This window comes from Cinclus cinclus, chromosome 4, assembly GCF_963662255.1.
Source record: "Cinclus cinclus chromosome 4, bCinCin1.1, whole genome shotgun sequence".
Classification (NCBI taxonomy): Eukaryota; Metazoa; Chordata; class Aves; order Passeriformes; family Cinclidae; genus Cinclus; species Cinclus cinclus.
Genome location: NC_085049.1, coordinates 42,889,403 through 43,144,306, shown reverse-complemented (window position 1 = coordinate 43,144,306; position 254,904 = coordinate 42,889,403). Strand labels below are relative to the sequence as shown.

Here is a 254,904-nt window from a genome sequence, read left to right as displayed (position 1 = left end):
ACCTTGCTGTCAAGGTATAAGTTTTGAAGCAGCTGTAAGGGCCTCTTTACTCTATAAAAGACTATTTTATACCATAAATATTTCTGACGTGATTTGTGTCAAGATGTATCTGCAGAACCTGAAAAGAGGGTGATACACACCAAAGTCTTTACAAGCTTTTGATTGCATTGAAACCTGCCTGATCACCTAATTCAAGAAAATAGAGAAAGATAAGGAGCAGCTGTAGACACTCACAGTTAGGACAGATTTAGGGTGGACACTACAGCAATACAAAGCAGTATGAAAGGAATGGCATGTCTTCTGAGTGGGAGGTGAAGAGAGTAGTATAGAAAATATGGTTTGTAGAAGAAGGTAAACTCACTGCCACAGACACACGCTGCAAGCCTTCAAAGCAGGAGCTCTGAATTTCATGTACAAAGCACAAGGGAGCTGGGTAAGGTCTAAGGACAAAGATGGGAAGGTGAGTTTGATGCTGTATGGAAAAAGAAGAAAGAATTCTTAGCATGCATCTCTGGAAAATGTATCACTTTACAGGACTAGAATAGCTAAATAAACTAACCTTCATCATAATCACAAGGCCTGGACTAATTTCAGAGGTGATTTTATGGTAGTATAAACAGGTTTCTGATAGTGTACTGATGCTAGCTTGGATGATGAAATCCATACTGCAAGTCACATATGTTAATATTTGAATTATTCATTTTAACCCAACATACAGTCATATGGTGAGGGGTTTCGGATTCACCTTAAAAATCCTGAGAGAACTTTGTGTATTCTTACCTGTCTGTAGAGCTTGTGAATGACCATACATTGCATCTATTTTATGTTGTAGGGTGACAAGGTATGACTTCAGGAGTAGCTGTAGGTACTCTCTGGAATATCCAGACTTCTAAAGCAGTCCCCCTTCAGGTATGTGATGCTGACACCAGGGTACAAGTGTTGTGAAGGTTCCTATTAGATGCAGTACAATTGCAGAAAGATGCTTGACCTGGCACGCCCTATTTTTTCCCATTTTGGAAGCTGCTGTCTGTGTGGGGAATTGCAGACTTGCATTAAGACAGTGAAATAGATTTTCCATAAAAGCAAAAAGCAAAGAAGAATCTCTCAGGGAGTGCGCAGTGTGCTTTCTCATCAGGGCAATGAGTAAGTGACGCAGGGGAAAAAAAGTGGTGAATGAAAAGACTCGGGCAGCTAGCAGAGCCTCTCATTGATTAAATAGTAGGATGAGAACAACACGTTTGTCCAAGGACTGTTGTAGAAATGCTTTCCAGAATTTCAGAAGAGCTCTTGCTCCTCTGAAAGAGCTGATCAAAACAAAATATCTCTTGTGATTATTTAAATTGTGCCAACTTTCCATAAGAATTTATTGTCTTTTTCCAACCAGCATCTCTCTGTCCTACCTTTGCATCCCTTGGCAAAGCACCAGAGACATGGGGTATGGTGACCATGACATACCAGACCAGAAGCATATTGACCAGAAATACTGGAGCAAGACCGAAGAGAGGGAACTGAAAAAAATAATTGCACAAGCTTCACATTTTAAAGTACTCAATGATTTTTTTCTTTTGCTGTAAAATTCTGCTGCAGAATAATGACTGGTTAATTCAGTAACTGTAGTCCAGAATTGACCAAATCTGGTGCCACAGCTGCAAAATATGCAGTGCAACAGAACTCTGCAATTCTAACACATCCAGTTCAATGCACAACCCTCTGTCTGAGAGATTTTCTTTGTCAGACCCTAAATCCTTCCATCTTGGACAAGTATAATGACTTTAGTGAACAATTAGCAGTAAAAGGCTCCTGACCAGTGATGTTTCACTTTTGGTGAAAGATTTCCTTGTGGAGGAGAGTTCTCCTGGAGCTAGGTCTGAGAAGCCATATAAAGAGCTTCAGTTGGGAGGTAGAGAAAGCAGGAGCTTTCAGGAGAGACTTTCCATTTCCATTTTGGCAGACATAGAGAGAGAGAAAGCAAATTGGAATGTGCTTGCAAAGAAAGTAACGGCTGAGATCAGCTGGAAGTGCCTCGTGCTTGTGCAGATGGAAATAAAAACTGGGAGATAATATAGATGGTAATGAACTGCCCTGCTGCTTAGAAGTTTGGATTTTTTTCTTTTCTTCCTTGGGAAAAGCGATAGTTTCTTTCTAAGAAATTGCAAGAACAAGGAAGCAGGAGCAAGACCCCTGGATTCTTTAAAATGCCAGTTCATATATCTTAGCTACAAGCTTTTTGTTTAAATCCATTGGTAGGTTTGGGGTATGAGCAGAGATTTTCCTCAAGATTAGGCAAGTGGGTGTCACAGTATGTTTCTTTCTAATAAACTAATTCTGTAACTGGTAGTATGGCTTGTTCTCAAGTATCACATAGGAAAATTTTGCTTGTCAAAACACCCATAAATACACTTCAATATGTCAAGAACCACTCTCTCCCCTATAAACTTATTCTTCTGTCATCTGCTCCTGCTTGAGGTTTGGTGAAATGGTCTTGCAAGAAAAGAGTATTTTATTTCAGTTTAACTGGTAGAATGCTTGGTACACTCACTCCCCTGAGGAGCAGAGCCCTGGCTCAGCTCTGAAGCTCACCAGCTCCCCGTGCCAGTCAGACTGCATTTCACTTCACTCTGCACAGACCTGGCTGCAGCCCTGACTCCTCAGCAAGGTGAATTGTCTGCTTTTACATTGTATTCCTCGAGGAGTCCTCTTCCCAAGCTGAAAGGAGTAGAGCTGGCAAATCAAGGAGAGACTTTGATGTAGACTTTCCAGGGACCCATCCTGCTCTCCTAAGCAAATTGCTGCAGTAAATGCCATTTTATGTCTCACAGCTGAACAGAGAAACTACTCCTGCTTGAAAATCCATTCCTGGACTTTGATGGCACCCCATTAACCAATATGGGAGACCAGGGAATAGAGACATCATGACTGTTTTGGGACCAACTAAGGAATAATGTCACTACAGTCACTGTGCTCCTATTGTTTCCCTAATGTTCTACTGATTTAATAATGTTAATGGTCTTCTACCTAAAATAGGATTTACTGGAATTTAAGTCAGTTTCTGCCCAAGATGTATAGGTTATGCTTTGGCCACTATACAGGAATTAATAGTGGTTACCTTCAAATACATTCATAAATGGGTTGTTCAAATTTTGCTTTTACAGATGAATTGCACGGTCTCAGAATAATACAAGAAAGGGTACATCTAAAGCAACATGTTTCAAAAGTTAATGTCTTAAAAATGGAGGGTAACAATTCCTTCAAAGCACTTTATAATTTTGGCTATCATTATGAAACATCCAGGCAGTGTAAAAGAAGCAAGAGATATTACTACGCTTTGATTGTACACCAAGGTGTGATCAATTTATTTCCCTGCTTTGTTTAACTTTCTGCTTGCAGCAGTTAGTCTGACAATGTAAGGTTTCTCCATGAACTTGTAAAGGACGTTAATAATGTTTTTCAATCATAATATATGCATCAAAATATGTGTATAAATTAGTTTTGCATCAAAGTGTCAAGCCTCCTGCAATTATGTACAGAAAGCTACTAAATCCAAATTCCCAATAGCACTGGTTTTCATCTCTACAGAAATTACTTTGCTATAGTACTCTACTGAAACAAAACATAAAATTTAATATGCAAAGTTAAAAACAAATTTAAATTAAGTTGTGCGTGAACTGAAACACCATATGTTAAATTACTTCTCTCTCTTTCACTCCAGATATATATTTATTACCTTCACAATTTCCTGCTGGCTGAATCGATTTTTGGTGATGGAAAAGATTGCATTTGTTTAATTATGTTGAGCACCATCTCTATTTTTTAGAGTAAAGCAAATGATTCAACATCACCCTTTGTGCTGTTTGCTTTCTGTTTTTCCCGGAGTCTTCACTTGACAGTACTGTGAAACAGATGTCAGTATCAGCTGGTAGGCTCCTGTTCTGGTGCTTTTCTGGCCTAACATTTCTCTCCACAAAGCTATGACTGGCTACAGACTCTGGTTGTGGATAATGAGATGTGCTGCACTTTCATTTGCTGCACTTGGCTGTCTGTCCTGCGGGGCAGCCTGGCAGAGGGTCTCTGTAGGAAACTCTAGCCAATTCCCCAAAACAAATACCCTGGTGATGGAGATCATAGGGCCAAGGGGCTGCCAGGAGTGAGCTGACCAGGGCATGGCATGAATGTCGGCTGGTCCAAGGACTTTGTGTTGATGCTACTCACTGTTATTACAGGTCCCTCTGTGGGGAAGTTTTGGATATGAGCAAGACAGCTGATACCATCATATGCACAGGAGATCATTCACAGTGGATCCAAAACTTCTATATGGAGAATTACAGTGCAGGAGCTTTTCTGAAGCTGTGATTAATGAGCCCACTCCTGTCACTAAAAAAAAAAAAAAAAAAGCCACTGTTTTAAAAAATCTTGAAAACTAAAGCTTTTATTACCATACCCACAAATTCATCTTGATCTAGAGAACACTGCAATTGCTGCAATATTAGGATAAAAACTGTAGAGAAATATTTTATGTTAACTCTACTAGCAAATAACTGCTGTACTTCACAAACAGTAAAGGTAAGTAGGAAACCATTCAAAGACTTCTTAGTCTTACATTTATATTTCAGTTCTACTGTAATATACTGTGTATTTTTTCATCAAAAAATTGTTTGGCCAATCACTTTATTATTTATTATTGCAAAGGAATGAAAAAAACTCAGGACTGTTGTATATGGGCTAACATTTAGCTGCAAATGGTTAAATTATACAGGCAAGAATGCTTAGTATAACCCTCACAGTCTAGAGGCCTTTTGAAAACAGCATTTTTATGTTAAAAATTATGACTGTAGCTCCTTCAGTCGAATATTACTGGAATTACTGGGCCAGATCATAAAAGAATTACTCGAGAAACATGGCCGTTGACCACAGGAAGGCCATTGATTTTTAACTGCAAGTCTAATGTAATGAAAAAATAAAGAAAACTATTTTTTCTAAGAGATTTTTAGACAGGATTGGTCCACAGCAGGTCCTAGAAGCCTGTTAAAGATGGCTATCATATTTGAATTTGGCAATTTCTCACTGGATTTATTGCTGTCCCCCTAAGAGTCAGCATTCTGCTCTTCCTCTCCCTATTGCATCCTTCCCCAGCCTTACACAGGCTCTTGGCAGAGCCATGCTCAGGGGATCGTGTGCCCTGGGTGCCTATCTGGCCCTTCTTTAACTTCTTCTTTTTTGTCTCCAGGTTTGCTGGTTGGCTGGATACTGTTTTGCATCTCTCTGTCAGAAGAGCACACTTTGCACTTGCATGGCTGTCTCCTTGCTAATCACCAGTGTTTTAGGATTAGTTGCTTCTAAGTAAGATGCCTACAGTGTGATATGACACTCCTTGTGTGCACTGGACTCCAGGTGATGTCAGGTATTCACCTGCCTGATGCTCAGGATCCCAAGGGAGATTGTTTGCTTTAGGTGGGACTGTTTGATGAGCACTGTCACAGGAAACTCAGGATCTTCTATGGTCATGAGAGAGAAAAGGTGAGACTCAAAAAGTATGGGAATGCCTGGCCACAGGCTGACTTTTATTGTGGCAGTGCAGAATTTCATGATGAGAAGGGGGAGAGATGTGTGATGTGCATTTATGTGTTTTGCCCATACATGTATGATATCTCAATATTGCTGCTTCTTCTCTGAGCTCTTCCCTTGGCTCTTCTCTCTCTCATCACCTAAATCTCCCGATTTTCCTTCACAAAATCTGGAAATACTAGCGAATACTAGCGAATCTCAGAAGTGAGCACGTGTAAACAAGAACCAAACCCCCTCAAAATTGCAATGAACAGAATAAAATATATTACTGTTGGTATTCTATTTTAATCTTTAATAATAAAGATAACAACAATGTAAATCTGCTGTAATGAGGAATGGAAAGAAAATATTTTTGGCGTGAATATTCAGGGATACGCTGATGCTTTCTTATATTAAGAACATGGTGGCATCCTGAAGACCATCATTATGTGTTATGTAGAGCAGAGGGTGCCTGGGCATAGATTCAAAGTGGAACTGTAACAATCTCATCTGCCACGCATAAGAGATTTTTTAAAAATCTTTCAGGAGTCTGTTAACATACAATCCCGTAGAGATGGGAGGCAGAGTTTACCTGTGAAATTAAGATTCTGGCTTTTAACATGGTTTGTGGTTTAACACATAAGTCTGATTCAATATTAATATTTTCTGTGTTTCTGCTAAAAAGATAGATTAGTGTCTCCACAGTCTAACAACTGACAGTGTCTAGACAATTTTTTATGATCTGATTAACTTTCTCTCATATAATGGCTGATATTTGATGTTTGTACTGTATTACATTTAAGCAAATTGTAGCCTGTCATAACTCATCTGTATTTGCTTATCTGGTAGCTTAGCTTCTTTGTAAGATAAATATAATAATTTTTTATTGCTTCTAATAAAATCTTTAAATTCCACTTTTTATGTTTCTAGGTGACTAGCTGTTTTTGTCTGGGCTGAGGAGAGAAAGATGCCTCAGGGAATACTGAGGAAGTCTTGGGCCCTGAATAATTCTGAGGTCCTGAAGCAAGTGAAGGGAGGCCTGGGATGCCTCAGGTATCTAGCATGGTGCAGCGTGACCAGGAAGAAAAAAGGCCATGGGACCACCTCTTCCCAATATATGGGTTAACAGGATGGTCACTGGTGTGGTGCTGCGTGTAGGACTTGGGGGAAAGGATGAGGAGGAGAAGGTAAATAGACCATGTCACTTCCTTGGAGCATCCATCAGCATTTCAGATTTCAATGTTCTGCTTGTCTCCCATCTGCCAAAGGTCAGTTGGGAGTTTGCTGAACAAAATAGGTGACAGAAGGAATTCAGTATTGTAACTCTTGCTGTGTACTTGAGGCTGGACACAGGAGTAGCTGAGGTGAAAGACATGGGTTCTATCTGGATTCAATTCCCTGGATGAAACTCTTCAGAATAAAGCATGCCTGGTTCTTTGTCTGTGTCTGCACTTGCTTTCTTGCAGATCCTGTTGTAAAACTGTGAAGTGATCTTCTTCCCTTGAATGATGGTATCCTGTTTGGTTTTGTGACCCTGGGTATCTTCTTAGGGGTTTTTTCCCCCCATTCAGAGAGCCTGACTCTCAGGAGCCCACCTGAGGTGGGCTCCCCCAGGACTCCATTCTCATTTTCCTTCTGTCCCTTGGTATTGTCTATGGACAGAGGCATTTCTCAGAGGCCCATAGAGTGTCTGGTTTTTGTTGCATGCTCATGTTGTGGCAGCCACAGGACACCCTACTGCTCTTGATCACGTCTTCAGGGCACTCACCACAGCCTTGCCAAGTTTGTAGAGCTCTGAAGGGAGGTCTTCACTTTCACTGAAGTAGTACAATCACTAGAGTATTAATCACTCAAGCAAAACTTGCAAGAAAGATGCTTACCTTAGAATCTGAGTAGGCCCATTGCTCTTAGATGTAGTTGGGAATGCAGGAGGCACTGTTTGAGAAAGATGACCTTCTGAGAAGCTATTTGGCTACTGTTCAGTGTCCCAAAGGTTGAGGCAGGTAATTGGAAAGCAAGTGAAGAGATGGTCAACTGTGGTGAACAACTGAAGAAAGGAGTGTGTATGTAGTCTTCAAAATGAGAGTTTCTACTCTGTATTACAATGCTGAACTCAGAAATATTTTAGTAAAACTTCATGCCCCTGTTCAAATGCCAGCAGCTTTATGAGAAAGCTCCCTTCTGCCTTGAATCAGGTTCAATATTTCTCAGATGAATTCAGGAGGTGATCAGCACTCCAATGGTTGTGTGAACTTTTAATATTGTGAGATTTTTCTGCAATGGCATCTGTTTTTAAACTGCATTTGATATACGTTTTACAGGAAAGCAGCATTCCATATATTCCATATATTCCATGTATTTGTCCCATTCAGACACACTTCTGGTGCTGCAAGGTTTGATAATTCCTGTTATCTCTGTGATTTGGACACAGTTTGTCAAGTTACTGGATTTGTCCAAAGGGAAAACAATGAAGAAGACTGTTTTGAGAATGCAGCTTTACAATTGACCTAACAATGCAAGACTGGTCTTGCTACTGAAAGTGGGAGATCCTTGGCTAGAAGCATTGGGAAGGGTGATGCTGCCCTTTTTGTTGGCAGATCAAATACAGTTTCATCACTTCTCTAAACTTAAATATACAGCTGAGAAGAGCTGACTTACTTTCTTTGGCCTGGTTTATTCCAGAATTCTCAGTCAAAGCATGACGAGATTTTTTCAGCATTGTGTTCTATAGACATAAAAGCAATGTCCACAACTACTGTTTGTTTTTTTTTTTTTTCTTCTGGGACTTCAGGTAGAATTTCATTTTATTAGAAACATCCTACTAGTTACAATATCTTTATAGTTTTCTGCCCTGGTAGCTGTTTCTCAAGGGTTCTTGTCTGATGAAAATTCTGTACGACGCAGTGTTCTTTTACCTGAGTGTTATTTATCACACATGATGGAGTTCCTGTTTAGTTATGCAACTCAATAGACTATAACCATTCTTCTTTTTTTCCCCTCTAAGAGAAGCTTTTACTTCTATTTTGTGCATGAAAGATCCTATGCTAGGTATTGGGGCCATGTGATGAGAACAGACTGTGGTCATATGGAGTTTGCTGTATTTTATGTGAAATACAGTATTTTTTTTAAATGTATGATGTTCTACTCCTCAGAATTTGAAATTCTGATCCTGTGACTGAGTGGCAAAATAGGGCAACTAAAACTTCCTTCTTGCAAATGTCTATTTTTGGACTAACAGAGGCAAAACTACTTAATACTTGTCTATATGTCTTTCAGATGAAGGCTTACATGATAGCCTTTTTTAAACTTTCCTATTATTCCTGAAAATGTTTCATATACTGAGTTTGTATACTCTTCATTTTTCCCCAAACTGTGTTGGTTTCTCACTATTTTCCTGAAAAAAATTACTAGAGCCAAAGCTAAAGCAGATGTCCTGGTTTACAATACAACATACATATTCTATTACCATCTGAGAAGTGTGATCATCCTTATCTCTGTGGGAAATGTCTTCTGTTGATGGGCCATCACTGATAAGGGTGATCATCCTTATCTCTGTGGGAAGTATCTTCTGTTAATGGGCCATTGAGTCCTACTGTAGAACTGATAAGATTACTTCATCCCATTGGGAGATGCTCCAGCCAGGAGGATGAGCCAAGCCTTTCCTACCTAGATAAAAACTGAGGTTTAGAACGCCAAAAGCAGCCTTTCTCCACTGGATTCCAGAGGAAGAACCAGGTCCTTATCCACATCATCGCTGGACCCTTTGGAGGAAAACTGCACCAGCACCCTGACTGACAGGGTATCAGGTTGTATTCTGACTCTGTCAGTGGTTTTATTTTTATTATTGCATGTATTTTGTTTTTTTCTTCTTTTTTTTTTCTCTTCCCTATTAAAAATTGTATTACTGACTTGAAGTCTCACTGGTTTTGCTTTCCAAACCAGTACAGCAGAAGAGAGACAAGTTTTATATTAGTTGTTACAAAATACTTGATTTGAAGAGGAAGGTGTTTATATTTTATAACTCATGATTGAATTTCTTGTGATTCATTTTCAGCCTGGAGCTTTATAACCAGACTGATGCGAAGTCTGACTGAATGCCTTCAGTGTTCTTACAGATTAAAATAACATCTCTAACAGATATGATACACATCATCCGCAGCCATCCAACTGTGCCACTGCAGAACACATTCTGTGTTAAACAGAGACTAGTTTTATTGCATTGTCCCAAACGCAAGCTAAAGCCTTATTAAAACAGAAAAAAACAAGTTCCATATTTTAATAGACTGTTAGGTTTGGGAAGAAGAATTACTTTGTGTCTTTCTATCTTTCTTTTTTCATGGAGTTTCTGCTAATCTAATTCCAAGCACTTCAACAGAAAAAGCAACACATTGATAAAACAAGCATTGAGAGAAGTTCTTGGCTCCAAGCTGATTAGCAAGGAGTAATATTTCAGGTATATGCAAAGGGACAATAAATACAAACCTAAAATTCCCCTCTAGATGAAGAGCATTTTCCTACCAATTTAGTATTTTCTTCTAATGAACTTCTAACGAAAAAGGGCTTTCTGCACGTCTCACTTTTCGGCCTGTAAGTCTGATTACTCATAACAATCCCAAGAAACTGACAAACAATGAAAACAGGGAATGCCTGTGTTCTGTTTCAAATCATGCCTTACTTTAGGGATTGTAAGGTTGTTTATAAACATTGTTCAGGGTGTTCACAGTGTTGCACACAGTTAAACAATCAAGGTTATTTCCAATGGCTCAAAGTTTTTTCCTCCATACACTGTCACAGTTGTCTGAAGACTTAAATTCTGGGCCATAATAACCTACTTAAACTTTGGGAACCTGTGGCTGTTAGTTCCATGTGTTGGTCACTGGAGAAGCAGTTCTTACCTGCATTGCCAATGGGTACAAATCATTTGCAGATGCTGGAGTGAACAGGGAGATCAGTATGCAAGTTATGAACCAGAAGGAGTATCTTGTACATTCAGCCTGGAAGGAAGCCTAGATGCGTGCAAGTTGAATCTGTCCCACTCTGGATACCATTCTTAACTTCCAAAAATATGAGTTTGTGCATTTTTTGATAGCCGTCCTAGCTTATAAGCTTTTTGTGGGTGGGGTTCTCTGGCTGTGCTGTCCAAATGTGCCGAGACATTTTGCTGGAATTACAGACTGTTGGGATGATGAGTCATCTCTCTTTCTCATTCCTAGGCATCTTCCTTCACTTGCATAAAAATTATGTGCACAATGTCCATGGTATGCCTATTTGTCTAACATGCAATGTGAAATAGCACCATATTTTTATTACGAGTAATTTATATTTTATAGCACATGCACATAATGAGCTGTTATTTTACTCTGCATTTGAGTTTCCAAAGTAGAGGCTTCTTCAGCTGAGCCCATAACTGACCTAGTACAGGAAGATGAGTGCTGTTGACAATATATTAAAGAATTTCAGAGTTGCGAAGACATTAGTACCTGGTGCAACAAGGATTTTTTGGGCTTCATTTCACTTAAATTCCCTTACTGAGGACATACCAAGGGAAATAATTGAATGCTAGGTAACTATCAATAAATATTAGTAGAAAAATATAACACTGGTGGAAAGAACAAACATAATATAAGGAATATAAGTTTCTACATTTTTAGGAATATAAGTTTCTGGGGGAGAGAATACTTTTCAATAGAGAATCAGCATTAAATTGATGCTGATTCCAAAGTGAAAGACTATACCCTAGACTAAATTACAGGTCTCTTTAATTTTTTAATTCACAGTTACAAATTTGTAGTAATATCATTGGCATATGCATCCACATAACCTAGAATTGCAGTGTTATAAGACTTTTTCAGTTTGTTTTAATTAGGAAATACAGGAAAAGACTCTTCTGCCTGAAGCTGTAGGTCTTCTTTCCAAAGGGATATGTCTCAAAATACAAGGTGTCTCAAGCAGGTATTAGATCTCATCTCTTGCTACAGAGGACTTTGGCCATGTTTTTAAAGTAGACTTCAGACTACAGTTGACCATGCTTTCTGAACACGTTATTCCTGGGCTGCAGGTCCCTGTATTAAATCATAGCTGATGATGTACAGAACCCCCATCCTTGGGGTCAGAGAAATGTAACAATTTTCTTGTTTGTTATTTAGGCTTTCTGACCCAATTATTTCAAGAAAGAACATATCTTACTGCTTTCAAATGTGCTTTGTGCTTGCTAAATTCTAAATGAGAGGGGAAAATTTCTTAGAATGCTTTTGCTTGCACATGATTATGGCCGCTTTTACACTTACCATTAAATTTTCTTGCTCTAACCCAGAATCTGACCCCTTGACACAGAAGAATGAGCTAGGAGTATCCCTTTTACTTTGTAAAATCAGTGCATCACAGCAACTTCTTTAAATGGTTCCTAGAAAGAAGGCAACACACCAGCAAATTCTGGTCTGTGCTTTTTGTAACTTGGTGTATTTTTCATCTTCTGTTGCTATTCTGGTTTTGAGAGGTTCCCACAACAGCCACAGTTAACTGCCTCCAGAGAGCTTGGAGCATTTTCCTCTGGATCCTCCTAGTTCCCTGTCCCTGAGCACATCCTGAATTCACCCTAAACCAGACTTGAACAGCTGCTCCCAGCAAGGCGGGAAAGGGAAAATACCTTGTACTCACACCACTCATCTGTAATAGTACTACCTCATCCTTGTAGGACTCTTCCTCCTGGTGTAGCACCCCTTTCACTATGTCCCATCCTTCTCTCCCTATGAACTAGCCAATAGATTTTCAGGAGTATCCACCTTCAGCAGTCAGACATGTGCAGTCATTATCATTGCGACCCACTTTGTCTTGGCATTATTTTTTTCACAAAGCAGGAAGAGAAATGCATGGACAAGCAAAGGGGTTCACATTTCTTCATTGTCAGATGAAGCCAAAGAATGTCTTGTACACGTCACTTTAACACCAAAGAAAATTCTTGTACATTTGGAGTTCTTTTGTGAACTTTTCTCTTTCAGGTTGGTTGGTTCCCTCCTGAATAGTTGCCCTTTTGTTGTTAATATACTTAGTCTTGATGATCCTTTCTGATGACATATTGAAGTCTGAGAAACAGGCTCTGGAGTAACCCACATGGACTAGGATTTTTTTGGATCTCAGATCTGGAGGCAAATCACTGAACCTGGAGTTGAACTTAAGTCAAGACTGCCTAAGTGAAGATGCAGTGGCTGAATTACCTGAACACTGGGGGATTACTATGGATGTTTTACCTACTTTAACCTTGGTGAGGAAAAAGGACATGCTTACCCTTTAAGGCAAAGTTGTTCCAGAATACAAAAGCAGGGTAATGTCAAAGCTAACACAGGGAAATGTCAAATTTAATACAGGGAATATCTAATACAGGGAATACTGATGAAAGCCAAACTCCAGAACAGGAAAAATTCAGCAGAGAGACACCACAGTTCCAAGAATGGCTGAGGGAAACATCGCAAATGTTTGTGAAATCTGTTGTGAAGCTGAACATAATCACTACATACTGCATAAAAGGGAAAAATGCGTGCAGAGGTTAGTAAGTGTTTTGGGGTATTAAGCATCATTAAAAGTGAAATGTGCTTGTTGATTTTATGCTTAACACTAATTCATGTACTGTGCTTGTTTTATCTTTCCACAGAGGCCTGAGGATACCAGACATGGTTCTGCCTTGTGTCAAGCATGAGATACAACTCTCTCAAAACTGACCTGTGCATGAGGTACCAGCTGTGCTGGGAAGGGGATGCATTTACTCCACTGTGGTCAGCTTTCTGTTCACAGTGGGGGGCATTAATGCAGGGGAAGCTCAAAGCTCCATCCTTTACAGAGCTGTGCCATGCTGTATCCTGACCATCCCTGACCAGAACGTGCGAATAAGAGTTTATGTGATACACCATGGCTCAAGAATTCCCTTTAAAATTCCCTTTTTTTCCTAGAACTTCATTTAAATTTTTTATCAGAGGAGAAATATAAAGGAATCCAGGATCATAAGGGCAAGTGTGAGAGACTAAAATTGTTAATGGCATAAACATTGTTGAAATCATTGAAGGACTTTTGCCCACTGTTGTAAACTGCAAAGAAACAGGAGCTCATCTTTGACTATTAAAGCCCACCCCTCACCAAATATGCCTACTACCTGGAATTTGGACTGGGACAGGAAATTAAGATAAGGGGATACTACTGTTCAGTCATCCTAGGTTCAGGGAAGAGAATGCCCTTTCTCTCAAACAAGGTTTTAGTTTTATAAATGTTTCTAGAAAACTATTAAGTTAGCAGTCAGGAACAGTCAAAAACCCAGATGTATATTAGAGGGGATGAGAAAGAAACATAGCAAAGCAGTTATGCCACTGTGTAAATTGATGATTAGCTCTTATCTGAAATGTTATATTTCATTTCTTCCATTTCAGAATGAGTGGTACCAATGGAAAAATTATAAAGGCAGACCACAAGAGTAATGAAAGTATGAAATATATTCTGTACAAGGAATGCCCAAACTGACTGGAGAAGAACTATTGAGAGGGATGAGATACTACAAAATCTCTGAAGTCATAACTAGCATTGAAGAAACAGTCCTTCTGGCATCTGTTTAGTACAAAAATGCAAGGTATTGAGAGAAATTAGTTGGTGTTGTGCTCAGTATAAAAGAGGGTCCTTAGTTCTTCCCACATAGATGGGTGGCAGACACATGGCCACCTTAAAATTTCAGGGAGTTCAAATGGCAACTGAACAAAACTCCTAGAAGAACCCATGACAATCATTAAACACATTCATCCCCTCTGGGTCAGCAAAATCCTTATCCTTCAAACTGCTGGAGGGAAAATATTTGTAAAGTACAGTGATACACATTTTTCTCTTTGGGTGTTGTCAACTGGCAGTGATAGGGTAGAGATTCAGATAGCTCCTTGTTCTGACCAATAGGGCCATGCTGATACAACATTTTTGAAAATATGGACTTGTGAAAAGAGGACAGAGAGGACTTGGTCCATCAGGATGCAACACAAGCCACCAAAAATGAAAACTGGCCTCCTGGCTTGGAGAAATGGCTTCCTTGAGGAATCACCAGAGGCTGTTTGGACATCCAGTGTAGAAAATTAATTAGGAATGAAAATGGCAAGCTAGATCCCATTTTGCCATACAGTAATGTTACATTAAAAAATGAAAGTAAAATAAAACAAGCTGCTACAAAAGATCTCCTTTAACTAGACTCTCCATTCTCTTCATGGGAGTATACAAAAGAAGCAAAAAGGACTGTTTGGGCAGCAAAATAAAAGCATCTACTTCATAAGTGCTTGTGCAGAGGACGAAGTGTTTTGTAAATATTAGTCCATTTATCATTATAAGTGATGTGAAAAGGGCCCAGGGCATACATAAGAAAAGCTCCCTCCTTTCCTGCATAGTACTGCAGCTGCTCACGCTCCCCAGATGAGCTACTTGCAGTAAGGAAATAACAATATTTTGCTATCTTTAATAACTGGGATTTTTGCAGTCAGTGAAAGCAACTGGGGCAAAAATTACTAAGACAAATGGAGAGACCAAGGCAGAAGGGTAAGCTATTTTCATCTGTTTTCATAATATACCTTATAATCTATGTAAGTGGTTACCTTGTCCCACATACTGCTGCTCTGCATGAACTCCTGTTGTGCTTTGACACAGGAGAGTAGAAGTGGTATGTGTGGAACTTGACATAACACGTGAGCCTGCTACTTCTAAATGAACTGCAAGCGTTAGTACTTACACAAATTAATTAGTCTTTAGGCAGAAAGAAAGATCTGGAGATATCTGATCCAACTCATCTGGTCAGGAGGGTCACCTAGAGCAAGGACTCTCAGTTTGAACCTCTCCAAGGATGATAACTCCACAACCTCTCCGAGTAACCTGTTTGATCACACTTACAGTAAAAAGTGTTTTCTTTTGTTCAAAAAATACACTGATTGCAGATCCTGGTCATGTCATGGGTTTCTCTGTGTTTTGTGTGTGTTTTGCTGCAGTGCCTTTGTTTTGTATTCAATTGCATAGATGTTTAGATTATAAACTGAGCTATATTTAGCTTTTGCATGTGTCTTCCTGTTTTAAGTCGTCAGGTAACTGTTCTGCTAGCAGATAGGACAGGGATAGTAGGAGACAAGGCTCTCTGAGGTTTTGTCATAGTACATAGTTTACCATCTCATTTCCAAACTTCTATCATTCATTTGCATGGAGATTGGTATATACATGATCTCAATTGCATGTTTCTTTCCCCCCTTAAAGTTTTGAGTTAGTAAATCATGCTTAGTTTTGGTTTCCCTCCCTTTTGAAAATAGTGTACAGGGAACTGATGTCTGCATCAGAATTGAGTAGTGATTGTTGAGTTCTTGCTTGATTTTCTGTTTTGGCTTGAAAAATTCAGCTATGGTGTGCTGGTTTGGTTTCTGACACTGCCACCTTAGTACAGGCAGGTAGCCAGGGAGCTCCATTCCTATGAAAAGCCAGGTCAAATTCAAGCAGGAAGTAAGGTAATAATTATTTCTTCAGATGACTGGGTCTCATAATTTTCTCCGCCAACTTTCTGAGCTCCCATGTCAGCACCGTTGGTCTTGGAACAGCAACATACTTTTTTCTTCAGTCATTTTATACTTGCAAAATTTAGAACATTAAGCTATGTTATTTTAGACAGCAAAATGGTCCTTCGTGCCAGAAGTATGGTATGAAATTTACTATCTGTGCTGAGAGTGTTGAGAATATGGATTGACCTTTGGCTTGAATGTTGTGTGGAGGCATGGTGGACGTAGTGCCTCACGTATTTCACAAAAGCTGCAAGTAATCTGTTCTCAAATATTCTGATACAAATATGAAAATGAATTGCAATCTGCTCCAGGGTTTGAAAGGGTGGTACAGGTTTCACAAAGGATATGAGGGGTCTTTGCTTGTTTGTGGTGTCACAAATTAGAAAGGGTACATCAAGGAGGTTTCCCACATAAGTAAAAGAGTACTAGATAGGGGATAGAACTAGATAGGGGATACTGCAAGGCAGCAGTACAGGACAAGTGCCCAGGGTATTCTTCTACCTTTTGCTTTTGATATCTGGATAAGCAAGCAGAACCATCAGGTCTGACAGGTACCAATGCTGAATACTCTGTGAACTGAGTATTTTAACACAATCATGGATGGATGAGGACAGGAAAGGTCCGTCATTACCAAAGTTTCTTTTAAACCTTGTGAAATTTAATTCTATGGTCTCTGATCACAAACTTTAGTGCAGGATTCCCCCAAGCCAGTTGAAGAGGTGTGCAAGGCAGAAGGGGAGAACACAGTCCTGTTCACTGGACTAGGCTGATTCTGGAGCTACAGGTGATATACTCTGCATGGAAAGCCCTAATTTCACCAAAGGAAATAAGCATGAGAAGCATCAGAGAGAGCCAAACCCACAGCTTCAACCAAATCAGCTGAAAAAATCACTTGCATGCCAACCCTGGTGGCAAATGAGTAACATTTGCTGCATTCTTGGCTGGACAGAGGTAGAACCCCAGGTCACATAAAGAAGTGTCAATTGCATCCAGGTCCCAAATGCTTCCACAAGACAATTCAGGAATATGTGGAAGAACTTGTGGGTTTATTGCTCCTTTTACCATTGTCCTTCCACCCCAGGGAAGGACAGTTTCTCTAGTTTCTCTGATAGATCTCCTGGTGCTGTATGCTGTCTGGGGAGAAGGATCACCCAGCTCTTCCCCCTCAGCACAATGCAATCTTTCTGCCTTTGGATGGACTTTTGGGTGAAAGCTTCCATCCCCAGGTGCATAGGAACCCTGATGTTTTGTGAGATGCTCTTTACTGAGACCTCTAGAAAATTTTCTGTATTTTGTGATTTAAACATGTTCCATACCTAAGATTTGAAGGTGGGAAATGTCTTCTTCTGGCAATGGTGCTAGTCATAATTTAAGCCCCATTTTTCTTTGGGATAAGTATGAGGGCCAGACCTGGTGCATTCTATCTCCAAATACATTAGTGATTCTGTTTATCATTTGTTTCTTGGATCCCAGCAAACAGTGCAGGGGAATTGTTTACACTGCCTGACAGTAGAAGAGGGAAGTGGCTGATTTAGTCAGGAGCCATAGGCCAAGGAATGACAAGGAGGGAGACATTCATGTTTCCAGTATCTGCTATATAGCATAAAACGGAAGGTTACTTCATTTCTGGTGGCGGAGGAGAAGTGAAGACTGTTTTGGTGGAAGAAAATGTAAGAATTTTTGTGTGAAATTATCTTGCACTTATGTGAAATTATCTTCAGTAACAAACCATTATGTGTCTGATATTATTAATATGAAATTTTAATTAAAATCTTCTACGTCATAACTGTTAATAGTCTAGAATAATGTAGAAACTCCAGGTGCATTTCCAGGAGCCTGGGTTGGAGGTACTCATGCAGACCTGGAAGATGACCAGTAATACAGGTGGGAACTAAAATATTTGTGAGTGCTTGTATGCAAAGTTATTTGGATAATGGATGGTTCTGCCTCCCATTACTGTGGCAGTTATCAACCCTTATAACAAAGCATTTGGATACCAGTGAATCTGTTGAAATAGATGGAAAGCAGAAACCTGTGTAAGAATTAAGGACATAACAAGCATTGTCTTTGCTGTATTTATTGATACAGAAAGAGGTTTCCACAAAGAAAAAAACATATTTCATCTTAGCTCTTCTCTGCCTAATGTACCAGCAAATACTTCTTTATTCCACAGTACAGGAGGATAAAATTAACTTTAATTTAAGTAGCACTGGCTTGAAGTATTACAGTTTATTTTTATTTAAGTAGGATTATAATTCTAGTTAAAAAGCAAGGGAAGGACATGAGATGTGTTCTTGGAATAAGCATTTTCCCTCTGGTCTGGCAGAATTTCTCTCTGTGAGCCGAGTGCTGCACAAATTTCCATGACCAATATGTCAAGCAGAAAAGAGAACGTAAGTGTGAGTGTGAGCTGTAGGTATGTGCACTTGACCTGCTGTTCACAAAGTATTCTTTCTTTCTTTCCCTTCTTCCTTGCATTTTCTTAGGGTCTGAAAGGGTGTTCTTGGGTAAGGCAATGCTTTCCACTGCTCTTGCTGCTGTAGTACCATGCTGTATGTACACACATTGCTGTCACTTTTTCTCTAAGCCCTACCAGTGCTACCAATGAGTTACAGAGCACAGCTCACAGTCACTAAGCTGTTTTATGCCCTTTGCAACTTCTAAAGGGACAAAGGTGATAAGAAATTCAAGGTAACAATTTTTCATAGGTGATGACATAAGTCAGCTAGAGCCAGCAGAGTGAATGCACAGGCCCAGATTCAGGTGATCAATGCGGGGAAGTGCAGAGAGATTAAACCAGCCAGGTGATGGACTAGAGGTTGATTCTGTCCCAGATAAACTCAGTTTAAACTCAGCAAGAGGACCAGTCCTATAACCATAATAGTAACCAGAGGGAGCCTGACTGATTTCTGACCATATGGCCAAAATGCAAGCTTAGTCTGTTTCTGTATACTAAAAATTGCTGCCTGAAAACTGAGGCAGCTGAATTCAAATTATATGTCTACTTGAAGTGACCCAGTCCAAAACACTTCTGAACCCAGGCCACTCACAAATTAAAATTGATCCTCCACCCTCCATGGTCTCAGTGGAATAGAGTTTTGGGCAGCTGGACACAGACACTGGGATACAGACGTAGTCACTGCTGATGCCCTAACAATCTGTGGAAGCACCTCATAGCAGAAGCATCATTAATATCTTCCAGGTCCTGTGCACCTACTCTGACCTCGCTTTCCCCCCTTCTCTCAGCAACAGACACCATCAAGTAGTACACAAAACCATCTGTTGCCATCACAGCCCTAGCAAACACTACAACAGAAGCCATGAGATCCTTATGCCTTACCCTAAGAAGAGTCAGGAAACAGGTCTGTTTTCCTTTCCCTTTGTCTGGGTTCCTGACATGTGTAACCTCAACCCCTCCTTATGTTTCTGTCTCTTATTTCTGCTGTGTTTTTGACAAGCATTTTCTTGCTGGCCAACTCCATCCCTACTTTTCCATTAGATTTTTCATTTTTCACTTCACACCTGCTTCCAGGATGGCTGGGGCTTAGAATATCACCTGCCTCGACTAGAGAAGTGATGATAAGTAACATCCTACATTTGGGATAAACCTGAGCAAACCAGGTGAGCCTGATGGATTCAGTCCTGTTGGGAGATCAATGCATCCATCTGAGTTTGTTCCCAGTGTTCAGTGGGGACAGCATTGTGGAGGGATATCTGGTCACTCTTTGAAATACTCTTCAGCAGGTGTTACTTCATCTGCTGTATTTACTGTAGGACACTTCATAAAGCTGCAGTGCAGCTCTTGCCAGCAGGATCCCTACCACAGGACTCAGGGTACATTTAGTGTGATTCTCCTTACTCCATAAATTTTTCTCTTCTGAGGTAGTGGCAGGAAATCATTACAAATTAGTTTCAGCAGTTAGGTAATAAAAAGAGAAGTTGTTGTGAAACAGGGCAGTTCTTTAAGGTAGAAAATAATTCCATTCAGTGAAGTTAGTAGTTCATATTTTAATCTTTTTGCTTGAAAAATACTGTCATGCTCAATGTAATATTATGCATATTAAAATCACCCATCAAAAAAGAATGGTAATTTTCAATTATGTTTTCTCCTGCAAGCAATGTTAAGTTTTTCATAGGAAAATGAAAAATTTCAGGGGCTTAGATTGAAGGATTTTCCATGAAATCCTGAAAAACTGGGAGTGAATATTTCTTCAACGTACTTTCAACAAACAAAAGCAAATAAGCAAAACCCAAGACAACCAAGCTTTCTGACAAAAAAACTTGGTGGTTGTCAGTACCAAAGGCCATATTGGTAGGCAAAGGTTAAAAGATTTGTTAAAACAACTGGCACAAATCATTACTAGTGATATCACCTACAAATCTTACCTCTCCTCTGTGTGTAGAAAAGCAACACAGAGTCCCCAGGGAGTGCAGAGAAGAGATTCTTTATTGCAAAACCAGGCCTTTTTAAGCAGTCAACCCATTGTCAGCTGCATGGTTTTAAATCATAACAAACATAATTCAACCAACCATTATACACCACGATGTGAACGTGCCATGGTTATATAACTTGTTTTTCTACCTTTAATTCAGCTGAGCCACTTTCCCATAGTCCTCTACTTAGCTGAAGTAACAGGCCTGAGCCATGATTTTACAAGGCTTTCCTTTTGTTAAGGTTTTGCCTATATGCAACCCTCCTCTATTTTTGACCTTCACAGCCAAAACCTCAGATATTTCTTCATTATGGGCAATATTGTCTTAATGGAGTTTGATCTTTCCTCATTTCTTCTATTCTCTTTGCTTCCCTCTTCCTGTTTCTTGTCTCTTCTGTCACCTCTGCATTTCCTCTGCTGCAGCACAGCTTGTTCCCTCTCTAAAATGGATTTCAACAGAAACAGCTTGTTATCCCTTAGTAAAAGAGTTATATTCGAGTTTATTGCCCCTCGAAGTCATAAATGGGTTACAGATTTTGAGTTTTTAAAGAGAAACTATGTTCTCTCAAATCCACTGTTGCACACTGTCTCCAGATTCAGTTTATAAAATGGTTTCCATGCCTCAATAGGACATATCCTTGTACCTTCAAAATCTATGTATTTTTTGTTTTTAAATCAAAGCTTCTATTCTGCAAAATCCACAGTACAAGTGGGACAGATTTCATTCACTTATGTAAGTGACATTTGAGTTAATGTATTAGATACAAGAAAAGAATTGGGACGCTATACTTGTAAATTTGTCTCAGTCCCCAAAATGTTACGCATGTGTCATTCTGGCAAATAGTTCACATCTCTAAGCAATTTAATCTCAAAAAAAGTGTCTCATCTCTACAGTGCTTCTTAGCTACTGCATGGTGTTTACTTAGAAAATAAAGAGCATTTATGGAGGGGCTGGGTACCAGAGCTCCTGACTTGGGAGAGCATCTCAAGAGCATTCTACAAGTCCCAATGCTGTCTTGATTCAATGCACTAATGATAAACAAGATATAATAATTTAAAACTCTTGGTCTCTACATATTCTCTCTACTCTACATATTCTTCTGCAAAATGCAGGAGGCCTCTTCTGTGGCATCTGCAATGCACATATAAGTTGTTCCAAGTCTTTATATAGTGGGTGTTTGGTTTTGTTTGTTTGTTTGTTTTGGTTTGGTTTTTTTTTGTTTTGTTTTTTGTTAAAACCCAGAAAGATAAGAAATCTATGAAAAAAGAAGCAAAAGGGAAACGCTGCATGCATTTCTTTTAATGGCTGTAAACATGTATTAATTTTGTTTGAGGAAATTAATTTCCTCTTGACTTATCATAGAAAACATTTTATTTTATTTGGATATGATCACAGTATCATAAGCAAATCTGCAATGTTCCTTAGCAGACATTAGATTAGACAGCACATACATGGGATATCTCAGTCTGCCTAGCTTTCTATCTTGTGCAATCACCTGTTATGCCAAGGTTCTTTCTATAACTATAGATCCAATGCATTTAGGAAAACATTCAATTCACATTCTTGGAAGTGAAACAAAGCCACTAAGACTTTAGCTTGTATTAAATCCCATTCTGTTTCTTCCTATTGCCCTGTGTACCTGGTTGATTCACAGTACTGTGCAATGTGCACAACAGCTCCTTGGCAATTGTCTTATCATTTGGTTCCAGAAAGTCTAAAGTCTATATAGTCCAACATAATTTTTATCTAGGTTTGCTTCTACTACAGAAGAAATACCTAATTCTGCAGATAAACTAAATCCTTTCAGTAAAAAGCTTTCGCTGCTAAGTGAATTTGGTAATGGGAGAGAGAATTTTCCTCTTCATGCAGAGCAATCAGGCAACATTTTTGCATCATGCACTTTGAAATCAGAGTTCTTGCATATTGATGAACTAAAAGCTGTGAACATAGTGCATAATGATGCTGTGGAAACCAGTATTGCTTAATTAATCTACAAGCCAATACTAGTTTGGCTCTTTGTCTACAGTATGTCTACAGTACAACCATAGAAGTTAAATTTGTTAAACCAGTCCTTACTGTACTTTCTGAATTTATCTAGAGTTCTTCCCTGCTGATTTTAATAGAAACTTTATTAAGGTTGTCAGGCAGGTAAGGATGTTTTAATGTAGTGTAGAGTAATCCTATTCAAACACATACATCATCATTCAGAGACACAAGAAAGAGCAGACCAAATCGTAATGACCCCTCTGGATACCTGCTCAGGCACATCTGTCAATTTGTTAGTTATAATCAGTATTCCCTAAAGCATCTGGCAAACTGTGTAAAGCAATCACTCTAAAGGACATATTAAAAAAATGTATAATTCCGCAAACTAATAGTTGCTAAGAATTTCTACTGAGGCTAGTTCATGTCAGCTTTCAAGATATAGGTTTTTTAATGGGTATTGCTGCTCATATTTAAATTATAAAGTGGCATTTTTTACACCACACTGTAGCTATTAAAGGGAGTTCTTTAATCTAAAATCTGTACCGTGTTTTGGCAAACTCATCTGGGAAGTTGCAGTCTAAGTGATGTCTGCGAGCTGGAGAAATACACTGTCTTCTGTGTCTGACTCATCTTGATGCTCTCTACTTGTCCTGTCTTCTTTTCCTGCCTTCCTTGTAGAAACCTGCTGAATAAAGAGGAGAAGTTGTTAGCTCTGGAGGCTCTATAACTTTTCTTCTCATAACATTTTGGGATTGGAAATCTCATATTAATCCTTCTTCTAGTGAGTGGGTCAGAGCAGACGTCTGTACAATCTTCTGATTCCTGTTGATAAGGTATTTTCTAGTTCTATGACTTGGAAATGTTTGTAATGCAGAGGGTGATAATGAAGTAGCTGAAAGGGAGGCTCTATTAATAGGGGACTATGCTAAATCATGCTCCAGCAGCAGCTGTATCCCTACAAGGGCTGAAGACTGAAACTGGAAATGGCAGTTTCAGGAACAGAAAACTCATCTTATCTACTCATCTTAATAACTTCAAGGAATTAATAAATAACATTAGTACAAATCAACATGAATATTACCCAGAAATACATTGAAATATTAATCAAAAATACTACTTTATTTAATAGAGAGTTTAATATATTTTCTAGCAATAGGTGTGCTCTGTAGCAACTATAGAGATACACTCTTCCCCCCAAATAACAGACTCAGCCTCCTGGGGAATATCGGGTCATCTCTCTTTAACTGTATGTCCTCTCATACTGGTGGTGGTGGTGGTGACAGCGACAGTGACAGTAGGACCTTGCCTACTTCAAAATAGGGACAAGAATTTCCTGGAACTCACTTGAAATAATAAGATAGTGATGACTCATACTGTTGAAGGTGAAAGAATTTAGAGAAAATCATGATTCTTACAAGTAGGGACATAGATGTTACAATCACATTAGGAGACTTTCTTGCTACATTGTAGCCAGGGGACTGGAAGGACTGAAAAGAGGTCAACAGCAGACAATTTAAAAACAAAGTCTGTAATGCTGACGAACTTACTTTCATACAGCATAACCAGTTTATTCTCCGTCTGAACTACCTAAGAATTCAAGAACAAATGTGACTTTGGATCATGTATTTTACTGCCATTCCTGAGGTTGTAATGTCATTAAATTAACTACTGCAATGTTTGAAGGCTTGTTCTGGATATTGCTGCTGTATTTGTACGTGTACTACATCCTTCCTCATACATGCTCTCCTAGTAATTCCTATGGCTTCCCTAGATGAACGATGCAACACAGTATTTTCCATACCAGTTAGAAAAGATTCAAAGAAAATCACAACTAGTATGAAATAGTGCCAGTTACTTCTCAGTAAATGATGTAGGCATTCAGTGAAGACCACTGGAAGCAAACACTAATGGAAGCCTTCCATAACAGTCAGTTCTATGATTTCATTTTTAGTTTTGGAGAAATGCAAGGAAAAGCTTTTTCTTCTTTCCTTTTGAAAAGATTCATATGTAAACACTCTTAGAAGTCTAAGAAAGTTTCAGAGAAACTCTATGTACTAGATTCCAGCTGTAGAATTCTGTTCCAAATTGTTTTTACTCCTCTGTTCTGTGATCTGGATCTAGCTACTCTACTATAATCACCTCTGTTCTTCCCTGTATAGCTGACAAAAAAAATTAAGATATAAAATCCATTTTCTCCAGTTCAAAAAAGACATTTCACATGGTTTACTAATCCTGCTATTGGAAAATCAAACATAAGCAGTGTAACGGCAAAACTTACCCAGAAACCATTAAAAATGTTTATTCACAAGACATAAAATTGTATATTTTGGCTTATATCTTGGCTATGTTTCATGGAAATGCTTTTCCTCTCATGTCATGCTAGCCAGTTTGTTAGTACCTCCGATCCCCTAAAATTTATTGCTTTATTATCATTCTTAGAAGCATACCAATTTTCCTCTGGTCATAAAAGGAACAAGTAAAATGTTATATGATATAGAGCTTCTAAATATGATGATAAGGGGAGTGCAAAGAGAGTCTGCTTAAAACTTCCAGGTAACAAACTTGTTTGGAGTGAAAATGATGAACTGTAGTGCATTAAAGTATAAAGCAAGAATACCTCGAGGGGCCCTGAAGCTGCAGTAATTATTATCACTATGTTCTCTCTGTCTAAGTACTTGCCTGTTGGCTGCTAGGGGGTCCGTGGAGATCCAATGCTTCAGACCCAGGAAGCTGCCAACCTTCCCAGAGAGAGAGTCCTGCAAGGAACTGCCCTCTAGGGGGTCTCCTGCCTGGCTCCCAGCCGCCAGATAAACCTCAGCAAGTGGTGGCCATGGTCAAAAGTGATCAGCTCTGATCAGTGATTTCAGCTCAGCCATTCCAGCTCTGCTTGCAAGGCTATCCCAGGCAGACTCAGGGACAGAGAGATGGGAAGCGTAGCATGGCAAATTCCACAGAGATTCCTTTATTACCCAGCAGCTCTGTGAAGGGAGCCAGGAAAAACTGCTCCCTACTGAACTGGGGAAATACTGGGGTTTTTATGGGGGAGAGCAAGGGTGGTACCAAGAGGGAAAGACCAATGGGTTACAAAAGATTAACATGGGTACTAGGGCATGGTGGGATAACAGAAGCTGTTTGGGGATAGCTCACCATGACAAGAAAAGGTGGGCCAACATAAGGAGCATCTTTCCAGGAGGGTTGAGATAAGCCCACTCAAGGGGCATCCCTCCAGGGCCAGACCATGGGTGGAGCTGTGGCAGGCCCATGGGCCTCCACACTTGCCATGATACAATTTATGCAACATCAACTTGGATACCTACACAAAAGTCATCTAGTGCTGTTAACTACCTGTCTGTACCCACATGTGCCTAAAAAACCAACCAACCAAACAATGAAATCAGCAGCCAAGATACTCAGTGCACCATCTAAATGTAATTGATCTTTTTCTCCTTTATTCTGCTGGTCTTCTTCAACCCCCAAATCTTCCTCATCAGTGTGTGAACCTAAGGTTGAAGCACCAGGGCATCTCTTGGCCATGCCTCAGAGACAGAGCTGCTGCTCATCACACTGTTTGGATTCTCCTTTCACATGCTCACGTTACCCAAGAGCTCCAAAACCAGCCTACTTCCCTGACCTGTGTTTCAGCTTTCTTCTCTCTGATGGTCAATGTCTGATTCTTCTCTGCCTTCCTCAATACCATTACTTATTTTGTTTTCTCTCTGGAGATGCCTGATCAGATAAAAGCCTGTTAGCTGTCAGCACTGTCAGTTTGTTGCTGGCTCAGATAAGGACAGGAAACATGGTAAGAGAAGACACACTGGAAATAGGTAGGGAATATGCTCTTTGTTTCTTCTTCATGTTGAACATGTTGCAGGCCACAGCTCAGGTAAAGGCAGCAATATATCTGCAGCTTTCAATATCTTTACATTGGTGTTCTAATGAAAAAGTATTTTGGTTAAAATACTTTTAGCCAGTTTTCTTCCAAAGAGGATTGGGCTTTATATGGAGAGAACAGTCTCACAGAGAATAGTCCTGTGAAAACTGGAAAAATAATTGTGTATTAGAATCCATAATATTAGCTGACACTTGTACCTTCTCTAGCCTAATAAAAACTGGATCCTATTTATCAGGAATGCAGTGGGAAAATAACTGTGATGATAGCACCCTGAACTACCAAGCTGATGAGAATGCAGCTGCCACAATATTTTCAGTACAAATTATTTGAGAGGTGTTTTCTTTACATAATGGTTGCATTAGTATTCTGCATCAACCACCAATACTGCATATGAGCTGGCTCTTCAAAATGATCACCATGAGAAAAATTACATACAAACATACTGTTTCAAAACTATTAATTTTAAACTGCTTTAGAACTTGTTTCCTAATGACAGCTACTAAAATTAATTTTGTCATTAACAGAAGCATTATTCCTTTACTCTATAAATGTTAAGTGGATTTATCTTTCAATTAGAATTATGAAGCAGTAATGCTCTGCCAGTGTATTCTCAAACACAATATGCTTTCATTTCTATGTATAGCTCTGGGATAAATAAAGCAGTTTTGTAAAATTCCTAGTTATTACACAAATTCACCATTTTCTAGAATAAGCTGATAATGTCAGTTGCAGTTAAATCCCTCAGAAAAATTATTATGCATAAATTTTCTGTTTATCTTCCTACTACTTTAAATGCCTGAACAGAATCTTTATTAGTAGTATAATTGTTTAAGAGAGTTGCATCTCACCGTGTCAAATACCTTCTGAGAAGATATCACAGAAATAACTCTTAAACTTCAGTTTGCTTATACTGATTACTTTTGCCACCAAACTTTATGAAGTATTTTCCTTTGGCTTGTCTTAGTCTGTGTTAACTGGAAGAGAATGCAAGAGTCATTCATAAATTACCCTTATATAAATAAAAACTTGTAAAAGGCATAAGGAAGGTAGGTGCTAACACAGTGATAGAAACAGCAGGTGTATTGGGTTAGTGTGACAAAGTTTTGGTAAGGGGGTACAAGAGGTACATCCTCTGTGAGAAGCTGCTCTCCAGCTGAGGAGTGGAGTGATAGAACGGCTTTGGTGGACACCTGACGTCCAGCCAACATCAGCTCACCACAGTAGGTTAAGTATGGAATGAAATTCTAGATGGGAGTAATTTACAAACTGGTTCAAGGAAATAAGAACCTTTTGCATCTCTGAAACAAGAGAACTGAGAGCTAAAGCTACTGTTTACATGGTTAAAGCAAAAACACTGAAGCAATATCTGTAGAAGTCCAAAATGCATACTAAGTCTCTTTGAGGTCTGGAAACTCTGAGGTTACACAATTTCACCAGGTAAGCATATTGTGAGGAAGCTCAGTTCTAAATTTCTCATTCTGCTAATACAAAGTTGAATGATTCTGTGTATTTATGGATTAATTACTTTAATTCTTCAGATTTCATGAGAGGTCTGCAGGCTGAGTTAAACTGTCTCACACAGATTTTTATTGTGCCTTGGACATGTTGAAAATCTGATCAACGTGATTCAATGGGGAAAGGCAGGAGCTTTCACCACGCTGTTTTGATATGTTCCTTCCACGAGGTTATAAACACACACAGGCCAATTAAGCCTTCAAATGCCTGTTTCCTTCACTGCCTTGAAATACAGACAAGCTGCTGTGTTAACATTTTTACAGGGGAATGGTTGAATTCTGCATCCTGAAGGCCCTTATTGCTGTCAACCAGGTCAACAAAGGATGCAAGGAAAAAGGCTAAAGGAGAAAGGCAACATGCTGCTTCTTCTGATGACAAGTAACTGCAGAGGTCCCTCTGCAATACTGCCTGAATACCGCAGCCAACCTCCACGTGCTGGTTTTGGCTGGGTGACTTTAATTTTCTCCACTGTAGCTTGTGTGTTGCTGTTTTGGATTTGTGCTGGAAACATTGTTGATAACAGGGATGTTTTTGTTATTGCTGAGCAGTGCTTACCCGGAGCTGAAGCCTTTTCTGCTTCTCAGGACATCCCTCCAGTGAGCGGACTGGGGTTGCATAAGGAGCTGGGCAGGGATACAGCCGGGACAGCTGCTCCCAGCTGACCCCAGGGATATCCCACCATGTGATTTCATGCTCAGCATATAAGGCTGGGGAAAAAGGAGGAAGGGTGGGATGTTCAGAGTGATGGCATTTCTCTTCCAAGTCACTGCTGTGCATGACAGAGCTCTGCTCTCCTGGAGATGACTGAACACCTGCTGCCCATAGGAAGTGGTGCATGAATTCCTTGTTCTGCTTGGTTGTGTGCAAGGCTTTTGGTTTACCTATTAAACTGTCTTTATCTCAACCCACATGTTTTCCCTTCTGATTCTCTCCCCCATCCCACTGGGGAAGACTGAGTGAGCAGCTGTTGGTGCTCAGTTGCTGTCTGTGGTTAAATCACGACACGCCATCACGAAAAGAAGTGCAGTATGGCAGGGATGGCCAGACGTGACTTCCTGTGTATACAAATACCAGAATCTAATTATGCTGTTGGAATATAATTCTACCTAATTATGCAAGCAAGGGAACACTTGGGGCATAACCTTAAAGCTCTTTTTTTCCCGGTCACTTATCGACATTTCCAAACACTGAACCGGGCTTTTGCAAACTGAATTATGAAGGCTAATCTTGAATTTCTGTCTCTTACGGTTGCTTTCTTAATTTTGTGTTTTCCTGAGTAGAAGCTGGCCCTTAGTCTCACTTGTCTCTTGGTCTTGTACTACAGCCTTTTCAGAATCCTAAATTCAAACGTGTAATTTGTTTGAAGGCAGTTTGGGTTAATTCTTCATTTGATTTTGCTCTGGTAGCCCAAAAGTGAGACCAATAGAGGGCCAACAAGGCATTTTTCCAGGAGTCTGCTTTATGGGTTTTGTGTGCTCCTGTCTGCCTTCAGGTGGCATTTCCTTCACAGGGATGGCAAATGAATGGTGCATCTGCTTGCCTCCCTGGTGACTCCAGCTTTTAGTAGTCCCTCACTCAGCACATGGGCTTTTTCCCACACTTGGTTCCCATAGCTGTGAATTTAAAGGCTGGGATCTGGATCATCTAAGTCTTGTGGCTTTCTGGGAAGGCCTGTGAAACTCCTCATTATTTCCTAAATTGTGTCAGTCAAAGAGACCATTACAGATACTTTGGAGACAGATTGCAGGAGACAGCTGTTCATATTTATGTAGATGTTTTATGTGCTTTTTAATAAGGCAGCTGAATCCTCAACATATAAACAGACCTCTTTTTTTTAGTCGTGCTTAAACCCTTATCCTGCATAAGGAATTTATTTTAGAAGCTTGAATTTTTTTTGCTTATAGAGATTTTTGCAACTCTGATTGCTAGAGCAACTCTTCACAAAACCTGATAGACAACCATAATTTGACTAAAATTCCAAACAACCTGTTTCCCTGTAGAAGTTTATGCTGAAAGCCCCCCGATTTTCTGTTTAAAGTTTATCTTGCAGAATCCAAATCATCATCAATTTCCCAGGATTAAAATCTTGAGTCTTTGACTTAGAGCATTTCTTTTGCCTGGAGGAACAGACTGAGTGTGGAGGTAAGGTCACCACCACAACTGCAAGGAATGAACAGGAAACTGCTGCATTTGGCAACACAGTGGATAGTGTTCCGGTTAGGTTTGTGAGTACTTTACAGAACCCATTCAGTCTTCAATGAATTCAGCACTCAGAAAAATATCTGTCAACCTTCAAGCACTTTTACAGAAATCTGTATGGCAGCAGAGAACATGCTGGAAATCCTTAGCATTCTTAGTTCTATAGGAAAGCTGTGCTCCTAGTGAGAACAAAAAGGTTTCTTGTAACAGCAGTCTCAATTTTCTTTACTGGGGGTTCAGCTCCAACCTGAATTCCAGGTGAATCATAGGGCAAAAATATTAATTTCCTCTGTCAGCCTTCCCAGTGGCAATTTTTCTCTTTGAAAGGATATTCAACAAGTACTGATTAATTAAAAGAACACCAATACTCTTAGGATTATGAATAATAATACTCTTAGGATGCTGAATAATCTAATATAGAAACCTTAGAAGTTGTGAATTTGTGTGGAGGGTATTTTTTAACTACTAGATGTAAACAAAACTCTTTACTGACTTAGCTAGGTTTGTTGAAACAGAGGAATTTGTAACAGCCTCTTTAGGTATGCTATCTATAAAAACATCCATTTTGACTAATATGGGAAATGAAACCAACAAATACAGCAAGACTAGCCCTAGATTATTTCTGTCTGGTAGAGTGAAACACAGTAAAAATTATTATCTGTATCATGCTTAACATTGCATGTAATCACTAGTACAGCCTTGTGCAATGATATTCTTTGACTCTAGATGACTTTCCAGCCCTTTGCTCTGGAATCATTCTTTTAAACGCCATTCAGGGAATAAAGAATGGATTGGAAAAGGAGTGTTTCTGAGTGGACCTTATCTTGACAAACTCTCAGTACCCTGAACTAATACAACCACGTTTATTTTATCATCTGGCTGCTAAAAATATGTCTCTGTCAAACCTGAATATCATCTCTTCTGTTAATGGATGATATACCCAGCAGTGAATAGAGCTTTATGATCCTCGCACAGTTTGCACAGCAGAAAATCTGTTAGCAGAGTTTCCTGAGCAACACTGTTAATTTGTGTAACATTTAACTCCTGTAAAACAAGACAGAGAGTCAGGCAAGGAATGTGAAAGAAGCCTTGGTAGTGGTGTGGTGTTGAGAGATTTGTGACATGCAGTTTTAATTTTCCCTCTCTATTTTACCTGAAACCTGTAGTCACACCAGTTTCCCAGGTCTAATACAATAAACAGGCACAAAGCTGTGAATAACACACTGAACTGTTCATAAAAATCAGGGTTTGGAACAAAAGTTTAAAGAAATAAGTTTGCTTGAAACTTAGGATAGCCACATTTATTGTCTGTATTTCCAGCTTACAGGAGGGTTTGCAGTTTTAATTGGAAAACTTGTGTCAACTATTTGCACTGGTGTCCTCCTAAGCTCCTGCCACTGATCCCCAAGCAAAGGAAGGGTAGTGACACACTGGGGGGGGGGGGGGGTGGGAGGGGTGGTGCACATACCCTCTCAGGGGCTAACAAGCCCAGAAAGTGGCAAAAAGCCTTGCATGATGTTAACATGTTCAGAAGCCTATCATCTTGTATTTTAAACTTTAAAACTCTTCTGGAGTCAAAAATTTTGGAAATACCTTTTTATTTAAAGAAGCAAGACTCAATTTTTCATTCTTCCCCAGTTTTTCTTCTCCCTGTAAAATCATATTTTTTTGTAACAAAATTTAACTGTAACCACCTATGAGACCTAGGGAGTTTTATTAAAAACACAGTAAAACTGGTATCTCTCTGTTGTGATTTTATGCATTTTCGTGTGGCTGAAGGAAGGAATTCTAAATGAAGGGTTGAATTCAGGTTCCTGTGAAATCAGGATATAATCCACACTCATGACAACGGGACCAAAATTTTCACCAAGTCCATTCATTCTACCAAGAGGAGGAAAACTCTTCATCTAAACCTTGTTTAAAACAAGAATTTTAATGGCCCACTGCTAGAAACTCTCCAGTAAAATGTGGAGATTTTGCTTGTACTTGCAGAAATGTGTGGTTTAGACCTACTCAAAGGCTTGGATGACATTTATCGTCTGAGATGAAGTCCTGAAACCTTCAGAAACATTAGGTTGCTTTGAAGCTCTGCTCTATTTTTTCTAATAATTTACTTCTCTGGGGTTGATCACAGCATGACAGTGAAATGCCAAAGGCCCAGGTGGACTCTGTCGGGACCAAACCAGCACCTCTTACCGACAAGTCACTTTGCCTTGGCTAGAAGCCAGATCGGGGTGTGCAGGCTGATGCTGACGGACTTCCACTTGCCCTGCATGATTACGGCACTTTTACTCGCAATTACAAGCGCTGCTTTACCGGACCGTAAGGGAGCTCTTCGGGAGCACCGTTCCGGGCTCTCGGAGCGGGGAAGGGCTGAAGGGGTGTGGGTGCCCGCTCCCCCTCGGAGCAGCGCTGTCGGGGCGGAGCGGCCCCGGTCCCGCGTCGGGGCGAGCGGGCGGCGGCTGCCGGGGGAAGGGGGGGCTGGCGTCAGGAGCTGGGCAGCCACTGGCGCGGGAGCTCCCCCTCGCCTCGCCTCGCCTCCCGCGGCCGGGGGGATAAAGGCACTTGGTCCGGCGCTCCGGGCCGCCGGAGAGGGAAAAGGCCGGCGAGCGGACGAGCGGGGGTCGGGCCGGGCCTGGCCCCACCGCGCAGCCCCTCCATGCGCCTGGCCGGCGGCGCCGGCTCCCCCCGGGCTGTGCCCTCGCCCGGGAATGACAGCCGGTGGCGGGCGGAGGAGCCCGGCGGCGGCAGCAGCCCCAGTCCCGAGGCGTGGTCGGGGTCGCCGAACGGCAGCCTGGGCGGCTGGGATCCCTTCGGGCGGGACGAGGAGCTGGCGAAGCTGGAGATCGCGGTGCTGGCCGTCACCTTCGCGGTGGCGGTGGTGGGGAACGGCAGCGTGCTGCTGGCCCTGCGGCGCACGCCGCGCAAGGCGTCCCGCATGCACCTCTTCATCCGCCACCTCAGCCTGGCCGACCTGGTGGTAGCCTTCTTCCAGGTGCTGCCCCAGCTCTGCTGGGAGGTGACCCACCGCTTCCACGGCCCCGACGGGCTCTGCCGCGTCGTCAAGCACCTGCAGGTCTTCGGCATGTTCGCCTCGGCGTACATGCTGGTGGCCATGACCGCCGACCGCTACATCGCCGTCTGCCACCCGCTGAAGACGCTGCAGCAGCCCACCAAGCGCTCGTACGGGATGATCGCGGCGGCCTGGGCGCTCAGCCTGCTGCTCAGCACCCCGCAGTACTTCATCTTCTCCCTCAGCGAAGTGGAGCGCGGCTCGCAGGTCTACGACTGCTGGGCGCACTTCATCATGCCCTGGGGGCCCCGCGCCTACATCACTTGGATCACCGGCGGCATCTTCATCGCGCCTGTCCTCATCCTCATCATCTGCTACGGCTTCATCTGCTACCGCATCTGGCGCAACGTGCGGGGCAAGACGCGCCCGGGGGAGGCGGCAGCGGCGGGCGGCGGGCGGCGGGCGGGTGATGATGGTGGCCCGCGACGAGGGCTGCTGCTCGCCCCTTGTGTCAGCAACGTCAAAACCATCTCCCGCGCCAAGATCCGCACCGTCAAGATGACCTTCGTGATCGTCTCGGTGTACGTCGTTTGCTGGGCGCCCTTCTTCACCATCCAGATGTGGTCCGTCTGGGACCAGCGCTTCCCCTGGGTCGGTAGGTGACGCCGCCGCTTGTCCCCAGCTGCCGCCCCGCAGGCGTCGGGAGCTCAGCCGGCTGTCCCGAGGCGCTGCGCAGCGCTCAGCCGAGCGGGGAAAACGGGGGGCGGGAGAGGAGAGAGGGACCGAGGAGAGAGGGACCGAGGAGAGAGGGACCGAGGAGAGAGGGACCGAGGCGCGCCCTCGTGGGGGACAAGAGGCAGCCCCGGGCAGCCGCCGCCGCCCTCGGGGCCGCCCCGCCGGCACCGCTCGTAGCCCCGGACCCGGTAGCCCCGGGAGCGGCGGCGGCCGCGGCGCTCGGCTCGGCCTGTCGCCTCCGGAGAGGAGCAGCAGCCGCAGCCTTCTCATCCCGAGCAAAACGAGAGGACGGAAAGTGGAGTATTTGCTGCCGTAATTTGAACCAGCAACATTTTGGTCCTTTTGCAGCTGCCGATAAGAAAATTAAAGAAATGTTCAGTATTGTTGAGGAGCATACGTACACACAAATGTCGAAGCAGTTACATGAAGAGAGAACTTATTAGGTCCTCTTTCCTCTATCTGCTGTCTAGTAATTAGGGTTGAGCACACCCTGAACCCTTCCTCTCTGCAAGACAGTCACCTCTGAGTAGCTCCATTAGTCAAGTCACTGGTTTCCATGAATCAGTGGCAATTTAGACTTTGGAGATATCTGTCCCTCTGTTATATATGCCTGAAAAAAATTGGTGAGTTTAAAAGCTATCACACAGGTAATGACAGGCAGCATAGTGACATACGTTCTGTTTCCTCATAATGAGAGTATCAAATCAAAATGTTGGAGTCCATAATTTCTTAAAGATTTTTTATATCCCCAAATTGTCACTTAGTGTAGTGAGAGCGCTGATTGCCTCTAACATGGGACCAAAGTCAAGCCTACAATGCAGATCTCTATAGAGAAATAAAGGCTTGCAGTAAACAGATTTATTTTTTTCCTTCAAAGGAAATTATATCAAATTGAACAGATGACTATTTGATAGGTTTGTTTGAAGAGATTCTTTAAATCTGTGGAACTGCATAACACAATAATTGTACTTTTTTTAAAGATTCAGTATTTACTAAGAAAAGTCACTGATAACTGATTAGACTAAATGCATGTTTAGAGTATTTGGCCTAACTATTAACTAGTTATTGAAAGTAGAACACCATGGTTTTTTCATGACATAGTGCTAAGTTCCATTTTTCCCTTAAGAAAAACTTGTTCAACCTCCAAAATCCAGATTTGATGGACAATCCAGTAGTTAGTTGAGCGTTCAATACTTTTCAGCATGCAAATATATGCAGCAAAATTCAGTGTTTTTGGAAGCAGTGGGAATTTTACCATTGTCTCCCAGGATCTAGAAAAAACTCTTCAGTATTTAAAGCAGGAGCTTATCAACACATGGATACACATCAGTGGAAATATGACTAAATCATTATTTTGGATGGATTACCCGATAACTTATTCTGTCACAGCTTTTTGAAGTCTGTTCAGAGAAATTCCCATTGACTTCAATGACAGCCTTACATAAATAAGACCTTTACTGGTAACGTTCTCATTATTTGCTCCAAATGCTGCAACTCAACATTTAGAACTAAAATATTCAGGAAAATAAATCCAGTGGTTAATGAAGCAATTGACTGAATGGCATAAGTGTTCTTTTGATGATTAAGTTGCTTTCTCTCCCCCTACCCAGATTCTGAAAACACTGCGACAACAGTCACGGCTCTGCTGGCCAGCCTGAACAGTTGCTGTAACCCGTGGATCTACATGTTCTTCAGTGGGCACCTCCTCCAAGACTGCCTACAGAGCTTCCCTTGCTGCCAAAAAATAAAGCAAACGCTGAGTAAGGAAGATTCAAACAGCAATAGCAGGCGACAGACTTCTTTCACCAACAACAGAAGCCCAACCCACAGCCTGAACACATGGAGAGAGATGCCCCACTCCAAATCGACCAGCTTCATCCCCATTCCAACGTGAGACAGGCTTCAGGGCAGGCAGGGCTTTCAGTCCTGTCACAGTGTTTGGGAAGGCTGTGGCACCTTATGCCAGTCCAGGGCACCATCATATTACCAAGGAATGACTAAGGTGGCCATGAGACAAAAAGTGCCACCTTGCTTGATAAGCTGTGCTGCAGTATGTAAACTATTTTCTGAAAGTTATTTAGGATTTGAGGAACTGATCAGGAAGGTGTGGCAACAACAAAGCAATTATGTTTTTAAAATAGAATTAATTTTAATTTTTGTCTGTTTCTTAAATACTAAGTGCATTGTTTGCTTGCTGTTTAGAACAGTAAAAGTAATGGAATTGTCATGTTATTGGGGTAACTCCGCTCTCTAATGTTAATATATAAAATTTCTCATAATTGTCTGATAAAGTCATGGGGAAAGGAGACAATATGAGCAAGATTACTGTTTAGTCTTAAACACTGGGAAAAAAGTCTTGGCTGTCCAGATAAGGAATAGGGTTAGACAGACTCTGATGGAATTCAGACTTGTTGGAATTCAGTTGCTCGTGATGGTTCATCTTGTAAAGGTCTAGCAGTTCTCAACAGCCCTTGTGGAGGCAAATCTTTTAGTGCTGTTGATATCAATAAGTGTATTGTGGGGTTTCATTTTTAGGGTGACATTTCCTCTTCCCTTCTTGTTGATGGAAATTATACAGCATATTTGTGTGTGTGTGTGTCTTGTTGCACCTACTTCCATTTTTTAACTAACTTTAAAAATATATATTGATAAAGAAGTATGATATGCTATGACTATCTCAGCACCATTACAAACAGTTAGACCAGGGAAACTCATAATGAATACCAGAACCACTTGCTTTATTGGTAGGAATGCCATCCTTTTTTTTTTTTAATTCACTAAGACATCTAATATCACTCTACATTGCTTGGTTGTCAAGCAAATAGTCTCATGAATTCAGGAGAATGTAGTCATTTGGTAAGAGCTGTAGAACCAGTGTATTTCAAGACACAGATCTGAGAATCAAACTTACAAGTCCTCTGGGAACATACAAAAATTGTCAGTGTTGTTGGCTTGTCTATTTATATTATTATTTTTAATACCAGCTCATGACAATATAGTCTTAAAAATTGTCAGTAAACTGCAATAAAAAGTAATCGTAACATATTTGCTAATTTCAAAGCATTCAGGTGGTGCTTGTTTTCAATACCGTGCATGCTAAGTTGACTGTAGTTCATTTATATGGTAAACAACCCTATTACATTTTTCTGTGGAGGCCTGCCTCTTACACGGAGGTTGGGTTTTGAAGCTCCTTGAGTAAGTTTTGCTGAGTTTTTAAGTCTTGAGAAATTCTTGAGAAGTACAGCTACCCGTCTGCTGCGTTTTCCTGAGCTTGCCAGATCCTGAAACCCAGGTGCTCCCCTGGCCCCCTGCAGGACTGCTGACAGTCCCAGCTGGCTGCTGGAGCAATGGGACACAAGCATGGAAGCTCAGCAGCAGATTTCTTTCTTTCTTTTGCACCAAAACCTAACAAACAAGATTGCTTTTCTAATTGCTTGAGGAGATTGTATGTGGCTTTCACTGAGGATGGTGCCCATGCTTGCCTCAATAACGGTAGCAGAAATTAACAATGTTATAAGCAAAATAAGATTAGCTTAAACCACTCCAGAAGCTCCCCATTGATTATTCTGGGTAAATAATAAGGAATATTATACCTAAAATAATTTTTTTTTTTGGTCATTAAAGTCTTTGTCACAAAGGCTTCATTCTCTCCTTTCCTTGTGTTTGCTGTTGTTCAGAGGCCTGCGTGGTGGAACAGTCTATATTTAACAGGCTTTTTGATCACTTTTAATATATAAATGTGACTACAGCTCTCACCAGCTCTGGGTGGAGGTTTGTGAACCTGAATTTTTAGTAAAAAAAATGCATGCAGTGATGTTGTGTGTGTGTTTGTGCACATTATGCGTAATGTGTCTATTTTGCAAGTAGGTAATTCACAGTTACTGAAACTGCAAGTGTTTCAGATTAAGTACACTAGCTTTTGCCTGGTTTTCTGTTTGTGCTACTAACTTTTTTTGTACATGAAATCTGTTTAAAAAACCAATTATGTGTACTAACAGAATTTTCATGTTTGCATAATTAGTTTTTCTATTACACTTTAAATTCAAACAGAAAAGATAATGAAAAATGTGTGTAGAATATTGTTGATAATAAAAATGAACTGGATAAGGACCAGTATATGTATTAAAGCAAACAAACCTAAAGTATAAATTAAGTTTTTTTTCCAAATATGCTACAAAATCTAGGCTAACACTTCGGGCTTGTCTGCATAAATATCCCCTGTGAGTGTCCTGTAGTTTCTGTAATTAAACTGACAACACAATTTATCGATATTTGGTTTCCAGACATATTTTGTAAATACTGACTTTTTCACATAATTGTAATGTTGAAAGATACAGCCAATATTTTTATTTGTTCATCTGAGGAGATATTTTTTTAAAAGCTACTTTTGGTTATCATGGGGGTGCCCTAATGGAAACAGAAGGAAACAAAAGATTTTGAAACCATTGCAAGTTAAAACATGGAAACTTGCTCTAATAAACCTCCATATTTGATCAGAAGTATTTTGGGTTTTGTGCTTGTCTGGATTGTGGAGGCCAGAAATGTATTTGGTAATGTTAAATATATTTTACAAAATTCAAATCATGTTCATTTAATAAGTTGTGTCCATGAAACCTTTAAGGAGTGAAATAACTAAAATATTTTTCTATTATACATAGTGCATGAAGGACACAAGCAAAGAAGGAACATGCAATCGGACCTCTACTATATGATGCTAGTATTGTTAGAACCTGTAACTGAGCATTTATTCACGTTCTAGGGGGTTATTTTCGTATTTTTGTTTTAAAAAATTGTTCTATTGTCCTCTAACGTAAAACATGATTGAATGGATGAGCCTGTACCCTGTTGTTTGTTCTGCTGTTACTAGAATTGAAGCATTTTAAATTCAATTAGATGGCAAAAGTGGAGATGATACAGATGATGGAAAGGATTTTATTCATTTATATAAGAACCTAAGGCAAAAAAAGCTTCTTTCCATTAATTTCTTTTTAAATTTGCAGGTAAACATATTTTTGGCTAAGGGGAAAAAAAAAAAGCAACCCCCTCCCCCCCCACAAAAAAAAAAAAACAAAAAAAACAAAAACAAAAAAAAATCAAACAAAAGAAAACCAAAAAAAACCCAAAACCAACCAAACAAAAAAACAACAACAAAAAAACAAAGCAAAAAAAAAAGCCCCCCAAAAATGTTGGGGCTTTCCCACCCCCATATTACCACATCAAGACCAAAATCTACAAGAAGACACAAATTAATATGTGCCAAGTACTTCAAAGGCAAAATTTTGTAAGCAGAAAGTCTTATAGCCAATTCCAAATTGTGCAGATTGAAGGACCTTGCTAAAGTGCATGCATGCAGCTTTCCATCTCATGCATATGGAAACCAGGGCAGAGGAAGTAAAGGCCTTCCAGAGCTGGATATTGTCCTAGGGCAGACACTGCTGGCCCACATTTGGGAAGTGGACACGGGCCTTCATAGAGCTACTGCCGAAATAAGTTGCTTGTTGCATTAAAAACACCCTTATACGGAGTTCTCCCAGGTTGAGTTCCCCATCTTCTAAAAATGTGTCTGCACAAATTTCAGTCCCTTGTGTACATGGAAGACTGAGGAGGCAGAAAGACACTAGTTGGAGCTGTAGTTACTCTTACAAGCTAGTTTTCTATGTTTAGGAATGGGCTTTACTGGAAAATGTAGCACTTGCTACTTGGGTAAAGGAATTAGAGGATCAATAGATGGACAAGTTTCAAGGTCCAGGACTGGATCGCAGCTGCCCCACAGGGAGCAGCCCTGGCTGGTTCAGGTAACAGTCCCTCACACAAGAGTAGGTCCAGTCATGCAGAATGGTTTGTGCAGCTATGTGAAAAGCAAGCAAACAACATTCACAACTAGTTCCTGCTGAGCTTTGTTAGAACCAGCCTGCACAGATCCGCCCCTCCCAGGACTGGTCCTGCAGAAAACCCGGATCCAGTTCAGTGTTAATTAACACTGTATCACTATTTTGGGACAACTGCTCAGTAATTTGCCATGCCTTAGTATAAACTTGCTTAGAGTAACAGTTTACATGCAAATTAGCCTCAGTTCTCCATAAGGATGTTTTCAACTGAATTCTTGATACAGTACATTGGGTTACTGAATTTCTGAAAAGTGAGGCTGAGAGGCATCATCAAGAGTGCAAAGTTCTCCCTTCAGCTCTATGGTGAGAAGACTGGCATGTCTCTCATTTCTAGGTGGATCAAGATGTTAGATATGGGTGAACTTTATTCCAGTAAAGGAAGAATTTCTTGCACAATCCCAGTATTCTTCCCATTTCCAACATTTGTTTTTCCAGAGGAAAAGGAAGAGGAGACTTTGAGATAGAGCTTTTTCTCAGTGCTCTGCAAGCAAAAGACACCTGAGTTACCCATCCTCAATTCAGGGTAATGATGATTATGTTTTGCCATGAATACTTGCAGGACACCTGGCTAAGAAGTACTATGTACAAGTTCAATATTCCTTTTCCAGCAAAGCATTGGCAATGCAGTCTGTTGGTGTCCCATCAGCTTTTACACCTTTGTAGCAAAACATGACAAAATTGAGATTGGTTGTCCAGGGCACAAAGCCCATTCTGGAAAATGTGGAACTGGTAACCAGAGACTGGCAGTGACTGTCCCAGCCTCTTCCACTGTTACTGCTGTGACTGACCCTGCCATAATCATTCCTGACTCTGGTAATGATGGCAGAAAGAATGGGGACAGGGACCACAGGAACAGCAGCAGATAGGGTTGACATTAAAGAACATTAATTTCAAAGGCCCTTTGGAGGGAGGAATGTGGATTTTATCAAATAAAAAACCCACAGTGGATGTTGGGAGAGAGATGAACTGGTGACTCAGAGAACAAATAAAACATCTGATTTCAAAGGTTATTTGAAAGTATCAAAATGCCTCCCATTTTTCAATTTTAAGATATGTTTTATGTATTTAGAAAAAGGCCCTTGTCTCCTGGAACTGTAACTACATGAAGCTCCTTACAAATCTACTATCTCTGCTGAGATGGCTACAAGGCAGTGTCTAAAAAAAGGACAACAATCTCTCCAAGTTAAATATCCCGTGTGATTTGGAAGGGCCTTGGCCACCCCAAAACAAATGTGTCCTGTGGGAAATTGGAATAGACACAGAGTTTTCCGGGAGAAGGAAGGAAGGAGCTGAAATATCATTCCCCTTTTTGGAAAGAGGTGATAGTCAGGGTAAATACCATAATAAATGAATAAATCTTCAAGCTAAAAGGCAACAATCTTCCTAGTATTTTAGAAAGCTCTTGGTTGAAGATTATGTGAAAGTGAGAAGCAGCAGACAAAGAACCTGGAGGACTAGGAGGCATGTAACTTTGTAGCATTATTATCAAAAGGAGAAACTTGCTTAGGGGCTGCTCCAATGTTTTTCTAAGAGTGATAACTGTACAAAATAGTGTAGCAAAACCAAAAAATTGGGATAGCCAATGCTCTGTTCTGGCTCAGTGTAAACCAGACAGAGCTATGCAGAAAGAAATCTGCAAACTGAGGTAGGCACAGACAAACTCACCCTCTGAAATACTGTATGCGTCAGTCACCTCAGAGGAAACCACAGAAAACAATTCCACTTTATTGTTGGCTGAGGTCCGAAAAATAAGGAAATCAAATCATCAGACTAATTTTCTACACAATTACTCTGAATAATCCTCTTCCAGAGAAGAAGCAAACATTATTATATAGCCACCATTATATTTTCTAAATGTGAGACATTTCAGGGTTTCCGTGGGAGCAAAGAAGTGGCTTCCAAGTGTTACAAAGGGACATAGAGCTAAAGACTGAGTACAGTAAGACACTTCAACATTCATGTGGATTTCATTTTGTATATGGTCCTATTATCTCCAATACTCCAAACATTGTGAGGGCAGTCAGGGCTACAAGGAATTATATGCAGTAAATAGCAAACAAAACCAAAATATACATTTGTGTGACCCTATATCTCATTTCTCAAACAAAATTGTACTAGTGTTTTTCAGCAGAAAAGAGCAAGGATTTAGTTATGTACCTCTGATAACTTAGTTCACCATGAAGCTTATAAACAGGAGCTCAAGAATCCTAAGATGTGATACATGGTTATGAATGTTCTTTTTTAAAGGGGTAGGTTTGGAACATATCAGTTAGTGACATGTTATTAAATATAATAGGATATGGAAAATGAGAAGAGAGTTCTATCTTTGTGTTGTCTTGTTGTTTGTTTGGGGGTTGGGTTTTGTTTCATCTATTATGGCAATTCCCCTGAAAAACTGTATTTTGAATATTCTGTACTAAGTTGAGATGATCCAAAGAACCATGAAGAATCCTATCCTGACTCTCTTTCAACCTAAGATATATCATTAGTGCTTGCTCCTCTGTCCCACAGATTACAGTGTAAGGCATAGTGTAATCAAACAGCAAAATCTCATTTCTTTCCAAATTTAGTACTCAAGTGCCTCAATATAGACATTTTAAGGTGGAGGACACAAAGGTGGAATTCATCTACATGAATGTACCTGCAGTGCATGTGTATCCATCTGAACAAGAGTCATTATTTTTGTGGCCAATACAAAACTAATTTCTGGAGACCAGTGAGTCATCATACAGAGGATATCAAGAACACTGCCCTTATTTCCATTAATATATGGATCAGAAATCTATTTATTCATTGTTTTTAATGGCAGGTAGACATCTAGCTCAAATTGGTGCACATGCTCTGCAGATAGCTGTCTTACAAGTACTATAGGTTTTTCTGAAAGATCTCGGCAGACACCTGCAGGTTACTAGTCCAGGATTTTACTTTCTTTATGGAAAACTGCAAAATATTAACATCTAATAGCATCATATTGTTTTGGATAGAGTTGATGATGCTATCACTAACCAGGGGGGCTCGTATTGCTAAGCTTCTGCCAGCTGGGTGCCTTTGTTAGCTGTGTCACAAGGAAGACCAAAGCTAAAATGAGCCTAGAGATCAATTTACTTCTTCACACCCAGATGATATTCTGGCCTTACAAAGAGAGAAAAATCTCTGCATCTAATCTCTCTGTGTGTCACACCTGTGCATGCTGAACCTTTCCATCTCCTTTGTCCTTAAAGGTAGATTCGTGAGAAAATCCCTAATTAGGCAGAACTCTCAAGATAGTCAGGTAATACAATACTAAGGTCAATGTACAACACAGAAAGATATATCTCATTACACAAAGAGTTGGGACAGGAGAGGGAGAAAAAAGTCAGGATAACACCTAAAATTCTTGGTAATATTTTTTGGAGTAAAACCAAATAATAAGGAAAAGGAGAGTGGCATGCTAGATATGTCTGTCACATAATGTACATAAAGTCCTGTTTTCCCTAAGAAACTACTCAATTATAAAGATTTTGAGGATATAATCAGTGTAAAATTGTTTGTGCCAGATGCCATCAATGATCGTTTTCAGCATGAACCCAAAAAAAGGACTCAGTGGTTCTGGTCATATTTCCTTCCAAGTGTTTAAATGGAAAGCCAAAGCAACATAATGGTTTAATGGAAAAACCCCAGATTTGACCTCTTTGCTGAAAAATGGCCTTTTCCTACCAGAGATGTCAGGTTCATGCAAAAAACAGAAACAAAACTCTGTGTGCCTCTAAGTCCAAGTACATTTTTGCCTGTGTGGGGAGGCCAGGTTTTGTTGAGTGTAGGGAAAGCAGGGAGCATTGAACCAGACACCCCAGAAGCCACTTGAGCACACTCCAGCTCCCGCTGGAAAGACACTGGTCTGGCAAAAGCAACTCTGCAAGATTGAGTTCCTGTTTTTGTCTTTCCATTACAGTTTTTAAATCCTGCTGAAGGCAAGGACACAAGGGAGTGAAGAAACTCAGTGGGACACTTGCACTTGTGCCTTTCTTCCTGGACCCAGGAGGAGGGCACAGGCAGGGGTTACCTGCACTGCTGCTGAGCTGGCAGCAGGGCAGAGAACCCACACTCCTGGAGCTCCCATCCCAGATTGGCAAGCTCTGGGAAAGCAACCAGGCTCAGGAAACTGGGAAACAACTCCCACCCTTGGAGTACAAATGAGGTCTTGCAGACCAGCAATGTGAGTACTCATTTGCCTTTGCCTCTATGGGAGCCTGGAGAGAAACTGGGTCTCTTACAGGAGACAAGCGGTTAAAATCCATTGCTGCTAGCTGGGATGGGAACATTTCCAAAAATAGGGGCTGAATTTCTTCGACAATTAAAAAACAGATAATGGAGAGATAGGTCTATAAAAGTTTCTTGTAGATGAGATGAGAACTAAATAAGAGTTTTTCTGGATTATTTTCTATTTTGTTTGGTTTTTTGTTTGTTTGTTTGAGTAGCACATGTGGTAGCTGAGATTCTTCTCTGTGAGCTTTTTAGCAAGATTTGGGAAATAAAGATGCAAATCCTAAAGCTTTCATTTCATTGAAAAAGACAGAGCAAGCCAACATATTGCTAATTAGCAGACACACTCATAACATATTCCAAACATTTGGATTAATCAGTTATAAAGCATAAATATTTTAAAATGCACTTTCATGAGACTGTGATTTATAGGTATTTTATGACGGAAAGAGGATACTCAGTTTTCAAAATTGAATTAATTTGAAATGAAGAGCATTTGAAACTGTTAATTCTTAGTCTTTTTATTAATCTTCTTGAAGTTCTTTTCTGGCTTGCCATCATGTACAAAGCATGACAGAATTCTTCTGTACTACAGAAATATTTTCCAATCATAATACAATGATAATTATGCTTATCTGATCTGTAAATTGCAGAATACTATGTATATTGGAGATACTGATTCTAAGAATGATGCCGTGCAAGCATGCCTTCAATTAATTTACCTTTGATCTCTTGTGTAACTGTGTCTTTTGCCATCAGAAGGGACTAATTTCTTAATTTCAGCACTTTTTAGCAAAAGCATTTGTACAAAGAAGGAAGCTTGCTCGTGAGACCAGCAGCCTTGTTACCTATAGTTACAGTAGAGATGGGATAAGAAGTCACACTCTTTGACACAAAAGGAAATGTCTGCAATTCTGTAACTTTAATAGTGGGAGAAGAAAAGTGTGAGACAGAAATAACTCCAGCTCTGAAACTTCTGTATGACCCCATGCACTAGAGAGGCCAGGACACTGTTTCTGCTCACAGCAGGCTGTATCTGAGTAGGCAGCCCTAGCTTTCCTGGCTTCCCTCTGTTCAAAATGCTTTCCCCTAGAGGTTGGTAAGTTTATATTTTATAATATGCTGGCACTTCAAGGACAAACTTATCTTCCCTCTGTGGTGTGCACTCTCAGTCAAAAGTAAAACTTCAGTTTTGACAACCTGACATAATTAAAGGGGTGTGATACATGTTATTTTCAGTTTTTCTTGGAGCTGGGCTTGAATAAGTGTCATCTGAAAGGATGCAGTAGGCAAATACATAACCAGCAGGCCAGTCTCTTGTGTAGCTTTCGGGAGGACAGCAGGAAATTTGATTCTTACCCACTGAACCCTGAACACTCATGATAAAACTGTGGCATTGATACAAAGTGCAGCCTTCCCTTTAGGGACTTCTCCATTTTCAATTAGATTCTCTCAGGGAAATCTTTTAAAGATGCTTTAAAGAATCTTTTAAAGAATGCTATTTGCTCTGTTACTTTTTATTGTACCTATTCTTTTAGCCTGGCCTGGCCTAAGAGCTGAATGAGTTCATGTGTATATCCAAATGCAGCATTTCACTTACTGGCTTCAACATGGTTCATTTTTATGAGCCTTTGCTCAGCTGCAGCTGGGAATTGATCAATAAATTTCAGTGCTTTTCTCATCTATCTGAATCCAGGTGGGATTTTATATGTCATTTTGTTTACCTTGTGCTTAGTGGGGGGTTCAATTTCCTAACTAATCAATCTCATAGAGTCTTCTATATTAAATCAATTGGGGATTAAAGAAAAGAAATTACAGGAGACATTCAAGGATCATGGAAATTCTCCTTGCTTCCTACTGATGAGTGTCTGGAACTTTGCTGAGGATGTTGCTTTTGGAGTGAAATTTATGACCATGAAGAGCTGTATTGCACGGTCCCTCTACGAGCCAGGATCTACCAGGAAACATTGGCATTAGGTGACTGGGGGACACACTGCAACTGGGAGCTCGCCACAGTCCTGGACAGGACACAGCAGCATTAGTGCAATTTGTTGAGATTTGTAACAGAAATGTGAGGATTCACAAGTTGATTACAGATTGAAATATTGGTGTGGAAGTTGCAGATGAAACAGCAGAACAAAGTTTAGAAGGACAGGTGAGATTACTACTCTGTTTGTGATTCCATTCAAAGCAAGAGGAGGAACAAACTGACCTAAAGATAAGGTAAGAAGAAGATGAAGAACAGGACTGGAGCCATAAAATAGCCAGATAAGAAAAGCAAGTATTATGAGGGCTCTGTTGACATACTGAGGCAAAAGATCTTAAACAACACCTATTTCCAAAGGCACAATGGCAAACTGGCATCAATTCTTCACTTCAAGCCTTGCATACATGTCTCAGTGCTGCTGAGCACATGTATGTGAACATGTGAGTGAGTAAAATCAGTGTAGAGATTTTGTAAATAAAAATCACCTTTCCCTTCCATAAGACCTCACAGTGAATTAGCACTATAGTAATTTACTACAAGTTGGCCTTGTAGAGATGCAGGAGGAAAAAGCATGACCAAGCATTCAATGATGCAGCAATTCTGCTTTCAGGAGGATCTCTCTCTGGGCATAGGTCACACAGGAAGGTGTAGCAAGTTGACAGGTGTGCTCTCAGGGGCTGGACATTATATCCCACTGAGCTGGCTACCTGAAATGAAAGTGTAAAGGACTTTTGAACAGTATCTGAATTTTGTGCTGGCCCAGTGAATAGTAAGGGTAATGAAACCATAACTAATGTCAAGACAGCAACAGATTAGTCATACCCAATCTTATGCAAAAATAGGATTAAAAGCATTTTAGACTTCAGAAGTAACAAAGATGCATTATCATCAGATTTTCCAGTAACCTGCAGCTGTTCTGTGTCAAATTTAGTTCAATCCAGCTGAGACACAAGCCAGATTTTGTTTTTGGCTATATATGTTATGATTTTGCTGAAAGCTGGAGCCATTTTGGTCCTACAGCTTCAAGTTTTAGTCTTCCCTTGTTGTATAATCAAACTGGAAATGTTAGGAAGCAGTCTTTTAAATTGCATCAACTGCAGAATTCAAGTTACTGAAAAGAGAATAATCTGCGGATGAGGAAGAGATGGGGCAGGAAGATTTTGGGCCATGTGACTGACCAATAAATCCTTACAAAAGAAGAAGTGTCAGAGGAAACAGCCAAGGGTGGTGTAATCATGAAGCTCAAGGAATAGTGTACGATGTGACTGACCACAACAGTTGCAAAGAAAACTTCTTTGCAATAGGACTCCTTGGAAAAGGAGGATGACCTTTGTTTTGCATAAACAGCTATGAACAGCTGAGTGGCTCAAATGGTAGTGTAAATGTTTCTCACTGAATTAATTAAAAGAGTGTAAATGTCTCCCTGATTTAGCCTGAAGAGCATGGGGGAGTGACTATGTGGCTCAGCCTGACATGGAGTATAAAAACTAGATAACTAGGAAAGGTGTTTTGATGAGAATAGGCCTGTGCAGCTTTCAGTCCATAAGTTAATTTTTCCAACAACTGGGGATGCCCAGCGTCATGACAATGAGTATGTTATAGAGATGGATAATGGGAATCACACAATTAAACTGTTTATTGCAGTTGCAATGCATGTTTTGCTAAGTCTAACTTACAGCAGTTTTGTGATTTCAATATATTTGCTATTACTCTGCTAAATCAGAAACCACCATAACATCAACTATCTTTAAATAAGCACATTTGACATTAAACATATCACCTTCCATATCTAATTAATATCTAAAAAAAGAATCCAGTCAGGGAGTATTGGACTCTGACAGGCTATTCTTGTCTTCTTTCACTATTGGGCTACCCTGAGGATGCTCCTGATCTCTGAGAAAGTGAGAGGAAGCAGTATTAACTTGCCAAAGGTGGGGTAACTCTTCTGTGAATTCAGTCCTGCGTCCTCCTTTTTCTCAGTAACCTCTGTGCATGGACCAAGTTTGAGAAATCATCAAGTGATCACTGATGCATGTGATATGACTTTTGAGTGGATTTTTCTGCCATTGTAGTATTTCTTTGCAGTACAACAATTACAGTTGTTATTAGTTGTAGTGTTAGTATTACTATTATTATAGTACAGAAAAATATTTAGAGCATCTGTTTTCAAATGAATGACATTTAATGGCTGGGCTCCTGGGAAAACCTGGGACTGTGTATTTGGTGATTCCTGCTTCATAAATTTCTTGGTTGCTTTGAAAATTCCGTAAAAAGAGTACACTAAAGGCAATTCTGTTAAAAGCCTGCTGCATTACTGTCAAACCCTTTTTCCCAGGTATTTGTTTTAAATTGACAAAAGAGATGGAGTGCTGCATAACTTTAATAGCAGCCTTAGCCTAGCTCATTGTGTATAGTTCACTGTAGTATGCCTTAGGTGAAGAGACAGAGCTTTGAAAGCCTGATCCTGCACATTTCAAAACAAGAGAGATTCAAATAACATGTTTTCCTCTTCAAGGACCACAGAAGAGGCTTAAGTACCTTTCAGAATCTGTAGTATCTAATTTTTCATTGTTACCAAACAATGCAAAAAACATCACACCCCAAAGTGTCAGGAGTTTTTCAGTTCCTGTGTGTTCCTCTAATCTCAGAGAGTGTTATAAGGATCTGCCAGTGGAAGGCATAGGGGCTGTTACCCTCAGGATGGGGCTCCTTTATAACCCTTTCAGTGTGGAACAATTAGAAAGAGAATTTTAATATAGTTTTTCTAAAAACTCTCAGTCCTCTGTCTCTAGGCCAGATTATGACCTGTATTCATGCTATATCTTTGCAATACTATTAAAGTCTAGTAGTAAGTAAAGTCTAGAGACTAGTAGTCTCTTTCGTTTTTCTCTTTAGTTTAAGATGCAAAAACTGGGATAGAAATTGCTGAATTTGATAAGTTTTGTATGCATAAATCTATTCATAATCTAGATTCTCATAACTTACATTTTTCAAAAGTGAGTTTCCTTTAGAAATAGCAATCTGGTAGTCCCAGTCAGACCAGCAAAGTTTGACAAATTACAAATGTCTTAAAAGCAAGTCATAATCCAATACAGAACTCCCCTCTACTCCCTGCTGTAAGGATATTTATAGCTAGAAATAAAAAATGCATGCACAAAAAGAAGATATAAATGGCAAATTATAAACAAGTGATCTGGAGTTGAAAGTCAGTAGAAATTTTTAGATGACCCCAAATGATTTCCCAGTTTTTAAAAGAACACTCTGTCTCTTTTATGACTCAACCAAGGTAAGACAAAATTAAGAATGAGGCAAGCACGTTTATGGCATGTGTCAAAACTGGGAAAAGAATGTGTGTGAACTTTTAGGGAGTTTTTCTATTAAAAATTTATGTCTCTTGGTTAAACTATGTCAGTCATGGGGTACAGTAGAAATTTACAGCCTACAGATATCTGCCTGGGAGGGATGTAAGTAGGAAACAGGCTGCAAGTCACTTCATTGCTGGTACAAAAACACAGCAAAACCTTGAATTTGGAGACATCCATGCTCTCATGCTGCTTTTGTTAACAAGAATAGATACCCCTTGTGTTGTTTACAGTGTAGAATGGCATAAAAAACAGGGACCCATTGGTGCAACATCTAATAAGTCTCAGACACCCTGTGAATGCTCAGAGATAGAGAGTTGTTCACATGGGAAAACTGCAATACTTACTGTACATACAGCCTTGAAACTTACAAAGATTTATATATTTAATAGCTAAGTGCTTGATTCAGAGATCCATCTCCTTCTTGAAGAGAAGTAGTGCAGGAGGAGAGACAAGCTCAGTAGACAAGTTGTCTCCCATTTTCTGTAAATAGTGACATGGAAATGGAAAGCAGAAGAAGGGAAGGAGGGATACTTGCTGCCACAGCAGTACAGGCAAAGACAAGAGCAGCAGTAGAAGGATGCAGCCTTGAAGGGGCATTGATTTCCCCTGTGGCAGGTGTGCCAAATATTGGGGTGAAGCAGATATGAGTAGTGTGTTATGTGTGTTTCAAGGTCATGTTCCAGAAATCAGTGCAATTGTTTGGTGCTGTACAGCACTGAGCTGAGGACTCCCTGGTGGGCAGAGCTGTGCAACTGAATTGGTAGGGGCTGATCTGCTGCTTCTGGAGTATCCCACAGTCTGGGGATGCACCTGCCAGTCCTAGTCTCAGTCTGAGACTATATTCTGCCTTCTACTGCCAGTTGTGATGCTGGGTCCTGGTGCAGTACATTTGAGGCAGGGGCTAGTGGGAGCAAGATGGTTATGTCCTCTTGGGGCTTTCTGAAAAACAGGGATGGCACTCAGCAGCAAATGACTCAGGATAAAAGTGTCATGAAGCAAGTCACTGGGAAGCAGTGAAGATCTACCTGCCCTGTTAACTATTGTCACACCAACTGTGAGTAATCAAATGCTTAAGGGATGGAGATCAGCAGAGATGTGAGAGAAGGGGGAAAAATCCCACATGCCAATGCTTTGCCAAAACAGGCAGTGTGGCTGGTGGCTCACTGCAGAAGTGAAGCTTACATGGCTCCTGGTTAACAGAAGCAGCCTTTGGGCTATGAGACAATATTCTTTTCAGGGCCTTTACATGAGTGAAGAGCCCTAAGGGAAATCATCCAAATCAGTATGAGACTGGGGAATTCATCTTCTTTTGAAGCTGAAGATCTAAGCAAACCTAAAAGCCCTGCTCTTTTTATCTCACTACTGTGTTTATTTGTTTTGGTTGAGGATTTTTATGGTAAGTATTAGATTAGCTGACCATCCCTGATTTCTTGGGTCATGACTGGTAATAGGAAGAAGACCGCAGCACAAATATGAACTTTGCAAACTCTTACCATTAGCTCTCCCTCTACTCTTCACACTAGGAGCAGCTCATCTCTGACCTATAAGCATGGTTCTCAGCAGACAGCTTATCTGTTCTGTAAACAAACTGACTTGTATTCCCTTGGGAAAAAAACCCAACAAATAAATGTACAGTCTATTAAATCAGTTTTCCAATCCCAAGCAGAAGCAAACAGACGACATTTGGCATCTGGGATGGTTTTCTTTTTTGCTCTCTTGAAGACACCTCTGCCAATCATCAGCTGTTTCAAGGAAAGGCAATGCACCTTTCCTCTTTCCCATGAAAGAGAATGGAAGAGTTAAATTTGCTGTCTTAGACTCCAGGGGAGTTACAGCTTAGCACTGCATTTACATCTATTCTACTCAATGGGAATATTGGAAAGGAGCAAGGAAAAGTGCATGAATAGTACTTTCCACAGAAATAAAATATATTTTTTTTGTTCTACTGAATGACTGGCTATAGAATAATTGTTTTATAATTTATTACAGTAACCAGTCTCCTGCCCTTAAATCCTCACAGGCTACAAGGATTTGTAAATTCTATTTTGATCTGAAATCTGGAATTCATCCTGACATTCTGCCACCTACCCAAGTACTGCAAAATGTGATGCAGTGGAACCCCTCATAGATAAGGTATGCCAGATAATCCCCTTCAAGTTGTTCTTGGCACTCCACTGGCTGTCTGGCTCTCAAGGCTGTATGCACCCCACAGTTTCTAGGAAGGTTCAGAGGTACTGGATGTAAGGTGCACATTCTCAGAACTGTTTCCAGTCCCCTCACTAACTACAGTATTTTTATGACTATATATATTCCCCAACAGTATTGCAAATCCATCAATTTGGCATAATATGATCAAATTATATTATTGATGTAATATTTGATATAAGATTGAGTCTGCTGAACTAGATGAGAACTAATTTTCTCATACATAGAACTTTTCTGCTTTTATGTTTTAGGCCTATTGCTATACTGTACTATTGACAGAGAACCACAATCCTAAATAAGTTTAATTCATAGAAAAGGCTATGTTAAAAAATATATATAGTCATATTTTTCTAATGCTCTTTTGGTAAATATTAGCTAAATGTAGAAAAAATTCTCAATGGAAGACTGTGAATCACCATACACTCTTCATTATCTATATTGTAACCTAAGAGGTTTAAGCCAGGACCTTCAAGGCTGTAGTGTAGGAACACAACCTAGCATTGTGTTTCTCACCCATGAAGGCTGTCACACACAGAGTCAGACCTCCCAGTACAAAGGAGTGATTGCAGAACTCTAGGTCTTCCCAGGAAGTGATGAGGGGAGACATTTAATTTGATTGCAAACAGACTTTACCCCAGCTTAATGATGGCTCAGGTTTCAGCACTACTCCGGAAAGTACCAAGCTCATGTTGTATGTTTCTGAGAAGTGCATGGAGAGGGGGGAACAGATTTCTGCACTATCATGCCAGGATCCTGGGTGTTTGGTTCACCTTCTAGGATATGTTGCAAACAAATGTGCTGCTTAGGGAAATGCTGTGGCACACAGCTCTGTCCCAGACTCTAGAGAGGACAGAAGTAAATCATAGACACCCATAGGTATGAGCCAGTCTGCAGATTCAGATGTTCAGTTTAAAGAGGTGGGTCTGAATACCAAGACAGAACAGAATAGATGAGGTGATTCTGAGCATTTGGAGACATGCTGCAAAGTTCGAGCCATGAGTTATGAGCTGGACAGCTCAGATAAATGCAGATAAAATATCCCTTCCATGGAGAAAACTTCTGGTCTTTAGTATGGAACATGCACTGATAGGAGGTAGTGTCAGGCCAGTCAAATCCAAATTTAAACCAGTGTCCCCAAAGATGTAAACGTTGAAGTTCTCTCAACCCAAATAATTATCTTAACCCTAATGGCTGCAAGGAGATGAGGCAGAGGTCACCAGCACAATGGGTGACCCAAATTAGAAAGGTGTCTGCCGGGCCATACACACATTAGTGTGACTTTTGCAAGCTCAGAGTCCCTGGAGCTGTCAGCATTGTTCTTCTCTGAACATTAACCCTAACCCCAACAGCATGGGCTGAGGATGTGGTCTCCAGGATCATGAATGGCTCAGGTTTTAAAAGTGTGAAAGGAACAATGTTGGTACAGTACATGTTTTCCTCAGCATCACTTTTCCAACCTTAGTGTCTCTGGAGCTGTAGGCTTTGTGGTCCAAGGAGTCCTAACCATAAAATGAATGAACTCTAGAATCTGAGACACCCCAGAGCAATGGGTGGCCCAGATTAGAAAGGTCTGGAAGGAGCAATGTCTGTGCAGTGCTGTGATCTCCTTGCTATGTGTTTCCAGCCCTTTTGTCCTCGGAAATTGAGTCTTGAAAAAGTTGCCGTATGTTCTTCTCCATTCTCATATAAATAAAACTTGTGCTTTATTCCAATTTACCTCTCAAATAATCTGAAAACCTCTTAGCAATTCCACACTATCAATTTACCCTGCTCTCACAGCTGTGGAAATACACTTTCTTCCTGGCAGAAGGTCCTACATTCTCCTTTTTCTTTGGGAAATATGTATCTACAATCTGCATCCATATGGTAGACGTGCAAAATCTTGTTCTCTAAAAAGTGTACTTTAAACTTTCTCTTACATAGTTTTGAAACAGTCTAGAACCATAAATTGTGCTGATCCAAATTAATAGACTGCTTTTCTGTGACTGTACAGTTACATGTCTTCTTCTGTCTTGTTTTCCCACACTGTGATGAAGTGGGAAAATAGGTTTCCATTCAGTATGCCAATTACATGGGAAGAAAAAAAAGACTCTATCAGATACATGGCTTTGCTCAGAAACTGCAAAGTTAACTGGAAGGTTTTGTTGGTTTTGTTGGTTGGTTTCTTGGTTTTGTTTACAAAACCTGTGGTTGTGTAAAATTGCAATAACAAGTTTCTTCGCCAGGTTTAGGATTTTAATACAAGGCAGATTGGCACTATTCAAAGAAGCACTACAAAGATGAAAAGAAATCATCACTCTTACGTTTTTTATCTTCTTAAGAAACATTGAATTCTTCCTTTTTCATCAAGAGGCAGTCAATTCAAAATAATATCTAAAATTGTGCAGTGTGGGAATCACAGAATCACACAGAATCATGGGAATTATGCTCTATAATTTTGTTCCTAGATGTCTTAACAAAACTGAACAGATACTCTTTCCCTTGAAATTACCAGGATTTTTTCTTACTATTATTTTGTTGTGATTTAGCCTCACAGCAAAACAAACAAGCAAGATGGTCATGTTGATCTTCTTGTTTCATGTAATGGTAAATATTGTAACTCAAAGCTTTAGAGTCTTTAGTATGGAGCATAAAATAAGGGTGGTGGTACATAGAGAAAATCTTAGCTTGTATTTGTAGCAGTCTCATATTTTTTTATTTTTGCCTGTGCAAGGATTTTTCAGCTCCAGTTCAACCTATTCATCAGTTGTCTGAGCTGCAGTTATATACCTGTGGATCAGCAATCTAGTCTATGAGAAGGACATTCATGCAGCTGTTCAAGTTAGTCCATCTGGCATTCAAACAGAAATAGGACTTGAATTTGTAGACAAATTACTGCTCTATCATGTCTGGATAAATTCAAAGTTCTCTCTCAGAGGAACATTTTTTTTTGGTACAGAACTACATAATGCTGTTCACTGTGCAGAGTATTTAAAAAGATTGGGATATTGTTTAGACATTGTTCAGCAGCAGAATTAAAAGGTGCAGCAATGGTTTTCATTCTCTGGCATGGTCTTGGGCACAAGACACAAACCCTAGTTAAGAAAAATATGGATATGCTAATTTACAGGTATAAAATAATCTGTATCTACCACAAGTTTGTAATTGCCATCCAGTCCAGAAAGCCAAGGGTTTTTTAGATTAAAAAATGAGTTTAATTAGGGTATTTTAATGTTTTTATTTCACTGAAATGAAATGAAATGAAACCTTAACTTTAGAGACCACATCATCCCTTCCACTATATGCAGCTTGATAAAGAATCATTTTGCAATATGATAATGAGGTGACCCTTCCTCCAACAACACTCTTACACTAGCATTCAACTGATTTTTTTTTTCTTTCAAATCATATGTTTCCTTTTCTACAAGTTCAAAGAGAAAACATGAAAATTCCCATTTTGGAAATGAGCCTCACATTCTATTCAGCTGTGTGAACTATTCAGTTACAAAACAGGATTTTCATCATAAGACTCTTTACTTAAGAAAGGAAATTTGAGGTGCTTGAAATCACAGGTGTCCTGAACATCTGGCAAAGAAAATCAGCCATTGATGGCAACAATACACTCCATGTTAAAAACATTGTTGTAAAGTGGTGCAGCTGGCAGTACTGCAGCTGTTTCCTAATCATCCCTTGTAGTTACCTTGGGGGACTGCTATGTGCTTTGGAACCACACCACAAAGTTTACATGAGCATCCTAACATGCTCTGACAGTGGCTCTGAGAATTGGACTTACATTTCCAATAAGCAGAAGACAAAAATATCCATAACAGTAGAAAACACTTTCCCATCAGATCTGGAAAAAGATTCAAAGTGTTTTCAGATGAAGAAAAACTACAATTTAGATTGGCTATAAATGAGATCTCTTTAAATTGTCACAACCATTAATTTAAGTCCACTGTGTCTGATATACTTACAGCTTTTGGCTTTTATTTCCAAACAGAATTTTAATTTCTATTAGAGTTCTACAAATGTTTCAGTTCTTACTTCTGAGAAATCATTTCTGCACTGAAATTCCTCCATGTTATGCCCACCACTTTATTGGTCAATTATTTGTTTTCAACATCCATCCACACCTTTTATTAAGGCTACATGCACATTTTGATGTTTGCCATGTGTCTTAAGAACTTACACAATGCAATATTCTACCTATATTCTTTACATACTTAAGGGCCTTGATCATGTAGTGAAATGCAATTATCAGAGCTGAGTTGTGAATGATACAGAATGATTTCTCTCAGACTTTAAATACGCAGACATTTATTAAACATACAGAAAATCTTCATGCAGCTACCCCAGTAACAAAAATATAAATAACCATGCAGTAGAAGTTCTGAGTGATGATGTGGACATTCTTTATTATGATACAGCTTGCATGAATTCCTCATTACCTTCCAATTTTTAGTTTTTATAAACCAGTCTTTGATTCAGAAATGTGCTTTCATCTATGTCACAAGGCATTAATTCTTCACACTCTACTGAGGGGTTATCAGCCTTCTGGGTTGCACACGTTAAAAATCATGAGAATTTTATAGACTATTACATTATATTTAACGAAGAAGTGCCATGCACTGGATATTTTGGTGCCAAGCAGACAGAGTGCCGTGCAACTGACAACTTCAGTAATTACAAATGACCTTTTCAAGTGTGCATTTTTGTGTGAGGTGGGGTCCATTATGGTTGGTACTGGTGCTGACCCAAAGCTGTGTAACCCTTGGGTAGGAACACCCCCACAGCAACTGTTACAATCTCTGGTGTAGGCAATGATTAACAGTGAATATCTGGGAGACAGAAGTGTAAATCAGCCTTTCCTGGTTACAAAGGCAATGAGCTCCTAAAGACAAATAACATTCATTATAATTAAATACTGTCGACACAGCATTACATTGGCTCCAGAAAAACAAACTGGCACTCTGTCCTCTGTGTCAGTTAAACTTACTGTCAAGGGTTTAACTCACTTTGTCTGTGTAACTCACTGTCAAGGAGACTCCAGAAACACTCATTCAGATTTGAAGACATATCAAGTTAGAAATACCAGTAATTAATTTATTTGTAGTTTTTTCTAGTCTTCAACACAGCTGCCAATTTCTTGCAGAACACTTTAGATGGATGTGTCTGTCCATCCAGGATCCCTTGTCATGATTTTGGCTCTGCAGAGGGTTTTCTGTGCCTGTAGGACAATTTTCTTTAGCAAAAAATTAAGAGGTTCTGATATACACAGGCACCTCAGCACTTGCTTTTTCCTTTAGATCTGAGACTGAAATGTCCTTAGGTAATAGGTAGGATGTTCCTGAAACATGAGTTTAGGAATCGAGCTGAGTTTTATCTGAGTTTAGATAACCTGCCTGTCTGCCTCATGAGGTCCATATAAATGAAAACAAATAGACTTTGTTTCCAGTCAAAACTGTGGTTTTCCACAGAAAGATGAATCTTGTGATGAATGTATTTAAAACCCCATTTTGCAACCAAGAAGAGTCTGAAAACTCACACCCCATTCTCCCTGGGTCTCCTGCAGTCACTGTAGGAGCAGAGTCCTGAGAAGTGGTGGTGGTGCTGGGGAAGGCCCATGTATCCACCATCACGGATGTCTCTTGGACTCAACCTTTGCACTGATGCTGACCCTGCTACCCAGTTGAGGTGGTTGAGACATACTGGTTTGGGGCCAAATAATACTGGAAGAACAGAGACAAGTGGCCCTGAAAGAACATCTTGGTTTGTGTCAGTATTTGGACAATATGAAGAAGACTTGTGTTTGTCTCAGTGCTTAAAAGAAGTAAAATGAAACAAAAACAAAACAAAAACAAACAAAAAACCAACCAAACAAAAACCAACAAAAAACCACCAAACTCAAACCCAACCAAACTAAACAAATCCCACAGTAAAACAAGACGTACTCTGCTTCCTCAGAAACCGCCTCCGTTGCCTCCAGATGGCCCAGCTCACCATTACATTGGCACCACACTGTGGATATGTGCTACTATTGCAAAGCTCTTATGTTTCTGAAATGTATTTTATGCTCTGGGGAAAAATATTTTTTAAAACATCTTTATCCTATGAGATAAAACAATCCAGGATTTTGGAAATGCCCGTTGCCACCTGACTTGCCCATCACAGGTGGCAGGTTGGCTTTTCAGGCATGGAGCCTGTGAGGGGTAGGGGGCAGGTAACACATGCCATCAGCCACCTTCCCCACAGATGACCAAGACGGTGGGGGATGCTGGGGGGAAAGAAGGCTCCAAGGAAAATTAAGCAGCTCCATCTCTCCCTGGTGGTGGAACTTGGGTCAGCACTCTCCAGGGAGCAAGACCTCACGCTTTGAGAAGCCTCAGCAGCAGCAGCAGCAGCAGCCATCCCACGCTGGAGCAAAAACCAGAGCCACAACTTTCCAGGAGTGTTATTCAAAAACATTGTTGGGGGCTGGATTTCCAAACAAAGATATTCCCAGCAAACTAGGAGAGGTACTCATCATCCATAGCATTTTCCAGGCACAGCTGAAGTCACAATGATCCCTAATGGCACATGCTCACTCTCTTCCACATTCAGAAGTGCATGGGACCATGACTTTGGACATCCATACAATATCTGTCCCCTTCCTGCAGTCTTTTTGTATCTCACAAATAGCATATGTAAATGACATACTGATCTCATCCTGCACACTGGCACCCAAGAAATCTATTCAGCATGAGTTTATGAATTACTTTTTTGGCTAAAGCTTGTCTTCCTTAGATTTTGGTTGTTGGCATTATTTTATAGCTTCCCCCGTGCAAAAGCCTGATCCTTTAAGATCAAAGTATTTTATTATTTTGATGCCTGTGAGAGCCTACCTGGAACAGAGGTTAGACAAAGTTAAAGGAATAGAGTAGATATTTATTAAAAGGCCTTCAAAGGATACACCTTGGGCAGGATAAGAGCCTGGCCATAGCTACACCCAAGATGGATGCAAGATGGACACAAAATGGACTCAAAATGACCCAAGGTAGACCCAAGGTGAACACAAGATGGACTCATGATGAACACAAAATGGCGAAGAGAGAGGAGGTGACATTTTGCTTAGCATAATACACCGTAAATCCCACACCTGGCGCGGTGACCAACTCGCCGTGAAATGAAGACTCTGAGGACAAAACGTGCCTCCCCCCACAGCTGTCTCCATAAAACCTGTTCTCGGTGACTCCTCCTTAGACGCCGTCCTTCCTTGCGCTAAAATGAAACCTTTTAAAGTTCAGAGGTTTCTCTGCTCACCAGGGGAGGCCGAAACTCTGAGAACTTTGGAGCAAGACTGCGTGGCTAGCACGGGAGAGAGCAGAGCTCTCAGGTTCTTGTCAGGCAAGGAAATCGTACTAACACATAGTTTGCCATGCTCGCCCTGGGAGCTTAAAGATGTTAAGCAACACTAAGTTGGCTTGAGAGCGATGCTGCGAGGTGATGGACCCAAGATGGACACCAGATGGACACAAGATGGATGACCGGTCATGAGTTTTCTTACACTTTTGTAAGTTTTGGTTCATTTACCTATTGGGGTTAATTGTCCGATTACAGCTTCAGGTTGTGAGGTCCCATCCTCCCAGACTGCTCTTCTCAATTCATTGTTGTTTACATTTTTTGGGCCTGAAGCTGCAACAATGTCCTTGGTTCTCAGGCTGGAAAAGGATGGTTTTGTCCAGCTAAACTGTGAAGAGAACTTGCTAACATTTTATATGAAGTTCAGAGTCACACACTAAGGCAGTGCGGAATCCGGAAAATATAAAAGCTAAAAATTAAGGCATTGATATCACCAGAATTTATCAAAATTAGTTATTGATCACAGAAAACTCTTGACAGTTTAAGAATTATCAATCTATTGTAATTAAACACCAGCTGGCTGCTTGGAATTTAGAAAAATGGTAACTGTTTCAGAACACATATTCTAACTAACTGATTCACAGGGGCTTTTTTTCCCATTTTCCAGCCACTGGTCTTGCCAAATGCTGCACCAGCCTTTCTGTGGAACTGCAAGTATGTCAAACACATGATGTTCATACACTGCTTTCTGGTGGAATGGATGTTTTATTGATTGATATATGTTCTATATGTCTGAGATCTTATTTCCCATAGTACCAGTTTATTCTTGATATTATCCAAATATTGATTTAAATAATCCACTGTAATAAGTACAACAATAGCCCCCAGGCTGGGAACATCTGATTCATCAATCAATTAGATATCTCTGCATTTTACAGCTGAGGAGATGGAAATGCAACTAATGCAAAATGATGTCTCAGTGTATGCTGATAAATGTATGAGCACTGCCAAATAACTAATTATTTTTTCAATCTATGAAGCATAAACTGAAGAACCAATTCTTGATATCTGAGCAATTATTAATCAAGTTCAAAGAGAACATGGAGAAATTGCCTAGGTTGCTCCTTTTCCTTTCTTGGTGATTCCTTACAGAAAGAGGCTGTCTTTGCAGATTTGGGTGAGTCACAGACATTTTCTCAACAGATGAAGATTTTTCTTTTTTTTACATGGACACTAAAAATGTCTGGGTTGCTTTAAAACCAAAAGCGAATGATATTGAAGTAAGTAGGTTTAGAAAGTGGGTTAAACCACCCTACATGATATTTGCTGCCCCCTTGAACACTCCGTTGCTCAGTCATGTCATAGCAGCAGAACATCAGACACGTACAGATCCCAGCTACTCCAGCATCCTGTTCTGGTCAGTAGCAAAGGTAGGTGACTAGAATAAGAAGAAGAGCAGGCAAACATATACTGATCTCTTTCCAGTGTGATTCCACTTTGCTTCCACTGATCTGTAGCTCACAGGCCTCTTCACTTGTTCTCATTACAATGGTTTAACAGGAAGAGGACAAGGAGGAAGGGGAAGGAGGAAAAGGCTGCATAAAATAATGAGGAAAAGCTCTCAACTCATAATTGTTCATTCAGAGCCCCTGTAACAGAATTTAAATATTAAAGCTCATTGCAATGATTTTCATAGAAAGCTGTTCCATCAAAATCCTGCTCCCAAAGGAGTCTTGTGATGAATTATAGGGAAAATGCATTGATTCATCTTCATGTTCTTGTTCCACTTCCAAATAATCTAAATAATTGTTATTACTGAAGCAAAATACTAAAAAAAAATCTGGAAGCAGCTACCAAGAAGAATTATATGCAAGCTATGATGAACAAAAAGGAATAGTGGTACTTAGTTAAAGAGTTATAGTCTGTCTCCAGGCTACCTACTGAAATGCTTCTTTCCAAGTAAAATCATAATTTCTTTCATATGGGTTAGTAATAATCTTTTATTTCTGTCTGCTTATGAAATAATTATATAAACACAAGCAAAGAAATTATGTTTTAAGTGCTATTTATTTGTTAATCTATAAACTGTTTTATTTGTCCACGATGCACACTGAGATAAGGCTCACAGTTGATTTGGAGATGCTATACCAAAATCCAAGAGTGGACCCTACAAGAAACTGGCTGAAATAGCAGCTCTTTTCTGCTTACATGTATTACTTTTCACTGAGTTTTTTAAAGAGCATGAAAAAGATATTGTCAATAACAGTAACTATTGCTCTTACACAGCAATTTTGGCAAGACATAGTAAGGACCCCATGGTTTAATAGTGGAAGGCATATATCCTACTTGACTAAAGGAAAAAACAGACTTTCCCCACCATTCTTATTAACTATGTGACCCTGATTTAGCAATATTTGGAATAAAATTATTGGGTGGTTTTGTTTGTAAATTCTCCTTTTTTTTTCACACAGTTGATCCTCAAGCCAAAAATGTTTTGCTGCTAAAAGAAGAGCAAATGGAATCTAAGGTTGCGGTCTGGAATAATTGCATCAGTCAGCAGGGAATAGACTTCTTCCGCTTTCCCCTCTTGAGATTGCCCTTAAAAGCTGCTTATAGTCCTAACCACTTAAGTAGAAGAAAGATGTAAGTACCCTGAAAGTAATGGAAAGAGCAACAGGGATTAAGGGGCTGCAGGGATTAATTTACAAAGAACTATTTTTAAAGCATTGCACTTCATAGACATGATTTCATCCTCTGTGGAAGTGCTCTACATCACCACTACTGTAGTCATCCAGGGAAAGCCACTTCTCTTGCCATCATCTGTAACCTGTATGTGATCCTTCCATCAGTTTTTCATCAACTTTTTTTCCCCCTTGTTGTGCTGCATCTCTGAAGTGTGTAATATTTGTAGGTCATAAACTGCAAGGTTAGTGACAAACTGCTGGAACTATAGGGCAAGGTTCACATAAGAAAATGTGCCTGACTGTGTCAGAAACTCCTGGCACAGAGATACATTTGACTATGATGCAGCCTCCCAAAGGTAGCTGTGCAAATTTTATGATTCAACATATTTTAAATAAGACTAGACAATGCTTGAAAGAAGGTACTCCAGCTATTTACATTGTGTAGTATCCTTCACAGTCTGGTCTCAGAGTGCTGAACCAATAACTACAAAATGAAATTATCAGTGCTTATTCTTCAGGGAATCAGTATTTCTTTACTTTTCTCTTAAGTGTCAAGATACAGACTGAGGAGTGAATTTCATAACTTAATTCGCACCACAAGGTTCCCACATGCCTCTGTCTCCAACTGACCTGAGCTAATAACTGAGGCAAAGCAAACACACCTTAATGCAACACTCTTTGGAACAAATCCAAAGAGCAGGTTAGTGGAAATAATCTCTGGAGACATCTCATGGCTCAGGACTTTAAAGGTGAATGAAGCAAACTGTAAAACCAGTATGTAATCTGATGGCAAACCAATTAAATACAGCAGGACTAATGGTACAGATCTGGTGATAGAGGAGATGGTGTATTTTGACTGAAGATGCATCTAAGACACACTGCAAAGCAGAAATATGATATATAAGCATTCCAACTACTTAAACCCTGAAGGAGTTCTTTTTTACGGTTACTGTTCTTTCTTGGGAAATTAGCTCAGCGTTGTGTGGTTTTGTGGGCAGTAAAAGAAGGCACCTTTTAGAAATGGACCTATTCATCAAAAATCTGAAAATCATAAGCAAAAACCCCAAACATTTTGTTCTTGGTGATATAGGCAGTATCACATGATTGAACTATGGGAGATGAGACCACCTGGCCTGATTTTTTTTGTTTGATTGATTGATATAATGAATCTACTATTTGAATTCAACCAGTATCACTTCAGGTACATGTTTGTTTGAAAGCAAAGAGCACAAAGTGAATTTTCACTGGAAAACAAGGTGAATTATTCAGACTCTGCATTTAAATTAGTTCCATGGATAGTCTGCAATAGACAATGTCCAACATACAGAGGCTTAGTGAAGATACCATGATACCAAGGTACCAGAGCTGGTCACTGTTCAGAAGTATTAAAACTGTACAAAGAGGTATAGAAAAACATTTGTAATGAACTTTGGTATCAGTACTCTTCTTCAGGTGATGGTCTTTTTTTGCTTTTCTTATGAAGAAGACTGAGAGACCAAACTGAGGAGAAAGAAACTGAGTGAGGAAGTGCAGTGGGTTTGCTATTCTTGCAAACTCATGCTGCTGCACATTTTATGATCATCTTACCATTTTGCTCCATCCAGGACTGCATTTCCAGAATGGTAACTAAAAGAAGAGAGAAACAGAGCACAGGGGGCAGATGATTCCTCTGTCAGCTTTACTTTTGTGACTCTGGTCATATCCCATTGAAAATACAACGCAACAGAAAGAAAATTGTTGATACTAAAACCATGAAACACTGAAATTGACAACCCCAGGAGAAGCTCTTTCTGTTCTGCATTTCAAAGAGAAGTTTCAAAAATCACTGACGAACTTCCACCCTGCTTATGACAAGTAATGAAAGTCAAGAAGATCAGCTACATTGTCTTGCCAGAAAAGGTGAACTCCCTCCCCTCAGTCTTCAGAGACCTCGACTGTTGGCTGAGCTGATGCCACTCCTCATGGGCATAAAAGGTCTTGGTGCAGTGCAAGCACTGCTCAGTAGTATCAAAAACATTTCCATATTATTGACCTGCTTTTTAGCACAAATCCACAACAAAGCCCTACACTAGCTACTGAAAATAAAGTTAACTCTACCCCAGCCATCACAAGCACCAAAGTGACAGGTTTTCCTCACAAGGCATGTGGACATGGAGAGGCCTATTCCACTGTTGCCAATATCACACACCATTGTGGATGTAGTGAAAGTTCAGTGCTCACAGCATGTATGGCTGGTCCCTCACACCCTCCATACTTTGGAGGCTAAAAGTAGACTTTTACAGAGCAGAACTGCCCCCCTCAGAGGAGGAGCTCCTGTAGACTGTGCATCCTAAAGCAGGTATCTCAAACAAGTAAGAAACCCACATCCTAAAAGCACCTTTTGTCGACTACAAAGAAATCCTAAGGAAATGCTTAGTTGCAGAAGTCTGTGCTGTATATTTCTACAACTTCTGTAAGACCATCACCATATGTCCACAAGGAAATTGTTCACAATTGTAAACAGCCTTGAGGGCCCCTGCTAATGAGCAAGTATTAGTTTACCTGTGGGATCTGACGTGAGTAAACAGAGCTGTGTGAAATCACTCTTCTGTGAAAATCTGATGCTCAGACATGGGCAAAATTCAAAAACTGTGATTTTTCACTCCTCCCCTTTCCATGAGGTTACACAAAAATCTAGAACTACAAGGTTAACAACATATTGCTGGTTCTAGAGAGCAGTCATACATAAAATAACTAACTTGGAAGTAAAATAAATGATAGTTTGATAAAAGGAGGGATTTTAATATATATGATCACAGTTTTTGCCACTCTATCTCAAACCCTTCCCACCAGAGAGGAATCTGGGGTTGTGCAGGGAGTTGGTAGTGGACACTGACCAAAGGAATATTCCATACCATATGGCATCATGTTCAGTATATCACATAGAAAGGATGCACCCATATATTACATAGAAAACATGGAAAAAGAGAACGTTGTTTATACTTTGAAGGACTTTGTCATAAAAGCAGTAGAAGCATCTTGGTAGTTGAGGATAATCTGTTATTTATTGGCTCATTCTGACTATGCAGTTAACCTTTCAAGGGGAAACACAATGTTTTTCTTGAAAAATTATCGGACATCATCCAGCTATGGTGCACAGTTTGTTATGCCACTTTCAATAATATTTGCCCATCTATTTTATTATCTTTTTTGCCTGCCTCCTTGGCAACAGGATAATATCTTATGAGCCATTACCATAAATAGAAATGATAACTTCTGATTCTTTGGACTAAGGGGCATTAGACAGCAGATGAATGGTGGTCCTCCCATTGGGCTGCTTTCAGCATATGGTAGAAGTGGTATACAAGGGCAGAACTGCCCTTTGCTTGTCCTTGATGGGGAAAAGGCCCCTTGTGTCAAAAAATCACAGCTAGCTAGATACTATAATGTTATCAAGACTTATTTTTAATCTTTTTTATCCAAGCAGGATTAAAATGTCTCCATTCTCCCTGCAGCCTCCTCCTTCACCTGCAGCGAGGGGTTGCCAGGACAAAGGGTGTGACAAGGCACAGTACTGAACTCCTCGGGTTTAGGTTTTTTTACATCTTTGATCACCAGAGGTCACAATAACACAGAGTCCTCATAAATCCTGCTCATTATGCAATACACCCGATTTTCCAAATTTTTTTCCATGTTTTCTGTGAAATGGTCCAGGTAATGTGCTTATAAGTAAACCTAATTTGTCTGTTGATAAGCAGTTTTAAATTGCAGTGGGGACTGATTCCTTTGCATTAGCAGAGCATGCAGAGTTGTTTAAATAGCAGTAACCAGGCACCCCAGTTTCTTGTCTTCCCCTCACTCTCCTAATTACATGGAATGGGAAAGTGACTGATAATTTAGTCACATAAGCAAAACCAGTTAAAATAGTAAATTATTCTCTACCATTAAAATCAGGAGACATATTTTTGAAGATAGAGTGCTCTAAAAACTGCAGATCCTGAGTATGCTTTCTCATTTCAGTGGTGTTTAAACAAAGGTGGAAGATCTTAATTTAACCGTTAGAGGTCAGTAAATCCCAGGTTTTTCATCGGTTTGTTGAACTAATTTTTTTTAAGAAATAAAAATAAGATAAGAATAATTACAGCATCTCTGGACAATTGGGCAAAATGCTGGTTGAAATAGAACCTTGGAATAGAGATTTTAAGAGTAAAATTGTAGTTTTCAGCTGAATATGGGCACAGATGAAAAATCAACCCCATCCTTCAGAATTTGCCTGTGTTCTCTTTGTAAGCCTTATTTCAGTAATTTAAACAAAGATGAAAGCAAATGACTGTCCAGTATAAGGCACAGAATCAATCCAGGGAGTGGAGGGCTGGAACTACAGAACACTTTTCTCACTACTACACTGTGCTGCACAGTTACATTCCTGTATGCTGCTGCCCTCTCAGCCCAGGGAATTGTCCTTCCTGGTATGCAGCAGCTCAGTTGCAGTGAGAAAGGTACAAAGAAATAATGACTTCTGCACACATACTGATCAACAGCAAAGTTATATATTCTTCTAATGTTACTGCCACTAACGGGAATTTTTCTAATTTAAATACAATAACTGCACATGATTTAGTGTCTGATCCTTATTGATGCAACATAAAAATGTACTTATTGACCAGCAAATTCTAAGTTTGCTTTCTGATCCCCCACTAGAGAAAAACTTGGGTTCATTTCTAACCTGAACCTGCTCCCTCCAAAATATTTTTTTCTATCTGATTTTATATTCACTTGTCTGAAGCTAACTTGAGGTGCGCTACCTCAAACTGATTCCTCAAACATGGTAAAAAACTCTTCACATTTTAAGGTTCCTGGGTGCCCAGGTGCTAACCTGCATTTTGGAGGCATCTCCCTGTTCCATGCAAGCACATCCCTCTGGACCATATGTCTTGCCACGACAGATTGCCATATTACCTGAAATGAACCTTGATGTCAAATTTCCCAAGTATTTTAGAGAGAGGGGATGCAAGCACCAGTCTGATGAAGTGCGTCCCCGATGTGCATTCACTCTCACTGTGGTCACATGCCAAGAGAGGAGAGAGATACATGTCTTTTAATCCCTTACATGAAAACTATTAGGCTGCCCACGTTATGTCCCAGTCAAAAAGGCAAAAGCCAACCTGAATAGAATATTCTTACTGAAAAAGTGTTTTAAACACTGTTAATACTGTGTTAAAATGAAACTTCTTTAGAGTTGCCTTCAGTCCTTTGTCAGAGAGTCTGATGTCCAGGTGAGGTAGGCCACTGAAATGATTAGACATAGAGCAATGGTGATGATAAAAAAAAAAAAAAAAGCTATAACACCACACTTGTCTAGCCCAGCATAATAACGCTGGGATAGTTGTGACAGTTGACTGTAAACACACTGAGGGATGAGTGTTGAGGAGGGAGACAAGTTATTCAGAATGAAGAACATCCTTGGCTAAGAAACAGATGGGTATAAATTCCTGTAAATAAAATTTCAGCTGGAACTCAGGAGAAGATTTCCAGATCTCTCAAATGCCTCTATTTCTCTTGGGCAAGATCTTTAATAATTTTAAAAATGACAAGACATGACTGACTGTGACATTAGGGGATTGGAACTGGTGATCCAACAGGCTTGTAGGTTTGTTTGATAGCCTGACCTCTTTAAAAGTCCTTTACAAAAAAGTCTTAAATAATGGGTCCATAGGGTCCAGTTCTGCTAATAGAAACCCTTGCAGTGGTGAAATTAAAGCTTCTAGCTGCTGATTGACAAGTGATTGCCAAGGTCTGCATGCAAGAGAACACGAGGTGACAGCCTACATGTCATGTGGGCTTTATGTCAGCAAGGAACACCAAACTTAGATGAGTGAAGAACCCCACTTATTCATGACTGTTGGATATTTGTGTTGAAATTTATTCCTGGGATGAATAAAAAAATATTATGTCTTCTCTAAACTTCAAAAACAGATAGGTATAGAACAAGGTTTCTGCTGATCCTGTGCTCAACACAGAAGACGTTGAAGACACTGAGAATATGTTTCAGCATGTGCTCAGAAGCTTCTTCTTTTATTCTGAAGAAATAAAACTGAAGCAATAAAACAAAAGGAACTGAATCCTGTGGTTGGGGATTTGAGCTCAGGCTAGTGATTCAACCCTGTGGCATCCAGAAATAGTTTTCTGCTTCAAAATAAAACGTGTCAGCAACAGGTTCTTCCATCTGAGAAGATGCAAGGACACTGCACTGCATTCATCACTGCAGCAGTGGTGGGACAAGGAGAGACTTTACCACCACTCCCAGGGAAGCCAAAAGCAGGTAGGGCATTCCAGAACTCTGCAATAGCAGGTCTTGCAAAGATGGGAGGGTGGGGCTGCTGATGTCACTGGGTCACTGCAAAGCCTCTGTCTGTCAAAGATGACATGCCAGCCAATTTTGTTCTGCAAAGGTAGAAGATGAACTTCATGTTCTTCTGTTGAGGTTCAGGAACAGTCTGATTTATGCATATCTAGCCCGTTCAATAACTCTCAGTGATGTCACTGCTTTAGGTTTTTTTGTAAATGAGGTATCATTCTGTGTTAATGGAGAAGAGTGCTGCAAGACTGTCAAAATAATAAACAGCTGGGTGTATGTGACATTTTAATAATTCTCCTTCTTACGTATCATGGCCGTTATCATCATCCTAACTCATTGATAAATTATTTCATCTTTTATTTTCTTTAATCAAGAGGTCTGGAATGAAATCATTTTACTTAATGGGAGCAGCAAAGTTACTTGAATAATACAGTTTCAGAACTCATGTCATATATCACTTTTAAACAGTGTGCTATATGGGTCAAACTGTGTACAAAAAAGGGGGTGGAGACTAGGGTGAAAAAGACAAAAAATAACCAGAGACAGAAGCAACAATTTAATCTGTTTCAGTTTAGAAGAGAGCGCATCACATTAAAAGCTAAAAGATTAACACATCATCAGCTCTTAGAGAAGATATTTTAAGAAACTTCATCAACTAAGCAGGAAGTTGCTGTGTGGCTAATAAGGAAGACTGGTTGAAATAACAACACAAATAGCCTCAGGAAAAACCCCATGATATAAACTGATGACTACAGCTAAAAGCTGCTACTTAAACATTTTTATTGACGTAAGAGCTATCATGTGTTCTCCATGCTGCAGCATTCACCATGAAGGTCATATTGGAAACAATGTGTATTGAACTGAGCCTATGTAAGAGAAACATTGTAGATGCAGAATAACAATTTGGTCCCTGCACCATGCACTGAGGCTGTGCGCGTCTGAGCCCAACACAAACCATTTCTGACATCCTCTGCAAACTGCCCAGTCCTCCTCCCAGCGTTGGGATGTGAGGTAGGCTGGGGGTCCTGCAGGAAGAAACATTTTTCTGGGGGTGTGCAGCAAATGTGATTCCCTGGGCACTGCTTATGTCTCAGTGTGCTGTGGCATAAGAAGTCCCACAGTATAGTGTAAAGTTAAGTGAGCAGATCATAGCAGCAAGAGCTGAAAGCTACTATTCATACCAACCTTCCTATTGATTTGAAAGCAATTATCTGCCTGAGTAAGCCCTGCTCAACTGAGAAAGGGACTACAAAGTAATGACCAGAGACTTCTGAGATCTATCAGTCCCAGACACGTGTGTTGTGAGTCCTGTGCTCTATTTTCGTGAAGTTCTGAGAGTTTTGCCAAGTCTTCTCTGCCCTCCTGTTTTAGAGTTACTGTATGTAGCCATGGAGTGGATTCCTCGGTGTCTTTTAGAAATATTTGGGATGTGACTGAGTTTGGCAAGCTTTCTAGAAGATCCTGAAGTAAACAGCCCTGCCAAGGTTCTTTGCTACTAGCTTGCCCTTGACATGGTTCCATAAATCCAGCTTGGACTTGTGATGGGATGGTAAGAGGATAGGTCTGTGTCCAGCTTGGCTGCTGTTTCCTGAAGACAAACCAGCCCTTTTCCAGAGTCCTGGAAGAGCACAATGAGCTGAGAAGACTCCCCATTTCTGGTCTGTATGGGCTGCACTATGTGCTAGGACTGCCTGAAGGTAGAGGAGATGCCATCGGCTTTGACAACCAGAGAGAGGTGGCTGAAGAGGCAGCCCAAGAGCGGGCTGTAACCACAGCAGCCTTGTCAAACAGACATCCAAATTGCATCCTGCTCAACTCTGGGCACATTTTAACCTGACTGTGCTATATCTGGACTGTAGTTGGCCATCAGTTTGTCCATCCCTTAAAGTCTACAGAGTGGAAAGAGAAAGAGTAAACATTTCGTTAGAAGCAAAAATTAATCTTTAATCTAGAATGTAGAGTCTTGAGAAGCAATTTCCAGCATACGATTCCTAAACATTTACAGCTGTAGAGAGGCTGAGAAACCTAGCAGACTAAGATTATGCAGGCAAAATTTAATTCTATTCAGCTTCTGGTTTAGTATATAACTTTTGGTCAGCCATTTACTCATTGCACTCCTCTTTATGTATAATGGTACAGTGGTAGGACCCAGTTCAGGGCACACTCTGATATTTGAAACTGCAAAGGTCATATAACTGCTGAGCACCACTTGTGTTATGTTACATTACCTTAGAGACTTGAATGGTGATGATGAACCCTTAGAAAGTGTTACAGATATTAGCCCACCTATAAATACAGCTAAATCTTATCTTTGTGTGTATTTTGTCCTCAAGTGGATCACCAAAATCAGTCTTTTGCTTCACACACATTAAATAACCTATCTTGAATCTTAAGAATTTGTGGCTATCTGTAGCACAAATCTTCTGCAAGAGCTTGCAGATGGCATGAGTTACACATGACCTGATTTGCTTTTTTCCTCTCTCTTTTCAGAGGTGCAGGTCCATATGCTGAAATCATGAAGACTCATTCTCATGTTGCCATGTTTTTCTTGCTATTCATATACTTTGGTGTACTGAGTGGCATTAACATTTAAAATACTATGAGTATGTGCAGTTAGTAACTAAAGTGTTCAGAGTTTTCCCAGATACTATTCATCATCTAACTAGCACTGAAATATGAAAAATATATATGCTTGAACTTTGCCATTTGTTTTTAAAGTACATTGGTTCTTAAAGAGCATGATGGACGATTTTGTAGGATCAGTGTCTTAGGTGGTACCCAGAAAGACAAGAGTCATGTAGTCCTCCAGTACCTTGTTTTCCAGATGTTGAAATGGAGATGCTGATTTTTATTGAAAGAGGACAGAAAAAATTGCCTTGACCATAGCAGAATAGCAGAGAAATAATGACAAAATCACATAGGAGTTATTTGTACTCTTGGACTCATTTGAGATCGCACTATAAATTCATTTCATTAAAATCCATAGGGCTTTGCTAAGCATGAATTGAGTGGAGATAAGGTGTTTGTGGATGATACAAGGACAACACCAGCTATTCTCAGAGATAATTGCAGTCCTGCCACTGCAGATCATAAAAAAACAATCTCTAGTCATAAAGTTCTTGTACTTTATTTGAAATGTTGGGGGAAAAAGAAATTAAATTCCTAGTGAAAATTAAATATATAATATGATCTTTTAGTTTAGGAAGAGACCTTGAGTGGTCTTCTAGTGGGACCATCCCAATGCAAAATCAGGTCTGTTAGGTAACTGCTGACAGATATATAGCTCATCTGTTCATAAAAATCTCTATAAATAAAGATTCTACACCCTTCCATTGTAAATTTAGATTTGTTTTCCCAAAAGAGAAACATGGAAGTCTGAACTAATTTCACTGGAACAACATTCTTTTATCTGAAGAAGTTTCATAGCAATTATCTGTGGTCTCTCAGTCCACTCCCTAGAAGAAATTGACTGCAGCCAAGGGGCTGTCCAACCTCACAAACCCAAATGTTGTCTCTCCTAGCACTGGAAAGGCTCTTGACCAAAGTTGCCACAGTGTATTTTCTGATCATTTTATAAATTCTACCAATGCAGAGCAATTTCTTCTGCTGTGACAGAGATTTTGCAGCCACTGCCATATGCCACTGGCCCCTCAGGTCCCCTGGGAGGTAACAGATAGACCAGACTCACTACTCTTTCATGGAAGTGGTAGTCTGTGCCCAGTCTGTGTGGTTGAGAGGAAGCTGCTGCAATAGACCTGACCCTTACTGGCAGAGGGAAGCTCATACATGCAGGGCTGCAGAAAGCCTCACTTGTGGATCATGCTTTTTCTTTCTGAATTAACAGCTTCTAAAATACTTTTCCTTATGGGTTATTTTTGCATTTAGGATGTTGAAAATCCTGTCCAGGCCTAAAGAATTTCACTACTATGGCTGGCTGAGAAAGTCAGTTTCTGAGCCCTGATGCCCATCATATTTATGAGGCCCTCATACCTAGAACCTGGCCTGCATATGGTGTTTGTCCCTCATTATCCATTTAATCCCTCCATTTATCTTTTTTAATAGACATTAAGGTGTAAGACACTTACTTCTCTCATTCTTCCCCGGAGATTCATATTGGGATGGAAAAAATTACACATTTTCTCCTGACATGTAAGTGCTACACCTGACTCATATGTGCTCCTGCTCCTCCAGGTCTACAGCTGCTCTCTCCCATTCTGACTTGAAAATACCATGAGATTTGGGAATGACCCTTGCTTATATATATAAGTAATATAATGTCTTAAATTTCAAATACTTGCCTTTGTGTCTTGCCCCCCACATTTATTTAGATCCTTCCCTTTTTCATTCCCACAATTTTTATATTGTGAAAGACTTGTGAATAATTTCAAGCAAATTTGAAATGCCAGCCTTTAATACACTTGTTTGTTCTTTTTATACAGCTTTTCTCTCATTTTATTTTTCCTTTTTGACCACATAGAATTGTTGACTAGAATCATAGACTATGCAAAGTTGGAAGGGATCCATCAGGATCATCAAGTCCAACTCCTGGCTCTGTGCAGAACATCCCAAGAATCACACATGTGCCTCAGAGCACTGTCCAAACCCTTCCTGAACTCTGTCAGGCTTGGGGCTGTGACCACTTCCCTGGGAGCCTGTTCCAATGCCCAACCACCCTCTGGGTGGAGAACCTTGTCCTGATATTCAACCTAAACCTCTCCTGACTCAGCTTCATGCCATTTCCTTGAGTGCTATCACTGGTCACAATAGTGAAGAGATCAGTACCTGACCCTCTGCTTTTCCTCATGAGGAAATTGAAGACCATAATAAGGTCTCCCCTCAGCCTACTCTCCTGAAGGATGAACAGACCAAGTGATTTCAGCTGCTCCTCATACTGTTTCTCCTCTAGACCCTTCACCATCCTCATGGGCCTCCTTTGGACACTCTCCAATATCTTAATGTCTTTTTTATTTTGTGGCTCCCAAAACTGAACACAGTACTCGAGATGAGGCCACACCAGTGCAGAGCAGAGCAGGACAATCCCCTCCCTTGACTGGCTGTCAGTGCTGTGCCTGATGCACCCATGGACACAGGTGGGTGCAGGGCACTGCTGACTCATGTTCAACTTGGCATTGACCAGGTCCCTTTCTGCAGTGCTGCTCTCCAGCCTCTCATTTCCCAGTCTCTGTATACAGCCACTGTTGTCCTGTCCCAGGTGCAGAATCCATCTCTTGCCTTTGTTAAACTTTGTATGGCTGGTGATTGCCTAGTCCTTTAACTTGTCAAGGACTCTCTGCAGGGCCTCTCTGCCCCTGAGTGAGTCAACAGCTCCTCCCAATTTAGTGTCATCAGCAAACTTACTTAACGTTCCTTCCAGTCCTGTATCCAAGTCATTATGAAGATGTAGAAGAGCACTGGGCAGGGATGGAGCCCTGCAGAAACCCACTAGTGACAGGTGCCAGCCTGATGTCACTCCATTCATTATATCTCTTTGTGCCTGTCCTGGGAGCCAGTTGCTCAATGCATGGCATAACATGGTTATTTAGCTGAATGCTGGACATGTTGTCCAGGATACTGTGAGAGGTAGCAGCAAAAGCTTTGATGGAATCCAAAAAGATTACACCTACCACTTTCCTAGATGAACTACGAATTCTGGTTCAACTAGCAGGATTCCCCCCTCATGAAGCTGTGCAGGCTGCAGCCAATGACTATGTTGTTTACTCCAGGGGTTTTCAATACATAACAATATTTCAGTACTCAGCACTACTGGAGTAGCGTTTCCAATGGTTTCCATGGTTTCACTGGGCAATGAAGTGAGGCTGACAGGCCAGTAGTTTCAGTGGTCCTTCTTCTCTAGAACAATTCTGTGTGATGAAGGAGGAATGCATTTTCCACTGCTGCCCCTCTTCTAAAACTTCACAGATGGCCCTGGACTCACTGTGCTGTAAAGCACAGGGAAGCAGCCAGAGATTGCTTTGATTAGGGTTCTTTACCTCTTACTTCTTACTATCTCCTTACTTTGAGGCCTTTACAGACTTTTCTGTCTTCTTTATCATGTTTGACCTGTGCTCAGTTGATATGTCTCTGCTTTGATCTGTTTCAGTCCCCATGTACCTCTGCTCTCCTACTTTCTTCTTTAGCACTTCCTTTCTCCCACAAGCATGAAAAGAAGCCCTTTCATTGCTGGCACATTTAATCCCTTTGGCTTCTCCAGTTATTCTAAATATCCTCAAGACCTGGGAAGACAGTGGCTATTGTTATGGCCCCAGCCAAGAGCCAGCAAAAAGCCTCAGTGTCCCAGGTCTGTTCAGCAGGGACCCCGCTGGCTTCTGTTTATTGCTCTTGGCCTCTGGCCAGGCCAGCCCAGCCTGTGGGCCCACCGGCAAGGCTTGCTGTGGTTATTCCTGCTGGGTTGAAGGATCCCCCCGAGGACAGCCTGGGGACTGGAGGAGCAGTGTTCCTGCGTGTCTGCGAGCACGCGTCCATCACCACCCGGCGGCAGCCCCAGCTCCTCGGGCAGGCTCCCGCATCCCCTTTATTGCTACACTGCCATCTTCCCGCTACCCTGGAGGGGCCTCTGGCTCCCGCACATCCGGCTGGAGTTCAGTCTCCTCCGGCACGCCTCTGCTTTTCCTCACCAGCTCGGGGGGAAGAGCAGCGCTCAGTGAATGGCCCATTCACGGCCTGGTAGGCTCAGAACCCCCCAGCGAACGCCGCGGTCTCTGCGGAGCCGGCTCCGGCCGGGCAGCCAGGTGGGCAGGAGCCCCGGGCACCGCTGCTCCCGCCCGGGACCGGGCAGCCAGCGCTGGGCACGGCTGGCACACCGGGCTGTGCCTGCCTGGGGACAGGGATGGCCCCCATCGCTCCCTGCAGACCTGGCAGCAGCTAAACGGGCGGCAACGGCCTCTGAAAGGAGACTTGTGCTTCTCCTTCAGCTCCGAGCAAGGAGCTGGATCGTTTCCAAAGGCAATGTTATGTGTACTCATCTGGAGGTTGTGTAAATACATCGGTTCGAGGAAATTAACTGGGTTTTATGAGAGTAGAAGCTGCAGCTTCTTCTCTCTGGACCCTCGGCAAGGCAGAGCCGGCTGTGTCAGGCTGCTGTGCTCCCTGTGCTGCCCCTGGTCTGGGCAAATCTGCTGCCCAGGAAAAAGTGTTGGTGGGAGCAGGGGTTTCAGTCATTCGTACGTATTCCCTGGTACCTCTTACAGACAGCATCTTTCTGTGCTTTGTTGTATGTAAAGAATTTGCAGCCCTCAAAAAGGCTGGGACTAATTTTAAGCCTCTCTAGGTGAAAATATATATGCTTTAATAGTATTTTGTGTTGGCACTGCTGGTGATGGCCCTGGTACATGGGCTCCTACTGTGGATAGAATCGCTATTACCGTACGTTTTAAAAGGTGCTTTGGGAAGTCCCCAGCAGAGGAAAACAGCTGAACATAGCGATGGTGCCCTTATGTTAGGCCCAGTATCCCAGGCTGTTCGAAGAGCTGCTTAGTTTGCCCATTTTGATGGTAAAAATACTGAAACATAACCCTGAGCCTGTTTGGCTGGACTGGTGTTTACCTCTGGAGTTCTATGCATCATGCTTTCACATTTTCTTAATTTAAGTGAACTTCAAATTCTGGCAAAGGAAAATAACATTTCAGATACAATCTGTCACAAGAGTGGGAAGAGGAAATTTCCAAGTCTGACTGGACTTTTGTAAATTTTCATAAAAATCTCTTTTCGCACTTTAGTTTCTAAAAGTGAAACAAGGTTGTTTGGATGCTCACCTCACAAGTCTCAAATGGCTTTTGAGGCTGAAAATAATTTCCCACTCTTCAGTCTGCTTTCCCTCTTACATATGGCTTGGAGGCTTAGACCATCAGAGATGTTGAGGGGACTCTGTTTTTTAACAGGGATAAATCTGGATAGGTGTAACCCAGGGCATTAGGGGGTGGGGGGGGTGGGTGGCTAGGTTTGTAATGCTCCCAAGGCTCACGACAGTAACTTGATCTTGCCTGTAAGCATTGCCCGTATGTACAGGTCAGCAAGGGTGTGCCCAGCTCCAACACACACATTCTTGGGTACATATATGGGCAGCTGCATAGATAGGAAGGTAAACAGGGTTTTGGAGTATGCAAGATATTGCTACTATCTGTCCAGAATAAAAAAAAAAACAAATTAGTAACTTGATCTTGTCATTATACAGGTAAGAAATTCATTAAATCAGCGCGACTAATCCTGTGATTAAGGACGGCACACCAAGTTTGGGGCTTAATCTCTTCTGAGAAAATCCCAATTTAACAGGAGTAAAATGATCCTGGGACCAGTCTATGCGAGCTGATATTTAAAGCATGTGGAAGAAAAAAAAATCATAATCAAATAGTTTTGAGGAATGTTTTCATGTTTAGGAAATTATATTATACATGAAGAGCAATTACGCCTGAATTTCTGTTGTAAAATAATGATAGTTTTTATTAGAAAATTAAGATCATCTGAATGCAAAGTTCTTTCAGGACAGCACAGTAATTTTGAAGCATGAAATGAAGAATATGGTTCTTTGTGAAAATGCAGTGACGGGGGGGGGGATGCAGCATCCTTTTCCAGGAGTCACATTTAAAGAGTAAGATTAGAAGTGCATTATCTTGATGCAGGATTACAGAAAGTCCACTTGCACAGCTGGTGCAACTGGCACTGAGAGGAAGACAATCTGGCTACTCTTCAGCTTCTAAGCGTCAATAAAATTGTAATGTTTTCAACACACTGTAGGATAATACTGGGAAAGGGCCTTACTGAATTTTAAAATAATTTATATGCATGTGTGTGTGTGCCTGTGTGGTTAGCCATTATCTTTTGCTATCTCCAGTTTCTTAAATATTGCACTGAGTTGTTTAATTTAGTTTAACATTTTAAAAATTCCTTTGACTCTTATTTTTGAATGTCCCTCTTTCAGTGTGCTTTCCATGAAGGGAGGGAAGAGGGAGCTGAATAAACATCCATAGCTGGGTCTTGTTTTCAGAGCAGTTCAGTACATTCCTGTAGGCTGGGTAGAAGAGGAAGGGTGTCTGCTGCGTTTTCTCAACATTACAGGCAGTCCAGACAATTCAGAGGTCATTCATTTGTGGGAGAGTGGCACATTTAGCCCATCTACATATACTGAGTGGAACCAGAAGAAAATGAGAGCACAGACTGTTGCAACCAGCATGCCTTTCAGGTGGGATGAGGTGATCTATGAACTGAGCTATTACACAGCAGAGTTTGCCAACAATTTTACAAGAGCATCATGTGCTATCTACAAGGCTGAGATAGAGAGACATTTGCAAAATGTTTCTATAAATAGCTCGAAACTTCTAACCAGTTTATAGCCCTGGTCTCTACAATTACTCTGTTTGTAGGTACCTAAACAGCTCAAATAGCAATTGTTGTGCCATTAGGCATTTGTAGGCACAATGCTTCAAAGGTCAGGTGATATCTGAGCTAAATCCTTACCCTGGGCAGCTTTCACCACCCATCCCTAAACATACACGTTGAAAATACAAACATTCAGAAACTAAGGAATCTGGTTTTGTGGAAATGCCCAGTGTTGAAGCCTGTATCTTTTGAATTGGTGGATTTGATGTATTTGTCGGAGATGTTTTAAGAGTGTCACTACACCTTTGTAAAAGCACAGGTCCCCTGTGATGTTGCAATGTCTACATGCAACATCACAAATGCTACACCAAAGCCTGGTGTAGAAGGTAACCAGTAAAGCAGCACAAACAAAATATGAGTTGGCAAGAGAGTTGTGATGGTCAGTTCTTCTTCCTTTTGCCATAGAAAAAGTTTTCTATTTTGTAGCCCCTTATTATGTAAATTCCATTAGCTAGGGGCATGTTGTTCTGTTCTCCCAGGTAACAAGAGATCAGATGAGAGGAAATGGCCTCAAGGTGCACCAGAGGTAGTTCAGTTTGGGTATTCAGAAAAGTTTCTTCACTGAAAGGATTATAAACCATTGGAACAGGCTGCCCAGGGCAGTGGTTGAGTCACCATCCCCGCAGGTATTTAAAAGCTGTGTAGATATGACACTCGGGGACATGGTTTTGTGGTGGACTTGGCAGTGCTGGGTTAATGGTTGGACTCTATGTCCTTAAAGCTCTTCTGCAACCTAAATGAGTCTGTGGTTCTATGATTATTTTTTATTTAATGCACCCAGAGGATAATAACCTGAAAATACTATTAGTAATGAGAGCATGTTCGAGTCGGTAGCCTGTCACCACTTGACTTTTTGCTATCAGTTTGGGTTGCCCACAGACAGGCTCCTGGCATATTTAATACCAATAAAGGGAGTTGAAAGATATCAGAAGGCATATTCATAATCACTTTTTTCTTGGTGCCAATAATGGGAGTGTAATAAAAGATGCAAGGAAGGAGGCCACCAATTTCTTATTGCATTCAATCAGTTACAGAGAAATTACACTGAAAGTCATACTCCAATAATAGCTAATGTCTCTGCTGAGCTCCAAGCCTATTTCGTGCTTGCAATTTCTCTGAAATGGAGTGGTTCAAATAATTGCCTAATGAGTCAGGCCTCTGAGGAGCAGCATTTAACATCCTGGCAGGCAAAACATAGCTTTAATTGTCAACATTTTATAATCTGAAATTTCAAATTCTAGCTGATCATTCAAAAGCTGTTGATACATTCTGATAAGATACATATTTTCCTTATGAATGGTATTTCTTTTGATCTTTAATTTTTGCTTTAGTATCTCTCTCTGCAGTTAACAGGGGCTATCACTCATTTGCTCTGGTTCTTGGTTGTTTTTTTTTTTTTTTTTCTGGGGTGCTCCATCCGATTCACTTCTTATCCACTATCTTTTCTCTTGAAAACACATCATGTATTTGTTTAATTGCTGACCTCAATAATCTTCCTTATTATTCACCCATCACTACCATCAAGCAATGTAGAAAAGAATAAAAAACAAAGGGAATATATCTTTAGTGTTATTTGATGTGTCTGAGTCTAGCTAGAAAGACACAAGAGGGAAATATTTTGTGTAAAGAACCTGAAAATTACAGTGCTTCACAAATCCTGTTATATATATCAGCCAGAAATTTATTCTCTAACTCCAGGGCTTTCTCATGAAGGAGAAAGATTGAATTTGCTCTTCTGTATTCTCCTTCCTTCCCTAAATTGGATACTTTTGGTTGCCTTTTCTTCCATAGAAGAATTGCAATTTTGCTCAAACCTCCTTGAATTTTTCCACTTCACTTGAAATACAGGATCATTAACATTTCTCCTTCGGCCGTTAAGCAAAATCTATCATTTAGCACAAGCAGTTTTTGCTAGAAGAAACCCCCGAGTCCTTTCTCAGTTTTTTGAGGACTATCACAGAAAACACAGCTCACTTCAGTGTAAAGCATTAAAGGTGAATTTTGAGCTTTTCCACTTACTCAAGGCATGGCGAGGGCTTAGTTGCACTGTCCAGGAACAGGCCAGGTCAGGGAACAAAACTTACCTGTAAAATCAGGGCAGGGTTGAAAGCAAGGCCATATGCATTAAAATCTCTTATGTGACTGTTGCAGCATCGAGTCCTGAAGGACTGGGGCCAAACCCACATGTCCATGCTCCAGGAGACCTGATTTGGCATTGTCTGCCAGATGTGCAAATGTCTGTTTGCAGCTCCAGAGGGAACAGAGGGCACCAGACAGACCTGGCTCTGTTCAGCAGTACCAAACTCTCATCTGTTCTCCCCATGAAGAATGTCCCCAGCCCAGCTGCAGCACTCCCTCAGGCACATGGATGCACGCAAGGGATGTGAGTGAGGAGTGGGTCAGCCTCAGGCTCATGGGAGCTGCAGCTTAGGGGGACATGGCTGTGCCTCATAGCCAGACCACAGCAGGTGCCCTGTCAGAACTTGAGCTATTTGGGCCATTATGGCCATCTGAAAGCTATCTAATGAACAAGTCTTTGGTCCCAGGATGCAAACTGGTTGCCACATGGCTTACAGCAATAGTAAACAGGAGTGTGCATGCTCTGCCCCCAAAAGCACTTGACTCCACAGCGTAACGAAGGGAATGCTTTCTTCTCTGCATGGTACCACTCACCTCTGACACCCATCAGCAAATTCCCATGACAAAATGGCTTCCTGAAATACTATAGAAAATGATCAGGAACCACTGAGTGGATAGAAAAGTTGTATCATCCTAAATGTATAGCAAAAGCACCCTTACACCTGAGCATGATCTCTGAGTTAACATGCCATCAGAAAGAAAGGTGCCATTTAAGGAGCAACAAAGCACTGGCTGTTTCTCATTTTTTGCAATTTGAAGGAACTTATTAGCCTGCTAACTTAAACTAGTAAGGTGGCACAAAGAGCAAATGGAAGGTGCTCCTAAATGATTCCTCTTTGAGCGATATCTGTGTTCTTCTGATGACAACAACCACTCATGGGAAGGTAGCTTTTGTCCTTATGTCTCATGACATGAGCTTGCAATGGGCCTGAGGAACAGTTTAGCTACTGTAGGTATTTTACTCACTGCAATTACTTCTCAAGATAAATACTTCTCAAGTGTTTTATCCATTCTGATACTGAAATGTTTGGCAGAGCTGCGACTCTTGAAACACATTTTCATTCTCCATAGGCCAACCACAAACCTGAGCATGGCCCAACACCTTCAGGCTCTAGTCACTCACTCTTCACAGAGGGCAGCTGGTAGAAATGCTGACATTTGATGGCTTGGAAAAACAGCATTAACAGCGCAAATCACATTTTAGCAAAATTTATTTGAGCAGCTAAGAACTACCTCCCAAAATATGTGAATGGTGACAATGTGGCTCATAGCAGAGTGTTGCAAAAAGGCATCTAGAAACTCAGCAGGATACAGTTTAATTTCAAATTGAGCATTCCCAGCTGTTAAGAGCTACATGTTAGACAAGAAAAGACACTCTGGTATAAACCCCTTTTCATCTAGACAGACTGAATTTGAAATCCAGAAGGGAATTGTGTTTTTTTCCCCCCACAGACTTTTGTGCTTGTTTGTGTCTAGATGCAGCAGCTTCAGCTCCCTGCCTTTGCAGGTACTGTTGGGAGGTAAGAGGAGGATGGCAGTGGTGCTGAATTACAGGTGGTGCTCACCTGCATCAGCTGTGCCTGCAGCAAGTGGTGTTCTGCCACCTGCTCCCTGCCATGGTCACTCTGACATCCCTGCTGTTGCTGTAAATGAGGATGGAGAAAGGTACTCCTGTTTTAGATTTAACTTCAGTGGACCAAAGAAATTACTTATCCTTGTAGCCTTGAGCATGAGAGTTTAACTATGGCATATTGAGGCAAAAGCAATATCGTAGTGAGAATCCCATTTTCCTATTAAAATATGGAAGAAGCATCTTCTCTTGTGTAAGAAAAAAAATATCTCTAGCTGCTGTACTTCTGTACTAAGCGGAACTGTAAAAGGTTAAATATTAAATTCTAACCCAGCAGGAATGTGCTAGTCACTCTTTAAATTAATCCTTGTTTCTAAATGTTGTACTTTAACAATCTTTAGAAATAAGATTCTGAGTAGATTTTATCTATTTCCCACTGCTGTTCAGAGCCTTGAGCTAATGGCCTCAATCCTGCAAGCATTTGCCATGCTTACTTGGCACTAGGGCAAGTCCAAAGAGTTTGAAATCATTATTACAAAATTCATTTTCAAATAACATGATTTAAAAAAATAGAAAAATTAAAAATCTTTCACTTTGCTGTTTTGTTGCTGAAAAAAATCGCTTGTTTTTTAATTGAATTTTGGAATCTCATATAATTTGAGATTTTCAGAAACAGTGTCACAGAGAAAGTGTTCAATACTTTGCAAGTTGGAATGAAATTCAGACTTGATAATAACAGTTTTGTTCTCACCTATTACTTTCACGGTATTTACTAGCACATTTTATTTTTCATAGAAGTAGTTCTACACTTTACCATTTGTCTAGACTCAGGCAAGAAGTAGGCATAAGTTCATTATTTCAACATTAATTTTTGGCTTTGTGCTTAGACATTTTGCTGAATTACAGACTCACACGTGTCCTCTGTTATAAGAGAAGGAAAGCAACATGACCATTGGCAAGAAACCACTCTTGTGTTGATGAAAGCTGGGAGGGTATAGTGCAGTTATGGTGTTATTTCATTGTATTTTAGTGAGATTCTTCTGCACTATGTACATAGTACCCAGGCTCAGCCTTGCTACCTAGAGAATAATCACCACTAGCAAGATCTAAGGAGAGTTTCCTTTGTTAGTCTAAGCTGTGCAAAACTGGGAGCCTGCCAAGGAAAGAGGATGAAGGTGACATCCCAGAAGGAACAGTGCATGTTGAGAGCCTGGATCAGATCTGTTAGAAAAACCTCTCCCATTAAACAAGCCCCTGGGAAAGCTGAGAGTGAGCCCTTTGCTTGGGAAGGAGGGGTAAGGATTGCTCTCCCCAACAACTGAGGGCAAATGCTGGGGCAGAAACCAGCATGTGGACAGGATGGGGTGGCCAGGAGACAGGATTTGGCAAAGACTGCAGCTTCCCACTGAGGAGGCAGTAACACTTGAAGAAAGAGAGTACATCTCACACAGAGAAGTGAGAACATTATCAGGCACAGCCTGAGCCAACTAGTAAGGAGGCGGATACTGCATGTTCTGAAAACAGAGCGCTAAACCCCCCTGGAAATGAAAAGGGACAAGAAAGAAAAGAGTGGGATGACTACCTTGGAGGTCTGTATGCTAATACAAGAAACATGAAATACTAGTTGAAGAAAATTTTCATTCACAATTATTTCTTAGCTGATTTGGTAAGTGCAGGGACATAGTACATTTATGTTTTATTTTGGGTAAATGGAGAGAGGGTCATGTTTCTGAGGTGTGCATATGGTTGAGTCTGCCTGCTAGGAGCACCAGTAGTCTTTTAGCATAAAAAGGAGGGGAAGCAGCCCTGTTGCAATGGAGATTGTTATCTGTTTCTCATAAAGGGAAAGGCTTCTTCAGATCTTGTCTCTGCTGAGAGAAGAGGGTACAAAGGGTGAAGGCAGGCCCTGTGACAGTGATCATAAAGAAAGGTACTCCTGATATCTAGCAAGAGAATAATTGAAAAGAAGTAACATAAAAAATAGGGGATTTGATGAAATAGAGCATCAGTCAACTTAGAGAATTGAGAGAGAAGAAACACAGGAGGTAAAAGGAAGCTCTAGAAAAGGTGACTTCAAAAAAGACAAGCACAGATAATTTCCTGCAAAGGAGGTACAGGAGGTATAGTAAGAAGCCACTTCTGCTAATTTAGGAGTTTTTCAGTGACCTGAAAATTATTTGACATTGAAAGTAGGTCAAGTAACTGGGAAGATGTATGTAAGACTAGCACAAACCTACAAGGACAAAAATCAAACACCAAGGCATAGAATACAATAGAATTATCACAGGAAGTAACAATAAAAGAACAAAATATTTGGAGGGAACATATGCTAGAACATGAAGATGAAAAACATGGTACACTGCTGAGTGCAAGAGTAGTAGCTTTCTGTACATCGGTTGTAGCACTGCTTTTGACTTTGCTTCCTGAGGGAGTGTCATAAGCATATTAAAGTAAGCAGTTTTATTGCAAACACTAGGAAACTGCTGTACAAGTGATAGAAAAACCATACTTCTACAGAAAAGGATGAGTAAATCTGTGCTAGATTCTCCTGCGTCTGGTATTATTCAATATTCTATTGTTTGGACACTAAACAAGAGAGCTCTCTTGTACAGGACACAAGCTGATGGATGCAACAGGAATTCTAAGTTATTTTGAAAAATGGAAGTAGCTTGGAATTGATAATTTAGGTATCAAAAATACAACATGGAAAATTATGGACTAAACAACTGCTTTTTGTTAAAGGCTCTGGGTGTGGATGACCTGGCTGGATGATGCTGCACTGCCATGACAATGTAGCTTCCCAGCAGGATGCACAAAGGTGTTGTGCACATTCACACATCCAGCCTCTGTTGTAACTGGTAATATCTCAGCTGTAGTTTAGGAAAAACAGAACTAGGGCAGAAGCAGAAAGATAAAGACCACAGTCTTTAAAGATCCACAGTCTTGTAGGCAAGACTAGAAACACTGGGGCCCTTAGGCAGGAGAAAGATGAAGAGAAGTGTGATAAAACTTCATTTGTAGAACTGTTCTGCAGACCATGGATCACAGGATGAGAAGAAATGGTCTTTAAAAGTGCCACATAGAATGTTCGTGTTAAACAATAGATTTCAAATAACCTAATACCATGACAGTGTATCTTCCAAGGAATTGTGCAGATGGTGGACATGGACAGTGGAATATCTCAGAGGCAGATTAGACCAACCTCTGCCAGGGATAACTTGGCAGAACTGAGCCTGCCCTGGGGCAAGGGGTAGACTACATGACCCATCAAATACTCTGCCAGGGCTGGTTTCCACATTTCTACAATGACTTAAACATTCCCTGCACTGAAAATGGTTGCCACAGAGAAATTTCACAATTGACATTTTCCCTGTGAAATTCACAACTGCATTGGTAACAGGAGTGACCAGAATACCTAATGACTCATCCAGACAAAAATATCTTAAGCAGCTGAAAAATGAGAGCATTTAACATTATCTGCTTGAGTCTTGAGGGGACACAGGAGAAGATTAATTTCCAAATGCACGACATGTTAAAATGACACATTTCAGACAGAAACAATATTTCTTCTACACTGATATTTCAAAGATGAGAAAGTATTTATTGGGACAACATTCTGAATTGAAAGTATTGGCTCATCTGAGAATTCCAATTCAATAAAGGCAATAATTAGAAAATACTATAATAAAAACATCTGTTTGATTTGGCTTTCAGCTCTGCAATGATCTGAAAGTGAGGATCTTGATTCTGCTGCATCAAATCCACCTCAAAACAGGCCTGTTTCCCATTTAGGACTAGGTAGAATGATGACAGGCAAGCGTTGATAATGAGCTAGTTGATTTTGTGCTTTGATTTTGACCAAAGTCTTAAGTCTCACATGAAAACTTGACTTAAGCAAGAAATTTGTTCTGATATCCTGTTTACTCTCTATGTGAGAAAAATATCCTCTCTGCCCCTTTGCAGTTATGTAGCACACATGCACATAGTGGCACTTAAATGCTAACACAAAACATTTTGTTAACTCTCTGTAATAAAGGTCCCCCTAAGCATGGAGAAGGCAGGCAACTGAACCCACACATCAGTAAATTGAAACTGAAAACATGGCTTGGACTTTGATTATGTGAGAAGCTCCCATCCAAAAGAATGGATTTGAAAAACAACAACAACACAACAAAAACAACAACAAAACAAACAAAAAACCAAACAAAAAAATAAACAAAAAAAAAAAACAAACCAACCCCAAAAAAACCCAGGCTGAGAAAGACAGATGGAAATCATGCCACTGCCTTACTATGTCACTGATACCAGAAAGTATTATCATAATTATCTATACCAAAGCCAAATACAATAACTTACATAATTGCAACAACTCAGACAGATTCCCTCATTAGGAAATTTTCTGGAGAGTTGATTTAGGAAATGAAAACCATTGTATTTACCATCTACTTGCATTCTCTTCTTGTCAGCTACAAAGATGGATAAATTCAAAGAATCTCTTAAACTACATCTGCTACAATCCCAGATCTAACAAAAGCACGGTGCATTTGTAAGTTTGGGCACAGCAAGCATTCCCTTTGATTTCAGTGGACTGTCTGCTACACAAGGAAAACACAAACCCTGGTGCTGTTGCATTCTGATCTTTACTAGAAAGGAGAATAAAGCATTTTCTTCCCAAAAGATTTATCACTGATCATAAACAACAAGCTAGCCTTTTATTATCTTGTATATTCCCAGGAAAAAGAGATTATGAAAGGCTAGCAAAGGGCTAGGATCACTAGCTATAGCCATGCACATAATTTGTAAGGTACAATTTGAGTAACCTAACAAGAAACACTCCCCACACTAAGAGGAGTTTCACTGCTCCTTACTGAAACTCGGGTTAGGAAATTATTCCCATCAAATAGCTCTTCAACACAAAAAGATGGTGTATTTCCTCATAAAACAAACTCTCACCTTGATGCTTGGTTAGGAGCAGGCTAACCAACTCAAGACAGCCTTCACTTCTCAGATGTGGAGGATGTGCAATATGCAATATGAGCCCAGATGCTTGAGGAGCTGAGACAATCTGTCCAAGACGATCCCCAGCAAAGCTGTGGTGACCTGGTCACCTTGGTGTTGGGGGTCCTGCCTCAAGGGGACAAGCAACTCTGTGATACCCAGGGCCCTTCCAGCACATATTTCTGTCATTTTGTGATGAATGTTGGAACACAAAAGTTAGTTTTAGTTAGAGTCACAAATGGCTTTACCTTTGTACTTGCTAAGGGTTTGTGTGGAAGGGCTCTTAACAAGGTTATGAATATCTCAGGATTACTGGGCATATATCTGCACTCTGAATAAATGTCCTGGGACTATTTATTAGCTTATGCCCCTAACTAGGAGAAAACATTTGCTGATTGTCACGCAGATTCTAAGGCCTTTGGACAGCAGGACACATTTCAGTGGTTGTTTGCTGTTGATTACTTGTGGTGCTGCCAGCATCACTGCTCAGCGGGGTCCATCCTCTTGCCAGGCAGTCAGCAGGAGAGAATAAAGAAATGCACAGTGTTATCTTGGCCTCTTGAACCATTTGCAAAGACAAGAGCAATACTCAGCCAAGAAAGTTTGGCCATCTTTTAAGCCTGATAAAATCCTGATGAAACACAAGTATTAATTATTAATACAAATGGCATCACGTAGCAAAAAATCATGCATATAAAATCGACTGATATTTGCATTTGAAATGTTTTTCTTTTCTCCAGTATAAAAGTTCATCTTTAATGGCCTATTAGTGCTTAGTTAATGCTGCATTAGCTTATTTTTAATGTAATGAATTACCAACAAAGAAATCACAATCCAGACATTACCTCAAGAAGCAAACACAGAAGAAATCACACATGGCAAAGAGGTGCTTTTTTTCCTTTTCATGGTCTGTCTCAAACAAAATTCATTAGACTATGAGAAATTCAGTCTATGCAATAATACTCATCATATTACAGAAAATCATGTCAAGGGTAATTTTGTGGTGTGATAGGAAGGGAATTAAACTCAACATTCACATTAACAATACCAAGTATTCAACAGCTAATCACTTATGTATCATCTGAAATTCTTCCTCTGAATGAATAGTTGAATGTCTCACCTCTTTTTTCTAGTAAGTTTTCCTACTCAAAAGAAAAATGGAATTGTAATGACATTCTAGTGCACTACCTGCAGCTTTATTTGCAATTTTGCATACAACCTTTAAATTAATTATTCAGGAGAGCTACACATAGTTGATATAAATATAATAAACATTTCTTTAGTTGGTGGATAGCTGATAGCCTCTAGATTGAGCTGTACAGGTCTCCACAGAGACGTTACATTAAGGTTACATTACTTAATTGCCCAGACTAATATAAATCATGCTAATAGGAACTTGAATAAATGAAAACTCCAAGAAGCAAGTACTGTCAGAGACAATAGGTATGAAATAACTTTCTTCCACAACACCCAGCCAGAAGTAGCCATATAATAAATCAACAATCCAGGTAAACTAGTGTATGGGCTAAGGCTGTGGTAAAGCAGACATAAAATTCTGGCTGAGATGCTCCCATGAGGGGTGAGCACTGAGAACAGAGAGGTGCTGCACAGCAGGAACACCACACCTCCTCCACAATGGTGCCCTGGGATGGGCAGCTTCCAGCCAGTAACTAAGCAAACCAAGAAAGCATAACTCACTGGAAGTAAGATAGTTTTCTGACAGTGGAAGCACAACTAACACCATCATCAGTCCCTTACTATCTTAAATACTTCTCATGCCTTGTCTCCATGAACTTCTCACAGGCAGCTCCACACAGTACTGACTCCTTCTTGCTTCCTTCTGGAGGATGGGCTAACTCCATCCTGTTCCCTACACAACCATCTAACCCTGTCTGTCCCTTACATAGCCACACATCCCTTCCTCTTCATAACCAGTAAACTTCATCCCCTGCAAACTCCAAATGACTCTTAACCAGCTAACCCACTCTTTTATAACACCTATCTTCATTGGATGGGCAAGGCTGTTTCCACCCTTTGGTAATTAGTACAGCTGTAATTCTTCTGGGGAGATTGCCTTCAGCACTATTCTTACAAGCAGTCCTCCCACAGTTTTCTATCATACTGGACAACTGTATATGAGTAATCTGTGTGTATGTACTCTTTACTCCTTATTTGCATACTTTACCCTTTATTCATTTAGTGAGCTGTATGCTCAAGATTTTCTAAACAGACCTTTAAGTATATTGGTCCCTTATGCTTGTTTCTCAGGGAAAAAAGATCCTTTATTTCTCCTCATTTATATTTTGTATTTAATTTTTCCTGTACATCTATGTTATGTATTAAATGATTCCCACTGAAACACAGTCTTTGTTCATGAAAGGTAGGATTCCTGTGACTTAACTTTAGACTCATGGATTTCGGTATCTTGCCTGCTGTCTGGGTCTCTACGTAATCAGCAGAGAGTCCTCTCACCGGAGGAACCAATTTGATTTGTCTCAGATGCTTTCTTGAGATAACAATTAATCCCTCTGCCATTGGAGGCCTTATATCTCTCTGCTTTGATTTCAGAGAATGCTTGTGTACCTCTTTTACACCCAGTGCCTGGCTTTTAGGTGACTGAAGTGAGGAGAGCTGGATTTAATCTCTTGCTGCTATAATGATGTTCCTCTACAGAAATGGTAGCTTTAGAGGATCTTCCCATGCATTTGCTGAAAAAAGCTATTGCTTAGCATATTTGAAATAAGTATTTGCTCAGAAGATGACATGCAGCTAATTTGCCCGCCTTGATTTTCCCTGGCAGATTTAGCTTGATAGAATCTGTGTGGAGGTCAAAACCCTACCATGGCAGGGCTCAGATCTTACTTAATTTCTCCACTGCCCTGACTACACACACAATCTGCAGAGCTTCGAGTAAGTTATTTCTGTAGGAACCACTTCTCTTTGGAGGAGCTGGCTGGGATCTCCCTCAATCCACAGCTTTTCCAAATGCCTCATTTTCATCACTGTGCCACATGCACTGTAACAAACCTCATGACCTTTTTTGGAGGGGGAGATGGTAGTTAAAATTATAACCTAACTCATGTAATGAATGGGCTCCTCTGGATGGTAAACAGTGATTTCTGCCTGGTAGTAGCAAAAATGTTTACAGGCTTCGGGGAAAAAATAATTTTGTGCAAGGGTGTAATGTAAGGTCTACATAAGGCTTAATTTCCACTCTTGTTTGTTATACAACATTTAATGAACACTTCAAATGTGCAAAGCTCCTCGTCTGGCCTTTTGACTTTCACTGGCTAATTTAGGATCAACATTAAATTTTAAGGTCATTGCAAAGTACAAAGAAAGCTTAAAAATAAAAGTCAGTTGCTCTCAGTTCCTAAACCCCAAGACCTTAGGTGTCCTTATACTTAAAGATACTCAATTCCTGTGCTGAAACTGTTCAACATCTTCTATAGAAGCTTTTCAGATATATTTTTTGTAAGGCACTTCTACAGATTTTAGAAGGTTCTTAATATCTTGTTAGCATTTTTTCTAATTGATTTCTGATTACTTTCTCCCTAATTATATATTCCACAGCTGCAGTCTTGGCAAGCCAAGCAGCAGGAATCTGCTCATCTTTGAGCTCCCTTTACCCGTAGAAGGTGCACTTCATTCATACAGAGATATAATTAACAACCTTCTGGCTTCTCCATGAAAGCACCACTTCTAACTGATCATTATCAGAAACAACAGGTTGTTCCCTCTAACAACAATTTCATTTGTACTTCATTACGCTGTATTAGGTGACATTGAAGGTGACACTAGGAAAGGTAAAATAGTTCTGTATTGATTCAGTTCAGTTGTTTCTAATGAGATAAGTTGTGCTACAGGATGTTCCCAAAGACTGTAGAGCTTCTTCTGAGAAGTGGGAAGTTGTCTTATGTTTGCTTTCACCGTAACCAGAATGTTCTGAACTATTTTTGTTTGCGGGGATTTACTCCAATTACCTTCCTCTAATTCCAGGTGGGGTATTTTTCCAGCCTATCTCTCATTTTCCTAAGTAAACATTACTTTATAACTCCATAGGAAATTTTCTTCATGCTAACTTTCTGCAGCTGATGATTTGGATAACTTCCTTTAGTAAAGATGGGAGTAGCAGAGATGTAAGCTACATAACAAGATTTCCTTTAGAGCAGTTTCTGTCTTAACTTCATTTAGTTATACGTAATCCCACATTTCTTGGAGCATTATCCAAAATGCTAGTCAGTGAGTCTTCCCATCAATGTCAGTGGTCTTTCTCCCTCTTGGCTAGTGATTCAGTTATTTAGTACTTAAAAAGCCCTGAAATAATGGAGTTTGCATCAGCATGATATCCCTATTATTTGCTTGTTACAGCATCAGAGACTTATAGAGTCTGTGGTGATGCAGAAGCATTCCATCAGGCTGCTGGAGTCTGTCTGCTTTGCAACAAGAACAGTCCCTTGCCACTGCTCCCTTGTCAGCTCCAGCAGGAATCACTTTATTCGAGGTATTTTTGCCCAACCAAAGCCGCATATTTTTTGTTATTGATCTTTGATGTCATTCACACACTGTATGGTGTGTGTTCAGTGGAAGGAGCAGCAGGAGTGCCCAAAGATGTATGAGCAACAAATGCAACTTCAAAGGTAAAGGATCTACTCTTTACTGCTGTTTCTCAAACACTACTTGTTATGTATTAGTCCCCATTACCAAAGATAAATAAAATGCAAACCACTTTTAAAAGTATTTACACTGAGTACTGCTGTTGCAAGAATAATTTTTAAAATGTATCAGAAGTGTTAGGACAGACAAAAGAGTCAATGTTTTTAATGATGCGCATATGAATGAGACCTCAGGAACAGAGCAGACTTGTACTGGGAATATTCATGGTGGAAAACCCAGTATAATAAATGGAACAGGAAATATGTTCCCGTATGAGACAAAGAAGAATTCTTTTGGAGTTTATGATCCTTCTCTTTTTACTGAAGTCCGTGATCAAGTGAAGGACTGAGTATTACTGTGTGCATCAGCTTTTACATTTCTTCATACTATTTTCAGAATAACCAAGAGTGAATAAGTTAAAAATCTGTTATCCTTTTACTGTTTATGAGCTGTGGTAGCTCAACAAAGGAATTGGGAACAAATTCAGTGGTTTCTTTCACACAATGTAAGTAGAAGCTTTGTTCCAGCCAGTTCTGGCCTGACATTTACTTCAAGTACTTACTTATGCTCTGGGAGCGTACCAAAAAGGAAACTATAAAAATTCATTTGAGGATCTTATCAACTTAAAAGTTATCAACGAAGAATAAGCCTCTGCTGATACTTCAATGCATTCCTTAAGCTCACCCTGTTAGCCGGTTGTTTTTTCCCAGTACCAAAATCAGACATTGTTCTCGAATTTTAGCTTTAAATTTGTAAGTCTATTCTCCCTGTTGCTTTCCTGTCACTCTACTTTTCTGTAAGGTTCAGAGTGATAACTCCTCAATGTATTTCAAGGGAAGAAAATTCATCTAGCTCTTTCTTAGTACATACATGTTGATCTCCAGTAGACCCAGGCACATATGCACAGAAGAAGCAGTTTCACAGTGCAGAAAGTCAAATCAATAGAGAACCTGTTTCAGAATTAGCAAACAAAGATTTAACTCATAAAAACTTCATTTCTAATGGCATTTGTAGAAAGGAAATAGAAATTATTAGACCACTTTAATGATAACAATCTTTGTATGGCGCAATCACAAGTACACGAGTGTATTTCTATACTTTAACTTCTTGCTCACCTTATGCTTTGTGTGGAAAGAGAACAACGCACACAATAACTGTGCACTGCAATAGCAATGTGTGAAGGGATAAATTCTGTGGTCTAGTAACCACTCTGTGGCATGTGTCTGGAAAGCTGTGAGTCAGCAGTCTTGGTGAATCTAGAACACTTTAGGGAGATGGGACATGGATTCTGCATCTCCCACACTGACTTCTCACCCTCTGGCCAGATGCAGTCCAGCCCTGACATTTGAGGGAGACGTTCTAGACAGCTTCTAAAGAGTCTGACAGAATGAGAATACGTGATTCAAGCACATAGGTGTTCACTTTAGGATGATTGAATTGCTCTGTTCCCTCTCTGCTCAGCACTAGTAAATATCCACTGACTTCAGTGGGAATTTACATACCCACAGATTGATTCAGTTGATTAAACAGAGGCATACAATGCAACTCATGTAAGATGTACTAGCTTATTCCACCCAGCTTGCCCTGCTGCTCCAGGTGAACATGAAGCTCCCACTTGTCACAGTTCCCCAGCTTGTGTGGGTGGGTGGTTCACATAACCACAGCTCAGCAGATGAGCAGCTCTGGTTGCTTCAGAAACATGTAGTCAAGTGACTGGATCATGCCTTTAGCTCATATTTGGATGCTTGGAAGTTTGTAGAAAATAAGATGATTTGATTTGGAGGTTTGAAGAAAATAAGATGAATTCCATGTTTGGTTGGAAGAGACCTTAGCCAACTCTGCCTAAATTGTGCCCAGGGAAATGCCAGAGCTCTGTTAACTGATCATGAGTTTTCATCTCAGTGCCTACTGTGCAGAGTTAGATACTGAGGTCTCAATTTAAACTGGGTGTAGGTGCCACATGAATTTCTGGCATGACTGCTGAGCTTTGTGGATAATGTTTCTTACTAATTTTATAGAGTAGAATCCATATGACATGATATCTTACAGTGACTTAGAGACAAATCCCCGCCCCAAGAAGCTTAACTGAAAAAGGAGTTTAAAACCAATTAATTTCCATTGCTTGTGGGAACCTTAAGATGTATAGCTTTTGCTTCATTTTCTACCCAACAAACCCTTATCTTTGTCTAAAACTGACACATAATGTGCTACCAGTTCCCAGAGAGTAGAAGCTAGTTGCAGCTTGAACTGTTGCAATCCAGTATAGAATAGTATACAGATAGTATAGAACAGATAGTACAGAACAATCTGTCTTTTAAACACAAACCAGGCAGCGGAAAGTTGTGGAAAAAGAAGTAAAGCAAAAGCTGGACCTTTAGTGGAAAAAAATTATGAAAGTGACTGCAGAACTACAGACAGGAGCTTGTGCAGGCTGCAGTGAAACCATTCCTGTCCTGAGCTGACAATCCTCTGCAGTGTCTGCAGTGTTCATTACTTAAAGATAAACATGCACAGAGCTGTAGGAGGAAAGTGCTCTTTATTCACCTGGACAGCTAGAGAGGGACTCAGCATGCAGCATGTTACTCTGAAATCTGGGTAGCAGTTAGTTTTTTGAAGAACTCCATGAATAGACCTCCAGTTCAAAGCCATGAACAAGGCACATTGTGGAGGTGCAGTACCCACAGAGGTTCAATTCAGACACAGAAGAAAGCTTCAGCCAGCAGCAGCCCATCACAAAACATTTCTCATGTTTGTCAAAATCACAAGAGTATTGTAACTAAAATATGAATTTGCAAGTTTGTCATACTCATAATTTGACCCAAGCAATATGTACCTCTTCCTCACAGCAACTTTCCTCTGCCCTTTCCCTCTTAAAGCAAAAATAGACTGAGGGAAGCATTACAAAAGTATTTCCTATCTGAGTACTCAAGCATTCAAATTATACTCAAAGTTCACTTAACACCTATTGTAAACCACTTGCTGTTCAAGAACTGAGTTTTTTTCCCCCCACAATATGCTAATTTAAGGTGAATTGAAACTTTCTATGCTTCAGTCGAAATAGAAAGCAAGTGTTAGGAGACCAGCAAACCTCACAAACTTCTGACACCATTCTTCTGGACTTGAAACTGCCTACAGCCACTTTCACCTTTACAATAACCTTGAGAGAAACTTTCAAGCTAATGATAACTGTATTTTCAGAATACTTTATACAGAGAAATAGACCTTTCACCAAAGCACAAGGCAATCACAACCTAAGCTGTAGAACACCTCTACTGAGACTATGAGTACATACCCTATCACCTTTTTGTGTGAGTTACTATAAAAGACTAAAATTTGGTAAGTAAATAAAAAGAATCTGACAATGATCTTATTTATTTCATGTTAGTCTTAGAAATACTCTTTTATCTAGTCAGGACTTTAAGGGAAAATGTCCTAATTTTTTTTTTGTCTCTCACTAAACTCTTACACTCTGAGCAAAATTTCATGGATAATTTTTACCATCTTCTGACTACAAAATAGAGAAAATATGAAGTGCTTTCATCTACCTACACAAGAAAGTAATGGCTGTAGAAGTGGAATACTGCATACCAAATGCTCATATGAAATTGCTCATAATCATTCTCCCAGAATCATTAACATTTTGAATAATTAATAAATTCAAGAAAATTACAATCTGTTCAAAGACAATCCATGAAAAAAGCCTAAGACTGCCAAACAAGTTATTCATCATAAATAACTGCTCTGCTGATGCAGTTATATTACATAAAATGAAGCAGTCAACCCTTTAAGAACCAAATGTTTCACTACCCTTTCTAATGGGGAGTGGCAAACAGGTGAAATGAAACACAGAGAGAGAACTACCAGAGGAGAAACCTTGCAGTGACAGATTATCTTCAACATATATCACATGTCTTGAATTTGGAGTGCTGCAGTTCTTTCTAAGTAGAATAATAAAAATAATAATAATAATAATAAGGTAACACCAGAGCAAGAGGGATGCTGAGACCTGAATGAGTGTCAGTATGAATTTTCATTAGGCACAGCTGGAAGGTTTGAAAATTGTGTTGTGTAACCAAGTCTATGAAATCTAAACAGTGTGAAAACTGCTGACAGAACAACTGAGCTGCTTATACCAAAGGCAGCCCCACAGCTGGTGTGCAACAGCACAGATCCCCACACAGACCAGTGAACACCAGTTGGTTCAGAGGTCATCAAAGGCATTTTTTTTAAAGTACCTTCAGAGACTGAAAAATGAGGAAAGTTTAAAATTGTCATAAAAATTGGAGGTTTATAAATTGCTGCTAAATCTTTTCTTGTGTATGAATGATAGACTTGTAATGAAATGTAGCATTTTCTTCCACAATATACTACAAAAAATACCTGGTGAAATAAAGTTTATATCGGAGAAGCTTTTGTCCTCCTGGTCTTTTGTTAATAAAACACAGATAGTAATCAGGTGTTGTCTTTTAAGTATCAGAGCAGAGACTGACAGAGAGAACCTTGCCAGTTTTGTTCCATGTGCTGGGTTCAGAAGATTTCTGATTGTGAGCAGCTGGTGGGATCAACATGTTGTGGTTGATCCTTTGAGCAGGGCATAGCCTGACATGTGGTGGTTACAGCAGCAGAACTGCATAACCTGCAGCTCACATCTCACTGGAGCAGCCAATCCAGCCTATGAGAGCAGGGCTTGATCCCAGTGACACACTATAACCAGGAATATTCCATACGAAATAGGAATCTTTGGAACTAGGATTTCCAGACAAGATGCTGTTTGGAGACACAATTGAGAAACACAAATAACTGAGGTAGCAGAGAAAGTCCAGTTATTTAATTTTGGTCTTTTCATACATTTCACCTGCAGCACTTGCATCTTAGATTCATGATTTTTGGGAGAGTTCAATCCAAAACTTTTGCAGGACTGTTTAGAAATTCACTAAAACCTGGAAGAGAGACAAGCTAGTTAAATGGCACACTCCAAAACTCAGCCATTTGTTGTCACATAGAAAATGCAGATTCTTTCAAACTTCCTGTCTTCATCAATGGCTTCACCATTTTGATCATAGAATCATTATTTTAGTGGTACTAGGCTGATAAAAATTATGAGCATGGCATCATATGCTGTGCAGTGTGATCCAGACACCCATTAGCTGGTTCATAGTTCTTATTCTCAGGCTCAGTGTTTCTAACAATTTGGTTATAGTCATGGATCGTGATAGCATGCACACACTACACAGCAACCAGAATTGTAATAAACTTGAGTTATGCCTTTAACTACATTATTTCAAGTGTTTATTAATCAATATGCTTATGTAGTTGTTTTTTTAATGTGTTCTTATTCTTCTGGCAGCAAGTGCTGTTCACTTGCATATGGAGCCAAAGAGGATCACTGCCATCTAAAACAAAAGCAAGTGAATCACCACAACAGCCAAACAGCCAATTTGGCTTGCAGTGGGACTGGGATAGAGAAAGCTCCTAAGTACACCCTTAAATGCATGCAAAACATTGCAAAACAGTGAGCACTGGGAATGCCACTCAGAGCCATTTGTGTAAGAAACAACTACCCTCAGCCTTGCTCTTTCTTGCTGGATATCTGCAGGCAGATCCAGTCTCTCAGCACAACTCTGATGTAATTCTCACCTGCATTGAAACAAGCGCAGGAAAACCAGTAAAGCTTGAGACTTTATTTGGTTTCTAATACAGGAAGGTTTTCCCAGAAAAAATAACAAGCTCAGTAAATCTAGGAACAACTCCCTTGACAAATTTCATTTTCCTCCTCTGAAATAAAGCATTGCTAATGGTGGAAAAAATATTAGGTACTCAGAAATCTCTTACCTATTCCTAGAATATTTTCAATCACAACAAAATTTTTTGAAATTAGTTTTGACATTAAAATTCAGTGTAAGGTACATATCAGATAGAAAGTACACCAGTATCACTGAAGTTTCTTAAAGCAATTGAAAGTGAGTAACATAAAAGGTTTAGACCTATCTAATAAAGGCACTCGAAGAGCACAATTTAAATAAACAGATAAATGCATGCTGTTTTCACTACAAAATTCAGTCCCATTCCTGCCATAAAATGTAGTGTCCATTTTAATGTAACAATATGTTTGTAACACCACCACCACCACCTTTAATTCCTGCCTATCACAAGACCAACACTATTTTCAGACAGCTGTTTTTTTTACTTTGCATTTTGCTTCAGAAGAAATCATTAGTATCTTTCACAGAGGTGCACTCTCCAGGCTGTTATAATGCTGTTATCCAAAACACGTTACAGAAGCAGGCTCATCAGCCAAACAATCTTAGTCTCATAATATCTTTGTCAGTATTGGAGAAAATTGTCTGGTTTATTAATGGCTGTTGTTTACCTAGAGTTTTCTGCAGAAACAAAATAATGTAGCTCTATTGCTATCTCTGTGTCAATATAAAGTATATTTTCATGGAGATATTAAAGAAAAGGTGGAGTTCTTTATAATTTATTTTATCTCCATTATCAAGTCCCAGCTGAGGTAAGGACCTCAGTGTACTGGATTGCAACCACGCAATATTTGTCTCTCACGTATTCTAACTACATGTCATGTATTTTCCCTCTTGGAATATATATTGAAAAATAGAAAATGAGGATACATTCAGTATCTCTATTCAAGAGGGAGATGTTATTTATTTCAAAGAGATAACAAAGAATTTGCATCAAAGATATTTGTAGTTTCCTTTGTTATCACTTTATTTAGGCATATTTCTGATATTTACATATTTGTACTGCATCAGATTTGGACCAATTTTTATGGGAATAAAACACAAAAAAATCGGTTGAGAAATGCAGAAACGTTTGCTGGGTGTGCAGTCATGTAACAATCAGGATTTGCTATAGAACTCTGGAGAAGGAATACCCTGGTGCATGGTAACAAGGAAATTTATTCTAAAGGTTTGAAGCACCAAGGTTGTAGCTCAGATTAAGAAAAGCCAAGCCAACCTAATTTATTTCCTTCTAGTGCAACAAGCCTGTAAATTTAAAATTTTTGTGAAGTTTTGTAATTTTGTAGGACTAATGGTTAAAATCGTTTTTCTGGGAAAATGCCTAATCAGGTTCAAAAGAAAGTGAATCTTAAAGGCATGCATTGGAACATTCAAGGAAAATTAAGTTTTAAATAAACCCAAGTATGTTAAAAATACACTTGTCCAAGAAAGGACTGTGACTTGCCCCCATCAAGGTCATCTACATGTGTGAGAAAATAGTTTCAACCTGAGAACTCCTGTCAGTCAACATCTAGGAGAAGGCAATTTGCAAAATAAAACAATCCAAGACATTTCACTAAACATATTTGAGGAAATCATGATAAGTTCATAAAATGGGGGGGGGGGGGTGAAGAGAAAGGCTTTATCTGTGACATTCTATATAAAATATATAGCTTAATGCCTTGGAAATAAAGTAGTTTCATTTACAAGATATTGAGGATATTGTTACGCTCCCTTCCAGAACAGAAGTTCCTCTTCCTCAGCTCATTTGACTGTTTTTGTACCATAATTTAGGAATTCCAACACAAATTTTTAACCATAAGGAAATGCTGCAAGCAAAATATGATCTGTGTACAAAAATGCTTCAATTTAAAATAGAAGCAATCCTCCTTTGACAAGGTTAAATGCAACTTTTAACACTCTAAGGATGCCAGCAGATAAAACACAGAAATAAAAAGCAGAGAGCCAAAAGACACATATGTAGTTAACAATGCTTTTTAAAAACTCAGCAGAGGGGGCTGGTGTTCTCACACATGGGAGAGCCTTCAGCAAGCCCTGCAGGGAATGGGTCTACAGCTCAGGCTTCTAGAATGGGAAACAGCAACTGCTTTACCCTGCTGTCTTGGTTTTGCCTGGGATAGAGTTAATTATTTTTCCTAGTATTTGATACAATGCTGTGGTATGAAAATAATGTTGGATGTAGTATGAAAATAATGTTGACAACATACTTTGTTGCTAAGTAGTGCTTAGTTAAAGACTTTACAGTTTTCCATGCTCCGCCAACGGGTGCACATGAAACTGTGAGGGATCATGGCCAGGACAGATGACCTGGACTGGCCAAAGGGATATTCCATGCCACTGAACATCAAGATCAGTATGTAAACTGAGAGGAATTGGCTGGGAAGGGTGCTCACTGTAAAGGGATGGGCTGAACATCAGTCATTGGTTGGTGATCAATTGGACTGTGCATCACTTGTTTCTCTTGGCTTTTAATATTCTCTTTTCTTATCTGCTTTTTCATTGCTGTTGTTATTAGAATTATTGCTATTATATTTTACTTTACTTCAATTATTTAACCACTCTTATCTCAACTGATGGATTTTACCTTCTTCTGATTCTCATTCCCATCCCACCAAGGATAAGCAAGAAGAGATACAGCCCACTGTATTTGGGCCAGAACTCCCCAGGCTGTACTCTGACCTCTGCTCTTCACCTTTCAAGTTATTTGCATCTCAGCAGGACATATTTTAGCATTCAGTTGGCTGACTTATTTTGAAGTCTAAACAGAGTTGCAAGAAACAGTTGACACCTTTTGATCTCAAAAGTCTTCTTTGTAATTACAGCTGTCTCCTTTCCACTCTGGGGAGGTGAAAGCACATCTGTAACTTTGAATCGCTAAGGAAGAAGATGGATAGGGACTGCAAGGAACTGGGAGTAGAAACAATCTTTTCCACAATGCAACAGCTCTGATTTTTGTGAGAGGAACAGTCATGGTAATTTCCCCTGTGAATCACACTGCCTTGCTGACAACAGCACCGGGAAAATCAGAAAACTGTTCCTGAATCTGACCTGCTTATGCTTGCGCACCCACACAACAACCCATTTGCACTGGTGCATGTAAACCACATCCAGTAAGAGTGAACTGGGATGCTTATTGAAGAGCAAGCTTTCTCTGGACAACATGTGCACCAGAACAGTGCCTGGGCTGCTTCAGTTACTTGGACACTGAACAGGCGTCTCGGTGCCATCTGGAAGAGGCTGCCCAGGGGTGCAGCCCTGTCCCTGTGCAGGCAGCCTGGGGGGCATCATGAACGTGCTGGCGCAGGGTGTGTGCTCACAGGGATCACTCCTGCACACCAGGACAGACTCAGTCATCCTGCTCAGACTGGAAACCTCTTCAACTGGAATTCAGGGGTCTTCTAGTGTCAAAAACCATCTAAAAAAGTATGAGGTGTTTTATATTAACTATGTATGCAGGCACATAAATGCATGTGCATAATACAGCTTTTTAGCTTTTCTACAGAGATAATTCTTTCCCTGTACAGAGTGAGCAGAAACCTTGAGGTAGTTTTGTTTTCCCTTATACTACATTTAACATCGCTATTCAGATTGAATTTTAGTGTGACTCACAGGATGATGTTGATGCTTCTGAATGTAAGTGCAGAACTCCCTTGTAGCTTCAATGGCATTTATGAAAAAAAAATCAAAAGAACTTGTTCAGATTTAAAATGTGGTAATATGTTACCTTCTAGCTATTTTTAAAATTTTTAGTTTATTTCTGCAGAAGGAAAAGAAAAAGCAGTCTGAACATATTTACAGTAAAAAAATTCAAAAGATCCACCACCCTGGAGGAGATTCTCACATAAAGTTTCTCTTTATTATAAAGGCAACAGTTTTCTGCATAGATTTTGTTGTTGTTGTTGTTATGGAATTAATAATTAATCTCTATTCTATTGAGAGTATTCTGATCTTACATGCACTTTTTATTATAAAAGATATGCGACTACTGTGATACTGGCTAGAAGAGATGTGCAGAAACACTGAGAACTTGTTTGGGAAGAGACTGAAGAGGAAGAACGCATATGACTCATACAAAAATGTATTGAGCATTGTGTTTCTACAAAAGATAACTGTCTGCAACCCTGAGAAGCACAAGCTGCTGTGATCTCATGTTCTCTTTCACAGAGCCCCCATGCTGGCTTTGCATCTGGGTGGTGTGGAAGAAAGCAAAGGTCACCCTGGTCTTCAAAAAGGGCAAGAAGGAGAACTGAGGGAGCTACTGGCTGGTCAGCCTCAGCTCAATCCCTGAAAAGGTTATGGAGTGCCTCAATCTGGAGGCCATGTCTACCCACAGGAATGACAAGAAAGTGATCAAGAGTAGTCAGCACAGATTGACTCAAGGTAAATCATGCTTGACCAGCCTGATGACCTTCTACAATGAAACAACAACCTGAATGGATGAGCAGAGAGCAGTGAATATTGTCTACCCCAAGGCTTTTGACAGCGTCTCTCAAAATATCCTTAAGGGAAAACTCAGGAAGTGTGGACTGGATGAGTGGACAGTGAGGTGGATTGAAAACTGGCTGAACAACAGGTGCCAGGCCTAGTGAGGCCACATCTGGAGTATTCTGTCCAGTTTTGGTCTCCTTATTACAAGAGAGACTTGGAGCTCCTGGAGTGAGTAGAGTAGAGGGCTACAAAGACAGTGAAGGAAGGGACTGAACCATCTCTCTTATGAGGCTAAGGAAACTGGGACAGTTCAGCCTCAAGAAGAGATGACTGAGAGGAGATCTCTTCAATGTCTATCAGTATCTGAAGGGAGAGTGTCAAGAGGATTGAAGCCAGGCTCTTGGAGATGCCAAGCAATAGGACAAGAGGCAGTATGCAGAAAATTATGCACATAGAGTTCCACCTGAATATCAGGAAGAATTTATTTACTGTGTGGGTGACCACACACTGGAACAGGTTGCCCAGAGAAGTTGTGGAGTCTCTCTTGCTGGAGATACTTGAGAAGAGTCTGGGTATGCTGTGCAATGTGCCCCAGGATGACCCTGCTTCAGCAGGGATTGGACCACATGACCCACTGTTGTCCCTTCCAACTTTGCCCATTCTGTGATTTTGTGACTTCGTTGAAGTAGCCCTGGATGAAAGTGCTTCAGTTTATCTAAGGAGAAGCAATGGGCTTCAGTGCAGGTTATAAGGAGATTATCAAAACTAACACTGGATTTTTCCTCTGGAAACTCTGTTGTGCTAACACCCACTTTATTTCATTTCACTGTGCCCATTCCTGTTACCCAAGCTATCAAAACTCTTCACTACTATCTTTTGCATGATGATTATTGCCAAAAAAAGGACAGAAAATATGGTTATGTGCTAATCTTGCCAATGTTGGCACATTACTAATTTTTCATGGGTGAGCAATTCTGGCAAGTTATCATATAAAAATTTATTTAGGTGCATGAATTCTTGAAGTAATACTATTATGATGCAGTAAGTTTATTTTTCTGAATCAGTGTTCAAGATACAACTGACGTGTATTTTAGGAAACAACAGGAAAAGGTTAGTGTTGAAGGCAGCAATATGAGCCCCTAGTTTTGATTAAGTTTAATCACCAGGACTTTTTAAAAAAAATTACTATTTAACCAGAAATTCACAGTCAACTGTGAATTAACTCCAGATCAAAAATTCAGTTATGGGTACCTGATGGAAAAGCACTGTTTTTCAGGGGCTGCTAAGCACACAATTTTGCTGCAGCTAAAAGGTGGCTGAAGCCAAGTGGAAGAACTTTCTAAAAATCAGGTTTGCTTTCCTCAGCACCTTCAGAAGCAGTCAGAAACAAGTTCTAACTCTTTAGTTTCTTATGACTATATTTTCCAGAATAACAACAGCAAGGGGGCTTAAATGGCTATGAATTTCCTACATCGAGATCTTCACAACTCTAAAATTACAGCCAATATTGTTTAAATCATTAATATTTACTAAAACCAAGCAAATCACCCTTATTCATGAAGTCAGTAGTTCCCAAACTTCTTTTTCACTAACCACTTCAGTTTTTGCTAAAACCTTATTATGAAACGAAGAAGGGCATTATGATTTTGTGATAATAGTCTAAAATTATAATAATCTGTATCACTGAATTAATGTCTTAATACTTGCTGGATGCTTTTTCCACTTCAACCTTCTGCTGCCCCATCTTAAAATCTCAACCATTTTCCCCTGTGTGGTAGCCGCTATCCCCCACGGCCTACTTCTCACCATGTCTTCAGCATCTAATTTCTTTCCCAGGAGAGGCAGAGACTTGTTTTCTGGTATTTCTGGTCATATGCAAGTCTGTGGTCAGGGAAGATACCCTACCTTGAGACAAGCCCTTCCAGGCAGAGGTAGCACATAAAAATGCTGGGGCATGGTCACTGCTTGGGTGAGCCCCCTGCACACTCATAGAGAGGGACAGCAAGCTCATCATACTGCAGTGCCAAACACCAGTTCCAGTCCCTTGTTAAAAAGATACCTGGGTGTGGATTCTCACTGGATGGCTTTAGGACATAAAATAAAACAATAATTGTGTGTGTGAGCTACAATCCCGTGACACAAAATCCCTTGTGAGGAGCATATGAGAACAACCCTGGAAACATGGAAAACTTAACAGTATTGTCACTGTTTTCCTAAAATGTGTTTGTTTACATCCAGGGCATGGCTGGGTTTGACTGAAAGCATGAAGAGATCAAACTTTCCTGAGAAATTTCTCACAAAGAACTTCATCCTTGAGAACCTGCTACATTAGTGTAGCCACCAGCAGAGTTGGAGAGATGCCTGCTTACCAGCACTTTAAACTCTTCCTATGCAGTTCATACAAGCCTTTCCAACCAGCTTTGAGTTTCAGGTCTCATCAGATTTAATGGAACATCACGGCTGTGTTTATGGTGTCAACTCTTTTCTTTGGTCTGTTCTTGAGCTGCAGACCCTCTCTCCCTGCTATCACGACAGGGAACACTTTCACCCTGACTTTCAGGCCCGCATGTCCCCCTAACTGCTGCTGAAACACAGGTCTGCCCAGCAGGGTTGTTTTGAACACTGTCAAGAGAATTATCACACAGTGCTCCTCACCAACATAAACCCTTTATTGTTAAATAAATAATGCATAAATATAGCCGATACATTTACAGATTTTTCTTACTCATGGGTCTTTTTATAGAACTGTAAATTCATATAGTTCAGTTAAATCCTTTTGTAAAATTGCAAATGGAGCTATAATGAAATCTGTGGAGGAAATATATTTTAGGTCTGAGGTAGTAAAGCACAGGCACAAAGGACCAAGGACAAGAGCTTAGATGTGACCACCAGGGTTCCTATTTTTTGGGTCAGGATGTATTTTAGAGGGCTGAATCTTCTAAACGCAGGCTGAGCAGACCCCAAAACTTCCTCATCGTGTTCACTGCCAGTCCCACACTGCTGGGTAGAACAAGGCATAAAGCAGCAGCAGAATTACTTTACTCTTGTCTTCAGGGAGACCAGAGTCAGTTTTCCTGAGGCTAGTGACAAATTTTGGACTAGCCATGGGGTTCCATGACTGCACTGCATCCTCAAAGGCTGAGGGATTATGGCAGCCATGTGCAGCAAGCCCTTGGCACCTCTCTGCTTCAGGCAGGGCTTTAGGAAAAAACTCAAGTGGAGGGTAAAGGAGTGTGAAAACATGGGACTGCAGCACAGTGAGAACTGCTTTCTGTGGCTAAGCTGAAAAACAATTGGCAGCAACCAGCATTAGGTTACAGCATGCTAATTATTTACTCTCATTACTTGAATGTATTTGAGGTGCATGTATCACTCTCAAAAGGGGCTCCAGTTCCATAGAAAAAATTATTTTTTAATACTTGAAATTAAAAACGAAAACACGATACAGATGTGCAATCATAAATAATTACTTTTCCAGAAGGTCAGCATGTTTATTCTATGTCAGCTATTTGGAGGAGGACCATGATTCTTGCTTTATTGCTTTAAATCTGCTAAAAAACATCTTTTCTTTTGGGCTTCTTAGGTTGTTACACACAATAGTTGAAAGGCCATGACCCATAAAAGCCAGAGGTTAATTTGATTTTCAGATATGTCAGCTGGAGTAAGCAGAAGGTTGTGCAGATTGCCTATTCTTGTGGCACTGTGTTTGCTTAGGACATTTCCCATGGCTGCCTTGGCCATGGAAACAGAGATGTTCAGACAGTCCTGTTTAAACTTTTTCCCCATCAGCTAATTCCAGAATTGAACCGACTTCCTCCATTGCAACCTTTTCAGTGCTCAGTGCTTGGGTTGGTTTTTTTTTTTTTTTTTTTTTTTTTTTTTTTTTTTTTTCTTTTCTTTTTTCTTTTCCTTTTTGAGAGCATCTGAAGAAGCCTGGTTTCTGTGATCTTGGAAAATCCTTCAAGTTAGCCTGAGTGCTGCATTACAGCACAATTGAAAGGGGTCCAGTTCTTAACCAATGAAGCTCCTGAGTGTTGTTATACTCAAGATGGCCATTACTGGCACATTATTAGTGGCACGTTAATGCTCTCACATGTCTGTCTCTTGACTGGCAGCACTGTAGTACTGAATTAAGTCCTGGGTTTTCGTCACAAAATCAGTTCAAATTGGGAGAAATTAAGCAGATGTAACAGTTGTGCCTTTAGGAAGAAGCATGAAAAGAATTATTCCATTATTATTTTTACAGTTACTACTACTACTACTACTACTACTACTACTACTACTACTACTACTACTACTACTTTTTAAAAAACCCACTCTGCAGGAGATTTTCAAAAGGCATCGCTTCTAATCCATTAAAAAAAGAAGTAAAACCAAAGGCAAATCAGTCCTAAAACTCCTCCATAAATAAAACATGGTGAGGAAGAATTCATTTAAATAAAAGTAATGAACATTAATAAAAGAGAACACTCAAGTTATAAAACAAGAGCAGGGGAGAAAGAGAGCAATGTGCTTGTCCAGGCTTAAATGCTTTAGGTTCCACACTACTGACACAAGGTTTTGCAGAAAAAGAAGCAGGTACAAGAAGGATGTCATAGAAGAATGGATAAAATTTATAGTATTTTGTTTCACAACTAAACCAGAAGAGCCTTTTTTAACTCTAACACAGCTCAATAAATATTTATGTACTCACTTTTACCTCTTCATCAAACTTTTTTAAGTACTAATAAATTATAAATCCTTGCTGTTGTCATTGTTATCTGTTGATAAGGTTCCATATATTAGTTATACCAGTCTGGATGACAGTATATTAATATCAGAATGTCATGTATTTGTGAAAGTAGATAATCAGACTATACAGGGCCACAGACACCTCAGGACCAACAAAATGAACACAAAAAAGAAATGAGAAAAACAGTTTCCATATTCCTGCTTACAGAAGGTATGTAGAAATCGAAGAGCTAAATGCAAAAGTAGTATAATTTCTTTAACTTTCTCTGCCATCATTCACTATACGTGGAACTGTGATGTATGAGAACATAATATCTAGTAAACTCAGCCTGAATTCTAGGACCCTGGAGTTTTGACAACTTGCTCAAATATCCTGCTTCTTTCCTTGGCAAAACTCTCTGAGAATGAGTACCACATAAATCACCTGGGATTTCATATGTCCAAGCTGATGGACCTGAACCTTCAAGTTCTGCCAGAACTGTTCATTTAATTAATAAAAAAAAATATTTTAAAAGGCACTGCCTAACTCTAAGCATAATGGTTAAGGCTTGACCTTACTGCCAACAAGACCATGGCTTATATGCATTTGAAAGCCATTGCCTGGCTGGCCTGAACTGAAGGAAAGCTTGTGCTGCAGAAGCCACAGCCCACATGTAGGGACAGAATCTTTATTCACGTTCACCATCTGATCCTTAGCCACCATCAGCAGACAAGAAGCCCCTCATCCGCCCATCCTGCTTAGTCTTGAGACATCCCCATGTAAGGAGTGTCTGAAGTGAAGGCAGCTGGCAGGTTACTCAAAACTTCCCCTCCATGCGGTACATACAAATCACTTCCCTGTGCGTATAACCCATGTTTAACCCAGGCACCAGTCAAGACTATCTTGTATTCTAAAACATGCTCTTACTCAGTCTGAAATGTTGAGGTAGTTGAAGCATATGTGCCTGTATTCAGTCAAGCTTTTAGTACTGTCCCCCACCCTTACAAACACTCACATGTTCTTTTACCTGCTTATTTGCCTGTTGTTTCTGCATTGAAATCTATTTGATTACTTTCATCATGGGTTTTTTTGTTTGTTTTGTTTTGTTTTGGTTTGTTGTTGTTTTTTTTTTTGCTGAGACTGTCAGCAAAAGTGTTGCCACTGCTGACATTTTGAAGCATCTCACAACATCATCAGGGCAAGATGTTCTTTCACAAGAGTCAGGGGAAAGGAACCCTAGAGAGGTTATAATCATCTTGCTCCACCTCCCCTATGAAAAGCTGCCAACAGAAGCACATAAACAAACTAATCCCTATTCCATCCCATTATTAGCAGATGTAGCTATAGGCATTCAAAAGGAACAGATAATGGAAAGCAAGAAGAGACTGTAGAAACAAAATCATAATGATGATGCTTATTGTGAAATTGGAAAATTATTTTCAGGATATTTGCAGACAGATTCTTGTAGAAAAAGTCATTCTGTAGCCTTTGGCAAATGTGACATTTGCAGGCTTATGGGCAGATTATGTTGAAGTATTTATTTATATTTATATAGATTGCAATAAGTGTTATGATTTTGAGACATCTTTTGCCATGATTGCTAGCCAATTAAGATCCCTCCTCAGAGTCTTTTTTATGCCTAAGTATGTAAATGAAGGCTGCTTTCATGCAGGTCATAACATTGCATTTATTAGTCCTCCACTGTGAGAAGGGATATGAGCCCACTTTTCTGGCATGAATACTTTCCCCACTCTGCTGGACAGCATATTTTTGAGCAGAGACAGGGCTGTAACAGGCCTTCTCTTTGTATCGCCTCCAAAATATTTCTGGGAAGGTTCAGAAAGAATGAGTCTGCAAAAGCAGGAGGTGGAGGCTCCATTGGGAAATGGGACACCAGCGCCCCAGCCCCTGCTTTGTTAAAACCATCCTGGTTCAGTACAACAGTTGTGCTCTGAAAATACCTTCTCAGTTAAGTCATGCTGATGAGAGAATTTCTAGTCTTTGAATCCCTAAAAGTACAGGGGTTTAGCCATTCAGCATGTCCAAGAACAAAGGTAATTCTCCACATGTGTGGAGATAGAAGTAAGGCAGACAACTTTCAGCTCCTGCTCCTGCCTGCCATTCCAGGTCTCCTGATGTGTCCATGTTGCACACTAGCACCAAATCCATGTCTATAAGTAGTTTCACACTAGTCTAAAACACTTTGTATATTTGCTTGCCATTCCCATGTCCCCAACCCACACAGTGCTTCAGCAGCTCTCCGATACATGCAATATTTAGAGGATGACCTGCAGATGAAGAGCACTGGGCCATGAAACCTAAACCCAGCTATAGTCCCTGTAGCCTGACAAAGCACAAATACTTTTGGGTTTGGTCACCTTTTGGTTAGGACAGCAGTAGAAAAAGAACATTTCACCCTAAATTTCATACGTGAGGACTTGGGTCTGATAACATTTTGTAGATTTTGACACTTTCGATAGCAGCCTTCATTTGCACTACCCAGCTCATCCTCTGTGGGGGACTGGATGGACCACAAACCCTTGGGAACATCACAACAGCCATATTCTAATGGAGATGCTTTCTCTGAGCTTCAGTTGCAGAAGTCTCTCAAAAGGAAGTCCATGTATGAAATTAATCTTGGCTAGAGGATGGTGCAGTAGATATCAGGTATAGCAGGGGAAATATATAACTTCAAGTATTGCTAACATTTATTAATTTTAAAGCTTAATTGTTGCTTCCGCATGCAAACTGGCAAGATCACTGACAGCTTCCATCTCATCAGCTCTGATAAGCCTAGAAATGCTGGGGGTTGCTGCAGGCAGACAGAGATCGGGTATTGCGGGAAGTAGGATTGATGTCTTAATAAGAGGCATTTTGTCCTCCACATCACTATCATGCTTCAGGCACTGTGCTTCTGAAGGGCCTTTCTCTAGAGATAAAGAGCTTCCTCGTGCTAATTAGAGGTTGCACAGTCCTTTTGAAAAGGTAAGAATAACTTCATTGATCACCACATGACGTGGAAATCTTTCTGAGTAGAATCATATGCAAAAATAAGGCTTTCAGTGTTTTTTTTTTTTTGTATGGGGAATTAACAGAGAAGTGCAACAAATTCTTCTGTCAAAGCTTTATTTTCCCTGCATATACAGCTTCATCTCATGTCAGGCACCTGTCCTGACACACTCTCCGAATCCATTCAGCAGCTCAGCTCACACCTGTGGATATTGACTGCACCTGTGATAACATGACCCAGAAATTCAAACCTGCAGAAATGGTGCATTCATCTCATATAAGACAACTTCTTCTCTCACCAGTTTTTGGGAGCTTTTATTGCCTTTATTCAGAGCGTGAAAAGCACAGGAAAACAAAACTTCAAGTAAGCAAGCAACATAAGGCATAAACAAGGTACAAGCTAGAGAGAGTTACACTGTTGAAATAAACTCCACATTCCTGTGAGGCAGAGCCCCAAGCATTGCCATATTATGCCAAAGAAACAAAAAAGGGCCTGCACCAGAAGTTTTTTTTATTATCAGAAAAATTTTAAACAGATCTAGTCAATACACTTTTCATTAGATACACTTCCAGCTACTCCACATACCATACTTTCTGCTTAAGTGCTCACAAGCTGGAACCAGAATATTTACAGCCAAGTGGATATCTCATTTTGTGAGCTTTTTCTTTATTTAAAGTGAATTTTCTTATAGTTCTCTAAAAAAATAGCTACAAAGACAAAATTAAGGACAAGGAAATGGAATGAAGCTGTATCAAGGTAAGGTCAGACTGGACATTAGGAAAAGTTCTCACTGAGAGTGTGTTTGATCACTGCAACAGGCTGTCCAGGGAACTGGTCATGGTATCAACCCTGCCAGAGGTCAAGGAGCATCTATATAACACTCTTAGCCACATGGTTTAGCTTTAGGTAGTACTGCAAAGAGCAGGGATTTGGACTCCATGATCCTTATGGGTCCATTCCAATTTGAGATATTCTATGGTTCTATATAGAAATAATACCTACAGAGATGTTATGATAGCCCTAAGATTTTTTTTTCTGACCGTAAGTATTTGTCTCCTTTCCTCCTGGTTGTGTGGAATAAGTTGATAGCTGGAGGGCAGGACTACAACTCAGAGGGATCTCAGCAGCCTGGAGAAATGAGCTGACAGGAACTTGCTGGAGTTCACCAAGAACATGTGCAAGGTCCTGCAACTGGGATGGGGAAAATCTATGCAGAGGGTTGATGGTCAAGAAGGTACCTTTGCAGGAAAAGGCCTGAGGATCCTGGCAGGCAATAAAGTGGGTATCAGTCACCAATGTGCCTTTGCAGTAATGAAGGTTAAACACATATGGGGTGTATTAGCAATAGTCATGGGAAGTGATCACACTCTCTGAATGGCACTTGTGAGAGTATTGTGTCCAGTTTGGAGGTCCCCAGCTGACCTCCTGGAGTGAGTCCAGCAGTGGGTCACCAAGATTCTGCAAGAAGATGCTGAGATAAATGGATTTGTTCAGCTTTTAGAAGGCAAGGCTAAGGTGAAGAAACCTTACTTCTGCCTTCAACTACCTAATAAGAGGGTACAGAGAGGAAAGAATCTCAGAGGTATTCTCAAAGGAAATGGGTGATAAGAGGCAACAGACAAAAATGGCAACAACAGAAATCCCAAACAGATGATGGGGGGAAAAGTAAATTAATGAATGGGTGGTTGAATATTGCAATTGGTGCCCAGAGAGGCTGTGGTATCTCCATCCTTGAAAATCTACCCTTGGAAATATTCAAAACCTGACTGGACAAGTTTCTGGAGAATATAATATAACTTTAAAGTTGACCCTGTGTTGAAAAGGAGCTGGAGGACATAATCTTTACAAGTCATCTCCAGTCAGAATCATTTTGTGCATGAAAGTTAAGTGTTCTTTGTGTAAATCTGTTTACATTATTATTAAAATTATTGAATTTGGTGAATGCCGAGTATGATGCATGGCAAGGTGGCATAATTCCGATGCTTCAAAGAGCTCAAATTAATCTGTTTCTGGTCACAGCTGTTTCTGGTCACACAGCTTCACTCCCTGGCATGGTTACTCACTCAGAGAGAAAAGTAGATTTACTCCTTATGTCACAAGTAAGTTAACATTTAAAAAAACCTCCAAACTGTCATCTTTCCTTCACATTAGTCATGGGATTGCAGAAGGACAGAGTCGATTTTCAAACATTTGCATAGGGAATTCAGCCTCAAAATTTTATTGCAACTCAAGATTCAAACTTTTAAAAATCTACCTGCCACCAAGAAAAATGTCTGACTTGGACCAGGTGGACCACAGGCTGGGAGATAAGGGGAACTTGCTGAGCCCCGCAGGGACTGATTATTACTTTCTTTGAGAAGTGAGGCTTCACTTCTGACTCAAAAGTGAACATGATCCTCTTTCCCAGAGAACTGTAATCAAGTCACCTCTGTACTTTTCCAAATGAAGAGGCCATATCCCTCCTGTTGTACTGTTGTAGCCTTACAGCATTCTTATACCCAAGGTAAGCATCCATAGAATTTCAAACAGTGCAAAGATCTTTTTTGAGTGGTGAGCTGCTAAGCTGTCTCCCCATATGTCTCATCTGGGTTTTCCTTGTCATCTAGCAGAGATAATAATTTAAACTCTAATGTATTCCTTCACATTTCTCCCTCGTTTTGTGTGGAAGAGCAACTGCAGCATGGGGCTGGAGAAACACTGCATTCTCTCTGAGTTTTAGTCAATGATATTTTTCAATGTCTTTAAACTACAAAGTCTAATATGCTGGCACATAGGAAAAGCTAATATGTTGGCAACGTCCAATAAACTGCAAAGTCTGGTATGTTGGCACAGCTTCTCCAGAAGTATAATTCATAACCTGTGATGGATACAGGGATACAGGTCAACTGCTCATGTCCCTCTTCTCACTCCTGTCTTCTCTGGGCAGCAGGTCCTACAAGCATTAGTGAGGGAAAAGAGTGCTGGAGTACCTGTTAGATGAAAAAAGAGAAGCCACCCAGCAGACAAAAGATAGTATAAAGAGATCATATTGGGTGGAAGAAACTGGGAATAAACTAAGACAGGTTTAATGTTCCTCAAAATACTTATAATATCAACCCTGGAAATGACTAAATAAGAGATAGGAAAAATAAACACCTTATCCTAAAGGAAGAGTATCTGTGATGCTTAATTTGGAGTAGATATATTTCCACTTCTACTTTAGAAATCACTTAACATGCTCGTAGCATCCCTGTTCTCTAATATACTTTTGGCTCTCTAGACTTTGTTTGTAGGCAGCTTTATCATAAAAACTGGTGAGTGTCACAAGAGTTTTACATTTCTTATGTCTGTAAGGGTGTATGTAAGGAACCTGAAGCAAAGACGGGCATTGTTTGAACTCAGTTCTCAGGATGTTATTTAATAATCAGAAACTGAACAAGCTCACAGGACTCATTCTTCAAGCCTCTGTAATTGTGTGTTCAGTTTCATGACAGCTGCTTTCTAGTATGAGCCAGCAAGATGATGGCCGATCACCCCCACTGTATGTATGCCATGTATGATGACTAACCAGCTTTCTCCTGCTAAGTTCCAGTACTGCACTACTCTCAGGTTTGCCATACCTACCTGCTCCATTTCGCAGGTCCTTGCTTTGTGGTGAGATTTACAGTTCTCAGGAGGGCAGCAGAACCACAGGGCTCAGACAAAGCCTTACTGCAGAGGACAAACTTCCTATACGCTCCTGCTCCACTTCTACATTTTCTTCAACTTTGGCACACCCAAATCTGCAACCCTTCTACACCTTTGGGTGACCACCACATGGAAGAGACCTCCCAATTTTATATTTTTTTTATTGTGAAAGAGCATGACCTGGTCAAAATTACACAACAAGAGAAGAAGGGGTTAAAACATCTATGTCCGCAAATTTGGAGATTTTTGGCCCCGTCCTTTTCCTTTTGCTCCATGAAGGCTCCATCTGGCCCCCTCACTTTTGCTTTTAGCATCCTAAACGTCCGGCAGTGCGCGGAGGAGCGCGGGGGCTGCCCCTCGGTCACCGCTACCGGCGGACGGGCACGTCCCCGGCCTCGCCCGGCAGGCAGCGGGAACCCACGGCAGCAGGGCTCGCTTTCCGCCACTGCCCCAGGCTCTTTCTTTCTAACAAATGGCCTCCTGGGGAAAATATCCTTGGCGTGTTTGAGGAGGAAAAGGCAAGTAAATCAGCGGGCTCTGCCGGGGCATGGACGGCGCTGGCTTAGCCCAGGGGCAGCAGGGACAGCGCACTGCGGGCGGCGATCTCCAGCCCCCGGTAATGGAACCCCGAGCGACTCCGAGGGCACTGCCTCCCGGGAAGCTCATCCCATCCCGGAGGCGGCCGCGGGCACGACCGCGGGTCCCGGCCTCATGTCCCGGCCGCATCGCTGCGGGCAGCCGGGGGCGGCCCCGCGGGGCCCAGGCCCCGCCCGCCGCGCACCTGCCGCGGGCCGCCCCCAGCGCGGGTAGGCGGGCGGGGGCGGCGGCCGCCCGTGCCCGGCGTGTGCCAGGAGCCCGCCGGTGCCGCAGGAGGAGCAGGAAGCGCCCGGGCGAATCCAGCCGCGCTATCACATGACTCAGCAGCCGCTGCCGCCGGGCTGAGTTCACCCAGCGCCGCGCCGGGAGGGGGGAACCCTGCAATGAGGCCTCGGCCTCGCGGCTGCCCCTGAGCCCGCCGTCCTCTCGCCCGGGTCCGCGCGGCCCGGCGTCCCCACTGCGGGAGCGCGGCGGGGGCTGCCGGAGCCGCCTCCGCTGCGCTGCCCGCCGGCGCGCCTCGCTCCCCGCCCTGCGCGGCGGCCCCGGCGCTGCCGCCGCCGGCGGGGGTACTATGCTCACGAGGGTGAAGTCCGCCGTGGCCAATTTCATGGGCGGCATCATGGCTGGCAGCGCGGGCGCCGACCACGGCAGCGGCGCGGACTTGCCCCTCCGCTTCCCCTACGGGAGACCCGAGTTCTTGGGACTGTCCCCGGACGAGGTGGAGTGCTCCGCCGACCACATCGCCCGCCCCATCCTCATCCTGAGCAAGGACACCCGGCGCCTGCCCTGGACCACGGGCTACGCGGAGTGAGTACGCCGCGGGGAGCAGGTGGAGCACGGCCGAGCCCGCTGCCCGCGCTCCCGGGCGCACCGGCGGCGAGAGCGGCGATGCCGAGGGAGCCCCCGGCGGGTGCCGGCGCTGCCGGAGGGGGGGGAGCGCAGCCCGGGGCCTGTGCGGCGCCGCGGGCAGCGGGAGCAGCGGGGGAAAGATGCCGGGGGAGGGGAGCAGCATCCCTGGCGCCGTGTGTCCGGCCCTGGCCGTAGCTCTGTATCTGGGTGACTCCTTCCTGGGAGCCCCAGGATGCGGACGGTCAGCCGCCCTTGAAAGTCCTCGCGGGAGCGGCCGGTACCCGCATCGGCGAAGGATGGCCGGGGGCAGCGCCGGGCTCCCCTACCCGTAGTGACGGGTCCGGGGCCAAGGATGGGGAACCCGCCGGTGAACAGCAGTCTCGGTCCTTGACCTTGGAATAAAAAGGGCTTTTGGTAGGAAACCCGGTTTGGTTTGTGTGTGTGTGTGTAAATAGTTCCCGCTGCCCAGGAATAGGCAGTGTGCGGAGTTTGGAACACACCTTCCTGTGGACCTGAGCGCCGTTGTGCTCGCTGGTGGTGGGTGACTGGCCACATATCTGGGGAGACGCTTGAGGACCACAAGCTCCAAGCTGAAAGAAAAAAAAAAATCAGTTGGCCAGCCCCCAAACCGTGCTTTCCAAATGGTTTGTTGCCTTGACTCACTCATATAATGGTATTTATTTTAGAGGGTGTTGATCAGGACCTGGCTGTAGCCTTGCCAGCCAGAAGAAAGGCAGTGTTCATTTGGATGCATCCAGCTGGTAGTGGGAGTAGCTGCAGAGGCAAAGCATGTCCTTGCACTTGATGCCTTTATCGGTAGGCACATTGTTTTCCTTGAGGATTCTGGGCGCAGGATTCAGTGTTTGGTTTCTTTCTGTTACTGCTTCTAAGTCTTGGTGGCCATGTCTGGCCACCCATGTTGCTACCAGCTCAGAGATTACTGAAGTTACTAAATTAGCCCCTCCAGACCACGTGTTGTTTTGTACAGTCTTCAGACATATATGAATTCCCATAAAAACCAGTGGAGGTTTCACATTGTTAATGAGCAATCACTAGCTGTCTTTAAAAGATTGTCATATCATTGCTGAAATCATTTGAATCCTGAAATTGGGACCCCGTTGTTGAGATCCCATCACTGAAATGGGAGATTTAAAAGAGATTTTAATGAGAGATTTAAAGAATTTTAAATTGGATTTTTCTCCTCAGGTTAATAAAAATTTGAATAGGTTACTGAGCAAATTCCCCATGAACTGTAAGTTTAAATATTTAAAAATAAGCTCTAATTGTTCTGCCACTATAATAGTCCCTTAAAAAGCACTTCCTTACCAAAATAAGTACATGCTGCTATTTTTAGCTTAGGTGAAGTTCTGTGGCTTTCGGCAAGTAACTGTAATTGCAAGTTGGTGACAAAGTGGAAGGGAAGTTCTCTGGCTCCCAGGTGTGTGCATCCCATGAGCTTCACCTGAGACTGCTGGGGCAGAAAAATGTGGGTATTGGAAAGTGAAGTTTTTGTTGACCCTGCTGATGAAACCTGATGAGAGAAAGTGTTTGGACATAAAGTAAATGGCTCTGGTGGGTCATGAAAGCAGAACATACCAGGATTGTTTTCATATACTTGTTGCTCTTCCCTCTTGAGCTTTGAGCAGCTTGGTTAATTGGGAGGCATAAAAAAAAAAGTCACTCATTTTTTCAGTTCCTGTTGTTATCTGTGTGAAAAGAAGTTGCCTTTTTGCTTTGTCTCTGGTGGCTTTTCGTTTTGTTTTTTGTTTTGTTTTTTGTTTGTTTTTGTTTGGTTGGTTTCAGTATTTTGTCTCATCCCCTTCCCTTGCAGTTCCTGGCTCTAGTGCTGGTGGCGCAGATCTAAGGGAAAGGTGGTAAGTGTTAGAGAGAACTAGTAAGTGTGTTACTACCCTCTTGCCAGAAGTATGTATATTATGTTCCAAAACTGGAGTTCACTGTAACCAGAAGATCTCAAAATGCTCCCTGTGGAGAAGCTAAGAGGAAAGCAGTGCCACCAAAATTGCATTGTTTTCCAGACAGGCGAAGCATTAAAGAATAAAGAAAATATGGACAAACTCAGATTTTGCAAAATATGATCTTTTTTTTTTTATTTGTTTTACTCATACAGAGCTATTAGCAGGCTTTCTGTAATAACTGCAAGACTTGCTGGGAGATAGGTGTTGAAACTATGTTTTTTGTTTTTTTTTTTTGAAACAGGTTTGAGTTAGGTAGAGAAAAGAGATGGGAAAAGTACCAGGAAGATGGTATTATCACCTTCTGAAGTTTATTGGCTTGGGGAAAGCAGGGATTAAAGTAATTTCATGCTATTATTTAGCATTTTGTTAGTGTCTCTATTAAGGAAACTATCAGAACAATGTTTGCCTTTTGTTACAATACAAGTGAGCATGTTAGGAGGAACTTTGGTGTCTTCACAAGCAGCTTATGATGTAACACAAAGGTCAGCTATTTAGGTCACATTTTGATAGTTTGCTTTGGTATGAAGACATGAGAGAAGACATGCCATACCTGCAGTGTGCCAAGGTGCAGCTTCCCGGAGCCTTTGCTATGTTTTCATGTTTCAGCAAATCAGCAAAAGTGATTTCAGTGTTTTGTTGGTTGGGATGCCTATAGACACAGGGATTTTTTTACTGCCTGAAGCTAATGAGAGGTTTGTTGTAGATTTAGAAGGTGGGGATTTGGCCCAGAAGGTGCAAGGAGAGTGTGGTGCCACCTGTACTGTGTCTGCTCTGATGTGAGCCATTGCACAGCAGGGTTTGAGTCAGTGGATTTATGTTCCACACCCAGCACCAGCATCTGTCTCGCTATCTTTGGGAAGAAATTCTGGCTCTGAGGATAGGTCACCTGGGGGCTGAGTTTCAGGAAAGCATTTGTATTGTTCATGTTCTTTAGTTCTAAAACATGTCAGTTTACAGATGATACTGGAGTTCCTTGATGTAGTCGTGTTGGTGTTTCATCCAAGCTGGAGAAGTCATTTTGGGGTTGGACCTGGTTCCCATGCCAGACTGAAGCAGTTTGTAAGTTCATACAAAATATGCATTTTTTTTTTTAAGGAGATTCCTGAGGATTAGTATTTCTTACTAAATGACATACTGACAAAGTAGTTCACCCTGTTGATTATTTCTTTTCCATAGCATCTGTGTGGTATGGGCCTGTTCATCTGAATTATTCCTCTGGACCAAGCATTTCTCCTCCACCCCACTTTTGTCCTCCTCTTGTACTGAACATTTTTTGTAATGGGTGTTTTTGGAATATTGTTCATTCATGTCATATATTTTAACTCATTTTTAAGGTTACCTAGTTAACTCTGTGATATTAGTGAAATGTAAATTAGCCTTTATTTATTATTATTAACTTTCCCTCTTTTAATGGTGCGATCATTATGAAAAACATGTAGGAAGGCAAATGAAATCTACAGAAACATACTGGGTGCTGGGATAAAATATCATGGCTTCCTGACATTTTAGTGGGAATCACAGGGACTCAGTTCTCCTTAGTTAGTAAGCAGCCTAAAAGTTTTCTTCTGAAATGACTGTCCTGCTGCCTCTTCTTTGCATAGGAGCCCTGAGACCTTGAATTTCATTTCACCTCCTACAGGATGGCAAAAGGCCGTGTTTCAAAGAGATATTCTTACACCACAGACACTTGTCTAATATTTGTCAATCTCCATAGAAGTGAAATTAAAATTGTATCCCACATCCAGTAAGCTTTTTAATTTTCTTTAAAGGTATCAATTTGTTTAGAAATAAACTTTTCCTTTTTAATCAAGGGTGTCCCTAATGTAGTTTTCTACATGTGGTTAGCTGGCGTGCATCAGGAATGACCCTGGGAGAGGGTAGTCTGTTAACAAACCTTCTTTTAAGTCTTCCTTTAATCCAGAGGAGTAAGAAGATTTATGCTCTCTGAAAAGTTAAGTGATTTATTTGAGTAAAGCAGGGTGGGAGGGATCCTGCCTCACACTTTATTTACTTGTTGCCCTACCTCTCTTCTGCAAGCAGCTGCACACCCAAGGCCACTGGGATCTCCTCTAGAGCTTTCCCTTGTCTGACCCACAAGCTGGTTTTTGAGCTTCTGCTTGGATTGCCGTGTTACTGGGAGGGAAGTTTCTTCTCTGGTCCCTTCCTGTGCTGTTTCCAGTGTGTTGTGACCTCTTCCCTGCAGCACTGCTGATAAGCAACCCCAGTGTTCAGCTCTGGGTAACTGGCAAAGTGAAGGCAGTAGCAGAGAGTATGTAATGTGAAATGACTCAGATGATATTCACTGCATCTAAACTCTACCTAGAATATTATTTTTCACCTTTTCCTCTGTGAAGGCAGAGGATGAACAGGGTGGACCAGAGCCTTCCTCTCCTGGGTGAATTCCCTTGAGTACATATGGCATGGTAAAATAAATGCTAAATTTGCAAATGACAAAGAGCTAGCCTGCTGCTCATACTGGTGGAGTTGCAGAGAAACTGCAACTGAGTAGCATTTTGTGGTAGAAAAACAAGCTTAGTCATTTTCCATCCATTTTGAATGTATATTCTTACAGTCTGAATCTAGTACTACGATTGCTCTTCTTCTACAATTGCTGAATGAATCCTGCAGATGGGACCATAGTTAGTTGTTGTTCCTCTTTACTATTGCCTTTCTGCCATCTCTTTGGAGAACTTCAAAAGGTACTATGAAATACACTTAAGGAACAGGGGGAAAAGATTAAATTGTATGTTGTCTGTGTCCTCATGCAAAAGACAATTTTGCCTGCCTTTTTAATTTATTTTTTGAAAAATTCTAAATGACACTTCCGATACCTTTGCAGTTCTGAGTTATAATAGGTTTCAAGAAACTTGACTTTACTGGTATGGGTGTTTTTTTGGCTTAAAAAGTCAATTTATTATCCCAGCAGTGCCTTTTGTTTGATGAGACAAAGTCCGGGCTGTTTTTCCATAATGTTACAGTTCAGAGATACTGTGGTTTCTCTGCTCTGCAGGCCTGTAGTAGAAATTGCATTTTCTCTGTGGTGTTGGTGGCTACTGACCCCTAATGAATGCAGAGTTGTAGGTGAAGTATGATGACTGTGTCCTTGTACAGCATTATTACAGTGGCAAGTTGTTACAGCTCAAAATTAATGGGGGGGGGGGGGGGCAGTTTATGGATTTTTTTTTTTCTTTCCCTTCTCAGAGTACTGGATATTTTGTAAGGCTGATGATATGGTATCATGTTTTCTCACGCTATGTTACTTAACTCGTAGCAAATGAATCTATGTGGGAACTAACTGGAGGTTTTTATTAAAATATTTTCCAGCATTTTTAAGTGATCATAAATACTTTGGTGAGTTAAGATAACCCAGAAGTATTCTTCTACCTTTCATGTTATGTCTAGACCAAGCTAGTTATTCAAATGGTAAGCATTTTAATAATGTTATGAAGCAGGTGAAAGCTTAACACGTCTGTGAGCTGAGGTAAGGCAAAACACAGAAAATGCTTCTCCTGAGTTGAATATTTTGGTGTTGGAGGATGGCATAGGGCTTGCAACTACTAATTGTTAATTCTAATCCCCATTGCTTCTTATTAATAGAAGATAACAACACCACAGTCCTGCTCCTGTGACTTGGAAGTGATAGTCTCTCTAACCCTCACCTGGGAGCATGATTCATACCCCATCGGTAAACACATTTCTTGTGTGTGTTCTGTTTGGTACAAATTTCAGGAGGATGAGACTCATGAGGAAAGGAGTACTTCGGATTTTTTTGTCTTGTTCTGTTCGGTTGTCAAGTTATGTACACAGAAATAATGAATTATTTTCCTTTTTAAACTTTAAAAAAATTGTTTGCAATTCTCTTTGTCTAGATGAAAATATTTTCTTTTATTCTTTTTGTAGTTCAGAACATAAGACTGAGTAGGACTTGATGGATGAACTAAAAACTTAAGTCAAATACATGTAGCTAGAGACAACTGAACAGTCTTCCTCTGTATGAGTTATTCTTCTATGCATATTATAATGCTAACTTTAATATATATTGCCTGGCTCTTGTTTAAGCCTTATTTCATATAAAACAGCCTACAGAAACCCCATGATAATTTTAAGAGCTTCAGAAATACCTTTCCTTGTGTAAGACCTCATGCTATAGCATCTAATGTTTATGTAATGCCTCTAATCTGCCAAGTGCATTGCAAGTAATAATTTCAGAAAAAGCTTGGAGAAAAATGTACACGTGTAAATGTACTGGTTCTTTCAAGTGAAAAAAATGCAGCAATGTGGATAAGTTTTGGCAAGAGATTTTATATGAATGTGGAGAATGAATGTCAAGTTTTAGGTTCTCTGTTTTGATTACAGAGTTATTTTTCCTGCTGTTGTGTACTTGGCTTTTCCTATATGGCCTCTGATTTCTTAGAACTTACAGGGCTAAAAGGAGAAAAATAGAAAGAGGATAAAAAAGGTAAATTGTGCTCAAGTATTTTTATTACTATCTAGTTGCACAAATGTGATTCCTAACGGGGCAAATATGAAATTCATCCCTCTAATCTGTCTCGTATTGTTAGTCCCTCAGAGGCTTAAGACTAGTGCTGTCTTACATGTTTCTGAAAGGCTTGCTTGACCATGGTCCTAGCTTCTAACACCAGAGCATGACTAAGCCCTCACAGGTAGCCTTCCTTTGGGCCCTTCTGCCTTGGCACAGGTGGCAGCCAGCAGATGTCACCTGCAAACATTCCAGCTTTGTTCATTTGTCTCTGTTGCAGCTGCATCACCTGGGATAGGTGTAAGTGGGAACAGCTTGGCACAGTTATTATCATGGCATAAAGTAAACTGACAGGGCTGTGCCCCTTGGGGTGAACTGCTGTGAGCCTGTGAATGTGATCAAATGAAACATGCTTAGTTTGACCTTGAAAGGAAGCAGTGCTGCAAAACACAAGTCATTCCTGTGTTGGGATCTGTGTGCTGCTTGAGAAGGAAATATGGTTTGTGGGTTTAGGGATGGGTTAAGTCAGCTTTGTGAGCTGAATCCCAAATAAGACTTGGAGTGGGGGAGTGCTGTTAATGAGTGCAAGGAGATAATTTAGGCAGAGCAGGCATAGCTGCTTTGCTGTGGCATGGAGCTGGAGTAGGTGCTATGTCTGTGATGGAGCAGCTTTTGCAAAGAAGATAGAGGCTCCTGAACTACATCTAACCTGTATCTTTATCCACTTCTGTTATAAGTGGATTTCTGTTCTGATTGAACTTGCTAAATTGCAAGAGGTCCTATTGGACAGCAGGACCTTCATATTAACTGTGCCTTTTGTTGTCTCTAATGATTTTTTCTTCCTTTTACTTAAACAGAAAGAGAAAGGCGACTTCTAAGAATTGTTTCCCATTTAGCCAGTCACATTTACTTGGTAGAGTATGTTTTGGGATGCCCAGTTGTAATACACATATTATTTAGTGTGGTTTCCTTATCAGAGGTCAGGTGGAGTAGGTCACATTTTCAAGTGCTTGGGGTGCTAAACAGGGAGCAGAGCTGGTGAGAGAACTCCCAGCTTGTGTTGAACTGCTTTGCCCCTCAAATCCAACTGACATGAGGTGGAAGTTTTATTGCATGCTCATTACAGAGGGTCCAGCAAGTAGGAGATGGCCAGCAGGTCTGTTGAAGCCTTTTGGCTTCTTCACTTCTCTCTCCCTCATCCAGCAGCACACTTGCTGTCTAGCAGATACTGCCAGCTGTACTTGGGGTGATAAGTGCCATGGTTGCTAAGTTGTTGATGCTGCATGAGCTGTTCAATAGGTGAAGCTCGTAAAATGGATGGAGGTAAGTGTGATTCCTCCTCCCAGTACTGTACGTAAGGCAAGTGTTTGTCTGAAGAGTTTAACATTCTCCAAACAAATTCTGTGCGCAGTATTTTGTCGGCAGAAGCAGTGCTAGTGTAAAGCCAGCCAAAGGGATGTCTGTGGTTCTTGATCACAGTGTGGTTTAATTGCTGGAGTCTGTGTGGGAGAAGGACAAAAATAACACCAAGTTGAGGCAGTCAGCATTAGCAAGTGCAGTAGACAGTGCAGGAGGGTATGTGGTCAATGCATAACTGGGGAATGCCAGAATGTGGACCCTGCACATAACTTAGCAATTACAGTGGTTTAAGAGAGAAACTCAAATTAAGAAGAGGTTTTAGGGAGCTGTGGCCAGCAGGCAACTTTCTGGCCTGAAACAGAGTGGCAAATACAGAGCTTCACTCATTGCTTGAGATCTGTATTCAACACAGTGAGGCTTAAGGGAGAGACAATCTGCTGAGGGAGTCTGGAGCTGCTTGATGTAGAGGGACATGGGCAGTGCTGTGTCTGCAGAGAGCCTCTTGCTTGATAGAACTGCAAATCTTGTGTGGCCCAAATGGAGACCTAAATGCACCATCTCCAAGACAAACAGGAGTTGAATGGGTCTGGTTCCCCAAGACCAAGTCAGTCTCTCCCTCCTCTGGTGTGGGGAGATCTGTCTGTCCATCACGGTCATTTGTCAAAATGCCAGCTTGTTTTCAACTCCGTGAACAATGTCAGACCCTGTAGGCTCTGCACTTTTCCCTCTTATGAAAGCATATCTGAGGTCCAGGTGCTGACTGTGGCTTAAAAGTGAATAACCATTTCTAATACCGTTTTTCTCCCCATCCATCTTTCTTCTTTCTAAAATGCTACCCCAAGGTGTAGTAGATCTTGACTGATTGTTTTGATGCTGTTCAGGCTCTTTTGCAGGCAACAATAGTGACATTGAAATTGTGATTTGAGACAGCCAGCTTTGTCTGATTTCAGGGAGAAAGGGTCAGAGGGGAAGGGTAGAAGACCATGTACCATTGCCTTTATGCTTTCTGTGGTGGTATTCTGCTACAGTAAGGGGAGAAATACACTGAGCTTGGGTTGCACCTGATATCCTGCACACCACTGTTCTAGAAATCCTGCGGCAAAATGTCCTTGAACCAGAACTAGAGGTCTGTGAGACTGTCCCTTTATAGGCATAGCTCTGTTTCCAAAGTCTTAGCAGTTAATTTCTTCATCTGCTGGTCCCATATCTAAGTGCCTTTTGTGCTTTCTTTTTTGTGTATCTACACCATTGCATAAAGATACAGATAAGAGGTGAAGTTTTTACTCCTCTCTGCTCCCCACTGTGAGCCCTTCTGGATTTCCCTAATTTATTTCTCTGTCCTTTGTGTGCTGGTATGATAATTTCTGCTTTCCAAACTCCCTGCAAGGAGCAAAAAGGGTTCAGCTTCAGCCAAGTTCTGCAGCAGATCACTTTTTGTTTCTTCTTGCCAACATTGATTCATTCAGGCCAAGTATGATTTTTCTATCTTTAGGTATGCGTTAGAGACCTCCTCAGAAACAGATGATGCGTAGTGCATGTTTGTAATGCTGTAAAATACCTGTCAGTCATAACTAACAATCTGGTCCTTGGTGGAGTTTTACATTGGAGGTGGGACTGAGGACACATCTCCAGCTCTTACAACTTGGGCAGCGCTCCATTTTGTGCAGAAGTCTCGTGAAGAGACAAAGTAAGTTACTTTGCTGTTCATCAGAGATCCTGTATTTTCCAGATGTGGCAGGTCACCATGTGAACCCATGGGTTTTGTTAAGTTTTGAGACAGTTTGAGTGAAAGGTGGGTTTGGGCAACATCCTCCTCTTTCTCCCTACCGCACCCCCCCTCCCCCTCCCCCCCCCCCCCCCCCCCCCAGTCCCACTAATATTTTTAAAAATTATTCTTCTTTTTTTTTTCTCCTCCACTTCTCTCTTGAGGGAAGTTATTTTGGAAGTTATTGTTGGTTGTGGACTTTTGGACTTTTTTATTTTTGATTTGTTATCTCTGCTGCCTGTCTGGGGAGGAGAGGGCAAGAAGCTGTGAAACTTAATAATGGGCAGCAACCTTTTTCTTTCTGCTTGGAAAGAGCACTCCTTAAACTAATTCAGGCCCAACCATTGTAAATGAGAGCAGGGTTCTCTTCAGCAGTTTCAAAGGCAAGGACCCCCATGTCAGACTCCTGTTCCTGCCTTGCTGACCAGGCTCATGAAGCAGCTGAACAGCTCTGCTCCTACCCCAGGGTGTGAAGGCTTGCACTCCCTTGGGTTCAATGGCCACGGTGGGGGAGCTTAGTGCCTCTTCCTCTGTCCCATCACATCCTTCCCACTGTTAATTCCATGGCTCCAAGGCTCTGTGCAAGTGCCTTGGCAGGCTGAGTGAGGGTCTTGGATTTTTAATTTGTTCAGCAAATTAAATGTGATGCTTTTCAGTAAAGCTAGAGTCCTTAAATTGCTGGTTGTGTATTTTAAATCATCATTTTGAAGAAAGTGCTTTTTTTTCTGAATTTGATTAAGAATCTTTGTTTCATTAATGAATACTAAAGTTTGGAATTGAAACTAGATTTATCTGAACTAGTTTTTGTTTCTCTTTGCTGACCTTATTTGTAGAGGTCTTGTCTGAGAAAGCTCACATGCTTGAAAATAAATGGGGAAAAAAGAAAATTCTAATTTCCTAAGTTCAAACTTGCAGTGTTTATCCTTTAGAAAGTTTAAAACTTGTACAGTGAAACCTGTATTTTATTTGTGGTGCCATGGAGGGTAGAATATGGCTTTAGATTTTGGTATTTGGAAATGGAAAATAATAATCTAATCTCAGTGCTTATTGCTGCTTATGTCATGAAAAAGGTCAAAATTTTATGTATGTTTGGTTTGATATGAGTGACTTGCATTTTGAATAATGTAAACAGAAAATTTTATCCCCTTCATCTTCCCCTTTGAGCACAAAAAAAAAAATGTTTTCCATGTATTTTCATTAGTAATTTGAAGATTAGAACTTAGCCATACTTGTTCTCAACCATAATGCAGGAATTGATAAGGCATTAAAACATATACTGATCTCTTCAAACTAATGTACATCAGCATGAGTCTTGGAGGGCAATTCCCTCTCCCTTACCTTTTCACTATTCTCATTAATCACATCTCCAGACATGGGCTTTCAGTTCATTTTGTTGTTCTTCTCAATAAACTTTAAGATAAATATTTCCACAGCCCTTACAAAATCTAGATGGCAACTTCTTCAGGCCGTGGGTCTCTCTGGGGTGCTTCTCAATGTCATTTTAAGGTCTTTCTGTCCCTTTCTGGTAGTGCAAAACCGGGAATTACAGTCCAGTTAGTTCCTTTGGCAACCTCTCCAGAGTAATCCCTGTAAATCCTAGGTCTGTGGATGGTAATTCTATTAGCTGTTCAGCAAGCTGAGTCTGGAAGAATGCAGCTGGTGTGTGGGAATGTGGGAAGTTCCCCATCTCTGCCTTTAATCCTTCTTTTAGAGAGGAAAAATGTTATAAGCTAATGTGATTAGCTGTAATTCCATTCTTGCTTGGTTTTAAAAAAGTGTCTGATTCCTAAATCACAAGCTAGTTCTGTGAAGTGCTTTTGTAGAGGGGAGAAGGAACTATTTTGGTAACTCAGCTCATCTGTCTTCGGAAAAGTGCTGGAATGAAGAGAAGAAGAAACCCTCATAGCCAACAGTAAGTTTCTAGTTCTTGTTGCACAGCGTAATTTAAAAATTTGAAACTAAGAGCATGTAAATGGAAAGAGAGAATGAGCATAATCCTTTCAGGTGTGTGTGTATAAACATGGGCATGGGACAACTTGATGCACACTGCACATGGTTCATCAGGGCTTTGCAGCCCAGAGATTTGCATTGGGATGGTGTTATCAGCTGCGAAGTGACTGCTGCTGCTGCTGGGGCTGGTGGCATGGCTGGTTTAAGGCACACCAGGGATAGAGCTGTGTCTCTAATAAAAGCTGCAGCTTCTGCCTGAAGTGAACGGTCTGGAGATCTTTTCTCCCCCTCGAGGCATGTCTTTTTCTTTTTAGTGCTAAGGGAATGAGAGGATGGACTTCTGCAGGAGTGCCAGTGTGAACTGTTAGAAACGCTGTTGGGTGCTGGAGAAGGGCAGAGGCAGAAGCTCCCATGACAGGAGAGGAGCACGCCATGGCCTGTGCCAGTGTGAGCATGGACAGCACACTGCTGTGGGGATGGAGGGCAGCATCCTCTCATGTGAAAGGCAAAACGCAACCTCAGCCGCTTAGTTTTCCTCAAAGGTTCAATGCTCCCTATGGCCATAATTTGGGGAGAAGGAAGTGTTGCCCTCACCAGCTCAGCCTAGTGGGAAATGAGGGAGAAGGCAGGAAAATACCTTGTTGGTTTCTTGTCTGTTTGTTGGAGAATTCAGAATAAATGTGCCTTGTCTTAGAGTCAGATACTGCCTGAACCCTCTGTAGTGTACAACTCTGGCAAGGATGTGGTCAAAGGACTTGTTGTGTTTTATGTTCAGGCAGCAAATCTGAGATTCTTCAATTTAGAGAAATCGTGTGAATTGAGGTTTTTCCTTGACTTCTTATCAGGTTCCCCTTCTTCTTGTGTCCTTTCTTGCCAACGTGGCAGCAGTGGCACTGGGGCAGGGAGATCCTGGTGGTAGCTGCCCCCAGAATCCTAGGAAGAGAGGGAGTATGCAGGCACTGCTGGAAGGATGCCTGGCCAAGTTGTAATACAGCTGCTTGATTCCGTTCACAAGGATTGCAAGGTGGGAGCAAATTCACTGAAAAGGGGTATTACTGACTTCTGTCTCCTGTGTTGAGTTGTCTCAAGTATTGATCCTGTCACAATAGTTCAAATGCTTGGGAGAGATGATGCTGTAGGAATAAAATGTTGCAATATTAATCCTATAAATTTATAGGCTTAGCCAGGTTGGTGTTTTGAGAGGTTGTTTGGAACTGCCTTGTTTACAAGTAAAAAAGTTTGAATGTGGTATGAGGTACTGCCCCTCTTGCACTTACAATCCTGATGGTTTGGTATGTAGATTAACTGCTGTGCTCTCTCACAGCTTTCTCTAAGGCCAGAAAGCCTCTTCAAGCTATCAAATAGGTGAGTGCCTTTCACCAGCATAAAAAAAAAAAAAGTCAAAGCTCCTCCCACTATCAAATAAAGGGAGAATTTCTGGTTTTTTCCCTTGGAAATTTCTTCATATTCCCTGGAGAACATGAAACCACTAGAAGATAAGATGAATTTAATCTTAGAGAAGTGTAGTGCTGTTTGGCAAGGGTAATTTGTAGTAGAGTTACATGAGTACCTGTTTTGAAAATACAGTTACCCCTCTATAATTTAGAGTGTAGAAAGCATGTGATAGTGGAAAATGGGTTGCCTCTGGAAAGTCTACATTTAAAACACTTTGTGTTCACCCTTAATCATGGGCAGAGCTAAAGAGGAGTAAGGACTGGAAAAAAACAAGTAGGGAACATAGAGGAGTTGAAAGAGGGGAACAAAAATGAACCCTAAAAAGCCAAGAGAGAGCACTCTGAAGGCAGACTAAATATTTTTGTGTTGGGAGAGAGGTTTAACAGGAGTGTAAGTCCCTATGACAGAAAATAAAAAGCTATAAACAGCAATAAAGATAATGCCTCCCTGTGTGACTTAGAGTATACTGGCAGAACTCAGTCCATTAGGACATACCGAAGAAGTCTGCTAAAGATGTGGTCCGGGAAGCCCCAAGACCCTGGATTTAAAGGTATTTAAAGTTGAAGACAGCTATCTTGAAAACCTAAAATCTTCTTCCATTCCTCTTTTTTCTTTGAATTAGAGAACTTTTTCATGTTTGCTGCATGACAGGTGTTTACTGGGCATTAAGGGGATTGCTCTGCCATGGTTGGGGTAGTTCCTGAATTAACTTCTTACTTCTCCCACCTATGCAGCAGGTGCAATTAGTAGGGCACAAACTGAGCTGTTGAGAAAATTTTTCCAAAGTTGTTTAGTTTTGTTGTTTGGAATGATAATCCAGAGTGTTGTGGTTTAACTCTGGTCAGCAATTAAGCACCAGCAGATGTTCGGTCACTCCCCCACAGTGTGACTGGGAAGAGAATCATAAGGGTAAAAGTGAGAAAACTCATCAGTTGAAATAAAGACAGTTTAATAGGTAAGGCAAAAGCTGCACATGCAAGCAAAGCAAAACAAAGAATTAAAGGACTGCTTCCCATGGGCAGGCAGGTGTTCAGCCATCTCCAGGAGAGCAGGGCCCATCACACATAATGGTGACTTGGGAAGACAAATGCCATCACTCCAAATGTCCCACCCTTCCTTTTTCTTGCACCCAACTTTTATTGCCAGCATGATGCCATATGGAATATCCTTTTGATCTGTTGAAGTCAGCTGTCTTGGCTCTGCTGCCTCCCAATTCCTTGTGCATCCCCGGCTCATTGACTTGTGGGATGGGGTGAGAAAGCAAAAAGTTTGCTCTGATGCTGTGTAAGCCTTACAGTGCCATAATAAAAGTATCTCTATATTTCCAACCCTGTTTCCAGCACAGATCCAAAACAGAGCCCCACACAAGCTACTTTGAAAAAATTTAACTCTGTCCCAACCAAAACCAGTACACAGAGAAAATACCAAAAGGTAGGAGACGGCCCTTCCATGTAGACTGCAAAAGAAAACAAAAGTGGCAGCACAAACTACCACAAAGTGGTATGTAGTTTTTCGCCATGGGGAGAAATTCCTTTAAAAAAGAAAAAAGTTCTTTAAATGGTGGGCAGTATTTTCATTTTAGTAGTATATATTTAAACATTGCAGGAGGCAATTTTTATTTTGTTCAAAGATGAATGTGCTTATTTTATGGTATTCCAGAATAAGAACTTTTCCCCAGAAAAGAATTGAGGAAAAATAATTACTGCTAGATATTGGCATCATGTAACATCTTATTCCTTGTCTTTCAGTTCTTGTGTAATATTTTAACATACATTTTGGAAACAAAAAGGCAGGAGAAATATATCCAGATACTTTTTTTTTTTTTCTTCTCTTGTTGAAAGTCACAGCTCCTCAGAAGCATCACAGACCTGTGGGGCTCTATACTGATTTCCCCAGCGCTGCAAGATTACTGTTTGAAAAACGACTTCACACCTACTATGGTAAACAAGCCGCAGGTTAGAAGGCATGTTAGAAGGCATGGAACATCCATGACCAGTGAATGGATTAGTCATAAAGAATCACTGAACAAATAGCTCAGTCTGGAGGACAGCAAGGTGCTGTTGACTTTGAAAATAAGAATGGAATCTGAAAACTTCCCCTTGTAAGGCGTTTAACAAGACCTGGAGGAGCTAAAGTATTGACAAGGAAATAGTTATACTCTCAAGGCATTAGAGCAGGTGGGATTTGTTTTCTGAGCAGAGAAAGGCACTTGCAGTACAAAAGCGCTTGGTGCTCGCGGTGCAGTGAGGGATCTAAGTCACATATGGAGCTATTGGAGCATTTTGCCAGAGAGCTTATCTTAACCAAAGTTAAAAGCATGTTAGGAATTTGTGGAGAGAGATGAGAGTTTTCATATATGAGGCACAAAATAAGCTTGTTTGGGAATGCTCCTGCTAGAACTTCTTCATAAGCTATTATTCTCCTGTGTGTGAAACAAGGGAAAATGCATTATGCATATCTGCAATTCAGCACTTATCCAGTATTCATCAGCAAAGTAAACCTGGTAAACTGTGCAAATTTAGCTAAGTAAAATGTACATCTGTGGGGCTATGGGACAAAGTGTGGTTGGAGGCTCAAAAACAAAGGTGAAAGAGTTCCAACTTGTTTTGGGAAACAGCATGAAATCTGAACAGTAACTTGAGGTATTAGAAATAATATACTTCCAGGTAGCTGTATAAGCTCTGCATACCCTTGATCAACTTTGGATGGGTTGTAGGAAGGGTCCTTCCTGTTGCCTATGTCTGTTCACGTTATGCTCTGCTGCCCAGAGATGCAGAGCTATAAAAGCTTTCATTTTGCAACAGCGATGTTATTTTCTGTGGACAAGGAAGCCAGTGGTAGCATGGCTATGGAGTGGAGACTAGATCTATCTGTGGTGGTCTGCAGCTGATGGGAAGGATTTGCTATAGAAAGCATTGACTAGTCACAGTCTCTCCATGTGCTGTGTAGGACATCTTCTTCTGAATAAAGAGGTGAAGCGGTGATGTGACTGCAAAGCTGCCTTCTATCCCTCTTGTCCTCCATATTTCATGGATGCAGTTCCTGTTACAAAAGAGTGAAATATGTCCATTGAATGGCAGAGTAGTCTGACAGTGTAGCTAAAAAATAAAGTTTCCACTCAACTAGCTGTGAATAGGAATTTGGTCTAGAAATCTGAACATAAGAATTTCACAACTTATTGAAGTCTAGGACCATTATTAGTGTTTCCTTGTTGCAAATAGGGGCCTCCTGTGTGAGCAGCTGCCTTAGATGGTGTTAGCAGCTGAGGAATGTGCGCCACAGCTGAGAGTGTAGATTTCATCTGTATGTGTTGGTAATGACCTATTAGGTGATGTTTTGAAAAAAGCCATTTTAGACAGGTTTTTAAAGAAAACAAACCCATGAGCTGTGTCTGAAACCAAGTTTTCCTTATTCAGTGTGCCCAGCAGGTTGCCATACTTGGAGGTAGTTGTGTTCTTGAAAGTGTTGTTTTCTTTTGCTTATTGCTTTCCTTTGGCCCTTCCCATGAAATTGCTCCTGTGAAGTCTCGCACTGTTTGTTTGCAATAGTTGAATAAAATGGAAAACTTGTAATTATATCTGAGTGCTGCCAATTTACTTGAGTACTGTATGAGATTAGAAGGCCAAGTTGCTCTTTTTTGCAGCTTGTCTAATCTTGCAGTGTGACAGATATGTTTCGTGAATTGTGTTGATCATTATTCCTTTTAATTAGTTGTGGGCAATTCAGCATGAAACAGAAGAGTTCCATCTGAAGAGAGACAATGTTACTTTCCTCAGCCAACTTGTAGTCTGTGAAGTCCAGTGTAGCTGTGCTTACATTTAATCTGTGGAGCATTAGGGGACAAGGAGGTTGTTGTCATGCTTTGATTTCTTAGACCTTGTCAAACTGCTGAGGTTTGACCACAGATCAAGAAATCCTTATCCCCAAAACTAGCAGGCATCTGAAACAGGAGCCGAGTGTTATATGCAACTCATGTGCTGCACTTACCTTAAACTCACATTCCTTGTCTGCCACATCATTCTTACCAAAATCTTTGTAAGGAACAAACTCCCAACCAGTAAAACAAAACGAAAACCAACAAAAGAAAAACAACAACCACAAAACCCACCCACACAACAGCAACCAACCAAAAATAAAATAATCTGAAACTGAACTGTTCCAGAATAGAATCAGAGAATCATGGAATGGTTTGAGTTGGAGGAGACCTTAAAGATCATCCAGTTCCAACTCCCACTCCAACTCTGCCTTGGGCAGAGACAATACTGTTTCTAATAAATGCTTTGGAGGGCAGAGCTGTAGGAATTTTGAAATTTATGTATGCTTTGAATACAGTAGACTCTGTCCAGAGCAGTAGGAATTGTGTGGGTGACTCTACACCCAGACACTTTGCTCCAGGCAGTTGGTGAAGGGTTGTAACACTATTTTCATCTTTCATATCTTCCTATCATCTTTCTGGCTATTTTTTCTGATATATTATAAACCAAATCCCCCAAAAATCCAGAACAAAACAAAGAAAAATCTTATAAGAAATGGACCTGAGAAATCAAACTCACTGTAACTCCTCTGGATATGCATAATGGAAAAAGCTAGAAATAAACATATGCATAATGGTAGGAATATCCCTAGAGATGTGTAATCGATTTATGGCCTGACTTGTAATTATACTCTGCTCTCCTTCTTTGCCCCCCTTCATTCCTAGTCTGCCCTTTCTTGCATAATCTCACCAACTAATGCTCTTCTTGTCTGATGAGGTGCCCTATGTTCTACCAGCAGTTTGGTTTTTTAATGGTTTATCTGCATGAAGTTCGAAGTTTTCTGCATTTGTTCATTTCTGAAGAAGTTTCTGCATACTTTGGGGTGAGCATCTAGTGAAGCTGGAGTTCTGTCAGCTATTCTCATAAAAGATGCTGTTGCTTTCTGGACACCTGATCTCCCTAATATTATTTTGATAGTGGGCTATTTTAAGCCACAGTCAAAAACAAAATAACCCCAAAATTTGATTGTTAGAAGAAACACATGCCACAGACTTACAGTAAGTCTCTTGGAAAAAAGCCAGTAAGATTAAATGCTGTCTGTGAACTCCCAGATGGTGAAGCTAGCAAAAGATTACACTTAAAGATTGTGTGAAACCCTCCTAGTCACTGAGAAATAGTTATAAAATGTGGGATGCCTGAGAGATATTAAACAATAATTTGCATAACACTGACTTCCAACATCAAATGTAACTGTCGCATCTTCAAGTTTTAATAATCCTAATTTTTCTGTACCTTTTAGATCCTGTTAAAACCATAAGGATCTCCTAATTTCAGAATATGGAATGTGGTATTTGTTCACAGTCAGATACTAATGTATTTTTTATAGGTTTTGCTGCAAAAAGAAAATGGTTATTTTCTTCTCTTATTTTAATATCCAAGTCTGTTTCCAGCCATTGCTACTGTGCCTTCTGTTTTAATCAGGACCTGGCAGAGGGATGGGAAGTGTAGGAGGACAGGCAATTGATGTTTAATCCTTCATATGATTTCTAATTTTTACTAGGGCTGATTATACATGCATCTAGAGCAAATAGGTGCACATGCATATGCTAGAGATACATTATGATTTTCTTGCTACAAACAGTGTATCATCTTCCATTGCCTCTGTGGTTTGGGCCTGGTAAAATTCCTTATTATCTATTTTTACTTCTTCACTGTTCCTGCAGATGGGAAAACCCTGGTAAAGATTCAGTGCTTGAGAAGTTGTGTTTCTTAGGAGATTTTCTCAAACTCTCACTTCTTAGATCAAAATTTGGCCTTTTTTAAACTGAGTAATTAAAAATGCCGCATAAACAACATAATACCTGTAAGTGGTTGTGATAATTGAGTGGTTGTGATAATTGAGTGGTTGAGTGATCATTTTATATGAAGGTTGCAATGTATCTAATGCTTTTTTAAAAAACTAAATATAAACCCTTGCAGTGTTGTGAAGGCAAGAGCATTGCTGCTGCTTTGTTACAGGGCTGAATTTGGCCCTTTTGTCTCTTTGGTTCACATTGGCAAGGTATCTGTTTTGCAGAATTGCCCATTATTCCAGGACTGAAAGCATGGACAAGTCTGATAGCTGCTCCCTAGGGGAACTTTGCAGGTTCCCTGGTGGCATTTGTCAGCATTGAGGAGTGCTGTGGAGAGAGTTTCATGCAGTTCTTTTGTTGGGGGTAAAGATTTCTTGTTTTTCTATTTGGTATATAAAGAAAAAGGTAAAAAGAAATCTCTCTGTCTTCACATCATACTTTGTAATGACTATGAGTTATTTCTGTATTATTGAGCGTTTCCTGCTCTGGTAATTACTGGTGTGTAGCATGCTGCCAAATGGTTTTATAAATCTGCAGAGACTGCAGCTAGCACGGGAAGTCTATTAAAATAACACAGACTTTTGATTTATAGGGTTTCTCTCAAATTTTGAAATCTCCATGCTGCAGAGCACAGACACAGTGCTTACAACTTTATACCGCATTTTGAAGTCACCTTGACAAAATCTGAGGCTAATTTGGCTATCACACTTGGGAAGAGAAGGGAAAACTACAGGGACACACCCAATGGGAGTAGACACAGGGCAAGGCAAGTCACTTCCAGTAACCAGACCTTTCCACGCTCTCAAAGCATGAGAGAGGCTGGTGTGCTTTGAAAGAGGAGTGAGCAGAAGAGGAGCCAGTGCAGAAGGGTTTAGATTAATCACTCCTTGGCATAAGTGGGTAGAGCTGAAGGCTTTGGGGTTTTGATAGCTTGAGCCGTGCTTTTAAGCTGAGATGTTAATGAAAAAACCCACTGTGCTTTACGGGCAACCTGGCCATACCTCTCTGATATCTCTCTAGCATACCCCAGAACTGCAGGGTGAATAAGGTTTTACCTCTGCATATCACATTGCATGGGCACTGGGTGATGTTTTGGTCTCAGTACCCTTCATAGAATGCTAGAAAAGCTGTAGGGTGAAGAATGGGGCTGTGGAAGTTACTCCAAAGACTAAGAAAGCATCTTTAAGCAGGAGACTTGGATGTAACCTATCTGGTTGGGGGGGGGGGGGGAAAGTTGGTAAATGGACTGATTAGATTTATGAAAATATTCATGGAAAAACAAGGAACTTTTTTCTCTAGTGAAGAAAAGCAGAAAAAGAGCTGAGGCCTATAAGGTAAAACTGTTAATTCAAATTAAAAATGAAGCTCAAATCTTCCATGAGATGGTGGGTAATTCAATGCTCCATCAGGGAAATGAGTGAAGCTTCTATCTTACGCTCTAAACTTTCATGTGAATACACACAAAAATACTTCTAGAAACACAAATTTCTCATGTTGATACTGAGATATTTCAGTCACGCATAAGGATCTGTGGTACATCAATGATCTGACTAGATAATTAACTTTTCTGGCTTCAGAACTCACAAGTGTACTTTTTAGAATACTTGTACTTTCATAGCAGTTGGGTGTATTGGTTATAGCACTTGGCTGCAGTTTTTCACAAACAGCTACTTGATGGTGCTTACACCACTCTAATCAGAGGTTGTGACAGCCCTGTTAGTAGCTGTGGAGATGCTCTGCACTTTCACCCATTTGGAAAACATCATCTTGCCTGGGGTTGTAATTAAGCAGGTAGCCAATTAGCTGAGCAGTGCCATGTATGGGCATACCAAATAGGTGTGCTAGGTAGTTTTGGTACCTGGTGGCAGAGCTGTAAAAGCCTGTGTTGTGTGATAGCTCCAGGGAAGCAGTTGGGCAGTGATGTGGTGACAGTGACGTTTGGAGTGTTGCCCCTTGTGAAGAGGCAGCCTTCTCACTTCAGAGGAGCAGCAACCCACGGTTTCAGACTAACAAGGCTGAAGTTTAGAAGTGGATCTTGAAGGTCGTTTCTCACAGTTGCTCTGTAAAATACCCAAAAAGGATTCTGTGAAAGCCCACCTTTGGCAGTTTACAGTCTTGAAAAAACTCATTTTAATTAAGGGGTGCCTGTACTTGGAGCATTTATATTTCTGCTGGGTTATTACTATATTGTCATATTTACCCTAGTGCTGCTTTGACTGCTAGAAGATTACTTACTTTTATTGTGATTAATTGTGATTAAGTAAAGGCGAGTATTTGCGTCACCACATTTCCTTTTCCCTTTGATTTAATTTTATTCAGCCCCCAAGGAGCTATAAAATATCTATGAGCTTTCTGCAGCATCTACATAAATACTTAATTGTGAGGTGACTGTATTAATGGAATTTATTGTTCCTTATGTGAGTTTAATGTTTACATGCCACTTCATAACACAAGCAGTGAAAAGAAAAGCCTGCTAAATTCCGCATATACAGAAAGCAACGTTTCCTTGTCAGAAACACTGTAGGGATTTCTATGTCTGTCTCCCTCTCTAAATATATCTCTGTGTAAATATTAGAATAGATTTATAGATATATAAAATACATCTGTGTTTGTAAATATTTGTGTATGTGTATATGTTTTAGAGTAAGTTTCCATCAGGATATGACAGACCATGTGAATCAGCTATATGAGACCTCATATGTGCAGAAACCTTTTAGGACTGCTGGTTCAAGGCAGGGCTGATATTTTAACTTGCATTCTCTTCTTGGTTTTACCTTTGTATTGTAATTGTAAAGGGTAGTATTTTCATTACCAGTCTCTGTCTTTCCATTGTCTTATTCTAGATTACTGGAGTTGGAAATACCATAATTGGGATGGAAGGATCAGAAGTGTATTATCCTTTGTCTGATTCAAAATATGTATTAGAGTGAAACTGACTTTACAGAACAAACAAAAACCACCACATAACTCTGTGGACAATGTGAAGTCAAAACTGAAGGACAAATGCACACTTGTTTATCACGTCTCTTAGGGGTAGATCAAAAGCTTGAAGTTTGCAGAGGAAAATTTCCAAGCCAAACTTATCCAAGGAATAGGACAGGCTCCAAGGTGAATGCTCTCAGACTTCTTGAAAATACCTTGATTTATCTGTTCTCTATGGCCAGGTCTGACTGTCAGTCAGAGTGGGTGTATTGGCCAGTGAGTCAGCGTATGATTGGCTAGGGGTTGGGCATTACACAAGCTGTTTCTCTGAAGGAAAGGTTGTACAGAAGGATCTGGAAATAATCTTAGATTTGTTTCATCAGTAAAGGGAAGAACATAGGGACTGTGGTGATATCTGGGACAGAAACCCAGTATGGGTATGGTATGGTGTTTCAAGGGGCATAAGGGTAAGAGAAACTAAGTTTGGTCATCATTGCTGCTATCATTCCAGTCTTCTGAAGTGTAGAGGAGACAATGAAGCTCTCTGTTGACCTTCATCTAGAGCATCAATGCCCTGGTTTCTAATTATTAATGTGCTAAAGGAAGGGCCGGCTGATACCACAGAGCAAAAATAAAACTTACCAGAAATAAGTGGGTTTTTTGGGTTTTTTAGCCTTATGAAGTATAATCTATTCTTAATGGAAATCTTTTTATAACATCTTAGGCTGGGCATTCAAAAATATTGATTATAGGACTAGCGGTTTTAAGTGAAAAGATGCTTTATATGCCACAAGATAAGGGGGAAAGAGAACTCAGTTTGTGCCCTAGTTTATGGTGTTAAGGAGGTGCAGAGATTGCAGTCTCCCTTGTCTTTAGGGTAAAAAAAATTAGAAATTAAGTTATAAAAGTAAAGGAAAAGCAAAAAAAACCCCTAATGCACAGAAGCTAAAAGTTTGTGATTTTTTTTTATAATTATATATTTTATGTTTATAATACATAAATACTATACTTATAAATACTTTATGTTCCAAAATGCTGTTTGGACCATTTACTTCTGAACTCTGGTATCAGCTAACTAGAAGCCTAAACAATTTTGCTAAGAGTTTTTTATTTTCAGTTGTAGTGCTCATTTCCTGTGGACCATGTAATAGAATTTGAACACTGATGTTTCAGTTGGTTTTGAAAACAAATGTTCCACAGAGCACTCAGAACCTTTAGATTTTGAAAATAAGCTGACAAAATATGCAGTAAATTCCATACTGTCTGTGCTAGTCCTTTTATCAGCATTAACCAAATGCGACGACATCCATTATCTAATACAATGTAGTAGTGAGGATCTGAAAGTTAAATGCTGCCAAACTTAATTTGAACATCAGGGATATTTGATTAAATATGACCTTTGTCAGGAGGATTTGGCATTCATGGGACCATTAAATTCCAGAAAATCTAGAAGTCTAATCTTGCCTCTTAAAAATTCACTTAGACATGGGTATAGTTGAGTTGGTGTATGCAATCTAAGAGACAGATACTGCTGGACTTTGCCATGTTGTCTTGCTATTCTTTGCCTTCACACAAAAGTGCTGGGATATGACTTCTTGGAGGTTGGAGGACTAGCCCTTTTTTTCTGAGGAATCTCAGCTTGCAATACAAATGAAGTGTCGATTGTTCATATGAATTATTACCTTAGGGTTTAATTCTGCATCTGTTGAAGTCAGTTAAGTGGCTTCCCTTTGGATTTGTTTGAGAATGTGACTCTGAAAATATATATGACTTGGAGGTGAAGGTTCTGAAGAAAATAAATCTCTTCTATGTGTATATCATTAGTTTGGTACAAAGGTGGTTTGACTTTCAAGTAGGAGAAAATAATTCTCCAAATACATATTTATCACTTTGACCTGTGCAAGTAAAAATTTTACTAAGGTGGGGAAACCTGGGAAATAAGTATTTTGTACCCAAATTACCTGAAAAATCAGCTCAGGAAAAAGGAGTGTTTTGCACATGCGGTACTATCCATTCTAGGCACTGTATATTAAACCTCCTCAATGGGGTTTGGTGTGGTTTTATTTTTTGTCTTGTTTTTGGTGGGTTTTTTTTGTGTTGTTGTTGTTGTTTTTATCTGTTTTGTTTGTTTGTTTGTTTGTTTTTCCCCTTCCTAATGCATTGCAATTATGGTAGTGTTTAATCATGAGTTTGGAAAAGGTTGTATGAGACCTTATGTTCAAGTCCCAAAGCTAGCGTAGTGGAGTGTTGTGTTGATTGTTCCATAAGTGCTGTTCTGTCAGCTCTCAGTGGTGTGGCTCACGTGGAGCAGCTCATGTTCTTTAGGGACCTTTCCTGTTTGGGGCGCTTGTATGTTCCACGGTGGGTTTGAAACTGGTTGTCTGTGCATACTCGTAGTCTGGTAGCACAGTGTGCCATTTGGTGTGTGAACACCAGATGTGTTGTAGTGCTAGAGGACTAATCACAGTTGTCTTTAAGAGGTCAAAAGCCCACTCTTTTTTGGTTTTGTCATTGGATCTCCTGTTTCAGTAAAACTGATTGGAAGAGTCTTGAGTTGTGACCAAAATAGCCACTACTGACTTAAAAAGGACAGTGTAAAAAAAGTGGTGTTGGGAGGCATTTGGGAGGGTGTGAGTTGACACTGGTGGCTGAAGACTTGACTTGTGGTCATCTGTAGCTGGAAACCATCTCCACAGTACCATATGTGTTGTCTGTGCAGTTGTGTGTGGATGTTTTCCCTGTCAGTGCTTTGTCCTTAACACTGGGAAAAATGCTACCCTGGTGTCGGTGTTTATCCTGGGGATTGGAGAAGGTAGAAGGCCCTGGCCAGCCCAAGTGTTGTGCCCGGCTTATGTTTCACTGAAGAGCAAAAAGACTGGAGAGGAAAAAACTGTTGGCACCAGCAGCCAGGCAAGGCTGGTAGGTGGCACTAATGCTGTGGTTGCTGTCAGAAGGGTGCAAGTGTAGCAGGCAGCTGTTATGCAGGGGGTGATCCAAAAGCTGGGCCAAAAGCTGGTGATGGCTGGGTTGATTTGCTAATTCCCGGTTCTGTTCAGTTTGTGCTGGAAAACTCTTCCAGAGATGTTGCAATCTGTCATTTTTAAAGACAAATGAACTGGTTAAGGCTTCCTCTGCAGAACCTTGCTGGTGTCGCACCAGCTGAAAGGAGTTGTTTTTCTGTGAAGGAGTTGCATCTGTTTGTCCCACCTAACTTTTAAGGATGGAGGGCCTGTCCCTCAAATTGCAATGCACAGGTTAAGCAGTTTGCCTGGCAACAGACATATGATGAGATAGCAAAAGCAGAAAGACAGGACACAGTACAATGCAGAGCTATAGGAGCAAAATTAGAAATGAGCTGACTGAAATGAAGTGCTAAAAACTGAATTCTGTTAATGCTATTGCAGGCCTGCAAGGCAGGCTGGATGGAGGAGGAGACTGAGGTTGCTGTCACTGAGCGGGGGTGGGGGGGGGGGGAAGAGGAAGCAAATGGATGCAGAACAGGGAAAGAATGAGTGGCCATGTGGTATGCATTAAAATAACTTTAAGGTGATGCACCCAAACAGGGAGGCAGCCTGGTGACTGGCATAACCAAGTCAGCAGTGATGCCTTGCAGGCACCAGGCTCTTGCTGTAGGCAGTTCACGCTGCTGAGTGGTGCCGTGGCACAGGCTTCAAGCCAAATGCCACTGCTGTTTGGACTGACTGGGGGTTTAAGTCGTGCTGTTTGGTGCTCTCAGGCAGTTCTTTGGTGCAGTTCTTCAAGCCTATTCAAGGCTGCTGGAGGACATCACTACAAGAGCTGCTGATTCTGCCAATGTTTGAGATTTGCCATTTTCTGGGTTTAGTTTAGAAGGCCCCTCTCATGATGCCTCGTTCTTGCTTTGAGATCCCAACAAATGCTGAAAGCTTTGAGCTCAGAACAGCTGCTGTAATACCATTCCTAGATGAGTGGGGTACTGCTGGTTGAATAGAATCAAAAGACTTGTTCTGGTCTCTCATGAAGTGGGGTGAAATGTATCTTTCATACCTTAGAAGTCCAGAACCCATTAGGATTTATCACTTTGATGTTGCAGAGACCTGGGACAGGAACTTCAGATTTATGTAGTGCGTACAGTCACTTGATCTCAGTTCTGGTTCAGAAGTTATTTTGGGTATGTCTTTACTCATTCAAGATACTGGGAATGATCTTTTCAAATTATTTTAAAGAAAAATACTTGCCACAGAGAAACATTCATCAAGGTATGAATTAATTGTTTTTTGTGTAAGTTTAATAAATATTTTTGTGAAGTGACCTGAACAATTTTCTCGCTGTTCCTAGAACTCAGAAATGTACCTGATCTGTGAAAGCAGGACTAGACTTACAGCATACCACAGGAAGTAAATTCTTGAGTTAGGGCTGCTTATGGAGAGGCTTCTATTAGACTGCTTGACTTGCAAATGCATGTAATAACTGTTTAAAAGAAAAACATTCTACTTAAACTTGAACATTCTTATAGTTGAGACTAAATCCTTATCTGAGAATTCAGTTTGTCCAAAGGGGTAATTTCTGTCTGTTCTCCAACTGAAGAGTTTAGAAGGCATCATTATGCCTTCAAAATATTGTTAATTTCTTGTTGTTAATGTAAATAGTCTGAAACAAAGTAAAACAGCCTTTTAGTCTCATGAAGCAAACTGGTTATTAAAATAAATTGTAAATACTGATAAAGACATCCAAAATCTCAGATGAATCCTGTTCTTGGGTCTGTCTGATGCATTGCAGGGCTCTTAACTTCCCTTTGCGTTGATCATAAAGACACAGCTCTCTGCAACAGTCAGAGACTTGTCCCAGGGTTAGCAATTGCTGTTCACCAGCAGCTTCCATTGGATTTACTTCTGTTTCCTGAAAGTGTTTAATCACTACTTCTAGTTTGTTAGTTTGCCTATGATTTCTGTGCTTTCTTCTGGAAGAAGTGTTTTCATTTTTGGAGTTAAAGGAAGCTTTGCCTTTTGTTTCAGTGGAAGCAGGGTACAGCCAAGAGTAGCTGTGCATGTCCGGAAAGTCAGTCTGCACATGCAGTTATTGCATCTGAAGATCAATTTATGTAGTCAGCTGAAAATGTAACTTAATTATATGGTTCAGTGAGAAACTGTGTAGTACAGCTGTAGCTAGTGAAATCCAATGTGAAAGGAACACACAATTTTAAAACAGATTCATCATCTGTAAACCAAGAGAAAAAGAAGCTAAGTGAGAATTTTGATTTTCTGGAAAAAAACCATGAATACAGTGATATAGCATTTCAAACATGGTCTCTGCATACATGTTGAGGTTTTGTTTGTCAGTGGGAGTTTTTTGTTAATTTTTTCACTGGTTGTTGTGGGGTTTTTTCACCCTAAATAGCAGTGACTGGCTTGTGGGTGCTGTCCCTTTGCAGGAAAAATTTTGGTGCAGTATTTCAATTAGAGAATGTAGCATTGCAGGGAGTCAAACCCCAGAAACCTGTGCTTTGAGAGCCTGGGTATAGGGCCTTACAGGGACTCTGTTTTCCAGATGTTTCGACAGTATTGAAGAGGAGATACATGAATGTTCTCTGGTTTTGGTGATCTGGAGAACATTGTCTTTGCTTATAGGTACATCCTAGGAAAATCTTGGTGGAACCAGTGTTTCTGTGCAGAAATCGTGATAAAACTGATACATCTCTAGGAAACAGGTGCCTTGTTGGATACATTTTCATCTTAATATGTGGTGTCTTCTGGAATCTCTTCAGTAAATATTTTTTCGTAAAGCTCCTTTTACTAGACCAATGGTTTCCAAAATGGGTTGTGCAAGATGATCCCCTGGGGTGCAGGAGGGAAAATAGCAGAAAATGTATATAATTTAGAAATATATTTTAAATTAAAAATTATAAATATTTTATGAATAAATATACGTATATTGTGGGTGCATGGTCAAAATTCAATTTTATTGCTGGTGCGCGCAATGAGGTGGAATCACTGCATGGGACAGTAATGTATTGCCTCAAACAGATACGCAGAAATTACAAGAATTAAGTGCTATTAAAGGCTTTACTCTTTGCAGAGAGCTTGTTACATTAAAAAATATTTTTATTTACTCATCTTGATGGGGTCTCTTCTTCCCTTCTTTCCCTCAGGGTGTGCTGCCTGTGCAGTCCACCCTTGCTTGCATGGACAGAATGTCTCAGCTGCTTCAGGTGGCTATCACTTTTACACACATTTATGTTCCAGCCCAAGAACTTAGCAAAGCCTTACATTATGTTTTGATATGCTATTATGTTAACAAAAAAAAAAAAAAAAAGAAAGAGAAAAGATGATGCTTTCTCTGTCAAGGATGAGCTGTCCTGACTACCTTTCTGTTTTACCAGTTAAGGCTGTCTTCACATTAGGGCCATGCTCTTTCTTATTTGCTCCAGCCTGGACCTTCCTGTTCTCAAGAATGGCAGGTGTGGAGAGAAGGAGCCCAGGATTAAAAGCACTTTCTCATTCACCTGTCAGCCTTTGGAAAAGCAGGTGGATGAACCAAGTCCCTTCTCTGCTAAAGTTCCTGTTGTGATTTGAGGGAATGTTGTAAATGTTCTGATCACAGTTGGCAGTCCAAATACAACTGAAACTTGCTTGGTTTTGAGAGTTTATATTTAATAAAAAGTCTTGTTTATTGCTTTTTCTAATTTATAAGGTTATCTTGTTTACAGAATCATTAGCTTCAGAGCAAGGAGTTCGTGATCTAGGTTTTTTTGAAGGGAATTTGAATACATCACAGAGAAGGGTGTTACTTCAAAGCAGGTGCATCTTTTTGCTTCTGAATATTTTTTAAAGGTGTGAGAAACATCCATTTTCATGGCCCTTTCTCTGGATAGATGATTAGTTTATATAATGCACTTCTTGTTCTTTTATGCTGTTTGCATCTCTCCTTGCCCACAGCCTCAGTAATTCAGTGGTTGCAGCCAGCCTCCATCCTTGCACAGCCACTGAGCTATGCTGTGCTGTCCTTGGCTGAGTTCAAGCTACCCAAGATATCATTCTGGGTTGTGCAATGTTTGGTCTCTTTTGCTAAGGAGTTCATAGTAATATTTAATTACACTGCTTCTTCAGATCTCTAGACTGTATATATTACTTTTTCTAGAATCGCTGTTCTAGAGAGTGATCTTAATAGAACTATTGTGGGCTTGCATGCTCATTTTTTATTTGATATTGATTATAGAAATCTTGGTCAGAGGGTTCTGAAATTTTAGAAAGGTGCATTTTTATCTGGAATTTGTATGCTAGTAACTGTTAATAGTGACCATAGGACTCTGGCTGTAGATCTTTTTTTTCTGTGTGTTCTGGGGAATACCACACCATGTGAAATTATTTCAGAAATTATAACATTTCCTAGGGAGAATCCTGTTGCCCTAACCAAGATGCCCTAGGTCATTTAAGAAAACAAAACAAAACAAAAAACCCAAAACAACAACAGAAAAAATACTACCAAAAAATGTATGCCTACTTTTGAAATACCTGTTTTAAAAGTCAATTAAAAGGTTGGAAATATGAAAGGAAACTTTACATTTTTATCCCAGGAATTTTTCTCAATAGCTGTTTGACTGAGTGCATAGACTGTTACCCAGCTTTTGTACTGGATGTTTGACCTGATTGTTTAATATTTTGTTTTGTTTAATTCTATAAAGTTGCATCCCTGCCAGCTATCTATTGACTTCACCAATGACATTACTCTTTTGCTCTCATTTGTTGTGAAGTCTACATAAGTGAACTCTGGAAAAAAATAGGCTGTAAGTTCCACTTGAGACTGCCACAGACATTGCTGAAGTTATCTTGCAGGGTTTCTCCTGGATGTAGTTGCCTCGTTCTACCACAGCACTCTGGAGTTAATGGACAGGTACCAGCTCAAAAAAATGGGGCAACAGTAGAGATTTAGTCTAACCTGCACAGCTACCAATAGTAGTGCTTTTATGGGGTGACACTTGCAGGGCAAGTTTGGGGATTTTTAATACAAATTAAAATTTTTCACTTATATCTTTAACTGGCTTGAATCTGTTTAACTGCATGGTAAGGGACCCATCAGAGGAGCCTGAGAGCTTTGTTCTAAGGGTCTCCGGCTGATGGAATATGCTGAGCTGGGACCAGCCAGACTGAAATATGGGCCACTTGTACCTGGGGTTGTTGCCCAGCTTTTCTGCAGGAATCAGAATTTTGCTGCTGCTAGTTTGACTGTAGTGCTTTTGATATCTAGTAGTCTTCATTTTTTTTGTTTGTTTTGTTGATCACTAGCAATGATACTAATTTAGCTTTGAAGTTGAGCACTTCTTCTCCCAGACTCACACTGTCAGTTTAGGAACAGACAAAGCTATTAAAAAAAAAAAACAAAAAAAACCCAAAACAAAACAAAAACAATAACAACAAAAAAAAAAAAAAGAGAGGGGAAAGATAAACAGAAACCTTCATTTTCAGTAGAAAATTTTTAGATATCTTCCAGGCCACCTCTTCCCTAATGCAGAAGCCATCCCATGCAAAACATGAACATTTCCTCTTCTGTTTGGCATGAGCTCCTGCTTATACCCAGCTTCAGGCTTCCTGTGCTGGACTGAAATTCACAGGGAATTTGGAGGAATAGTGACAGATCCAGATCATGTCAGCCCTGGAGCCATGTCCTCCCGAGTCTGTATTTGAGCCCAGCTGGCAGAATTAACATCTTATGACTGGGCATCTCCAGTGAGTGAATAAAATAGTTTGATTCAATTGTTTGGCTGGGCATGGAGAGGACAGATAAATTCTGTATAGCCCAAACTTGAAAGAGTAAGTCCCATATATACATTTTTACATGCCTGATGCTGTTGGCTCCCTTACTGGTCGTTCTCACCTGCAGCTGGGAATTTGTAGGATTTGGTATTTTTACCCTAGGGTTCAGATTTTGTTGTGTGCCTCTTTGCAGGAATGCCAGTGGTGGTGGGTGAAGTGCTTGAGTGTCAGCTGCTGGCTAATCCCGTGTGTCTCTGTTTCACAAGCAAGAATTGTTACACTGCAGTTGATATATTTGCAAAGGGCATTTTTCAACCAATTTTGCACATTCAGAGTTGGAATGTATTCCAGCAGGAAGAAGTAATCACGATGAAGGAAGCTTTTGCAGCACTGCACTTGCATTGAACGTAGGTCTGTGCTTGGGATGGAGATGGCAGTGCTGTGGTGGTGTCACATCTTCCCAGGCACAGCTCCTAGACTGACCCAGGAGCTTGCAGCTGCTTTGTTCTTCCCCAGCAGATACAGAAGGGGTCCTAAAACCTAGCACTGAAGTTGATAGATTGGACGGCAAGGAGTGCTGCTCCAATTAAATTTGATTAATTTTAGTGCTTTGTTTTTACTTCTGATTTGCCTGCTCTTTTTGCAGGTAGAAACAGTCCTATTTTTTTTTTTTTTTTGCTTTGCTATATGTAACTACTGTGTGGGTGTTGCTAGGAGAGATGAAAACAAGGGGCTGAGAAATGAGCCCCATTTTTTTAAAATTAGGAGTGATGTGTATTATTTGCGTGGTTTGGGGGACAGTTATGGGTGGGTGTGTGTGTGTGTGTGCATTGATTTTTTTTTTATATTTTTTTTCCCAGAGTAGTGTTTCTATCCTGATTGCTTTTAACAATTACATGATAATGTGTAATTTAATTCTTGAAACATACTGCCTAGCTTTATCTTTCCTACTGCTCAAAAAAATGAAGTTCCCAGTTCAAGTCCTTATTCGTGGCTTATTACCTAAGCATTTACATTTAAGTGTGCAGCGTGTGTGTGTGTGTTGAGGGGAGAAGGGGAGAAGAACCTCACCTGCTTCCCTGACAAGGATATGCCTGCTGGTAGTTCTCCACCTGAGCTCAGAGATTTGTGCTAGAAGCATTGCTTGTGTATCATGTGGAAGGCAGCTGGTGTTCATACAATTACTGAGGTACACTTACACATGCTAAGAAGGAGCTGTGTGGGCACCTTCTATCAGTTCTGCTCAAATTAATCAAATCCTTCACAGACGTCCTTTTGATATTTGTATTTGCTATTAGGAACAGCTAAAAGGCTTCTGTTAATTTTTAACAGTCCAAATGGCTTCCAGGCTTTTGGTTTTGTTTTTCTTAAGGCAAGTCATAAAGCAGTAATTCACACGTGAAAAAATATATCACATTTAAAAAGCATCAGAATCCTGTGGGACTTTGCAGAGGAACACATTTCCTGATGTTTGATGACTTTTAAAAATCAGTTGTAGGAGGCCTGGTTTTCACTCTCACTCTGCAGAGACCTGAGACGACATCATCATCAGATGTATTTACAAATGGGAAGGGCCTTGATATCATACCAGATAAAATGCAGCAGTGGTAAAATGATACACCTGTTCTTAAAATCTTTGTAAAGCTATAATTTTTCAGGAAAAAAATATTTTAGTTTTTGACTGGACTGATTAGCAGATGGCTTTATGAAATGAGTATTCTTTTAGGTGAGTCTGGTGGTATAACATCATGTTGCTTTCTAGCCTTCTAATATTTTTCCAGAAGTAACCCTGGGACTATGAAACTCAAATTCCCTGTAGTATGGGGCAGTGCAAAGAAATAAGAGCTGGCTACAAGATAGTGATGCTGGCTGTTGGACACGAGCACTGCCAGTTGAACTGCCAGGATCTGTCAAACTCTACTGAATGTTTAATACTCAGTGATATCCTTAGCTAATAATTAAGCAGTAGCATATGTTGCATAATCCAGTATTCGACTTTGTTGGAATTTTATTCCTTCCTAAGTTCTTACATGGTTACTTAGTACCAGCAAAAAAATGGTTTGAGTTTTATGTTTGTTTGTAACATGAGGATTGAAGCCTTTTGCTTTCTCTAAATTTCTGTAGTTGTTAGGATTTTTTTCATGATTTTAACAAATCTGGATTTAATGTCAGAGGGCTTTGTGTTGAATTTTAGTTGCTCTTTGAATGTAAAGAGAGGAGAAAAACAGAAATTATGCAATGGTATGTAGTTGAGTGATGGAGAGCTGGAGAGGTTAACAACTTTTAAAATGTTTGCTTCAATAACTTTGAATTTTTAAAATCAAACTGTTACCAGACAACTCAACAGTTAAGACAAAGAAAGCAAAAATGGCAGCCATTGAATCATGAAGTATGTTCATTAAATAGTTTACAACTTTGCAAAGTTAGTCTAGGAGATTAGAGCAGGCTCCTTTACCTGCTGAAGTGTGGTAAACAGGAGTGGAGGCTTCTTACTGTTTTAGGTGTAGAATGCTTGTATTTTACTCTGATTCAACATAGGTCTAAGCTGAATGCTTAAAATAGAAACCTGATCTAAAGGTATGAAATGTGACCTCCAAAAGAAGGTGAATTATTTAATTTCACTTTTCTGCTATGGCAAACAAGCTAACCCAAATCTCTTGAACTCAACTTTCTTGCTTTACAGCCAAACCCTCTGAGATGATTTTGTGAAGCTATTTGCTTGTTGCTCTGCTCTCTTTCATCACATTTTCAGGCAGTGCACACTAAACATGTTTCACCCCCTAAAAAAAAAATAAAATTGAGGGGCAGATAAAACTGGGGAAAGGACTTCCCATTTCACTGCAAGACTTAAAGGTTTTCTTGCATGCCTTCAGGTATTGTGTTTTGGTCATCTGCAGGCCAGAGTGTGGCTTGTCACTGGGCTTGTATTTGGTTGTCTCTTAATGTTTTACCATGAACAAGCCTTTTTGATGACAGAAGTGTCATGTATTGTCTTACACTGGATTTCATGGAAGCTATTCAAAATATTTTTGCGATATGTTGTAAGAGCAGATCCTGCTTTCTGGGAGCATTGAATATTGATACAATTTGTTTACTGTTTTTAAGTAGATATATCCTAATAACAAGTGTGTAATTTTGTACTTCCACCTGCCATTAAATTCACATTTGATTTCCTTTCTGTTTTACCAATCTTACACATTTTTGGAGCTACACTGTACTTCTTGAAATGCCAAATATGGGCTGTGACTCATGATAAATCTGCTTGGGTATGTCTCATCTTCACCCTCTGTGAAAGGCTGTCTTGTCAGTCTTGAAGTGGAGATGGTTTTTCTGTATTTCTTCAGGAAGGGGTTCATCCCACTATGGACTGCGTTTACCGTCTACTGATCTGAGTCTGCCATGTAACAGATTAAGTATATTCATTTTAAAACAGCTTGCAATGGAGAACAGAGATGATGCAAACCCAAGTCCTAAAATTTGAATTTATTAGAAGTTCAGGGGAACCTTTATCTCCATGCTGTTTCTTACGATTCTCGCCTGGCATGTGCTCCCAGTCTTACTGGGCTGGGTCTGAAGTGGGATGCAGTGAAAGATGTCCTCTATACTTGGTGCTAGCAGTAAGATATTTTTGTACAAATTGATGCCTTTGATTTTTTTTTCAGTCCTGGCTATTTGCTTTATTTCATTTGAATAGGAAATGAGGTGAGGAGAAAGGCAAAGGAGTAGCAGTAAATTAAACTGGCTCTCTTTGTGGATTTGGGCTTAGTTGCAATAGTTTTCCAAGAGCTCATGTTAGAAAAGGGTTATGTGTAAAGTAAGTTTTTCTCATGTTTGGATCAGAGTGATAGTTTTGCCTCTTGCATTCTTCACTGTAGATGAGGAAAAAGCAAACATAGCATCCAGGATAGCAGCATGTTTCAACACTGTCAGTTCAATGCTGTGAATTCTTGCCTGGGAGGATGCTGTTCTGAACAATTAGTGGGTGGATGATTACGTATCACCTTAAAAAGTCCTGAGATTTTTAGTTTCTCAAAGAGCTAGTCCGTCAACTCTTCATTTAACAGTGCTAATAATTTCCCTTATCTGTCTGGCAGGGCGTTGTTTGTTTTAATGTGATCTCATTAGTATTATTAAAGGAGTTGGAGGGCTGAAACCTTTTTTTCCTTTTATTCCAGTGCCAAATATGTGTAAGTGGTTTTAAGGTGGAGAGTATGCATTAGAATTATAATGCAGTATAACTAGCAAACACTTCTCAGATGGCAAGTAAAAATAATTTTTGTTTATATTCTGCAACATGCGTTGTTATAATGATTTGAAGCATCCTATTTTACAGGACAGATTTCAAATATAGGTGACTGAAGCATTATAGCACATTCTAGCACTGCCCAAGCAAAGCTTTGGTTTAAAAGATATATACCTTGCTCTATGATTCCCTAGTTTTAAATGTTACTCCATTTATGTCTGTTACTCTACACTGTACGTTTGCCTAGAAGGTTTTCCAGTCAGAACTTAAATCACCAATGTAGAAGAATTAGATACTCAAAAAAAAAAAAATCCCAGTTTTTATCTTTCTCTTTCCTTGGGTGTTCTGTGCCTTCTCTTACGAATATTTTCCTTAGTGGGAAGCCTGTCTGTTCTCAGGTACCTTAGTGTTGCTTGTGAGGCTCTCTAGACCAGGCCTTTGTTAAGAATTAAACTGCATCTTTATGGGAATCTGTGTGGGAATTTGTAGCAGTCAGGTACTTTGGTTGTCTCAGTGATTTTTGCTTTGCACTGGATATTGGACTGGGTTCTTCTCATTCTGCTACACATTGCAAAAATATTGAAAACTGCTTTTATTTTTGCCCTGGGCTTGCTTCAGTGAAGACCCTATTTATTTTTTTTGCTTTTGTTGTGGGGTGTTTTTTTTCCTAAGGAATGGCCAATGGTCAACTTCTCACCGGTCTCTTTTGATGAGCAATGTGTTCTTTTTTGATCATTGCTCTTGTTCTGACTCCAGGTTTTATAATTTCAAATTATAATAATTTTCAAGCTCATTGGGACAAGTCTTTCCCCACATCTACAGGAGAGTTTTGACTAGCAGTGAGGGAATCAACTAGGGGAGGGGGCAGTACCTCCTCTCCAGCTGGAATGTGAATCTGCTGTTGGAAACCAAGCAGTGCTCATATGTAGTGAGTGTGTCGAGTGTGTTAACAGGTTTGCTCTTTGCCAGGCAAGTGAAATGAGTACCAAGAACAGAATAATTTGGATATTTTCCTATTCTGGCAGATGGAACAGTACACTGTGTTCAACCAGTCTCCACAAAGTCCTTGAACATTTGATGCTAACACCTGTTAAATTCCTCTAGAAAGTATTGAGGTATTATAGGGAGGAAAATTGTATGTCCTTGTTTATGTACCCCAGAAAGGAACTTGGTGCTAAAGACAAACATTGATCCAAATGATCAGTAAAAAAAACTACTTGGAGGCAGGGGTGGGAAGTCTTCCCTTGATTTTTTTTCCCTGCTGTTGCAATTGCTGTGTTATTCCCCTCAGCAAGCAGTGTTAAACAAGATTAAACATGACTAGAGAAAGATATATATGTATTTATCTCATCAGTGTACACTGATGTAAATTCATGTTTCTGAGTAGGCCCTGGGATGATTTTTTTTGCTGCAGTCCAAATGTTATCTTGAAATAAAAATTTTCCCTTTTTACTTTTAATCTTTTCTAAACTGAATATCATTTCTGAACTGTAGCAGTAACCCACTGGAAACATAAAGCTCTTAATGGTAAAACAGATGTAAATCTTGGTCAGAAAGACAGTATGACTTGCTATGGTTGCTAAAGTAAAATGGCATCTCTGTCAGTTCAAATAAGTCTGTAGCTGAATTTAAAAGCTTCTCCTGCCCTGTGTTTTGATGACTCATATGCCATCTTCATGTTCACTGCAGAATTCCTTGAGGACTCTTAAGATTTGGACATGCTTAGAATAAATTGAGTTTATTCTAAAGGAGATAGCCTGCCCAAGGTTTGTCACACAAACTCCTCCTTCACCTGGATCCCATCAATGACCCACACAATTCCTGCATGACCCATACAATTGAGTAAAGGATTGTGCTGTTATCCTTTGAGAGCCCTTAAACTCAATTGAGAGGTGAGCATCACAAGAACTCATGTCCTTGGTGAAGTACCTTTTGTGTACCTGATGTCCTGGGGTCAGGTTGGTTCAAAGTGAAGGTTTAGGGTTAAAAATAAATTTATTTGATTCTCTGCAGGAAAGGTTTGCTTTCAAAGTTTTCAAAAGGTGACACATCAAAATGTATTTTCAGAGTTATACTTAGTTGGATTTATCCTAAGATCCTTTCTTGCCTACTTCATCCTGTTAAATAGCTTGTGATAGTGGCTGATGAGTCCCACGGCTGGGCTGACACGTCCCAAAGAGTCACTAAAGCTACATCTTCCTTTGGTATCCTTTCAGGTAATGTGTCCTCCTTCTGAAGGCACTTTTGCTGGAGCTGGTCAGAACTGCTGCTCTGAGTTATTTTCCTCTCCCTGCTTTAAACGTGAGGATTGTCCTGACTTTTCCAGCCTCATTTCTTTCACTAGATGCTGGCCTGTTATCTTGTGGGAGATGAAGCAATTTCTCTGTGTCCTTAAACTCCTGATTAAAGTTACTGTTGAGTATCTCACCTTGCACATGTCCCATTGTTGGCCCTTGGATGCTTACAAGGCACATTGTGCATTTTATGTTGTCATCACCTATTATATTTTAACAGTATGGAATGCAAAACAAAATAGTTGAGGTAGAGAAAGGTTATATAATTAATCTAAGATGAATATATGAAATTCAGTTTACTATGCCTGTAGCTCTTTTCTCTGTGAGTATCATATAAAACCAAACATGTTACTGTAGAGCTGAATTTGAGTGTTAGCATTGAGTAATTCATCTTCCTGTCATGTGCAGTGGTAGTTTTGAAAAGAGGAAGAGTGTATTCTAAGATACTCTTAGGAGTATTTTTAAAAATTGATAGTGTGAAGAAAGTGTAGAACTCTCAGGGAACTTTTAATTCATGAGTTGTACAAATATGTTTTCAGTTTGACAATATTTCTATTTAATTGAGATACAAGACAAAATTTGTACTTGTTCAGAAGTAGGATATATCATGCTGAGAATTTGATGTAATACTGGTTGCAGGTATCTGTGGACATCAGATTTCTGATGAAAATCTTTTTAAGCTTCCAGTGAAGCTGAAAGTAAAGCATGGGAACCTTGTGTTTTGGGCATTGTCTCTATTAATGTTGCATTGGAATTACAGTGCTGTTTTATATGTTTTCTTCCTTCAGTAGCTATCACTGGGTAAAGCCTCATGGTTTCCCCTAGCTCTTAAAAGCAAACAAACAGAACTCCCACAAAGAAACCAACTTGCCATTCCTGTTGAGCTCTATAGTCTAGTCCATAATAACTGCACTTTTTTAAAAAAAATTAATCTTTTTCATTATTACAATCAGTTATTGTTCTTCTTTTTACAGAAACAAGATCTTTCCAAGTGTTCTGTGTACATTTCTTTACTTGGCTGAAAATAGTCAACGGGTTTCAAACTAACCTTTACATTTATTACTTCTTTTGTGGAAATACTGACTGTAGGGAGTGCTTATTGGTCTGATACTCAGCAGATGTCAGATGCTGGAGATGTTACATGTCTTTCAGTTCTGGGATTTTCCTGGCACTTGAGGTTTTGGGGTTTCATCAGTACAGCCTTTTGGGGAGAGATTGTTGCTTTGGCTCTATTGATGAAAGGCAGATACGAGTTTAGTTTCATGAATTGTTCAAATTCATTAGCTTGCCAAATGGCAAGCCACTTGCCATGTCCCCTTGCCTCAATCACTTCTCCTAGAAATTGAAAAGTACCTTCTGAAATAAGCTGCTGCTTAAAGTGAGGACTAAGATGCTAAAAAGACTCTCTAATCACTTCAGCGTCTTCTCTTTCAAATTTGCTTTTTCCTCCAGGTATTGAAGAGTTTTCCTTTAAAATAACTTGAGAATCAATTAATATGAAAGTTGCACACAAGAAATCTTGTATGGCATAGGATAGGTCACTTATAACCATGTCTGATTTTGCTGCTGCTGCAGAGTTCAGCTTTCAACCTGTGTTTTGTTGAGTGGAGAAGCCACTTCAAAGTATACACCAATCACGTGCAGAATGTGGCTGGCAGAAAGCTAACCTGGTAAGTCCTTTGTGGCCAGGGCAGGCTGCAGCTTTAGTGCAAGCTGGAAAACCTGCCTGCAAAGCCAGGACGAAACTGTTTACTTGCACAAACCATCTACGTTGGGCTGAGGTACTAGCATGTGCACCATTTTTTCTGGTCTGTAAACTGGGACAGGGGACAGCATTTGGGACCAGGGTGCAGTAAATCTGAGCCTTAAGTTTCAGCCTGAAAAAAAAAAAAAGAATAGCCTGACCCCAATCTGGAGCTTTCTTTTCTTTTGTGTCATCTTTCATTTCTGTTTCTTCATGCACCTCTCTCTGCCCTTGGAGTCTTTGATCAGTACTGAGTTCACATTATCAATAGTCTTGTTCACATCTCACATCCTGAGATCTCCCCAGAACAACACAGGGGTTTTCTGTTACTGAATGCAGCTGTAGAAAAGAAACTTCAGAGACAATACACGGAAGTTGTAGTTTCGCCTCCTGAAACCAGGTTAGGGCAGTACTCCAAGGAGGAACAGCAGTTTGAAACCACTTCTTCCTTAATTCCCTCTTTTTGTGGTACATGCAAACATTACTGTACAGAAAGAAAGACACAACAAACTGGCAAGTTATGTTATTCTAGCATGAATTTTCAGGCAATGAAAAGGAGGCTTTTTTATTTGGTCTGCTGACACTTTTATTTAAAGGTCTTAAGAGCCCTTTGGAGAGCAGGGCTTTTCTTGTGACTGGCTAATCTGGAGGCTCCTGATACAGTTTTTGCCCATTTTTGCCAAGATTATAAACTGGAAATTTGTCTTAAATGGAAGCAACTTTTTCACAACCTCACAACCAATGTGTGAGGAATTTGGGAACAGATACAGATTTCTAAGCCCAGTGTAGCACCATACTTGCATTGATGCTTTGTGCCTTGGTGAGAGAGGGAGAAGTTTTCAAGCATCTCCCCTAGAAAAACTGGTGTTATCCAGCTAATGTTGTTTTAAGACTGCCTGCTTTGAGCTGCCTGCCTGTGTTCTCCACCAGATGAGGTCTTTCAGGAGGACAGTGTGGTGTTTGTGGCTCAGCCATGACCCTGTTGATTTGGCGTTGGTCCCTGGAGGTTGGTTTGGCTGTGAGTGGGTGGATGGGGGGCTGGAGGCAGCTTGTGGAGAGTCACGGCACAGTAAATCCACACCTGGAGGGTGATCAAGCCTCAGCTGCCTGTTTGCTTGGCTGATGAGTTGGGTTCACAAGACTCTTTTTGAGGGCTTATTGCCTGAGCTGAATCCTGAGCCTTTGATTCAACATGGCTTTTTCTTGATTTGCCAGAAGGATAAAAGACTAACATAAGGGCTTTTCTTGGCCAAAAAGTTGCAGTTTATCTGATTCAATACCTGAGTTACCTCTTCTGCTAAGGCAAAAATTGCAGTTGCCTAAGGCAACCAATATGTTCGGTGTGATTGTAGGTTGTGATTGGTAAGCCTCTGTGGGTTTGACTGATATGACATAAAAAAATGGTGTTGCCTTTTTTTTCAGTGCAGTGCTGGTTGTAAATATATGTTAATTTTGCTGATTTTATCCATCTTTACCAGTGTTTGTTAGGAACATATGTCATCTCCTAATAAATGAGATACCGAGTGGGAGCCAGCTTTTCCTTTTTTAAAAATAGTGCTAATACTGATTTCTACTGCATTAGAATCTGTACTGAGTATGCAGATAGAGCAGGATAATGGAGAAGTTTGCTGTAATCCTTCCTTCCTTTGGCTTACCTACTACAGCTAATGGTCAGAGGTGAGAAAAAGGTGAGGGGGGTGAGAAGAAGCACTGTATAAAACCAGCCGTGTGTCATTCCTGGGGTGCAGAGTACAAACTCCCTGTTTGGAGAGATGGAAAAACAGTTAACTCAGTTAATATCTTGGGGATGTGGAACTGTAGGCAGGCCAAGTGCTTGCTTTTCCAGGCTTACACTATGTTGGTCTTTCAGTTACTTGCAGAAATAAGTCTAGTTGGCCATTAGGGACACTTGGGTGGGCAGGTGGTGATTCTCTGTCAGATTCTTGCCTAAGGGTGATCTTTTCTGAGGTGATGAGGTTCTTTGAACCTGCTGTTAATGTTGAACTTGTAATTATTTTTAGTTACAATTGGGAAAAAGAAAACTTGTAAGTGGCTAAGTAATTGTATATGAAAAAACAAAAATATTTTTTTGGGTTACTTTTAGGAATGTAGGCCTAAGTATCCCCTGTACCCTTCTTGGCTGCTTTGGAGACTGTTGAAGGTTTAACCCACAGTTTTCAGCAGTTTCAGCTGCAGAATCACCTTTTAATGCTGAGTTGTGGAACTGGTTTTCCTGGTCTTGAAAATAGCAAGTGTTTGGTATTTGGGAAAATACTGGTGACTGAGTATCAGCACCTGTCACATGTCACTGTCATTGCTCAGCCTGGGAACACCATCTTACAATACCAGAGGATGTGGGTGCCTGAGCCACTGGAGAGCAAACCCCCAGTTCTCCCCTCCAGCTCTTCTCCTAGCTTGACTTCAACAAACCTACTGGGAGTAGGAACAGCCAGTGGTCATCCAGCTCAGAAGATGTATCTGTATAGAAGAGGATATTTGCTAAACTGCCTGTCTGGAGATGTTAGCACAGGTGAAGGAAACTCTATGGACTATAAAGCAGCCTTGCTAGTTTTGTATGAGGTCAGAAGGGAGGAGAAGTGGGTTGTTTGGGTTTAGAATAAAGGCAGACTTTTTTGTCTGTTGACCCGGGATATGTAGTGCTTGTATAGGTGAGCAAGGTTGTTTCTTAGTTTGAAAAAAATGTTTTTTTTACATTCCTTTCTCATCTGAGAGATGTGAAGAAAAGGATTACATTCTGATTAATAGTATGTATTTGAAAAGTAATGGAGACATCCTGTTGTCAAGTACATAATTCAGATTTAGAGATGTACTTCTAAATCAAAAACTGACTAAACACTTGAAGGATTATTATTATAAATTTCTGGGATGCTGATAGATGGCTCCAATCTATATGGTTTTTACTTTGAGACAACTATAGCACATTCAGGGGAAAAAAATAATCTAACTTCCTCTCCTTACATATAATGTATTATCAGATTCATTCATCTGTCATTTTCCTCTCCCTAAAGTAGTGTTCTTCGTGCTGTTTGTCCTCCTTACTGTGCTGGGATTATGTCAGAAAGCTCTATTTAGAGGGTGATTTTGCCTCAGCAAAATGGGTTTGCGTAAGCTGTACTGCATTTTATTTGACTGGGAAGATTTGTTGCCATACACGTTACCACTGAACTGTTTGCTTCCCAGTGGAAATCCCTGTAGATGTGTGTCATCAGTGAAGCTCATCTGAGGTGCAGGAGCAAAGCTGGTGGGGACTGACCCCCCAGCCACAACATGAGCTCCTGCAGGAGCCTCGCACTGTGACAAATTGTCCTGGAGCTGTCTGTGCTTGCTGGCTGTGTCCTCTGGTGCTCACCACCTTCTCTCAGTGGCAAATATAAACAAAGCTGCACTCTGATTTCATAGGTGAGAGGTAGTTAAAATATATTCTGAAATCAGGAATAAATTGGCATATTCTAATGAGCAGCAGTTCCGCCTGTTTCACTGCATCCTGCACTCATCAAAGCACCAGGAATACATTGTAGGCTGTAGGCCTGCATGGCTGGGAGGTAGCTACAAATAAGCTACAAAAGGAGAAGAGAAACATTTCATTTCTGTTTTTGTTTACGTTGTACTGTACACATCTGCTCATTTACAGAATTGCCTATGCTAGTTTGTGGATTTTTATTATTTTTATTTAGTTCCTGAAGGTTTGGAAACTTCATTATTCTTGTAATCTACCAAAGCTGGAAAGAAAAGCTGTTTGTTCCATTAGGCTGTTTCAGGCTTCTGTGAAGTTCTTGACTTGCTTTTGATGATACAAAGAGCTATGAGTATCAGAAAGTCTCAAGGGTGAGGAATAAGCACGACACAGAGATGTCTCAAGCTCTGCTTATAACTCTGAGCTCTTGCTTATTTCCAGTAACTTCTGACCAGTGATAGTGCTTAAGAGCATGCCCAACTCTTTGCTCGATAAGATGGATAGTGTCTGTCCTCACATAGTGACAAAAATAGTTCTTTCTCTGATTAAACAGGCATTATCAAGAATATTGAAAGCAAAGGGGGTCTCCTTATTTTATAAAGAACAATTCTTCAGGTAGATAAGCTTAGCAGAATTGCTATGTTTCCTGGAGACCTAACATAGATAAGGTTGAGGAGTGTTCCCCTCATGGCATGCACCTAAAAACAGCCCCACACAGTGAATGTGAGTTGGACTGTATTATCCCTTGAGTTTTGCAAATGACTATAGAGTGGGAGTGACACAGGGAATATTCTTAGAGCAAACAAGCTGAGTGTGATCCCCTTCTCTCCCTGCTTTCTTGGGCTCCTGATGAAGCGATGCTGCCTTTGTTAAACAGAAGATAACCCTCTTAGTGTTTAGAAGACACTTGGTAAAGGACAAAGCCCGAGATGATTTAAATAGTTTGGGGAGTATTGTTCCCATGTCCAAACAATGTATTTCTTTGTTAATATGTAGTAAAAATGATCAGTCTTGCCTCAGTCAAGACAGTTTTGAAAGTCTGTGTACTACTGAGGAATAACTAACAGTGCTTTTGTTCAATTTTAATATTGTGATATTTAAAGCCCAGTTGAAGGCCACTGTGGAGTCATAGGCAGATAAAAATGCTGGAAGCACAGAAGTCTAATGGATACAATTATCACTGTAGTGCTCTTTGCACTAATTATTGAGGCTGTGTTAAAGGAGAGGTGTGTAACAGCAGGTACTATGGCAGGAGACACCTTTGGCCCTGCTGCAACCACTCTCCATTCTGTGGAAGAACCTTTTTCTTGTGTTTGGAAACACATTACTCCAAATCACTTCTTTGTAAGACTGAATTTTGTGCTTAGTGATATAGTCAACATTTCAGAGGAACTGGAATTTTTTTTGCTTGCTTTTTAATTTTTTTCATTTTTCTTCCCAGTAGGGGAAGACTCCTATGTGTTGCAAATCTTTCTTTTCTAATTGCTGTGCTGATTAGTCCTGTATTCTGTGGGGCATTTTATTTCAACACTCTGAGATTGTATTCCTTAATCTTTGCATAGTAAATAAAATGTGTGCTAATCAAATACATTTATTCCGGTTCAAAATATCCATATGGGAGATATATATACATATACATATATATATATATATATATATATATATATATATATATATATATATATATATATATATATATGTGTGTGTATGTGTGTGTGTGTATGTGTGTGTGTTGCATGTTTCCAAAGCATAAAGGAAGTATGGTGCTTTAACTGGTTCAGGAAACACTGATTTTGTACAGTAGATGGTGTGATTGTATTTTGTGACTATTTGAACCTGTGGAATAAAAAAAATCTCCTTTTTCTCAATTGAAGAATTATCTCTACCCTTGAAACACACACTTCAATGAGAAAAGGTTGGCATTGTGAGCTGGTTGATGGGTAAAGGAAGGAAAATTGTATTGTCAGTTAAAAGTGTGGGACAGCCTGTGCAATGCTTTGAAGATCATGTACCAGCTCTTTGTGGGCTTTCCCCCCTCCCCCACTTTTTTTTTTTTTCGTGGCAGTTTAACAGCCATCACTTAATGCTACTGGAGGTGTTTTGTCCTTGGCAAATGATTTGCAAATCCCTTGCTGCCTCTTGTTGATCATTTTGAACTGAGAGCAGAATAATGATTTTTCCTCTACTGGCGGTGTTTGCCTCTGAATAAGAGCTGTCTAGCTTTCTGTGCCTATCTTAAGATCCTGTGCTCAATGACTCCAAAGGTATGTATCTAGGTAGAGTGCAAATGTCAAAATACAACAATACTAATGTCTAGTTTTCTTCTTTTCAGTCATCAGAAGAAATTGATAGATACATTTCCATGTGTGTAGAGTATGTACTGAGATAAGTCTATGTTGACATCTGCTTCAATACTAATTTCTGACATCTCCCTGGTACTTTCAGAAGAGGAGAAATTATTTTTATTAAAAAGTCTCTGAGCTTGTCTTTGGTCCCTGGTTGTGGCTTGGGCTTTTTCCCTGTTATGCTAGAGAATACACAGTTCTCAGCCTCCTTCCAAGCTGCCAACTTACTGTTCCACTGAAGTTACTTCTGGCTCCAGTCCCAGTATTTGTGGGGAACAATAGATCCTATTTTAGCCTATACAGATTTAATTGCTGTGAATAAGATTGACAATTATCTGCTTTTGAGTCTGAAAATCCCACCAGCTGTTTTAGATGCATTCAAATAGTTACACCACACTAGACTCACATATTGTATCAGGAGCTGTAATGCCAATATGTCCTTGGCCTTTATTTCTTCTACTTTCCTTTAAACCCTAATTTTCTGCCTTGGTTGGCATTATTAGTTATACCAAAGGACTTATATATCAAAGATGCATTTTGAGGAAAATGAATGCATTTCAAATAGCAAAAAAACTTATTGAAAGAGAAGTTCATGGGCTTTTTTTTTTTTTCTTGTCTCCCTCCACCCTCATATGCTCAAGCATGTAAGTGGGAATCATCTGACCACATGCTGACAACCTGCTGTGTCAGTGTCTAGGCTCAGCTTTATCACCCAGGAAGAGGAAGGCACGTTTCATGCTATGTAAACAACTAAAATAGGTCAGATGAATCATGCCCCCAGATGTCTTCTTTCTCTTTAGCTAATCACCCAGACTTAATAAGCAGACTTAGCTGTCTGCACCGTAGACATCTGACTAGATCTCACCTCTGGGGACCATACTTGTCACAGCAGTCACATATGGGTGACTAGACACATGTAGACATGTAAGAAGATTAAAAGTACTTGGCTTCTTGATGCAGAGCCAGTGCCAAGGTGAAGGTGCTCTGGGCTCATCTTGAAACGAAAGACAAACCTGAGTGGATTTTCCCAGAAGCGAGATGTATCAGTATTTGACATTCACAGTTACATATTGCTGAACTGGGATTCATCTTCTCATTACTAGCTTCCTAGACTCCTAAGATACAGCTTCATAGCTTTCTTTTTTTGGAAATGTTAGACAGGACTTATCTTCCCTATTATCCGCTATTTCTACCTTCATACTGTCTCTTCAATCTTGTTGTGGAAATATGTTGACTTGGATTTAAAAAAGAAAAATAATTTCATTACACAGGTGTCCCTGTGGGGTAGCACACTGGTATATGAAGGTGGAGGTTGCTTATATTGGGAAAGCCAAGAGAGAAGATACCTAAAGCTTGCCTTTCACCCTTTGCCTGAGAAGTTGTCTCTTGCAGGTTATTCAATTGCTGAATTCTGTGGGTTTTCTTTTCAGTCTGAATACATTTTGTATTATTTATTTAGAATCTTGTCTAGGGGTGTGTAAGTTCAAACTTCCAGTTTCACTCTTTGCCTTTGTACATATTTCACATTTTTGCAGCTTATAATTTCTGAAAGTGAGTTGTTCCTTAGTGTAGCAGGATGCAGAGACACTCTAGTACTTTATTATTTCCTGATACATATTTTTACAGGTCTTGACACAATTTTAATTTCCTAGTGGTCTGAGAGGCATGGAGAGGTTTACATGGAATTTGCTGTAGTCAGTTGGTTCTGGTGTTGACTTTGTTCTCATTGAGACTTCTCTGGAATTGCCTTTGGTCACACTGTGCAAGATCTACACCATCAGGGCTGCTTAAGTTTGTTCCAGGCTATGCCATCTCCTCTAGGCCTCTTTGGGCACAAGTGATTCTCCTTAGTAATAGTGCTTTCTAATATATTCGAAGTTGGCCCTACTTGCTGTGTTTGTACTGTTTGCTAGTCTGTAGGCTTTCCAGTGTGCCTGTTGCATGTATAAGTGAAAACTTGGATTGAGGCTTTTTAGGTGCCTGTGATACTGACTTTGGAAAGGACAAGGTTTGCAGATTGCACAGCACAAGTAGAAGCTATGGTAGTGCTGGAGAAGTGTGACCTTTCAGACTTCACAGGGTATCAGTGAGCTGTTCCTGCTCAGCACCAGTTCCTGTGCACACATTGGGTAAGACAGGCCTCTTGTTTTGTGCTTTGCTCCCTCTGCGTTCCCATATGGGCAAGGTCCTGGACAGCCTGTTCTAGGTGACCTTGCTTGTGCAGGATGTTTGGACCAGATGACCTCCAGAGGACACTTTGGAGCTCAGCTATTCTGTGATTCTCTGGTTTTGCACCTTCCAAAACTTCTTAACCTTGCAACTCGTCCTCTGCTCTTGGGTGGGAGCACATCTCTTCATCCCATCTCCTGCCAGGACAGAAGGAGCCTTTGGGGAAAATTTACCCTGAAGCTGTGGCATACCATGTTAATAGGTATTGTGCAGACCCCAGAGCTTCAGTACCTTCCCTCTGGATAAAGGTAGCAGGTGGGGCTGGAAAAGACACCTTTGTCTCCAAGCTGTGTGCTCTCACACAGAGCCAGATTCTAATTTGCTTACTGCTATTTGCCTGCTCTTGGGTAGAAATTTTGCATTTGGCTGTCATTCTTCTTTTGCTGGCACTGATTTTACCAGGGTTTCTATGTTGGCTTTCACTCTAAATTAACATTGCACCTGGAAATTTTCACCTGTGATGGCTGAACAACTAGGCAAAGATATTAAGCACTTTGACCTATATTACATGAAAAATAAGTATTTTCAATGGCATAGTATTTAACCAAGTTTTGTATAACTTGTGTGAGAAACTTCACAGGTTTTTTTTGTGGAGGTATTTGCGTGTATATGTATATAAATTATATTTTAAAGTACTGCAAAATTTTCTTAATCCTATTTTGCTTTAATTGCTGTGAGTTTTTTATACTTTAAATTTAGGAAGGCTAATTTTGGAATTGATTGTTATCCCCAAAAGAAATAAATGAATGATCACTATAAATGTTTTGATGAATCATGGTCTATCAAGATTAAGGAAGCTGCCATTTTTCTGTATTCTTTTTTTTCAGGCTTGGGATTGCTGATATTTCATTGGTTTGCATTTATCTTATATTTTAACAGCTTCAAAGATGAGGTCTAGGAAAGCAATTTTAGTAACAGAAGTAAAAGACTGGGTTTTGAGGCACATTTCTGTGGCAGTCATTGGAGTGTTTTTTGCACATGACTCCTTCCTGCAGATCTGCCAGCTAATGTTCTCCCAAAGGAAAAGTGATGGATGTAAAACTCCAGCAGCAGGGTATAGTTTTACTTCAATTATTAAAAATTACCAGCATATGAGTGGCTCTGAATTAATTCCCTACTTGTGATAATAAAGCTGTATGGAATGTTTTCTCTCTTTGTTTTAATCCTCCCCCTTGCCTTGCATATGTGTGCTTCCATACATATAGAATTTCTATAATGACTTTTAAGAATAAATTAGCAGATTGTCTTCTTTCAGGTTGTGGGGGCTTCAAGTACCTGCTGCAGTAGAGGGATATTGTGAATAAGACATTAGTGTGTATCTGTGGAAATGTGTACCTTCTGGAAATGTATACCTTCTCTGTCACACTTGCAGAGATTATCTTGGGGCTAAATCAGTTGACAGCTGTATAAAAGGGATTAGTACTGTCACTGCTCATCTCTTAGGGTTAACTTTCACATATGCTGAATATGAGAGAATTTTTTTTAAAAGCTTGGGCCAGTTTTGCATAAGCCATTTATCTTGATTTCTCTTAACCCTGAAGCTGAGTGTGGTCTACATCATCTCAGTCTAAATATGCGGGATTTACTGCGTTATTTTAAGCAGATAATTTGCTTCACTGTAAGCATAAGGAGAACTTTTATTTGCATATAATTGGCATTTCTGTAAGGAAGAAAGAGTTTATTTTAGATGTGCTTTCAAAAGTGGAACTTTGAGAAGGAAACTGGGGAGGAGGGGAAGTAGTCTTTTGTTTTCTTCCTGCGTCCTTGTCATGTGCATACATTTAAAAGTCTGAAAGAAAACAAAAATAGGAGGTCAATTCAAACTGAGCTTTTGGGTGGGGTTTGGTGTAGTAATAGTAGCTGGTGGTGTAGCAGTAGTGCTGAACTTGTAGATATAGTGAATATTTCTGAAACCCAGATGCCCCTTGCTGTAGCAATTAGGGGCAAGTTGCTTTTCCTTACCTTTTCCTTATTTTAACTAGACTGGTTCTTGTATTTGTCACATAACTCTGTGGGGACGAATGAACTTCATATGCAACCATTTTATCAGACTGTGTCTCAGCTTTGGTACTGTCCTTATGGGGGATGTCATGGTCAAGACTATATTCAGCCTCACATGCAGAAGGTGGTGTACAGGTCATGGGAACTAACATGGAAGTAGCTGCTTTTCCTTTGCATTAGAGGGAAGGGAATGGCAGAACTTTGGTTCCCATCTTCATTGTGAGCTCTAGGATAGATCCAAACATGTTTCTCATCTAAAAGCAGCTCATACCACTATCCAATTATGTGTTTCTTGGTGTGCAGTCAAAAATGAAGTATTACTCATCAGTGAACTTCTAGGATCACCCCTAAAGGCTATGGCAGTGAAAGCAAATGTGATAAAATGACTGTGAACAAAATAAAAAAGTTACTATCAGGGTGTGATTTCTTTAGAGTGAGCCAGGTGCCTCAATTTCGAGAGCTGTCAGTCCTAATGTGCCAAGTCACAGGTACTATTCACACATGGCTAATGAGGCATGATAAAGGATATTCCTGTAGAAAGGGTCCATTTATTTTCACCACTGTTCAAGGGGTTTTTTAATGCTTTCTGCTTCAATTTGAAGCTGAAAACATATCACACCAGTTGAAGCTGGTAAGCATTATCAACAACATAATAATGTTACAGCATAATAACATGAGGTAACATATAATATTATAAGTTAATAACAGAAGGTAAGCTTTATCAGCAACAAAAATCTAGAAAAATCTAATAATGCGTAAAAATCTCAGAGTTTTTATGCAAGTATATTCATCTGCAAATATATTAATCTTCACCAGATTGAATGTGCTCTATTCATATAAGAAAGCATAACTTGAAGAACTGTCAAGGCAACTTCTTCCTGAATACTGTGAAAATAAGTTCAGGCCCATTTTCCAGATAAGCAGGATTTGAGAACTTAACTGTTGGAGAGAAGAAGAAAAAGGTCCAAGTGCATTAGTGGAAACTGAACTAGAAGGACACTGGTCAACACAAAGTTGTTTATTCTCATTGTCTTCTAGGTCTCTTGCTTATATTCCAGCAAGCATTGAACAGCCAGGCAAAGTTGTTTTAGATATGGATGATGAGCAACCTGACCTGGCATTCTCTTCAATTTCACTGTCCTTTGTGGGAAATAAATGGTGGTTCTGTTACAGTGCCAAATTAATCTTAGCTTTTGCAACCTCTCCTTACCCCATTCTGATAGCTAGTACAGAAAGAGTGAGGAAGAAGAATTTGGCAAGTAGTGTTGCTAGCTGTGGCTGAGTCTACTCAGCTCTGAGGTGAGATCATGCTTAACCACCTTTGTGTCCCACTGGTCTGGCTCAGCATCTGCTTGGGGCTCACTGTCCCTTGGTTTCCTTCAGCAATACCTGCATGCTAATTATCAAAAAGAGCTGCCTCTCCCTGAGTAGTGGTCATAGAGCATGCACATTCCTGCAGCGACCTACAGCTGTTTTGTTCCTTGTAGTCCCTTAGTATTTAATCTTGTTTTGGTAGCTGGATGGTGTGCTGCACTGTAGCATTTTGGGAAGTCCATACAAATGACATCAGAGTGGACTTCCCTTCCAAGATGTCATTGACTCCAGGCAAAGAAAAGCTGTGTTACCAGGTTATGATAATTTACACTGAACTTGTGGCAAATTTCCAGCATAAATGCTATTCTACTTTTATGCTTTGCCTTTTTTAATCCCTTATTTCATTCTTATTAGCTTGATTGTTGTCAAAGTGAGCTTGACCTAGTATACCAGTGTAATTGCTGGTAGGAGAAACTGTATTTTCACAGCATATCTTTGCAAGATTTCATGGCTAAGTATTTAATAGCTAAGTATCACTTCTTTCTTGGTTAATAAAATGAAAGTTTTATGTAGCTCCATGGATTTAGAGAGCTGATTCTGGCTTCAGTTTGTGTCGGCAGTGGACAATACTAGTGGGTGCTTTGGCTTTGACATGCATAGTGTGGCAGTTACAGTGATGAATGAATGGAACCGTTTAGGCTGCTTGTAAAGCTGCCTTTCATCTGAGGGAGGAGGTGAACAGTTAGAAGGAAATCTCTTTCAAGCTGATTCCTAATGAAGAAATAAATATCCTGTGGGTGAAAGGGAGGAAACAGACACCTACCTGGAAATCTAAGACTGTAAGTGAGATTGTCACAGAAAAAGCAGTGGCATCTACTCACATAGTTATCCACTAAGTAGAAACAAAAGGGTGGGAGGGAGAAGTAAAGCCAGCAACACTTCTGTGAAAGTTGTTTTTTTGTTGTATCTTTAATCATTATTTTAAGACTGTTGAAATATAACACGAAACTGTTAGGAACGTATTGTCTGTTGTCTGTACATGTAATATTCATTCAGCTGGGTTACTTCTGGGTTATTAGTTGGGTTAGATGCAAGCTGGTGTCATGCAGTTATGGAGTGGTGTGTGTGTGCCACAGCTGCAAAGAAGAGAGGCTGGCTGTAGCACCTGTGAGGGCGGGAGAGAAGGGCTTTGTGCTTCCTGATGAATTGATTCATTCAGTCAAAACAAATATAGGTGTCCACTGCTAGTCTGAAACCCCAGAGGAGAGTAGAATTGAAAATTGCAGTGTACAACAAGCTGCCTATGGATAAATCCTTTTACCTCTAGCTCCTTTTTTTCTTGCTAACCCTTATGAGCTTTTGCATTTGTATGGGAGCAAATGAGTACAGGCTCCCCAAGTAAAAACTTCTTTTAGGTCACTTTACAAGCAATGTTCCTTTACTGCAGCTCATGGACTCTTTGAAACTTCTGTTGTGGGTTGTATTCTGCTCCAACTGGTAAGGTAACAGCATTGGAGGGTTTTTTTGGTGGGTAAAACATTCCTGCTACAGCACAGCTTAGAATTTTGACTGATTACAAATTAATGTAATATCAAAGAGCATGGTATAGGAAGGAATAAAACACCTGAAGAGTATATACTGGTATTGATGCAAAAAAAAAAAAAAATAGAGGGATGAGTAGAAATGCTTCAAAAGACTGAGGCTTTTATTTTTGCTTTCTGTTTGCTTGTGGTTTGATTTGGGTTGTCTGGGGGGCTAGGGGTGGTGAAACTATCAGAGCCTATTTTGGATTTGTTTACCAGGCCTGTTTTGGTTCTCTTAAGCTAAACTTAAGATTTCGCAATCAGTGATCATGGCACAGAACTTTTAACTCTTCTTGTTGAGACAAGAATAGAAGCACAGCATGACCTGCATTTCCATCTAGTCAGATAGGCTTTAGGGTCTCACAAGATACCAAGAGAATCCTAACTGTGAGCCAAACTAGCTGGCTCCTATCTGGTGGACTTGCTTTCAGCTGAGGACATGTTAAAATTAAGACGTGTGAAGTACTGAAGTGTCCATCAAGATTGATGCAGGTACTTCAGCTGTGATCAAAGCCCACCACCTGACTGTGCAGGCTTCAGGAAGCTCCTGTTTGGAAAGCAGGATAGATTTTTACTAGCACCACTATACCCCAAATTAAACTTTAGGATTATTTATTTATTACTGAGAAATGTGTTTGACACAATACAAACAGCAGATTCTGTAAAAAGAGGTGCTTCTGTTCTAGATACATTATTTGGGTTAAACATTGCCAAAGATTGGTTAGGAGATGTATGTCAGTACTTGGGGAGAGGAAGGAAAGGATGGAAAGGAGCTGATCATCAATAGGTCTAATCAGTGTCTTGAGAAATTTGGAGAGGGAACAAAAGGAAAAATTAATTTGAAAATGTGTGTCTAGGTAAGCTACAGAATCATGTAGGCCTATGTCTTATTTTAATTAATTTTTAGCTATCTTTTCCTCTGCATTATTATTAAAGTTAATGATAAAATTGAAATTATTGGAGCTATTTTATCTCATTTTGTTCACTTTATTGGTGGAAAATTTGTATTTTGAGTTAGACAGAGAAGAACATATGAGCAATCTTTGGAAACTGAGGCAGCTCCTCAGTGGAAGGAGGGGCAGATTTTTCCATAAAAAGTTCCAGAGATTTAATTAAGGGCTACCTTTTGGTGATATGAATATCTTGTTAGTTCTGCTTTGTTATTTGTATAAGCAGCTTAGATGTGATTTTTTTTCTGATAAGTCACAGTCTGGGAGAGCAAGGAGGAAAGACAACAGTGAATCAGCATTGGAAAGCTGGTTGAAAGAATTGCCTGGAGGAGGGATTTAGGAAACTGCAGAAAGAAAAGGATTTAAAATTCAGCAAAGGCAGAGCTGTTTGAAGCTGAGTATAAGCTGTTTGAAGCTGAGTACGTTACTATCTTCTGTGCTTGGCATCAGGTTCCAACACATAGTTCAAGATTTGAAACTGAAAATTATGGGGGTTCACTGCAGCAGTTTGCCAGGATTTGCCTATGAGACGGGATGTGAGAGTAGAAGAGTGTTTGTGCCAGGAGAGGAGCAGCTTTTGGTATCTAGACCCTGTATTACCTGGTAGGATCCATAAGCACCATTTTGACCTTATGATAAATTCAGGGCTTCACAAGGAATAAAATACACTTAAGCTTCTGAATAAGAAAGAAAAACTGTAATTCTGGGAGATACAGTAGATTTCTCAGATGAAATGTATTATTCAGAGCCCCATTCCTCCCTCCTCAATACACTGACACCCCAATTCCCATGTCTGCTCAGTATTCAGTCTTGACAGGTTCTTTTTGATCATACCTTCTTCTAGCAAGGTGTTTGGTACACAATTTCAATTCCAGGTGTTTTGTGATAGCTGATTGTCAAGCCAGTCTGAGTCACTTTGTTCTCATATTCTTTCTGATGTATTCTGTGCATTGACAAATTTTCTTCATAAAAGCTTTATAAAATGATAATATTGTGCATAACTTGAAATGTCATTAAACATCAAAACATCTTCCACCATACAAGTCCTGAAGTCCATCACTAAGTTCAGAAACCAGGGCAACTCCCAAGAGTTCAATGACAATGTTCAGTGTTGTTAAGGAACAATAAGTGGTAGGAAAGCAGCAATGTTTGTAAGGAGTAACTTTTGTCTCTTACTTGTCTTCTGCTTCTTTTTTAGAATGGGATTGAAAACAGCAGCATCAGTAAGGAGACTGATCAGCTTAACTGAATATTGACTAGTTCCTGATGTAATAAAACTACACTTTCTCTGCTGCTGCAGTATTTTAATCATGTTTGTATACTTTCAAACTGAACAGGTCTTGGTCAGCTGATATAAATACTTTGGTATTATGATTTTGTCATGCGTGTTGTGTGTTCTGCCCTCCCCCCTGGACACTTCCCCCATTTTTGCAAATATGCTTCTCCTTTTCCTAATGTCAGAAAAATGAGAGTTTTCAGACTGGAAGCTTACTGCATCTAATATTTGATCTGCAATTGCCCAAAGGTTAAGCACTACAGGGAATGAGCCATTAAACTTCTCACAAGTGCCTTGCAACTAATTGCTCCTTCATCTCTGCTCTGTATGTGTTTTGCAAAATAATCTTATCCACAATTAGTGTTTATTTATTGTTTGCAAGAAATACTTGCAAAAAAATGGTGGTATTGTGCATACAGATAGATTGCAATGTGTAGCATTTAGCACTGTAAGTAAACTTCCCATTTCTGAAAGCCATTAACTGTGGTGGATGTACATTTTCTTTTAAAAAGAGACTGTTTTTTCTATTCAGAGGCAGGAATACTCATTTGCATGTCACATCATCATATTGCTCCTTGAAAGTGAAAAGAGTGTAGTACCTGTAAGCAAGGCTGATACAGACTTGACATTTCAGCAAGAGCAGGCAAGCTGGGGTTCCCTGCAAGCCTTCCTTTGGTTTTTGTTTTCTTTTCATTTCAACAGCCTTTAGAAAGTATTTTCCTATTGTGTAAAGTTTTACTGTAATGAAAACATTAAAAGTCAGGTATGTCTTGAACTTGCTGTCAGGACCATGATGTACCTCCAAACTCTTTTGGTTTCTGGGGAGGCAGCAGTTATTTCTAAAGACATTTTGTGCCTGATGTGAAACTTGGTGCTTATCCAGTAGTGGAAATACTGTCTGAGTATTGGTCAACTTGTTGACCCAAACTTCCCAGTAAAGAGGAGAGTTGGTGGATAGTGTTTGTGGAAGAAGACGTGCTTGCATCAAAGTCAGTGTCTTTGCTTGGTTGGAACAAGATGTTGTTCCATCTTGCATGGGTTTTCCCCATGTGAACCCAGGACTGTCAACTGATGCAAAATTGGTCAGTTTGTGATGAGATTCTCATGCAGAAAGTGGAAAATGTGTTTGAGCTTGACTGTTCTGAGACTGATGGTAGTAATCACAGTATTTTGGATAATACAAGCTTCTAATTAAGGTTTTAAAAACTTGTTGGTGGAATAGCTGTTATTTCAGCCTCATCACTGATGAAAGGAAGGAAACTGTGGTACAAGTCTCAGAATACCTTTTGCTGTTAAAAACTTGTACTGAGCTGTTAGTGCTGGGTTGTGCATGCCTGCAGCTCTTAGTGCAAATCTGTATTCTACAGGGCAGGTGGGACAGATGGTTTGAGGTGGGCTTCTAAGGGGCAGGGGGTTATGTCGTGCAGTACTGGAGGGATGTATTTAGTATGCGTCACTGTATCACTGTGGTACAAGCAAGCTTGACTTGCCTGTCAGAGACAAAGTCTTTCCTTTGTATTTCTGTCATAGCATTTCTAATATATGCCATTTGAACAGACTGTTTCTAGCAGTAACAGCTTTGTAGATTTATAGCAGGTATTTTGTTTGTGCAAAGACTTGGAACTTGACAGAATGCACACTCTTAGCCAGCAGATGCATTATTTATAGCAGACATGCTGACAGGTAGAAAAGCAATTGGGGGTCTTATATTTCAACTGGGAGGCATATCTGTTATCAACTTCATCCATAAAGTAGTCTCTTTTTTAAAAAAGTATGGTATGCCTAGGGGTGAGATATGCTCATGGCACCATTGGTTCTTATTCACACAGTTCTGCAGAAAATGCTTTTTATGTCATGTTTATGTGTAGAGAAATAAGCTAGTATGCCTGTGTGTATGTTTGTATCTTTGGAAGGCAGTCAGGCATTCTAATTCACTTAGTACTTGCAACACTGCTGGACTCTGGTTCTGTACATCTTGAGTCATATTGTGAGATACAGATGGGAGCTTCTGTGCTTTGCTAATCTGATCACTATTTTCTTTTTTTGTTTTGCTTTTTTCTTAGGGTAATAAATGCAGGGAAGAGCACGCACAATGAAGATCAAGCCAGCTGTGAAGTCCTCTTTGTCAGGAAAAAAGCTGGAGGCAGTAATTCTACACCAAACAAGAACTCTTCAACAAAACGGAGGTCATCACTGCCCAATGGAGAAGGTCTCCAGCTGAAAGACAATTCAGTAAGCAAAATTCTGTATCTTGTCAGTGGAGAAATACAAAATAATATAAAGGGATGTAAGAATATGGCACTAAAAGGTGTTTTCTGAATATTTCATATATTTTTGGTTGCCTCTTACTGATTCTCTCTGCTTAAATACAGAACATTTCACTACTTTTTTCTCAGCTCTAGTGCTTAATTTTTTGCATTGAAAAATGCTCCTTGCATCTAAGATATTGTAGTTTAAAGATGGGCAATGGGGTGCTCCTGGATTTTTCTTTTTGTTTAATTTCTGAAATATAATGTTGAGAAATTTGAAGATGAAGAAAGGGCTGGAGCACATCTTGTGTGAAGACAGGCTGTCAGCTGGGGCTGAAGAAGGGAGGCCTCCAGGGAGTCCTTAGGCTGTCCATTTAGTACCTAAAGGGAATTGGAGAGGGGCTTTCACAAGGACCTGTAGTGGCAGGAGAGGGGGTAAGGACTTTGAATTAATAGAGGATTTAGATTAGATATTAGGCAGGAATTCTGCACTGTGAGGGTGGTGAGGCACTGGAACAGGTTGCCAGAGAAGTTTGGCTAGGTTGGATGAGACTTTGAGCAGCCTGGTCTAGTGGAAGGTGTTCCTGCCCATGGCAGAGGGGTTGGAACCAGATCATCTTTAAGGTCTCTTTCATCCCAAAATATTCTGTGGTTCTGTAATTTACACAGATGCCTCATGGTGCCGCAGAAATGCAGGTCAACCTCCATCTGCTCTTTCTAAGTTTCTGCACTGTCTTGTAGGCACATTTGTGCTACATGGAGCTCTGTGGACACTGCATTAGGAACTGTTTCACTGTGCCTACACAGGGGTCAGATAAGGACCCATATGAACCATAGAGGCTGTTAAAGTGTGTCTTATATCTGAGCCACTAAGCCACGTCTTCAGCCAGTGTTGGAAAGATACTGTGTTTAATCAACTACTAAAGCCAGATAATATTCTGCTTTATGCAGGTAGGATAAGTTCATCCAGCACATGGAATTCAGTGATTTTTACAGACTATAGCTTCTTTCATTTATGTGAAGTGTGGGGTATGTCATAGACTTATCTAATGGCAATTGTCGCTATTTTTCATCTATCTTATTTCCTGACTGGCTAATTACTTCATCTGCTCTTCAAGCGTGAGCTCAGCCTCCAGCAGTGATTGATAGTGTGTGTTCAATTCCAGCATTTCACCATGTAATACTAAATGCCCTGTCTGAATGTTGGAGTCAGACAATGTGGATAAACTACATTCCTGATGCTGAAGAATGCAGGTTGTCCCGAAGTGATGATTAGTTTTTCAGTGGACTGGAAGTAGCCTTTTCTGGTAGTTGGAGGGGTTTTTTTGTTTTGCTTTTGGCGTTTGGTTTGTTACGTGTTTTGTTTTTTGTTTGGTTTGGGTTTTTTTGTTAGTTGCTGTGTGTGGGTGTGTGTATTTTAAATCAGGTTGTGATTATCAGTCTGCTTTAGTCTCTGTCCCAGAATTCCATGGCTTGGTACACCTGATGGCTGCAGGGTTCATTAGGGTCCTGAGAAACAGGCACTCCTCTTGTATTGTGTCCCTCCCAACCTTTTGCTCATCCAGTTCTTCATGCTGAAGTGTTTCATACTTCATAATTGCTGCAACATTTTCAAACCGATATTCTCAGGGTCTGCAAATTGCCCTGTTCCTTCCTCTTTAAAATCTTTCTTTAAATCATATTTGAATTCCTGTGTGCCGATGTTCCTCATCATATTCAGAATTGTGCCCAGAACTTGCTGGGACTAGGAGTTCTACATACAGTCATGCAAAGCAAAACAGAATTTGTTTTAATTAGCTGTGGTTTTTAAAGTCTTTCCTAGAAAGTCCGTGCAACTACTTGCTGTTGCTTCAAGAAGGTGCTTGGTTTCAGGAGAGGATTTAACTTTTGTATGTATTATGTTAAATGTAGCAAGCATTTTGCCAGAGTACTTGTATATAGAAAACACAAGACATCAGCCAGTGTCCTTGGTCCAGTTGATGGGTTTGTTTGACACTAAAGGTATCACTGTGCCATGCACACAGGCACACTGCAAAGGTCCCTGTGCACACAGCAGCCTGGGTACATGCATCTTGATGCTGTGCAGAGATAGAAGATTTGGTTTCATACCACATTAAAGTTCCAGACCTACCATGTGAGATACATGGTCAGAGGCCTCTGCATCTGGGATGTGGGTCAATATCACTGTGCTGAATTTGCCTGTGTTTGCATATTTTGGGGGCTCTCATGGGACATAAAAATATTTGAAGCATTGTTTCACAAAGCCTGATTAACTTCCAGTATCAAAAGCTTCTCAGAAGAAAAAGCCATGGTTAAGCACCTTGTTCAGAAGGAACTTTTTTCAAACATTACACTGTTAATAAGATTAGATTGCATTAAAAATACAAGGGTCTAAAATAGTTTCATTATTGGAAGGGCATCTTAACTTTGATGTTATCCATTGTTACAGTTGTACTGTTTTGGTAATGTAATGTAATAGTAGGGTCAATAAACGGCATGTTTTTAAAAGCTGTTCTTTTTATCCATTTGATATTTCATGATTGTCAGTAAATATCTCCTCAGTAAATATCTACTTACACAGAGTTTATGAGAAGTATCTCATGGGATATGAGATTTTTTTTCTGATTTTTTTTCCTCTCTTCGCTAGTGCATTTCCTAGTTTGATTCTGTATCTTTCATCTTGATTCTGGAAGAAACACCCAATCCCTTTCAAGTTTTTGAGAGAAACACTTCTATTTCAAATCTTCTATTCTTGATTCTATTTCTGATGTATTTTGACCAGAAAGAAGCATAACATCTAAAGTTGGGAGCCAGCTGATCCATATAATGGACTGTACTGTTTTCTAGTTACTTGTCATCTTGTTCTCTATATGTTCTCTTCTTATCTATGGATTTACTTCTGTTTTCTGCATGACACTGGAAGAAGTGCTGTCACGTTCATTATTTAGTTGTGGGAAACCTATTCTACTGTGTTATTAAACTTGTGTATTTAAATTTGTAATATATTTTCCCTAAACAGGCAGTATATTCCTGGAGGAAGTTTCCTACTAGAGGGCAGTCTTACACTTAGAGTTAATAGGATTTTTTCCTTGCTACATCTTTTGTTGGCTGAATATATCTAAAACGGGGGAGGATAAAAAGCACATTTCTGTATTGTGTCATATTTTTATTTTCTTATTTTTATACTGTGAGGAATAATACTCCTCACAGAGCACTGTTGTCAAATATTTTTTAAGGAGTATATGTGTTTGATGTTAAATGTGATGAGGGTGGAAATTAATTTGTATGGATGAGATTTAGAAATACTGGCTTTATACACTACAGTGAACAACAGAATTATCATCCCAGGAAATATTTAGTAAGAAAGCCAGAGGCTAAATAGTGTAAATGCCTCATAGGGAAGTCCCACGGTAACACACAATCTGAAATTGTCTCTAGGTCGTGAAGTATCTTGCAGAAATACTGAAGAAAAAAGGAATGAGGGAAGAAGTTCATTGGAAGGATTTTTTAAAGGGTGGAGCACAAGGGAAATAGGCACTGAAATTTAAACTTTATGTAGCAGAGTTCTTCTCATCATCCTCAGACTTTTCTTTTTTTTCCACAGATTCTTTGAGAATGGCACATGCCATCTTTGTTTTCTCCTGCTTTTAGGGAAGTTTGTGGAACATCAGCTACATCTGAGACAGAGATTGTTGTTTAATTCTAACCCCATCAATCCAGCCCTGTGCTTTGGCAAAGCAGCATAAGGGAGTTGGAGATCCATGTATTGTCCACACAAATTGAAAGCTACTATCATGGTTTTGACTCTCCATATGGACCTCCAGGAGTGGAAAGGAGGAGGTGGTAGGCCAGAAATGGAGAAGTGAACATTTCTTTAACCCCAACACACAAACAAATCCTGGGAAGTCTATTAAAGAGCATAAACATGGTTTTCTTCTTGAAAGGATGGGTAATAAAATGAACAGAGCAGTAAAGACTAAATTCAAGTTAATTCTCTCCTTTTCCCCCCATCCCACTCCATTGCTGCTTGATTAATCATATCTCCTGTCTGTCCCCAGTCAAGAATATTTGCATGAAATTGCGCATTTTTTTCATTTGTACTATTCTTAAATGCCTTTAACTACAGAGTACTTTCATAATGAATGCTGAAAACCATCAGCGGGCAAAATGAAAATCCTGTGCCAGGATATTGTCATAGTGACAATCAGGCTGCAGGACGTAATGTGATGCATTATTGATTGTCATTGTAATTACAATGGATTGTAATTACATATGTAATATGTAATATTACATACAGAATACATAATTACTAATTGTGCAATTTTCTTTGCCACAGATCAGGTATGTTTTGTGTGGCACAAGTCTGGTAGCTTACCACAGGCAGCTGAACATATCAGTAACATGAGGAGGCTTTTCTCTGAAGATTAGGGTGGCAATTGCTGGCTGAGTGCAGATTTTATGAGAACTCAGGTTGCACTCTTAAGTGTTTTGTGACTATAGCTCATATCTGGAATAATAATAGTCAGGGTAGGTTGTAGTTCCCAGAATAAATCTTTAGTGGCAGCATGATTTATTTGCCTGTTTGGAATTAACTCCATAACAACAATCTGAAGGTGTGCAATGTAAGACTGTTGTCTAGCTTACCTGACAAGCATGTCCCAAGTTGATCACTAGCTATTGATAGGGTTTTTCCCTTTTTATTTCTTTCTCATATAATTGAGCTCAAATTATGTGTGTGTATATATATGCAATTTCTCTCATGACTTCTCATCCATTACTTGACCCAAAACTTTGCATGTCTTAATTATATTTTACAGTTGTAAAACCCAGGAGACTGCTGAACCTTCCTGAAAGCTAGGTCAGCAGTTGAGAAGCCCTGAAGCTTATTAAATTTCCTAGTACATTCTGGAAATTAATTGTAAGGTCAGTGCAGTGAAGGATTTGTTTTCATGTTTCTGGCAACTATTCAGCCTGTTGTTAGGTCAGAATCTTTTGAATGAAAATCTAAAATAAATCACTGTGGTGACTAACCACACTCCTATTTGAGGATTCTGTCCAGATAAAAGAAGAAATGAAGACTGGTGTTTGAAAGACTACTTTTGGCAGAATACTGCCAGTGCTAGTAAAAATAGATGTCTTGTTCTCTGAGTTTGCAGAACATCAGTTCTTTTTGGGAAGAAGTTCAAGCTCCCAAATATAAGAGAGCAAGCAGCAACACATATGAACACCAAAACAGGTAATCACTTGGTGGCTGCAGAGATCATCTCAGCTGTGTGAGGAAAAGCAAAGACCTTTCTGTGCATTTTGCTTCATCTGCGTGCCCTGACTGCTGGCCCTTGTTTGTTCACTGAGTCATTGCTTTAATTACACCATATTTTTAATTCTCGTTGAATTGGTGTGGTTTTGGGGAATTAAGTTCTTTCAAATAGAGGAGCTGTTTTTATTCTCAGGGTGGGGAAAAAGTTTGGTTTTTTCTCCTTTTTTAGACAGCTAATAGGTTATCTGTGGTTTTCCTCTTTGCTAGTTCAAAAGTAAATGAAGCTTTGTAGGAATACACAGAAGTTTTTCAAGACTAATATTTAGGTTACAGTAATGCCTGCAGATCCCAACTGAAGTTAAAGCCCTAGAGCATCTCACACAGAATGTCTGTATGAGAGCAGAATTGTGGTAGTCATCTCCCCTGAGTGCTTAAAATACAGACTTTTCAGTTATCTAGGATGTTTCTGCTGTTGCTAGGGAGAAATAAATCTACTTTAGAATGAGATGAGCATAGTCTGAAAATGCAGTGTTTTTTCTGTCTGCCCAACATAAGGGCAATTTAGAGAACTGTCTTGGAGGTGTGCAGTGTAGATGTCTGAACTTAGCTGAGCTGGTAGCAACATTCTCTTTGAGAATTACTCCTCCAAAAAGGACAAGATCAGTGGACCACCATAGTCTATGTGGCCATGCCATAGAGGCATGTGTCAGTGAGAGTCTGAGAATACAGCTCAGGTCCATGTGAACTTTTCTGTCCAAATTTGTGCTGCCCATTGGCTTAGAGGAAATAAGTGGTAGCATTTCAATTTCCCTTTTTTCAGGGGCTATTTTCATCTTTTTTAAAGCATCTCAGTCTCATCTTTATTTAACTCCTAAACTCACATGAGGCTTGATCAGTGTTAGACATTTCCAGAGCTGAGATCATAATGATGAGAGTAAATTGTGTTAATAACTGCTCTCCTTTGCCTTCTGAAAAGCTGTAACACACACTTTTATGGGGATTTACTTTGGAGAACTCATGGAGTGCGGATCAAACTTGTACTTAATTTTAAGTTTCTGTTCCAGTTTGCGGGCAGGGGGAGAACAGTGACAAAATATATTCTTCTTTTGGTGGAAGGTAAAGTATTTCAGTCTCAATCAAAGTTGAAGTACCTTGGGTTTTTGGTTTTTTTTTTCCCCCCAAAGAGAGCACATTTCCAAAGGAGTAGCACCTTTAAAGGACATGGGGACAAAAACTATGGAAGCATTATCTATGGTGCATCATTACATGGATTTTGGCCAGGGAGACAAACTCGTAAGAGAAGAATGGGAGCAAAAGAGGTTTGATATACAAATCCCAGCAGGCACAGTGTTGTCATTTTGAATAGTTTCAGTTTTAAGCTGAAATATTTTCACTTTGGAGAACTTGTTTCTGTTGGCAAACTACTTTATATTTTACATGAATAGCAATCTATTTTTACAAGCAAATTTTTAAATTGCTAATCCTGTTAGCTGTTAAAAACTACTTACACAGAGTTTTATAGCCAACTGTTGTGTGAACTTGGAGGGATTCTGAGCCCAGAGCAAGGCAGTACAACTGCCAGTCCTGCCTTCAGGTGGGAAGTCTCACAACAGGTTTTTTTGATGAATTTACCAGGCTGGGTAAATGTGGTGGGAGAGGGGGGTGGTGTGTGGCTAAGGAACCATGTTCGGAAATGTGGTCACAGGTTGGTTTTTCCACCATTCTAGGATGTATCCTGTGTGATCCTTGCTGTTGTAAGTAAACAGTACTTGAGGACAATACCCCTTTATCACAGCATTTCAGTAATGAGACGAAAAGTGTGTGAGGGACTGATGAATTCCTCCTCTTGGAGGAGCTCTGTGCTGTGTAGATGACTATGCTGTTGATGGTTTGGTTAAGAATATATTTGAACTTTACCACATCAGCAAAGCTGTATGCAAAAAAAATAGTGGAGCAGCTGAAACAGTAGAAAGTAAAAGGAGCTGCAGTTCACAACCCTGTCCATAAATTTGAAATAGGCAGTGTTTTGGACGTGAAGTGCTGGGATGCAGGTGGTGCTTAGACTTGATGCTGATCTGTAGTGTAAGGGAGCAGGGTTCAGGTGAACAAAACAAATCATGTCTGTCATCCTAAATTAGAATACAGTGCAACATGCACGTGTAATTTTGAGGTTCTTTGACTGCAGTGAGATCTAGGTTGTGCTTTCTTATTATGAGGTATTTTACAACATTATAGCCTCATTCCTGTCCCTTGCAAAATTGTTTATTTCTAAATCTAATCTGTAGATTTCTAGATTTCTATTAGCCCACCCACATCCAACTAGCAAGGCAGCCCCACTAACAGCTGTATCTGCAGCTCTTGGGGAGAAGGTGCAGGATTAAAAGAAATGGAGAGGAAAGGAAAGACAGGAAAGATTTTTTTTCCCCATGCTGCTGCCAAATATTCTGTCATGCAAAGATGGGTATCATCATGCCTTAAATGGTTACCTGGGGATTGTTAGGTGTATTTCTCTGCCCCAAAAAAGTTGAGGTTATCAAGAGTATGGCTTCTTGGTATTTTCCAGGCATATTGGAGCTTGTGATGCCCAGAGCTACTCTGCCTCCAGCCCAGGGTTAATGCCCTAAGTGATAGGGTACCCCACCATCTCCAGTACTATACAGGAAACATTTTAGGGGACTGTGAAGAACCAGGCAGTGAACATAGAGGTTAGATCACATGAAGTGCAGCTGATCCCACTAGTGTCTTGTCATCCTCGAGGACCTCTGTGCTGGTGCTGTTTCCTGGGCTGGCACAGGCAGAGTAAGCCTGAGTTGTCCCATCTGCCAGCACAGATGGACCTTAACCAGTTGTGGAAGAGGAGCTTACATTTTTTGCTGGATGTTAAACTGAGGTCTTTTGTCTCATGCCTAGTAAAAAATGAAGGTCTGTCACAAAGTATCAGGTGCTGTCTTGTGTAGGTTTTTGATCTTTCATGGTGGTAGGTCTATCAAATGCTATTCTTCTACAACCCATGATCACTGTAAAGTAAGAGAGATTTTAAGTTCAGCTTTTCTTATTCCTTTTTCTTTTTTCTTGGACTCTTCTTTTAAGAGGTTAAGGAGAAGAAAAAAAAAAAAAACCATGGTGGGGATGTGTGGTCAAAATAAGCATCTCTTCTTTCAACCAGAGTTGTACTGACACTGTGGGTATTTCTGCACTTCAGAAAGAATGTTCCCTCTGGGAAAGTTATCTGTGTTTCACCTGCTGCCTCTGTGCCACCAGTTACCTTGCTCACAACTGTGTAACAGTGACCATCTCTTTTCCTTCCCTTTCTCCCCCTCTTGCTTCTCCAGGACACAGATGGGATCAACCTATACTACTGGTCTCTGTTTGATGGACACGCTGGGTCAGGGGCAGCTGTGGTTGCTTCCAAACTGCTGCAGCACCATATTCTGGAGCAGCTGCAGGAGATCGTGGACATCCTGAAGAACACAGCTGTCCTCCCGCCCACATGCCTGGGAGAGGAGCCTGACAACCCATCCACCAACAGCAGGACACTGACACGGGCAGCCTCCCTGCGCGGTGGTGTGGGAGCCCCAGGCTCACCAAGCACGCCTCCAACACGCTTCTTCACTGAGAAGAAGATCCCACATGAGTGCCTGGTTATTGGGGCCATAGAAAGTGCATTCAAGGAAATGGTATGTATATCTCAGGGCTCTGAAGTCCTTGTTGACATTGAGTCACAGGACCTGGAGACCATGAAGATGTAGATTTTGGTTTTTTTCTTTCATTTCTTTAACAACATCTGAGTGTGAACAGAACTGTTTAAGAGACTCAACAGCTTACCGGGTACATCCCTGTGAGACAGGAGCTGAATCTTGACTCCCAGGTAGCACTGTGGCAATGGTTATGAGCTACTCGAATTTTCGATGTGATACTCTTCTTTTTGATTTTCTTTTCCCCCTCCTTTTATAAGATAAAGATCAGTATTGCCTTAGAGTGTAGATTTCAGCTCTGGCAGTTGTTATCAGGCTGGATATATGGGTATGCACTATATAAAGCCTCGTTGCCTTACCAGAGCAGCAGGAAAGGGTGCTTGGGTCCAATGACCCATAGCTAACATTGGTGTTGGAGCACTGACTGTAGAGTGTCTGCAGGTCTTCACTGAGGCAGATTTTGTGGGTGAATGGGACATGAAGTTCATTCCTACCACCCACTTGACTTGTGTACAGGCCGAATAACTGTCAGGAAATCATGAGCCTGTGAGAACAAAATATCCATGTCCCAATGGAAGCTGATTTTTTTCTCTTCTGTACTTGACGTAGTTCCTCCACAAATTCCCCCTTCACTTCTTGACATTACTGAAAGTAATTCTTGTCATGCATATCAAAGGTTTGGCCTGCCAGAAGAAATATCTGATCATTGTTTTTCCCTATGTGTGTGAATTTTGTCCAGTACATGCATTTATTTAGAGACTACAATTGTTATTACACGTAGTACCTCACTTGGAGTTCTGAATAACAATTATCTTTTGCTGGTTTGTTCTTTCTTCCCAAGGAAGTGCAAGCAAGCAGACCCACTAGCTGGGTTTGGACTTGCATGTGAGTAGGTCCAGGAGCAGCATTCAGAGCCATGGCTCAAGCATACTTCAGTGGGGTTTGTGCAGGCAGATTTATGCAGAGTGGGTAGTGGGCTCAGTTTCTGCTAGATGAAAAGAAAGAGGTTATATGAAAATCTGTCAGTTTAGCACACCTGTTCAGAAAGGGAGGACTAGATTGCTCCCTTCTTTGTTGAGAAATGAGGGAGAATATGACCACGCCCATCCACTGCACCCTGGTAGATTAAGAGCATGCTTAAGAGGACCACCAATTTCATGCTTCAGGTGGTGTAATTTTGAGGCCAGAAGAGTGGCAGGCTCTGAGAGTGTGATGTGTTTCTCTCCTGTTGAAACTGTCTCCAAGTGCAGGTGAGATTACGAGTTTTATGTGACTGGGCAGAGAAAGTAACAGAGTATAGAGGGGCCATTTCTCTACCTCGCTTATGAGAGCAGCATGTGGGTTACCCACTGCTGCCCTCCTGAATGTGTCTGAGTGAACAGGACTGTTACTGCACTGCTTTATTTTGACTTCACATCTCTGGTAGGTGTTCACATAGAAGACCATCTCAGCTTATGTTCAGAGGGCTGGTTCTGAGGGCCTTTGTGGGTAGAGTATGACAAATGCAGAAACCCTGGATAACTCACTACAGTTATGGTGTTCAGGTATTCCTGCTGTAGCTCATACTTATCTGTTCCCTCTATTTCTAAACTGAGCTGAACAGAACATCTTCCTCCCTATGTCTTTGTTCATATGCTACATTAATTCCCACTTGTGGACTGAAGTTCATTGTCTTTGATAAACAAATAGCAACCACAATGCAATGTAACTTCAGCATGAAGTTTTACAGGAAATCTTAATAAAAATTATCAGCTTAAGGAAAGCAGTAGATAATTAAATTGTATCAGCTTTAAGCTCTGGGGAGAATTTTGCACTTATACTTGGTTTAGCTCTGAGGGGAATTTTGCACTTATACTTGGTTTAGGGAAAAAGAGTGTTTTCTTTCATCTGTGTAAGGGAGCGATTCATAAAATCAACATTCCTATGTCTCATCTGTGCTTGCAGTGCTAGGTCTTGCTGCTGCCTCTATTTAACTTCCTGCTAGGTTATACTCCTTTTAGTCTTTGCATGAAGACTTTGGACCTCTTCCACAGCACATTGTTTGATCAGCCCTTGTTTGTACTGGAACATCATGGATGTTGTTGAGTTAGGTCAGGGCAGTTGAGATGTGCAGTGTGTACACGGGTTTTGTGCCAGCAGAGTGTATCAGTTTACCTGGCACTTGGTGAAAGCTCCAGTTTCCTGGACACGTTGGCAGACTTCTTGGTGTTTTTTCCTGAAACACCAATAGCTGCAAAGCATTCTTGTAAACCGAGTGAAAATAATGAGTAGATAAAGATACTGGTTTTTAAAGAGTTCAACCTGACAGGTTTATCTAAGGATGGCTTTGTCCCCTTTTCCTGGGAGCATTAGTATACCATTATTTTTCTTCCCCAACTTGCTTTTGAATTCTAGTTAAGGTCTCCCTGTTTTTGCCTCAAGTCTCAAATAAAATGCAATTCATGGCCTTCAAAAGGCTTTTAAAAATTATTTTTCCTTTATTTGATGTGGGGTTTTTTCGGACAGTTCTTGTCTAACAGCTGCATGCAATAAAACTCTGGAAAGCTGACAAAGATCGTCATTGCCTAACTTAGACATTTAGCAATTAAATTGTCCCCATTTTGAAGTACATCTAAATGATGGTTTCTGTGTTGAAACTTGGATTAGCAAGTTTGTGCTGTGTTTTCAGATAATTTAATGCCCTAAAGACAAGTAAATGTCAGTAATTGTCAGTATCACAGTTGTTCCAGTTAAAAGGAAATAAAGAAGCACAAGTTCTGAAGGTTTTATAAATAAAATCCTCTATTTTTCATCTATTTCATTTTAAGATGTGCATTTATAGATTCAGTTCAAAGGAGCCAGGAGGAGTGCTTGCAAGTGCAGTTCCATATTGGATAGAAACATCAAATTATAGTCCTTTCCCTGTATTTAACCTTGTATACATGTGTGATGTACATATTTGCAAGAAACGTTAAGGGGAGAGAGCATCTATTCTACTCTGAACCCCATTTAATTTTAGATGAGAAAAAATGGCACAGAACTAGTTTGTATGATTTATTAGAAAGTATACATTTGCATTCATTGTATCATGATTTTCTTCTTTTTTGAGTTTTTTTACTTAGATGAAATCTAGACAGGTGCTTTTTCTAGATTGGTGCAATTTTAATTAATTGAACAGTCTTTAGAGAATGGCATGTGTTGTACAACTCACTTTTTTACAAGTTTCCCCTCATTATACAGTAAAATTGAGAGTTTAAATAGAATAATAGGCATTTGATGTAAAGCATGCTAAGGAGTTAATTTTATGTTTATGCCTTCTGAAACTTTCTGTTAACCAGATACTTAATACTGTGTGTGTAAAGCTGCTTTCTATCATAGCAAGGTTAAGATCCTGGAGGACGGGGCACTGCTCTGAGGATAAATATAGATGAAAAGAGCATGGCCAGCAGGTCCAGGGAGGTGATCCTCGCCCTGTATCGGCCCTAGTGTGGCCGCAGCTGGAGTGCTGTGTCCAGTTCTGGGCTCCTCAGTACAAGGAAGAGAAGGAGCTACTGGGGAGGGTCCAGCACAGGGCAGCAAAGATGATTGAGGGACTGGGGCATCTCTCTTGTGAGGAGAGATTGAGGCAGCTGGGCTGTTTAGTCTGGAGAAGACTGAGAGGGGATCTCATTAATGCGGGTATCCGAAAGGTGGGTGTCAAGAGGATGGTGCCAGACTCTTCCGGTGTTGCCCAGCAGCAGGATGAGGCACAGTGGCCATAAACTAAACCACAACAAATTTCACCTCAACCTGAGGAAGAACTTCTTCACACTGAGGGTGGCAGAGCACTGGAACGGGCTGCCCAGGGAGGTCATGGGGTCCCGCTCTCTGCGGACATTCCAAACACACCCTGTTACTGTAGAGTACGTGAGTCCCGCAGATGATCAGCGGAGGTGCCCGCGGCCGGGAGCCGCGGCCGCTGCGCGCAGCCTCCGCCAGGTGGCAGGAGAGGCCCGCGCCGCGCCCGCCGCGGCTCCGGGGAGCGGTCACTGCTTGTGGGAGCCGGGCCCGCGGCTCTCCCCGGGCCCGCGGCTCTCCCCGGGCCCGCGGCTGTGCCGCCGCCTCGCCCCTGCCGGGTTCGGGGCGGAAAGCAGCCCTGCTCACCTGCTCTGTGCTCCGCCGTGTCCTCGGCAGGCTGTGCTCCGCCATCCCGCGCCAGGGAAAGGGGAGCCGGCCTGGGGCAGCCCTGGGAGCCCCTCCTGCAGCTCCTGTCCCCGCACGGAGGGCGCAGCCCCGGCAAAATTAACTGCTTCTTCGGGAAAAAGCAAAGCGAAATCAAACCAGCAAACACATGCCCCAAAAACCCCCTGCTTGCTCTGAAATCATTCTCCCGGTGGAAAATGAGAAAAGCTTTGTATACACTATGTGTAGAAAGAGCCCCTTTACACTCATGAAAGCTCTAGAGGCATTTTGGGGCTTCTGCCGATGCTTGTACTACTTTCCCAGCACCACTCTTATAAAGTATTTCATTAAAAGCCAATGTCTCTACATCAGAATGAGTTGGTGGCATTGGTGATCTTAATTTTATTTTGCTTTATTTTTTCCCCTCAAATGTTGTTGAGATGTAGGAAAGTCATCTTTCCTTGCTACAGAAAATGTCAAGCAAAGTATGTAATATTGAGTTATACATGGCACTCAATGTACTCTGACAAGTCATGATAGTAAATTGAAGTTCTAGGTGGGAGAGCCCAACAACAACAATGATCTGAGAAAGCCCAGTACACAGATATAGCTTAAGTCATGAAAATTCTGAAAAAGAGGTCCTAAGGATTATCCATCTTCTTTCCTATAATAGATGCTTCTGAATTCTGCTTATTGGAAGAAATAAATTTTCATTTAGGCATTCCAACACTTGTATATGTATGACAGAGCTGAAACCAGGTGAAAAGTTGCACATTGTTTGAAGTTCTTGGAGGATGTTTTGAACTGTGGAAATGAAGGTTTCTTAAAATTCCTGGCAGTGCTTGGAAAATCCATAGTATTTGTAAATTTAAATTATTTTTATGGTTATAAATGTGTTGTTCCTTTGAATTCTTCTTTTCAGCTTAATTTAAAAGTATGCAGAAACCATGGGGAGGAGAATCGGCTTCTCTATGGCAAGATTAGATAAAGAGTCATTTATAACAGGCTCATGTCTGTGACCAAAGGTTCTGCAAGATATGATTTATGGCTTGGAGGTGTTTAACTCCTGGTCCTCACCATACACGCCCCACCCCCCAAAAAAAGTTGGAGAGTGCGGTAGAACCCATGTCCCTATGGCAGCCATATGCAGTTTGCACACACAGCTGAGGATACCTTGGCACTGTGTTCATGGCACAAATGGGATGTATGTGCATTGACCAGCAAGGAGTTATTTGTGACAGACACCTCTGCTCACTGGCTCAGGACAGTGCCTGAGTGCTGCTGACCATCCCTGCTGCTGCCCCAGGTCACCTTTCTCCCTTGAAATTTGTAGGAGATAAAGCATGGGACAGGGACTTCCTCCCACCTCTGCAGATTTTCAATCAAATTGCAGCTGTCATGGTTTGTATTTATTGTAATGTTTTTCTTCAGATAAATTTAGCTCTAATATAAAGCTCCAAATTCCATACCCCAAGGCATGAACAATTTGAGCTGTTTGTTGCTCCGTACAGATATGAAAATGGCAGAAGTATAGATCTGTGTGTATGCACACACACAGAGCCAAACGTATATTCATAATAAAAAAAAACACATTAAAGTAGGCAGGCTTTAGCTGAAAAAGATCTGCCAGTACTTGCAATAGTGATGTTAAGTGATGCTCCCTTTTTGAATCTGGTATTATAAGGACAGACCAGTTTGATATGGATTTTGGCTCTGGACACAGGAGAAAAGGGTAGTTTGTAGCATGTTATTACCTGAAGCTAAACTACAGGCAGCAGAATTCATTCATTGTCATACACTTCAGTGTTTTTTAAAATGCATGGATGAAAGTAGCTCATTTATTTACTTGCTCTATGTTCTCTATGTTCTGCAAGCTTCTTGGGCATTGTATGCATATATACATATGTGTGTGTGTTCTCCACTTCTGTTAAGCAGGACTTTTTTAATATGTAGTGTTTCTTGCACTCAGAATCAGTTTAGCATCCACTCATTCCCTGTGTTTCTGAAGGTAGACTTGTGGCATGAGTGCATCTTGCTGTTGTTCTTAAGGTGTATACCCCACATTCCTAGCATTCTTCTAGGGAAGTAGGTAGTTATTCATGTTGTAGCTGGGTCTCATTAATTATCTTCTGTCTATGTAAAGCACTCTCCAGTTATACCACTAGGTACCTGTTGTTAAGCTTCATTTATCTTTGGGTTTTTTTTGCTTCATTGTGCTTTTGCCATAGCAAATTATCTTGCATCCCTGAGTTGCTATTTATTCCTTAGTAACTGATGTTTTACAGTCTTCTGACCTGATTTTTCCCAAACATCTTTGTATAAGTAATAGGTACTCCTCAACTTTCTGTTCTTTCAGTTCTCAGCTTATGTGGTCATAGCTGCAAGAAAAGACAGACAGTGGGACATACAGTTTAATAAAGACTCTTATTGGGTTTTTGTTTGTTTGTGTGTGTGTTTGTTTGTTTGTTTTTAGGGGAGACTTCATTTTCTCAAGCATTAATTGCTTGAGAATGCTATCTATATAAATCTTGTTCTCTTTTCCCACAGGATTTACAAATAGAGAGAGAGAGGACCGTGTATAACATTTCTGGCGGCTGCACAGCCCTGGTGGTGGTGTATTTATTGGGGAAGCTTTATGTGGCAAATGCTGGTGATAGCAGGTAAGTGTGTTATCTCCCCATCTAATCCTTCACCCCAAACTCCCCGGGCCTGGTGTTACTGAGTTCCTTAAATGCAGACAGCATCACAAGAAGATTCTGTTTCTTGGCTGGACACTTAGCACTTCTCACAGAAATGAGTGCAAATGCCAGGGATGGCATTCCAGTGTCTTGAGCAGTGGTTGCAGTCAAGGAAACTGACAGCGCTTCTGGTCCTGTAGCAGTTTCTGAAAGACTTGATGACATTCAGAGAAGTGGAAAGGTGCTAAAAAGCCATTGAAACAGAAGAGGTGTTTGGTGTATAGTAGAATTGTGTGTTGAAAACTGACAAGGTGACTGCATCTGGAACAGTTGATAGGGCTGCATTTGTTCTGTAGGAAGTCCTGTGGCCCATGTTGCCAGACTTAGTCATGATAGGCTATTTAACTGTCAGATTTTCATGTAATTGAGGGTAGTGGTCAGTAAGCAAATAGTTGCTACTCTTGCCTTGGGGGAGGAGAGGGAGACAGGCTATCACAGTATAGGTTTTTTGCCTTGTCCTGTTTTAGCTCGTGTACTTGTCCATTTCTCAGAACTGAATGCCGTTTCTCAGGAGCTGTTGCTTTGTTTTATTTTGAAGTTGGGTGCTTGAAGACTCAAGAAGTATTTTCTTTGTCTTTTGATGTTGCTAAAGATAGGAGTATACTGAAAATCTCTCCCTTGCATTCTTTCACCCTAACTCTGCACTTAACCACCATTGGAGAGAGTTACGGAGGCTCTTCTTGCAAGACTTCAGACTTCACCTGTTTTTTTTTGTCAGTGCACTGCATAAGCAGGGCAGGGAGAAGAGTTCCCCTGCAATACAAACTACTTGTGTATTCTGTTCAGTAATAGCTGAGTAATTAACACCTGTAAAGATATTGAACCATGTTGTCTTTAGGTGAAGACTGCTATGGTTATGAGTTTAAGGTTTGTACACACACAGTTCATGTTTGTAATGTGTACACCTACATACTTACAGAGACAACACTCCAAAGTTAAGGGTTTTGTAGTTTAAACCTAAGATTTTTGTCGTCTCTTGCTGCCTTACACTGTGTAGAAAGTCAGATAAATCCTTTGTGCATAAAATTCCTGTTCTTATAATGTCGGCAATTGGTTTTAAGAAGCTATTTTGCTGTATGTGTTGCAAATTGCTCACCCAGTTTCTATTGGCAAGTGACATATTTGAATCTCCTTTTTGTATCAAATGTCAAGTGAGTCCTCACATGGTAGCTGCAAACGTGTTTGAGGTGATCACCTATCTGGTCAACAGTACTACTAGCTGAACTGCTTTCTATCTCTCCTGCCATTAAATTTGAAATAATCATGTTTTCTTGTGCTATTGCACTTGAAGTACAGTTGAGTCTCTTTCTTTGAATTGTCTGATTTGCTTTATTGTCTCTTAAAAGTGTGCTGTGTACAAGTGGCCATGCAGGACTTGCTTCTGAGTAGCCAAGATCTTTGTTCTCAAATGACTGGAACTGGCTGCTTCCAGTTCCCTCAGGATTCCTTCTGTGCTCTGTAAGAGCAGCCTCAGCTCCAGTGCAGCCTCTGATACCCAAGGGCAAGACACTCCTGTTGGAGGTGATCTGGAACTGGGGACAGAGTATTGGTGTAACTGTAGTTAAACATATTATGTCTTCAAAAAGTTTTGCATATTCATTAAGTCCACCCAGAACATCTCTTCAGAAAAAGAGGGAGAGCAGGAATCAGAAAAGAAACCATCAGCAAGATTGGGTGTTGTTTGAACCAGGATTCAAATTCTCATTCCTAACATCTTGTTGGTAATGAAGTCCCTCCCTCAAAATAGTTTGGTTTTTTGCTTCCTAAATGGACCTCACAGAAAATCTCTCATATGCTGAGGAGAATTATTCCAAAATCTTTCATTTTCTGATAAGTCCATTCCTAGACTTCTGTAGGTCAAAAGAAACTTTAAAGCTTTATAATGTAGATCAGTTGGTCTTGGTCTCACTCCCACAGAATTCCCTCTTTCCCACTTACAGGGGAAAAACCAGCTGTTGCAAAACACCCGAGTTGCTGTCATGACAAAAAGGACGTTTTAGCACTAGATAAGCCATTTTGAGGTTGTCTGCTCTCTGCCAGGATGCACAGTGCATTCCTATATTTTGAAGACCCTAGTTATGTACTCAAGACATTTTACTTTTGTTAGTTGGAAAAATACATTTCTTTTTGCTGTCTCATGTCTTGTGCGATCAACTTTGTGGTTTGTACAGGTAAAAGGGAAGGTGGCAAAAAATAAAATAAGCAAACTATGTCAAGAAATGGTTTTCTGCTCTAGAGAAGAAGGGTGGGTTTGTTTTTTCACTCAAGCAGGGGACTGACTTCCTCTCGATTCTGTTGGAACTAGATGACAAAACTCTTAGTTTCTTTGAGTTCACCTACTGATTTGTGCCTTTTCCCTCTCCGCATTCTCCTTCTTCCCTCTCTGCTACCCCACTGGAAAAAGCCTGCAAATAAATCAAGTTTCCCACAGATAGGAATCTGTGAGAGAAGGTTTTGTGTGGGAAATGAACATTTTGGGTTCATGCAAACCTTGGTTATACTGCCTTTCCCCAGGTGAACGTTAGGTTTTGTAATTTCAGGGAACTTCAAAACAGCAGCAGCTTTTAAAAGTGGGTTTTGAACAGCTTCTGCTGTCAGAAGACCAAGGTATGTGCAACAAACTGTTATTATCACAATGAGACTAAGGAAACTTTAAGTGTGAGACTTGAATAATAAAGTACTGTGTGGTGCCAGCTATACCTCAGACTTATGTCTGTGGTATTCAGTTTATCCACCAAGCTTCTCAAATCTAATCATTTCATGCCACGTACCCTGGCAGTGTTGTATAGCAGCTGTCCTTTTGTAGTTGATGTGTAATTACATCATGAAAAGACTTTAATTACCATATTACTAAATTACCAGCCAGCCATCCTTTCAGGTTCAGCCCTAGCTCACTTCTGTATGGACTATTAGGCTTCTCCGAGCTGAACACTTTTGGTTGGTGTAAAAGGGAGGAAAAATCGTGCTAATTGTAGGTTTTGTTATGTACTATTATTGAGCTTGATGTTATGGCATCACTAATGTCAATGATATAATTAAACTTCAGCTTACAATGCAATCACAGTTCTGTAATAATTATATGTTAACTGCACATGATACCAGAACCCTACTAAAAATGAGGTGATGTATTCAGAGCCTGATAAAAACAACTTGGAAGGAACTGCTGTCCTTCTCTAATGGCTTGTCTGATTATTCTTGGACTCTGCCATAAATATACCTACTTTTACAGTCAAAATTCTTTTCTGAATATCGGCCAAAGCCTTTTCTAATGTTTATTTCTCTCTCTTTCTTCTTTTCAGTGATTAGCATTGTCCATGCAAGGTTATCTGATCAGGGTCTGATAGTGCTATAGTCAGCTATCCAGTATATAGTGCTTTTTTTGATGAGCATTGAGGTGCTGTGTTTTGCTTACCAGCATGACATATTTGCCATGAAAACTAGGCCATTGGAATAGCTGCTTTTTATTTATTTTCTTTTTAAGATAGTGGAATAGTAAATCTTCTCTGGTTATTGTTTTGAATAGCGTTCAATTCTATATTGCTAAAGTGACTTTTATTTCTAAACTGCCATGACACGCCTTGTTAATCTCAGTTCTTTTTAGTTTTATGCTCATTATTAGGATGTTGTTTTATAGCTGCTGATGAAGCAGTGGTAAAACAGGAACTTAATGTTTTTACTGATTATTGCCCGATTATTGTATGCAACATAACATTTGTCCAATATCACTACAATGACTGTAATGCAATATGATCATATTAACCATGTTTGGGACAAGCATTGTTCTGGCTTTTGTGTTGTCTGGAGCTGCTCAGAGACTGCCGGCACTTCCATTTTGTGCTGTGCTTGGAGCCACATAGGGATACTGTGCCTTTATCATTATACAATGTAGCAGAACATTGCAAGTTGATTTGACTTTTCCATATACCCTGAAACCCTCACTAAATCTGCAAATGGGTTCTTGGGCTTTTCTTGATTTACTGGCAGAACATAACATCAAACCAAAGAGCCTTATGTCTCGATGGCTTCACAGACTTGCAGGGTCACTGAATTTTTTTCTTTGCTTCATCAGCTCTTTTTTATCATCTTTTTGCCTCCTTGCTTTTACTCCACAGTACTTATGTTTTCAGGGCATATTCACACTCTACTTGAACATACATCCTCACATCCAGAATAGATCTTCTCCTCCTTTTTACAAGTGTAAAATTAATTCTAATGCATTTTGGCTTATTAAATGGTAGTGACTTGTTGAGCGAATATTTTTGTGTTGGTTTTCTGTGGGTGCGGGCGAAGTAACTTCATTGGTACTTCAAGAGACCAGGTGTGGGAGAGTGTGTTTATGACACAGTCTTCTCCCAGTGTAATAACATAGTGAATTGAAAATTGATTTTGTTTACCATTTCAGTTCTTTCTGGATTTGCTGCTTGTGTTGAAGCTTACTACATTTATACTTCCTCTTCTTTGTCATGATGCTTGTCAGCTGTTTCCCTCATGGTTAGTCAGATTTGGGGCTTAATTTGCTTTTATGAAGTAAATGAGAGCAGCATGGAAATAGCCACGTATCTGCTGACTGGCAATGTAGCTTAAATAGAATTTCGAAGAAGTCAGAATTGACGATTCTGAGCCATTTTTGTGGTTCATGGTGTCTGACCTCTTCCTTGAGGCAGTCCAGCAGTGTTGTTTTTGCCAGAAATGCTAACGCTGTTTAAGGATAGAAACTAAAAAGTATTCTAATATATTGCTATTGTAGAACTAGTTTACTTTAGTCTTTGGTTTACTGTCTAGGAAGCTTTGATTTTCTGTTTTTTTGTAATGACTCATCTTCTAATCTAAATGGTGTGTATTTTCCCTGTTTTGTGTGAGTGGTCTGCCTAAGCCCTCTCTGTCTTCTTACATCTGTGTCTGCATAAAACAGTAACTGTGCTTCGTACTGGAGACTTAGAGGTCTCTAGAGGAAAGACTAACTTAGTTACTAAGTTTCTCCAGTCTGCAGTATTTGGAAAGCCATTATTTTTTTCTGTCTTCTCCTAAAGATGGAGCAAAGAAAGTTGCGAAACTGAACAACTCACTGGGGCCATGCAATCAGTAGGATATCTCTTCATTCTCTGAAGTTCTCATGCCTCCAAATTCTCAAAAGGTGCCAGAGACGAGAGCAACACTTAAAGATTGTAGTTTGGCTGGTCTATGGTACATTCCCTTTTTAGGTTTTTATTAGCTCTCTGGTAGAATCACTTGAAAATAAAAGATGTTTGGTCATTTCAGGACAGCAGATAACCTAATTCTGGTTTGCTTACAGGTCTGTGTAGTGAGGAGAGACTGAATTCAAAGCAAGTCTCTGCCATGTACATTTTCCTTCACTGCAGTTTGATAGGTGGAGAGGTCTCATCCTGACTACACCAAAATGTTGGAAAAAATTAGCCATGTTCAGGAGACATGGCCATGTCCTCTCTCTGTTCCTCCTGTCTCTTTTCCTTAGAAGAATGATCAGCAGGCCTGGAGAAAGCCCTTCTCCCCTTTTCCTGCCTGGCCTCCTTCCAGAAAGAAGGAGGAGCACAAGATGCATTGGAATTACAGCAGCCTCAGATACTGCAGGATTTTGTGCTGGATAAAGCCCTTGAAGGCACTTCAAGAAACACTTAAGGCAAGGTGTGAAGAAAAGGTGTTGGATCAGAAAAAAGTCATTTTACTCAAAGGGCAGTGCTAAGGAAGAGCATTTTCTAATTATCCAGTGAATTACAAGTTCCAGGTTACTGGCACGTCATATCCAGCACTGACTTGGCAGAAATTATTAATTTGCTAGTAAATGTTTGCAGGCTTTGAAGACAAAACAAATGTCCTATTTCTTTTCCAAACTCTTGTTTTTCCTGGGAGAGTATATGCCTTAGCAATACCTATGGCAATTAGCAGGTCTTGAAGCCATTGCAAATATTTTCAGTGAGGGATACATTCAGTTAAATCTTTGATCCTAACCATATGGATATTATATTGTGTTCCAGATAATGAGGAAGGAGAAGAATTTTGGCTATTCGAGTAATATCGGTAGACTGTAAAGCCACAGTTCACTCGTATTGGTTTCCAGGAATAAAGAATTCTATTAACTTTAATTCTCATGGGGTTTCAATCTTTAAAAAAAAAAAAAAAAAAACTACAAGGAAACTATCTTTTTAATCTGTGCCTTTGTAGTTGACCACGGAGACGTGCAAGTTCTTCACTGCAGTGTTGCAGGCCAGGGCCAAGGCATGGAAAGCAGGCTGGGCACCTTGGTTCTCTAGTTCCCATCTGTACTGTGGGAGGAGGGGCAGAGGGAGCACCCGAGGCTTGCTTGGTGAATGTTTCAAAGTCTCCTGTGGTCCTTACTATATTGCAAAGCTTTTCAAGCCACCTGAATTCAACAAACTCAAAGTAGTCCAGACTGTTCAGTCTCATCAGCAGCTATGCAGTGCTGCTTGAGCCCTGCTCCTGGGACTTCTAGTGGTGTTTCTGGTTACTTCTGTGTGGGTGAATGAAGCAGGGCTTGAGTAAAAATTCACCCATGCAGAGTGAGCAGAGAGCATGAGTTGCAATCTTTGCTTTTACATCTTGGTTCAGCTTGTTCCAATATCCTGCAACTGGTACTGAGTTAAGCAGAAAAGCTGAGATCAAAGTGGATATGACTTTAGGTGCTAAAGTCATTCTTTTTGTCAATGGTTAGACAGTGAAGAGATAAAAAAAATCCTTGCTACTTCCATCTTACATGGCCAACCATATTACTTGCAAAATAAACACTGACTTGCACAGCAATGCCTTCATGTACTAAGCCCAGGTTTAGTTGCCATAGTAACTTGTCTTGGAGATGAATGTGATATCCTGGACAGCAGGGAAAAAGACTTTGATTCCACAGATATCAGTCCTGAGGCTCAGAGATGTGACTGCATTTCTTTGTTCATTTCCCTGGTATGACCTGAGTAATTGGTGGCATGTTGTTCAGCCATGATACAGAAACTTGGTGGTCTGTCATCATTGCAACCTTGTACTTAGCTGTGTTCAGACGAATACACTGAAATCATCAGGGCAAAATGAATCCTAGGAGGACAGTAAATCTCCAACCTAAAGGTATTGGAACCAACGGTGGGCAGCTTTTGTGTGCTAGTAGTGTTGCTATAAACTGGTTTGTAATAGCTTTCTAGCTGCCAGCTGAAGCCCTTTCTGAAAGATTGATGTGTTGAGATGTAAACCATCAGGAAAGTGCACACAATTAATTACACAGCATTTTAGTTTAGTTCATTCACATTTGGGTTAGTACTACTGGAGCTGGAGTAGACATTACTAGAAGCCTATAGGTAAGCTTATAAATTACTGGTTCAATAGCAAAAGTTTCTTTCCTGATAAATTAAACAAGAACATTGCATACAGATAGCCAGTGCCATGATGTTGGGGGGTGGGGGGGGGGCAACAAAAAAATACATATAATTAGCCCTAAAATAAAACATTGATAATAAAGCCAACTGCTAATAATAGCTCCATACTTAGATTTCTACAGCCAAGCAACACACTTGAGGACCTAAATGAGAGCAGGGAGCTCACTCACAGTAGAGTCTCACAGGAATGGAGCTGCACCCACTGAAGAAGCACCAACAAGTAGAAGCATACTCCTCTAGGGGTCAAAAATGATGGGATAACTTGTCTTCTCCAAGCTATCTCCTCTGTGGACAGCCTGCAAGCTCAGCATTGCATTTAATTTAAGGCTGTAGAGTAGTGATGCAGAAACAACTGAAATAATTTAGTTCCATTGTTGGTGACAGCCAGGTGCTTCTCATGGTTGGATGCAATATACAGGGCAGAGGGAGACTGCCAGCAGTAGAAAAGCCTTTTAACTGCTGCTTACTAAGTTGTTAGTGAATACATGACATGGTATGCCAGATCAGTTCTAAATATTCTGATTTGTCTTATTTTTGTAAGGAAAGTATGGAAAATCCTGACTGGCTCAGGTGCTATTGAACATGAGAAGTAAACCCTTCCAAGGAAATTGATGTTTTTCTGCTTACGGTTTCTACTTGTGATCCTTTATTAAAAATAATACAGTTAATTCAGTAAAATCTGACCAGAATGGTGGCTTTAGAGTACTTCAGCAGCTTCATTGTGCCCAGAGGCCTTCTCCAAAGAATCACTAAATAAGCACTAGAAATATAAATATGGATGAGTCAGGTAATTGGAAACAGCATAAAGCTCTACATGTGTGTGCACAGGAACAGCTCATGTGCTTGCAGGTGCCTCTGAAAGACAATTTTCAGGGGGGTTTGCAGGGACTGGTTTTCATAATTTCTTTCTCTGCTTCTTTTTAAAGGCCGGAGGAGGGTCTCATCTTACTGCAGGAGAGGTATAGCATGCTTGGCTCCATGCTGTGGCAAAGACATGAAGAAAGGACCTTGAATGAAATTCTTGAGAATGCCCAGTCAGTGTCCTGGTGGAGCAAGGGCTGTACTCGGTAGTTGTGCTTCTGAGGTACTAACCCTTGGAGCAGCTGGGTGGCTGGCAGTCTGCAAAAGGCCTTAGCAGGAGTTTGGGAGTGATCTTCATTGTTCTGTCAGGAAATGCCAGAGCACGCTCCTGTAGGAAATTACTTTTGCAATACTTCATCAAGGCAAGTTCTCACACCTTTTGTTGGCTTGAGGGAGCTGAAGTTCCCCCAAGTGATGAATGAAAGTGTCTGAGCAGCCTGCTATAACCCACAATGTAACACGAAACCATATTGTCACAGGAAGAGCCAAAAGCAGGGAGAATCTGCTCCCGCTTAATATGGGCTTTGTTTGGCTGAAAGAAAAATGATCCAGTGTTTCTATCCTGTCAAAACTTTTCTGTGAACCAGGCTCACGTTCGTGCAGAAAAACATGAAGAAATCAGGGTGGCATGCCTATTGAGTGGCAGTAAAATGGAAAATGAAGACATTTTTTCACTGGTTCTGTTCCTTCCCTGGTTTGTTGCTTGTTTACTTATTGACAGTGATGCCAATGAAGAGTTGGGGCATTGTCTTAGGTACTACCTAAGATAATGGGGTGGCAGGCAGAGAGGGTATTTTTTCCATTGGTATTGCTGAGGATTGCTGCTTCCACCTGAGTTTTATGGTGATGGATATGTCACCACTGGAAGCTGTTTTAATGCCACCTAAGTGTTATATAATAATTTGTTCCACTATCCCCAGCCTGCCTTAATTCATAAAATTAAAAAAATAGTTTAAAGGCTTTGCACTGTAGTTCCACATTGTTAGTGAATACATGGGATGGAATATGAGATCAGTTCCATACTTACTGCCAGTGCAGTGAGGTGTTTGTACACCTGGTTTCTAAAGAAATGTTGAGAAATGGGTCTACGTGGGACTAAGTGAGACTGATTCAGTTTGAAGAAGTAAAACCAAGGTGCCAGTGCTGAATGTATTAAAAGTCATTAGTAATCATAACGACAGTAAGTTCCAGTACTTAATTTACAGAAGAGAAAAACATTTCTCCTTTTAATTGTTTTACAGTCATTGTTTTTCACGTCTTAGCAATTAAGAAGTGGTAAAAAATGAAGCGCAACTGGTTTGAAGCTTACCAGCCATTAGCATTGATCTTCCCAGGATTGTTTAAATGTACGCATTTTGGTACCAAAATAAGCAAACACCAGTATAGGCTGATTCCATAGTTTTAGGATTTACTTTCTGTTTTCCACAGCTATCTTGTAACACACCTAATTATAAATCTACTGCTTAGTTCCCCTTTGAATATAATAAAACCCTGCCTTTTTCTTTCTGTCAGTTTAATCCCTTTTTCTTTTTCATTGACACATTTCTAATACCTTTGCAGACAGGCCAAAGACTTCTGCTTCATCTATACAGAATCCGCATGCTTAACACCTTTTGACAAAATGGATACAGCCTCCCTGTGGCTTGGAATTGATATACACTGTCAAAAAGGGTTTTCTGAATGGTCTTTCTCTGTCACCTTTACCAGATTTTTATCCTGTGCTGTAGAAATGTGCAGTTTAATGTTGCGTTTCAAATCATTTTTGGCTGAAAACTGTGTAATGGAATCAGGGTGTCCCCTTAATACTCCTAACAGTTGGAGATGTCTCTTTGTTTTGAACACTGGAGTCCCAATAGACCTGTGACAGCAGTGGAATTACACTTTTGACCTTGTTCACTAAAGTGTTGCTTTCTCTGTATGATTAAGTGAGAGCAACCAACAAGAGCTTCCTCTAAAATGTATTAGTTTCCTCTGTTTGTTTCTTATAAGAAACGTAGAAATGATGCTGTGCAATTTTCAGCTGATTGTGTTTTCCACAAAACAGAAAAAAACCAGAAAAACCCAAACCCTGCTTGACTCCAGGAGAGGTGGTAGTTGTTAGCCGTATTAAACATGCAAAAGCAGTTGGTGTATCAATATTTTCCTTATGCCAGTGTTGTTGCTACATCCTGAGCATCACAGCAGCAGTGCAGCACAGCAGCAGATTTTTTATCCTTTTGTTGCTTCACTCTCCGTGTATTTTAAAACCGAATGTATACTAAGGCACCTAATACAGTTTCTAAGTATTGAATCTGAATATAGAAAATAACCATATACTTATAATGTTCTGTGTGAATTTCGATTATCATTATGGACTACACGGTCATGTCAATCGAAAAGATAAATACACTGTTTTCTGCAGATGCACATACAGCCTTTTAAGCTCCTGGTGTTTCTTTTAGTTTCCATGTGACTGAGCAGGCATAGCCAGCTGTAGGATTTGCCATGACTGCCGGTCCTGCCTTATGTATTGAGCCGCTGGCACATCTCTTGCTCCCCATTTACTTATTCAGGATGTGGCTACTCTGGATCAGAAGAACTGTACTGTCCAGAATAGATATAAGATCAGATTCTTGTTTCTTCCATTTTAGGCTACTTCAGCTGTATTTTGGGGAATCTTTTTCTCCAGTATATTCCTGTGAATATCCCAGCTCTGGAATAGTGAACATACTTTCATTGCCATGCGAAGCATGTAAAATTCAATGACAAGTATAATCCTGTAGTTCCTGTGGGTGGTGAGTTGGGGTTCAAAAGAGAGGGAATGATTCAGGAAAGTCTAGTTTGTTTTTTAGAAGAGATCAGAATAAGTGATTTACTGGCCCTCTGTGGCCTCAAGACTTCAGAACAGTTTCTCACTGTAGACAATGCTGTGTGGAGAGGGCATCAGAGCATGGAGGGCAGTGCACTGAGGAGGCTGCAGATCTGTGACTCCCAATTTCCAATCCTGCCAAAAAAAAGCTTTTGTTTTTTTAATTACTACTTCACTGGTGATATAAATTAATGATTGGTATGGATCTGAAGCAACCTTGTCATCAGAGAATATTTGGTTAATGTTGACATACTTGTTCTCTGCAAACATGAATCATCCATCTGCCTTTGGCAGGCTCGCCCTGTGACTCCACTATGATGTGTTTCACAGTGTGGTGGAAATTAAAATGTCACTATTAAACATGGCAGAATCAGATGCTCTCTGGGTACTGCATCTATTCAAGGAGTTTTTGCTTCCTATGTAGTTATTTCTGACAGTTTAATAGGACAGTTGTATTCTGGCATAAAACAATACTTTCATATATCCTAAATACATGGGGAGTTAAATGCTTTCAGAACGCTATTTCCTTGTATACATGTGTGTTTCATGCTTGGCAGAAGCAGTAATGCTCATGTAATGCCATGTTGCTGCTTAGTCCATTAGGAAGTGTAAAGTCAAAATTAATTGTCCTGCAGGACTGTATAGAGTGAGTCTCTAAAAGCAGCTGCTGGAGCTGTTTGCAGCTGCTGCATCAGCTAGGCTCTCTCCTTGTGAGCAGTTATTGACTCTGGGCTATTGAATTCAGGGCTCTGGAGGTTGCTTGGTGGAAAAAGCCTTCAGTTGCTGCTTGGCAGCTCTGTCACTGCAAGGTCACAGAAAGGGCACTTCAGTCTACAAACCAAATTAGGGCCTAATTCGGTGCTTTTTCAATCACAGCAAAATCCCACTGAGCAGGGTGGCTCGAAGGCCAGGCTTTTGCACCCAGCCTCCTCAGTGAGACAGCCAACAAATGTATCCCTTTTTTGTCACTTGGGGCATCAGAAATACCCTTTCCTGTCATGAAATAGCTAAGCAGTTAGTGCAGAAACGTAAAGACCCCAGTATGGACTTATAAGCTCACCACAGCTGAATTTGGACCAGTGCCTTGTACATGTATGTCTGTATCCCTCCCTTCACTCATATCTAGAGCTGTCTCATTCCTCAGATCAAATCATTTGACTCTTATGAACAGCTGTAATTTGTAAGTTGAATAAAGTCCAACTGCTGAAAACACTAATGAAAAACATAAAACTCTTTTACCAGGTATCAACAGTGTTGCTTTAAGTCCTCCCCCTCTGAAGATTTGTGTGTGTGTGTGCTAGGTTGTGCTTTTCATCCCAGGTGGCTGCCAATTCTGGTGAAAATAAGTTGAGCTATGAAAGGTTGACCCACTCGCCTCTGAATTGCTTTTTATATGATGTGAGTCCCTCAGGGCCCAATTCTACCCATACAAGTGAGAATGACAACTATCAATATATAGGAAGTGTGCACAAAGAAAAAGGTGAACTCCAGACTCGTCTGAGTGGTCTTTAAAAGATGAATTTCCTGTGAAATGGTGATTAAAGGGGAAGCAAAGAATAATTAGAAAATTAGCCTGATGTGCTAGCAGTTATATCAATGTGTGGTTTTATATTAGGTCTTTAAGACAAGCAAAAGACCAGAAAATACCTTATGACTTAATTAATCTAGTGTGTAAAATTTGGTTAGTGTCTGATCAGCTCCTTTGATCACTCTAGTCTAGACTGCTGCCCTGTACTAAATACTCTGTACTAAACCCACAGACTACTTAAGTGGAGACCTACTCAAGTGAATCAAATAACATATTAAAAAGTTATACAAAATGTTCACTGACTAAATTAATCTGGTTCAAAGCTGAATACCTTCAGAAGTGCAAAAATAAAAGCAAGTGTTGCAGAAGAGAGGTGGTAGAGTTAATTCATATTTAAATGACTGTCTCAGAAATGCAAAAGAAAAATTTTCAGCAAACTTTTATAATTTTTAATTGGATAGACATTTTTGTAAGCCTGTAATCAGATTCTCTAAAAAAAAAAAATCTGTCAAAAATTATGCACAAATTTTTTTAAGAAATTATAGAGTTGCAACTACCATGTCTGTCTCAAGTACACAATACTGGTTTTAATTTAGGGCCAGTAGGAACCTTCAAGTATGTAGGCTGCACTCTTGCCACCTCTAATTTCTACACAGGATTATTTGCAAGGAAGTGCTGGAAGTCCAAGAGCAGTAAATTTGTTACCTTTCAAAGCAAAGCATTTTCCCTCATTGCCAGAGTTTCTTCACCCATCTGCCATTGTTGTGCCATGCTAAACCGATGTGCTCTTTGCCACATGAATCTCAAATGTCAACAGTTGATTTATTCAAAGATAATGCTGCTGCCTTTTGCATACTAGCAATAGTAGATGACACTTTGGAGACAATTTTAGACAAATGACCAATCCATAAGACTTGGAAATCTGTCCAGTGCCACTAATTTTAGAAATTCAGGGTTGTACCTGAGTTGGTTTTCTCAGGATGACTATGTTTTGAATTTAGAAGTTTTAAATTTTCAGTCTTGTATGCCTACCATATTTGTTGGCTGCATTGCAGTGTCATCAGACCACCTGATATAGAGGCAAGGACAGCATATCAATCAAATTATCAAGGGAAGTAAGCTAACTCATAAATAGGACATCAGTGGGGTGAAAATATCACAGAAATGGGACCATTTAAAACATAGAGAAACTGGAATCCAAGTGGAAAATATTATTTTTAGCTACACCAAATTCTGTCTAAATTCAAGAAGAGAGCTGGTATACTGCTGTTATCCAAACAGTGAATTAATCTACTGATGGCTGAGAAACAGTTCCACAAACAGGCATTGAAGTCTTTGGGATGATACACAGTTTATCAGAAGTGCCAAGCATTGCTCTACTTACAGAGCTGCCTGCATAATGGAAAGATAAAGGAACATAGTTCTGTGAGCGGATGCATGAATGCAGAACGCAATAGAAATACTGGGTAAATTCTTCCTGTGACTTCTCTTCCAGCCAGTGGCATTACACCAGGTAAAGATTGGACCATATTTTGTGTCCAGCATATCAGATTGTTAAGATGCAACAGGCAGGTATTTTTGAAAACTTTCTCTCTGTCATTTGCAGAAGTGGGTATAAAATCTCCTGGCTAATCCACAGTCATTCTGTTACCTGCTGTCTTTCAGCAGGTAACTAGTTAAATTTGTGCTAAATAGGATTTGCTTTGCTACTTCCATTTGCTGTTGGAGTAGAAATGTTCTGACATGACACATGACCAATTATTAATTGGAAAGTGCTTGGATGAGCCACTTGAAGCCAGTAGTTTAGACAGTGTCAGCCACAGCTGGTATTAAAACCTGCAAAGAGTTGTCCTACAATCAATGATTCTGCAGCATCTCCTCTGGGTGTCTGCATTCCGCTTAATAAAGATACCCTGTAGACATCATTTGAAATAAGTCTTGCCTTTGCTGCTTGGATGCTTTTGTGAGCTCTAAAATGAAGTTGGCTTATACAGGTGCACTTTGTTACCCAGCCTAAAGGATGCAGGGCAGGAATTAGCCTGTTCTGCTGACAAACTCAGTAGAAAAGAAATGGCTGTATTTGACTGTGATTGTGAAGAGAATAAGAATGTGACTGTACCTTGTGGTTTTTTACCTAATTTTTTTTCTATTCTGATAATGTTTTATTACTTTTACAGAGCTATAATAATCCGAAATGGCGAAGTCATTCCAATGTCTTCAGAATTCACTCCAGAGACTGAACGCCAGCGACTTCAGTATCTGGTAAGAGGCTCGAAGACCAAATCAGGTGCTGCTGATGACATGATTTGCCCAGTAATATCAAAGGCTCAGAGAAACGCTGTTGAGTGTGGCTCAGTGAAAGATGTGTCCACTGAACAACAGTGACAGATCATGTATGTCTTTAAGCTATCAGCAAATGTGGAGAAAATCATAGTGGTGCAAATCTCAATGAAAGGAGTATTACCTCTTCGGCAAAGGCCATTGGTTAGCCTGGCTGTGCTTGTGTACATTGTTCAGCTGCAGACCCTTCAGCAGTTTACTGCTGTTGGATTTTGAGAGCACAGATATAGAGCTAGTGATCCAGAGATGTATTTCAGTCTATCCCAGTGCATGCTGTGTGACAGTATAAAATACCACAGACTGCTCTTTGTATGTGAGTGATATTGCAGAGTTCAATTAATTTACTCTAGCAGTATGCTGGTAGTATCTCCATCAGGAGAAAGATATCCGACTTAGAGGTGATCTCAGTGAACATTAATAGCTGCAGGATAGGATGGGTGATCAAAGATTAGTCTTATTTGCTATAGCAGCACCCATAAAGCTGGGACAGGGTGACTAGCTGGGGACACTAGACCAAGCTGTGTTGGCTGATAAGCTGCCCGAGTAATAAATTCAAAATGTATGGTGTTATTTTTCATACAGGCCACCCTGTTACTTTTTAAGGTTTTCACTGATGGACAGATCAGTTGGTTGAAGTCAATTAGTTGTTTGTCAAAATGTCTTTCCTAACATGGCTGAGTGATTTCCTTTGTGCTTCCTCTGTTCTCCTGCTTTTTTCTTTTTAGAAATTTAAGCTTCAGCCAAGGCAGGCTTACTCTCAGCCTTGCCTGACTCAAGGTGGACAGGCCAAGGTTAGTGGTCTTCCCAGATCTTAAGGCATCTTCTATTTTCAACCTGGATCAAGCACTGTGGTTTGAAACTAGATAAAATGCCAGTGTTTGAAAGGTGGTGGTGGAAAGGTTTTAAAGAAAAAATTGTTTCCTCAAAATCATCACATTTAATTTTTTTTTGCAGTCGGATTCATTGGCGTAAAGCTGAAAATTTCAGAGGAAATACTGCTTTGGGACTATTCATATTCAGAGAACCAAATGGAAAAGAGGCCTAATAAATATTTACAGTTCAGTTATGTTTAAAATAATTTTTTTGCCTCTAAAATAAAAGATATCTTTAACATCTAGGGAGCCTGCTACTTCTGTAGGAAATAAGAGATAAAACATTGCCTACAAGGGTTTCTTTCTCCTCTTTTGATATCCTTTCTGGCTTAAATTTGTAACCAGTAGCTGATCTGAAAAGCATTTCTGCTGTTTGCTGTGGAAAATGCCTTTACCTTTGTTAGTCTATTTTAATTCTGTTTGTAAGAAATATGCCAAGTCTATGGGTATCATGTTCAAAGAGAATTCATGCAAGGCAGCAAGAGCGTGAAACAAAATTACAGATAATTTCAAACACAACATTCCCTAAGTAATATTTTTACTCTTGTGTTTAAAAAAAGGAAAAAGATGACCTCAAATTTCTTGCAAGGTTGGCATAAGCATTATACTCCAAAGTTTGCATCTGTCTTACTAATTAGATCCCAAATAATTCCTCTTATTCACTTGTCTGTCCCCAGGTTCTGCTATTAGTCTGTTATTCTCCCATCAACATCTCTCGTCCGTTGTTCTGTCTGAAAGTTATTTACTTTGAGTCTCTTTTCTTATTTGCAGTTGAGTTTCTTTGTTTCAAATGTGCTGTGCTGCTCTTCCTTCACGAAAGGAAGAAAATCCTTAATCACTTTAGCATTAATGTTTGACTTGGTAAATGCAGAGATACTGTTCACTGTGAGGAAGTAACTGTACAAGCAAAGGGAGGATATGGATTTACAGCCTGCAGGCTGTTCTCTATGCAGCAGACACCATTGGTGCAGTCAGGATGAAGGAGCTTCCCTCTGCCTTTAGAGCCTGTTGATTGCTTCAGGATGTTCTTTTATGTACTGAGTGTAGAAGAGCCTTTTCTGAGACTTAATTTCTGTGTGGAAAGAAACCCATGGGATAATGAGTTCTTCGGGTCATGTGAATATCTTTATATTAAGTCCTCCAGTCTAGTCTTAGGCAAAATTGTGCTTCAGCTAATAGTGATTGAGTAACTGAGAGGGAAGGGAAGCAATTGTTTTCCCTGTCCTGGCAGGTTTATTGCCTTGAATCCAAGAATGGCCTTGGTAGTAGGCCATTTCCATGCCTCTGTCATGGAAACCTGAAAAGAACAAGTTGACTATCCAGTTGTTCTGACTTTGAAGCAGCTCTGTGCCTGGTCAACACTCTGTAGGAGGAGGGCAGTGGTGGGGCAGCATCCAGCTGCAGATTTCAGGCAGGTTATATGGCAGAGACAGACTTCTGTGCACACAGCTTTTGACAGTATTGTGGAAAGCAATCAGTCCTTCAGTCAGAGAATGCTTCTTAAGATGTAAAGTGCAGAAGCTTGGCACTAGTATTCCCTTGGGCCTTCGGCTTCTGTAGAGGTTCAGTACACCATGTTGCTTCCCTTCCACTAGGGGGCATTCTTCTGAATTTCTGTGTCTCTTGTTTTTAGCACTGTAATAGGAGAACTCCACACAGCACTTGGGAAAAGTCCTGAATTCCTGTATCACTGTATCTTGAAGGAAAAAAAAAATAAATCCAGTATTTACTAGGAACTGCTCTGGTACAATCAGCAGTTGTGCAGGCAGTGACAGCCAGAAGCAATTTTTATTTCATCTGCTGAGGAGGCTATTAATTTCAGTCATGGTAGTCTAAATTGCAACAGTAAATAGGATAGATTTTGTTACTTTTTCCCTTGGAAAATGTGTTTAAAATGAATGATTAATTGAGCATACTGCAGATGGGTATATTTCTATTAGTTACTGAAGTTCCACTTTCAAGATGTCATGTGAAGTCAGCGTGGTGTTTGTAGCATCTTCATGTGTGCCACCAAACTGCCCCTCCAAAGTTCACCAGAAATGGTGCACCACTGCTACCAGTGCAGGTGTCACTGCCAGTAGAGATTTGGTGGCCACCAGTGACCGTGACCATGGGTGCTCTTTGTATTTGCTGCCATTCAAGCAAAGGTTCATGAGCCCAGATAGTCATGGGCTCAAAGAGGATCTGTTCTTATTTTGTTGCTCACATGAGGATAAAAGTGTCACTGACTCACCTGCTGAAGGATGCCTGTAGAACCTGAGCCTGAAGAGAAATGCACCTAGATCTCCTAACTGTCCAGTCAGCCCTTTGATTACAAGTCAGTAAAGATGTAATTCTCTTACAGTTTTTGGCTTCCTTATATCACCAAGCATAGGATTGCTTCAGCCATCTGACACAGTGGAAGATGCTGTGGTAAAAGAGATGTATGGTTCCATGGATGGGGTCCTGGCCTTTCACAAAATGAGAGACTAATCAAGAGATGGATTTGGCTTCTGGTCTTCTCCTTCCTTTTACCACCACATCCTTTAATTTTAATCTCTCTTTGGTTTAAATGTGTCCCTATGATAATGGCTGAATCATTTGCAAAACTTCTGGGTGCGTTGGGCTGTGCATGCTGGTGTGAGCAGTAGTCCTATATAGTAGAATATTCTTTCGGAGAAAAGGGCACAATAAGATCAAACTATGAAGTTGTAAGATATAGTTGGTGTAGGGGACAGCAGCAAATCTGAAAATAGCACAGAATGCAGTGCCAATGACTTTCCAGTGCAGTGCCTACTGAAGGAGCTGGAAAGCCAGTGGCAGGCCTTACTGAGGTGCAGATAAGATACATGCAGTGTTTCCTGCTGCCTAATTAACTGGCATGCTAGTGTGTAAGTCTAGGTTTATCTTAATTTCATGTTTGCTTTTCTAATCACCAGGAAACACAGCAGGAAGTAAATGCCCTTTTTAAACAACCATGACTAATACTACTTTGACTGAACTCCATTTTAAACAACTAATTTTGAATGCAATACATCCAGCCACAAAATACACCATAAAATGGCAGAGTACCAAAAACACACAGTGCAGACTACACCAAATTTATGCCAAAGAGCTCTAACAGCTTCTGAAAGAGAAAATATGAAAAATGTTCCAGTTCCATAACACAGAATAACAACGTTGTCTGAAAATACCTCGTAAGGATATAGGAAGTGTTGGATAGCCACGCTATTTGTTAAATTTCAGGTCCTCTGAGTGGTGTTTCTGATCAGAGGTTCTTGCAAATCGAGGCTAAACAAATTGAAAATGGAAAATACATTGTGTCATCACAGGTAAAATTCTGGTAGTCAGTTCACTTTATTTTGTTTTCTTTGATCACTTAAGGGGATTTCATAGTTCTGTTTGTATATCTATCTGGAAGATCTGTAGATTTTTAAAGTGTTGCTTTTTATTTATTTTCTGTTTCTGCTGCCCAGCATGGTTTTGTTGAGGTGGGGAGAAGAGTCCTGCTTCTTACATGGAGAATAGTTCTCAACAAACCTGACTGGAAGCTGCAGCTGAGTTTTATAGTGGAACATTCTCCTCTCTGTAGAATTACAAGCAAAGAATCAAAAATAACTGTTAAAAAATGGTTAAAAATATGGAAAATTAAAAATTCAAGCAAAGCACAACAAAAATCCCCATGTCTTCACATAAGAATTCAGACCAGACACCAGCAGCTTCCAAATTGCTCTTTTCCCTCTGTTTCACTGATGCCAAAAATATTAGAATCAAGTTAAGATCCCTGGATTGTAAATCAAGCTTTGAGGCTTGGCTGTGGAAGAGAAGTCTTATTTGAACATTAGCAGTCCACTGGTAACTGTGCCAGCTTTATTAATCTTATTTCAGTTATGACCTCAGACTTTCCATCTGAGTAAACCTTTATGCAGTGCAGTCTCTCCTGATTGCTTTACCTTTTCAATAAAGGAAATTTTTGTTTTTAAGTGAAAAAATGCTAAAAGCCTGTAGTGTTTTTCTTCTGGACCTCTTCAGACTAGTAATCTCACAATCTGTAGGTCAGGTAACTTCATTTTAATATCAGGTGTGATTGTTTTTTTCAAGTATGACCTTGTTTTATAGGCAGGTGACAGTACTTAGCTGGTAGTGGTTTAAAGAAGATAGCAGTGTATTCTAAAAAGTGAATTGAATTGCACTTTCAATGCAGATTGACTTCATTGTTTACAATACCATAGACTAGAGAAAATTTTTAAAATACCAATACAATCTAGCTCTTTGTTATCATACAAAGAACAAATATTGTTCATATATTGTGATACATCAAATCATTAGGAATTTTCTGTCTTTTTTTTGCAACTGGAATGAAAAGGAATAAAATGAAGAATGAAGAATTTTCAGAGTTCAGGAAGTATGAAAAGCTTCATGTGGACTTACACCGCTGAACCTCTCAGAAGTCACTAGTGCTTCCCAACCATTTCTGTATTGAGGAGAGAGATCCAATTAGAGGGCCCTTGACAATAATATTTGGGTGGAGAAGGGGACCTTGGCTGACTGTAGAATGAAGGAAAAAAAAGTTATTCCCTTAACTGTACACAGAGAGAATTTGTTGGAGTTCCTGTTCCATGGAGGGATTGCGACATCAAGATCACTTGTGTGCTTGAAAGCCAGCTCTTTGAAAGCAGGATCCAGTCTTGTTGGCTACACACAGCAACCTTCCTCAGTCCTGTTCCAACCAAGCTTGAGGTGTTTTCTGGAAGGATGTCTGGTGATAGGAGCAGGGACAAGCTGCTAGAAAGTTAGTGTTACAGTGATGTTCTGAGCCTGATAGAGCTCCTATTAAATTGAGTGGGAGCAGGCTCAACTTTTAAATGCAGGGAATATTTTATTGTGAACTATCTGCATGACAGATGCCAGGTAGATCAATAAGGGCTTCCAGTGCTTCCTGCTGCTTACCTTTGATGAGCACTAGATTTATGACATACACACAACCTAAACCCCCGTTCATTTCATCTCCCTTGATGGCAGCTGCTGCTGAAGATAAGACAGACTTTATTGCCTTAACTGTCTGGATAAGGAAAAAGAGTTATCTGCAAAAAGGTTAAGGAATGCAACTTTTTTAGTTCCCCAGCCAATTTGACTGTCTTTTATTAGTGCTCGCTCACAATGCAGCTTTGCGGAGAAAGAGAGGAAGGCTTGTTTATTTGAGTACTAAAGAAAAAAGAGTGAGACTTATTTCAGAAAGAATAATGAAGTATGTTTAGGATTAACCTATCACATCAAGTGATCAGTGAATAAATTCAATCCAAAAATTTATACAGTGGATGAAGAGCCTCGCGATGCTCTCAACTGTGATCCGCTTTGGAGAACATGAGCCAGAGGCAAAACTCTGGCAAAGAGGCCTCCCAGTATCTGTAGAGCAGTGCACCAGAAAGGACATGAGCAGCATTTGAACATTAAAACTATCAAAGACCTTAGTTGCAGTTGTGACACAAAACTTTTGCTGCTTTTCTAAAAGTCTATTTTGCATTAAGGATGTAGTTTTTCAAAAACAAGAAAATAAATTGCTCTCTAGCTTGTGTTTGTTTGCAGTGTTATGTGATGGGGTGTATTGAGGTGGTGACAAAGTGTGGTAGCAATGTTAGGTTTTCTAACATTGCTGAACTGGGAGTTACAAAGCTCGGGCTTTACTGCACACTTAACCCCTCCAAATCTCTCCATGGCTTTGTATTTGATCATTCCTTTCTCTCTTGCTGACTTACAAAAGGCCATGTGTTCTGTTTTGCAAAGCTCTGCAGACTCCTTCAAGGTCAATGGATGAAGTGTAGTTTAGAGGTCCCAAATCTTGTGGAGCAGGGAGAAGAAATGAGGGAATTTGAGGGCAAGAGGACTGCTCCCTATAATGCTGCTTCTGGATATCAGGCAGGGGCAGAAATGGTGTATATTCATTGTTTGATGAAAAGGAGCAGATCATCTTCTTTATTGAAAAAGGGTAGAGGAGTGGGTGGAATTTGTGTGGGAAGGGACCAGGAAGGGATGGTAATACTAGCTCATTAAAAATAGATGATGTCTTGTTTTATGTGATATCTGTGGTTTGATTTCTGCCCGCAGGCTTACATGCAGCCTCACTTGCTGGGAAATGAATTCACACATTTAGAGTTTCCACGGAGGGTGCAGCGCAAGGAAGTTGGAAAGAGGATGCTGTACCGTGACTTCAACATGACTGGCTGGTAAGGATGTGTCCCTCTCAGCATGGGGTCAGCCTACTTCTCCAACCAGTGCCTGCCTTGTATCTGTCATTGATTAGTGTAAACTGCATCAAACATGGAGGTGTACCCCTACGTACTAAAAGAAAAGGCATTTCCTTCTTTCAGGTGTATCTTTCTTCTAGAAGATGTTTTAAATAAGTTGACCTCCCTTGAGAGAGTTCATTTTAATGTGTGAGCAAGTATATAAAGGCAAAGATGTGTCAGGGGATCTTCCTGAAAGCTGAACAATTTTCCTATCTTGGAAGTAGCTTTTTATAAATTCTGGATCAGTGGGTCAGACATTTGTCTTTTAAACCAAGAGCTTGGGCCATCTTGCCTTCACATGCTGCGGAAAGCTTGCAGAAGGGAAGACCTGCCTCCCCTACTCCACTACAGCTTGGTTTGGATATCCCTTTAGGAATTGTTTTAGACATGGGCCTATCTGAACACAGCTTAAAATGAAAAGGCTTGAATGAACAGCATGGACTTTAAAAAGTGAAGACAGAAAGAATGATGTGGGTTTTTTGTTTCTGGCTGAATGTCTTCATTGTTTTTTGGGTTCAAGAGGCCCGCTGGAGAAGCCCTAATCTTTGCTGTTGTGAGTTCTGTGCATGACCTATAAAGGCAAAAGCCCAATATATGCAAATGGTCTTCACTTCCATGACATTTATGTTTTAGCATCTGTAGTAAATGTCCTTTCAGGAAGAAAAAGACCTGAGGGGTTAAAAAGAAAGCCTAATTTAGATTTGGAAGCCTGGATGCTCACATACAACTACAGCTCTACATAACTTTTGCTTTGTTCCATGCATTATGGACCATAAATATAATTATGTTTTAACAGCAGAATAATGACCTAAGTTTAACATAATCTGAAGTGTTTGTGCAGCACATGTAAATCTGAGAATAACAATCATTGTCTGTCATCTTGAACAGCTGCTAGTAGAATATGCAGTTTCACTCTGAGAATGATGACTTCACATTTTAAAAAGGCTACAGGCGTGAGCAAAAGAATAGGAACAAAATGAGAACATTGGATCAACTGAGGACTTAGACAGCAAAACATTTGGAAGATCATGAGACACTCTCCCAATTTCTGCAGAAGGGTTTTTTTTGTTAAACTCACAGATGTCTCTGGAGGCACCAATAAAGAATGGCTTCTTGTAGACTTCCAAAAGCTCTTTTTCAAGATGTGACATGCCAGTTGGGAGGAAAAACATGTTGGGGAGAGCTACAGAAGTATCATAGGCCAGGAACTTCCTGAGAGGAGGGCAAGAACAGATTTCTGTCATCATGGTTGGAAGGAGAAGAGGGTTTGTTCAGGTTCATGGGAGTTGTTTTGAATTTCCCTGGTTGGTTAGTGGTCTGGAAAGGAAATGAGGTTGGAATGGTGGAAGTTGCAGCATTGGCAGGTGACACCACAGCTCTTTTCCTATTAAACAAGAATGACCATGAGACACTGCAAAGAATTCAGTGATTAACACAAATTGGCATCAGTGCTTAAATAAATATGAAGTAAAGCTTGAAGGGGGAAAATAATTATTTATGCACACTGGAGGTTCCAAATGAAATGTCAAAAAACTCAGTGGAAGTTGTGCTTACTACAGTATTTTTTTCCAGTCCAAATCAGCAGCAGAATGTTGAGATTTGTACAGCAATGAACAGTTTAAAAGTTAAGCAAAGAGCTAATTCTGTGTATTAGTTTCTACCTCACTTATGAATGTGTGCATAGCACTTGACCTTATCAGAAATGGTTATTACATAGTTAATACTGTTTGGCATTAGAAAAAGGAACAGCAGTTCTAAATGCAGAATACTGAGTAAGGTAAGGTTTGGTAAGTCAAACTGGCAGATTTGATTCAATGTGTTGCTTTTCAATACCTGTTTGTGAACTCTCTTAGGTCTAGAATATAGCAGGGAGGAGAAAACAGTATTTTCCGGTTGATTTTTCTAAATTTCTTGACGTCTAGGACACACATTGATCCAGTTAGTGATTCTAATATGGTCAATGTAAAAGTTGTGACCAGTTTAGTACAAATATGCTTAGCTGTAAGCAGTTATTCTGGAATAAATGCTTGAACTGTGACTTGAAAATTCAAATCTGAATTCATCACAGTATTGTGGCCAGTGCCAAGCAGAAGCATGTGGAGACTATGATGAGACTACCTCTCCCTGCTGTTCCTTTTGACTTCTGGATGGAAGTGAAAAATGGGGCCTACATTTTTGTCCTAATAAAAGAATTGGAATCCTTCAGCTGCTCCATATTGCACAACTAGTGCATCAGTTACCTCTTTGTTTGGTTGCCTCAGGACAATAAAATCATGAGGAAATTGCTTTATTGCTATACATTTGTGTAAAACAGAGCTCTTCTGAATAAGGATCCATTTCTTTTTGCAAGGTTTTGCCTTAGATGTTTGTTACCCGTTGAATTGTGTGCAGCGATCCCCTAGGCAGAGGGGAAGCAATCCATTTCTGTTTCTCTAAAAGTCTGGGTTAATTTTAATGGTTGTAATTGTGGACAAGACATTGGACTTCCAGTTTGGCGGGCCCTCGGAGGTGACAGTTTGAGGTGGCAGAGGTTTCTTAGTGGCTGTTTTCTACTTCAACGATTTTACTTCTATTTTCTTCTCCTTCTTAATCCTGGATTCAACTGATGCACCAGGACACAGTGGCCGAGGACATGTCTGTTTTGCATTTGTTTCTAAGGACACTATCTATCATGGAGAATAAATTAGCATATATATTCCTTTTCTAGAAAATATCAGATGGCACTTTGGCCAGCCAGAGCTTGATACACTAAAATGCTGCTGAACTTTCATCATATACAGTACAGATAATCAATTGTCTGAATTGGTTTTTGGTCATTAGCCTCACTGTGTGTTGACATTTGCACATACATGTGGAGAAGTGCAGGTGATACTAGGAAGAAACAGCCACTGTTACATTTAATTACTTAATCCTTTAGTGAGAGAATGTAGAACACTCTCTGCTTTGATGTTTCCTCAGGAAAATAAACTGGTGTTCTGCAATTCAGTATGCTTTTTGTGTTTTCTATTAGGAGCTGTATGACTTTTTTTTCTTCATTTTTATCCTTCTCCTTTGGTCCAGAGCTTTTCAGATTCTCAACAATGGCTTGGCTTGCCCAGCTTGTTTGGATTGCAAAAGATTATTGTCTTTGGTGTGTTATAATGTATTTGGCCCTTTATTTTTTTGCTTTCTGTTTTTTTCTTTTTTTTTTTTTTTCATGTGAAGTTTCCACACTGGCTTTGTCTCCACAGCCCACAGTGGTAGCACAGCTGCCAAGTTTCCCCACAGCATTAGGACAACCACTGATCCAGCAATGTGTACTGCATCACTAGTCCAGGCTGCCTGTGACTGCTTTGAGACCAGCCTTTCCCTTCTCTCTCCAGCTTACCTACCCTTTCTCCTTTCTTTTCAGTGGGAACTGCAATTAGAAGTCATGCTGTATTAAATATACATAAAATAAATCCCACACTGCTGGGAGCTGACCATGAGCTGCCCTTCCTGCACCCTAGCCCCATGTGCATTGTGGTTCAACAACGATTGCAAAACATGTAGTGTAGCTGGCAAGGCATCTTAAGAGCAGTGTGTCCTGCTGAACAAGCTTTCAAGCTGTCTCAAGCCATAATTTGCTGGCAGATTATCTGTGTTACTGACAGTCTTTCACAGCTGGGTCTCTGGGCTGGAGTTTTCAAGCCCATGCCTTGCAAAGGTTAAACTGGTACTGGAGAGACGTGTCCTGGTGGCTTTGACAAGTCCTGGCACCAGAAGCATCAGGAAAGACTCAGAGGCCATGTAAGCAGAGAGTGGTCAGTGCTAAAAAAGGGGGTGAGTAACCAGAAGTGGAAATATGGGGGGGAGAAACAGCAGGCCTAGTGACAGATGCTCCTTTAAAGGACTGCACAGAATTAGCGTTCTCTGTCTCTGGCTTTTATTTAAAGTTAAGACACAGTTGGTCAGATTTCCTTCATGTGCACATCCAGTATGAACAATTTTGAAGTACTTGGCTTTGACTGTATCCTAGAACCTTCCCAAACCTGGATTTCTGACTGGCTGTGTCCTTCACCGTGGCTCCTTCCAGAGTTCTCCTCTCAGCCTTCTGTGGGGCTGGAGGAGCCGTACAGCACTGTTCCTGACTGAAGGCACTACCAGTTGGCATCAACTTGGGTGGTTTAAAAGTCAATTTTTTGCTCCTCCTTGGAACAAAAACAGTGGCTTTTCTGCTGCTTGCATTGAAGTGGAGTTCTTTAAAAGCTTGTTTCCAGACCACAATTTCAGCTTTTTGACTTGATTTTAGCATGGCAAAAGAGACCTAGATAACAAGTACAGGTTTTGGTCTATTTGTTGGTTGCTTCCTTTGCCCTCCAGGAGAGGCAGAGCCGAGCAGCAGAGCTGAGCTGCACCCATCAGAAATGGTTTGAGGCAGTGTGGTGCCCACCACGCACCATGGGCTGAAGCCCAAGGTGGCAGCGAGGGGGTAATTGGGCACTGTCTCTGGGCGTGCCATCTTTGCAGCAGCAGTGGAGCCCTTGCCAGCTCGGTGTCCGTGTGTCTGGTGAGGGGATGCTGTGGCACATGGAGTCAGCCCCTGAGGGTCAGCCCGTGCTGGGGAATCGCCCGCATGATTTATTCCAAAGCAGGGAGGCTAGTGCCCTGAGGCAAGCACTAAGCAAAACCCATTTTGTTCTAGAGTCAATATTGTCCACTGCCTGGAAAGCTGCCAGCCTGTTCTGCACGCGCCCTTTTCTTTCCAACAGGGAATGTCTCTCAGCCTCTAAGCGTCTGATTAAAAAAGCAACTTCGCTTTTCAAGCCGTTTCATTTTGTTTGGGATGGATGCCTTTTGCTTTCATTGTGCAAGCTGCCTTGCCGTCTGCGGTTCAGACTTCAGCTCACAAAAACCAGGCTCTCATTAATCACTTACTGGGGATCCAGAATACCCCGGTGAGAGCCAATGTACATGTTTTGTTTGGTAATGTGTAAGCTGATTTGAACAAATACTGCCAATGTGGCTGCTATCTTACTCTTTATTGCTGGGCTCAGTGTCCTTTGACAGCACATTCAGGTAGCCTGCCCAAGGAGTGCCTGAGCAGATTGAAAAATGCCACAGAAATTGCCACAGAAATGCTTTATGGAGTTGGCACCTGTGCTGTACCCTCCTTTAATATAAATTGATTTATTGAATCAAGCACAGAAGCCCTGCTATAGAAACCTCAGGCTATAGTCTCTAGAGAACCACCTAATAAAACAGCCCCAACTGACACTCCTCATTAGCTTTTCCACCGATCCCAAGGCAGTATTTAAAGTGACAGTGTCCCTCTTTTTGGCCTGAATTTATCTGCTGGCTAATGCCTGTGGGGCTAATTAGCTTAGCATTATTAGTCTTATTCAGATAAGCTGCATTTCCTAACAGCTTGATTCCAACTTGTAAGAAGTAATTGGAAGTCTTCAAACCCTGTGCTCTGACCTGCTTGATTGCGCCTTTTAGCCAAAATCATGTAATATGCAAAAAAGTCATCCTTTCCCTCATTTTGATTTTTTTTTTCCAATTGAGCTTCTTTGTGAAACATTCTATGTTTCTTCTGCTGAAATCCTGGCTGTATTGTTGTGTTTGAGACCTCAGCTGTATTCTTTGTACAATCACCAGGGAGAGATCAAATTTTAATTTCATAATTACTTCATGAGAAAGCAACCTTTTCCCCAGTCATGCCTGGTATTAATTTCCTTCCAGCAACTTACATTTTCATAATTTAATGATTATGGGACACCTTTGCAGCGCTGGGCCATTCTGGAGGAGAGTGAGAGGATATAATTTTTGCAGCAGAAACAGTCATCGACAGCCACCTCCTTGCTTTCCATGTCTGTGCTTTTGTCTCTCGCTGCAAGGTGGTGGGGAGCAGGAGGATATGTGCCTTGTTGGTGCACACATCTAGAGCAGCTTGCTGGGCTGTGCCTGGGCACAGCTCTGCAATGATGAATGGCTGTTTGCGATGTGCATGTTATGCATCTTTTCAGGATTTGCAGTCTTCACTGCAGGAACAGCAGGAGGTGAGAGCTGACCTGCTGTGTACAGCATGTCTCCTGATGATGATGAATGGCTCTTTCCCCCAAGTGCACATGCCACAGGAGCTGAGCCAGAGTCTTTGAGGCAGGAGAAAGCAGAAACAGGAAAGTAATACTGCTGCTACAAAAGAGAAAGCTTAAGTCTGGAGTACAGCTCTATGTAAATGGCCTTTCTGGGGCTGAATGAGAGTGATAAGAATGAGGTTGGTCTGAGTCATGTCCTACAAGAGCATCTCCTTCTGGAAGCCGTGCATCTAAGACCTGTCCCTGCATGGCTGTGCATCTCCACTTGGGCTTTGCCTTGGCTTGGAATCAGGTACTGTATATGCAAGGGCAAACAAAAGAATCCCAGCCTGTTTTGTCAGAAGGAAACTAAACTGGAATGAGATAATTTTCATTCTGAAAATCCAAGGAAAACCAGTTCTTCTTCCCAATAAGGTGGTCTCTTTCCATACTTATACTTTCTCTGGCTTCCCCATCTGCACAAATTTGACATAACCTCAGCTGGTTCTCTTTCTTTCCCTTGTTACCAAAGATTGATTTATGGCTCTGCTTCTGGCTGAGAGGAGGCCCCTTGCTCCTTGGAGGAGTTTCCAATACTGGTGTAGAATGGAAAGGTCTCTGCTTGCTGTGTCTCACTGCCTCCTCCATCCTGCACTAAAGAGGTCTTTCCCAGAAGAATTTGCTTTGTGATTCCTCCTTAACCTCAATCTCCTTTGCTTCCAGAGGATCCCAGCTAGCAAGTGTGGAGCAGGCACTGTGAGTTTAACATGCAGCCTTTCTGCCCTGTGCCTCACAACATTTTTTTAACAAGAAATATGGCAAAATACGAATTTAAAAATGTTTTTTCTGTCACAGTACACTCCAGTGCACTCATGCACTCAGAGTGTTAATAGGCGACTTCCCTTACCCCTCTTTCTCCAGATTAAATTGCTGACAAACCTTCCTGTTTGTCTTTTAAGAGTAGAAGAAATGAAATAAATGTTAAGAAGTGCTCAAGGCAGCATGTTCACTGGGGGCAAAAAGGAAAGACAGCCTGCTGAGACTGTTGCAAGAAGGTGAACCTGCTCGATGTGCAGCTGCAGTATCTGCACACAGGTTTTGTCACTCAGTACTGGAAGCTCAGCAGCTCACAAGCAGTGAATGAACGCACTTGCAATACTCTTGCTCTGTCCCTCCCAGCCTCTACTTTTAAATACCTTCATATTTTTTTTTTTTGCTGATTTATCTTTTTGTGGACAAGGACCTCTCTAAATGCTTGAGATGATTGACAATCCTGTCCCTGACTTCTCTTCTACCACTTGCATTTAATGCTCCAATAGAGGTGAATGGACTAAAAAGTCAGCGACATTCGAGGAAGTGCCTGAAAAGATTCTGGTGCTTGAGTCTTTAAACTGTGCTGGCCAAAATGGATAGTTTGTTTTGCTTAGGAATTACTTCCACAGGAATATGTGGTTCTGGTGCTCTCTGAAGTCCAGATTCCATCTTAAGACTGTACACAGCAGTGAAGACTCCCTGGTGGTCCAAGGCTCATGTATTGATCTGATTTGACCAAGCCAAAGATCATAGATGTGTATAAGTCATCCTGAGAGACTTTTTTTTTTTTTTCAATTTTTAGGTCAGTAGACAGAACTGGGATTTGCAAAATGAAGCACTGTACACTTTCAGGTTCATAAGAAGGTGTTTCTGAATTTTCTGTGCGTTTTGAGGGCTTTAAAACTTGTATGTTTTCCTCTTTACTTGATGGAAGGCCTGTGAGAGTATCTTGGTTAAGGTAAATCTTCCCCTAAAAACTATTTTTCTAGGCCCATGTGTGTGGGTTTTGATTTGGGTTTGCCATCATCTTTTCTCTTAACAAACATTGCTATAGTTTGTGTGCCTTAATTTTCTTTGTTTATTGCAATTTTGTTTCATTAAACTATGTGTCAGATGAGCAATAGGGGAAAAATACTTAGACACTGAACATTAGAGCTAACCTATCTAGAGGGTGCTTAGTATCAGACAGTACTGTCTGGAGTTAGAGATCCTGACTTTACAGAAGCACAAGTGTAAGGACATTTTTTAAGATTATGGCTGAGTTGTCATAACTCTGTGCCTAACCTGCACTACATATCTTTTCTTCTTGATAAAAAGCATGCACTTACACTGATTAGATGCCTGTAGTTCAACAGATAGTACAGATGAACAGTTTGTTTTGGACTGGTGTTTTAAGCTCTGTTACCCAAAAGATGAGCTCCATTCCACTGATTACTTGTGTGGGAGGGGAAAAAATAGTTTCTGTCAAGTTTTGTGTTGCTTAAAGATTAAAACATGACTTTCTGTTGGTATGACCAAAGAAAGTTGAGCTTGAGAAGGAGGTTGTTTGGATAGCTGGGGTAGTTTTGTTGTGAATTGGGTTATTTTGGGTGAGAGGGAGAGTTGGGGCACGTGGAGGGTGTGTGGATGGCCCTAGGTTTGGGGCGTTTTAGAGTAGTAGCAAAGCAGTGCTAGAAATACATGAAATCTACAGACCTGTCCCAGACGTGCCTTTAGCCTTGTACTCAGTGTGAACTAGGACTTCTGTGAAGCAGTAGTACTTTCTCTTGGTTGCTTCCCACAATTACGTTTATTCTATGTTTCAAGCTAAAGCCCTTTGATGATGATTGTCTTTGCTCTTCCTTAGGTTTAATTCTCAGTTTACTATTAGGTGCACAAGCAGAGATGTGAAACACAGACAAACTTTCTAAAGCCGAGTGCCATGAAAAAGCAGAGCACAGAGTTCGGATTCCCCTGTCGTACACAGAACTGAACCTTCCAGGTCAGGGTAGGTTGTGTTTTCAACACCATCTGTTGTGCCTGGGGATGCCAATGCAATACTTTTCATGACCCGTAACCTTACATAGTTTGCCATTAAAGAAAATGGAATTTGGATTTTGGATTTTGGTTTTAGTCATCAACTTCTACTCTTACATGAATCTGTATGTGCTTTCAGAAGGCCAATTTTAAGAAAACTTATATGGCAGGAGAACTCGTAACACATGTAAGACATTATCTGGGATTTTGGCTCTGAAATTTGCATATGGGAGCTGACTGATTTTTCATGTTCTGACCCAGAAATATGCAGGTAACTTTGATAATCTTTTTTTCTGAAGAGTGCTAAAGCACTGCCAATGACCCCAGCACTCGAAGAAACTGCTTCTGTAGATTGTGTTGTGCATTTAGTAGTTCCTGGTTATTTTTTCACTGTGCATTCAGAGCAGATTCCAGTTAGCATACGAGTAACATCGTGTCAGTCCTAGTTCTTTTGTTCTGACATCTCTTTTGGCTCCTGGTGCGATTTGGCCCGGTTTTCCATAATGTTGATCCTGAGCCCAAATGTAACTTTGTGGGTGGTACATATGTCAAGGCCTAGTTCAATATTTTTGGACAGCAGTAGCATTTCATAATTCTTTTGAAATGAAGAAACAAAGTTAACTGAAAAATATGCAGCTATATCTAGCTGGGCATGAGCTTCCCTTTTCTACTCCCCACTGCTCCCCCTGTTTTTCCATTTGGAAAAATAGAGGCTTACGTGGCAGAAGCACTTAACCAACTTTAGGCTCATTCAGAGCTGGAAGCAATAGCATTGCCTTGTCTTTATAACATTTCTTGTCATGCCCTGGTGGCCACCAAAACCTCCTGGGATGTGGACAAGGAAGGCAGGGAGAAGGGAGGGTTGCAACACTGTGTTGTTAAAGCAGTGAGCTGGGCTGAATTACACAGAGGGCTGAATAAGGCCATGCTGGCGCTAAAAGAGCCAAACCACCCCCTCAGCTTCTCTGTATGTCTGTGTTTGATATACCTGTTGCCAATATCATATCTTTATATACAGTACACAGCAGTATAAATGCAACTTTATTACATAAAATCAAGAGAAATAGTCCAGAAGGTTGTAGCCTCTGTGAAATAAACGCACATACAAAATACAGGAGGTTTCACAGAGCATAAAATAAAATGAACTTCATATCTTCTTTCCATCTCCCCAGTTCAGTTGCTGAGTTGTTAGCTGAAAAGCTGTGCTTCATGCTTCTCTTGCAGCAAACCACACACTAGTATTTTATTAATTGTTTCTTTAGTAATGCAGGTCATAGGTACTTTTCTAAGAGTGTCTGTGGTTGCTTTTCAGTGTGTCTATGCTACCTCTGCTGCTGTGGTTGCAGTTCTGAACATTGTTTTTTAAGTGATGATAATTTTTCAGGCAATAGCAATGCTAACAGAAAAAGCACATTCAAGATGAGTTTGACACCCAGGTTCTAAGCCCAAGAGGTGACAGGCTATGAGAAACCACGAGATAAATCACTGTAGCTCTCTGGGCCTCCCTCACTCCCTCACAGTTGCACAGCTTCAGGAGGTCACAGGCTAGCCAGCTGCTCTCCCTAATCTGCTGATGGAACAAGTTAGCTGCAGCCCTTGGAAAATGGCCTCCCCCAATGTCCTTACACCAAGGTGTCACAGTTGAAGGCCTGAGGGACAGTGGTTTTTGTCATGGTTCCATAAAAGAAGCTGGACTCAGCAATGGGGAGCATTCTTTTGAAGGACACTAGCCTAAATAATACTTTTTTTTTCCTTCTTCCTAAAGCACAGTCAGTGTGAGGTGCTGTGCAGGGCAATATAAGGAGAAAGAAGAGAGAGGGAAAAAAGTTTGGTTCCCGTTTTTGTCAGCTTACAGGGCAGTGTAAAGTGAGGGCTTTGGTCTTAAATATTTGTAGTTACCTTGCAGATAATATAGTCTCTGTGTAAAGAATGGGCTTGTTTTTTCTTTTAAAAAGGGGCTTGCAAGTACTTAAGTCACATCATCTTAGTTTTGCTTGCTATTTTAACAAATACATGCAACAGTGTGAACATCCAGTAGGAGTGGTTGCCTTCTCAGGCTTGTGGCTTGATTAGTCATTTGACTGATGCCCACAATGGACTCAGCTGATACCCATTTTCTTGGTGGCAGAGCACAACTGGTTCTATGCAAGGCATCATTCAGACTCCTCAAGGATGTTTTCCTCAGAACTTCCAGTACTGTAGGTCCAATTGGAAGCTTCAAAACATGTTCATGAGTAGTCAGAAATAGTAAATTTTTTGCTCTACATTCAAACCAGGATATCCAAGTTAGTGAGTGAGGCTGAGATATTTGTTGGAAGTAAAGGAAGGAGCAAGAGCTGCCTCCTTCCCAACTAAATGCTATTACAAGATTTAAACATCAAGTTTCATCATGTTTATCATCAAGTATTATCATGTTGGCTACTTGACTAATTTGTGCCTCTTGGATTGGTTTAAGAGCTAATTTATTTGTCCTCCTCAGTGCAGAATGCCATTTGAATGCCTTCACTGTATTGTGTCTTAGAGAGATGGCCAAATACTATGGTTATATATTCTAAGATATTCTTGACTACATGAGGGACCCACTGTATTTTGCAAACTTCCCCTAGTTTCATTTTATACACAGTAATGTTTTGTAGCATGAGAGGGGAGCTCTCCACTACTGTTTCTTGTACGCATTTTGGTTGTTCTTCTCTTTTTTCTTGGTCCTTCCTCACCTCCAAAACCCTAATATGATCCCTTCCTCTAATTACTGGGAAATGTAAAGGTGGGGCTTAAATGTCTGTGCAACTCTCACTAAGCCTGAGGCTTGCCTGTGTGATGCAGCATGTACAGCACCATTTATTGATCTCAGGCCTGTGCCATATTTTGGTGAAGCAGGGGACAGTGTGATTACAGTATGGGATTTCACCCTTAATTTTTAATTTCCTTCTGGTTTATGTCACAGCCTTAATATTGCTTGAACGCGATCCCATGTGACTCCCTGGAGCTCAAGCAGCCATCCCTGAGAGATGGAGAGCTACACAGCTGGGGCTGGCAGGGGCCCTGCCCAGCATCTTCCCTCCCTTCCAATTTGTGCACTCAGGGTACTTTTGGTATCACCCTGAGGGCTTTGGACATGGATGGGCCAGGAGGGAAGCACAACATACAGGGAAAGGCTGAGGAGGGACAACTTTGTGCCCCTCTGGGACAATGTACCTTAGCCAAAAACGTACCCTAGCACCTGAGCTCAAGCTTATATTATACCAACCACAGGACTCTACAGCTTATGAGAATGACTGTCATCTTCTGTTGTTTTTTTTTCTTTATTTCTCACTGGCAAAATTGCAAACCTTCTCACCTCATCAGTATCAACAGCTGGATGTGTAAAAGGTGGAGTAGTACACAGGCATGCGGTAAACAGAATCAGAGCATGAGCATTTACCTCTCTTGTCTCTTGTCCATGGGAAAGCTGCTGTGAAATGTGAAACGTCTGACAACTAGTCAAGGTCAAATGCGCGCTAAATATCCTAAAACTTCAGCGCGTGAAGCTTGTCTTGGTTCCTGTGGTCCTGGAGGATGAGAACAGGATCAGAAAGCTGTTTCACATGGTCTGTACCTGTCCTGTCATTGCTCACATTTCACATTAACAGTGTGAACCTAGGTATTGTTTAGTTTCTTGGGTTTGAGGTTGTTTTGTTTGGGTTTTTGTGTTTGGTTGGATTCGGGGTTTTTTAAGAACTGTATTATAGTATAGCTGGTACCATATCCAACAATATCTTACCTGATTAGGATGTTATTCCAGTTCACCTCTTTCTTTGCAATCAGTAGGAGCAGCCTGGCATGTTAGGTATTTACCCATCTTCACTTTTCCTTTTGGTGAAATGGATAACTATTTGCAGAAAACCTTCCTGTAGATAAAGAAATTTACATCTTGATTCAAACACATAGTCCCAAGGAAAAATATTTTCCCCCCTGTTTTTGAAATCACAGCTGCTTGTTTCAGGGCACTGGGTCACTAATTGAGTGCAAGCTTCATAAATATTGTTTGTCCTCCCCCCACAGGGCATACAAAACCATTGAGGAAGATGACTTGAAGTTTCCCCTAATATATGGAGAAGGCAAGAAGGTGGGCACGTTTGCTTTCCTCAGACCAAAGGAAGAAGGAATTCTGTGCTGTTTACCACTCAGTTTAGCCCGTGGCATTCCAGTGTTTTCCACTCAGTATCTCTTTATTTGATCATTTTGACAGCTTGAAAGGATATCTTGGTTCTGTCATAAATCAGTCTTGTGTCTGGGGGATGGTGGGGAGAGCTCAACATAGTAATAAGCATTTTACAGCAGTCATTTGCTGTTTAGTTTGCTTTTGTTTTTCTTTCATTGTAAATATGCTACAATGAGACTTCCGTAAGTAATTGACTTTAAATGTTCCTTTTTCGTTGCAAAATATCACTAGAAAAAAGGAAGATATTTAATAGTGCTCTGAGATGCAAAACTAATTTAGGAAGAAGAGGGATCAGGGCAGGATTTGTAAAGTATAGCACCTTTTTTAACCTTATCTTCTTCAGCTAGTATATGTGAACTCACTGTTGAATTTTTCTGATGTGTGAAGGCTGATAGTTGAAAGGCTGTTTGTTATATTTTGTTTTCAGCTCTGTGATTAAGAACAGTGAGATCATTAGTGTTGGTCCCAGCAAGCTTAGCTGGATGCAGCAATAGGATCAATATAAGGACGCAGTGGTGTCAGTTTGCTGATATTGGTATGCTTGCTGTGTTTCTAAATAGTGCTCCTCTGCTGCATTACGTTCTTAATGCAAAAATAGAAACTCTTCAAAATTAGCCCATGTTTTGAAGGTCCAGATCTGCAGCTTATCTCTGAATTTTGTTAGGTTTAAAATTATTTGCAAAATGTTTCATGCACATCTTTTTAATTTACTTTCTTATGGCCCTGTGGAGCCAGGAGTCACTGAGGCAAAACGATTGAGTCAGTTGCTCTCTGTTAGTGATGCTGAGCTCCCTTGCTCGGAAGCTGTGGTGCTAAGCTCAGGTTTGGGGAAAGTAGTCTGCAGAGCACAGAGAGCAGGGTTCTCTGGGAGGCTGAATGCCTGGTCAGTCTTTGGAGCAGCTTTAATGAAGGTGAGCCCAGAACCTCTTGGGACACCACTCATGTCACAGAGGAAGGTGCTGGGTATAGGAAGTGGTAGATGTGAGGGAACTGCAGATCTGCTGTAGGGTGACTCTAGATGAGAGCAGTGCTGCTGTCTGTGTGGTCAGTGCTGCTGTCACCTGTGTTTTCAGCAATTTAAGGTGGCCCTTGGCACTTTTCCCTGGTAAAGGAAATATACAACAGTATGTCAAAAGGAAGATGCCATGGATTCCTTATATGAGTAATTGCACTTCTTGTTCTCTATAAAACCTATACTAAGAGTATAATTTGCTGAAGGAGTGCTCTTATAGAATGGTGTGGACAGTGAGGTGACTGGGTTAGGTTTCTATACCTCAGAGATGGTGACTGAGTGGAATGTGGGTGAAAATAAAGCTTGGAATAAGGAGAAAAATGGAGATGGCATGAGTGTGAAAAGCTTTGACATTGATTAGCTATGTTAAATCTAGAGTTTCTGAGAGAGAAAAAGGAATTCACCCCTAACTGTAGCAGTTACAGAATAGGAATTTTATCTCATTCCCTATTGACACAGTCTATGTAATGAGATTTTACCCCATTGCTTTTCTTCATTTCCAGGCTCGGGTTATGGCAACAATTGGAGTGACCCGAGGACTGGGAGACCATGACCTGAAAGTGCATGACTCCAATATATACATCAAACCTTTCCTGTCCTCATCTCCTGAGGTAAAACAGCCAAGGTTCAGCCATTTGATTTGTGAGAGGGAAATAAATTTACTTAGTGTGTTTATTTGTTCTTCTCAAATTATCCATTCTGATTGTGATCCAGTCCATGTAACATGCTGCCCTTTCCAGAGGTGATAGTAACATCCACATGGTAGGAACTAAGTTCATAGTAGAGTCTAAGTTCCACAACTGTGTGCCCTAGCTCTGATTGCTCCACATTGCTGCAGAGCACTGATTTCTTCTCACTCTCTGTTCTGTAGTTATCCCATAGCCTTGCCATTCAGTGTGACAGATGCCCATCTCCTTCCACCTTCATGTGCTTCAGCTCCTGTCAAGGCCTAGATCATGCTGCCTTCACAGAAGATATAAATCCATGCACTGCAGAAGGGATGTCTTCCACAGCAGTGTAGTATCCTGCATTACACAGAGAATACTAGATGAACTCTTAAGCAGGAAAATGCCAAGAGCCATAGGAAGGCTACTTTATGCTTCCAAATGTCTGCCCCTTAACCTTCTGTTCTTAATTCCTTTGAAGTTTTGTGCAAACACCAAATAATGGCAGTGTGCATTCCCAAATGACGGTGTAATGAGAAGATTATGTGGTATTTGGGCTAGGGGCAGTTTTAAATGCCTTCATAATTTTGAATGGCCTCATCATAAGCAATTCCACACAGTATTTGACTATTGGACGCCTTGCAGTGAATGATATCAAGCCTTCCAAAGGGATTTAAATGTATTTGTTAACAAGGAACATGCAAGCCTTGCTTTTTTTTTTTTCTCCTTCTTCCATGGCCCAAATGCTGAAAACTGTCCATTGTCAACTGGAGTGCCAAAGTTTTAACCATATACCCAGTATTTGACCTTGAATTTATTACTTGCTATAGCAGTATGAGAGAATGAAAACACACAAATAACATCATACCACTAGGAAGGAACCAAATTATTAAATTTAGCTTGCTTAGAACATCTCCAAGGCAAATTTGTCATGAATGTTTCAGGCTGTTCAAAGAATCACTAGCAAAAGTATTAGCAAAAGCAGGTTTAGTATTAAAATGAAAGCACGACAAAGTTTATTGGCAGGGTTCACTCTACTGCTTACTTGGTGGTTGGAGTACACCGAGAAAAAATTGGACTGAAATCTAAAATCTATCAATCTAGAACTAAAGTCAGCCAAAAAATATCAGTGTAGGAGATGGGGACAAAAGCTTAAGGCTAAGGAATGAGGATAAGGGAAAGGGTAAGAATAAAAGGGAATAAGGGAGACCCTCCTGTTGAGTCACAAGTTTCAGAGTAAACCCCCTTGCCAAGCTTTTCCCTGGACTTGACCACCAGTTTAGACCTAAAGGTTTTAACAACACTTAATCAATAGCTGAATTTAAACAATTTAACAAAAGATTCTATATAATTTACTGTAAGCACAACAGTTAACTGACTTACAGGCTTAATTTATGAACTAACATACTTAAGAACCCAAGAGAGCAACATTCCTAGTACCTTTGCTATAATATATTCAGAGTGATAGGTACACAGACCTAAAAGAATATGTACACAGCCTGCTGAGGTCCAGGAGAACTCAAAAGGGTCTCACTTGGACCCCCTGTTTATAGGGTTGCAAGAAAGTTGCTTTAGCTACAGTAATTTTTCATTCTGGCTGCAGCTTGAGTGGTAACTTTTTCTGAAGTTTTGATAACATTGTTATAATGTTGTTCCATTTGGGTTGTTACTCAGGTAAGAACTCAGTTACTAAGGTTTCCAAGGCTGTCTGGAAAAACAACTGGAGCTCCTTAGACAGCACAAGTTCCTGGGAGCAGTTCCAGGTGTTTCTGATAAGCTTGAGAGGAGCCCAGCTCAGGTGCTGTTCATCAAGGCCAAGGCCTGACAGCATTTCTGAGATCATAGTGTGGCGCGAGGAGGGGCTGGGAGGAAGGATGCACCATCACAATCCACCCCACAACTAAAGGTGACCTGGCTTTACTCTACTTACTCCAGACTGGTGATGTGGTCCCCTCCTGCTTCTGTGCCTATAAACAGAGTTCTAAAATTTATATATATTTATTATATATAAATAATATAGTAAAATTCCAATTATAAAAATAAAAATTTTAAAAGTGCTGAGAGAATCCAGCCCTGAAGAAAAGAGGGAGATCTACAGACAGCCTCTTCTTCATGTTTCCTTGCTATCAATTGTGTACTTTCTCTCTCTGCCTTTGAATGTGTCCCTCACTTGAGACCTGCTCCTGTTCTCCTCAGCTAGGCAGGCGGGAGCTCTGCCCTCATCACTGTGATGGATTTTTTTAATGCCAGAAAAATTATCCAATTCTACCTATTTATTTTTGTTTCTGGCTTGCTGAGACACAGTGTTTCTGGGGTACATAATGGCTGCAGCACAGCAACACAGCAATATCATCTCTGCCAATTGCTGCTGCAGTGTTTGTGTGTGTCTATAAACCAAAGCTTCTCATGAGCTTTTCTGATTTGTGGGGAGTGTGTCTGTACATGTTCAAATTCTGGAATGTGGCATCTAGTTCGTATGCTAGCCACATTTTCAGGATCTCTTAACTGCAAAATTGACTTTGTTTCCACATCCTCTTCACAGCTAAATTCAGCAGAAATATATAAGGGCAGGAGGAGGAAAGACAGAGCACCAGCCACCTTAATTTAGAGATACTGGCAAAAAAACCTCTGAGTATTATTAGGAAGTAGCATATGCTCCAACTTGCTTTCCATTGCACCTCTTCCTCTTAATCATCTCTTCCCTCTCATCTCAGAGAGAGCCTCAGTGCTTTAGCTCCTCACGTTTTTCCCTGACTTGTTCTGTCCAAACATGGGCAGTGCACCTTGCACAGAAATCAGCATTAAGAAACAACATCTTTATTCTGCCATCTGGGGGACTTGGCACTTGGAAGCAAAGGCAGTGGTGTCAGGCAGCAGTCATATTGGGTCCCTGTGCTGCATTGGATTTTGAATTGTTTATATAGAGGTAGGGAAGCGTAATGTCTGGTTTCCAGACCTGGAAAAGGGGAAGCACAGGAAATTAAGGCACACAGTGAGTCGTGACAGAAGGAAGATCCAAGTCCTCTGGCTCCTGTTTCTGTGCCATAATTGCAATAGCCTTTCTTAAGTAAGGGGCAGTATGGTGAATTTTCTGAACATTTTACTTCCAGCATGACAAAGCTCTGGTATGCTATACCCACCAAAATTTAGCTCAAGGAAAGGTAAACATCCCTGAGACTACATCCAGAAATAGGCATATAATAGTAATTTGAGGGTGGTGTGAAATGATACTTTGACAGAGTGCCAGGCTATGGGAGGAAAAGTCGTGCAGCCAAGACTGACAAATGTAATGAGTATTCACTGGCTCAGCTGTTATGAGACCAGATTTGGAGGACCTCTGCAGGTTGGTGAGCTCTAGAGATTTGAACCTCTTAAAATGAACTGGAGTAGCACAAAGCAGGCAAACCATGGCTGAGGCTCTCTGGCATGGAATTAAATATTTATTTTTCATAATGGAACAGTTAATTTGAAAGCTTTCAGCAGGAAATTCTGCTTTTCAAAGCTTAGTAAGAGCCACCTTGTTGCAGATGAAAAGCAGAATTTCATCCCAAAATTTTTTGAATGGCAGCTCAGCTATTTGGTGGGGAAACATGTGGCTCTGATGGCAGCATTTGGCCCTTGCCAGCAAGAAACCCAAAGCCAGCCACCAGAGCAAATGATAAGAAGATAATGAAGAAGAGTTTTTGTTGTTCCATAGTGTTAGTAAAATCTTTCTGACTACTCCACAAATATGTCCAAGGAGATAATTTTAGATTCACATCTGCCTTATAGAGAAATCCTCAGGAATTATACCATCAAAAGGAACAAGGCAAATACATAGAGAAGCAATATGATCAAAGGGAGTCAAAGTGGCTTCAGGAAGCAAACATCACACTTCAGTGGCTTCAGGTCCTTGAGGTTACATCTATGAGAGAATTAATAATAGAAATAATATTAATAATAATAATAATAAATTTAGTTGATGCTCTTACACAAGCACTTTGATTCCTCAGAAAACATTTGAGAAACGGTTGTGCATCACAGGTTATTAATATAAAAGATACGAAGCTACAAAGTGGAAAGTTGGCACAGTCTGCTGGAAATTGACTAACGGGCAGGAAACAAAGGGTAGCAGTGAAAAGCTAAAAAGAGATTAATTGGTGAATGCTGCAGGGAGCAGTGTTGGGACCCACTTTTTATTATTTACATATAAATTACATGGAGAGTGGTATTGAAAGTTCTCATCATTTGCCAGGAAAGCTGCACTGGTTAACACTGTGCATAAAAGGGACAATACAATTAAGAAAGGGCTTAATTTATTGAAGTAGCTGGGTTGATCAGTAGTGCCGGCGAGTGAATGTAGGCTGTTGTTTAGCTGGAATTCCCCCGAGGCCGGCTGCTGAGGAGCACCTCAGGTGGCTGCAGGCTCACATGTCACTGCTGTGAGCGGGTTTTCCAGCCGAAGGGACTCGAGTTTGCTGCCCCATAAAAACAAACCTGGCAAACGAGGCAAAGCGCCTTCGCAGGGCTGCCGTGGTCCTTTGCAGCAGCCAGAGGCAGGGTTTGTCCGGTGGGTAGATCTGTTTGAAATGTAAATAAAAACCAGCCCACCTGTTTGTTCATTGTTTGCCTAGAGAAGTTTTCTCAGTGTTCTTGACTGCCTGTAGTCTGTACCAGTTTAGGAAACCTCTGCACTGCCAGTCATTGTTAGGCCAGCTGTCCCCTGAAGGAGCAGGGTTCTGCAATGCTGTTTTTTACAGTGTGGGCAGCTTTGCACAAATTTGTGTCACAGACAGAACTTTCCTTAAACCTCACTTTTTACTGAAATACAGCAACAGGAAGGAGGCAGTCATTGGGAAGGTTTACTCTGGAATTTAAAAAAATAAAACAGAATAGTCATTTTCATTGCAATCATTGAGCTGCTTTTGGTTACATAAAATTTAAAGGGGTGGGGTTCACTGCTGTTGCAGTCATTTAGGTAATTCCCTGGATGTCTCCTCATACTTCAAAACTGTGGCATGTCACGCTCTGTCACCTTTTTTGTACACCGTGGAGTGTGCTGTGGGTGCTGCGCAGCGTGGGATGTGTGTGGAGTGGGTGTTCAGTGAGCCCTGCTGGACTGACCTTCCACTCCACATGCCCTGGTGGTGCTGCCCAGCCTCTGTGCCTCCAGGAGCTCTGCTGTCACACTGCTCCAAATCCAGCTGACGGCACAGGGCACTACTGCAAAAGACCCTCACTGACCCATGTAAAAACTAGAATGAAGACGCTGGCAGAAAAAATGAAGGGTTAGGAGCTGGTTACTTTCTGCACCTGGACAAGGCAGTCTGTGAACATAACCTGACCCTGCAATAGACTGGACAGCTCTAACTCTTTTCGTCAGCAACATATTAGGGGCATCTAGCTGTATGTAAGAAATCCAAGGCAAGACAGAAATGAAGGACTTAAGATAAGTGGAAAGCAGACAAAACTGCATTTCATTGAACGTTTTGTTGCATGCCCAACTGTTCCTTATATGCAACAATTTTACATCAGTTGCCCCATGCTTGTCTCCTGTAACCTTGGCACACTCTTTTCCTTAGCCTAGGGACTGGCCTAACACCTCACTGTCCTCTGCATCATTTCTGACATCTAGTTTCTTTTCAACATGTGCCTGTCTGCTGGAGTTGCCCAGTTCACAAAGCTTATCTTTTTGGGAAGTACCCTTCTTCCTAGATAACACACTAAATCAGTGAATGCATTTTTTTTCCCTGTTCCCCTAAAACAAAACATATTGTTGGTAAAGTGAGCTCTTCTTGATGTTGTTCTTGCATTTTGACCCATGGTCTGGCTGCAGGGAGCTTTGAAAAGTTTCTCATCTATTCCAGTGCCACTCCTTAGTCAGACAAAATGGTTCATTTCAGAATTCCAATCAGTGATGCATGGTTTTGCTTTCCCGCCTTCTGCGCCACCTAAGCTGCAAAAATGGCTCCTGTGATGTAATGTGTCTTTTGCCTCGGTTGGGATTGCTTTCCCCAGCACAGATGTTTGAAGCTTGGTTAGCCATACCAGGGGCTTGGTGCTGAGTGCATCCCTGAGCATTAACTCTGATGGCTTTCTCAAGTATTTGCTGGTCCCTGAGAGATCTGACCAGAACATGTGCTGTATCCTGATGGCTGTGTTGGCCAGCTTACCCTCAACACCCCAGTGATTTCTGAGTTGCAACTGTGGGCTGTTAAGGCTGAACTAAATTCTGGGAGACGGGGACTATGACAGCTACTGATTTCTGTACAATAAGCTTGAGATGAGAGCTGTGCTGCATACAGGGTCTTTTCTATATTCCCGCTCAAGTATGAATAAGCAGATATGCTCTAATGAAGAGAGCATCTTGCCTTGAATTTAATCCTCTCTGAAGTCCTTATTCAGCTGCTACCTTAGATAATGAAGTGAGGGTTACATTTTACAAATTACCTTCTCGTGCTTTTGAGTGAAAGGCGAACTTGCAAGGATTAGCAGTCAGATCTAGGTGATTTTTAATTCTTTTTTTTTTCCTCTGGTACTGGTTGAAGTCCCATAAAAGTATAATTACATGATAAGGTTCAGGCATTTTATATGCATTGCCTGCTCCATGGCTCCTAAGGGGAGAGTGCATCATGAGGGAGAATAAAACAGCTCATATTTTCTTGTTATGCCAAGTGCTTGTCCTGACTAACTGCTGTTAGCGGAGTCCAGAACCAGAGCAGGGTGCATGATGAGGTGCACCATTTCTGAATTTCAGTATAGGTGATCCTTCCCTCCTGTCTGCCTTGCCGTGATTGTTACAGTTCTTTCAAACTGTCATTACTACTGTGGTAATTAAAGTGCTGTGTGAGTGCTTCCTAATGGCTCCCCATCACAACCTGGGAATCACAGGCATTTCTCAGCTGGAGTACAGCATGTGTTGGAAGAGGAGTCACACCAAACTAAAGGCTTCTTTTAAAACACTTTCTATGGCCTTTGCTTGCATTCTGGCTCAGCTGATGGCCCCTCAGCAACCCCCACCGTGACTGCCTCCACCACTCTCAGGTTCTCTGGGAAGAGGATGGTGGAAGTTGTTTTAAAAGGCAGGGTGTTAAGAGGTGCCAGCAGTGATCAGCCTGACTGGGGCTGCAGACAGAGAAGTTGAAGTCAGTGGGTATTTTAGTAGTGCAAATAAGCTCCACTTTTTGTGCAGATCCTGAATTGGTCTGTAGCTACTGAAATCCTTACAGATGCATGTGACTGAGCAGTTTTTCTGTATTTCATGGAACCACTCACTTGCTCAGGCAAAATTCTTGAGTGCAGCAGCTGCCTCAGGTTTAGAAAAGTGAATGCAATACCGGCTGTCACACAGGCATTTCCAAACATGCAATCTGGCAGACTTAAATGGATCTGGACAAATAGTGAAAACAATTATTTGTGAATATTTTATTAGGAAATATCAAAAATTCATCAAATAAATTATTCAGCTTCCATATGACTAGTCCTGCCAATGATAGGGAAGAGCCTCATGCACTGAAGCCAGGCTGCTGGGTGGGGGAGGCTTCAAGTGTTTCTGGCATAAAGGCAGCGCAGTGCCTTAGAGCCTGGTTTTGGAACAGTTGTGTCCATCCCATCTGGGGTCAGCACCTGAGCCATGCTGAGCTGCAGCAGGAAGGGTTACCATGTGGAGGGCTGAATTGGAGACAGACTGTGCCAGTGCCATGGGGGGTTACTTCCAGTGCCCTGGCTGAACCTGATAAACTCACAGCCAAACTCAGCAGTGTTTCACAAATAGGTCTGACAATCACCTCCTTCATTAATATCTCTTGTGTTTTTTCCTTTTAGGTGCGAGTCTATGACCTCCTGCAGTATGAGCATGGGCCTGATGATGTTCTGATCCTAGCTACTGACGGGCTCTGGGATGTGCTGTTAAATGAAGAAGTGGCAGAAGCTGTCACTAACTTTCTACCAAACTGTGACCCTGATGATCCCCACAGGTTCGTGCTTGTCCCTGATTTTCTAGCTTCTCCATAGAAGAGCACTTTCTGGTAACATATTTTTGTAGAAAGTATGATATGAATAGCATTTAGGAAATATGCAACACTTAAAAGGAGACATTTTTATAGGTTGGACAGAGCCTCTACAGCAAATGTGAGCAGTTGGAGCAGGGGCTCTATTATAGCTCAGAAATGCCCACCTTCAGTGGAATAGGTGTGGGATCACAGTATCTTGGCATGGGATCCATTTTGTTTGCTGTATGAGGTCCTGTGAAAACTGTAGGAAGTTTGGATGTTGTTGGGGGTTCTTGGAGGTTCCAAACCTCCTACAAGGGGATTCTTGGAAGAATATGGCAACAGCTCTCTCCTCTGGACAATCCCTTAACACTACAGAAGGACATTCTTAACATCTCATTCTCTCTCTCACTGTGTATATATATAAATACTGCACACTGGTTCCCACTCATTCCTAGTCATGGTGTGACCTTTAAACCCACCTTCCATAGAGGATGCTCAGTGCTACCAGCTGCAGGACAGGTGTGGTGAAAAAATAGGTGGAAAGTCTGACTTGATGTTCATTTAATTAGATCCTGCTTCATTTCACCATTTAACCTACCTCATGCTCTTCATTTTTCTATCTATCGCCTCTTAGATTATCTGTTTCTGTCCTTAAAACATACCAGCATGCAAACTACCACGTTCCCAAACAACCATCTAGAGGCTGTCTGCCTTGAGTGAGTCCATAGGTTTGTCTCTTTCTGAGCTCAGTGTCACTGTAAATTAAAACATTTTGCCAGAGATCAGAAGTCTCTTGCTTGTAAATGGGACTGTGAAAGTGGAAAGAGCTTTATTTGTTCTTAGGGACTGCTCAGGAAGGGAAGTGTGTGTTGCTAGTGAATTTAGGGCTGTCTGCCACTGTGTTCTACCCTCACCCTGGACTGAGAGTGGGGAAGAGAGACTTTACACATCCCCAGTTGGTCTGTGGAAAGTGGAGTTTCATAAATATCTAAGACCCATCTCAAAATGCTTGCTGCTTCTCATATTTCTAAGTGGTCATCTTCACAGGGTCAGCCCTGTTCATCAACAAACAAGATAACTGGGTATGGACCCTTGACGGTGACTTGAGCTGTAAAGAGAGAACACCTTCAAAATAACTCAACAGCAGTATTTTCCTACCCTGACACTTAGAAATATGGAATGCAAAAAGAGGTTTTGCTGCAAACATCAGGAGAATTGATGATTGATGATTATCATGAAGCTGCAACTACAATATTTTGAATTCATCCATCTCCTTATGCCAAAGATAAGATATGGTATGAATGACAGCCCTGGGCCATCTCTACTTCAGCAAGACACACAGCTTGTCTGCCCTCTCTCTGAGAGGAGATCAGACAGGATCAGCTAAAGGCACTTTCAGGGCATCTGGTAGTGTGCTATGCAGACATGCCATTAATTTAAGGTCGGAGGAGATCACCCATCCAGTCAATTTTCACTTATTCCCTAACACCATTCAGAAATGCTATGGTGCTTTTGTTCTCATTCCTGCACCCTTGAGATTCTTACAAAGGCATCTGGCAACATGCAATACGTCTGTCCTGCTCTGTCTCCATTTTCCTCTAGTATTTGGGAAAGGTTGGCCCCGCCTTCCATCCTCAGCAGTACAATCTGTTGTGAATGCAGTCAGGGTGTGTTGTGTCTGTCTTGCTCCTTTTGTCTTTACTAAGCTTATGGTGATGGCCACCATGATTGTTTTAGTAGGAAGCAGGATTCTTCAAGCTTTTTGATTTGTTAGGTGAGTAATTTTTCATCCATTGTAGAACACTCAGCAATGAGAGACACTAAAGGGAAATTGTATTTTCTTTGTTTTGACTTGGATTTTCTCATACTGGTTTAGTAATTGTGGGGGATTAGTCACTGTTTGTGCCAGCGTGAGTACCACACATTCCAGAACTGAGCCTGCTGTTTATTACTTAGAACAAACACATTTATTGGTGTTTGACCTACTGGTCTTTGAATGGACATCTGAATTGTAAATAAATTCATTCTTTTAAGCAATTCTGTGCCAGATCTTTTAGAGGCTTACAAACAGTGATGGCAAGATTTCTCATTTCTCATGCCAGCACACAAAGGTAATTAGAGCAGTCCCTCATATAGTTTACAATTATATTTATGAAAACTGCCTTTGTGGAATTGCTCTTGCTGCTTGGTTGTAAAGAATATTTAAAGGTTTTAAAGTACTGTGTGAGAGATTCTATGCAATTATTTCACAGTGGTCTAAATGAGGTATAACTAATGAATTTACAGTAGCGTTCCAGCTCAAGCTGTGGAGCTGCATGTGTTCCTCTCACTAGTCAGTGACATAAAAATCTCCATTGCTGCATTATAAATGTTATGTTTAAAGGAAATGTTATCCCAGAAATGTCAGATTCTGTGATGGGTGCAGTGACATAATCTGTGGTGAGGTGATCAGCCAAAAATGTAGTATCTCTAGGGGTGTAGAAAACTTGTCAGAATATAAGAGACTTGCACCCTGGGTTTGGCAATGATGTGGTCTTCAGGAGAGCCAACCTGTGGAGCAGCTCCTGGATCCACCTAACCCAATAGCCTACTTATTTCCTGACAGCAGCATATTAGAAAAGAAAAGAGAGGAAAAAAAGAGAGGATTTCAGAGCTGCAGAGTACTTATCTATTACACAATTAGCTCCTTGTGGGAACAATATCCCTCCCATTTGAATTAGAAGTCACTTTATAGCCTGATGGGTAAGAGATTACAGCCCTCAGCAGTGCTCCTGGGACTCTCTCCTGGTGATACTTACTGTGAGTATTTGTTGCCCACATAAAAACATCTCTGAATTCTGTCAAACGTTGCATGTGCCTGGATGTCTTCACGTGCAGGGATAGCGAAGTCCTCAGGTCTCTCTTCATCCACCCATGCAGATACAGCCTCATAGTATTTGGGCACAGACTTGTTTAGAGAACTGTTCCTGTGTGAGGGCTGTGATGGAGTGAAGAGGTTGGGACGGAGCTGGATTTCTTAGCCAGCTCATTTCTTATAGGTATTGTGGCAGATGAGCATCACGGGGGCTCCTAGCGAAGGACAGGTGGCAGTGCCACTGCTGCTGCCCATACATCAGCTCTCTGAAGAGGTGTGAAGGTGGAGAGTTATGAGTCTTTGCCAACTTTCTTCAGCTGAATGTATGCATATTTATCCCCTGACCCTGGGAATCTTTTATTTCTCATCCTTCCTTTTGTCATTTCTTGTCCCCACATTTTCCCTCTTACACTCACTAGAGATTTATGAGGATGATGAGGAGCTCCTCCACCTCTGCTGGGTGTGAGGAGATAAGAAGCTGCTCAGACTTTGGGAAGCAGCACAATTCTCCCACTGTCGCCATTTCTTCTGCAGTACTTTCACTGATCAATACAGAAAGCTTTGGCATAAGAAAAAAACTTCCCTATAGTTATTCTTAAAACACAAAAGTTGTATTCCAATAAGGCTATTCATTAGGAGGAAGTGGATACTTTAAAACTACTTCAGCAGTTCTCCAATGCTGTCTCAACAGCTGAATCCCAATTTCACAGCACTGGAGAATAAAACATTCAGTAATGGACTGCTGCTGCTATTCATCTTCAGGTACAAGAGACTCACCCTATCTCTTCTAGTGCCAAGTTGAACAGCATTGCTTCAATTCAGCTCTATACAGGAGAGGAATATGTTACTTCCCCACTGCCTTCACCTGTTCCTTTTTCTTTGCTTCATTGCGCTGGTTTTTTTGAGTATTTCACAGTTAGTCCACAAAATAATTTCTTGTTTGTTAAAATTCTTTTTTTTTAATCTTCCCCTCTCCAAACATTCAGCAGCAAAAGCAAAATGCAGTCAAAAGCAATACTCATTCCTTCATACTCCTTAGATGTGGAAAGTCCTTGTTAATTAGAAAAAGCAGGAAGGCAAAGTTTTCTTGCAGAATGATGGGTGTTGCTTTCTTAAATTCTGACAATAGCTGAGAAGTCCTTGGGAAATATGTTCTTGCCAATATTCACTCAGCATCAGACACACTGTGAATAAACATTTCAGTTTCTTGCTTTCTACGTGGAATCCTTTTGTTCCTTAGCCCTGAATCTGATTTGAGAACTGAGGATGAAAGCATGTAAGTCTGGGTTTTTTCCCCCCTTAGAAAGCACAATTTCATGTTGCATTAGGACAGTAAGGGGAGTGCTTCTTGTTACATCCTCATGTTCTAGCTCGAGGTTGTGGCACAGACTGATCTCAGAACATGCAGACAGTGCATGTGTACACGCAAGCACGCGTGTTAGATTTCATGTCTTTGGGCCCTTCTCTTACTGCTAAAGTAAATCATTTGTCAAAACTAGCAAGGCCTGGAAATTTTATCACTCTGTACCATTAGGAACAGTGGGTGCATTGCAGCTGTACAACATTACTTGAATTTGGCTTCAAACCTTTTGAGAAGTCAAGTGTTGGTTTATTTGCATTGAAGAAATCTTTCTAGTAGAGCAAATAGATGTACTCTTGATTCAGAGGAGTCCTCTAAGTTCAAGGCATCAAAACTAGGCACAGAACTGGTTTTTTTTCTTCTGCTTTTATCCCCAGAGACTGAGTAAAGTCTCTGTGATAGAAATTACAATTTAGGAACCATTCTGTGATGAAAAGGTTAGAAGAATCCTGGGTAACTGATAAACCTAAAGACACAGTACTTGTGATCAACAGATACTGTTCTTTCCCTTTCTACAGATGAGATTTGGGCAGATCACTTCTCATCAAGGATCCTTCCTGGAAAAGGGGGTATTGAAATACAAACCCTTCTTTTTCTTTCTGGTTTTGGAAGCACAGAGGTGTGCTTTAGTTCTCGAGGCCTGTGTGTGTGGCTTCATGGAGCCCTGCACAATCCTGGAGGTGAATATTTACACTTTCAATAAAAAACATGCTGACTGGTGTTTTTTTTCTTGTCAGTCTTTTAACTATTCAGTTAATTTTAATTATCAAATCATAGAAAAGCTTGCCTCCACCCAATCAAATTCAAAACGTCTTGGCCAGATGTTGGGCTGATGAAGTAAAACAAGTGACAGTAGCTGTTCACCCATAATGAGATTTCTTTCAGAGGAAACTTGTAAGTGAGTACAGAGATGTGTTGATGCAGTGACAGCAGGTAAAGCAGTGATGGAGAACTGTCTATGCACCTTTTGGATTCTTGACACCCTTTCTGCCCCCAAGCAGCATGTGGTAGTTTCTCAGGACAGAAAAATAACTCCCATAAATCCAATGCCATTCAGCCCAGCACAGGCTGGGAGTTTTGATGCAATGCAAAACTTGGTATTTCACTAAATTAAGCACTTGACCACTCACATTCATGCAGTTTTCACTGAACTCCTAAATGTGAACAAACTGTTAATCTGATTATATTACTGTAAGTTTCCTTTTCCAGTTTCAGAATAAAAGAGATTTAACAGTCATTCCTATGGTCAAGAAAAATAGACAAGTTAGTCTTCAAGTGAAATTTGGATTTTATTTTTTGTGCCCTATTACTTGCTATCAAATTACTTTCTTTGTTACAGTTAATTTCTGGAATAGTTGAGCCATGTTTACCTTCAGGTGTGTTAGTGAACAATTGTGTAGTTTTCAACAAGTAGTGGTATTTGGGGTCCTAAATTTTTCAGACTACTACTAGAAAGCCAATCTGTTAAGGCAAGTATGTTTAATATTTTTCTGAAGATTGGTGAAGCCAGGCACTTAGAATGGCCAGTGACTTCAGATCAGGTGGTGCCTTTCAAATAGATTTACATTCTTATTCAGGAACTGTCACTGAACTGGAAGGAGTTGCTTTGTGCATATGCCATGGTTTGTGTTTCTTCTGCCTGCTTCTAAAGCACTGGGATGCCGGTCTTGGTAGATCACAACATTAAATTTGGTGGGCAGCAGGCTGTGAAAACCCTCATGAGACAATCCTCCCTGGCTGTATTGTTCCTTGTCCACAGGTACACGCTGGCGGCGCAGGACCTCGTGATGCGAGCCAGGGGAGTGCTGAAGGACCGGGGCTGGCGGATATCCAACGACAGGCTGGGCTCTGGAGACGACATCTCCGTCTACGTCATCCCTTTGATACATGGGAACAAACAGTCGTGAAAGGAGCACCAAGGGTGGTTATAGGATGGGGATCTTTTTGGGAAAGGCCTGTAAGAGACAATAGGTTTTTGGTGGTCTGACCAGGACACTTTAATTGTTGTAATCTAGTCAAAACTAATGCTGGAGGGGTATTTTTCTGCCCAAAAGGTAGGGCTCTGCACATATACTGTATATGATTAAAGATAACCCTTAAGATTCCAATTTCCCTACAGAAATGGTTTTGGTGCTTAACAGGAATGGGATTTAAATGCTGCTAGCATATTATGGATTCTGTCATCCCTCTAGGTGGGGTGGGGAATTAATTTTTTTCTCAGTTTACCATGTAGCTTGGAAGAGCCATTTCAGTTGCGAAAGTAGAAGTGGGTATCAGAAGCCAAGAAGGCTTCTGAAATCTACCCCCCAATATTCAGAAGGGGGCTTGGGTCACATCTCATTTAAGAATATAGATATATATATAGGAGACTCAAGAGTTTTCTTCTTTCAGAAAGTTGTATTCATGACTTATCTGTGGACAACTTCAAACTTGTGTAATCCTTTGAGACCCCATTTTCCTCTCCTGTCTCTTCTTCAGTAGACTATACCTCTTGTATTTTAGTAGGAAGACTGAAATTGGTTTCAGTGTGACTATGACTGTTTACTGCAGCTAAAACAGTCACCTGCAAAATTGTCCAGGAGAAATAGGTCACAGTCCTGTATGGCAGAATTTATTCTGGTGTGAGGAGTTACTTGTCAAGATTTCTTGTTGTGTGTATACCATGATTATACAGAGCATGCAAACTCATCTTTATCTGATACTTACCTGGAGGATGTGGTTTCTTTACGATCAGAGATTTACGTTCATTGAATGGTTCTGCCTGCTTTATCCTGGTGAAAGGATCCCTGACCATAAATTGTTTTCATTGGTTGAGATTTAGTAAATTTGTTTGGGCTCCTGAGTGTATTTTCAGTTGGACTTCTACTTGAAGCAGTGGTATTGTTCTCATTAGCAATTTGGATACACAGATAGTGATGTATTTCAAATGTGTTTCAGTTCTTCCTGCCTCATTTATTATTCAGTATACCTTCAACTGCTTGACTTTGGTGATTAGAAAGGGACAGCTTAAAATTTTCTGTCCTCTTGGCATTGAGAATTGTACTCAAGGATCACAAGATGACTGTGATAGATACAAGCCCTTGGCTTGCTTCAGCAACTCTTTTCTTAACAGTGATAAATCAATTTAAATGAAGAAAAAAATGTGTAAAACATTTTTGATATGAAAGCAGTAGTCCAGGAGAGAAACAGGTGTGCAAGTCTGTAGTGTAGTCTGGCTGCCTAGTCCATGCAGGCAGCTCTCTTACTTCATTGGCAGGAATTTAGGAGAAAACAAAACCAGAAAGTTCTAGCATACAGTCAGGTATATTGGCTGGGGAGCTAACTTCATTTGTGCCCAGACCACATTGGTGTGGAGCTGTTCATCTGGTTTGTACTTCTTCAGTAAGAAAAGACAGGGAGCTGACATCATTGTAGGGCACTGACTAGGGAGTTCACAAACGTTGTGCTGTTTCCAAAAGAGAAAGAGATGCTGTGCCCTTTGCAGACTTTCTCCTGAACAGGCGTGGCCCAGAGCTTGCCAGCTCTGTAATTTATGAAGTGCTGTGTAAACACGGCACAGCCTGAGTGCGGTGCAGCTGCCCAGATGCTGTATTTGACTGCATCCACAAGTACCGTTTGGTGGATTTAAACTACTCTTGCTCCAAATCTCTAGACCCAGAGGAGTTTCAGGATGAAAGCAGGCAATGTGGAGAGTGGAACAGCTCAAACATTGCAGCAAGCTGCATGATCTTACCCTGAAAATTGTTCCATGAGTGCCCCAGTGCCTCATGTGATAAAACTGTACAGAACATGGATGTTTTATATTCTAGAGCTTCAGTATAAATCAGTGGCATATCTGATTATGTGTTTTCATGCTTTCTTTCCTTTTTTTTCCCTTTTACCTCTTTTTCTGTGTGCATCTGGGTGAAAAGAGGCTTGGAGTCTAGCGTATTTTTCACACGGCCCCCCCATGTTTTAAAGTTTAAGCAAGAGATATTCTCTTGCACTTCTTTTTTTGCCTAATAAACTTGTAAACATGCTTTTCATGCTCTGTGTAACTCCTGTTGTCTCTTCGCAAATGAAGTTGTGTAGTCCTCTAGCAATTCAGATCCTCTTAGACAAAGAAATTAGTGCTGGAAAATCTGGTGAAATCTTCTGAACAGAAAAGGCACTGGTGCTTACTGGTACCAACTACAAGCCCAAGTCAAATATTTCAGTGCTCATGCACTGTTGGTCTTTGTTTGGTAACATGGTGTAAACACACATACCGGTCGCTATAAAACCATTGAGTGCAGTGTGGTGGAAATATATTTCCAGTGTAGCATTTGCCAAAATTTGAAACTGAAACTTCAAGGCAATGGAAAAGGCACCTTCTCATTCAGGGGTGTTTTTAAGTGTACCCCTGAAGAGATGGGTTAGCAGACTCATGACTTGGTGGGAGCAAATTGGCAGGTGACTTCTCAGGGCATGATCTGGTGGGCTGGTGAATCAGCTTGCACAGTGTTTGTTGTTCATCTGAGGCATTGCCATCAGTCGGGAGCTTCTCTGCAGCAACTGGGCCCAGGTTGAGTTATGTTCACTGTCAGACCCTCTCCTGGAAAGGGCAGAAATACAGTACCAACAATTGATACCAATTAGCATCAATTAATGGATTCTGGGAACTTTAGTAAAATGTTTTATACTCATATTAATGTAACTGAAGCTATGCTGTGACACTTTCTGTTTTGCTCTTTTGTGAAGTATCTGTTACATATTTAGATGCTTGCCTCCCTGGAGTGTCTGGGACATCTCTGACCCATGCAGTACTTGGGCTTTCACTTCTACCTGCTTTTGGTAGGAGATTCTTGCATACCTGAGCTAGGGTTGTGCTCTGCTTCAAGGCAAGGTAGAAATACATATACGCACACCTAAGGCTCACAGAAACAGCAGGCAGGAGTCATATATTGGGGAGGTATTGTGTGAGAAGCAAGAATAACTAAAAACACTTCCAATTCCCTTTTAAGGCTGAATTACTTGCATTGCAGAACATCAGAAAACACTGATGGCAGGCAGGATTCCTGGTGCACAGTGCCATTTTTCAAGTGGGTGCAGGATGGGTACTGCCATCTTCAGACTTGCAGCTGCTCTAGGGCTCAGTGATGCTCCTGAGTTGCGAGCAGACAGCTTGTGTCCTCGAAGTTAGGTACCAAGTCCAAATTTTAGATCCCTGGCATGTCATCTTAGTTACTGCCTGATGCTGGCAGTGCTCTGGCTTTTGCCAGTGAAGTTCCCTTAGTATCCAAAACTGCTGCAGCCTCAGTAGCAAGGAAACTCAGCCCTGAGTTGCATCTGCATTCATATTGCTATTGCACACAGTGCTCTGCCTTGCCTGTGCATAGGAACTGCTTAGAAAATTGGGCAAATTCTTGTCCTTCCTTGGATAATGGCAAGGGAAGGTGCCAGTAAAGGAGTTCTAGTTAGCTGCAATGTAACACTGTCTTCTGCTGCCTAGTCCAGTCCCATTTCTAGAAACTCAGAATCAAGAGGCTTTTACCAATCTCCCAGAAACACTGTTGCAGAAAGTAGAACAGCTATTGCAGATATTTTTCTCTTGCACTACAGCCTAAAATTTTCTTAATTTAATTTGATGAAGAAGATTGTTAGAGATTTAATTTATACCTCATTATGTAAGGCACATAACCATCTTTTGTTGCATTGAGACAATAATGCTTCCTTCATGAACACAGAAGTGTATTGTCTGAGAGGGCTGCTGTTAAGTGAGAGACTGGAGATACACTGGAGAGATAATTTTTTTAATAAATGCTAAAAAAACAACAGGTCTTAAAAGCTAAAGGAAAAGCAGTCAGAATCTGCTGTTAATAGTGGATTTCTATTTGTGGTTATTTTTGTGTTGAAATATGACAAGAGATTATTGAGGTACTGTCAACTCTGTCCCTCCAGGATGTTTCTGAAGAGCTGCTCTTGATGTTTGGGCAGATTTTGGCTCTGAACTTCTGCTAGGTTTTTAAAGAACACTACATGCTTTGAACAAATCTGCTGTTTTTCTTTCAGCCTTGCTGTTTTCCTTTTATTTTACATTTTATGTAGTAATACTTTCAGCATTTTTCTATCAAACATGAATGGCAAACTGTGTGGAACTGTTGTTCCTCCTGGACATTTTAGGTATGTGTTTTCCTCCATGTGTCTTAGATGAAGATTCAGTGATGTGGCTGTCATAGAGTGACCAAATGATGCTGTAACTGTGCTGCTGTATTTCTACCTTTGATGTACTTGAAGGAGGATGCCCTTCTCCACCTCCATGCTCCTTCCGTTTTCTTTTTTTTTTTTTTAATCCATTGCTGTTGGTGTTCTTTCATAGGTGTCTAATTTTGACTTTTTTTTTTTTTTTAATACCCACCACATTTATCTTCCCTTCAATGGGCACTTTGTCTTAATATCTTGAGATCTGTACAACTGTCTAAGGTTTATATGTCCTGAAGAAAGGAGGACCTGCTGGAGGAAGATGTTTTGGACCAATGTACTTCTGCTTTGTGACTGTGAAATGTTAAATTTTTTTGTAACCTAAGAACAAAAAATGTTTAGTAAAGGGATATATTTTGTGTTTTTTTGAAACTTTTCAGTGCAATGAACAAAAGAGGAGGATACTGAAGAAGTGTATGTGCAAAGTTTTAAAATAAAATTTTAAATTATATATTATATAATCCATCTAGATGTATAATTATTTTTATTCTGCCTTTCTCATGAACGTTCCCTGAGTCTCTTTATGTGTATTACTAATGGTGCAATGTGGACAAGTAGCACAGTCTGCTTTACAAGGGAACTGGTGATTCACTGACAAAAGGTCTAACTCTTGAGTTAGTGAAGTAAATTCCTTTGAGGTGCATTAGCAATGGGTTGATGTGGAAGAGTTCAGCTGTAGGGTAGCTGGAGAGCTTTGCACTGCCATCAGATCATGATTCATCACTCAGACTGCCAGTTGCCATGCTCTGACTCAGGGAAGAGCTATGCAAAGTGATCCAGTACCAGCTCTCTGAGGCATTGGATGTAATTTTGGAAATGACAACATAGTTAGAGTAAATTTTCCCTCATCCCCAGTTCCTTAGGGATCACAGTCTTAAATTCTGCTCTGAATATCTGTTCGAGTAAGGGTGAACTCACAGATGCCACAGAAGCAAGCTCTCACAGTTACTTAGTAACCAAAGGTGGTTTTGCAGGTGCTGAAGATGCAGGAACTGACACCAGCCTTGCCCTGTACCAGCACAGCCACGGACAGTGCCCACCTGGGTTGCCAACAAGAGAATGAGAGCTGGGCATGTATCTACTCATTATATTTTGAAATATTGCATTGTAGCACAAGTAGTTCTGCTTCCTATTTCAACTTGTGCTTAGTAAAAGAGCACTGAAAACATCTGTTCTAATGCTACCGCGATTCTTGAAGTGCTGCTTATGCCCATTGTATCCAGTGAGCACAATGGAGAGTGCAGAGAGAGGCAATGTGTTACTTTCTTTCACGCTTGCTTCACTACTCTCCCCTTAAGTCCTACAGTTTATTACTGCAGTCTGACCTCAGTGTCAAGTTTAAAATTGCTGTGCAAATAAAACTTCAGCACAGCTTTGCCTGGCTTGCTGATGTCAGCTGAACAGTAAGTGTTGGTAGCATGCAGTGACAGGGAACTGTTGCACACCAAGTGAACCTAAAGGACCTTATTCCACATCCTTTTGCATTTCCTACGCCCTAAATACTGTAAGCTTGTAGATCAAGTAAGACATCTTAATTTTTTTAGGTGATCCATACAACTCCTAAAATTTGGACATCAGTTTCTGTAATTCATATAGGCAATAAGTTAGTGCTTTGCCAAATAATCCATTCATGTATCCTACTACATGTACCCAGTTAACTAAAGTGACATAAGGGACCAATCACAGTAATTTATTCTATTTTGTACAGCTTCTTTAAAACAAAAGCCTGACATTTTGTCTTCTTAATAGATCCTGGTAGAGTAATGAACTTTCACAGAAAGTTGATTTCTTTATGCTTTTACACAGTGGCTTTTCCTGATTCCAGAGTTTCTCTCATGCTTTCCAGAAAGGCTTATATAATTCCAGGTTTTTGTACATCCTGTTCTTGTTAGGAGGAAGGATGAAAGTTGGTGGGGTTTTTTGTTTTGTTTGTTTTTAATCCTCCATTTTGCAAAACAAAGGATGCCATAACTTTTTGGGGACCTTAAAATAATTTCAGGGGATAATGAAAAAATAATGGTTCTTTGAGGGTGAGGTTGTTGCAAAGGAGTTTGATGAAGGTAGACAAAATGTGTCCAGAGGTAAAGACATTATTAAGAGTCTCCAAGTAATTTAAGAATAATTCATTATAAATTTGAAGCTCTATCAATAGTCCATGACACTCCATCACAAAATGTAAAGGGGAGAGGGAGGTAGCTGCAGCAGAACTAATAAGATCTTAATTGTAGCTAATTTAAGACTGATTATTTAGATGTGTAGATAGATAAGATCTCTGAACCTTCATGAATTTGAGGCCACCCAATATTAGAATTGCATTCTTTTTCTTAAGTGTTTTAGAAATTATGTGCACCATTTCTCAGCCTCTAAAGAGTCAAAGTATCCCTCATCTTGACCACAATCGTTTATTCCCTTAAGTGACAGAAATCAACTCCTCATAGTGTTCCCCTGCCAAGATAGCACACAACCAGCTGTAATAGTTTGGTGTTTTCCATGTGCTCCTGAGTCATCCCTGGATTTGCAAGTCTGTTGGTTGGGTGTTCTGCTTGTCTGTGATAATTCAAGGACTTTCCCAACAGACTGGACTCCAACAGAGCATCTTCCAGGTTTATTTATGCTATGGAGTAGTATTTTTCCTTCCTTTCCTCTCTTTACTGCACCATCTCAGATGTAAAACATTTTGGAATCATTAACTGCTGTTTGAGATGAGCTACCAAGTCCCTGGCCATCCACCTCCTCCCACCACTTGCTTCCTGCAGGTGCTGACAGCAAGAGCATCACCAGCAATGCAGGAATGCTGGTAGCTAAAGGGAAGACGCATAGAAAGAGAAATGGTTTCTTCATTATCCTAACATTGCTCATTACCTCTAAATTAAAACTTACATGCCTGTAATATTTTGTTTCTCCAGTTTGAAAGGGGAAACTTCAATGGTTTTTAAGGTGGTTTTATTTAGATGGCTCAGCTTTTTGGACCATTGCTACCCCAGTTCTTTGGCTCAGTTATTCTCCAGAAAAACTACTCCTCCTTGGCAAAGTAAGGACTGTCTGGGAAAGGTTGTCACACAAGCTCAGATGGAGCATTTAGCTTTTCAGATGATAGTCATTGTGCATTTCTGGAATTGCTACAACTTTTTGGGGACTAAGCAAAGAAACCTGAAATTTTGCTATTTTTGCTTTAAAAGGGTAAGACTTAAGGATATGGAAATTCTGCAAGATATCCATGAGTAAAACTGCAAGGAAAGATCCTGCCTTCCCATGAGAGTTACTGCGGAAGACAAATGACTAGGCAGTCACCTTGTGAAATAGCACAAATTGTTCCTAAATAGAGACCATTTCTCTGCCCAGTATAATGTTCAATAAAGCTCAAGGATGTAAAAAGCTGCAGCTGACAGCCCTGCAGTCATTTCAGTCTGTTCAGAATTTAGACTGACCCTACCCATCCAGATCTCTTAAAGAGACAGGAAGAAGCCAAACCCAGTTGCGGTCACCCAGGACCAAGAAGCAGACAAACCAGTTATTTAAAGAGGGAATTGCCAAAGAAAGTACAAAGAGCAGGGGATTCCTGCAGCTATGAGCTATTTAGGCCTTAATTCTGAAAATTCCTCTTGTCTCCATGTTGTGCCTGTTTACTTTCATTCCTGTGTTGGTACCACAGCTAATTGCACCAAATGTCTTATTTCTTAACATCCACCAGCTTTCCCTAGAGCTTTGTCTGCCAAATGTCAACTGCATCTCATCTAGTTGAGATCAAGATTCTCCGCAAACAAGCTCCTAATACAAAATTCTTATGGCTGCATTTTCTGAGCATTGTGTTCAGCATGCTCCCAATTAAAAAAATTAATTTGCTTTGCTGGTCTTTGTGCCCCCTCTCAGTGCTTGTTTTTGCCAGCACTGATGCAATTGAATTTTACATCTGGGAACTTAGAATATGCTAAAAGATCTGGAACATCACTCTTTCTCTGCTTGAGCACTAGCATAGAAGCAGTTTAAATGAACCAGACAAGAACCAAAACATAACTTTCAAACTCAGTTTCATGTCCAGATTTATAAGCATTCTGTGAATAGAAAAAATATAAAACATAATGCTGAGATGGTATATATTACTGTGGCTAAATTTTTTAAGAAGGGTGTTTTAGGGAATGTCTGCTTAGTGCCAAAAAAACCCCCACCATATACATATTTATTGTTATATAAAATATCCCAGTCATTCTTTTCTGTTCCTGCAAGGTTTCCCTGGTTATGGCTTCATTAGGAAAGCTGGTAGCTGGGGACTTGGGTACTCAGTCAATTAGAAAATGGGGAAAAAACACCCAACAAACCTGGAGTTCTGAGGCTAGCTATCCTGTGGCACAGACTGAATTCTAATAAGTAAACTTTTGTAGAATATAAAAATTGAACATACATATTTATATATATAGTACATCTCTCATGTATATGTACACACACATATCTATACGTACATATAGGAAAAAATAGCTTTCAGCAGCCACTAATAAGACACCAATTTCTCCAGGCATCTCATACTCAGAGACAAAATGGAGTTTTTAAAAATTGAACTGGGAACAACTCGATTTTGTTTGTTCTGTGGAGGATTCAACAGCTACCTTTATACTGAAAAGCTGCATCTCTCCACACCTACTGGGAATGCCCCAGACTATGGCTGTCAGACAACTTGGGCCAGTGAAGCACCTGCTCCTGACAACCAGCAGCCTTCTGGTGATGAGTTGAGCCTACACCTCGTGAGGATCTGCAAGGTTAAGTAATAGCTAAACAACAGATGATTTGAACATCTAAATAAAGGGAAAAATCCCTCACAATATAGCCACTCTCCCCCCTTTCCTTTCGAAAAAGAACCACCTAAAACAAGGGTCAAGAGCATGAGCACCAACCCTTGAAAACCTCTCAGTAGAGCCACTGCTCCTCCACTCAGAACGACTCATCTCTTTCTGCTCTGGAAACAGGCAAAGACAAAAGCATGGTTTCACCTGCAATCAAGAACCAGCAGAGCTGCTGCACTTCAGGTCATGGGCTCCCTCACAAATAGAGCGTGGTAGAGAGACTTGAAGTTTTGAGGGTCTCCTCTTTGATGTACTGGGCTATAGTTGGCATTTAATGTTGGTTGTTGTCTTGCAACAGCTGAGACAGATTGTGCTGCTTTTCACCAACCCAGTGTTGCTCTTAAAAAAACAAATGCGCTGAGATTTCTGGAAAACAGTTATTGGGGTTTTTTTTAAATGCATCTAGGGCCATAGTGTGATGATTGCCTGCTAGCCTCCCCCAGACACTCTCCCCTTGCCCTCCCCCAGTAACATAACATGCTGTGCGCAACGAGCTGCTTGCTCCCAAGGAGGTGATTCATTTCCAGGAGGCATATTTGTAGGAGAAAAATGCTTTGAGGGTGTTGCTGTGGCTCTGTGTGACCTGCATTGGGGATGAAGTAGAAACCTCAACAATTGCAGACGTACCCAGGGTCATATTCACAGGGGTAGCAGTGGGGGAAGGATGTAAGCAGAGCATGAGCAGCTCTGTTGCTTCATGTGAAAATAAACTCTAATAGCAATTAAGGGAAAAGAGTAGGAAATTAATAAGGCAGTAAAGATTTTTTTCAAAATTGGTCACAAATCATTGGTTTATCCCTTGAAAAGCTTAGTTGACAAGGATTCTCTCATCCCTTTGTCCCCCTATCTCTTTCAATAATCATCCTTCTTCATGCAAATATAGATGGAAAGGGGGGAACAGTGAAAGGTTAAAATGGAAGCAGGCTATCTTTCATCGACATGGTAATTTCAGTGCTTGGCTCCATGCCAAGTGCTTACTGCAGCCACTAGCTGCCATTCCAACATGAGTGAAAGGATCTTTAATAAGAGTGTAAATAAAAGCCAGGCTGAGAAATGAGTTTTCCATCCCAGCAATCACTGGCCTAACCTCGGCTGTAAATAGTCTCTCAGAGCAGCACAGATGGAGTACCAGCACCTGGGGATCAAGGCAATCTCTGCACAGTGCAATTTAAACAGCTGGGTACAATTGAAACACGAATTAGCAGGGATAGAAGGAGGGATTCCATTTTGTGTGCTAGGTAAAAACAAATAATTCAGTACTTTTCCCCCTTTTTAAAAAAAGGTGGTGCATAGGGGGAAAACTTCTGACATGATCTTGTGGGAGGTGCTCATTGCTGCAGCTGTTAGATTAATTTAACCATGAGAATTTCCCACAAGGTGCTGTAAAAACAGAGCCCTAATTTATGATCATTGATTTAACAGCTCGAAAGTGATTTATCTGACCTCAGTAAAGATAGCGAGGACACCAGAAGAATGATCAGTCATTCTGGGCTTTGTGTGGCTGTGATTGGCCTTATTAATTTAGAGCAGAAGGTCTGTTTCAATGTCTTACTGAGACAGTCAAAGGCAGTTGGCAACTGAACCATTTTAAATACTTTTTTTTTTAAGCATTACTAATGCTGCTAAGAACTAAGGATTTATTCCACATGGAAAAGATTCTCATTAGTTAAAAAATGGTAAAGCTTCATTTAGAACTGTGCAGACACAGATGCCTGGTCTTGGATTTGCAAGTTGTTTTTTCTTAAGTAATTTTTTTTCCTGTTGTTGGGAATCTAAAGCACACTGTGAAATGGGATTGCTAAGCATAACAGTAAATGAGAAATAGCTTTGCAAGAGATAAAAGAGATTGGCACAAAGGATTGCTGGCTCTTGCTCTTTTTAAGGGTAGATTTCAGAAACACCTAAACACTTCACATATTTTACTATTTTTATCATTCAGTCTTCTTTATGGACATTACAGAGCATATCTGTTGACAAGTAAATATATCTAGATTTTATTTCAGGAGAATACGCTTTCGGTTAAAATGGGTGTAGCATCCACTGCAGAAATGTCACAACTGAGTAATAGCATTTCTTCATACAAATAAGAGAAAGGATGAAAGGCAAAGGGAAAGGTGACTACTCTCTCTCCCCAGAAATAACAACTGCTTTTAAGAGGAGCATGAAATTAAATTCAAGTGCTTTAAAAGTTTACTTGAACTAGAAAATTTGAATAAATTGAATGCACAATTGAATATACACAGAATAAAGTGTTTGCACAAGTGTGTGCACCTGCACAGAAATCACACAGGAGGTGTGTGATTAGGAGCACTAGCCAGGCAAAGGGGCTGGAAACAATCCTTACCAATTTCTCTTACCACTGGACTGATGTGTGGTGGGGTTAAATGTCACTGATTTGTACAGCTCTGCATTTCATCCACCACTGGATTACACCCAGCTTTAAAGCCCATCTACAAAGACTCAGTAATCGTCTTTTCAAGGTGAGAGACGGAAATGCTGCAGGTCGGGATTTCATCCATGGGGGACGAATGCTTACAGTAATTTTGTTGTTCCAGTGACATGCTATCTGACCTGAAACTAAGATAGTCCACTTAATCTCCATACAACAGGGGAAAAAACAGAAAACAATATTTCAGCCCTTCAAAATATGAAATAATAACAGTAATTTTAAATTAAAATACTAAGGCAATAGAATAAATTTTGATGTATGTAAAGCTTCCACTAAAATCTCATACATATTCTCAAGACATTGAAGACCATGTGCACAAACCACTATAAATCTCACTAAAAGGTTTGAGGGACCAATGGTACCCATAAAACCAACCCTCAAATCCCATACAAATAAAACAAAGCTGAAGCCCATGTTTGAGGCCTGAAGAATACACAAAGTTTTGTGTCAGCCTGAGCATCTTCTTACCACCTTCTTGTACTGCCATCAGTCTTTTGTTGTTCCCTATAGCAACATTATAGAGGCTTCAGGAGAATTTTACAAATTATGTGTAGTATTACTTCACCTAAATTTAAATCTACAGGGGGAAAAAAGTAATCACTGAGTAGTACACGAAAAGGTTTCCTCACGCTGTTTTTACCCACGACAAAAGTCTCCTAAAAAATAAAATATATCTCTAAATAAACCTGCATCTTTGTTCATCCCAAAATAATGCTGTGTATTTCTTCCCACTTAAATCCCATTCTGGATGGGCTCAAATTTGCTTCTGGAAAATTACAAATTTCAAATAACCGTACTCAACAGCACAAATGTCGCAAACACTTTGGAAGAAATGACTGCTTCTTAGCAAATGGTTTGTCTTCTTTTTCTTCCTATCCTTTAATTTACCATGGACTAATGCTAACCCTTGACACGATGGCACACATAGATGTAAATGAATGTTATAGGTTAGTTTAAAAGCAGAATTATTTTTCGTCACACAAACAACAACCTAAAAGACATTCTCTTTTATGGGCTATAGTCCACATAATATCCTGCTGTACTGTTCATCTCAGACTTCTCTTGTTCAACATTCTTAAGGAAGACTTAACTGGCATCTCAGGATCTAAACTATGGTGTGACTTGTTTACTGCTGAAGCACTGACAGTACAGGACTGGAATCTAGAATATACAGATTCACTTTGGTTGCTGGGGTTTTTTGGCTAAGAAAAACTCTCAGTTACCACATTCACAAAAATATTCCTGCTAACCAGATACAGACAATGTGAGAGGACAAAACCTTTGAAAAGATGCTAATAACCAATGAGCCCTACAAGGTGCTCTTTTACACATCAGCTTCCTTAATGTCTTTGAACTTTTAAGAACCATTTTCATAAACAGGTGTCTTTAATTACTGCAAGACCAATCTGCAAACAAATGTGCTCAAGTGCCAATGTGTTTACCATTAAGACAGGGAAAGAGACATTCCCTTCCTTTGATGCTACTTGACCTCCCCAGCTCTGGATCAACCCACTCTCACGCCTGCTTATGGTCCCAACAACAAAGTCCAGAAGCAGACTCTATTGGAAAACACTAGAAGGAAATCACTGACTGCCCAAGGCTGTGATTAAAACCATTCTTTTGTAGTTTCATACAAAACACAACAAAAACTGGTGTTGCAAGTCTTTGCAACTACCCACAGGTTAAGAAAGGACATTGCTCAGGCGTTTGCTGGGCTCAGATTATGCGGCTTAAAAAGGAAAAGCCTGGTTCTGCCTAAGGAGCACACAGCACACACAGAACAGGCTTCACGAGCACCTCTCCGCAATCCTCCAGTCAAAACACCGCACATCTTACAGCTAAGTATTCTGCCTTCAGAAATGCATAACCTACACAAGAGAATTCAAATCACAAGCTAAAAGCACTGCATGTGGTGACATGTGGAGGACCACAGGCATGAGGAAATGTTTGAGATAAAACAGCATGTGTGCTTGGTGACACCCTCCACTGTGGGCACAGGAGCCTGGTGTGAGCCCACAGGGGCAGAGGCACAGGCAAATGCCACTGTGGGACACCAGCCACCACCACAGCAGGTAGAGCACCGGCAGCAGAGGAGCCAAAGGAACTCAAAACAAATCTGTTTGGGACAGCAGGCTGGGGGTATGGAGCTCTGCATGCTAAGGACCAGAGCTAACAGTGGCAGCTGAAGTGAACATTGCACTCATGGTCACCTCAATGTTAAGAAAATTGCTGTAAAGGAGAAGCTCATGGAACTGAATTACAATAGCAGTGGGGTGGGTGGGTTGCTTGTTTACCTTTGCAGAAGTTCTAATATCACTTGAGATCTCCTGGAGAAAGGATAAGGCCCATTAACTTCCATCATGATTTGGTCTTTAAAAAAAAAGCTGTTAATTATCAGTCAGGTGTATAGCATATTGCTTATAAATGCAGAGGTAAGAGAAAGCATCCAAGTAGAGTTTTCAAGCTGTGGGACCATAAGGAAAGTCCTTTGTGAAGCTCCATTTTGCTCCCACACTGGAAACTTTGTTGCCATCCATAGATTTATGAGAGGAGAGGTCACCAGTTTTGCTAGAGAGAGTATCATTAATTTCTCCTGTGCAAATGCATGATGCTGCAGTACAGAACTAACTGGGATTAGCAAGGTGAGGGTTTGTGAGATCCAAGATGTATGACCTGCCTGGCTTATCTTTAGGTTAAAGGTCTGACTCTACCTCATATTCAAAGAGCTGTCTGTTGGATTACAGCTTTTACTGACGGGTGTAAAGTGGTGCAGAATATATGTGTGAGTTATGCATAAAAACAGTCTTGCAGATTAGAAGAAGGGGAATGTATTTGTCTAACAGCAAAATGTTGAATACTGTATTTCCTGCTTTCAGCCACCTTCCTATGGAAAAGAACTAAATTGCTTATTATCATCAGTGGTAAAGACTGTAAGTTATTTAACTTAAATTTCAACTTTTAGTGGAAACATGTTTCATCTGTAGTGTTACTATTGCTACCATCATTGCATTCATGGTCATTTCTTGTGGCTGGTGTCATACCACCTGTCATCTGCACTGATGGGCACAGGTAGATAAGCAGGCTTTCAAGAATTTATTCAGAAGAATAAAATTCACAAAGTCATAACTTCAAAGCAGTTAATTACCTTACATTCTTAAAAATTGCATTTCATAAAAAAACTGCCATGAAACAGTTTTGTTCTCAATACATTCTCTTTTCTCATAACAGCAGAATTTTTATTTTTAAAAGAGACTGTTTGAATATACGTTGATCACACACCACTGCTGAGAAACCCTATGCTAGCTTTTAGCACACTTTCTGTAGGTACTAACTTAGCTGGGGATGATCAGTAGCCCTTTAAAACTGGGACCAAGAATGATTCATGTACATACGCCATTAGTTTAGCAAAGTTCTAGTTTCCTGTATTTTTCTTACACTCCCATTTACCATGGAGTTAGGCCTATGGGATCACTTGTCATGTAGATTTTAATGTAATGGATGAGACTGAGCCTCCACTAGCAGGCTGTCTTTTTCATGGAGCTGTTTTGATAAAGGCATATTTTTTCCAGAAACTTAAAGAGTTATAATATTTCTTCCTTTTGCCAAATCTGGATGAAATAGGCCAATGAATTCAAAGTTCATAAGGAAAGATTAGCAGATATTATCACAATCACATAAACCTTATTTTTTTAAAAAGTCAGGTTAAAAGTGTTCAGCCATAGCAAAGCAATTGCTAAAAAAAGCAAGTGAAATTACATTATAAAGCAGAACAATCTTTTGAGTAAGAAAGAAGCATGTGGCTACTACCCTTCCATTTCAAGGGACATAGGGAAGGTTGAAATGCTTAAAAACCACCCAGCTGCAAGGTTAAGTGGATAACAATGACATGACACTACAAAATGGCACTTAAAGAGCTTAACATGAGACAGAATCAAGAGAAACCATCTTGATAAACATTTAAGATAATACAATAGGAAGGGGCTCTTATAAACCCAGATTTTATTCTTCAATGGTTTTACAATTGTCTCACATAAGCCTTCTCGTGCAGGTTTTTTGTCCCAGCAGTCTGCCTGAGATGACTGTTGCTCTAGCAGCACTCTGTGTCTTTCTCCATGACATACTCTGCGATGAGCCTTCATACCCTATGCCCTTCTATGTGTTCATGTAGTCAGTTTGTACATAAATGTAGCTCTATCTCAACTCTACTGCCCATTGCATTGGTCTAAACTGAATCTCAGTATCCATGATATTAACATATCCATTACAAAATATTTTGCTGCACTGTTCTCAGCAACCCATTGATCATCATCTCTTGAGTCACCTGTTGATTATCCACACTTTTCCCTTCCTTCTTCAGGAAATGGGAAAAAGCTACTGGAAGTTTCTAGGAAATCTATACACTTCTGATCACTGGATCATTACAAATTTTAGATCCAAATCTTTAATTTTTTTCTTAAAAAAACATGCTTCCAGATCCATTATCATGACAGTCTACCCCTTTTGCTTCAGAAGGGAATACCAGTTATATCATGTCTTGGGAAGGGACACAACTAAGTCAGCTGACTCAACTTGACCAAAGAGCTATTTAATACCTTGTCAGTTCAGTTATAAAAACTAAGAAGAAAAAGAAAGAACACAAGCATGAAGTAGAGCATTCTTTATTCACAATATTTACCTTTCAGGGCAACCACTACATGTGCTGAAGCCCTGGCTCCTAGGAAGGGCCAAACAGTGCTTGCTGATGGGAAATAGAGAATAAAAAACACATTCCCCCCCCCCCCCCCCCCCTTTGCTTGTGTGTACACAAGCTTTTGCTTTATTAGGCTGTCAGCCTACAAGTAATTTTCTATCTTATTCTCTCCCCTGTCCAAGTGAGAAGGGGAGTGATAGAGTGATTTGTTAAGCATCTGCTATCCAGCCAATGTTTACTCATCACAGAGAAGAAAACAGCAATATTTAACAGCAATTACCCACCATCTTTTCTACATAATCAGATTAAGTAAGGTCAAAGAGCTTTGAGAAAGGACAAGTACATATACTACTTCAAAATGCATGTATAAGTGTTTATAGTTAGCATTCCTTATGAAATATTAAGCTTATTGCCAGCATTTCAAGCACCAAGTAGGGCAATAATTAAGTAGTAATCAACTTTGTTATCAGAACTTAAGTGCAACTAATAAAATTTGCTTTCTTTGAAAGGGAAATAAACGCAGTTGTTAGTATAAACTGGAAGAAGACGTAGAAACGTCTTCTATTGGAATCCATTCTTAAAATACACTTCTCTATGTAGTCATTAACAACTAGGGGTCGCTGTAGGGAAAATGAGATTTTTACCAGCATTCTCTGAAACATTAGAGAGCAAAACTCTAGTTATTATAAACTCAATACCATGCCAATAAAAAAATTGTTGCAGCAGACCTCTCATTAGGGGTAGAGATAAGCCAAGACACAGACTCTCATTCCACAACATGAGAAGGGTCCCAGTCTATTCTTCTTTACAGCTCAGCCATCCTGACTCTGACTACAGCAAGCTCCCACTGTAGAAGCCCAGCTCCCCAGCTGCAGACTCTGACTGTTCCTATTTCCTGCTGCACTGTGACTGCAAGTATTGGTTTGCAGACTCTGAACTCAGCTTTCACCCAGCTCAGCTATGACTGCAGGCTCTGACTCCATCAGACCCAGACTGACCTCACAGCACATCTTTTACTGCAGCAGCTCTCTTCTTGTTTTGGTCTTCTTTGTGTCTCTCTGGATCATTCCTTCTTCCTCAGGGCCCCTCTACCTCCAAGACCTCTTCCACCGAGATCCCCCTGACCAGCCAACCCACCCCTTTTATCACACTTATCTTTATTAGTCACAGCTGTGACCCATTAAGGGTAACGCTATTCCCCTTCTTTGGTAATTAATACAACTGTGACTTATCAGGAGCAAGGCTGCCTGTAATCCCTCCTTCTACACCTACAAAAAATTACAGAATTATCTAGTTTGGAAGAGACCTATAACATCATTAGGTCCAACTTTTGACAGATCACCACCATGTCAACTAAACCATAGCACTAAGTGCCATGTCTAGTCAACACTTCCAGGTATGGTGACTCAGTCACTTCCCTGGGCAGTCTGTTCCAATGCTTAACAACCATTTCCATGTAGAAATTCTTCCCGAAGTCCAACCTGAACCTCCCCAGACACAGCTTGAGGCTATATCCTCTCTTTCAGTCACTTGTTGCCTGAAAGAAGAGGCTGATCCCCATCTGGCACCTGTCAGGCAGTTATAGAGAGTGATAAGGTCATCCCTGAGCCTCCTTCTCTCCAGGCTAAACACCCCCAGCTCCCTCAGCTGCTCCTGACTGGACTTGTGCTCCAGTCCTTTTGCCAGCTCTGTTGCCCTTCTCTGGACTCACTCCAGCACCTCAATGTCCTTCTTGTAGTGAGGGGCCCAGAACTGGACACAGCACTTGAGGAGTGGCCTTACCAGTATGAAGTACAGAGACACAATCCCTGCCCTGGTGCTGCTGGCCACACTATTGCCAATACAAGTCCAAATGCCATTGGCCTTTTCAGCCACCTAGGCACGCTGATGGTTCATGTTCAGGTGCTGTTGACCAGCACCCCAAGGTCCTTTTCCACTGAGCAGCTTTCCAGCAACGCTGCCCCCAGCCGGTAGCACTGCATGGGCACATCTTAACAAGAGAAGTCAC

The 254,904-nt window shown here is 40.6% G+C and overlaps 2 protein-coding genes across 2 annotated transcripts; both read left to right on the top strand.

Annotated features, from left to right (window-relative positions):
- Positions 1 to 32,776: 32,776 nt before the first annotated feature.
- AVPR1A (arginine vasopressin receptor 1A) lies at positions 32,777 to 35,759 on the top strand. Its single transcript, XM_062491164.1, has 2 exons — positions 32,777 to 33,785; positions 35,476 to 35,759. Exons 1-2 carry the CDS (start codon positions 32,777 to 32,779, stop codon positions 35,757 to 35,759), a joined length of 1,293 nt encoding a protein of 430 aa, XP_062347148.1.
- A 77,629-nt stretch (positions 35,760 to 113,388) lies between these two features.
- On the top strand, positions 113,389 to 236,935 carry PPM1H (protein phosphatase, Mg2+/Mn2+ dependent 1H). Its single transcript, XM_062491973.1, has 10 exons — positions 113,389 to 113,624; positions 169,647 to 169,815; positions 178,422 to 178,766; positions 185,472 to 185,584; positions 200,471 to 200,555; positions 207,590 to 207,708; positions 220,680 to 220,743; positions 222,355 to 222,462; positions 230,320 to 230,471; positions 236,463 to 236,935. The coding sequence occupies exons 1-10, from the start codon at positions 113,389 to 113,391 to the stop codon at positions 236,608 to 236,610; spliced, it is 1,539 nt and encodes a 512-aa protein (XP_062347957.1). The 3' UTR covers positions 236,611 to 236,935.
- Positions 236,936 to 254,904: the final 17,969 nt, after the last annotated feature.

Coding starts and splice junctions, on each gene's coding strand:
- PPM1H (XM_062491973.1), top strand. CDS start 113,389: ATGCTCACGAGGGTGAAGTCCGCCGTGGCCAATTTCATGGGCGGCATC. Junction 200,556..207,589: donor GCCAGCGACTTCAGTATCTG/GTAAGAGGCTCG, acceptor TTCTGCCCGCAG/GCTTACATGCAGCCTCACTT. Junction 207,709..220,679: donor GACTTCAACATGACTGGCTG/GTAAGGATGTGT, acceptor CTCCCCCCACAG/GGCATACAAAACCATTGAGG.
- AVPR1A (XM_062491164.1), top strand. CDS start 32,777: ATGCGCCTGGCCGGCGGCGCCGGCTCCCCCCGGGCTGTGCCCTCGCCC. Junction 33,786..35,475: donor CCAGCGCTTCCCCTGGGTCG/GTAGGTGACGCC, acceptor CCCCCTACCCAG/ATTCTGAAAACACTGCGACA.